This window comes from Condylostylus longicornis, unplaced genomic scaffold, assembly GCF_029603195.1.
Source record: "Condylostylus longicornis isolate FDR11 unplaced genomic scaffold, ASM2960319v2 ptg000098l, whole genome shotgun sequence".
In the NCBI taxonomy this organism is placed as follows: domain Eukaryota; kingdom Metazoa; phylum Arthropoda; class Insecta; order Diptera; family Dolichopodidae; genus Condylostylus; species Condylostylus longicornis.
The window spans coordinates 866,050-1,134,744 of record NW_026578066.1 but is presented as its reverse complement, the minus strand read 5'-3'; the positions used below and the strand labels follow the sequence as shown (position 1 = coordinate 1,134,744).

General features: G+C 24.7%; 13 protein-coding genes and 2 non-coding genes across 23 annotated transcripts; 8 read left to right on the top strand and 7 right to left on the bottom strand.

Moving 5' to 3' along the window:
* Positions 1-881: 881 nt before the first annotated feature.
* Positions 882-1,514, bottom strand: LOC129613943 (cytochrome b5 domain-containing protein 1). Its single transcript, XM_055528292.1, has one exon. The coding sequence runs from the start codon at positions 1,512-1,514 to the stop codon at positions 882-884; it is 633 nt and encodes a 210-aa protein (XP_055384267.1).
* A 39,679-nt stretch (positions 1,515-41,193) lies between these two features.
* LOC129614015 (bumetanide-sensitive sodium-(potassium)-chloride cotransporter) lies at positions 41,194-140,101 on the bottom strand. Of its 2 annotated transcripts, XM_055528384.1 has the most exons (22): positions 139,834-140,101; positions 95,880-96,445; positions 85,478-85,663; positions 79,323-79,437; positions 71,138-71,393; positions 70,815-71,068; positions 68,864-68,978; positions 68,663-68,790; positions 68,437-68,593; positions 68,205-68,356; positions 67,913-68,022; positions 67,628-67,763; positions 67,213-67,348; positions 67,035-67,141; positions 66,734-66,973; positions 66,562-66,672; positions 66,241-66,457; positions 60,081-60,134; positions 50,178-50,281; positions 49,758-49,987; positions 43,448-43,665; positions 41,194-42,061 (listed from the first exon to the last, which is right to left on the bottom strand). In XM_055528384.1, exons 2-22 carry the CDS (start codon positions 96,098-96,100, stop codon positions 41,817-41,819), a joined length of 3,492 nt encoding a protein of 1,163 aa, XP_055384359.1. In that variant the 5' UTR covers positions 96,101-96,445; positions 139,834-140,101; the 3' UTR covers positions 41,194-41,816. The 2 variants fall into 2 exon arrangements, with proteins under 2 accessions (XP_055384359.1, XP_055384360.1); XM_055528385.1 differs by lacking the exon at positions 60,081-60,134 and having other exon boundaries at positions 41,195-42,061; positions 139,834-140,100.
* A 4,936-nt stretch (positions 140,102-145,037) lies between these two features.
* Positions 145,038-149,543, bottom strand: LOC129614014 (RNA polymerase II-associated protein 1). The gene is made up of 13 exons (XM_055528383.1): positions 149,374-149,543; positions 148,310-149,306; positions 147,786-148,250; positions 147,563-147,729; positions 147,342-147,502; positions 147,201-147,283; positions 146,923-147,139; positions 146,718-146,866; positions 146,108-146,654; positions 145,892-146,030; positions 145,587-145,820; positions 145,323-145,510; positions 145,038-145,246 (listed from the first exon to the last, which is right to left on the bottom strand). Exons 1-13 carry the CDS (start codon positions 149,495-149,497, stop codon positions 145,076-145,078), a joined length of 3,642 nt encoding a protein of 1,213 aa, XP_055384358.1. The 5' UTR covers positions 149,498-149,543; the 3' UTR covers positions 145,038-145,075.
* Positions 149,544-150,744: 1,201 nt separating this feature from the next.
* LOC129613969 (uncharacterized) lies at positions 150,745-158,082 on the top strand. Of its 2 annotated transcripts, XM_055528323.1 has the most exons (9): positions 150,745-151,022; positions 151,360-151,511; positions 154,997-155,152; positions 155,220-155,327; positions 155,403-155,634; positions 155,697-155,969; positions 156,032-156,106; positions 156,174-156,410; positions 156,473-158,082. In XM_055528323.1, the coding sequence occupies exons 2-9, from the start codon at positions 151,378-151,380 to the stop codon at positions 156,620-156,622; spliced, it is 1,365 nt and encodes a 454-aa protein (XP_055384298.1). In that variant the 5' UTR covers positions 150,745-151,022; positions 151,360-151,377; the 3' UTR covers positions 156,623-158,082. The 2 variants fall into 2 exon arrangements, with proteins under 2 accessions (XP_055384298.1, XP_055384297.1); XM_055528322.1 differs by having other exon boundaries at positions 150,745-151,511.
* Positions 158,083-171,151: 13,069 nt separating this feature from the next.
* On the top strand, positions 171,152-174,783 carry LOC129613986 (cytochrome c oxidase assembly protein COX18, mitochondrial). 3 transcript variants are annotated; one of them, XM_055528347.1, is made up of 7 exons: positions 171,166-171,417; positions 171,541-171,736; positions 171,938-172,339; positions 172,396-172,533; positions 173,526-173,801; positions 174,131-174,241; positions 174,518-174,783. In XM_055528347.1, exons 3-7 carry the CDS (start codon positions 171,965-171,967, stop codon positions 174,698-174,700), a joined length of 1,083 nt encoding a protein of 360 aa, XP_055384322.1. In that variant the 5' UTR covers positions 171,166-171,417; positions 171,541-171,736; positions 171,938-171,964; the 3' UTR covers positions 174,701-174,783. The 3 variants fall into 3 exon arrangements, with proteins under 3 accessions (XP_055384324.1, XP_055384323.1, XP_055384322.1); XM_055528349.1 differs by lacking the exon at positions 171,541-171,736 and having other exon boundaries at positions 171,152-171,278; XM_055528348.1 differs by lacking the exon at positions 171,541-171,736 and having other exon boundaries at positions 171,160-171,252.
* Positions 172,606-172,678, bottom strand: Trnaf-gaa (transfer RNA phenylalanine (anticodon GAA)). The gene has a single exon. It is a non-coding gene; the product is annotated as a tRNA-Phe (tRNA).
* On the bottom strand, positions 173,370-173,442 carry Trnaf-gaa (transfer RNA phenylalanine (anticodon GAA)). The gene has a single exon. It is a non-coding gene; the product is annotated as a tRNA-Phe (tRNA).
* Positions 174,784-180,542: 5,759 nt separating the features above from the next.
* Positions 180,543-191,071, top strand: LOC129613938 (probable serine/threonine-protein kinase DDB_G0282963). Of its 2 annotated transcripts, XM_055528285.1 has the most exons (11): positions 180,543-180,857; positions 185,627-186,452; positions 186,516-186,767; positions 188,133-188,665; positions 188,738-188,861; positions 188,925-189,334; positions 189,396-189,551; positions 189,611-190,118; positions 190,179-190,475; positions 190,546-190,722; positions 190,795-191,067. In XM_055528285.1, the coding sequence occupies exons 1-11, from the start codon at positions 180,795-180,797 to the stop codon at positions 190,938-190,940; spliced, it is 3,492 nt and encodes a 1,163-aa protein (XP_055384260.1). In that variant the 5' UTR covers positions 180,543-180,794; the 3' UTR covers positions 190,941-191,067. The 2 variants fall into 2 exon arrangements, with proteins under 2 accessions (XP_055384260.1, XP_055384259.1); XM_055528284.1 differs by having other exon boundaries at positions 186,516-188,665; positions 190,795-191,071.
* An 8,233-nt stretch (positions 191,072-199,304) lies between these two features.
* On the top strand, positions 199,305-213,950 carry LOC129613981 (uncharacterized). The gene is made up of 4 exons (XM_055528342.1): positions 199,305-199,406; positions 201,344-201,399; positions 212,816-213,511; positions 213,706-213,950. The coding sequence occupies exons 2-4, from the start codon at positions 201,356-201,358 to the stop codon at positions 213,719-213,721; spliced, it is 756 nt and encodes a 251-aa protein (XP_055384317.1). The 5' UTR covers positions 199,305-199,406; positions 201,344-201,355; the 3' UTR covers positions 213,722-213,950.
* Positions 213,951-232,446: 18,496 nt separating this feature from the next.
* On the top strand, positions 232,447-250,826 carry LOC129613980 (arginine kinase 1). Of its 2 annotated transcripts, none has more exons than XM_055528341.1 (2): positions 232,447-232,602; positions 249,412-250,826. In XM_055528341.1, the coding sequence occupies exon 2, from the start codon at positions 249,428-249,430 to the stop codon at positions 250,496-250,498; it is 1,071 nt and encodes a 356-aa protein (XP_055384316.1). In that variant the 5' UTR covers positions 232,447-232,602; positions 249,412-249,427; the 3' UTR covers positions 250,499-250,826. The 2 variants fall into 2 exon arrangements, with proteins under 2 accessions (XP_055384316.1, XP_055384315.1); XM_055528340.1 differs by lacking the exon at positions 232,447-232,602 and adding an exon at positions 247,361-247,516.
* Positions 250,827-252,318: 1,492 nt separating this feature from the next.
* LOC129613978 (NADH dehydrogenase [ubiquinone] 1 alpha subcomplex subunit 5) lies at positions 252,319-253,231 on the top strand. Its single transcript, XM_055528336.1, has 3 exons — positions 252,319-252,481; positions 252,591-252,752; positions 252,962-253,231. The coding sequence occupies exons 1-3, from the start codon at positions 252,461-252,463 to the stop codon at positions 253,151-253,153; spliced, it is 375 nt and encodes a 124-aa protein (XP_055384311.1). The 5' UTR covers positions 252,319-252,460; the 3' UTR covers positions 253,154-253,231.
* LOC129613977 (H/ACA ribonucleoprotein complex subunit 2-like protein) lies at positions 253,190-253,944 on the bottom strand. The gene is made up of 2 exons (XM_055528335.1): positions 253,602-253,944; positions 253,190-253,541 (listed from the first exon to the last, which is right to left on the bottom strand). Exons 1-2 carry the CDS (start codon positions 253,832-253,834, stop codon positions 253,310-253,312), a joined length of 465 nt encoding a protein of 154 aa, XP_055384310.1. The 5' UTR covers positions 253,835-253,944; the 3' UTR covers positions 253,190-253,309.
* Positions 253,945-254,601: 657 nt separating this feature from the next.
* Positions 254,602-256,495, top strand: LOC129613990 (zinc finger protein ZFP2-like). Of its 3 annotated transcripts, none has more exons than XM_055528354.1 (5): positions 254,602-255,057; positions 255,121-255,195; positions 255,239-255,393; positions 255,448-255,814; positions 255,877-256,495. In XM_055528354.1, exons 1-5 carry the CDS (start codon positions 254,790-254,792, stop codon positions 255,930-255,932), a joined length of 921 nt encoding a protein of 306 aa, XP_055384329.1. In that variant the 5' UTR covers positions 254,602-254,789; the 3' UTR covers positions 255,933-256,495. The 3 variants fall into 3 exon arrangements, with proteins under 3 accessions (XP_055384329.1, XP_055384331.1, XP_055384330.1); XM_055528356.1 differs by having other exon boundaries at positions 255,121-255,180; positions 255,877-256,494; XM_055528355.1 differs by having other exon boundaries at positions 255,251-255,393; positions 255,877-256,492.
* Positions 256,496-256,942: 447 nt separating this feature from the next.
* On the bottom strand, positions 256,943-259,043 carry LOC129613968 (regulator of gene activity). Its single transcript, XM_055528321.1, has 2 exons — positions 257,805-259,043; positions 256,943-257,688 (listed from the first exon to the last, which is right to left on the bottom strand). The coding sequence occupies exons 1-2, from the start codon at positions 258,505-258,507 to the stop codon at positions 256,985-256,987; spliced, it is 1,407 nt and encodes a 468-aa protein (XP_055384296.1). The 5' UTR covers positions 258,508-259,043; the 3' UTR covers positions 256,943-256,984.
* Positions 259,044-260,176: 1,133 nt separating this feature from the next.
* Positions 260,177-261,035, top strand: LOC129614001 (uncharacterized protein C16orf52 homolog A). The gene is made up of 3 exons (XM_055528367.1): positions 260,177-260,341; positions 260,400-260,543; positions 260,605-261,035. Exons 1-3 carry the CDS (start codon positions 260,282-260,284, stop codon positions 260,902-260,904), a joined length of 504 nt encoding a protein of 167 aa, XP_055384342.1. The 5' UTR covers positions 260,177-260,281; the 3' UTR covers positions 260,905-261,035.
* Positions 261,036-268,695: the final 7,660 nt, after the last annotated feature.

Here is a 268,695-nt window from a genome sequence, read left to right as displayed (position 1 = left end):
AAATTATTAACTGTTTTATATAGAAAAATTAATGTGTGAGTGTAATGTTTTGCTTTTTATAAGGCAATGAAATAGTCAATTATTTTAAAAACTATTGAGGTTTTTTTATCACATATTGAAATATGAGTTGGATGAAATCTATAATAAAAATTACGGAACTAATATGAATATTAAAAAAATCCTGCAGATGAAAGTCATATGTGTGTTTCCAATTATTTTCTATGGTTATATGAACAAATTGTTTCGATATTGCGAACTAGACTTGTACTCTACTCATAATAACTTCAAACCAAGTTCAGGATTTTATAGAAGAATGTCACACGTAATAGAAAACTGGCCCGATTATTAAATGGCATTTTGATTGGACATCAATAGCATAATTCATTTAGAAGGTTTGGTTTTTATATATTTAGCAAAATAATTTGGCTTACATGCAAACATGTTGATAACGTGTAAACTGTATACGATAATCGCCTAGAATTTTGATATATAAATGTTAAACTAAATCTTACCCAATTTAAATAGTGCAGCATAGATTTTAGGTTCAATTACCATTGTTATATACAAAAATTTTGTCTTAATTTTTACATGTCCTTATGCAGGAATCTGATACATATATTGAATTCGGTAATGATCAAGTCATTTCAAGTTTAACAAATAAAATATTTTAAATCCTAAGATGAATGACAAATAATTTTACCCATTATTGAACACTTTAGGGGAGGCCGGTCCTCTAAGACCTTCTAATATAGACACGATTTCCCACAAAAAAAATAAAAATTTGCAATAAAAAAAAATCAAATTCAAATAAAAATTAAGATTTTATGTCTAACATCAATCATTGATTTATTTACCAAGACGAAAAAAAAACCAGTATTATTTCATCCTTCTGTTAAATCATCTGAATAAAATAACCAAATTGATGGTGGTTTTATATCATGTTTTTCTGGTAATATTCCATTTTCCGTCAAAGTAAAATTTAAATTTAAACGCCCCGAAATTGAACAATTTTTAGAATTTTTTCTCCAAATATAACTACCACAATGACTGTTATATTTTTTATATTTTTTCATGATATCATAAATTTTATCTTCTTCACACACTACAATACAATGAATTTTCCCAGTTAAAGTATTTATAATTCGTATTGATCTTTCCATTATTGTTATTTTGCCAATATGATATTTTGAATCTATACTCCAAATTTTATGGGACTTTCCTGTTATACTTTCAGTAATCGGTGGGAAAAGTACTCTTGGTTGGCCAGTATTTATTGAAATTTCTGTTTTTGGTAAAAGATTTTTATGAAAATATTTACTCAAATCTTTTCCACCAAAAGCCAATAAATAATTCATTGTTATGTTCCAGGTATTGTTTCTTAATTTAGAAATGATAAATGATGTTAAATCTAAAACATTTCCATGTATAATAATCCAAAAATCATGTGGCTTATTATGAATGACAACTTCATCGCGTATAAAAAATTTGCACTTTGGAATGTCAAAGTAGGGCATAATTATAGACTGAGCATTAACATATCAAAACTATCGATTTTAAACGACAAAGTCAGATGGAAAATATACACACTATTAAATTAATTTGAAACTGAAATTTGATTTGAAAATATCGGAAGACAAGTTGTAATTAAAAAATTTTGACAATTAAAAATTTTAAAATAATTTTGACAATTCAAAATTAAAAAAAAATTTCAATAATTTTTACATTCAAAGTGAGAAAGGAATTTAAGGAATATCTACTTTTTTCACCGACAACATGCTGAATCGGCTTGTGCATTTTTGTCCGCCCGTCTATTCAAATTTTCACAAATGTGTTATAAAAGCAAATGTCCGTATCATTTTTAAATTCATACCGACCAAGGCAGTTTTTCGCATTATAGCCATTAATTTTAAGGGGAATGACCAAAAGTCATTCGGTAATATCTTAAAATCTATTCATAATTTTGATTTAATGCTGATGATGAATGTTGAAATTGGGCATAAATTAATTAAGCAATTACACTACCATTCTGGGAAATATAAGCTGCCAATATGCCATAATATAATTTCTAAAATAACTTCATTGATTTTGGAAATATTCAAACAACATTGCTCAATATTGGACGAGAACTATTTCAGTAAGAAGATCGCTATGGAAAAAATGATTGGTTGCATTAAGCAACTCTACCCACTTAGCTTCTTTCCAACTTAGATTTTCTGCCATTTACAAATTTTTCACATAACGTGCGATTATTAAAATGAGCTCTCAAAGCACCATCTTCAATATATTATCTTGTACAGACCCCGACAGAATACTTTTAATTTACTTATCTGTGATGTAAAATGAAAAAGTTCAAATAATTGAAGTTTTCCATTACATTTTCCAATGAAAAATTTACCAATGTATACACAATTTTTTATTTTTTTAATTTTTTCAGGAACATAATTTAATTCAGAGAAACACAACAGAAAAAAAACAAAGTAATTTCTTTTTGTGTTTGGTAGCCCCATCTTTTAGCCATAGAAAAAATGTTAAAATAAAGAGTAAAAAAATAGAAAAAAAAAGAATATTGAAAAAGTTTCATGATTTATTGAAAAGTTATTCAATAAGAAAAAATTTAATTTCGCGTCCTCCTTATAGTCTTTTTCAACAATACAGAAAGAAATCAATACGCAGTACAATGGTTTAATCACTTTCCTCTTTTGCTACCATATTGATTTAATTACCCAGTTTAGAAGTGCCATGAAGATATTTGTGGTCTGAATGAAAGCTTGAATATAAAAATTTCGAAAAATTCGAAACATCAAAGTTGCTTGGGAATATAAGAGAACTTTTTTGGTGACTGCGGATCAGAAAGTTTATTGGGATTACGCAAATCATAAAGCTCTACGCTCATTGTTATTATTAAAATATTTTTCATATTCTTTTCGAAAATTCCAAAATTTTATAATTAATAATGGCTTCCATGATTTTTTTCATTATCAAGAAATTTCGACCTTTCACATTTTAAAAAAAATTTAATAATACAGAATTTTACCCGATATGTGTGTACATATTTTAATAATACCGCACATCAAAAAATTTCTAGAAACTTTGAAAGAATTTTCAAATTAAAATGAATGTTTCTTTAATTATTCTGAAATAAATTAGAAAAAAATTAAAAAATTAACCCTTCATGCGTTACAATCAAATAAAATGACCCTCCATAACATTACCAGAAAATCAAGTATTGAACCTTATATTTATAATAATTCAATCTTATGTGTATAATGATAAAGCCCACACTGCATTTATTCCCTGTAGATTCTTTATCGGAAAGAAAATAAAATGTAGAAAAAATTGGCATAATTTACCTTTATTAGCTATAAAAATCTAAAATTTTGTAGACTTAACTTTGTGTATGACACAAGTGCAAAATTCTATTTAAAGTACTTTTGTTAAAGGAAGAATAAGTAAGGTGTTGCCTAAAAATATGCAAAAAAAAAAATTAAAAAAAAATCTAAAACTTCTTCAAAGTAATTATTATGCCAGAAATTTTAAGAATCTTCTAAACTTAATTTTATAAACTTAAAAATGTTATAAAGAACACGTCACGTGAATGAAGTTTATAGTGTAATTTATTATAGTGTAAGTGACAATTTCATAGTGTGTTTGTAAGAAACATTAACGTACCAAAAAAAAATTTGATGTGATCAGCACGTAAATGACCGCAATATGTATTGTTTAATTTGGCGAAAGTATTACAGACCGATAGACAGATAAACTGACATCTCTTCAGAAGTAATTTATTTACGCTTCCTCACCATTAAGAATTGCGTTTCCACCGATAACTCGATATCCGAAATTTGCTGCCATCACAGAATCTCTCTTATTGTAAGCAATGCGGTCGGTAATAAATTATATACTACTACCCTTGTAAATAAACATTTGAAATTACATTATATGCCGTGTATTCTTAATCTTACAGCATATAGTTATTTAACAAGTGACATTTTATATTTTTTGTGAATAAGAATAATTTATTTAAAACTTGCACAAAAATAGTTTGAGTAAAATATTACGTACTTTTTAAAATTGAAGTCATCTTCATTTAAAGATGACAACATTCTTTTGACAAATAATTTCAAAAAAATGAAAATTTAAACGCAGTGTTGTAACACAATATTTTTCTCGTTCAATATCGGAGAATGGTAAAGAGGGACGTGAAAAGAAAAATAAAAAGTTTTTACTCAAAATGTCAGATACGTGCCAAAGAGTAACAACGTTTAACGGTGTGAACTGTGCCGATAAAAAATTTAATGTATTCATTATAACTTGCATATATATATATATATATATATATATATATATATACATATATATATATAGGATAAATGAAATATCAAGACTAATGTTTATTTTTTTTTTGAATAATTTTGAATACATAGAATGTAAAAAAACCAAAAAAAAAGAAGACAGAGATCGAAAAGGACCAAAAATTATTTACATATATGTACAAAAAATGTTAGCAAAGCATAGGTATAACAATATGAAACTGTAATATAATAAAATTTTACATTACATAACAAAACATATAATGTGTAGGTCGTTAAACAATGTGCTGGACTTGATGGGTATAAAAATGGTACATAATTTTTCGTTGAAGAAAGTCGGAAGTGAGAACTTTATTTATTTACACATTTATCATGTCTTCTTTTTTTAACATTATTTTGTCAGTTTCTCTTGTGTTTAATATGCCATTGCCAACGAAAATGAATTGTTTTCGTTTAGTATCCCATACAAAATTTATCACTGCATTTATTATGATTATGAAGAGGGGGGGGGGGGGGCTATTGGTACTTCTGTACGTTTAAATATTGGGTTTAAAATTTTAAAATAAAATTTATAGTAATAAGTCGGAAGACTATCTTAATTTTTGCTTATAAACAATTAAACAAAGCACTGAAACTGAGCCAGTGTTGTCACATTACATTGCTGTCGGATAGAAGAGGATAAAATACTTTGTTTTCAATAGAGCTAACTGCTAATTTACGCCAATTAATAATTGACCGTTGCGGAGTATGAGTCAAGTAATCGGAGATGAAACTTCGAAAATTTCTATAATATTTTTCACTTTCATTTGCCAATTATGCTAAATTTAGCACAAAATTTCTTAATAAATCAATTAATTATCAATTGCTACAAAACTTAAAACTTTTATGAATGCATTTTTTTATTTTCCTCCTTTTTAATCTTTTTCCATCTATTGAAAATTTTTAATGAAGTAGAGTTTATACGGCACGAAATCAAAGATAAAAATTCATGAAATTGATTGAAAAACAACTTTAAGGAAAAAATTTATTGCAATTTCCGTGTTAACTTTAGATTCCTTTAAAGAGAAAATTTTCAATTTAAAAAGGATAATTTTATAAAGGAAAGAAAAAAAACAGGAAATCGTTTAGGGAAAAAGAAATTGAAACACATTTCGAAGTTAGAAAGCGACTACTTAAATGTGTTAAAAATTTTAAACCTTAAAGCGAAATTAAAGTTTTCATTCACTTTTAAGACTAATTAGAGATGAAAAATGGATTAATTTTAATTGCATTGCCATGTTGGAATAATTTTTAAATATAAATGATTCACAAGTGATTTTATTTTATCCATTATAGATTGTAGATTTGTGCAACGGGGGCGACCACGTATAAGGATCTATTGTGCACTCGGGTGGGGGCGCACAATAGATCCTCCATACTCCCCACAGAATCTGCAAGCATCCTCATTTTCCAGGCTCAGCCGACCGAGGTGTCCCCTAAGCCTGCAGTGACCCGTCAAAATGCCGGTGATACCAGGTGACTCTCACCTGGTTCTTGCCCATCCCAATAATTTTCTTAAATCGCTTCTGGTCATAATCTCCCAGGAGCTCTTTGGCTTGCCGCAGCCCCGGAAGACTTCTCCAGCGCTCCGACCGCCTTCTTTCTGATTCTTTCCTTAATTCCCAACGAATAGTATATGGTTCGATCCCGCAGAAGGGTTCCGGCCCAAGAAGAGGTGTGTTTGTCCCCTTCCTCGTAAGCGCATCTGCGGCCTCATTTCCTTCCACGTCCACATGGCCCGGCACCCAACACAGTGTGACCCGGTTACATCTGCCTAACTCATTGAGCTTCTCAAGACAGCCTCATACTGCCGCGGAGCATAATGAAAACAAGTTCAGCGTTCCGATCGCAGCCCGGCTATCCGACATAATCATTATCTCCTGTTCCCGATATCCTCTTTCCAAGCTGAACCGCACGCACATTTCAATGACGTGCAACTCAGCCCGAAATACACTCGGAAAAGTTCCCATAGGTTCGGAGAATTTAGTCCTTTTCCCAAGTACCCCCACACTCGTCCCAATACTGGTCTTTGGCCCATCTACGTACTATCTAATAAAATGTGTTCCCACTGGGCGATCTGAAAAGTCACACTCCCAGTCCCTTCTGTTACTCAGCAACGAGGCAAAATTTTTCTCGAAGCTGTACCTCCTTACCATATTGTTCCTTATTCATCGATAGGAGTGGAACCTCTCCGACAAGACGACCCCGATCTCTCACACCGATTATTCCGGCTCCATTTTTCCCCAACCTGAAAATGGCAGCCTTTGCTGCCATCTCCACAACAAGGTGCAAGAGGGTTAGTCACAAAATCACCTCTATTGCCGCCGTTGGACAAGTTCTCATAGCCCCTGTAATGCAGACGCATGCGAGTCTCTGCAATCGTTCCAGGTTCCTTCTAGCCGTACCAAGAGCCACCCTTCTTGCCCATGCCACTGCTCCATAAGTTAGGAGGGGCACGACCATCATCGTATACATCCACCACATGACAGACGGGGAGCAGCCCCACGACCTGCCCGAGATGGCCCTGCAAACCATATTTTATCCATTAAAAATAGTGCAAAATTAAATGTGTAAAAAAATTTGTAACAATTAATATATTTAACTCTTCATAGATAGGTGGTGGAGCAAAATGAATTTGAAAAAAATTAATACTCTGTCCTTTATGTTGTATTTGCTACGATTATAATTTTTATTTAAATTCTAATATATCTGCCATTGCTTAAAATGTCAAAAAATTTAAAAAAATTGCAGAATTTCGGAAATTTTGGTATGAAGTACGATTATAACTTTCGTTTTTGACCAACTAGAACTTAATTGGAAGAGCTTACTGAAGCTTCATAAAACTAACACGGAGTATTTGCAAAAATTTGGAGTGTGTTTGTATCTTTGTTTAAGTGATTTATCTAGGGTATTTAACCTGTTCTGCTTTTCTTTTCAGAAGGATATACAAATCTTTCCATTGATTTTCGTTTAACTACAGTATAAAGTACACTATACACATACCACAAGCATAGAGTAGGAACAATAGTTACGCAATAAAATTTAAAAAATACCCTTACGATCCCGCTAAGGTCAATCAAACAAATTTTACCATATCCATAAAAGTTTTTCTATTTACTTTTTTAGAAATATTTTTATTTTCAAAATTCTTTTCCTATTTTTCAAGTATTTCAAGAATTTCTTTACCTTTAAAACCCTAATAAATGGAACAGAAATCGATTAACACACACTTTTGTTAATTCGTTAAATTTTACAAATGTTTTGTAAGTAAAAAAGGTTTATAAAATCCAAATTTAAAAATTTAAATTTATTACAGTCAGCCACAAAGTTTATCAAAGGATTTTAAACACATTTTTTAAGTTGACACCTTTACTTTAAATATTTTAAATAAAAGCATTGCTTTTTTTTGAAAAATTTTATCGGACACGATAAGTACATCCTTTGAACATTCTTAATGTGTGAAATGTTCCTGGTGAACAATTTTAAAAGCACATTATTTAAAACATTGTTATTTGCATAATTGAGCAATATTGCGTCGTTCTGCGATTATTAAAGTTTCATTTTTCGTCTCTGAAATTGAAATAGTAAAAAATATGATCCGAACGTGAAAGCAATTATTATGAAAATTTCATACATACCCACGTACATACACACATTTGTTTCAATTCGATGTTGCGAGGATTTGTTTTCAATCAACTTCAATTTACCCGAATATAAGGGAAAAATTACTCAAATCTGCTATTATTTTATTTTTGTAGAAATTTTTAAAAACCGCATTTGCAAACATAAGGAAAGCATTCTGTTTGTGTTGCTAGAAAATTGTTCTCTTTAATTACAAACATTTTTTGTTTCTCTTTTTTTTGTAGGGAAAAACAGATGAAATTTAAACTGTCAAAAATTTAACACTAAATATTAAAAACCAGTCGGTATACCTACGTTGAGTTCCTAATTAAATTGTAATTTTCGGTGTGAATATTTTTAATGCTTATGAGCATTAAAAAAAGCCGAAAGTGTGTTTCAAATATTGCACACGTTTTGACCCCTGGGGATATCTATTCCTGTATAACTTATGAGTATTTGCGTATTAATTTAATTTCGAATAACATTTTATTTATAATTCAAACCCTAGCTATTTCCTAATGTAAAGTGACCCAAAAACTATTTCGGATATATTTTTTGTTCTTATTTAAAACCTAAAATTATTAAAAAACAAAAAACCGCTTCGTACAATGTCGACACGCAAAAAATTTTTTACTTATTTTTCTTTTTAAGTAAATCGCACTTATGTCTTCAAGTATTTTGATAAAAAAAACATTTTAGTATAATTAGGGAAGAATAGTGACAGTGACATGAACTGTAAATGTCATTAACTGTAAATGTCAATTTTAATATACGAAGTGCAAGTTAAAACGAGCGCAATACTATAAAAATGTTATGTCGTTCGTAAACTGCCACCCTTAATCTGAATTTTTTAAACAGAGAGATTTTTAAAACGAAAGATTTATAAAACCAAATGTGTATTATGAACCTAAATTCTCTGACTGCTAAGTCAACAATTGGACCAAACGATCGAAATACATTCTCCAGGAAGATTCCAATGTTGTGCTTGTCGAGGCAGGATATAGTTAGGAATTACAGTTTTGAAAAAATCTTCACCTCAACACTAGACGACAAAAGTAGTTGGAGAGAGAGTCGGTTACCACCACCCAGTGGGAAGCAATAATAGTAAAAAATAAATTTTAAGAAAAATTTTGAATACGTTATTTTTGCACAAAATCTTAAGTAATTTTATAGGAAATTTTCGTTTAAAAATAATTGAAAATATTTTTTTCGAGTTAGATCACTTTAAAATTAACTGAACCCAAATTTTATTTCTATTTTCGTCAACAGTGACCGCTAATGTCTATTTAGCAACAAATACTATGTGCCGGCAATTCGAAATGCTAAAAACGGATCTTGGCTTTCAAAGTAAGGCTAGAAGCAATCAAAACAAGTCATAAAAATTTGTATGTCTCAAGAAGTTGCAAAAATCTTATTGTAGTAAAAAAAAAAACAATTTTTTTTTTTTACTTTTGTTCTGCTTCATAAGTAAATCCGCCTTTAAGGACAAAATTCATAAATTAAATTAGCTTTTTTTTTATGTAAATTTATTTTGGAAAAAAAGAAATTCTTATCTGAATCTTTAAAATCATTAGGATGTTGTAGGAAGTAATTATTCTTCATTAAGTTGAAAATATAAATATGTACTTAGAAAATGAAAATGCAAAAACAAAAAGAAACAGAGAATAGGAAAAGAAAATAATGTTTTCTTAAGTAAAAAAAATATTTTTTTAATAGCGTACTTTCCCCAAAAAAAGGATACTCTGATAAAATCAGATCCTTTTCCCATCTATATATTAATTTAATCAGCGGCTGATAAATATATAATTATTTTGAAAATAGCTATTAAATAACGCTGTACAGAAAAGATTTATGAGAAGTCCTAGAAATTTTCTTATCTTAATTTTAAATTAATTACAATGTTTGTGATATTTTTCAAAATGAAATTGTAATATTAGCGTGGAATTTGTCTTAGAAAATTCTATTTTTTAATGAAAATTATAAAAATATTTAGCAAATTTTAAAAAATTACGGAGTGGTATTAAGGATCGCTTTTCAAGGTTATACACCAATTAAAATCTACCGACATGTACCACAAAATTTTGTCAATCGAGGTGAGAGCGTTAAGCAATGATTTCCTCTCCATTTTCATTGTACTGCTATTATTTTTTTGCTATTAAATTTTTCTAAAGTAAAATTTTAAAATTAAATTCTTAATAATTTTCAATTGAAATTTTCTGCCGGTTCAGTCTATGCTACTTCATATGTAGTTTAATGCAATATCAACTGTTTTTCCAAAGAAAATCTCATTATTCAAATTGAGCATTAAGTTTTTTATTAGATTGTGAAACCATATATAATCAAATATTATAAAATTTTGAAAGCTAAGGGTATAGAACTTTCAAATTAGAATGCACTAGAAAATTTAAATAACATAAAATTTCAGAAATTCAGAGATAATTCAGGACTTCACTTTTGTGCACTGATCTTTCTTCCCTTTATAATAATTTCTCTATATAATAAAATTTATATTTCAAATTCTTAAATATTTTATTAAATTTCCATTAAAAAGAATAACATTATGCTAGGGAAAAAAAAGTGTAGATTTCCTTGAAGTGCGAACTCTAATATTAAATTAATTTTATTTTATGCTTGGAATCATGAACATAAAGGGTACAAATGCTTCTGAGTAAAGAGTAGTTTTCTTATACACATACATACATTTATATAATTTATAAAAAAAAACATATTATTTTCAATTATAGCTCATATTACTTTCAATTATTATATAAAATCAGATTTAAAGTAGATAGATTCAAAGAAAAATCTAGAGAATAAAAAATTACATGGAAACTATATAGAATATCATGGATTTTATTTCAGGATCTCAAAAATTAAAGTGAAAATATATTAACGATGAAAAATATTATTGAAGATTTTGTAGTGAACTGAAAACTATCGTATATATAAAATTAATAGTATGTGAAAAGAAATATTCCTAATAGTTGTAAAAAAATAAATTACTCAATTTCAATTGAAACATCCGTTTTACTATTATATGTAGTTAATTTGTGCAATGGTGAGTGCTTAAATACAATATTAAATATTTACTCCAACATAACATAATGTAAATTTTAAGGAGGATTTTATAAAACTCAATCGAAAATATTATTTTCTGGGATATCATTTGAGAAAAGCGAAGTAAAACAAAAAACTTACCCACAGCATTTTCCACATTCTAAACTTGCAGATTAAATCATACATTAAATTTGAGAACATGCCCGTCTGGATCGTAATTTATTAGAGAAATCATCGTAGTATGCAAATACGTCTGTCTGAGATCCAATTCATTTGGAAAATCATTAAATTATCGGAACACGTCTATTGAGTAAAAATCGAATAATATTTTTATACGCAGGCGAAGAGGGGGGCAAATACACTTCTTCTTGAGTCAAAACCCTTCTGCGAAATCGGACCACATACTTCCTATTATTCGTTGGGAATTAAGGAAGGAATCAGAGAGAAGGTGATCAAACCGCTGGAGAAGTCTTCCGGACCTGCGGCAGACCAAGGATTTCCTGACGAATTATGACCAGAACCCATTTGAGAAAATTATGGGTATGGACAAGAACTAGGTGAGAATTCTCACCGGGGTGTTGTCGGGTCACAGCAGAATTGAAAGCACTTCAGTCGGCTAGGCTTGGAAAGTTAGGATACTTGCAGACTCTGTGGAGAGAATGGGGAGACCTCGTTGTCCTTTCTAGGGTGAATATGATGCTGTTGTTCATAGAAGGAAGGAGGTGCAGAGCGACTTTAATATCTTACTCTTACTTTAAATTTTTACAAATTTTATATTTTTTGCAAAATTTTTTATTATGTTCACTTAAATTTCTTGAGAAAACTTTTTGAAATAATTGACCGCATTAGTTTATATTATGCTATTAAAATTTCAATGCACCATCATCATTCTACACAGTTCCAAACTCATAATTTCAAGTACATTTTTTATAGAAATACTAAAAAAGTTTATTTTTGCATTCATGCATAATTTATTTATGGGATTACCTTGTCAAAACTTTTATAACATAAATTTTTTTTTTTAAATTTATCTACTTTAGATTTATTCTTAATAAATTAATTAATCAAAAAGTTAGCAAAATAAAGTTTTTGCAAATAAGTTTTTAAGAAAAATAATTATGAAAACTAAAAGACAGACACTTTAATCTTTAGTTTCAATTATGCTGTGTAATTATTTCCAACATAACAACATTTTTTTAGTAAGAATAACAAGTTATTCCAAAGTTTACTAACGTGAAAACCTTGAATTATTTAAAAATTATGAAAATTTCATGAAGAAAAATTAGAAAATTGTAAAAATATTTTGATTTTGTTCAATGATAATTTTACAAAATAATAATTTTCTAATAAAATTCTGAAGAAAAATTTTTAAAATAAGAAAAATGAATTTTTTTTAAAAGAATATTGAAGAAAAGCTGGTAAGCTTTTCCTTGTATCAATGAGGACAGAAAGAATTTTGTAAAAATAATTCTAGGAAATTTTTCTTGGTTTGCTCAACTTACTATACCTCTGCTCAAAGTATGAGCTTTGTTGAGCACAGATAATAAGTTGAGCTCAAAGTAAGAGCTTTTGATGAGCATAGATAGTAAGTTAAGCTCAAAGTATAAGATTTTGTTGAGTAGAGGTAGTAAGTTGAACAGACCAAAAATGAGTAAAAATAAAAACAAAAACTTTTTTTTGGACTATGAGCACCATTTCTCAAAAATGTTTGAAATAGGGAGCCTCACACGAAATCAACGGTCACACATATTTTCAAACAAACCATGTAAACTTTTGTAAAAATCATTGTGCCGAATGAGTACGTTCGTGAACCGAAATTGCAAAGATCATTTTTTTAAGTTTTTTTAAGAATTTTCTTGGGACAAAGAACTCCGTAGTACTGCACAAAATTTGTAAAGCATTTCAATACCCTTTCGTGGGTTTTCCATAATGAATGTAATCAGCGACCTTGAACTATGGCCAGAAACACCTAGGGGGAGTTACTATTCGGGAACCGAAATATTCGAACTTGTAAGTTTTTTCAAGTCCTACTCATTATAAATCTTTTCTTCCAAGTGTCTGAACTCCAAAGTTATTAACTTTTCATTAATAATTAAGTTCAAAAGTAATAAACAATTTTTTCATTGAATTATTGAGTTCTTATTTTTGACATATGTATACGATTATTTAGTTCATCATTGATTATACATTAGAACAATTTCTAAATTAAATAATTTTATTAATTGATTGAAGAAGGTGTTGATTGTAAAAGATATTTATTCCATGAAAATTATTATCAATCACGTTTCTAAATCACTGAATAAAAACAAGTAATACCACCTAGAATTCAGTTTTTAATTGAATTATTAATTTATATTATAGTCTACCTAGATATTGATTTGAAATAATCAACATTTTATTATTCATTTTGCAATAAATTCCCAGAATTTATGAAATTAATAATAATCATAATTAACAATGAATGCATTCAATAACAATTTACATTGAAGGTGCCACGAAAACCAACGTAATTAAAAATATGAAAATGTATAAAAGTTTTGCCCAGGTTTAATAAAACTTTTTTACTTAATTCTGCTTTAAGTCATAGGTACACATGCTCGTACCGTTCTAGGTAAGTTGAACAAAAAACAAATTCACACTTATGCATAACGAGTGCAAAAAAAAATAATTAATCAATATTTCACCTATTAACCTCTTCAATTATTAAAAAAAGTTATTATAAAAAAAAATTGCAAATTTCTTTGAATTTCAGTAAAAATTTTTTCAATGCATGAAACTTTATTAAAAATGAATTAAGTTCATTTTAGTTCAAAATGCCACCGTATTATAAATTTTAATTGAGAAACGCTATTTAAAAAAAAAATTGAATGAAATTGCACTTTATTAAATGACATGATATTTGTCAAAAAATACCACACGAAATTTATGTCAAAATGACACGTATTAAAATTTTTACGATATATGTACACACATAACAAATTAAGAAAATATCTTTTCGAAATCTATCTAGGGCGTGAATTCGAGTAACTTGAAATATCCGGCATAGTTGCGGCCTGGGAATGAGTACGTAGTTTCCCAGCATTTTTCTTCTTCTGTCAGTGAATGTCTCACAATCTCCTAGAATGTGCACAGGGGCTTCCTCATCCTCCCCACAAAATTTGTAAATGACCTAATTTTCTAGGCCCAGTCTTCCAAGGTCATTCCTAAATCTACAATAGCCGTTAAGATACCAGGTGATTTTCACCTGGTTCGTGCCCAATCCTATTATCTTCCGAAAGCGTCTCTCATCGTAGTCTACCAGAAGCTGTCTGGCTAGATATTAAAGCCGCCTTTCCATTTTATTTCGTAATTCTCCATAAACAGTATATGATCAGATTCCGTATATGGGCTTCGAGCCACGAAAACGTGTTGCTCATGTTGCAACAAGTTTTTTTATTAACTGATTGTCATCCAACTTCAAACTACATATATGGCGTGCTGGCATTTGGTAGTTTCGTATGCCAAGAATATAATTGCCTCTCATTCAAAATAAATTGCCAAAGCTTTTGTATGTACATATATAAAAGAATTATTTTTCAGTGAATTCATTCTGAAAAGTAAAAGTAAATTAATTTTATTTGCCGAAAGAGAGAATTAAAATACAAAACAAAAATTTCATTCTCTTGAAGATTCTCTTTTTTTCTATGGTGATTTATTTTGTATAACACTTAATGCTTGGCTTAAACAACAATTTAACAATAATAATATTGAAAAATTAAATCCATATGGAAAATTTTTAATAGAAACAATAAAGTTTAAATGTGTTAAAGCTATTGGACTTAGAAAAGCAATTTTAATAAGTACACGAGTAATATAGTTGATACAAACAAGTAAACAAAAGTAAAAATTTCCGCAATTTATTTGACAAAGTTCAACAATTAAAGTTTTTTTTTATAAACTAGATTTTTAGTATAGTGTAAGGTTTTAGAAATAAAGCAACAAAACAAAAAAATGAAAAAAATTTTAAGTTCAATGTTTTTTAATAGTTTAATTCGAGCATTTAATATTGTTGAACATACGCAAATTTATAATAATGAACTTAGTGGCAATTTTTACAAAAACAAACAAGTGAAAAGCTTTAAACATAAACAATCGAATTACATATATACATACATACATAGGATCTATTGGAAAAACTTCTCTATGCGACAATATATTTGTATTCGATCGCATTCATACAATTTTCGCTGGTCATTTATAGCGTTGTAAATCAGGGTTTCCATACGGAACACAAAAGAATCTTGGGTAAGAGCTTCACTTATAGAATTTTAAAATTAAAATGCTACACTAACAACAACAGATTAAACACTTAACAGACAAGCATTATCCAAACAAAGAAAAGTATAACAAAACATAAAATTAATTTTCAATATTTTTTTTGGCTTAAGGCCGGTTTTTACTCAGCAATTTTATAACTTAAACAAAGCATATATCAAAAGTTAAGTTCAACATTTAGTTTTAAACTTCCAATATTTTGTATAAAAGATAAATGTTTGCTTTAATTTTTTCAAAAGTTAAGATTTTATAAAAGTTTTATATATTAATTGTTTTCAATTCTTTAATGTATGCAGAAAAAAACTTTAACATGAAGTTTTATTTAACTTTCCTGCCCCTACATAGTCTCTTTTTTGTTTATATAGAAAAAAATCGCTAGAGATAAAAAATATGCAATAGCTGACTATGGGGCTGACTATGACTTTAAGTTGCCATATTACTGTATTTATTTATGCAAAATTTCAGTACTGTGTTTTCAATATTCTCTAAGATATGGCCAAACTACCTTGTTGTAGTTGTATGGCTGCTACCAGAAAAAGCCAAGTAGTTTCAACAATTTTATCAAACACATAGGTCCTACGAATATATTCGCTTGATATTGAAATTTCAATATCACGGCTTTTATGTTTTCCGAGATATAGCCAAATAACTTTTGAAGTTGTTAAGCAGCTACTCGAACCAGTATCACGATCATAACCAATATAAATGGGTTACTATAATTTATCATTTGCGAAAATTTAGTTTCAATTAGTTTTTGAGTTATCGTTGGAATGGACGAACGGACGGATAGATAGACAAAGCTAAATCGACTCAGAATTCGACACTGATCAAAAACGGTATAGCAAATTTAGTATACTCTTCAAACATACGTTCGTACTAATACGAGTATGGTGTCCAAGGAAAATAAGTAAAAAATAAAAAAATTATTAAAAATTTAATTTAAGAGTCGAATATTTTTTTTTAATTGTTGCTAAGCTCGTTTATATTGGGTTCATGAACAACAATTCGATTCGGTTAAATTTAAACTTAGTTGTTCATTAAATTAACAATTTATTTAGCTTTCGCAGCCTTTTTATTAATGAACATGCAAAAAATATGGAAAATATGAATAATTGTCGGTAGAGTCTCAAGTTCCTTTTTGGTTTTGTAAAATTATTTCATTGGTTCATAGTGTTTCCAGTTATGTGAGGATTTTTAACTAGTTTTTTTAATTTTCCACATAATTCAGCATTATATTATGTTCAAACTAAAAGAGACAGCAGTCAAATTTATGGAATTTGTAAAAATTTAATTCGAACATATTTAGCAGACGAATAGCTTAGGCCAGGCACTAAATTAATTTTGTATGAGCGAGTCAAAGTAATCTTAATTATGTACCAAAATTTTGTGCTCTGTTATCAACTTAACTGTTGTCGCGCATGTATCATAGACTTTTAGTTGTCGCATTGCATTTGTTACAATTGTCGTAATGCATACCGTTTGGAAAATTGTTCTCTTACTCTACAAAATTGTTCAATTTTGTCTTACATGAATATTCATATTTGTATTTTTTGTGCGAAATCCCTATATTTACTTAAAAATATTAATTTCCATTCTTAAATAAAATAAATCACCACTAAATTTATTTTCCAACTTAAAATTTCCATATTTTATACTTTATATCTTTAAATATCATAAAAATGATTTAATTTAATAGATTTCTAGTGCCATATTATATAAGTGTGTATGTATACAATATACATATTTATTCAGTTATTTGTGCATTTAAGGATGAAGTGCTCTTAAAACGAAAAAAGAAAATGGAAAATCTTCAATTTAAACAGGATGCTTTTTTAAAAGAAAATATTTACAGATTTCCTCCGCATTATTGATATTATACTACTACTTTCAATAATAGTGTTTACATTTTAAAAAGTACACATTTTAAATGCTATTCTGTAAGGAATGTAAATATTGATAAAAAAAATAAAATGCAGCTATAAAAAAAATATAAATTCTCTGTTTAGTATGGAAGACGAAGAACTTAAAGCCATTTTGTTAATACTTATATTTATCCAGGAATTATAGAGAAAAAAATATCTTAAAAAAATATCTTCAGACACTAGTGAAAATGTTTTTGTATTTTATGAATGCAATGAAGTATGAGAATAAAATTATCTTAATCTTTAATTTAATAAGACAGATTTTGATGTTAATTTTAAAAATTTGAATAATATACTAAAAATTTGTCATGGTATTATAAAATTTACGATTTTCATATTAATATAACATGAAGTTGTCGAAAATACACTTATAAATTCATTGAATAAACACATTGAATTATGCAATGATATTTGCACAGATGGCCGATCTTGCCGACATTATACATGACAATTCACTGATCTTAATAAATATATTAACGGTTTTCATTAAATATCTTGTAGCGCAAAAAAAATTATTATGACGCAGAGAGTTTAAAGAGAGTAGATAGCGTAGAATAAAATATAAAAATTGAGAGCTACTGTTAGATATTAGAATAAGGGAATTTAAATCGTTCTCTTTTTATTCTTGCACCAATAATAATTAATGTTAAGATTTCTAAACTTTCTTCTTCTCAAATTCTGAATTTAAATTAGCGACTTACATCTAATACTTTCAAAGCGGATACTCTACCAGCTCCACCATACAAGGATTTGACATTTTCAGCAAATTGTTCTCCACGTTGCTTTGTACAGTTAATTATCAATTGCTATTTATAGTATAATCGTTTTAAGTTCAAGATCGAACCTGAAAAAAATTAAATATTTTCATGAAAAACTAACATCATTATTATTCAATGTTAAATCATGCCAATACAGACATGTTAATTGATTGTTTACCAGCATTTCTATGGTATACAGAGTCATCTATACTACAAATCATTACATAAACTCTATGTTATTTTAATTAACGAATTTTTATTTTTCATTATGAGTTCTAAAAACTAAAATCGATGCTAAAATTACCAACATTTTGGTAGATAGACGCACCCACCATACATAAAATGACTTTTCCAAATATATAGAAGATGTAATCTCTTCTCCTCAACTATAATCCTTGTAAATAAATTGAACAAAATTTAAAGCATTCACATTGTGGCCTTGTACAAATCTTTTTAAAACACTGTATAACAATATCTAAATATTAAGCAATAATAATAAATGCAGTGAAAAATATACGAGTGTTATGTAATTTATTTATTTTTAATTCTATTTAATCCGATTAGAATTTCTTCATCCGATTTTTTTTTTTTTTGAAACTATTTTATTAAGAAATTAAAATTTAATAAAATTGTGTTCTTTTTTTTTCATTATTTTTATAGCTATAAAGTGGCATTCCATTTTCACAATTTTAATTTTTAACGAAATTCGAATAAAATTAAAATTTAATTGAAAAATTTTTGTTTAAAAATATTTTTACAATATTTACTGTCGATCTATACTTGAAAATTAAAATGGTAGTATTTTATTTATTTAATTTTAGTCTTTAATCAATCTAGAATCTGCAAATGATTTAAAATTAATTAAAAGAAAATTAAAATTAAATTTATTACAAATTTTTTTATAATCAAATATTTTTTCTTTATGTTTGTATTGGTTTTAATTGAAAACTGTTCAACTATGACAAATAAAATGTCGAGGAAAGAAAAAAAAATTCAATAAAATTTTAGTTAATTGTAGTCAAGTTGACTGTTATCAATAAAATTTTATTAATAATTTTTAAAATATAAGAAAAAATTTTTTATTTAATATTTTAATTATAGCGAATTTTATTTATTTTTATTATTGTATGTAAAGTACTTTGACCTCAGCTCGCTTGTAATTCGAAAATAAAATATTGCATGTTAATTTCTCATTTTATTTTTTTTTATATTAAAAAATTTCATATATCCTACAGGTAATGTACAAGTATGTGTTAATATTACAATTTATACACAATGTTGCCAGAATTTGCGCTTTTTAAATTTTCTGTGGCACTCACACATTTTTGATCTAACGAAATATTTTTTTTTGGTATTCTCTGTAAATGGCTCATTTACTACTTTTTAAATACAGTAGATTTTAGACTATTAGTTGAGAGTTGTTTTACTGATTATTTAAGACATGGTCAGAGTTGTTGGGCTCTATTATAATTAATTAAAATAATGCTGATTAAAAAATATAAAGAGACTACACTAAATCAAAAAACATTTCGTAAATATTAACTCATGCCTTTAAAAGCTTTTGATTTTTACCACAATACGATTTTGGAGCTTTTACAGGAATGGTTTGGCGGTAATTTTTATAATGTGCGATTGGCTTACACTTTAATAGCAATGACAATAATAACGCACAAATATAAATTGAATAAATCAAAATCGAAATATGAATTTTCAGTATTTCAAACATTTCTCGTAAATAATAATAAAAAAAATATGTTTTTATACCAATAAACTTAAGATTAATCAAGCAAATCGAAGATGAAATAAGAATTGTCACAGTATGCTGATTGTCACAGACTACTGACAACACTTTTTATAATTAGATACGTTCTCAATTTCGTAATTTGAACGATTTTTATTTTTCATATTTTATATAAAATTCTCATCAATTATATTTTCTAATAAAAATCTTATTTGTCACTTTGTATACGATAAACTGAACAAATTTTCGATAATTTCTATTAAATTTTATTTTATAATTTTTAATATATTCTTTATTACTTTAATACTTTTACGCTATTGATTTCAAAAATTCTATTCTTACTATTATTGAAAATATTCTTTTTGAATAACGTTTCATTTACTTATGATCGTACTCATGAATAATTTTTGAATTCTTTGATCGTATAGCTTATATCATTAGTTTTTTAACCTTTGTCTCATTTATAGCAATTTTATGTTTTTACAAGATTATAATGCTAATAAGAAGATGCCGGAAAATAAAATTTCAAGTTTTACACATTATATATACAATTTACATACAAGTATATGTATAGGTATACGAGTACGTATAAAAGATTTTTACCGAATTTTTTAGTTTTATTACTTTAATTATTTCTGTGATAATTAGGCAGAACTGCTTAAACCGAATTCAGAAACTTATGGAGTTGATTGGGTACTACAAATTCTAGTTCGGTATTCAACTCGAGTCTACAATTTTTCTTTTTTTTCGAAATGATTTGAAATTTTTAAATTTCGCTTAATCGAAGTGGTTTAGTCTGGCTTAGACAGAATTATTCATGATTACCAATTAATTCAGAAAGCATGTTATTTGCAATCAAATTTATTTATGTTTTTTGTTCGGCTTTCAAAACAATTACACTCAAATTAAAATTTCTCTAAAAAAATGTTAAATGGCACTGCCAGTTCTAATTTACAAATAATAATTATTATATACGAGAGCATATTTAGTTTCTTAATTATAGAAAATCGAACTTATTTTTACGAACTAATAACTAAATAAAAAACAATTTCAAATATTCAAAAAAAATTCCAAAAATTATATAATAAATTTATTTATACTTACTTTTTTAAAGCAAAAAAATTTTAGCCAGCCATAAGAATATTAATCCATTATATTAACAAGTTCAATTTTTATTCCAAGTAAAAGTATTCCCAAGCGAGAACATATATGCAATTTGAAATTTTTTTTCTCCTAGGAAACAAAAATCACAGGACTTTTAATATCTTAATTTTTTCCTTATATTAGTTCAATTAATTAAATTTATTTGAAGATTGACTTTAATAATTTATTGTTATATTTAATTTTTAATTCATTAATTATTTTAAAATAATTCTTCTAATATTATAGGTTTCTGTTATACATATTACATTTAGCAATAATTTAATTAAAATTCACTTTATTACTTTTTCAATAATTTTAAGTATTAATTAGTATACTTTATATATTCACCTCATAGAATTGAATAATTCATAGAGAAAAAAAAACACAAAAAAATATTATTTCTTTTTCACATTTAAAAAATTTTAAAAATATTTTTATATTTTTTCTTATTTGAAATTTTTAATGAAACCTTGAAAATACAAAAAGAAAAGAAAACATTCTTATTGTTTTTTTTTTTTAAACAAATTCTCGTTCCAGTAGTTTAAATTTACTTTTTATTAAGTATTTTATTAATATTTAAATTCGTTGGAAGCGTAGAACAGAAAAAAAACACACCACAATATTATTCTTTAAATATTGGCACAAATTTATTTTTAAATAAACTAAAAAAAAAAAATTAAATTTTTTTCTGTTAGCACAGGTGCAGGTTTTTTTCGTTTAATTTTAATATTTTCTTAAACTTTTTTATCAACAATAAAAAACTTGAAATTAAAATATAGTAAAAAATATTAATTATAATAAGAATTTAAAGTTCAAATTTATTCACCTAATTACTCTAAATAAATTCAATAATATTTTTTTATTTATTTTAAAAATATTTAAAAAAATAACCAACGAAAATTAAAAAATTCCAAATTTTTTGTATATTTTTGAATTTTTATTTAATTGAAGCACTTTAATTGTTATTCTAACAAAATATTTTTTTCAAAATTCCTTCTGACGTTAATAGTAATATTCACCACAAAGCAATAAACAATATTCACCAATAATACAAAAAATATTTTAGTTTTAATATTTTAATTTTTCAATATTTTAAATATTTTTCATTTTCATCAATAAAAATTTCTTAATAAATTGTGCATGAAACAATATTTTTAAAATTAAAAAAATTTAATGTTGAAATTGAACAGTTTTTCCCCTTTTTTATATTATTTAATTTAAATAATCACAACGGTACACTGTATAAAATATACACGAACGAATTTTAACGGTACTCTCTATATTGTGAGAAAATTATAACAAAAAAAAAAAATTCAAAGTTTTAATATTTTTTTTTTAATTTTGATAACCGTAAACCGTTTATTTTACAAAGAATTTCAGAAACGGAATGATATCAAGAAAATCTTCAAATTCAACACTTGGTTATTTACTATCAATTCCAATTCATTGTTAACAGAATAAAAAAAAAAGAAAACAAACAAAGAACAACAAACAGAAGAAAGAACAGAGCAAAAACACAAAAATATAAAAAATTCTTTTCATGTTTTCTTTGTTTTTTATTTTTAAGCTTTTCTTTTTCTTCTATACACATTCACAATATTCTTACTTAACACAAATACATATAAAGCCATCTAGATGAATATTTGTATATTTTATATTTTTGAATTTTATCAGCACAATTCGTACACACATACATACATACATACATACACATAATTTAAGTATAACAATATTGTTATCTATTATCTATGATTTATATTGTCATACATACATATACATATATAGACGTATTTAATTATTTTATTACAAGAAGGAACAAAATGAATGACAATGAAAATTTTGTTATCAAAAAATGGATAAATGTAAATCAAAAGAAAATTATTAAAAAGGAGAGAAAAATAAAAATAAAATTAAATATAACGGTAAAATGAAATGTAAAAAGAGTGTTTTTAGTATAAATGAAAAATCAAAACAAAATAGAAAATTAAGGAAAAACATTTTTTTAGTACATATGGAATTTTGACGCAATCGCAATAGAAAAAATTTTTGAAATTCATCATTTTTGTACTAAAAATTCATTTTGATAGAAAATCAAGTACCAGTATATAGGACATAATGTGCATGCATATACTAGAAAATTTATTTGAAAGCAATTAGTTACCCTATTCTATAATTATTACTACGCGTTTACTTTCATACACATGCGATACTATGTAAATAAATATTGGAGTTATTGGTTAAATTATAATTGCTTGAAGAAATTACTAATCAGTAATATGGAATAAAATGATACAAAAAATGTTGACACTTCTTATCTGACATTTCGAAAATAATCTGACGCTTAAAAGATGAAATTTACAAACAGATCATGAGAGAACTGTCAAAAGACTTTGCAAACAAATTTTCATATACAATAATTAATTGACATTAGTTTTTGGACATTATGACATGTTCTCTAAAATGTAACTGTAAATAAAAATTTTGCTCATTTGAACATATAACATGGGAAAGTAAGGACAGAGACAAAAAAAAATTCTTAAAGGAAATGGGTTTTTGCAAAGGTTTGTTAATGCCTGATTAAACTTCAACTTTGTATTGTTAAAAGTGTGCACATTTTTAAACAGGCTACCGATAGACGGACAACGAACTGAATAAAATGAATGAAATCTACTAAAAAGGAATTATGAATATGTATGTATGTATGTATATATTTTCAATTTTATAACAACAACATATTAATTGTCCTTTACTGTTTTGGTTTTTTTTATGTTTACAAATTTTATAGTTTCGTATTGAATTGTATGTCATACAACAAACAAAACGAATTGTATGAAAACTCATAATATTAATTGTATGACATACAATTACAAAACAAATGCAAATCATACATACATATATTCATACATGCAAATACAATAAAATTTGTAATGAATTTTAGTACAAAATTTTTGTTTAAAGAAAAACTTTGCAGACAAATTTCCGTCTACAATTTGAAATTATTCTTCTGTTATACTTCATTTAAAACAGTTTTCCCATTCAAGTTTTTCATTATGAAATAAAAAAATAAAATTCTGTGGCATTTTACCAATTTTTACTCTTCTGTTCCTTAAATAAATAAAAATATAACAGTCCCGATTTTTATATGCATATTGTTCAATATTGTAAATTAAAGTTGGAAAATTTCGTTTAAAGCATAAATTTTTTAAAGTTATACGAACATCTATGAATATTTGATAGCAATGTTTAACATCATAATAAAACAGATTTTATATAAGGAAGTAAAGCAGGTGGAAAAAAATTCATTGATAAAAAAAATATGCTTTCACAATAATTTTATGAATGTAATGAGTGTTTACACTCACACCTTCAGTTGAACATAAATACATGAGTGTATACTTGTGTGTACTTATATATTATATGTATGTATATACATATGAATAACCGTAAATTGAAATTGGTACCGGAATAATTTTTTGTATCTACAGGTAAAAAAAAATAGGTCTTACCCGTATACAATATTTTTTATTTTTATGCTTACCACACGTTGTGCTTACGATTAAAAAGTTGAATTGCAATTTCATGTAAAAAAATATAATTTATGACGTGTTTGAAACTTTGTATAATTTTGTAATTGTGTAAGAAAAGTTTATTATTTTTCCATGTATAATTTTATGGAAATTGGTAAACGTTGTGCTTTGAAGTGTGTAAGAGAAAGTTGCAAGCGATTTAAGAACGCAATTTAATTTTTTCCACAATTATTTGTTGTTTACAATGTTCGGTTCATTCCTGATGTTTTGAATCTAAAATAAGACGACAAAGTAACACAAGTTCCAACAAAAATACAAGTATACTTACTTATTTGAACAAAATTACAATATCGTCCAATTTTCAATTTAATTTATTCCTTTATTTATTCTGATTTCGTTCTTATTTTCATAATCTAATAATATCTAAATTGTAATTCGCTATTTTTATTGATGATTCTTTGAATAGAACTTAAAAATTCTTGAATTTTGGCAAACATTTTAAATAAATATATTATTAATCAAAAAATTTCACTTCTTCGTAAGTCACAATGCTAATTTTTACATTATATTTTCAAATTGTCATAATATTTTCAAATGCAAATAAATAGAAAGTCAAGATTAGCAATGAATCAGAATAAATAATACCCAATTACAGGCAACAAGATATTCTGTTACAACAAATTTAATACACAATATACAAAAATATCTCAAAAAGGTACTAGGGGGTCAATAAAATTTTAATAATACAGCAGTATTACATAAATTTGACATTCAGGCATACATAACGAATATTTTTTGACATTTTATATAAGAAGATTTTTTATATTATTTTATTAATTTATATTTTTTATTTGGTAGAGAAACAATAAATGTCACTCTCTACTCTTTCTATTATAATAAAACGTGATAAGCATACAAAATACCAAATATGTGTATAACAAAAAAAATTATAAAATTATTTTCACTTTATTACTGCATCAAAATGTGTTTTAATATCGTTGATGAAACCCTGACCAGGAAAGGTTCATTTTAAAAATGACATTATTTTTTCTCTTTTTTGCCAATTTAATACGAAATAGTTCTAAAAAAAAACTGGAAGAACTATGAAAGTTGAATTTCAATTCACATGTGGTGAAAGTGCAAAAAAACAATGCACAACTAAAATAAAAATAATTTTCCACACAACCAATTTAATTATAGATTTTTTTTTTTCAATATACTTAATAATTTTATGTTTTCAAAGCTCATTTAATAACAATGTTAAAAATTTTCTTTTAAAAAGAATAAAAAGCAGCTATATAAAGAAGCTCACCAGTTTATTAAATCGTTACATAAATCATGTTTATCACTTAATTTTTATTGAATTGTCATAACTTTACTGTAATTTTCTCCACAAAATCATTTTAAATTTTAAATAACTTTATACAATTTTCAATTAGACTCTTTGTATACATTTCAACAGTTTAAAAGGTTTGTATACGAGATATTTGTGGTGTAGAGTGTATAAATTTAGAGACGGAATGAAAAATATCATGTAGTTGAAAATGTTTTAGCTTAAGCACAATTTGTTCAATTGGATATACATCGATTGATGCATAATTTATTTCACAAACTAAGATGGGTTTTGACAACAAAACCTTAAATAGCTATATTATTGAGAATTTAGAAGAAATTAAATCAAATATGTTGTTAGAATTTTTCTGTTAAAGTTCCGAATAATCTTCGATTTTTCCGTATACATAAACAGTACCTTAGAGCAATTGCTTATTTATTTCTAATCAAGTTTTATACAGTATGTGGTGTCCAACATTATTTTTACTTTTAATATAACGTCTATAAACCAATGATAAAAGTATCAAACTTTAGAACAAACTTATAAAATTATTATAAACTTCGCATATACAATGAAAAATTCATTCAATTTCGTTGAAAAAAAATTTCTAAAGTCATGTCTATTTATTTCAAAATTGATTTCCAATCAAAATAAAATTATACGAGTACTTGTATTAAAAGAATTCAAACTATTCCACTAACAAAATAATTGATTGACTCTAACACCACCAGTAAAATATAATAAATTGACAGATTTTTGTTTATAATGTCAACATTCAATTTCCAAATTCCTGAAATAATATAATAATATAAAGTATATAATAGTTCTATATTACATAAAACAATTTCTGTGAATGGCAAAAGCACAAATCTCATTCAATTTAAACTAAACCTCAACTTAGTTTCATGTGTGATACAACATACGTACGTACGAAGATTTTGATATCATATTTAAAAATACATTGAATATTGAATCTAAAAGGATGATATTGTGAAGCAAACATATGAAAAAAATAATAGAAACTAAGGAGGATTTTACCCACCCAAACATTTTAATTGTTCTTAATTTTTAGAAAAAATTTTGAACACACCTCTTAAATATTTTCAACGTTTCCACATATATAAGTACATATATTAAATTTAGGGTATAATAAATAAATGAAAGAAGAATAAAATTAAGACAAAATTATCGAGGAAAATGCAAACCGTACAAGAAATTAGAATAAAATGTTTCTTATTTAAGTTAAAATATGTGACATTCGGTAATTTTCACGTTTTTAGCACTTTTGATATTTGCAGCAATACAGTTATTTTGCTTAAAATGAGAGCGAACTCTGTGTCACAAGGGAGAGTTGATTTCTCTCATGCTACTGTGAAATTGGCACTGTCAAAATTACTCACTATTTTGTTAGACTTATCTATTATCAGCAAACCTTCGTTTAAATTGAAATGATCTCATCCAAAAAGTTACAAAACATGCGACGTTTAACGTACATTCCAAACTTCTCAAAATTTCTCTAAAAATAACATCCGTTATATACTAATATTACATAAAAATTAATCTTTAAACGTGTTTTTATTTACTGCAAAATTTTCTATATTATTATCACTTTCTTTAAAGCTTTGAAATTTAAGATTCTTTTTAAAAATTTCATTCTACGTTAAAACTTCAACAAAAAAGTTTTCATATAGTCCTTAAAAAGAATAAAATCTATAATAATATTTAACTTTGGACACTTTAATTATCACCGCACCACACCAAGTGTGATGCAAAGGATAATAACGTTAATTACTAAAAAGCGGCAAACATTTTAATTTCCCTTTATTTTTTATCAAAAAACGCAAAAAAAGAAGTCTGATGTGGTCAGCACATAAATGTATATTGCTTAGATTAGTAGAAGTATTCCAGAAGATTATTGTTTTAGTTAACATGGCTCGAAAAATCTAAAATTGTCTTTTAGTAGAACTTCGTTTTGTACCATTCGAATAAACTGAAAGGTTTGCCAGTTAATGTCGGTAACAACAAGAATTCAAATAATAAATTCCATGAAATTTCATCTATTAGTTCCGTAAATATGGTAAAAAATGTAAAATCAAAAATCCAAATTTTTATCCAACATAAAATGTATGAAAAATAAATAGAGGAGATAAATAGAAACTTCTTTAGATGAGGAGATAAATAGAAAGAATGAAATTCAAAATCTTGAATGCAAAATGTCAACTGACACCTATCAGCCGTCAACTGTCAATTGTCATCTGTCACCTATCATCTGCTAACTGTCATCTGTCAGTTGCCAACTGTCGCCTGCCACATGTCACATGTCACCTGTTACCTGTCATCCGTCACCTTTCACATGTCGGATGTCACCTGCCACCTGTTCCCTGTCAGTAAAACAGTAAAAATCGATAATGTTAACTGTCAAATGTCAAATGGCTCTTAACAGAGTTATGTACCATTCGAATTAACTGAAAAGTTCGCGATTTGATTTCAGTACCCACTGAAAACTTGACATCCGAAATTTGGTACCATTGCATAACCTCCCCTATGTTATGCAATACGGTCAGTAAAAAAATGATAAAAAGAGAAAAATTTAAAATCTTTTCACACTCGCGTTTTAGGTATTGCCTTACTTACTGGGCTGCCATTTATTTGAACAAATTTTGTCAACACAACTTTTCAAACAAATAAAAGTATCAAATTGAAAGAGTTTGAAGAATAAAAGATTGAAGGCAGTGGCACTTTTTACAGTCTCACTTCTGTTTTCATAAAAAAAAAATTCTTTTTTTTTTTTTTGAATTAACTTTTCAATGTCATCAAAAGGACTTGGAAAACTTTCATGAAAATCAAAAAAAAAAAAAAACAAGAAGAAAAAAAACAGAGAAAAAATTTGTTTTCTAATTTTTGTTTTTCACTTTCATATTATCGGAACTAATGATTTCATCAAAGGTCAGTCCTTTGGTATTTTGGTTTTTCACACAATTCGGATGCTTGGCGTCGGTTGTATAAGTTTGCCCAAACAAAAAAGAGAAAAAACGTCATTAAAAACAAAAAAAAAATATTTTGTCATTTTTCCGCAGCTTGTTTTCAACTTTTCTGATCAAAGTTAAATCAAAACTTTTTCTTTCACATTTTTACCTTTTTTTTTCTCTTTCATTCAAGCATTTTTTTCGTATGTTTTGTCTTCACAAAAAAATTCCTCAATGACCTTTTTTAAATTTTCACAAAAATTTTAAATACTGAAGAGAATAAGTAGTTCGCCGGTCATTTGAAAAATACTTTGGAAATGAAAAATGTATTCAATTTTAAATGAGTAAAAGTTGAACTCCCAAATGTGTAACTTAATTCACTTCAATTAAAAATAAAAAGCCAACGTCAACATTAACTATGGAAAAGTTTCAATTAGCGAAGTCGTAAAAAATTAAAAATTTCATAAAATTTCATATAATTATGAAGAGAGCATTTGCGAAATGACGAGAGAATTTTAAATTTTTCAATTATTTTTAACTAAAATTTTATTAATGGCTATTTTTTATTCTCAAATGCCTAAACTCTTAAACCACATTAAGAATATGCAAAAACTTATTGACATTTTGATTTCCTTGACATTAAAACTAATCTATGACATTAAGGAATCTTTGATCAAAGCATATTTTAGTCAATTTCATGACATCTACTTTCTTGAATTTTTTTATAATATTTCTTTTTCAGTTTTTAATACCACTTTAAAATGTAAATGACGTTGTTGTCCTAAATGTTTTTGAAATTTGGGAAAATCTAAACTCAAATTTTATTGCATTGATTTGCTTAAGAATCTCAAGAAATAATGAACGTTCACATCAAAACTTAGAAATTACGTATAACATTCTTTGATCCGCTTCAAAGAATCATTTAATTTATGACTTAAAATTTATAAATAAATTGATTGTAGTTCCTAGATATGAAAAAATTGCATAGTTTTCGGCTATAAAACACATCGAACAAAAGAAACCGTTCATTCAACCTTTTACGTATTTTTGAATTATTATTTGCCACTGTGGTCAAAAATATGCATATTATGCGGTGTAAGAAACCCAATTTTAAGGATACGTGGGCATACAAAAAAAAACAAATATAAAAAATATCAAATATTAATGTCTAGACTTTATCCTTTTTTTTTAATTTCTATAGTTTCATTTTATATTACTTACATGCTTGCGTATCACTTTTATAGCAGAAATGTAAAAAAATAAATTCACAATGCATTTTGTTTGTGTTGCATTTAAAAAAAAAAACATGTAATATGAAAAATAATTGAATTTTAAATTTTATGAAGCTGACCACCCAGTTCCTTTAGATTCTATTCAATCCAAAAGTTTATTACTCGTAGATTTATATTATGCATATGAATGTACATATAAAAAAATATTATTGAGATAGAAAGACTCCATATTAAATATGAAATTTTGAAATTTGAAGCTATACATAATTAGTAATAAAGAGTTCTTCAACTGTATTGTTCTAATTTATTGCCAAAATAAAACATTGAACGAATTGAAAAAGAGGGAAATTTGAAGGCCAGTAGAATTACGACTTTACACCTTCCACCTCACAAATTCTGCCTGAATTGGTGTCCTACCTTACAAATTCAACCGACAGTAATCGCTTTCAAAGCGCAACTTGTGATTTACTTGTATTGCCTTGCATTTCATACCATTTTGAACAAATTCCATATCGGTTAAATTCATACCGTATTCACCTACAAAAAAAATTGCTTAGCATCAACCCATAGTACCCATTATTGGCAGTAACGATTTTACTTTTCTCATATTCAAAGAAATAATGACTTCACTTTCCACTGGATGAGGAGAACCACTTCAGGGCATGTAAAGATCGCTCTTGAACAATTTATGGATTTTATTTCTCGACTATAATAACCACATTTTTGCTTATTTGTTCCCCACAGAAAGTTGATTATATTGCTCAGGTATGACCCCACTAATTTGTTATAAATAATATATATATACCTTCCGATATTGAAAAACCCGTTATAAGAGAAAAATAATTGCAATTTCATTAATAATTGAGAAAATTCATATTGCACGTACGAAGAAATTAATTAGATTGCTAAAAAACTGCATAATTGCTTGTATAAGAAACCCTTAATTTGTTCATAAAACACTTTTTGCATACGAAGAACAAGAGTAATTTAAGAATTTTATAAAATCTTATATACTATTAAAAAGATTTTGTCATATAATTATCATTGCACTCCCATACTTCCATTTCTTAACCGAATGGTTTTTAATATTAAAAGTTGAATTTTCTTCAATTATTAACTTTTTTTTTCTTAACTGCTCGTATAATCATCATAATTTTCATTTTACAACTCAAATATCATTTTATTAAGTTCAACATTATTTTTAACTAAAACTTTTCAAGTTGATATTTTTAAACTTAAAATAAATTTTTATAGCTATACCATTTTGCATAATATTTATTCTTCTGTTTCTGATAAGTATAAGGATACCTACATAAGAAGGATACCTACATAAGGATACAAAAAAAAAGGTAAATAAAATTAAAATTATTTTTTTCTTTTCACGATTTTTGTTTTTCCTTTTTCAAATATAATACGTATATAATTTTTATGTGTGTATGCAAAATATAATTTTCAATCTTTTTATTCCATTTGTTAATATTAGAACAAAAAAAACAGATGAGAGCAAAATAAGAGAAAAGGACATTATTATAACAATATCAAGAGAAAAAGAAGGAAAATTAAAACGTGAAATAAATCAAAACTTTTAAGTCAATGTTATGTAGATTCCATGGCGAATGAAAGAAGGACAAAAGCAAATAGGTAAGAGTATGTGTACATGTATATGTAACTATATTAACCCCCAAAAAAAAAGAAAATTAGAAAAAATTTCATAAAGTCCAAGTTAATTTTGTAGAAAAACCCAAATTACAAAAGATTCTAGCAATTTTGAGCCGCTCTCTTAAAATTTGAGTATGTCTTACATTCATGACCACTTTACTAACCATTGCATACGATATAATAACATAATCACCACAAATTTTCATTATCAGATGCCTGTTAATTATTCACCTTCCTCAGTTTTTTTAGCACTTTTCCAAAAATTTTTTGAAAAAAAGTGCTTATTAGTTTCACTCTGTCCGTCCGTCCGTCCGTCCGTCCGTCCGTCCGTCCGTCCGTCCGTCCGTCCGTCTGTCCGTGTGTCTGTTTACAAAACTTCTACATTCTTAAAGATAGAAAGCTGAAATTTAATACGTACATAGATCTTTACTAGAAACTTATTTTTGTAGAACAAAATTTTTACCTATCTCCCCCCTCTAGAAGTTATACCCCCCCAAAGCACTTAAAATGGCCTATTTTAACTATTTGTTGCAATGAAACCATAAGCATTTTTGAAATTTTGCAAACGTAGAAAGGCAGTGGCTTGCTTCCCCTACCGCGGTATACTATAGTTAAACTTTAGAAAAACAAAATGGCCGTTTAAATTTACCGTTATCTACAGTCCTTTTTTTCCAAATTTTTGATGTCGTTTTTCTTCTAGCCCCAGGGTGTAGAAGCTTGAAATTATAGGGGCTTTTAGACATTAACAAATAGTTCATTTTCTTAGAAGAAAATTTTTTTCCATCTCCACCCCCTTTCAAGTTATCGCCTCTTGAAATTTGTAAAATTTGCATTTTTGACACCTTATATTTCTAAAACCGCAAGCTTTTTCAAATTTCTGTAAACGCAAAAAGTTAACGGTAAATTCCATGACATTAAAAAATATAATTATTTTTCTTAACTCACACAATTAACCCTTAAAATCGAGCATTATGTTAACCCCTGTTTATATTAATTTTTGCTTCATTTCAAAGACTGCATAAATGGTTCATCCTAAATATATGCAATCCTAGAAATAGTTTCGTTTATAAATGAAAATAATTTTAATAGTGTGATGGATATACATAGACTGTTTTTAAAAGCAGTATTTTCACTTGTTGAAGGGAAAAGTGCTACAATACAAACCATTGGTTTGACCCAACTTTATTAAATTAAACAACAAAACAGAGATGTCGTGAGTTGAATGTAAAACATAAAAATTTTGGTGCACAACAAAATATCTGTCAGTTAAACTGTCAATCATTTGCACTTCAACGTGAAAGGTATATTTGACCTTTTCAAAGGTGGAGAGGCTATTAGTTATTAATGATGGTGGAGAGACTATTACTTGGATAAAGAGAGTGAACATTCACAATCTATAATAATACCATGAGCGTATGACAGAATGCCACTTTGTAATGACATTTCATTTAAATTAGTACTTTCACTATCGAACCCACTAGTTTTTGATTAAAATTCATAAAATTCATTAAATATTTGTAATTTGAAAATTAAGCGTCCAAAAACACAAAATTTTATTTTAGGCACCCTTAAAAACGAATTTTCTCTAAGATCTTGTCAATATAACGAAATGAAAATATTTATTCAAACATTTCTCTTCCCTTTGAAAATTAAAATACCCGTATAAAAATCATAAAAAAACTAAGTATTCAAATAAGATGTCTTTGTTTTTTTTTCAGGATGTACAGAAATATTTATTTTTTACCTTTTATATTAGACAACATTTTGTATCTCTGCATAAAAGTCAACTTTATTACTCTTTTTTCAGCTGTGTCTATAGAATAATTTTCTAAAATCTAACAGAAAATCCTGACGAAATCTAATTTATTTTATGAAAGTCTTACATAATACACAAGTTTTCAAGGTATTCTCTTAAAGTAAAATTCAAAATTTTTTTCACGATTTTTAAAAATCCTTGAATTTAATGAAAATAAAATTTTAACCATCATAAAGGTCATTGTTTAAGGCATAACACGTAAAACAACTTAAATATTAAGATGGGGGAACACGATGGAAAAGAAAATGTTTGTTTAAAGAAAAGAAAAGAAAATAAACTTTTCAGACTTTATCCTTACCTAATTATTTCATTACCAATTTTTTCTATATTACGAAAAATGAATTTATTATTTAGAGTTTGTTAATAAATTAATCATATGCCTGCCCAATTTCATTTTACTAAATCAAAATAGAAATCTCATTTATGTAATACAATACTCGTGTACTAAAATTATATAGGGTGATTTTTTGGTTTTAATAGTTTTATGAATAAATTGTGTCTTTTGTTAACGTCATCTCAACTCAAATTAATATGCAATTTCGACATTGAAAGAATGATGACAGAAAAATTCTTCCAAGGTATTAACATTTAACAAATTTTAGCAAAAATCTCGCCCTCGGAATTATGAGGTTTTAGGTTTTTATAATGTTTGCCGTGAAATTACTTGTTTACATTATGCTTGCGGCATCAATTGCAGTTTTGGAAAGCAATATTGAGCCTATAATCGGTTCGATATTCCTGCCGAATGTGCTCAACGACTGTTCATAACTGAACTCTACTAATTAACCACATAAAATGTTATTCAAATAAAAATTTCACGCGATCTGTTGTTGTTATTCTGTAAATAGAAAAACCAAAATTTTTAAATAGTAACCCATTATTATACCAAATATCAAATATTTAAATAAAGAAAGGTAAGACAAAAATTGAATAGAATCTTTTAAATAATTGGATGCGACAGCGAATGATGAAAATGAATTATTTTTTGACCTTTTTTGTTTCCTCATTGTTGGAAAAGTTTTCGTTTAGAAAATTTGATTTTATATATCTACATACATACAAAATTAACTGTATTAAAAGTTTGATTATTACGTAAATTTTATAAGGATTTTTAAGGAAGCAAATGAAATTTTTCCGGTTAAGGTCACGCACGTACAAATAATATTTTAGGAAAGATAATAAAAATTTGTGCATTTAAAATTCATTTGTTTATTTTTGCCATATAGAAGAATCAAATGAAAATTTTTTCTCTTTAATAAATTAAGAGCAAATACCCAAGTATGTAAAATGGTTAATGAATCCCGAATCAATAAAATAAAAATAAAATTAAGGCTTTTTTTTGCTTAATTAATTCATTTTGTAAATAGAAACTTCAATCAAACTTTTATTGACGTGATAAAACTTTTTTTTTGGATTAATTGCTATATAACGGTTAAAGTAAGAGAACATTTTTTAACTCCTTTTTGCCAAGGTTGAGAAAATTTGAGATTATAATAGAAGGTGAATTAAAATACTCACCTTCTGTTTTTAACCCAAACGCTGCACATGGGACAATTGAATACTGAACAGCCTCTTCAAAATTTCCCTCTTAAAATTTCGAAATATAAGAGAAAAATATGAATGACATTTGAAAACTTTTCCGATAAATACTCGTAACACTAAAATTGCAAAAAGAAAATTACAAGTAATCCTAGAGTTTAATAGAGACAGCACATTTCCAAGAGCAAACACTTTAACAAACAATGTTCTTAGGTACGTATTGAAATTGTTCTCTTAATATTCCATTAATAGATTATATTTTTTGCATACTTTCAGGATGAGAACAAAATTAAAAGAAGCTGGAAAAAAGTTATTCATCAAATCACGGTCACTTAAAATTATTAATTAATTTGCTTTAATAAAACTTCTCAAGGTTTTAATTTGAGAGAAATGAGTTGCCGAAAATTTTCTTAACCTTGAACAGCAATAACTCGGGAATGCGAAATGTAGAAAATTTTATTTTAACGAAATCAGATGCCAAAATTTCATACCCTTATTGAATTTGAAAAACACGTTTAACTTCAAAGGTAATTTTTTCCTTACAAAGCAAGTTTATGCTGTTTTACACTATAAAACATAAATGGTCAAAACTTTTGAATGGGGGCTGTAGTGAAAAATTATTTTGTTTTGTTAAATTTTGTGTAAAATTTTTGCTTTCTATAATGTTAAAGAAGAAAGTGCTAAAAATTATAGAAGTGAATATTTTTCTTCAATCAAGAATTTTTTTATTTGATTTTTTGATGTAAGCGAATTAAAACTTTAGGGGTCTTTGTACCATAAAAAAGAAAATATTCATCAATTTAAAAAAAAAAATCCATTTGATTAAGATGCTAAACTGCCTTTCTATGCCTTCACATATCTACATATATGAGTATTAAAAAACTCGGCAAAATAAAAAAAATCCAAAAAAAAAAAGTTTTGTCCCTAAAAAAAACAAACTTTGCAAAAAGTTACTAAAAAATTTTTCCATATCATTTACCTAGAAAAAAAAATATTTTGTCCTTGGAAAACAATAATTCTTTTGAGAAATTGTTCACATTACTTACAACTTATTTTGTGCCAGTGGTGTTTTTGGAGTACTATATTTTAGTACCACCTCGATAAAGTAATCCACAAGTGAACCACAACATACCGATTGCATAGTATATTCTCCAAATAAGTAAAATTGTAAAAACCTTGCTGGATCCCATTTCAATATTTGATCAAATCACCATGCCGATGACTAAGCTTTTCAATTGAAACTAAAATATTAAGACATACTGGGCGACGGGTGGACACATTGTATACAGAAACATAGAAGTACTGACACCTCTTTAAAAATAGTTGAATTTTTTTAGTAAAATAGTTGAATAGACGTTTTTTAACATGGAGGATTCCATTTCCGTTGAAAACTTAAAAGTTAAAATTTGATGCGATCGCAATACAACATTATGTACTAAATTTGTGTTGTCCACAATCGAAACAATGTGCAAACACTTATGCTCTAGAAAAGAGATGACGTGATTTAGAATAAAAAAACTTTTGTCCTGAAAAATGTAATGAAGTGTTTCAGTAATGTAAGTTGCTTATTTGTTTAGTATAAAACCTACTGACCGTGGGAAATTAAAATTTAATCTAATCGCCTGAATGCCTGATTACGGTCAAAATGTACACCTAACGTCAATTTGATTTATTTAAATACACCACTGACATAAAATATAAAATTTCGTTTGACAGCAAATCCGTAGAATTCGAAAAAAATCTAAAAAATCATATTGAATTGTTTTTTTTATTATTTTCAATGAAAAATTATTAAAGTTCATATTTTTAATTGCAGGTTCATTTAAAAAAAAAAGAAGTCATTGACTTATATTTATTTCAAAAGTTGAATTTCTCTTAAACTGTGAGTAAAAGCAAAAATAAAAATTTGAAAAGGACATTGTTATTGTCTACTCACAAAAAAAAAAAAATCTTAAATTTGTGTGTAGGTTTAAAGAAATTGCAGTAAAATATTTTTTGCTCTCATCAATAAAATTTCATTTCTCATATTTTTTGTGTACACTAAAAAATAATTGAACAAATTAAAATTATTTTTCTCTCTTACGAATCATCCTGTTAAAATTTACAAATTTGAGAATAAAAGCAACAACAAATTTTAATAATTCCATTTAAGTTGTTGAAATAAAAGAAAAGATTGTTAAAATTTTTAAATATTTTTTTTGTGTTTACAAAATAATACAAGAAATCAGGTAATAAAAAACATGTGTGTTTGTATTTACAGTTTAAATCTGAGATGTCATTTTGATAGCATCAAAATCAAAAACAAAAATCCTAAGTTCAATGATACTTAAGAGTTCTGTCATTAAAATATATAAAATAAATTTTATTAGTGTTCTCATTCCATGACAAAAAAAAAATATGAATTGCATATAAAAGTGCCCATATAATCTTGATATGTAAGGATGCACGTACTCATAATATAAAGTAATAATAAAATTCAAATTAAAAAATTTCACGTTAAAATGCCAGGCTTAATTCAAGAAGAAGAAGAAGAAAAGCAAGGAAAAAGGAACAAGATAACAATGCACAATAAAATTTTAACAGGATCATAAAATATAAGGATTTTCCTTCTCATAATAGAAGGTAATAAACTTCTTAACAATTTAAAATTTAATTCAAATACTTTTTTTTTTTTACTTGTTGTTAAAATAAATCTTTTTTAGCTCGGGAATATGGTTGGAATGAGGATTTTTAAAAAATAACAATATAAATATAAAGCTCTAAAAGGAATCAGAATGCTATACACTTACATACATGCCCATAAAATGTATTATTAAAATTAAAAAGGATGACCATACCATTAATTTTACACTTATATTGTTCCTGATGATAACATACAAGTATTCCAATTCATCATCTTTAATATGTTTTCAAAATTTTTATTTTCTAAAAGAAAAACAAACCCGGAAATTTAAGTCTGGAAAAGTGTGAGGTACTTAAAATTACAAAGATTTTATTTTTAGAATTTAATTGTAGCAAATTATAAAAATAGTCCTGGACATCAATTCTACTTATATAGAAGTTTTATATACGAGTAGCTTGCCGGGTGGAAGAAAAAGATAATCGAAAAATGGATAGTTTGGAATGGATATAGCTCAAGGAAAGGTATGAAGTTTTCAGAGAACAAAAGTGAAAAAGAAATATACACAAGTGGTTATAAAGAAAACTGGAAAAATTTGTGACTCGCATGAATTCCCGAGCTGGTGAAATATGATTGACAGAAGACTTTTGTTGTTCTACCAACAAAATTGGAATGTTTTTTTGCAGCAAACTATAAAACGTGCTGCCATTACAATTCTTTGTTTGAGCTTCAAAAGTCAATTCAACATATTACAATAAAAATGAATTAAAAACCGAAAGAAATAATCTTCAGTATTGTGGTAGTTGCGTTATTTTCAGTATAAGCAGCATAAAATGAAGAGAAAGATGGACGGCCAGTAAGATAAGAACACAGAAGGAAACTTATATAGGCGGCGAGAATGTTAAACTAAGTATAAAAAATTTAATTTTCTTAAAATCAGTTCGAACTGCCGAAAAATTCAACTAAATCATAATATACGAATTTCTAAATTCCTATTGCCTTACAAACGTAATTTAACATTTGACACCCTCTTTCCAATATAATTTCTCAAAAACCAAAAAAAAAAAAACAGGAATATTTTTTATCAATTCTAGTTCACTTGACCGATCATAAAAGGGTTTACGTTTACAAATAAAACACAAGCTTGAGATATAATGTTCTTCTTTTTGAATTTGCACATGCATGTACACACTCATATCACAAGCACCACATCCATTTTACAAACATCATTAATGTGTACATAATACCTACTACCTAAATCATTTAAAACTTTTTACAATTAAGGTTTCAATACCATAACTGGTATACAATAAAATTTTTTATAAAGTACATTAATGCTTAAATAGGCTCAAGTTTTTATAAAAGAAAAAAATAAAATTTCCTAAAAATACGAACTTAAATTTTCCACTTCCGGCATAAAATAAAAAGCAAATTCAATATAAAGTTACAAAGTCACAATACCTAAAATTCTGGAAACTTCACATACTTTTATTTTCTTTTTAAAAAAAAAAGGAAACAATTACCAATATTTTTTTTAAAACTACTTTAAGAACACCTAGAGCTTTCTTATCCTTTATAAAAAAAAAAACAAGACCACAACTTCAATACTTTGAAGTGCTCTCACATCTCATAATAAAATCTCTTTAACATCATCGATTTCAATTTAACACTTGACCCATTTTTCTCTTCTTATTTAATTTGTGTATAAGATTTGTAAACAAAAATACAAAAATTACAAAAAAATTCTCCTTAAAATTCTCTTCATTGGAAAATTCTATTGATTTACAATAATAAAAAAAAACATTGTACACGTGTATGCTTAACAAAGTTTTAAGATGAGAGCTCATACATAGAAGCCAGACAAAAGAAGAATTAACTACTGTATTGAAAAATCAATTTCAAGTTTTTTTTGTTTTGTAATTCTAAAATAATCTTCTTAAAAAAGTGATTCTGGAAGAAGTGATTTTAAATTAGTGTGTGTATTGAATGCTTGTTTATTTTTATTGAAAAACCTGAACAGAGATTTTAATGAGATTTTTATAAAATTTTGTTAACAAAAATTAATTTTTTTTGCTTTAATTATAATTTCTTATAATACCCTTGTATAATTTTGCAGGACATCTTATCGAATTTATTTTCAATTTTATTTTTTTCAATAAATGAATATTGTGAATAATGCTTGTTCAATTTTTTGTCTGTGAATAATTTTAATTGATCCCGTAAATTTTTTCTTTTCTAAAATTTTTTACTAATTCCTCTGCAAATATTTATGAAAATTTTAATCTCAATATTGCAATTAACCATTTTCATATACCAATTATAAAAAATCAATATCCATTTAGGTAAAATCATTTAGGTAAAATGCATTTTTATATTCTATTTTTTCGCTAACATTTGAAATTTTAACTAAATTTTTCGCTAACATTTGAAAAGTCATTGATTTTTTATTTATAAACGAAGCTACCCCATTAACGATTATCCAAAACAAAAAATTCGATTTTCACTTATACTAGTCTTAAAATTACTGGATAATCGATCGCTGCTGATCAAGTTATCATTAAGGAAGACTGTCTTTCAAAATTTCAGAATTGTACAACAAAATTTCATAGAGTAAAACAAAGGCTGTTTCCAGGTATATCAAATGCACACAACTGACATTTGTTATGAATTCCAATACGACATGATTTATACGTAATAAATTGGAATTCATAAATAAACTTAGTATTATTCTTGTTGCTTTTTGTGAATTTCCTTAAAGCCTAATGCATAATTGATTTTTATATGCCAAGTGACAAAATGAATGGCGTAGAAAATATTTTAATTTTGAAGTTTTATATTTTCCGGTTTATTGAATTAATTTTTGAAATGTCAATCGTGAAAATTCCTAAATTGGAGATGATTGTCATTTGCAAAATCAATCCAATGAACGGACATTTGACATACTGCAAAACTGCCAAAAATGCTTACAAATACAAAAATTCCAAAAAGTATTACAAAGTTTTCTTCATTTTCTGTAAAATTCTAAATAATTCTGTCTGATATATGTACGTACGTACATTATGTCGATATTATATTAAATTATTAAAATTATTAAAATCTTAAATTAAGGTTACATTGAAACGCTAAAATTTTGTTTTAATTTTTTTAATATTATTTTTATTTTTTTGTACAATTTTTCGTTTAATCTTAAAAATGAATTTTATAAATTCTTTATTGAAATTTATTGTGAATTTGTTGCTGCATTTTTATTTTTTATTTTAATTTTGTTAATAAAAAGCTTTGACGTAACATAAAAATATTTGTGTTTGCTGTTCTTTTTTTTATTTATTGTTGTTTGTTTCAAATTAAATAACATAAGTAATACATAAAATAAACTTAATCACTTTTACAAATACAAATATGTATGTAAAATAATATTTAAAAATTTTGTTAAAATTATAATTATGAATTTAATCTTAATACACTAAAAAAAAAAAAAAATTTTTTTTTATTATTAGTAAAATTAAAAATAATCAAGAGTGTAAATGTTTTGTTTGAATAACTTTTACATATTATGTTTTGTGTGTGTTGTTACAATATTAATTTTAATCAATATAAAGTTTTTTAGATTGAAAAAAATTTTATTAAAATAAATTTAAAAAATAAAAACCAATTTAAATTAAAAAAAATTTTAATTGTTATTTTTGTCTTTAAGAAAATAAAAAGAAAAATAATTTAAATTTAAAATAAAATAGTGATTGTCTTGTGTAAAAATATATTTTTTGTTTAATAAATAAAAATATTTAAAAGAAAATAAAAAATAGCAAAGAATTCTTAAATTCTATAGTTAAAAGTTTTTCAAAATCTGTGAAGACTTCCATGAAAATACTGAAATTTTAACATGATTGTACTCGAAAATGACAACTGAATGACAGTTGTTTTTGTATAATTTGAGCTCATATTAAAATAAAATTAATTTTTAAAAAACTTTTTAAAAAATTGATTTTGAAATTTAATTTTAACATATTTAAAATTACAATGTTAGTTTTTAATTTTTAATTATTTTGAAAAATAAAAATAATATATTCTTTTTCATTTTATAATTATAATTTAGTGTCATCATTAAAATACAACTGAGTTGTCTGTAAAATTTTCTAAAATATATATATTTTGTTTTTTCTCCTTGTTTTCTAAAAATTTTCTTTAATGATTTCTTTTTTCTTTTTTTTTTTTGTCCTTTTTATGAATAGAATGTCAATACACTTGTTTGATTACCACGTACAAATAGAAATGGTGGTAATCCTTGACTTAAACTTTCTAACCATGCCATATAAAGTGGTGCTGTTACCATATTTTTACGTGGCATCGGTAATGTCATAACGACTAAATCAGATTTTGTTGAATTCTCCAATAAATATTCTCTTAAACGTAAGTACCGGTTTGTTTTATCTTGTAATGCAATCAAATCACTATCGGTAATTGCAGCTAAAAAAAAAATACAAAATGAAAAACAAATTAAATAAATTTAATAGAAATTTAATTTTTTTTAATAATAATTTTAAATAAATTAAATTAAATAATTTAAGACATCCCATCTCATTTATATGACATTCAACGCAGAATATGTCTTACAATTCTCTCTTAGTAATTCTCATACGCTCTCTAACAAAAACAGATTTTCGATTTACAGTTTATAAATAAATGATACCATATTGTGAATTGTGATATGTGACTATTGTGATTGAAGCGAGAAATTTAAATTTTGAGAACTAATTTATTACGCATTTACATATTTTTTTTTTACCCATTTCAACATTTGAATTAAAATAATGGAAATGAATTAAGTACAATTAGATTTTAGTTCACGGACTCGATTACAACTTAAAAAAATTTTTGACTAAAGGATTCACACACGAATTAATGAAATTGTTTACAATACGTGTGAGATGCGTGCGTAATATCATCTTTTGCGGTAAACTCTTCAACATTTTTTTATTCTCCTCAAAACTATTGACAATAACTATTAAATGTGTGTATAAAAAGAATTTATAAAAAAGAGCAAAAACTATCTTGGAAAGCAAAAAATTTTTATTAGTCTACATCGAGATGTACACGAGTACTTATGTAGGAAGAGATTTTTAAAAAGAATTTTTTTTCTTGATTCTTTTGTATTTCTAAAGAAGAGTAGATCTGAAAAAGTTTTAATAGTTTCTTAAGTGTTCTATTCTCTGTATTGAATTGTTTCCTCATTATCTATCTATCTTTTACCACCAATTTCCACCCACCCATTATCAATTTGTATTTCAAATTTAATAGCTTTTCGTTTGTCATACAAATAAAGAAATTCACACAAGCGTAATTTTCTCTATAGTTTTGAATAACGTAAATTGGAAAAAAATATTTTTATTTCGATTTAAAGAGCCTTATAATAAAGAATAAAAGTATTTTCGAGTAAAATATCCTAATAAAAAGTTGAATCAAATGTTTGATTTGTTAACAATAGGATAAGCTATAGAAATGTAGCAGAGGTATCTCATTTAGCCTTATTCGGAAATTCTGTAGTGCTTCATTTTATTTTTCCAGCGTTATTGTTGAATGAAAATTAAATGCCATCTAGAGTATATTTGAAAAATAAATCGTAATAAATTAATTTGAAAATATTGTAAACTTCAAAATTCTCTTCAGATAAGAATTGTCACAGAACCTAATGTCAAGTTACCTATACCGAATTCAAAACCAAAATAAATTTATTATTTCTAACCGAAATATACCTTACTCTACAATAATCGTATATCCATCCTTTTTCTTTTCTTTTTTATTTATTGTTATTAGATTGTTATTCTCTTTTTATTTTTTCGATTAAATACTTACTTAATTCACCTTCCTCTGATGTAGGAGCACTATCATCGGCAACAATAAAATCCTTGATAAGTTCATTAAAGAATTGTGTTGTTGATTCTTGTGGTTTTTTTGTAATATCCGGTAACAAAGTTAAATCTGAATAATCGATACGAAATTTAGAAAGTAAACTGGCCATTGAACGTTGTTCAAATTCTAATTCAGATTTTTTATTAGCGAATGCATATACCCTTAAAGATAAAATGAAAAAAAAAAAGAAAAAAAAATAAAATAACAAAAAATTAATATGATAAATTTTTTAATAAAATTTTGATAATTTGAATGTTAAAAAAGGAAAATATTTGGGTTTTTTTTTTGGTGAAATGATCCCAAAGTCCTTGACAAATTATTATAAAGTTGTTTGAAGGATATTTGAATTCAAGACGGTGAGTTCGTGTATGTATATGTATGTGTGTAATTATATTATTATCATCTTTGAATAAAATTAATTTTTAAGAAATTCAAAACATTGCAGTCGTTTCTTTTTTGAATGTGAAATATGAGATTGGGGTCTCTGCTCACGAATATAATTAATATCAGTTTAAAAAATTCCTGGGTGCCGGTAGCTTTATTAAATAGTTTTGGGCCTTCTTAAATAACTTATTATAGGTGTAAATTGTGTTCTCTTGTGTGGTCCAGCGGTGATCTGCACGTTGTAGTTCAGCTTGTTCCACAAAACCAAAATCTAGTACCTAGATTTGGTTTTGTGGAATCTATCTGTATTCTCAGTAAATGAACCAATGGTATACTCAAATCCACAAATTGAATGTGATTTACTTATGAAACAACAAACGATGAAATCAAGAAAACAAGACTGTGACACTCAACACACCCAATAAACAATCTTATTGTATTACAGAAGTTCGGAGATTACCGGCCGAATTATAGAATTAACGATGGGATTATCGACCCCTTACCAAAAAAATTTCAATTTTTCAAATAAATTAAATTTTATTAAAGGAATTACAGCAAGGTAATTTCGTTGTTGAATGAATTAACAAGAAATCTTTCAAACCTTAAGCAACTTTTTGTTTTAATTTTAAAATAAAGCATTTAGTTTTTTGTAAATTCCACTTGATTCTGTTTAACATGAAAAATTTAATGCAGGTACTAAACATTCTGGAACGTGATATTAGGTATTTAGACATGAAACATTCAATAATGTGAGCTGATTCCCATTCTGTAAAAGATAACCCAAGTTAAGAATTGTGATTTCTTAACAATAATAGAAATTTTCTAGAATTTCATTAAAAATTGAATAATGCTTCCTTTATCTCTTTATATTATTTGACAGAATTCCTCAAAGTTTCCTTAAATTTTAAAGAACAATCTCATACCTAGAAAGAAGGAATATAATCTTAAGACAGTGATATAACCTCTTCAACACTCAAATTAAATTTATGTCTTTTATCTATCCAAAATAAATTTTAACAAAAATCTATTTTTAAAATGTTACTTTAAATTTTATTTTCTTCAGTAGAACATACAAAAGAAATTTCCTTTTTGAGAAGACTGAGAAGTAAATTAAATCCTTTTTGTCTTGGGAATAGAATAACAAATTTTTTATTTATGCTACGAAGCAATTCTAAAAATAAAATCATTTTAAAAATTTATTTATGGGTCCGCCTTTTTTATTAAATTTTCAATGATACTAGATCTGATGCTCTTAAAATTTTTCACTTTTACTTAAAAATTCTAAATCTTAATTATTTTTAAATGTTAAGAAGTTCAGTAGCTAATTTTAGTAGGAGTTGGAGTCTAATTCCCAATGCAATATGGTGTACTGTGATTTCTATGTTTTTCTTGTTAACATCAGTAATATTGTTATCCTTTGATAATTATGCCTTAACTTAAATGTAAGAGTTTTTTCTGCGATAGCGGGAATTACGATTATTTATGTTCAAGTTTTAATGGAATTTTTTGATAAGAGTTAATTTTAAATAACATAGTAAATATAAATACAAAAAAAAAATTGGTTTCTGTTAAGTAAAATAAGTAAGAAATGGCCGATGAATAATTAATAACCGACACAAATAATTCATTGTGAAAATGGTTGACGTAAGCTACAACTATTAAAAAACGGTAAAGCAGTGATATATAAGCGAAGGGGCTTTTCGAAAATTACTAGTGACACGCTATAAGATAATCATAAGGATAACTCTGAATCATGTGACACCATGGGTCACATCGGGGTTCCTGACGAGACACTCCAGGCTTAGAAAACACCTAAGCAAGCTGGGTCTAGAGATCGGTGGGTCTTGCAGATACTGTGAGGAAGGGGAGGAAACTCCAGTGCACCTTCTCAGTGAGTGCGGGGCGTTGGTTCATAAGAGATGGGCCACCTTGGACCTTGGCTGGTGGGCATGCCGTTGTGGGATATCCCTCCGGAAAACCTGCTCGGATTCATCAGAAGTGTGAGTCTGGAGGGGATGCTGTAGGCAGAACACTGGGCACTCGAAGTGGGTGCACAATAGATCTTTTTGGGTCGCGGTGGATTATTACCCAATTCTGCTATCTACAATCTACAAGCCTCCGAAAAGATTTTAATTATCGCTGCAATTTAAAATTACAAAAATTCCATTAATTAAAATTAAAAATAAATGAAAACGATAAAAAAAATATAGTTCACCTAGTCAACTCTATGATACCCGTACGAATAAATGACTTTAAATGCCGAAGATAATTTTACATACAGATTCATTCAACCTCTTGCTTTTTAAATTTCTAATTCTATTTTATACATAATTAATCCATACGTTCGTACGGGTATAAAGACCATAAAGAAGACTTCATACAAACTTTTATTCCAAATCAAAGTGAAATTTTCACGAATCTGTTCAAAAATTATTTTAAAAAATTAAAATTCTCAAATAATTTAATCACACAATCACAGAAAACCTTAATATTTCTATTTAATAGCTTCATTTTATCAGATTCACTTTGTTAATCCAAACCAAAAATTTTTCAATGAAATTCAAAACTATGCTAGACAAGTACCTACCTAGTATGTGTGCACCTATAAAATTTTATAAAAATTCTATGTAACATGTAGGTGTACATTTACATTTCTTTTTTGTTAAGTCTAGACTTCAGTCAACATTCTATTTGATCTAAATAGTTAAAATTTATGAATTTTCAATTTTTCAATCAAATTGCAGCAATTTTCCGAATATTTGTTTCAGTAAAACAAGAAAGAAAAAATTTTATTAAGTGGCAAATCTCAGCTAATATCATAAATTTTTCTTATTTACATTCGATATTGTTTTTAGAACTATCATCAATTCAATTCAAAAATCAAGAAATGTATAAGGATCATAAATTGTATATTATACAAAAATGTTAATAATTCACACATAAAAGAGCCCATTTAGGAAGAATATCGACAGAATATATTAAATCGAGTATTTGCAATGAGAATACAAAATCCATCAAAAAATCATTATGACTCTCAATATAATATATGTATTAATAATTTAAAGCTGAGGGTCATCACTTTCTATATAGAGAACACATGTTATATTTAATAATTTAGAGATAAGTGAATGTCTTATGCATTTTAGATGAATAAAAAAATACGCATACAAATCAAATTATTGAATTGGTTGCTTTTCATAATGATTTATTAAATTTTACCAATTTATTATCATTGATTAAACATGTTGATATTTATTTAGCTGCCCACTCAATAGATTGTACGGTTCAATGCCTTGTATAATATTCTTCAAAATTTAGTATTGTGGTTTTACAAATAAGTTAAAAGTTTAAATTTATTGATTTTTAAATTTATTGAAAAGGTTCAATTATCAAACTATTCAAGAAAGTCCTACTATTTTAACTGAAGAGTCATCGCACTGGTAAACATTTCTTAGAAATATTGGCAACAATTATAAAAAACAAAGTAAAAAATACAAGACACAATTCGTGAAGAAGAGTCTTTCTTTGGTCAGGCAAATTATATTTCGAACCATAGCCGAACAATTAATAGAGTACAGAAAGCCACCATACAAATTCTTCATCGATTTCAGAGAAGCTTACGTTACAATGCAGCGCCGATGCAATAAATATTCGTAACGGCCAACCTTTCCAAATATATTGAAACCATTACTAAACAATTTACTTTTTGTCTTCTATAGGTAGAATTTAGAGCCCTCATATCACACTTGTATATAATATTCTCGTAATAGTGAAGGCTTCATTGAGATTCCTTAGACAAATAGTTCGACTCAATTATCACCATAAGAAATTAATTTACTATTCCTTCCAAAATATTCTATATAATGCATTTCGTTTTGAAACGCTCTCGAAAATATTCCCATTGATTCGAAGAAATTGGTTCTTGGCCCAAATACTCACGCCCAAGTCCCATGCAGGCCTTTAGTCAAAAAGTATACCACCTGATGGCGTGAGATCCTTTTTATTAACTCGAAAATTCTCGCTCCCAACTGCTTCTATTACCAAGGAGCGAAATTTCCCCGAGAAGGCGATCCCGATTCTGATCCCTTTACCTCATTGTCCGAATCCAACTCAATTACTTCCCTACCTCAGAATGGCAACCTTCGCAGAGGTTGGGAAGTAGAAAGGGGTTAGTCCCAAAATCACCTCCATTGCCACGGTTGAATACGTTTTTAGAGCTCTGCAATTATTCGAGGTTCTTTCTAATCACTCCAAGAGCCATTCCTCTCGCCCATGCCACCACTCCATATTTGAGGAGCGGCATCACTACCATGGTATATATCCACCCCATGATGGACGGGGAGAAGCTCCAAGTCCCGTCCGATTTTACCCTGCAAAAAATAAGTGCCTAGGTGGCCTGTTTTGCTTCTTTTATCTTTCTTCGGCAAAAAGACTTTTCACTTTGCACGAATGCGGTCTATACGCTTTCCAACTTGAGACATCTTCAGGGTCAACTGCCAGTCAATCAAACATAACAAATATCCGTTATTTGGAGTAAACATAATAAAAAAGTTTAGTAGATTCTTTTGTTTAATTTAAGCCTTAAAATATGAAATTTAATTAAAATAATCATTTCGTATTTTTCCTTTTAATTTGATAACTTTTCTAATTTTAATTGTATAATATTTAAGTTAATTCTATATTCATATACCTCATTGTATAAGATCATTCATATTTTAATTATTCAATATTCTCATATTTTATTATTGTATACGAAAAATAAATTGTAAATAACTTTTCTTTTTGTTTAAGTTTGAAAATTTTTTGAATTAAATTTAAAAAGTTTTTATTATACAACTTGTATTATTAAATAATCGCAAATTTTATTAGAGACCGGAAGTTTTATAATAATAAAAAAAGAAGTAGGTAGTTTACTATAACTTTTAGAAAAGTTCAAAGAATCATAAATTTTCTTAGAAAATGTTAAAAACAACGTATGTACAGTTATAATACTAAGGAAGAAAGTTTTAAATTTCGTAATAATATTGATTTATGTAGTTTTACGTACAGCTTGGTGTTAAAAAAAAATAAAACAAAACAAAACCAAACAACTAAAAATTTATTAACCGGAAATGATTTTAGGTTAATAAAAATCCCTTCAGAACATCCTTAAAATCTTATATACTGAAATTTAAGAAATATTGTAAGAATAATATTTTCGATATATTTGTAGAGCTCAGACGATTCATATGAGTAAGTAGGTCATAATATATTTAGAATGATGCTATCTTTATTTAATCTCATATTTGATGTTTCTCTCTTATAAGCTACAAACTCATAACTTTGATATCGTAAATCATGTGTGTTAGACATTTCAAGATGATAAATTGATATTGACAGTATAAATATTGAATGGTGACTGTAGAACTTGATAAAATTCAATACATGAAATATGACTTGCAACGAAACAACTAAAAAAACCAATTTCGTTTTACGTTATTTTAAAAATATGAAGCCGTGTATCGGAATAACTGTTCGCCATTACTTTTCTCAACTATTCTCTTGTACTGCCTGCTGTAAATAGGAGTGCTACTTCTAAATAAATATCTATTTATAATAAGAGTCCAAAAGCAGTATTGTGTTTGTTTCTTCGTACAAAATTCATAGGTATCACCACTGTGTTTATGGTGGAATTCGACAATAGTGATTTGAGTCACTAATTCCATATAAACTGAATTCTCTTATTTCTACACTATCCAGCAAGAAATATGCAAAAATAGTGGTCATAATTCAAACTAGTCATCTACATATGTAGGACGAACATTTAATTATTGCTTGGAATACAATTCATAAACAATACACACATATAAATTAAAAAAACCATACATACCTTAATTTACATGATGACCATGTTTTTCTCGTATTTATAATGTGTGGTAATAAAAGTGTTAAACCACCGTCATCATATAACCACCAGACATCAATAACAGCATTTGTACGTTTTCTTGTGAAAATTATCAATTCATTTAAAATTTCTTTTGGAAGTTCAGAGCCTCCAGGTCCTTTATAAAGTTTTGAAGCATCATCACGATTTTTTTTACCTTTTCTAATTGCATTCGCCTAAATATACAAAAAAAAAAATTATAAACACAATTTAAATATATTGAACGTATGACATCATGATCGGAAAATCAAACTGAAAGCTAGTTAACGCTTATGAACTTCATTAAAAATTTCATACTTTTACAATAAACGGAGGCTAAGGTAGAAGCAGTTCAATATAAATTATTAAAATTATTTTAAAACTTACCGAAAATTGATTAGATTTTGGATCTAGTGGATCGGGTAAACCAGATACTTCATTTGATTTTAATTGTGAACTTGATGTAAATGATAAATCACTTGTACTGCTTGCTATTGAATTAAAATGAAAATTAAAAAGGTAATTAAAATTTAATTTTAATTATTATGAAAATTTTAATACGAAACCTTACTGAAATTGAGAAAACAACAGCATTTTTTGTTTTTATAAATAAAACAACAAAAAACAGCTTTAAATATTAAAAACCTTTAACTATCCAAATCATAATCTATAGAATTTAAATTTAATACCAGTAAACTTAATCAATTACTTTGAAAATTTTATAAAAATGCTTAAATTACTTAAATTTAATTCAATTTTATTTAAAGGGGTTACTGTTTGCACAGTAAAACTTAGCTGTATTTGAACCATTTGTTTAGTTTCAATTAAATATTCTGAAAGGAAGGAAGATCAAAGGGACTATGGCCATTTAAGCCTTTAATATTTTGGGAATGCTCTGATTGTATTTCTCACCTAAATAACGACTAACAACTCAGATGGACAAGATTATAATTTTGAAAATACAACACCAGACCTTTGCAGAGCTTTTCTTGGTGTTCCGAGTTGACGTAAGAAATTTCATACAAATGTAAAATAGGCTCAAATTTAAAATTGAGACACAAATTCTATTCTCAATGTACTCAATTGTCTAAATATACAAAATCTCAAAACTTTCGGTCACTTACTTTGACTAATCAATCAGCCTTTGAATTTTTGGTTTAAAATACGATGACCTCATTATTAAACGCGATTCGGTCGGCAAATATGAAAAATATTTGTTACCTGTAACTGCAATAAAAATTCCAAATTCAAGAAAAGCCTATTATTAAATAATATTTGGCCTTCCTCTACAAACAAAAACCAAATCAATCTCCATAACTACCATTTTGAAAATAAAAAAAAAAATTTTATTCAGAAACCAAAAAGTTATTCTTGAGAACTTCTTTTGTTTTCTTTTTCTACAACATTAACCTTGATATAAAAAAAACCTTACAGTTTGGAATTCGGTGAATTATTCATGATTTCTGGTAGATCTTCTTAATAAAAATTGTAATTCATTAGGAAAAAAACTTAATTTTTTTTCATTTTAATTGAAAACAAAAGAAATTTCCTCACAACTTCTAAAAAAACTTCTGAAAAAACTCAATGCTAATCAGATATTAAGGATCGATACAAAGGATTCAAATAAATAATTTAATATTTTCCAATTTTTTATGTTGTAATTTTGAATAATTTCTACATTGTGAGTTTTTCTATATCCTTCAGATATTTTAAAAAATATTTTTATATAGCAATAAAAGGGAAAAAATTTTATTCAAATAAAATTTATTATAATATTTTTATTTTTTTCCAAAATAGAGAAGAAACTATAGTTGGTTAATCTATTGAAAACAAAATTTTAAATTCTGAATTCCATGGTGCTATCGGAAAAACCGTTCAAATTAAAATAATCAAACATGCTTACAATCGTAAGAATTCAATCTAAGAATGAAATTGAGTTCGGTGAATGAAGAAAAAACCTTTTATGAGCCAAAGTCGCTCATTGATAAAATGAGCATTCCTTTAATGAGCCACACTTGCTATTAGCTGCAAACTCAAATTAACAAATTTTATGCCAAGAGGCTTCGTTTGCGGTGCGCAATTTACCGTAAAGGCAATATACCATTTAAAATTTGAAAAATCTTTACGATTAAAACAATTTTTGTACTGGCGGTTGCTCAATAGTTACAATGTCCTGTATTGTGATCAATTTTTATTCAACTTCAGCATGAACCGTTCCTTTATATGTTCCAAAATAAAATCATTTCTAGATTTCTTAATTTTCCTTAATTTTATCCTATTTTTTCATTTCACGTTTTATTTTGTAACAATATAGAGTAAATTTATTACACAACATACACATACATATAACGTATGTATGGAATAAAAATAAGGATCAAGGTTATATTTAAATCCTTTCCTTCACATTCGGAATCAAAACGAAAAATGGAAAGAAAAACAGCATAAAGATAAAATTGTGTTAGTTATTTAATCAGTTTTTACTTCTTACAAAAATTATATTATGCGTTATTAACCTCGATAGAGTTATGATATGAATTTGTAATGTAAATCAAAATTAAAAATGAAGTCTCACATTCATCTACGTTAAATACTATCTAAATACTAAATGAACTACTAAATGAACTTTTGACTTAAAAAATATACAAAATTGTGTCTACTATTTAAAAGTTACAAAAAGGTAACGCAACGCAATCATTATTTAACTGACCTTATCTCACCACAATTAGTGGCAAGCAATGAAATATTACATCATATTATCGCCTATAGTTCAGCTGCTTCATTCTGTTTGGTTCAACTTGCTTACAACAGAAAAGGTATCGCGATCATACCAAATTTCACTTGTTAAATTTCCTACCCTCCTACGATGTCACTCATGTCGATCATATTTATACATGGGTTTATTATAACGATAACCCGGCCGCCTACCTAGATGCGTACCGAACCTTCAACAATGTTAACGCGCGGGTTATTCCGGAATCTCTGTTCGAGTTTGGTGTTAGTGTCAAGATACCGGCAGCTCACTGGATACTATCGATTCTGCAGTTCTTTTTTTTCACTTCAATAGATAGACACCCAACGTAAAGGTTCGCTCCTGGCTGTGGATGTTTGTCTTGAACGAGAGCCTAAAACGGATTAATGCAGCTACATATGCGGGTATTTTAAGACAAAGAAGTTTTCACCAAGGTTAGTAGAATTTAAAAGCCTGTATGTATTGATATTTCGACTGAGCGTTAAATTCGACTCTCACTGATACCTTACAATACGCTTCTTGATTTGCTTTTGTAGAATTCATGTTACTAATCTAAACAGTCCGCAACGACTCAGGGAAAGTGGGTGTTGAAACGCGACAACCATATATAGTAATGTTCTTAGGTCGCTCTCATGAAAACAGCCAAAGTGGCTTTGGACTATTGGAATTCCCCAAGCAGCATGTGTTAGGTTGTAGATAGTGAACTGTTTTTACTATATCTGCGAAAGCCCACCTCTAGGAAGAGCCAAACATTTCAAGCATAGCCAAATCGTTGTCAATATTTACAGAAGAAGCACAAAAATTTTTAAGCTCATTCAAGCCTAAAAACTCTTCTTGGAAAACCTAATATTTATTTTCTTTTTTCTTCCTCTTTTTGTATCGTTATCAAAAAATAATTTCTTGTGTTTTCTTTTTATTGCTACATAAATCTATAAAAAAATTTTCAATTTTGTTTCCTTCACCATAATAAAATTAGACAAGGAAAATTGATTTAGAATAGGTTTCCTATATACGTTCCCTCTTTGATCTGATATATGTGCACGTATTAAAAGAAAATTTCCGAAAACAATGAAGTTACACACGTGTTGTGTGTGTGTATGACATTATCATTGAAAAATTTAAACCTTTTTTTGTTGAAAATTTCCAAAGAAAATGAAAAAAAAAATTACGAAATAAATAAAAATTGTACGGGAAGATTAAAATTTAAAATTTTCTATGATTCTAACATCAAAAATTTTTTATCTCTATCCTAATTTATTTTTTATTTACCCTATTTTTTCTAAAGAGTGTGGGAAGATATTTATGTTTTTATACGATTATTTTCTTCATTACTGATTTATGTAATCTACTGCGATTATCCTAAATAATTTTAATTTAAAAAAATTTGATTTTCAATCTTAATTGCCTTGAAAACAGAATTTCATAGAAAATCTAATACTATAATAAGCCGACGTACGTGTAATTCGACACAAAATAATATGCAGCCCAAAAATATGCAATTATTCTTACAAATTTCTACATAATTGAATTTTTTAATTTTGCGTATTGCTTTTTAAAATTACACAAAAAAACATCGTTCAAAATTGCAAGAAAACCTGAAGTATTTACAATAGTTGCACCAGCATGAGCTGTTATTGATTATTTGAGCTACTATAATACAATAAAATATAATTAATGTGTCAGATAAGAATAATTTTTATGCGCTTAAAGAGTCTTACGTGACACCGGGGAAGGTAGTTTCGTAATATGACATACAACACTGTAAAATAATAATGAAAATATGTAGAAACCAGAGTATTGAACTATTGTAGCACCAGAGAGCGCCTCAAGAAATTTGGTCTGAAAGGAGTGATAGTTACAAGTTATTCATGAAGGAAAGCGGGACCTCAGTACACACCTGGAAGCGTATGGAGCATTGATTTAAAACAAAGGGAAATCCTTGGGGATTAAGCGCTCACTGCGGTGGTGTTGGATTCCCTCAACAGATAATTGAGAATTTTTTTCTTAATAACAATTAATTGAATCATTACACCAAATTTATTATCATATGAATAAAATTTTAAATTTTATTTTAAAAGAAAAAAATCTATTAAAGGAAATTTTAAACGTATATTAGAAATTTAATGAAGACACCGAAAACAAAGTCCACTGAGAATTAAAGACGATTCATTTTTATTCCGTATCATCAGAAAAGCTTATTTAAGGATACTATAGAATTACATGAATCAAATATTCTCAAATCCTTGTTAACATTCATTTAACATTATCACATATACATATATATTTACAAATCTATACTCTGTTACATTCTTTCTTGTATCCTACCCAGATATGGAAATGAGTTTGTAATGTAAACATTATTTTTCTTTTTTTTATGTGGAACAAATAAATTTTCTTTATATATCAATATTATCTACGTTTATTTAGGCCTTGATTTTATAACATTTCTGTGGTAAAATATGATTTTGATTTCCCTTTGGCCATTTAAATGCTTCACACTTGAGTTTCCATATTCTTATATATTGGCTTTAATATTGTGCTGCCTTTAATTTCTTCTACAACACATTTTATATTCTTTTGTTTATTCAATTTTATACAATATTTTTTCTATTTTTATATTATAAAAAATTTTTATGACCCAATAACCAAAAGTCAGTCGCCTATAAAATGCCAATTGAAAACGTAAATTGCTATCAAAGTCGAAAATAATTGTGTTTTTTTGTTTTCGCTTCTTCATCTTCCTTATATTTTTGTTTTTTAATAATAGAAGATCAATGACAATTTTGAAGACAAATATGACACAGAGAAATAGATGGAGAGAGAGAGAGACAGAGGCATAGGTGAAGTAGAAGGAGAAGGCATATGTAATAACGTGGAAGTGAAATAGAATATTGTGGTATTTTTAAGGCGTTTTTAAGGATATTAATTTAAAAAATTTCCTTTTCAATTTTTCAATATTATTGGTACTCGTGTGTTTCTTTTTTTTTTTTAAATTCTCATTTTTATAATACAGAAGAAATTTAAATTTCTTTGGAGGAAGAATATTTCTTCTATTTTTTTTTTTAATAAAAACAAGCTGTTAAAAAATCTACAACATTCTTATTTACATTACAATGATTTTATAAGATTTTTATGTCTAATGTGAGAAACGTGCCATTTATATTTTATGTTCATTAGAGATATTTTAAGAGAATGTTATTCTTGTCAGTTGTATTTTAGTCTTATAATTACAATAAATTAATTTGAAATGGCTTTATATTTGTAATACAATTAAATTTTAGCAGAATATATAGATAATGCGTAGAAACTAACGTAAAAGTTCATATGTAATCGCACAAAATTTAAAAATATTCAAAGGAAATGAAATATTTTTTTTTTTTGAGAAATTTCGGTTGGAATAATATCGGATTGGAGAAGCTCTCAGGGGCGCCTACGGGTACACTTCTGAGCTTTATCAAGGGGATAAAGTTCAGAAGAGAATTGTCAATGGATTTAGCGGTGAGAGGTGTATTATGGAGGTATGAAAGTGTGTTTATTCCATTGGCTTAATGCTGGGTGGCATGGTTAAGAGTGGCATCTTACCTCTTTAAATAACTACTCAACTAAAACAAAAATCCAGTTCAATATCTTATTTTCATACAAAAACTTTCTACAGAGGCATATTGAATATGTGTGTAAAAATATTCAATTATTCCTTCGTGCAAATTTATCAAATGTTATATGCGACATAGGTCATTACGAACAGACTATTATAAAGTTCATCCCATTAATCCTTTTTTTTTTGTTTTTGAACTCGATGCACATGTCTGCTGTCTTAGTTAAAAATAGTAACTAAATTGTTAAAAAAATTGTTATATTACGAGTGGTAGACTAATGAAAAATAATTCTGTAAATTACAAATATGAAATAAAATTACTGTAATAAAAAATTTTTTACACAAAAAAAAAATTGTCCCATAAAATATTGAAGTGATTGCAAAAATTTATAGAATTTCTGTAACAGAAAAAATGGCATGCTTTCTAAACTTTATCTGCTCGTATATAGTTGGGATATGGTAAAAAAGGGCAAAGTTTTTCGTATAACAACAAAAAATTATTCTTTCCTAACTTAAAACAAAAAGTATCTGAAAACTGAATAGAGAAAAAAAAATAAAATCTAAGAGAAATTTCAACTATGGAAAACTAAAATTCAAACCAAAATTAAAGGTTACAATAACGTACCCGTATTTGTGAATATTTTGGAAGCATTTTTGAAAAAGATAAACTTTTCCACACAAACTTTCGGATCAAAAAAGGATACAAATTTTATGGAAATTGAACTTTTATTTGCAATACAAAAATAGTTGCCGAAAAATTTTTAGCTTTTTTTTTTACACCCATAAATTTAATAAATTTTAAAGTTGTTCAAAGTCAAATAATTTTCAATTTTATTGCAATATAATTGAAAAATGTGTAAAAAACTTATAAACTTGCACACACTTTCGAAGTTCTGGAATTTCGAAAAAAAAAATCATTGCAAAACCTTCATAGTTAGGTCATACAACTTCCATAACTTAAACAAAGTAAAATATATTGCGTAATTTCAGAATTTTAACCCGAAAAATATGCTATTTTTACTAATATTGTTCAAAAAATTGTTTTATTTTCATCTCCCCATATGGATATTCAAAATGTATTTTTGCAATCTGTCTGATTTGCACAGCAAACACATTTTACGTTGAAAATAGAACAAGAGTAGTTTTCTACGGCGAAATGTCAAAATTTATATGGAAGGCACATAATATAAATGGGCCTAACCCAGAATGAAGCAAAATTACCACCGTTAATTTATTGCCATAACGAAAATCGTCAGCCGTTACCGTTCACCGCTTTTTGGTTTTGTTTTTATAATTAAAGACCAACTTTATGTCATCGGATATTTAATCAGCTATTAAGAGCATATCTGCATAAAATTCATTTGGTAGAAGGAAGGGATGCTGAGATCAGGCAATTTTATCTTGACTTCTCATTTATTATTGGCATGCAAAATAGAAGGGTGTGCAGCGAAATAGAATTTCACATAATCCTTATTTTTGTAACCCATTTTTTAATACTCACTCATTTCATAGTATGAAAAATTCATAATACCAATTTTTTTACTGCTTTGAGTTAAAAATTATTTCTCTTTTATGTGTTATCGAAAAATTCAATAATTTTTTAGATTTCTCAATGACAGTAGCACGCATACACTCATAAATAGATAATTTATTTTTTAAATATAATTTTCAATGTCAAGTTCAGATATATGATTGAGAAAAATTTTATGATTTGATAAAAACAAATTTTTTTTATTAACTTAATAATTTTGTTCTTAGAGTAGGAATATGGCAAATTTCAACAAAATTTCAAGTGTAAACAGTGCATATTACTTAATATTTTTAGAATTCCTAAAAATATTTTTAAAGTAAGACATTTTATTTAATTTTTAGTGATATACGTGAAAATACGAATCAGGACCTCATTATTACGAAGGTGTGGCAGCTGCTCCGTTCAGAAATTAATAATCGCTTATAGAGTTTTGGCATTTTAAGAACGACGATTCTTTCGCGCATTTTTAATAAGAAGGTAACCACTAATTGCATTAATTTGCGACTTAACTCGAACATTCAATTTTGACATACGAGTAAGCTACAAAATAACTATTTAACTACTTCGCTGTTAAATAATTTTTTTGACATTGTTCAGAGACTTTAATACCAAAGCATCAATTCCAATATTACAGAATACTTTATGTGTACGTCTACGCGACATTGCATATACGCGACGTCATATATACTTCTAATATTATCAAAAAGTATTAAAGTAAATTATTTTCAATGTCAAATTATAAAAATAATCCTATTTATTTCAAAAGAACAAAACTAATTAAAAATTTCATATTAAAATTCTCCTCCACCCTCTTCCTAAAATTACTTAATTTCTTAATTCTTTTTTTTCTTTGAACATTTCCTTTATTATAGAATTCAAGGTTATTTTCATGATGACGTAATCAGAAGGAAAAATTAGTTTTGTAAGTTTGATAAAAAGTTTTTTAAATTTAAATTCTCCCTGTTCTCCCATTCATTGCAGTATTGTTTCCCCATTTCAGTCCTTTCAAACTATTGTTTTTCATCTTTGTGAGACATTTTTCAATGTCAAAGAAATTCTTTTATCTGGATATACGATATTTGTGCGTGTTCATTTTGATTTCAAATAAATCTCGAAATAAGGATAATTTTATATTTAGTCAAAATTAATTTTTTTTTGCTTAACTTCTTGATAAAAGACTACCCACAGTCAGATTTACCCAAAAACAAAAAATAAAAATTTTATTACTCTTAATAAATTTTTTTATAGCTATAATGATTAACTGGGACTTAACGATATTTAGGAAACTTTTGAAGTAGTTTAAAGTTTTTTTTTAATAGGTAATAAAATCATAATAAGTTGAAGTGGGAAAGTGAAAAACTTTTCAAAATGGCTGACTGTGGTATAAAACAAACACAAAAACTTTTAGTGTATGTGATAATTACCTTCTCTTGCATGATAATTTATTCGTTATTTCTAAACGTATATAAAACGGATTATTCATGCCATAATTATGCCATTTTTAACACAATTTCCAAAGGATTTTAAAAAATATATTCAAATATTATTCACTGAGTACTTACAGTCCGGCCGTCTGTCTCTTAATTTGTTTATATAAATTCGTAAAGGAAAACTTTTAAAAAATTTTCTTTTTCCTATATTAAAATTTTTCATTCCTGCATTTCGAATCAGTTAAATAAAATTTGTTATGAGTTGAACACATCAAGGAATACTTAAAATTTTCTTAAAATTAATGGTTTTTCCTACTCCCTAACTTCTGAATTATCAGCACAAAAATTTCTAAAAAATTTAATTTTATTTAATTTTTAATGAAATAGAAAGTCAACAGAAAATATTGACTATTTTTGACCATCTTTCCAATTCAACTGTTACCCTATTTCAAGATTTTTTAAGATTATTTTAATTTTTCTAGCAATTCCCCTAAATGTATGCAATAAAATTCGGTTACAAAAAATAATATTATAATTGAACTATTCATTTTTCAACGCTACAGCTTTACCAGTGTCAGTTTTTACTTAAATTATTGAACTGAAATACACTGTTATGCAGGTTATGGTGTGATTGCCAATAAAAGTCATATAGCAATTTAGATAACGGAGCCAATTAATCGCCTCCTTTGGTTTGAATTTAAACTACAACGAACGAAATCTTTACAACACAGAAGAACAACTGAAAAATTCATCAACTTCATATCTTTGTACATATATACATGGTAACACTATTTAATTATCAATTAAGTATTTAGTTATTATAAATTATTTACTTGATATTAGATAATACGAGTATATATATATATATATGTATATATACATATATAAATTTTTTTCTATAATACAAAACTAAAATTAAAATTAAAAAAAAACAAAATGCTTTGTTATTATTTTTTTTTTTCATTCATGCTTTAAACATGCTTACCTTTAATTTTTAGTGGACTGTCATTGTGCTCGATATGATTATGATTGTTGCCAACTTATCAAGTAAAAAATTATTAATTTTATTTTTTTGTGTTTTTTTATAGCGGCCATCAAATATTCACAGGATTGAATAGGTGCAAAGTTTTTATTTTTTTTTTTTGTTATTTTTTTTACATCATTGAATTGTGTTTGAGCATTCATTCACAGGAAGGAATTTTTTTGATAGATATATGTAGTAAATTTTGTATATATTTATAGCAAGATGTATGTTTGTATGTACATGTATATATTAAGCATAACATGCAATGTAAAAATATTTTCATATGCATTAAAAAAAAACAAAGAAAAAAAAGAGAAAAATAAAATTTTATTAAATTAATTTTATTAAAAAAAAGTTTTATAAATTATATTAAATAAATTAAAAATAATAAAACATATATAAAATCTATATATACAATTATAATTATTTACAAATAAAAAAAAAAGTTTGATTTTTGTACACAAAATTTGAGAAAATTTTTTTATTTTTCGATTTACATCAAAAATTATATAATATCATTCTCTCAACTTTCTTTCAAAAGGAGGACAGACAAATTATTCAGAATTTCAGAGATTCGTTACTCAAATCTTATAAGATTAAATCTTTTCTTAAAAATTTCTATTATCTCTCCTGTGCTTTAAAAATTTAGTACTAGATTATCATTCAATTTTTCTCATTTTCATATGAGAAGCTTCTCTACAACTAATTCAACCTATTACTGCGAGAGTTTAGTAAGAGTGAGAGCACTAAGATTATTGCGTCTCTTAAATTTGAATACAAGATTTTTAATATAATTTATACGTGAATTTTTCTCAATTTAAGTAAAATTATTTTGCATCATTTTCAAATAAATTTTTTCAAAGAAAACTCCCTTAAAACACATAAAATATAAAAAATTATTCGGAAGCCTAGGTATCATTTGCCCGATGTCTAAGCATATCAAAGAATAAAAGTTTTAACATTTCTCGAAAATTACCTATTTGTTAAAAATTCAATGACTCGTTCGAGTAAATCGAATTTGCTCGTTTCCTCACTTACGCATTTGTAATGCGGGCATACGTGAAATAGTAATATCAAGTTTCAAGTCTTTATAACTCTTTCTATTGATGAATATAGCGAAATCGACTTAAAATAAAATTTTTAGCAGGATTTATATACACTCCCTTTCCCCAATATATTGTAGGGAAAAAATTAAATTTATTTAGCAAATAAAGTCTTATAATTTCTTTTCTCCAAAAAAGATTTTTTTTTACATAATAAAAATGAGATCCCCATAAAATTTATTTAATGAACATCCTGACTCTGATATATTAAGATTAAAATTAATTTTGGGTATAGACAATGGGAATTCCATTCCTATATTTATTTTTTTTTAAATCATCGCATTGTTTTAATATAACCGAAAAAAACCCATTAATTTTTATATCAGCATAGCAGTCAATGGAACAACATAAAGAAATCGATTTACTCCCAATACATTGTAAAATATTAGAACAAAAATTACCATTTAATTTGAATATTTTTTTTTTTTTTTGGTTTCAAAGGAATTTTTTACTATGAATGTATAGATTTAGAGCTCATCTGAGTACATCAACAGTATTTTTTGTTCTTCCTCTTTTTTGCTATAATATTTCTTCATTTAAACTTGGCCGATTATTTTATAAACTGATTATAGACCCACAATAAATTACAATGGAATTGTTTTTAAGTTTTTTTTTTCTGTGAAATAGAAACGTGGAAAAGATAAAGCAGGCAATACAAAATAACATAGAATTTTTATAGCAAAAGAATGGTTTTCACCAACTAACATTATTTTTCAACAAATAGAAAAATTGTTGTATATATAAATCCACTCTTTTTTAGCAATTATAAGTCTACAATTCTCAACAAACAAAGACATTTTACATTCCTTTGAAACTCTTAACTATATTGTAAATAATTGCTGACCTTCATTGATTGCAAAATTGCATTGTACACGCAATCAGTTTTATTTTTTTTAAATCATTCTGGTCAAGTTAATTAAAATACATTACCAATACAAAAGAAAGCATCCAGGATTGTAATTGAAATCTTTTTTTCGCTAAGATGGACATGCATTCATTCCCAAATGTAATTGCTATCTATTAAATTTGAATAAAAAAAAGTCATCACTAAAATTACTAAATTCATTCTACACTAATTAGAAAAGTCTATGAATATAGGCTTTCAGACATATTAACAAAATTAAAAGATTACACAAAAAATTAAATATTTCGCTGTATTTAAGCGAATACCGCACACGCTACAAAATTTTCAATGAAATTTTAACGAGTTAAAATAATTGTATACCATAATATGATTTGAACGGAGACATAATTAAAATCAAATATCAATAATTATTCTTTTGCATTATTGAAACCTAAATATTATCAATTAATAATCTGATTATTTGCCCATCATTCCGCGGAAAATTTAATAGCATTGCCAATTAAATTTTTTTTAATCAAACCCCTGAACTTTTACGAGGCAAAATTATAATTAAAAAACTATACTTAAATACTTTAATATCTTTTTTAAAATTCTGCTCATTCTATCGGCATGGGCAAAAAAAAAAAGAAAATGCTTTGATTCAAAAATAAATTAGAAAAATAAACCTTTCATTAATATTATTTTCTTCAACAATTTTTTTCTAAGGAATTGAAAATAATTTTTAACATAAATATTTACATTTTCAATAAACACATAGGTACGGTTTTTTATTCCCATTCCTAATTCTCAACCCTTATTCTCAACCCCTGAGAACGAAAATTTCTAAATCGATAAATTTCTGCTACTGTATATTCAGTTATTCTAACTGTGTTCTGTACCAAAACTTGAATTGGTATTGGAGATAGAAGATTCTATTCCAGATGAAAAATATTCAAAGGAAAAATTAATGATGTTTCAACACTTCTAAAGGAAAATATAAAAAGAAAAAAAAAATTCAGATTTGCCTACATAGTAAAAATAAACAAATTTTCCAATAATTCTAAATAATTTTTCTTTGTATTTTTTCTTTAAAAAAATAAATGAAGAAAATTTCACTGCTTGTTCTTCTACCTTTTTTAATTCAACAGGTTGTTATATACCGAGTTAATTTTTGACTGACGTGCACGTACACTCACAAGTACATATAATGTATAAATATACACACTCACATACACATTAAAGATTCGTCAGATAAAGTAACAATAAATAATTTTTAAATTAAAATTCTAAGAAAAATTATAATTTAAATTATGGTTTTAAAATGAACCACAAAAAAAAAAATATAATGAAATTTATTTTTAAAAAAAAAATTGCAACCACGTTAGTTGCCACGTTTAAAAGCTCGTGCCATCGACTGTAAACAAAAAATGAGAATTTTCTTTTTCTTTAAACAATAACGTGGTTGGCAATTTTACTTTATAATTATGCAAATAATCTTCTTTTCGTGGTGTTATTTTCATTTTTAATTGATTAAAACCAATTTTCAATAAGATGATTCTTAAAAAATATTTTATTTTTTATAAATTTAATTGAACACACGCAAATGCTGCAAAGTTTAATCAAAACAGTATTAATTTTTATTCAATAGCAGAACGAAATTATTAAGGATGTGTCAACAAAAAAATGAATTAAATTTAGTGAAGAAACAGGTTTTTACTTTAACTGAAGTTGTTCCGTCCTCTTAATTGCACGAGCTCATCTGTAAATGAACCAATTGAATACAACACTACATAAGCTGACTAAATTTCCTTGCAATTACTGCTATTGTTTCCTTAGAACAATATAGGTGAGTACTTTTTCTTTATTACTATATTCAATCTAGTACAGCGGTTTACTCACTTCAAAAAAATAATAATTCATTGAAATATATTTGTCCTCAAATACAAGCAAGAAATTCTGAATAGGTTTCCAAAAATTATTTTTTAAAAGACAATCTAAGTGAAATTGTCAATTATTCTCATTTGAAAATTAAATTTGAGACCAAGAAAACCATCACTTTTTTGAAAGAAATTTGATTGCATCTGCTAAAAATATGTAAATTTCGTGATTTTCAAACAACAAAAATAGAAAAATATTATGAGAAATAAAAAAAAAATAAATTTGTCATGTAATCGTAATGTTTAAAAATTTCTAAAATTCGAAATAGTTTCCCCCAAAACTTAGAAATCATCCGATTTTTTATTACATTTCATTTATATAAAATAAATCCGATTTTTTCGTGAGATATGGGATTTTCTAAGCATTTAATTTTCATTTTGAAATTTGTATTCAGATTATTTTCAAATAACATTTTTGATGAAAATGTTTAACACTTCCATTATTCCGAGTAACTCTCTGAAATGAACAATAAGCCATACTGCACCACACTGCAACATGTTTTATCTTTAACTAAATCTATGTATTGAAATTTATTTCTTATAATAAAAACCCTTCTTTCATTAATATTTAATAAAATATTTTCTTTTTATGTTAATTTTGTCAATTAAATCCAAAAAAATACTCAATATTTTTGCTCTTGCAAAAGATGACAAAAAAGCAATTTTTTTCTTAATAAATTTAATAATATAAAAGCAATAATTTTCCATTTTCAAGTAGTTTAAATGCATTAAAAACCAATGTCAAGTATTATTTTGTTTTGGAAAAATAATATAAAGAATAAATTCGTAGGAATGTACATTTGAGAAGAGCAGATCAATATTGAATAGAGAAATCCTTGAAATTTATAAATGAAGACATAAAATAAAAATTCAACAGACTCCGTATTTTTTTCATTTAAAAATAAATTTTTTTGTTGAATTTACGAAAATTTTTAAAAATCTCACTAAATTTTTTTTTGATTCAGTCTAAAATTTTAAAAAATTTAAAAATATTTTAGGTAATAAAAAATTTAAAGAAATAATTTCATTGCTCATCATTCAAATTAAATCAGCATTCTGTAAACCAGAATTAATTTCTTCACTCTTCTTTGTAAAATTTTATATAGGTAAATGTCAATGTCAATAAAATTTTTTTAGCCAAAATAATTAAAGGTAGTTAACACGTGTGGTCAAAAACCGTACAAATGAACTAATCAGACGAAAACAGAAGCCATTGAAATCTTAAAGGAACAATAAAGAGTGTTGAAATAAAAAAAAAATTAAATACAAATGGACGGGACAAAAAAATTTTCTTTCAATATCCATAAGTTGTACGGTAACAAAAAGTCCAATCAAATGTTTAATTTTTGGTATAAGTTATTCGCGTTGGATTTGATCTAAAAATTCATTAGAAAAATAATTTTTTTTTATTTCAAAAGAACAACAAAATAAAAATAAATTTTTTTTTTTCGAATTTTATTGTTATTGAACAAAATATGCCAAATGTTGTCCTTTTTCTCTACTCTCCACATTTTTTAGATTGACAATAAAAAATATAAAAATATTTATTTATTATTTGCACCTGTTCCGACTTACAGGAAAATATTTTGTTTATTTTTATGTTTCTTTTCGATAAAAAAATTATTAATAAAAATTATTTATGAAAAAGAAAAAATTTTTCCAAAATTTTTTAATATTGTCATTTATTACTTATTTTATGATATTTATGCAATTTGTACATTAAATGAATAATTTAATTGAAATTTTTTCTTAATAATCTAGGAAAAATTTCTTTTATGCATATAAATTAAGAATCTATTGTGAATTGAAAAAAAAAGAATGTGTAATACGAGTGTCAGTCATATGATAAAAGTGATGTTTTTCAAATATCGATACATCGAAATTTTGAAAAATGTGAAATCGATTCATTAAATTTTTAAATATTCGGCTAAAATAAAAAAATTGTGACTTCCTTGAGGATTCAATTGCCTTAATTAAAAAAATATAATTACAGACAATTATCGCTTTGACAATTAAAATTGCTGTTAGAAGTTACGCCATCTATTATCTTAGCATTTTTTATATTAAATTCTAATATAAAACATGTCTATGACATGTCATGTCAAACGATAATTTAACAAACTTTTAAAGTGCTTTGGAAATTCCAATTTGGACAATAAATACAATAACAACAACACAATAATATTAATCCATATAACAATATTAAAAATAATAAAATAAAAAAATTAAAATCTTACCTTGAGAAACATTTCGACTCAACGAATCCATACTGCCATGCATATTTTGTGCATTCTTTTCAACAGAAATCAAATCAGCTGAGCTTTCATTCGGTTGTAGTGTTCTTGGAATATCTTGTAAATTTTTTGGTGCATTACTTTCTTCTCCTAATACTTGTGAATAATCTAAACCTTTTTCAACACGTAAAATTGCTACCGACAAATACATATCTAAAGCCTAAAAATGAATTAAATGCAAACAAAAAGAATTAAAAATTAATTTTGAAAATCACAAAAATAGATTATACACTTAAACAGTTCAATTAAATCATTCATACTAACCTTATGCATAACATTAAAATACTGACTCAATTCCTTTTTATCACATGTTTGCCAATCATTTTTAAAGCCCATTAAAAGAATATTCGGTTTTAATTTTCCAATACCAGATGCCTTGAATTAAAATCAAAATATTCAATTACACGATAAATTTTAAATATGTTTCTTAACTTACTTGCATTAAAGCTCTTGCACCAGTTTCAAAATCTTCACCATCAACAAGTGAATAAAAACCTTTGACACGATGTTTACGGAACCAACCGGTTGAACGATTATTTAAATAATTTCTAAAACGTTGTGAACTGGTTCCTTTTAAAACATGACCACAAACTAATAATGAAATATTTTTTGTTAATAAATATGCAAAATCCACTAGAATGGGTCTTGTATTCGGAAGTCCAGATAAAACTAAAATCTAAAATACAAAAAAAAAAATTAATTGAAAAAATATTTTTAATTTTCAGTAAGCAACTTACTTGTGGCCTATAATTTTTAACATGATCTTCAACATTATTCAAATTTTGTACAGATAATAAAGCATTTTTATAAGTTTGTGCTTGCGTTGTAGAACCCCAATTTACCTCTAAAAATTAGAAAAATTTTAATTATTGAAAGTTAAAAGAAAATTTTATATGAAATGACAAGAAAATTTACCAGGTTTTCGGTATGAAACAATTAAGTACAATGCAAGTACACAAGCGAATGTGATTAAAGCTGTACTCCATGATATTAAAAACATAACAGCAACACATAAAATGGCTCCAATTAAACTTAACCACATATTATAATACTGTAGGTAGACAAAAAAAAAAAATGTATTACAAATTTTATAAAAAATATTTACAAAAAATTACAAAATATTTACAAAGGATCTTTATTATTTTTTAACTCTTTTTCCACAATTCTAATGAAAAAAAAAATCATCAAAAGAATTGAGTTTAACATAATTAAATAGAATTTTTTCTTTTAATCCTACACACTTCATATTTTTATAACAAATTAATAATATATCTAGAAAACTCAAATAATATTTCTGAAAATTGAGGTTTTCCTATTATAAAAATTTTACCTTGAAAGTAGGACGCCAACCTACTGGTTTTGCTAAACTTGCATGGAATGTACTGAAATTAATTAACATGTAGGCAGCCAAAAAGAAATTCGATATCAAAGGTGCAATCGCATTCAACTCTCCAATTAAGATGAAACTACAAATTGAAATAAAAAAAAAATGTCCTATTAAAAATTCATTCATTCAAAAGTTTTGAGAAAATTTATTAAAAATTTTATTTAAACAAAGAACTTGTGGTTCCAATAAAACAATATCAAAAAAAAAGAAAATAAAAAATTTATTTACGCTATTGCAATAAAGAATGTTAGAATATATCCTCGAACTGGTTCATTATTTTTACCATATCCTTTTGCGAACCAAATTATTTTTGGATAAAGTTCATCCTTGCATAAAGCCTAAAAGACAAAAAAATATTTCAGTAAGGCGTTGCATAATTTTTCTTTCTTTTCAGTTTATTAAAAATTAATTTTTTAAATTAAATTTATAAGATTTCTCAAGCATGTGCTCACAAATATTCCCCATAATTTGTCCACATGAAAAATTTATAACCCTTATACTTCGACTATAATATTCTTACCTGAAAAACTTTTGGTGCTGATACCAAACTTGCTAAGGCAGATGATAAAGTAGCAGCAAAACATCCAGCATATATGATTGGCCCAAATCCAGAAACTAATTCTATAACTTGAAATGAATTTTGTGTACCATATTCACAAGTCATATTGTAACCTAATAAAAACATACAACATATTTAATAAATTTTGACACAAAATAAAATAGGTCATATTGCATTATAGTAAAATACTTACAATCTAAGAATGCCCATGAATCATTCATAATATCTGTTAGATTTCCGGTAGCATCACGTGCAACTGTACCACCAACCATAAATACCATAGCAATATATGTTGCAGATGTTACTAAAATAGCAAGTAATGTTCCTTTTGGTATTGATTTTTGTGGATCCTTTAAAAATTTTGAAATTTAATAAAATTAAAATTATAAAGAAATATTGAAAAATCTATATAATCATACTTTTAAATCACCAGAAATATTAGCTCCAGCTAAAATACCAGTTGCTGCTGGGAAAAATATTGCAAATACTGAGAAAAAATCATTTGATCCACGATAATCACTATATAAATTTTCAGCGAATAATGTCCCTATGTAAATTTAACAAAAACAAAATGGAAAAAGATTATTGGAAATAACAAAGGGGTTGAGTTTTCGGCTTACCATTATATCCCAGAAATCCTTTAGCAAATTCCAATTCACTTTTTGGACCAATTATAGAACCAATCACAAAATCTCCAATAGCAAATAAAAGAATGATGAGAAGTACTATTTGAGCCTTTAGGGGAAAAAAAATTATTTTTTAAATTCTGTTTTAATATAAAAATAATAATACTGCTATAAAAAGACATAAAATTTTTCATATTAACAATTTCAAGGCAAATTACCGACGGAATGACCTTTCTCTACCCCTCTTTCTATTATACTCTTAAAACAAATTAAGTATATAAAATTGTAATAAATCTTAATCGAGAGGAAAATAATTTCTCTTTTTATTTTGTTTCTTGTAAAATTTAGAATTTTTAACATGCCAAAGGAAATATTTTTTTTTCCTACTTTTATTGTACACATTTACATATGAATGTATGTGCCCAAAAAAATTCTGTTCATAGGTTTTTGTTTTCAAAACTGCGCCATCTATTAAGGCCACATTTCTGAGAATTAATTAGTAAATTTCATTTTAATTATAAATTGCGTTAATGTAAGAAATTTGATATTGAATTTTTATTACGAGTATACAGAAATTTCAGAAGAAAAATAACCTGCGGAATGGTAAAAAAACAACAAGAAAACTCGTTAGAATAATCAAAAGAGCATTTTCAATTTGAGATATTTTTAATTTATTCAAATACATACTTAGATAAATGAGCAATACCAAAAATCTTACATATCAAGATAATGACGTCTTTTTGATTACTCATTCAAAATATTTCGAATCACATATGTCAAAAAGCATTTGTTTTCTCTAAACGCAATTGTTTGTTTACAATAGAATATAAAATGACATATTTTAAACGTCAAAACTGTTATTGTGTGACAGGTTTAAAGTTAAATGTACCATTTTTAATTTAAGTAAAATTAAAATAAATTAATAAGGTGGAGAAAGCGGGAGGCTCCTAATTCCACTAACTCGAGAACATGGCGTAAAACGAAACAGAATGGAGAAATTCAAAAATAGAGCGGAGTGCAAGAGTAGTGCTATGCATACTACTCCTATCGTATCTACAAAATGGCATGCAATAGAAGAATAAATATTAAGTGCAAGAGTTACGGAAAAAAATTCCAAGAGAATAAAACAAGAATTAGTGAAATTTCATTATGAAACTGAATGACACGGTCTGACCATAAGTAATACAGAAGTATGTGATTAGACTTAGTATATCTCCGTAAAGAATCTCACCAATTTATACTACCTTTTTGTTTAAACAATTTATTTGTATAACATTCATGAAAAAACAAGAAGAAAATAAGAATTTATCATGTAACATCCCTTTTTACTAGGCAATATGTTTTTTACAATTTATGTGTGTGCCATTGAAGAAAGTAATATATCACACACATCATTTGTACGTACAATACAAATTGTGTATACATAAATATTATTTATTCATAATTTGAGATATGTATTCCAAGAAGTGCTTGGTTTCCTTCACATTTTCATACGAGAGCATATAAAAATTATTAATTATGAAAATGTTGAGAAAGGATAAGAAAAATTAATTTTTTATTCTCTTCTAAAATAAAGTATCTCAAAAAATGTGTAGAGAGTGAGAATCTAATATTTTTAACTTAATTAAAAAATATAAAAGATTGTTGGAAGAAAATATAATTTATGTATTTTATAAACAAATATTTTGCCTACTTTTAGGTTCAAATTCTAAGAAGTTGTTATGTTGTGTTCAATGTCACAATATAAACAGCTCATTTTTCATAATGTTCAACATTTTAGAGGGTCAAATATCTACACCTTAAGGAGAGTAATAGGTTTCATTTCTGGAAATTAGGTTTCATTCGATTTAATTTTATCTTTAAAAATAAACAAATTATTAAGCAATATAATGCTTTTCATATACTAAATTATATTTTCATATCATCATTATAAAAATTAATTTACCTTTGCTTCCCATTCCATTCCAACTACCACAATTACCAGAAGTATAAATATTGTTATACTTCCAATTATTCGTACATCATTAATATCATTACCAGTTATTGTAGCACCAAATGATTTTATTAAATCTATCATTGATTCACAGAATCCAACCACGTACATAGCACAAGCTACTGCATTTGCTAATGAAAATATCAAACCAATTGAGCCACCAAATTCAGGACCCAATGAGCGTGATATCATATAATATGTTCCACCTATAAATAAAAGAAAAATGAACAAATAATTCATTTTTAAATTCTTATTAAAAAATTTAAATTACATACCGCCTTTTATAACACCATTCGTACTAATTGCTGACATTGATAATGCTGTTATTGAAGTAACAACTGTTGTTGTTACAATTAATAATGTTCCTTGTAGCATACCAGCTTGTCCAACAACCCAACTTAATCGTAAAAATAACATAACACCCCATATATTTAAAAGGCATCTTATTAATACGCCTTTAATCCAACCAAATTTTAAGATACCTTGCATTGCTGCCTCAGCATCTTCATTACGACTTAAACTGTGTGTCATCTATGTATATAAGAGAAAACAGTATACAATCAAATCGAAAAGAAAAAATAAAATTCTTTTAAAGTAGAAAATAATATACACAATACACACCTTCACGTTAAAATTTTTACGGGTAAAAAAATATAAGGAAGACCTTATTTAAGAGCAAAATAAAAAACAAAAAAAGAAAAGGAAACAACTTTATCGACAAGGAAAATCTCAGTCGAAATTCAAATTTTTTTTCTGATTTCCACTCTCACTTCAATTTCTTCCTTTCTCTTTTTTTTTCATTTCTTTTCCTTCCTTCCTTTAATGTTCTTAGGAAAGTTTAAAATTAGGTTTTCTTAAATAAACTTACCACTTCATTGAATCCGATGAATAAAATGAGGGCAACATAATTTTTATAATAAGAAAAAAAGAAAAATATTAACTTTAATGAAATTCAAAAGATGGCAGCGAAATGCGACACAAAACAAATTTTTTAGAACTTTTAACGCGAGTTCAATTGAGAAACAAAGGAAAATTTAATGTTTTCTTTCTGTTTCTATATACAAGAGTATTGTGGACTTTTGGAAACTTTAATTCAATGTCATCAAAAGGTCTCTTTATTTTTTGTAAGAAATTTAAAAGTAATTTTAACATAATTTTAAGTTTTTCTTTTCACAAATCGATTAAATAATTTAAGAATTTTATAAAAAGTTTTCCCTACTGACAACAATGACTTTTTTGGAATTTAAGAAAAAGGTAAAGTTCTTTAAGATTAACACTAATTAAATTCTGAAAAAGGAAATGAGATGCTACGAAACCGATTTTTTTACCGGATGGAAGTAATCAAATTAGACAAAATTTTTGATAATTCATTGAGAATAAATCATTAATTGAGTCAATGAGAGCAAATTTTAGCTTCATTTAATCAGAGCGACACTGAACTTAATTATAATGGGACATAAAAAATAATTTATAATATTTGCAATCTGTATTAGAATATTTTCCGAACATTTTCAAGTCACGTCAATTTCAAATTAAAATTGACAACCGACACGTTGTGCAGAGAACGCTGAGAACAAAATGGGTCCTTTTCATGTCAACTGCGGATTTTTTTACCGGGTACCCCATAATAATTCTTTAAACACATATGACAAATCCCTTTACGCTAAGCATCCCTTACTCTTTGAAGGTACACCGTAGAAAGACAATATCTACTGAGAAGTTCAATTGAGTGAGGACAGTTTTCGTTCTACTAACTTTTTTAAACTACAATGTGAATGAGTTTTTTCCATTTGTCGCGTAAAATTAATTAGATATTTAAAATTTCGATTATATTTCGATTATAATTTCGATTTACTTGTTAATTTCTCTAATTAACAGTTAATAATGCATAAATGATTTCATATATAACTAAAGTGCAGTGCCATATAACAGTCACACAATAAATTTGAATTAATTTTATGTTCTTGTTTAAACAATTTTAGCTTAACCTCAACATTTCGCCGCAATTAATTTAGGATCATTATTATTTATGTTCAATATTGTTAATAGTGAATGCATCCTCCAGAACGAATGCACATTTTAAACTTCATACACATACACGTATACATATTTCATTCCACATATACATATGCATACTAACTATGCATACTGAGCAAATGACAATTAATAAATATTAAATTTTTATAAAAAAATAAATTTGCAATAAATTTTAAAATGTTCTTTTACACATTTTTATGGCATCATTACTTTTTTTTTTTTACAATTACATAAATATTGTGGATACAAACACATCAATAAACAATTTAATTATTGATTTATGGAAGGGAAAAAAATAAATTGTTTAATGAATAAATTGATTTTGATTCAAAGATAAAATTTTGTCATAGCCCTTTCCCCCCACATACACTCTTAATATTTTTAAAGAAAATTATTTATTCGTGATTGATGAAAGAATTTCTGAACTCAATTAAAAACTAGAAAAAATAGAGTTGACCGTGTCAACTCTGTGATACTCTTACGAATTTATTATCCTATGTGCGAGTAAATATACCATAGCTGACTATGGAACAGACTATGACTTTAAGTTGCCGTATTACCGTGTTAATTTATGCAAAATTTCAATATTTTCGAAGATATGGCCAAACAACTTTTGAAGTTGTATGGCAGCTACCCGAACCTGTACCCCGATCATATCCAATTTAAATAGGGTTCTGGCAACTACTATAATAAATCATTATAAAAATTTGGTGAAAATAGCTCAATTAGTTTTTGAGTTATCATTGGGACGCACGTCAAAAAAGCTGATCAAAAGCTTATACTTAAGTTTAAATGTATCTCAGACCATTATTTCTTAGCGTTCCAAACGGTAAGGCAAATTTAGTACACCCTTCGAACATACGTTCGTACGGGTATAACAACAACAAATTGCATAAAATGTTTGATTTATAACATTTCCAAGATGATCATACATATGTAAAAAAGGAAAAAGAAATGACGCCAATGTAATAATTGAATTTCGAATAAAGGAAAACTTTATAATAAATTGAAATTTTTATCAATTTTTCACTTTATAAATCACGTACAAAAAATTTATCGTTTTTAAAATACAAACAAAGTTGTTTTTTCTTTATCTTTTATCGGGAGTGTAAAATCGTTTCGATTTCGAAAAAGGGGAAATACTTAATAAAGTTAAAAAATTATTGAAGTAAGAAAAGTTAACAACACGAAAAAATTTTAAATTTTATTAAAATTATTAGAGTGAGTAAAAAGTTTTATATTGCATGCTCTTACTCGGTGATGTTCTCATTTTGACAACATCACCGAAATCGATTTACGTTCTCATTCATCCACTCGTTGCCTATATTTTAGTGTATATTTTTGTTTACAAGCTAAGTGATGAATAAGAAAAATGGAAATATTCAGATGCTTATATCATTTAGGAGAAATGCAAAATAAGAAATTACTTAATTTCGAAAATTTTTAATGATGATTGAGCAAAGATGATTAATGGAGTGCGATTTCAGTCCACGATTTGTTATTTTTATAAAAAATCAAAAACACGGCCATCAAACTTACAGAAAACAGTGATCAAAACTATACAAGATGTCATTCAGTTACATACTGCGATATCTAGCGGAGAAAAGATTATGCAGAATGTGGTTGAATAATTCTAAGTGCTAATAAACGATTCAATTTTGTATTGTTGACTCTAAAGTCTCATAATACACTACAAGTGTTATTATTCGTCATTCTAATTTAATTACAAATTTAAAATCTTGTTCTATTTTGGTATATGTATGCATTTTCTCATATACTCTACAGTTTTATATTCATAATATTTTCTTTTCTATTAAATTTTTATATTTTCCTACACTTGGTGTATTATAAAAGTCATTTGAGCATCAATTTGACAGTCTTGTTGTAATTAAAACTGTAAAGAAATAAAAAAAAGTTAACCTTTTGACTCCTAAATTAAATTGAAAAAATATTTTTAAAATTTAGTTTTATTAGTTTTCCTTTCTTATAAAGATCGTTAGTGTCGTTTTGTTTTAATTTTTATTTTGATTATTTGGTGTAAATTATATTGTATGGTATAATAGATTTCTGAATCCATTAAAGAAGTAATTTCAAAAAACAAAAATGGGCATAAAATGTAATGTGCTGTGTATGTTCAGTTCATCAACATTAATTCAACTCTCTGAACATCTGAGGTGCGGCATAAAAATTGAAAAACTAAGAAAGAAATACACTTATGTTAATTCAATTTGACGCAGTAAATATAATTTGTAAAATCCACTCAACAACAGATGGAGCACACACTCTATTATAGATAGAAAGAAGTTATCTATTCTTGTGTGGAGAGGTGTAATTGTGAACCCTAAAATGAACGCTCACATTAAGTCATAAATAATTTTCACATTTTACAAATAGTAACCTTAAAGTTATTCAAACCAACACTACATGTTTTCTTTTTAAATTTTTTAATTAAATTAAAAATGAAAAACTCTTCCGAAAAGTCAATAATAAGAATGATTTTTTATAATATTTCAAAAGGTCAATTATATTAAATGGGGCTTCTGTATGTTATTGGAACACAAAAATTTATGAATCATACCAACTAATTTTTTACAATTCAATTAAAAACACTATTGAATTTGACATAATGTACATAGGGTTTCAATTATTACAACCAGCTAAAACAATTCAAAACCAGTATGAAATTATGTATGTATGTATGTAGAATATATTTTGTATAATGTTGATTTAATCATGAAATTCCATTGCTTATTAAAGTTTGTAAATTAAATTTTTTCTCTTTATAAGCTCATTTTTATCAATTAATTTAATTAAAATGAAAAAAAAATTCAAATTATGGTTTTTCTTTAAAGATTTTAAATTGATGTAAATGAAAAATATTGATGTATGCATTTTAGAAATTAGATTAGTTTGTATTAATATATTCATACATATTTACACATGTATGCCGAACATGTATGAGTTCGTAGTTTAACTCCATATTCCTTTAAGCAAAAATTGGAAAATTAAATTTTAATAAAATTTATATGCTTTAACTTTCAATGCACGCACACATACACACATAAATCATTAATAATTTCATCAATAATTCAACAATTGACACGAACTAATAATTAAGAATGTAAATAAAAGCATAAGTGAATAAACGGTTAACTGAATAATAAGTTAATAATTAATTTATACTGTTCGACCGCATTTCATACAATAAGGGAGGTTATGTAATGACACCAAATTTCGCATGTCGAGTTTGCGGTGGAAATGCACTTCTCCATGGTAGGAAAGCCTATCTATCTATATGCCTATTTGTTGGTGCGTCGATCTGTCTGTCAATTTGTCTGTAAAGATCTGAATCTCAATTTTAGCTGAATTGATTTTAGCGTTCTTAAAATTTCAAAGAAATGTTTAAAGTTTATTTTCATAATCTTGTGTAAAAATTTTGGTAAACAAGAAGATGTCTTGCTATCGGTTATATGCTGGACTCATATGAATTTTTTGAATGTGTAATTGAAAATTATGTTAAAATTAATAATAGTGTAAAATTAACAAAACATTTTTTAGATAAAATATAAACAATTTTAAGGGTGTTAGGAATAATTGCCTCAAGTAGAATTGAATTTTTCCAATTTTCAGCGAATTTATTAGAAAATTTTTTTGAATTTTATAATTTATTCATAAAATTATATTGTTCTTATCTTCCTAGAAAAATGGAGTTAATATTGAAAATGGAGTAGAATCACTGACTTTAAAAAATTCAACTCGCATTATTCCATATTTATTAACCGATTATTTCCTTAAAATGAATAAAATTTGAGCTAAAATATTTATATTGTAAAAGTTTTTGGGATTAACACCTTGTGTTATGCATTTATTTTGTATTTCTGCCTATAAATTTCGAATTTTCCAATAAAATTATCTAATTTTCTAAAAATAACTTTTAAAAAAATCTATAATATGTACACACTATATAAACAGTGAACAATAATATTATTGTTATTATTTTTCAAAACAACGACACATTTTTTTAGCCTATAAAATTCCAAATTTATTTAATTATAAATTTGACCTATAGAGTAATAAAACGCTATTGAATTAAATGCATCTTATATAATTGCGATATTCATTAATCGCCATTGATTTTATATTGAAATCAATATTTAAGGCAAGTGTAGCGCGTTCGTTAAATACGTGAAAATAATTTTAAAATTAAAAAAAAAATTTTTTTTTTGAGAATAAAAAAATATATAATATTATGTAAATAAGCGTTGTATATTTGTAATCTACTTGTATATTTGTATATGTATGTATTTGTAAAGCATCAATGCATGATGTAAAACGCCGTGTAATTTTTTATTATTAGTCAATCTGTGTGTGCTTTTTTTCGCATGAATTACGCACCGATTATAAAATATAGAATTGTGCACATATCTATATACATTTATATTACCTATACAAATTTATTGGAATTTCGCGCACAAAAAAAATTCATATTTTTTTATATTTTTTTTTTTATTATGCCTTGCACGTGATAGCTCCACTGTTGTTTTCTTAAAAAATGAAAAGGAAAATGAAATATTTTTGGTAGATCTATATACATACATTAAGGTAGCTGAATTGTTTTAGCTCTACGCAAAATATGGACAATAAATTTATTAAAAATATTAAAGTGAATTTTCGGAGAAGATGTCCTTTTCTTTTGTTTTATATTGATAAAATATTCTTGGTAAACAAAAATATTATAATTTAAAGGTTAAAGTAATAAGCAAATTTCTTTAAAGGATGTGAGAAAAATCTGTACACAATTTCATAAAAATAAATTTCTGAATTTTTCAAGTATTTCGAAAATTTAATATAAAAGTTAAATTCAATTTTATGTTACGTTCAGATGACTAAATTAGAATTCCATTTGAAATGAATACTTTTATTAATTTTTTTTTCAATATTTTCAAAAAAATTGCCCGTACTGTCTATGAGTAAAAGGTAATTTTATTATAATTTAAGTGTAACTTATGTTTTCTTATTGATTTGGTACACAAATTATGGTGCAAGTTACACCTACACTATTAAATTTATTAATTTTCACATATTTTTAGAGTTGGTAAAATTTATAGGGAATATTTCTAAACAAGTAACATTAACGTTTAAATTATTAAACTAGAAAATTTTTGGATCTGCTTCATTTATATCTGCATTTTGTTTGATAATAGTGTTGTATATTCTTAATTTTTTATTTCTGGATAAATGTGAAGGTATCCAGATAGCTCATAATCTGTCAAATACCGCTAAACTTTTATGTCTTCTTTCCCCCCTCCAGTTCTCAATATTATAGTGGAAAGGGTTTACCGAGTTTATTTGCAATGATTTGTTTTTTGTCTTGTTTATTTTCAAACCGATTTCTGCCACTCTTGCGTGCAGTTCATTTATCTTTGCTTGCATGTCCGAATGCGTGAAGGTTGGCAGAGCGATGTTATCTGTGTATTTCAAATCCTACAAACGGCTTAGAGTTAGTCACCTAAACGGAGAAAGTTGGAGCCCTCTTATATCAAATTGTTTTGTGCGTACCAATGCTCATTACCGTGTTATAGACAGTCATCGGAGGCTGTGCTTCAGTTTCTTGAATCATTTTAGTTTCACTATGTAGGTGACTTGCCTAATGTAGCTATCTACATACATTGATATGTTGGTCGTCCTGTAAAGGAACGAGTTCGAATTTTTTTTGACAAGATCTTGTTGCGAATGTTCAGCCCTTTTAGCCTTATTCTTACAGTCAGGTTGGATGTTCAATTGAACACGTACCCTTCTAACTAAGTAACTGTACCCTACTCTGAAAGTATCTACCACTAAATATTTTTTTTTAATTTTTAATTTACTATTTTTTGTTTTGTTTTTTCAATGAAAAATTAATGGCACGTGACACATGTATGCATTTTAAATGGAATTCTCAACAGATTTTTTAATAAACTTGAAATATTGTCATTTCTGCCAATTCCCATCCAATATTAATTTCAAAAAAAAAAATCATAAAATTGATGTGAAAAAATTTTATTATCACACGCACCTTTACAAATTTCACCTTGTTCCAATTTAAAATGTTGAATGAAGTACCTCGTTGATGGTTTATTAAATTAAATAATTTAATATTAAAATTCATATCAAATAATTAAATCACAAAACCAAGTGTTTAACACTAACCTTAAAATAAAAGTGACATTTGGCACGTAAACTTACATCTTGCCAAAAATATTAATATTTCAGTTAAATGCATTCAAACGAGTATCGAATTTAATAATAATTGATGTCATCCAGTAAATATTATTGAAAATATTGAAAAGTAAGTCAAAAGAGGATAAAGAACAATAAACGTACGAGACACATTCATACATAAATACTTAAAAATTGCATACTTTTATGATTAAATTTTCTTACTTTATTTGTTAAAGTTGCATTATGTAATTCATCTAAAGTTGGACGGTATGCAGCTTGAATTGACATTATATTACGATAATTATCAAGTCTGGGTAGAGCTTCTCTTGTGAAATGCCTGTTACAAAATAGAAATTATAAAATTAAATATTTATTGTATTATTTAATTTTTTTTTTAAATATTTGTATTGTGTTGACAATCAAAACCACTAGAAATTTTATGAACTACAATTATAATATTTTGAAGGAACATCATTTTTGAACATGAATATTAAATCTAAATGAAAATCTATATAGACTTCAAAATGGTAACATATTTTTACTCTTATAAACATGTGCAAATGAAAAGATTGAAGATTTTTTAATTAAATTTATAAAAAATATTGTATTTGCCAAATTTATATTTTAAAAAATAGAAGAAACTTCAAAACATATTTCATTTTGTTACAGTCAACATAACATTCGTGAATAACGTTTTAACAGAATGACGTTTGAATATTTACGTATGATAATTAGATCATATTTATGCCTTATTTACGGTAAAGTACGTTAATTACCTAAGTGTAAAATAACAAAATAAATTTATTGTAAACGTAAAAAATTAAGAAATTTGTGCTTTAGCTCTATATATTGAATAAAGGAATAACTAATAATTTTATATTCATTAAATTAGCAGAGTATGTTAAGTAAAAACTTTTTTTGACAGAGCATATACGCGTGAACTGAAATTTAGAAGTATTGCTGGATAGAACTGGTATTTAAAATTATTACGTCATCGGAGAGAAATTTATTCGGTGTGAAAAAAGAGATTTACTCCGGTTTACATTAATTCACATAAAGTGTATCCCTAATAACTATCATTATTTATTCGGCAGACCTTGTAATTTTTCAGATCATGGTTTAGGCAATGGGGCCCAAAACCGCACTGTCACCTCCTAGTGGTGGGCCCCGGTAATGGCGGAGGATAAAGGGGTGATTGAAACGATCAAAGTTACGTTCGTGTCGTGGTCATGTCTCGCGGCGAGCCTCTTACTTTGTGAGTTTCAGCCCTATATCTATACGTCAGCTGACGACAGGCGTCCCAAGTCAAGGTAAAACAGCATATGCCGATGACTGCGTGGCTAAGGGGGAGCTTAGTCGTTAGTATGTAGACTCTGGATACCAGGCGCCCTCCAGTTTAAACGAGCCTTCCCATGGTATGCCGGGCTCTGCCATGGGCGACTTTACTTTCCCGCGCTATTCGTGGGAACAAAAATGGAGAACATAAACAATATCAACAAAAACAGCAACAACAAGAACAACAGCTGTGACAAACACAACAACTGCAACAACAACAACAATAACAACAGTGACAATTACAACAACAACAATACTAAGGACAACATTAATACAAACCCAGTTAGTGCTCAAGGGTCTTCGGAACCAGACCTTCTTTTGACTGACGCAGAGGAGGAACTCCTTCTCACGCCAGTAGAGGAAAAGGCGGCGCCTCCAATGGAGACGGATAATCAGGATCCTCTTGGACCTATTATAAAACAGACTGAGGAGGACCTGAAAAGGTTGGACATCAGGGGAAGAAAACAATATTTCTCTGGTGCATCCAAGCGGCGTATCGCGGCTTATATCAGGGATGGCATGACCCCAGAGGAAGCTCGCAGATATGAGAAGGAAAGGATAGAAAAGCTGAGGGCCTGCGGATCGGGTGTTGTGGCCGACCATCCCAGAAGAGGGAAAGGTCGGAAAGCAACACCCCTGATGCAAGCCCTCAAAAAAGAGGTCGATGAAGGGCAATGTTGAGGAAAAGGTCCCTGGGAACATTCCTCAACAAAACCCGAAAATGACTTCTTATCGGGATGCAGTAGCACAGGTCAAGGTGGCCATCACTCATAGACTGCATCCACAGAAAAGGCTATCCGAAGTTCAGATGGGGAAAATCAAAGTAGCCATCATGGATGAAATGGATAAAGTTGTGGACTCTCATCCACAATTCACTGCAGCGTTGCAAAGGGATGGATGGATATCCGTAACATGCAACAATCAAAACACCAGGGAGTGGATAACCAGTGTCTGCAGGAAGATAAAGCCTTGGGACTGTTGCAACGTCGTGGTACTGGATGGCGACGACATACCCAAACAGCATGTCTGCGTCACCTACGTACCAAAGGACGAGACAACCGTCAGTCTCTCCAAGGACAAATTTCTAAGTAGGATAGGGAAGCAAAATCCCAGCCACAAGATAAGTTCCTGGAGGGTGCTGAGGATGGATAAGGAAAAGGACGGGGGCTGCTCCTTCACCTTTTCCGTGGATGATTCCGGATTGGAAGATCTACGGAAAGCGGAGTTCCGACTTTTCCTGAATTTCTTCCGTGTTACCGTTCGGGTTAAAGGAAGAAAATCCTCTCAAGATGCTGGCGGCAGGGCAGGACAAAATAAAAAACCAATGCCCACCGCGACAACGACAAGCACTTCAGTCCAACCAAAAGAGCCAAACCTCATTGGAAAGTCTGAAGTCGCTCCGAATATGGCGGCAAGGGAAACGGAAGGACCATCGACCAGCACACCAAATACAAGCGTCCCGGGTGAACCAAAAGGGCTCAAGCCCATTTGGCAACCCGGAACTGCTTCGGTATTTGCTGTTGGAGGGACTTTGCTGTTGCCACCTGGGACGGCAAAAGAGGCTGTGGCAGGGCGGCAATGGGAAGCAAGGCTCATGTAAAGCCTTTGTCTAAAGAGCCAAAGCCCATAGACAAGAGCCGGAGGAAATGATATGACTGTGAGGTTAATCCAAATTAATCTACAGCATGCTAGGGCATCTACTGATGTTCTAGCTCATAGATTTATGAAGGATCACCTCGACATTGCCCTTATCCAAGAGCCTTACATAGTGAAGGATCAGGTTAAGGGCCTAACAGGTGAGCTATTGTATGATAATACAGGCCTAGGGCTTGCATTTTGCTTAGTAAACGGCTAACGTATTTTCCCATTCCAGACTACTGTTCTAAGGATCAGGTAGCTGCGTTGGTGAAGGTGAAGTCCTCCGGGGGCTGAACAGAGTTCATTGTGTGCTCATCCTACCTCCCGGGGGACTGTGCCCACCCGGACGAGCAACTGAAGGATCTAGTGGACTTTTGTGGAAGGAGGAACTTCCAACTTATAATAGGAAGTGATGCCAATGCCCACCACACCGTCTGGGGAAGCAGCAATATAAACAAAAGAGGTGAGTGCCTACTTGAATTTATATATAGCAATAAATTAATGGTTATGAATGAGGGCAATAGGCCGACATTCATAAATGCAATTAGGGAAGAGGTCCTTGACATCACCCTTTGCACTGAATTTATCGGCAGTAGGGTTGGTGGATGGCATGTCTCAAATGAGACATCCATGTCCGATCATAGGCAGATTAGGCTTGATATCATGGTTTCCGAGAGCCTGGCAGAAGAAATATATCGGGTACCCGAATCCACAGATTGGAGTCAATTCGAAACGCTCCTCATGGATGGGATTGGATCCGTTCCTGCTTCTGTCAGAACGGTGATGGATATCGAACTGGCCAGCGAGGCCCTGACGGCGGCTATTACTAATGCCTACCACGGGAACTGCCGCGCTAAGCCGAGGCGGAGCAATCGGAAGTGCCCGTGGTGGAATGAGGAGCTTTCAAGGCTTAGACTACAGACCAGAAAGCTATTCAATAAGGCTAAGGCGTCGGGTTCGTGGGAAGAGTATAAAGACTCACTCACAAAATACAATAAAGAAATAAGGAAAGCGAAGAGAATCTCGTAGAGGGCGTTCTCCAAGGGCATTGATGAACTCTCTAGCAGTGCGCGTCTTCACAGGGTGCTTTCCAAAAAGTATGCTAGCGGGTTGGACCTAATGGAACGGCCTGATGGCTTCATGACTGAGAACGGAAAGCAGACGTTGGAGCTTATGGCGTGAACGCACTTTCCTGACTCAGAGATTCTTGGGAATCACTCAAATGCGGTCATTAAACCGAGGGCATCCTGGCCCAGGAGGGATGACTGGCAACGATCCCGTCTAGTCTCCACGATGGGCAGGATTAGATAGGCTGTTTTCTCTTTCAGGCCCTTCAAATCTCCAGGTGACGACGGGATATATGCTGCATTTTTGCAGAGGGGTTTCCGGGATATATGCTGCATTTTTGCAGAGGGGTTTCCGACATATCGCTAGAGCACTGCTGGAAATTTTTCGTGCCAGCTATGCGTGGGGTTACATCCCTCAGGCATGGAGGGTGGCTAAAGTGATGTATATTCCGAAGATGGGTAAGCGACCAAGCAACCACCCAAGGTCTTTCCGTCAAATTAGCCTTACTTCTTTTCTATTGAAAGCAATGGAAAAAGTGATTGATAGATTTATACGGGACGATGCACTCGGAAGCAATCCCTTGCATGAATCTCAGTACGCCTATCAGTCGGGTAGGTCTACTGTACTCGCTCTGCAGAGTCTGGTGGGGGTCCTTGAAAACTCACTGGAGGTACCTCCTTGATATAGAGGGAGCTTTTGACAACACCCCATATCATGTCATCTGTGAGTCGTTGCACAAACGAGGGATTGATGCGACGACTAGCAGATGGGTTAATCGGATGCTGCAGGATAGGATTATTAAGTCCACCATAGCTGACGATATACTCTTCATCTCCGCTGCAAAAGGATGTCCGCAGGGCGGGGTTCTTTCGCCCCTCCTGTGGTCCATTGTAGTGGATGATCTAATCGCTGCTCTCAGGGGCTCCGGGGCGTGTGTCCGGGGCGTGGGCGTGTCACCTATGCGTCGATTGTATGGTGCCGTAAGGCTCAGCAGGCGGGTGTGCGGGCCAAGATGGAAAAGCTACAGAGGCTGGCCCGCCTGGGAGTGACCGGGGCAATGCGGACGGCTCCCACCGCTGCATTGGAGGTGATGATCGGATTGCCGCCACTACACCTCCATATATTGAAGGAAGCTCGGTTAAAATTGGCCGACTTCTCTCTGGCGAGGACGGGGCAGGGCTAAAATTGGCCCACAGAACTCACAGCGACTTCATTGAGAGCGATCCGACTCTAAGAATAACCATACTTACCGACTTCTCTCTGGCGAGGACGGGGCAGGGCTAAAATTGGCCGACTTCTCTCTGGCGAGGACGGGGCAGGGCTAAAATTGGCCCACAGAATTCACAGAGACTTCATTGAGAGCGATCCGATCCTAAGAATAACCATGTCGGATACCTGTCTGCCGCGGTACAACTTCGACCATAGGTACAGGGTTCTGTTTCCGGTACTTAGGTCGGGTTCGAGCGTGTGGTATGCGGACGGATCCAAAACGGAGTCGGGTGTGGGTTCGGGCGTATACGGTGTCCGCCCGGACACGCGTGTATATGCAACCCTTGACCTGTATTGCACAGTGTTCCAGGCCGAAATACAAGCAGTAGAGATCTGTCTGAGTATAAATTTAGAAAGGGGGTATAGAAACCGCACCATCTATGTGTTTCTCAGACAGCAGGGCTGCACTGCTGGCGCTTCGTTCAGCTCAGGTTACATCCAAGCTGGTCTGGAGCTGCCTTGCTGCACTTATGGTATTGGCATCGGAGAACAGAGTGATGCTCATTTGGGTGCCGGGCCATAGTGGCCTTGCGGGCAACGAAGTTGCCGATGGCCACTTTGTGCAGCCGCTGCCTTTCTGCGGTCTGCCTTCTTCCGCCGTGGGGGCCAGGCTTGCCTGCCTGCTCGCGGCGGAATGCGGCCGTCACTGGCGGGACACGAAAGGGTGCCGTCATGCGAAAGTATTTCTTTCGGCGTGCTCCAGCGGATTCACCACAGAGTTGCTGGGGATGAGCAGGAGCCGGGTTCGCACTATTGCGAATTTCTTCACGGGGCACTGCCCAGGTTCCCTGGGAATCTACGAATCTAGGCAATGGCTGAGCTGTAATCATTGAACATACTTATTTCTAATAGGACGAAGTTATGGTACGGTAAATTAATAACCATAATGTTCCAAAACATAGACATAATAATACAAATATTTAGAACCCAGAACCCCATCAGTGTTTCGGCACTTATGCAAATTTTGTACTATTTTCGAAAACATTTTATTGCAATTTGAGCTTCTTTTCTCAATTTCCAAACAAAGCAAGTAAAAACACATGTTTAGTTAATAAAAATAGACTTACCTAAAGCTTTTACCATATTTTGTATCATATTCATTCTCCAATAATTCTCTATCTTCATTTGAATCATTTGTATCATCAGATTCATCATCATTTCTAGGTGCAACTTGAAAACGTGTTGTCTGGGAATCTTTAAATCTTGATGGTTTATCTTTATCACGAAAACTGCTTTTAATTTTTTGTAATTTACTAAAAAGAAAATTAAATTATTATTAATAAATAATAATAAATTACTATAATTTAATTATAGTAAAAAATATTTGTAATTCACAATAGTAAGGTCACATTTACGCTTATTAATAACTACATACTCGTATTATGTACAATAATACTATATGTAGCACCATAGAAATATGGTATGTGACACCATAGGAAATTCAAATCAAACCGATTTATTTTTAAATAAGGTTTTAAGTGATTAAAATAGAAACGTTCTAAGTAAGAATAGGCTTTAATCTAAAATTACCGGGGCACATTCAAATTAAATACAAACTAAACCTTTTGAACTGAACGCTTTTGGAGATCTTTTTGTATACAACAATTTCAAAAAAAAAAAAAATCCAATAATTCTCCATCTTCAAGAAAACATGTGGCATTCTTAAAATTTTTATCCTTAAACAATACTTATGTACATATATAATATATAAAAATGTTAACTGCTTAAAATTTATAAAAACTGAAAATAGAAAAATAACAAAAGAAATTCATTGCAGATGATCCTTAAAGAATGAAAGATTAAAAAAAAGAGAAAATATTCAAGTTTTATTAAAAAATTTTAGGAATGAACTACTCATACAAAATTTAGGAATGTAAAAGGCAAAAAAATAAAACGGTAAAATTTCGCATAGGATAAATCTCATAGAATAACTAAATTTAGATAAACAAAACAAAAATTAAAGTAAGGAAAACAATGAAAAAATTATTATTACGAGTATCCTTGTTTTATTTCTGTATCTTCTTCATGTCTTTTATTAAGGAAACACATGTCAGCAACATTAAACAAGAAAAAAATCTTTCAAATGCCTCAGTTTGTAGTAAAAATATTTTTATTAAAGTTAAATATCAAAAAAAAAAAAAAAAAAGGAAAAGCAACATTAAAGATAAGAAGGAAAACAAAAGAGGAATAATTACTAAAAATATCCTGTGTAACCTAAAAGAAAATCTCAGCACACATATAGGCAAATGAAATGAAGTGAACAAATTGTAACAAAACACTCATGCGTATAAACACGTGTACGAGTACCTTGTACAATTACAATAATATTTTGTTAGATTTTATAAAACAAAAAAAAAATGAAGCCAATTAAAAAACAAATTTACAAAAAAACCAAAACAGAAGCTATTAAATTTAAATACAATGCGTAGGAATAGAATTTTTACAAATTGATTTTCTCTTCCACAATTACACCTGAAATAATGAAATCATTTGGATCAATTATATTGGTGGCTTTTTTCTTAGTTATTTGAGAATAATTTCGAGAGTAGGGTATGTATTAGGCAAGTCTCAAAACAAAAAATACTTGATTTAAACATTATGCATTTCCGGCTAGGGTTTTCTTTTCAAATGGAAGATGGTTCAATTTTTCAAAATTTGGTCAAATTCAGCACGAAATTTTAATAAAAAATCAATTCATCCAAGTTGGTATGAATTCATGTCGGATATCTTCAAATTCTTAGAATTAATTAGGATAGCGAAGTGTGGACCCGATCAACTCTAAATACTTTTCACTTTGTTTTCAATTTGCTGTCGTCTCCTCACCTCTTTTAACTTTTGATTTAAGTAACTAAAGCAACATGCTATTTGTTTTTTTTTTCACATTGCAATTTTTCTTCATTTCTTTAGTCTTTAAGATCTTCAAGTCAAACAAAAACTTTTTAATATACTAGAAATTTTTGTTTCTGCAAGTCCTTTAACTTGGAATAGAAAAAGAAAAAAAATTAAATTTTTCCTAGAATATTTTTTCTTTTTACAATCTTTTTGCGTATCGTATTTTCTTTTTTAATAAAAATCTTAGCAATTTCTAATGAACCGAAATGAAAGCGATTTTAGAGTTTTTAAGCCTTAAGTTGAATTGCTTTCATTACGATTTTACATACTGTTTTTATATAAAAAAAAAAATCTAACTTTATAGGATCTAGAAGAGAAAAAAAACATAATTTCAAATGAGTACACATTTCCTTTTTTTTTGCATATTTTGACATATTTATGTGCGTCTGTAAACTTAAAAGGAAATTTTGATGAAATGTTCGGCTTGTATTCCTTTTAATTTTTTTGATTTATTTCATCTTTCATTGATTTTTTTCTACGTAGTATCAAGCAATATATTTGATTTGTTTATCGCAATGAAATTCTTAACTAATTTTTAAACTTAGTCCATAAAATCATCCAAACGGAAAACATTCTTTGCTAAAATATTTAAGATTTCAGCTTATCATGTTTCCGTACAAGAAGATTTAATTGTAGGAAGACGACTTTTGAATGAAATTTAATAATTAAGTTTTGAACACATGCTATCAGAGCTATGGTAATAAATATTACATTTTACCAGTTATATAGTCGCCATTATTAGTGCAGAAAGATGTCACTTTTACATCACACCTTATATGTTACATTGAACGCGTTCGGTAAAAAAATAAGAACAATTCTTGGATATTAACAACCGGATTGCCGAATTATTAAATAAGGTACAGTTTCAGTTTAGTTCCAATCAGAGTTTTGAATGAAATTAGAGATCTGAGCAGTTCCTTTCTTTTCGAGCATTCGGCAGCATAATATTTTGCAAACGACACTTATGAAAGTCACCACTGATATGTATCCATCTCCATGAATTTGACTAGATTTCTATGGAAACAAGCAAACATAAATCGATCTGTTTTTAACAAAATTTGACTGAATCACTGTCAACGTTTTGTAATTTAAGGTTTTTCCAAAAAATTCCCGAATTTTTAACCACTGCACAACACCGTATAACGCCTCAGATAACTATTAATGCTAATTTTACTTCAAATCGACATTGTACTTGATACAACCTGCTTTTCCCCCTCTCATAATCACAACTATAACACTCTAATGGAAACTACTCTTCCATTAACGTTCTTATCAATTTCATTTTGTAAACATTAATATTTTCTTAATTTATTTCGAATCTCTTAATATTTTTTCGATTGATTTAAATTTTCAACTTAGAGAACATTATGCGATCAAACGTCCATTTATCTTTGATTTTAATAATAGAATAATGGAAAAATTTCGACTTAATTTATTTTTTAACTTAATCAAGTTATTGCGATTTGAAAAAATCATTTTCAAAATCGTTATTTCTCTATCTCTGAACATTCTACTTTAACCCACCTCCCCCCTCGCACCTCTCCTACACATAATATTTCTGACTTAAAAAAATCATCTAAAAAATTTCAATATCAATCGAGGATTCTTTTGATTCTATTCTTAAATTCATTGTCTTACTTATAGCATTGTATATTCAAGTAGCTATGTATGTAAGTAACATTTACGCCAATATTTTATATTCAAAACTTTTTTAATATTAAAAGGGTGTGGATTGCGATTTAGAGCACCCTGAATATTAAAGCTCTTTGAAAGTTACCTTAATCTAAAATGCTTTTGATGAAAAAGAATTGCTATAATACTTTCTCGTTTACCCAAAAAAAAAACAAACAAATCCTGAAATTGATAATAATCATTTCTAGAATATTTTAAAATACTTTGAACTCAAGAGTAGTACCTCCAGCAATTTCTCAGCGCAGAAATTCAAATATCTTGTAAATAAAACAAGAAATCTAATATGAACAGCACATGAGATTAACCAACTTCCCCGAAAAAGTTTTTTTTATTACATTCTCACTGAAACAAGTGGATTTTCTCTCAAAAATATGTCCAAATTTAAAAAGATATCAAATATACTTTTACTGATAAGCGATGTACTCAGTAAGAAGCAGTGTCAAAAAAGCGGTTTTGTTAAATGATTTGATCAAGTAGCCAAACACATTGCACATACAGATCACATCAGAAGAGGCCGAAAAACAATTAAAATGCTGTTATGGTATAAATTCATTACCGATCGCATTGCATATATAAGGGATGTTTTGTCATGCCATTAAATTTCGGATGTCGAGTTTTCGGTAGGAACGCATTTTTGCAAGGTAAGAAAGCGTAAATAAGCTATTTTTAGAGGAATGTCGGTATGTCTGTCTCGTGTGTGCACACTTGTATCTCAAGTTCGACTGAACCGATTTTAATGGAATTTTTTATGTGAGATTATTTTGGCTAGGTCATGAATTGATCAACTTTTGGGGTGTAATAGGACTTGGGAACTGGGTTTTTTGCTTGCCAGTTTTACATTTTAGCACTGATTTATCAACTGATCAATCACTGTGTCACAGTGTCACATTTTAGCACTGTATAATCAACTGATTTTCTTGAATTTAAATATTTATATTCAGGATGTTAAGACAATGACTCTATAAATTTTACATTTTTCACCATATCTTCGGAACTAATTGATGGAATTTCTTAAAATTTACCGCAACTAACTAGCGCACTTTTTAAGAAGTTCAGATGGCACAAAGTGAAACTCTACTAAGAGCTAAATTTGCATATTCCCAGATGTGTCAAGTAAAAGCTTACTAACTTCCTTAAAATTAAAACGCATTTTCATAATCTTCTACAACACTTTCGCTGTACTGGACAGTACACTCAATCGGTTATGTGTTGACTACATAAAATTTCTTTTATATTGTGTCTAGACTCTAAATGACAAATTTATTATTAAAATAATAATCTTTAATTAGTAAAAAACATTCCTCGTTAAGAAAAATCATCAACAACTTTCGAAAATTATAAAGAAAATTATTCAAGCTCAATTCGACACTTAAAAGTTTTACAAAATTAATTTTATCTTATTGTTCTAATTATAAGCATTGCAATGCCGAATATTGATTTAATGTTATCTATTTCATTTTATTTTATTTTCATAAAATCTGCGTTAATGTCCTTTAAATATTTCTGTAGCAAAAATTCATCCAGCGTGGAAAAATTAATAATAGTAAGGATAAAAATTTAATTTTTATTATTGCAGAAACAAAAAGTTCAAAGACCTCTTAAAAACAAAATATATAAGAAGAGATGATTTTCATGAAGATTCGATCTTTAAAATTTGGATGTCAAAAGAATTAATTAGTAATAAAAGGTTCTTGAATAAAAACCAAAACCAAAAATCAAAAAAACAAATTTAAAAAGAAACTTCAAGAAGAAAAAAGTTTTTGTTTTTTCCAATAGATAGCTATGAAAGAAGATTATAATAAATTTTAAGTTAAAATGCTAAGAGGGTAAAAATAAAATATAAAATTATAGGGTTGAGCTTCTTTTCCACAAAAAAAAAAATATAAATAAATTCTATAAAGAAAACTAAAACTTTCAATACATAAATAAGAATATTAAGGGATGAAAGAGATGAAATATTGGTAAAAAAACTACCCTAATAATCACATTCTGACCTTGCACAACCTTAATATCGTTCCAAAATAAAATTGAATAAAATCCTTATGAAAAATTTTACTTAAATTCAATAAAGATTTATTTGAAAATTTACTTGTATTGAATTCAAAAACTTGAAAAATTTTAAATTTTTTACAAAATTTTAATGAAATTTTTATTTTTTATCTAGCACGAAATCATGTACTTCTCAATTTGTAAGTGAAAAATGCTACAAAAACTTGAAAAAAGAACAATCATATTATTACGAAATTTTACATACAAGGATAAAGATGTTCTTCTTGGCAAGGTCATACAACTTAGCCTTGATTTTTATTGACATAAACGTACCTACCTGCATATATTATTGAGTTGATTAATCGTTAATATTAGACGGAAAATAATAATTTTTTACAAGGTGACATTCAGTATGTATATAATATGCCACTCTCTAATAATCTTAATCTAAAACACCTTTCTTAAAAATTGTAACTTTATAGTACTTAACATCGTCTACTATTTTTCTGTATTGATATAAATGTCATGTCAACAACTCCAAGACCCGAAAAATCACAGATGAAACGATTCGTACTATCATTTTAAAGCTATTCAATTCATAAACTTAAATTTGATTCATAAACTAAAACATTATAACTGTTATACTTATGTATGTGTTATTCGTTTATTAGTTGGCTGATTTTGTATATAAGCTTTCACTTTCAAAAATAGTATAGCATATAAAATCATTTGCATATTATGTAATTGTACGGTATAAACTAAACACTAAATAGAATTAGAGATATATTCAGCATCCAACACAGAACTTATAGCATTCACAACACTTTGTTCGCAAACAAATTGTAACGAAATCTAATAAACATCAGTATAACACTCCTAGTTACATCTATGAATACACTCTAAGAAAATGTCTTTAAACGAATTCAATTACATTAAATTTAAATATTTAAAAATGACTCAAGGTCGTTTGTACATTGGTGAATTTTAAAGATAAAAGGTTTTTTTGACAGAATTTAAAAAACCTTTTATCTTATTAAATTGTTTTTTTCTAATCCATTATCAACAATCATTGACATTACCAATAATTTTTTTAGAATTATTAAAAATGAATCTCCTATTTATCGTACCTAACAATTATATTTATGAATTTTAATTAAAATTATTTTAATACCAATTATATTAAGGGTACGGTAATAAACTCTGAAATATAAAAATTATTAATGATAAAAATAAAAAGATTATATCGTGTTTCTGTTGCAGTTTCATTCGGGCTTAGAAATTTTGAAATATAACATGAAAAAATAATGAAAATTTATTATGAACAAAAAAAAACTTCATTTTAAAAATTAAAAATAAATTTTGCAGAAATTTCCATTTATTTTTTAGCATATTTCAAACAAAATATGCAAACAGAAATCTGTTTATTATTTTTACTGTGTTGTGTGTTCGTTTGTCCGAGGGTCGTTTAACGATACAAATTTCTAAACTTCCATACCTTTTAACAAAGAAATTTAAAAAACTTCTAGGCGTAAACTGTAGGTCACATACTTGGGAGGCCAGATCAGTCCATAGCCAAGCAAGCACTAGAATGGAATCCCCAAGATAGTTGTAATATCGGCAGACCTAAGAATAAATGTCGAAGAACAATAAAAAATGAAAAAACCGCCACAAACAAGATTTGGTCGCAAATAACATCGACCGCCCAAAATAGAGAGAGATGAAGAGGTTTAATCGAAGCCCCATACTCCTCAGCAGGAGTTTGAAAGAAAAAACAAAAAATTGTTAATTAGTTATTCATTTAGTTAAAGGAAATTTTTTTTCTATTTTACCCTCTCATCGCGAGTTTTTAGAAACGCTTCAATATGCTTTATCGAATTGATAACACAAAAACAGGAAACTTTAAAATTTGACTAAATTTTTCCTAACTAGAATTAATAATGGTTAAAAGTAACGGTAAAGTAAAAATGTCTGTCAATTTGTTACGGTTTCTATCCTGAAGGTATGCAATAATTTTTGTGCATTAATTTGATAATAATGTACTATGAGAACAATGTCGAACTATATAAGCATATCAATGTCAATAGCTATATATTTATATGAAATATAGTATTTTTAAAGAAAAAAAGAGGTTTCTCTTGTTCAAGGAAAATGTGATACTTCACTTCAATTCACAATAAATCAATAAGGTATACAATAAATCATAAGGAGAATCGTATATACAAATTATGTTCAATTTTATTACTGTACTGGAAAAACGTATAATTTGTAAACAAATTTTACGTGAACGGCGAAAATTAATATAAAAATTCTCTTTCACATTAATTAACTTTTGTTTCATTTACTTTTTTAAATATACACAAACATACATACATATACACAAATTTATATATGTATAAACATTTATTTTGTAAATAAATATTTGAAAAATTTCTTCATTTGTTCTCATCAATTTCGTTTACACCAATTAAATATTCTAGTGAATTTGATTTAGTATAGAAAAATACCTTAAAATATTTCGTAAATTTTATTGAAGGTCAATTCTCTATTTTTTGGTACATATACATATTTAGATGTGGGATGGTAATTCAATATTTTTTTGTAAATATCTATGGTAAAATTAGAATTCTTAAAATTTATCAAAATTTTTTTACCTTTTTTCTTTGAATCATAAAAATTTCTGATATCTCTTTTTAAAATCATTTCCAATAATTATTAATTATAAAAGAAAAAATCAAGATCAATGTTATGAACACACTTTTGAATTCATACAAGTTGTAAATTATTGTAAAGAGAAAAAAAAAATAATGAGTTCAAAAATAATGAGAGAAGAGCTTCAATTATTTATTATATATACACATAATTTAATATTACTCTTCGAAAAAAAAACTTCCTTTAAAACTTTAAAATTTGACTAAAATTCTTCTTACTAGAATTAATAATATGGTTAAACAAAAAGTATTCGTGAAAAAAGCTTTAAAACTTAATATCTTCATTATTATATTTGACAATTTTTTTTTTAAATTTGACATTTTTCTTGAAATGAGATATTTTATTAATATTGCACGCGTATAAATCATTCAAATCAAAACGTCAATTTCTATTAAAATTCTTGGTATCAATTTTTTCATAAAATTCATTCAGGTGTCTACAATACTCGTATTCAATATTCAACATATACAAAGTAAAACTGAAGCAAACTATTCAGAAACCAATACAAGACAATTCGAAAAATATTTTTGATGTCAGGGAGTGTGGCATACAATTTTGACACCTCAAAAAGAGACAAATAGAAAGTTTTTTATAAAATAGTGCGTGTGATGTATGACAAACGTTAATTAATTTTCTTTGAAACAGAAGACGAGAATCTTTAATAATAGCATATTAAAATATAAATAATAAATATAGTCAACAATATTCTTACAAATTGAAAATGTTATACGATATTCAATCAAATATATTTAATTTTATATTTAAAAATTTTCAAATATTGTAGGTTTATAAATTAAAATTCTAGGAAATAATTTATTAAAATTACTCAAATAGAAAATTTATTTTGTAAAATACTAAGTTGTAAAGAAAAGTTCATTTTAAATTGTTTTTTAATTGTTTATGAGTTCAATATTCTCTTCACACACGAATCCATCAATAATTATATCTAGTTCACAATGGTACAAGTATCTGTTTAGAAGTACATTCTAATTACAAACGGCAACACTTTTTTTTAATACAAAAGGTATTTCTATTGAAAACAATATCAAATCATCAAATGGGTTTAATGACCTACCTAGAATTTTTGAAAACACTCTCACTTTTAGATCTCTAATACGACTTTTGAAGTCTTAACATGATTATATTTAGATATTTTTTTAAAGTAGTCAGATAGACAAAATCTTGTTCCTTGAAACATGAATGTTAACAATTTAAAATCACATTAATTTTATTGTAAATGTGTTAAGAATAGATAATAAAATATTTTTCTTTCTCAGTTTATACGCAGCTTCTGATGATCTCTCTCTTCTTAAACAACTTGTACATAAATACACATAAACATCATGTATGTTTATCTGCATTATATAAGTACGAGTGCGAATTTGAAGTTGTACATACCTAAATATGTATGTATATATATATATATAAAATGAAATGAATATAAAAAGAATAATTCACTTAATATGAATGTTTATATAAATATACAATTTTTTAAGTGTTAAGATAAACATATTCATAAACAAACACTTTAAAATATAATAAGAGAAACAAAAAAAAAAAAATCGTCTTGATTCCAAAACATTACGACCCACATTTAGAAGAGCACAAGATGCGGAAAAATAATATTTGAGAATGATTTGTTGTGTATACCTCAAAGGCAAAGAATTTCTAAATTTAGAAATTTCGATTTATTTAATTTAGAGTTCATACAGCATGTTAATCATGAAAATAACGTCATAGAATTAAAAAAACAGCATCATAATGGGACTATGGCAGCATGTGCGAATTAAAAATATTGAATTTTTAAAATTTTTTTTTTTTATTTAATAATTTATTGTGTACTTCTTATTTAATATCATTTGATTTTTCAAATTTACCACATGTGATTGTATTCGAACAACTCTGTAATTAAAATTTATGAATTTGTTATACAAAATTTTTTGAAAAATTAAAAACATTCACTCAATACCAAACATGAATTTAAAAATTCTCAAATTCATTTTGACTCTTCAAATATTCCTTTATTGTCGCTAAATCAGTAAGATTTTATTGCTTTACCAAAAAACACTTTATTTCAGGTTAAAAATTATGAGCGCATAAAATTTAATAATACGCGTGCATATCCGAAACATTTTATGTCTAATATACGAGTAAATAAAAGAAAAAGAAAAAAAACAAAAAACTTACGTTGTTGGTGCTGCCTTTTTAACCATTTGTGAAGTGTCTTCATTAAATGCATCATCCTCTATTGGTTCACCATCATTATTTGGTAATCTACGATATGTTTCTTGTGGTGTTGTATCTGAATTATTTTTATCTTTTCCATCGTTTTTATGATTTACTGGATTAACTTGAAAACGATTTGGGCGATCAACTGATCCCATTTCAAATGATGGAATATCTGACATTTTTATATTTTCTTGTCTTCTCCTTTATTTTTTTATAAAAATATATTTTTGACTTTTTTTTTGACAAAAAGTACCTTTTTATTCGAATGTATAATAATCGTATTTTATTTTAATATTCTATATGAATGTAATATGTTTTGTGCATATAAATGTGTCGTAAATGGCGGTAAAATGATTGTCTTATATAACTAGTAAATATTTAAACCAAAAAAAAAAATTTTTGTCTTACAGCCTAGCTCTATTCTATGTAGTATGTATACAATTACTTAGTGAATATTTGATTTGTTATTGTCATTTATGTGTCGATGAGAAAATTTCTATTATTATTCAACATTGATGAATTATCTGGAAATAAAGGAAACAAAACATTAATAAATAAATATTTAATAATGAAAATAATAAAAATTGAAATTGAAAATATTATTTTGAACATAATAGGAAGTTAAGGTAAATAGAAAATTTTTTTTTTTTTTCAAAAATAAAATTTAAATGATTGAAATTATGTTAAAAAATTTATTAAAAAATGCCTGCCATGTTAAAAATTACAAAATTTTTTATTTTAATTTGAAATTTCATTGTAGTGGGGTAGAAATTTCATTGTAGGGATATAAAGACTGAATGGTTAGTTGGTTTACCTTCCAGTTAGTTAGTTAGTTGTTGTAATCGAATGAGTCGCACTCTATATAGCACTATTGCGCCGTTTGGCTACAAATCAAGTAGTTATTCTCTACTTGACTGCCTAGTTATTAACCTACGGAAAGCGAAGAAAAGAGCTCTTCTATAATATCAACCACGAGGCATCGTAAAACATGACTCTCTGATAGAAACATGCAACCCTTGTTCGAAATCCGACAAATCCCTGTGAACCCATCTCTAATAGCTTATTGCAGTGCTAAAATTCCTCCTCTTCAAAAAGTCGTTTCACCATACCAACGATGTAAATAAACTGTGTTTCACGCCGGCAAACATACACTGATCGCCCCTGTACCAGCAAAATTAATCAGTATATATTCTTTTACTTTAAGTGTAGTCCGTCTTCGACTATATGGTGTTGAAATTAACAACTTTGAAAAACAAAATTATATAAATTAAAAGTTCCACTCACTTTAATTTTAAATATTAATAAAAAGTTTAATAGTTCTAATCACACAAATTAGCACAAAATCACTTCAATTCAGTATTAATTGAATATTACTCTACGTGCAAAAAAAATTTTTTTTTTTGGGTGTGTACACTTACAATTTCATATTAACGATAATAACGTTTAAAGGTAACTACCTACATTTTTATGCTCTTATAGATAAAAATCGTTATCAAAAATCATAATATCATCGAACATCAAAAATCAATTTTAAAAAATGATAAAGTCCCCACAATTATAATAAAGCACGACAGCAAGTGATACAAGACAATAAGTGATAAAAATCATGATAAGATATATATGACAGGTCCTAGTGAAATTTAATATAAAAAATTGCCCCATTTGACATTCAAATTATGCTAAATATATAGTTAATTTCGGCTATTAGTATTTTAAAATGATATTTAATTGGAGCTAATTGCATGTGGTCAAACGGTGATTAAACAGTGAATTGTTGATATAATTAACTGTTTTTAGCAATTCCATTTTTTTATAATTTTTTTATAATTTTAATATTTCGGAAAATTTATCCAATCAGACATTTACTGTATTTGTGTTTTTACAGAATTCAACAATACAACTAAATTGAGTGTTAAAATTGGGCGTTCTTGTAATTTTACAGGCAAATATCATTATGCTTCTTACGTGCGCAGTCAATAACTGTTATTGAAAACAACTTTTTACCCACATTCAATAATATCTAGTAACTAAACCAATAACCCATACAAAATTAACGAAACGGCAGCACAGTTACTCAAATACGCAAATTACTTCCTCCCTAACATTCAGTACCAATGTCTATATCAATGTTTGATCATTAAGCGAGCACCGGACCGTGTACATATTAACTTCCTTCTGTTAATATTTAAAATCTATCTATGCTACGCTATCATTTTAACTTACTAACTCCTCCCTCTTGCTCACACCCTACAACTCTTGCCACAAATGAGCTATCTTCCCCTCTGAAAATCATTTCAGTAACTTTTAACGATTTATAGGAAACCTCGAAAACAACAAAACCCGAGATAAACTCCTTCCTAAATTCATAAATTTCAAATATACTGAAATATTTACTTTACACTCAATTAACGCAATAGATCTTTTACTTTTTCATTGTACCGCAACTAAATTTAGTTCTGCACTGCGTAATGACTAATCGTATTCAGAAATTTCAATGAAAACATAATTTACAATTGAGTATAGGCAATATTTGATTACCATACATTCACATATTTTTTGGTTCAATGTATCATAATATTATTCTAACAAGCAATTAAATATAAGTCAATATAATTTTCATTTTGAAAAGCTTAATTAGATTCGTAAATATTGATATTTTTAGAAAAATCTATTAATAAATTTCATAAAATAAAAAAAAAAAAACAAAAACGCTACATATCTGATGATCAAATGAATAACATCAAATGATTCTAATTTTCTAATTTTAGTTTGAATACTCTAATTTTTGTAATTCATAATAAATTATTCATAAAAAATGTTCGAATAGTTAAAATGTTATTTGATTTACATACATATTGACATTAATGTTCAATGTGTCAATAATGCTTCCTGATATTATTTTTGTTCTAAAATAAATTTCTTCCTCATTAACACTTTTTGTATTTTAAGTGACATAAAGCTAGTATTTCAGGTAATGATATTTTCCCAAGACTGTTATGTAAATGTTAAGCAAATTTTGATATAACAGTGGAAGCTGCAAATAAGTTCTATTGTTGCATTAAATTTCAATTAAAGTGGCTTGTCGTTGTAATGGCTTGTGTTTAAACCATATAGCTAGATCAATACAAAAATAAAGTTATAAATTTATATGCCATTTTTGTTAAAAACATAACTACATGCAATTAAGAAGTAGAAATGAATGATTACTTGGAGTCGACTTTACTTATATCACATGATTTTATTTTCTTCCCTTTGTTTGCCGCAAACGTTCATTTATGTTTGTTCTTGATAAGATCACTTTTCAAATTTAAAGTGTGTATGCACAAAAGTCAATCGTCAAAAATTAGGAAAGAAGTGCAGTACAATCCCAAATATTTTTTCAAATCAAATAAAAATATTAAACATATTTATTTAAAGAAATTCTACATTAACTTTAATTACATATTTATTTTCCACTTAAAAAATTAATATTATAAAATAAATACTAACTGTCATGTATATGAACTCCTAGTCAGTACGAAAATTTGATAAAAAAAACTTTAATTTGTCATGAATTTAGAATTTTCTAGTCTAATAAATTTGTAGTTACTCATTGAGTTCTCACTTGTCCTCAATTTAAAATTTTAATATTCTTTCAATGAAATCGAAAAAGATCATCTCTAATTAATTCTTATCTTTAATTTTACATCAATAAAATAAAATACTGATTTGAAATTAGAAAATCTTCCCATTTAGTTAAATAATAAATTTTTTGTGTAAATTATTAAAAAATGATAATTAATTAATGTTAACAAGAAAAGCTATAGAAATTTTCCATTACAACTTTTGACAAAACTATTCAGCAACAAATTTAATTGCATTGTACCAGTGTAAATACATAAGTTTATGAATTACACAAAACAAAAAAATGTACTCAACATTTTCTTTTAAATAATAATGAATATTGAAAGAAAAATTTCTAACAGGTGTATTGATTCATTGATGTTTAAAAATTTATAAATTTTTATTAAAACGAATAAGCTCATTGGTAGCGATACAACTCGCCACCATAACCCCAAGAAACCACTATAGATTACATTATGCCGTGACATATTTAAAGCGATTGTTGCGTCTGATTTGTTGAATTGAAACGTTATCGTCTTGTTTTCGCACCGAAGAAAAGAAATTTTCTGTTCTTATCCAACAGCCCGAAAAGTTAGCATGTCAAAAGTATACCCGTCAGGAGCTTCCTTCTTTTCCTTTTACCGGCCGTGATGTCATTTAACGCAAGAATCCAAAGGAGAAAGAATGACCCTTTGGGGTGTGCTGGGCACTCTAAGATTATATTCTTTATAGTGCAGAATTGTTTATGGCCGTTACAACTTTGTACGTCAACTGACTTATTCTTTGTGTATGCATGCCGTGCTTTGGGACAGTAGTTTAAGTTAGCTGTCTTCATGATGTATGAATGCAATGTCCTCTCTATAGTTTTAAATTATTTTTGAAATTGTGTTCAAGCAGAATGATAAATTTATGGCATCCTATACATTGTTCATAAAAATATAATTATAAATTGAGTATGTGTGAGTTTATATATAGAATACACACCCATAATAAACTTAAAAATAATAATAAACTGGCAGATTCATTGCCATTGTCATTTTCTCGTAGCCCCACACGTCATAAAGGCCAATGTCATCATGTATAAGAGTATGAGATAATAATTATCTGACGTTGAAATCATAATTTTTAAACGTTTATGCAACATACAAACACACAACTAGAGTATAGCGTTGCAATAGCCACATGGAATGCATTATAGAATGGCTTATGCAGACCTTTCATAATTATTGTTGCCATTATATGCACATGTAATTATATACAGATATACATAATTGTGTTTATGTATGTACATATGTATATATTTATACATTATTTATATAGCATGATTAATGCTTTTTCTTATATACACAACATTCAAACAATTCAACTAAACCAGAAATACAATTCAACCCTACTCAAAGCTATCTGTGATCTGAGATAATAACAATTATTTACATTTAGTAGTGATGAGTAAAATAATAATATTTTCTAATTTTTAATTAAATTATGACTTTTATTAGTATTTAAAAGTAAAAAAATATCATAAAAATTGAACGTGAACGTGAACTTTATAAATTTTTTTTTTTATTATTTATTATCTCGCACAGATTTTTAAATTTTATCACGGCCAAAAATTTTAAAATATGACAATAATAAATTATTTTTATTATTTTGATACATGCAAGTTGTTTATCATTTATCATTAGATTTTAAATGAAAGTGCTTTCAAAAGTGTGTATATGAAATAGCTAGGCTATAAAATATGATTGAAAGAAAGTTACGATTAGATATGCAATGGAAAATAAAGGGCAATTTCTATTTCTAGTCCTATTTTAATTGTTTTTATTGAGGCTTTTTCAAACCTCAAATCAAATTTCATAAACGAGGGCTTCCACGTTAGATCCATACCATCGGTCATTTAACAAGAAAGGACCGATTATAATGATCTTCTTCTAATAAATGGCAAAATAGCCGGGTTAACAGAGAAGCCTTTCACAGGCACACATCCCTGAACAAAACCCATAATTCTCTGCATTTTATTGTTGATTCTCATTTAACGCCCTTTGCCGAAATGTGCTAAATTAATTGGTCAAAATGTCATTCATTTTACGAAATAAATAATAATTATTATTCGCCCCATCAACAACGATTGTGAACCGAGCACTTACTACACACTGGACATTTGTTGCCTTTGAAATTAACTCGATGTAAATACGCCATCACATTCTTTTTATTCCTTGATCTAAGGAGCGTATGGCCGGAAAAGACCAAAACTACATATAAGCTTACTAAGGAGCGCATAATCATACTAAGGAGCGTATGGCCGGAAAAGATCAAAACTACATAACAGAGAAAGGCAGGAGTTTACCTGGTTCGCAATTACAAAAATCTCGAAAACAATTTTAATCAACAAACCTTCTCTTTTCTGTTCAATCAGATCAGAAGTATAGCAATCTATTAAGAAAATTATTTTTTTAAATTGTCGTAAATTAATAATCCCAATTCCTACAAATTATAAAGCATATACTCCACATGCTTATTATCATTAATCTTTATCATTTAATCTAAATTATGTAGTAAGCCTAGGGTATTAGCATACACTAAAAATTTTAATTGATGTAATTAAAAAGAAAATGTTCCCTTGAAATGAATAAGACATTCAAATAATTAGTAATAAGTAATAGCTTATACATACATTGCGAGTAGTTAGACTTTATGACAGTATACGTCACGATTTTTAATAATCTTTATAAAATTAGTCATAAATATTATAAAATTTTTATTGAACGTCTGTGTGATATTTAAGATATTTAAGATCTTAAATACTTTTATAATAATAGCAGCATTTAAGAAAATTTAAATGACTCATACATAAAAATGAGAAAAATTCTCATTAAGTCGTTAAAATAGATTATAAACAAAATAAATCAGGATCTTGAACCAATTACATAAAAATTAATCATTAATTTAATCTAAACTCTATCTTAAATTATTATGAACTTATTTTAAATTATTGTTAAACTATAAACTAAAATTAAACACGGTATGTCTAAGTGTGATTTTAAATTTCAAGTGTGCCATAAAAATGACAAGCGTTAAAATTCTTTTATATTTCTTAATAAAGATATATAAAATTTTTAAAATATTGATTGTCGAAATAATTATGATAAAAAATTGACTCAGAGAATACATATTCAAATTTTTTTAAACATTAAACTCTCACATAGCTATTAAAATGAAGAATAAGAAAATGAGAAATTAGAGAATGATCATCATAAAAAATTAAAAGTCATAATAAATTAATAATTACTAAAATAATTCAATTTCTTATTCTTAATACAAAATTCTTTACAGATTATTTAAAAAAAACAAAGAAATATAAAATAAATTTTTTATGACAAAATTTAAACTGAAAAATTAATTAAAACTTTGTCACATTTATTCATAAAAAATAATACGATATTAAAATAATAAAAGAACAAATACGATATTGTTTTTTGATTTCATAATTAAGTAATTTCAAATTATTTACAAAATAATATTAAAAATAACATTTCTTTTTAATTAGCATTTAAAAAAAAATAATTAAATAACAATAAAAATGAAAACTATTTACTTTTAAAAAATAAAATTAGATTTTTTCGACTTACAAATATAGCAAATCAGAGTATGAAAATTGAATATTACGACTTGAGAATTTGCTTATGGCACTATGTGTTTCCACCTTAACAAATGCTATCAGGGGGAGATATTTTCTCTCTCCGTAGGGAGCCGAGACCCTTAGGCACTTAAAAAGTCTACCTATAAAATCATAATACATACGCCCATAACCTCATATCTACACGACCAATTGTTGCCAATTCCCGCATATTCTGGTTCTAAGCGAGATATAAATATTTTGGGGTGAAAAAATCCTGAGCATTTGTTCCAATGATCTACTCTGGCCTTTTTTTCAATCATTCAGGTCGCGCAGGAGTAACATAGATATATAGGACAAAATCGGTATTGGGCTTCTCAAGAGCTATAATAGAGTTAATGAAAAACAGTTTTTCCCCTCATTCCAATATATTTTATTCCCATCCCTAACATATGTACATATGTAAAAAAAAAATCATATGTAAAATTTTTGTGTCCCTTGCCTTTTCTCAGATATGCTTATAAAGAGATTTGGACAATTATCATTGAATAACTTAAATAGCCGCTAGTAGCCAATTTTCTAATTTTTTATTGAGTTAATTAAAATAGAATTATTTTATGAGATAGAAAACCTTGAGCGAAAAAATGTAATTAATTCTTTAGAAAATTCCATAAAAATTCTGTTCTGTTAACACTTTGTTAAAAAATATATGCCGTTTGTTCTAAAAAAAAAAATTAAGCGAATTTGTCATAATTATTATGAAACACCTTGTATATAGTACAAAATATTTATTTACCTGTATTATTTATGCACACCTTGAATTTTATAATGATGCAAAAACAAAAAAATAAAATTCATCTTGATTTACATAAAATCTGGAATTAAGGACACTATGTAATGAAATATAATTTACATAACAAATATTTATAAAGAGTTTCAAAAAGCTTATTTATTTGTCAACTTTATTTATTTTCGATTTATTTTTAGAATGTAAGTATTTTTATTTTAATTTTGATTAGTATTTACGGTCTATTTTTATTTAATTTCATTAAAAAATAATATTAATTAGACGTTAATCAAACAATAAAAAAATTTTCTTTGTTTTTTCTAAAAATAAATGCAATTATTTTAGAAAATTAACTAAAAATATAAAATTGAAATATAAGCAATTGTTTATTCAGATTTTACGTAATTAATAAAGCAAAATATGTAATTGTTTAAAAAAAATTAAAAATAGTATATTTTTATTGCATTTAGTATACGAGTATAGACCAGGTATTTTTAAATATTTTATTTATAGAATCTTAATGAGAATGAAAATTTATAAAGTCCTAATTAATGAAGTTGTTAATTAAAATATTGGAAACCGTATATGTCATTGAATATCAATATTTAAATTTTTAGAATTTAATTTTCTTAATTAAACAATATTTGACGAAATTTATTAAAAAACGCACATTATATTCTTAATTTATTAAAGATTTGACTTTAATTTTCTATATAAAAATTCAAAGCCATCTACCGGAATAAATATGTATGCATAATTATTGCACTCAATTTCTTATTACAAATTCGTCAAAATGTGCATACAGCCGTGTTATTCACCTTATGGTATATGCAGCCGAGCTTACAGTATGAGGTGAATGAGGTGAAATTCATTCAAAATCGACAAAGATTTCTTAAAAACACAGATTTTAATATTTAGATTTTCTATTTTAAATTAAAAAATCTCTTTTTTTGTTCAACAATTTACAATTTTCAATTCCTGAATATCCTAATAATTAAATCTAAATAAATTAATTACATTTATTCTGCAAACACATTTTAATAATTAAAATTCATTATTAAAACAAAATATTCGAATTAAAATAGTAAATCTTACAATCTAGTGACGTAACCTTTAAAATTGCATTTATACATACATTTATACATCAACTACCTTCCTTTTTTTTATGTTTTATTAAAATCTAAATGCAGAAATAATTTTTACACGTTCCAATTTACTCTACATTTCAAAAAGTTCGTATACTCTTAGAATATTAAATCTACACCGAAACGGGGGAAAAAAATTACAAATTCAAATGAAAATTAATAAAAAAAATAAAAAAAAAAATAGTAGTCAATGTGTCTAGCATAGAAATAAATCTATGCAATTTATTTTAGTAAATTAAATTCTAAGTATACAAAAATAAGCAAAAGCTAAATTTCATTTCAAATTATACTATAAAAAAAAAGTAGAAAGAGTCTGTAAGTAGAAGTGTTTTTTTTTTGCTTTTGAATCATTCCATATATCTTATCTGACATAATCGTAGCAATTTAAGCTAAATATCGATGTCAACTTAACTCTATATATACACATAGGTAGAAATGTATAAATAAATTATTTATATGTGTTTGTTTATGTTCATTTTACAAGGTCAAGAATCAAAATATAGACAATAGTTTGACATAAATTATTTTTTCTATATAAATTCATATGTTCGCGCACATTAAATTCTATGAGTAGCTTTATAAGAAAATTAAAATTCCAAAATTAAAATATAAAAATGAAAATAATAATGCTTACAAATTTTAAATTTAAGTTCTGAATTCTTTATTCGAATTCGAACTTTTTACATTTCAATAAAGCATGATTGCATTAATATTGCATAATTCTGTGACAAATTGAACATGCATTGTGTGTGGTTCGTAACACTCTAAAGTAACACTCTAAAGTAACACTCTAATTATAAAACAAAATGTGTGTACGCACAACACTCCCAAATTCAACTTTTAATAATGAAACATTATGAATATAGTTGCTCAAAGTTTTTCCGGCAGATGGCTTTATATTATAACGTATGGAAAATAAAAGTAAAATCTTCAATATTTACATTTTATGGAAGAAACCAAATACTTTCAACTAGTCCGGAGTATAGCGCTAATTGTACGTTACATACACTGTTTAATATAAGTAGTCATTTGCAATAAGTATCTTTAACATCTCTTTAATTGTTAGCAATTATTTATTTATTACTATTTAACTTAAAAACAAAATTATGAATGAAAATTTTTAAATTTTATAATTTATTTTCAATAAATTGACTCTATAGTGTGTGGAATATAATTATAATGCCCGAAACATTCATGTACCTAATATTTGAACTATATATATGTACATAAATTGCAAATTATAAATTCTAATATGACTATCCTAGACCCAGTTGGATACTTTTGTTTTTATTATAGTTGTCTTCTAATTTTATTTAATTTAATAAAAATGATTTTAAACTAGTTTATACAGATATACAAGTACATAATATACGTTTTGTATGTACCTATACATAAAATTTAATGTCTTCTAAATATACATACAATATCTAATTGTAAATACATTGTTATGGAAACATGCTCATACTATTTAGCTTACATATTATAATAGCTATAGCATTTGTAGACCGATTTTAAGATTACATTCATAAATTTTAGAAAAATTTATGAATTATTCTAAAATGTTATAGTAAATGCATAAACAAAATTTTAATACAGCTTGAATATTAACAAAGAATGAAAGTAATAATATGAAGCGTGCTACAGCGTGCATGTGAGTAGCCCGCAAGTAATACATAATTTATATAGTTATACTAATTATAATTACAAAGACGCAATCATATTTATTTTTGTAGTTATTCTAGTTGGATGTACACTTTTTACAGAAAATCAGAAAATGTCTTCATAAATCCCAAATATTGCTTATATTTCCATAATTTAAATAACTTAAAATAAATAAAATTACCTAATTTCAATTAAGAATTAAATATAGTATGTAACTTGCAATATTAATAGACCTGCTGCAATAATACCCTTATTATTTTGAAAATTATGAAAATTTTTAAATTTTCTTAAATGTTAAAAAAAATATCTAAAGTAATTTTAATAAATAATAAAAAATTCGGCCGAGAATCAATTTGACAATCAACGGCATAAGAATGTTTCACTAATAAATGAACAAAACTCTGATGAAAAAAAAGAGGAAAAGAGGTTAATTAATTTACTATAAGGGTAAGATTGTTTGAAAACCGAGAGGATGAAGAAAATATTTTTACTAATCAGAGCTCGTTCCCATATATCTTATTCGTTTACTTCTTTTCGCATATACTTATAGATTCTAATGAAAATTTTATTTAAAAATAAACATATAATCTTGATTAGACCAATAATTTTGAGCACATTGTACTACTTTATTGCAGTAGTACATATTTTCGAATAATCTGATCTACATTGTCAGTTCTTAGTCATATTAGATATGCTGTTACGACAATTCTGCTTTTTTCAAACACGCTTATGTGACAGTTTAAGACTTCATATTTTTCTAACGAACACATTTTTAAAAACATCGATACTCAGAATTAATCGTATACGTTTTCATTCACAATAAGTAAAATTACAAAATCAAATTTTTAAGAAACACAAACTTTCAGACTGACATTCGAAATATTTTTCTCATATCAGAAATTTCGGTTATGCAATAAAGAAAAGAATTTTAGACAAAAATCCTAAGCTTGTTTCATTTGATGAAAATATTAATGTATGTAAATTGAAAAATGCAAAAAAAATCTAGATTTATTTTTACACATTGCAATAATAATAAAAAAAATTCTAATAATAAAAGATTAAAACAAACAAAAAAAAACCTTTTATAATAAATTTAAATTATTTTTAAAATCTAGATTCACCACTTTTATTTTATATCCGGAATTTATAACCTCTCAAATGTAAAATTTTCTTTTTTTTGTATTTTATGCTTGACAATATCACCTTTTATTCTATAAAGAAATTTATTTGTATGTTTGTCCAGATGTAGCGCATTATATTATTTAACTAATTGGTCATTTCATTCACAACTCAAAGAATCATATAGAGCACTTTTTCTTTTTATATTTTTATTATTTTAACTAATATTTTCAAAAAAACAAAAAGTACAAACAGAATGAAAATAGTAAAAATTTAAGCATACCAACATTATGTGGGTATGTGTGTGTGTGTATATAAATTCAAAAAACAAAAGAACTTTCAGTCTGTTGTTGCGTCATAAAAGATATAGAGCTTCCGTCAAAAATCGGATGAAATGATATGCTTAGTAAAATTATGTGATGATGATGATGTTGATGGTGATGCTAAATGTTTACAAGTATACAATAACAAAAATAGAACAAAAGAAATTATTTCAAAAAAAAAAAAAAAGGTGATATGATTATAAATTAGTTGGCATAGTAGTAGTGGTAGTTGTATGAAAAAATTTACTTTGTCGCTTGGACATTTTTTATTTTCAAAGAAACTTCACCTAATTGACGGTTACGGTTAATTAACCAAGCGAGATACATTTACAATTTCAATTATGTTTGTTCAAAATTATTTATATTGCATGTAAACTTTAAAGCATTTATAAAACAAGCCAGCTATACGGTAGGCATAATATTTAAACATTGAACTATGGGATACCGTGAATTCGATCGTTTTGAGCTTCTTCTTGTAAATTTTCCATAGTAAGTTAATTCTCATGGAGTGGGCTACTAGCCCAACGTCAAACATTGACTTTATAACCCTCAAGGTGGGAGATCTGATTATACGCTCAGATGCTGTTAAAAATATTTGAAAGAAAACTGGTCAGAAAAATATTTGGTCCAAAATTAAATGAAAACAAGGAATATAAAATAAGATCAAATCGAGAGCTAGAAGAACTAATTGATGGCAAAAATATCGTCAAATATATTAAGAAACACAGACTAAGATGCGGAATCCTAAGATGCAAGGTCATACAACACAAGAGCAAGAGGCAGGTCCAGATCTATATGGTTCGGTGGTATAGAAAATGATTGCAGAAGAATTGGCGTCCATGATTGGAAGGAAACCGCCCAGAACCGTCAAGTCTGGCGGAAGATTGTGAACGAGGTCAACGCGGAGCTATAGAACCAAAAAATGATGATGATGATGAACTATGGGATAATATATAAAATGATACAACCACTACTACCTTATATTAAGTAACTGTTTAGAAATCTAAAGTTTGTTGAAGACCTTATTGTTACAACTTCGCGGAACAACTGGCACCTAAGCTGTAATAATTGTTAAGAAGTTTTGTATGTTTTTATTTTTTTTTTATTTCGTTGCAATGTTTTCAATATCTTATTTTGGTATGCAATTTCAACATTCGTAAGGACTGACGCCCGAGCTGCAACCCTCAATCTGCTAGTCAAATATTTCATATCAATGGAAAATAAAATTAATTTGGTTCAAAATTTTCGCATGAAATTTAATTAGCTGGCGCCGAACAGCATTTTTAAATTGTTAATTTTTAAAAACTATATTAATCCGTTCGATGAACAATAAATTTTACGTTTTGAATCTGTCAGTTGGTTGCTGATATCATATGGTTTATCACTATTGGTAAAAGAGTGGAAATTAAATTTAAAAACTACCAAATTCGATTTAGGACAGTTATGACTTATAACATCATTATTCTATAGTCTATTAAATTATTACATATTATGTACATGATATCAAACCGAGCTCACTTCATGTATAACATCTGAAAGTAGTACATTGTAAATATATTAATATTCATAGTACGTTCATACTGACTATAATTTTATAAATTGCTAGTAGAACAATATAAATTTTATAACTATTATATGAAAATCCTAATAATTCTCGTTGCTCTCGCATGTTATTACTACAAAATAATTGAATTCGAAAATAGTTGAAATTTAATCGAAAATGATTTTAGTGTGTGTAAGCTTTTAAACTCATAAAATTTGAATTAATCAATTTAAATAATAAGAATTAAAACAAAGTTTATTGACACTTATTTATTTTAAATGAACATTTTGTACCACAAAATTTGAGGCGGTGCTTTTCAATTGAATTTTAAATGTATATAAGCCAAAGTCAAATTTAGGCGAAAATCATTTCTCTGATTTAGAACTTGCACTTGTTATGATTAGACTTGATATAACAAAATTTTTGATTGTATGCTTTTTTAAGTTTTTAAGTTTAAAGAAAAAACCAAGCTTTCCTCTATTTACATCGAAATAATGGAAAACTTCCAAAAATATTACAAATTAATTGTTCATGTATGCATGGACCGTTTTTTTCTTTTCAATTTATTTATAAATGTAAGACCTCACGCAATAAATTTCATCATGAACCCCGCTGTACACATACATATCTTTTATAATATACGAATTCAGAAATATAAATTTTAAATTAAAAATGAACAGAAAATTTATAGTATCCGTGAATATTTTACAATTACATTTAAATTTATGTATGTATATAAATAAAGCTATTGTAATATAACATTAATTTTTTTTTTAAATTAATTGCACTTATAGTATATGAATTGAAATTAAAAGCAATAAATTATCACCCAAAAGAACGATTTTCAGTCGAAAGATCAACAATACAACTATTTGCTTTCGTGTATTACAACTTGATTAATGAAAATAGTTAAGTGAATTTTTTATTGAATTATAAAATTTTGAATGAATTAATTAAAATCCATTGATTATAATTCTCTATAATTTTATAAAACATACAATCAAAAACAAAATTACCAAAATTAATTATATTTTAAACAATATACGCAATTTGAAAATTGAAAATTTTGTAAAAGTCATTCCATTAATAAATAATTAGTTGCTGTGTTAATAATAATAATAATGTGAAATTTTTTAAAAGTAAATTAAGGGGCCTTCAACTATTCTTATAAGAAATATTATAAATCTGTACAAATATTACCTCTTCCTACAAATTAACACTCAATTAATTTTATTAAAGGTAAGGTAAGAGTCATCATAGACTAAGAACATATTAAATAAATTGTTGTTGTTATTATTCTCATTGGTTTCATTGATCTAAAATTTGATCACATATTGTTTGACTTAATCATTTATAAATTCATTATATATATTGTTACGATATTATTTTTATTGCTCGATTAACCTATATTATAATTGATTGAGTCAATTACGATTTTTATTTCCAGAGATTTACATTGTATTTATTTGTAATTACTTGATCACCGGTGAAAATATTTCAAATACACAATTTTATGTGCCCATATAAAAAAAATTGTTTAAATAAAGTCATTGTTTAAGCTAAAAAAAATAATAAATCCGAATAATTTATAGTCGAGCATACTATATAAGTCAAGCATTATTGACAGTGCCTATAAGTATGCCATTTAGTTAAAATGAATTTCAATCATTAGAAATTCATGTAAACTAAATTATTCAAATCAATTTTTGAAAAGAAATAAAAAAATTTAAAATATGTAAGTAACAATTAAGAAAAAGAGACTAAATTTCTAGCAATGTTATTCAAAACCATTTTGTATGACGAATATATAGGAATATAAAGAACTAGGGAAACCAAACACAAACTCTTACACTAATATATTATTCGCACGTGTAAAATACATTTTAATTTATTTTGTGCAACCGTAACAACTTATAAAAAATTTAAAAATTATAACAATTTGGTAATTTACAATAAAAGTTCACTCACGCAAAACAATTGAAAATTTTATTGAACACACATTTCAATATAAAATGCACTATAAATATCCAAACACCAATATTAATCAAAATCAGTACGTAATACAATTTTAAATTTCTTTCTATTGAATAATAGTCATTGTCCATTGGAATAATATTAAGCATTAATAAGTAGAGGAAAATTCACCCACACCTAAAAATTTAATATTACAAAAGTTTAACGTCACCAGAATAAATTAATGTTTTTCTCGCTTATCCAACAATTTTTATACCTATTTATCTATACATTATCTATTTTAATAGAGGTGCAAAACGTTCATTGAATTTTACAGTTATTTCATATAAAATTCGTATAATGCATTTTTAAATACATACATGTATATACGTACAGTTAATTTTAAGTTACTTAATAATTTGATTTTATTCAATTGAAATTCTTTCATCTGACATAAATAATTCAAAGTCAAAGACAATTAATAGCAAATAATTTTGCATATATGTATGTATGTATGTGTAATGTATATTAGAAAGTTATATTAAATTATCAAAGTTTTATAATCGTGAATATAAATCTAACATCAAATTTACACTTAAATATTATAACATTTTGTGTTTTGAATTTAATTTGATTTTATTCAACATGAATGGTGGAAAATGATAAAATAACAAGTCTGTGGTAAAATAACATATTAGAAATTTATAAATTATGTGTGAATGTAAAATTTATATATTCACACAATATTAAAAAAATCAAAATTTTAAATTTAATAAATCAAAAGAAGACAGGCAACTGTAAACGTTAAATGGTCTACCAAAAGTCCTACAAAAAATCAAGAAACTTAAAAAATTCTACATAATAATACTAAGTACATAAAGGTAATTAAAATTTAAAACACATTATTGATGTCGATAGTCTGAAAGGTCCTGATGTTGTTAGACTCTAACATTCAAATAGTTCATCCTAAGCCGAAGATGACCACATTGTGTCCTTGTTCATCAAGTATATACTATTTTATTTGTACAAATTTTTCATATTCTTCCATTTCACTTTTAGTATTTATCTACTTCATTACTGGTTTCCACCTCATTCTAGTCGGCACAGTTCCTGTTGTGCATAGGCCGTAATCTTCGTCCGAGGATGATAAAAGTGTCATTGCTATTAGTCGAATATTTATTAGTACCTTTAGTTTAACATTAAATCTTCGTTCGAGGATAATACGGGTGTCGTTGCTATCAGTCGAACATTTATTAATATTTATTTCTACCAGACTACCGATTTTAGGTAAAGAACTATAAAATAATTGCAGATTTTTTTCAACATACCTCAATCAAATACTTATAAATAGTTGCTCACATTAATTTATTAAATTCATAATCATATAATCTTATTTAAGGATAATTTACCTACACATTATTTATACAAATATTTTCAATAAAAATTTATTATTTGATAATAATTATAAAATTATAATTGACATAAGTCATTATATAAAATTTATTATACAAATATAAAGTGATTAAAAATGGAAAATTATTAATTTCATAAATTTCATAACCATGAATAAATGAATTTCAAGTTAAAAATCAAAAACATTCCAATTATTTATAGCACATTTTAACTATTATGAAACAGAATTAAATAACACAAGCCATACTACATAATTGTGTACATGCTATAACTCTCAATATCATATAATAATCATAAATTTATGGTATAAATTAAATTTAAATACAATCATTATATTAAAATATTTTACTCTTTTGCCTAGATTGTGGGTGGAAATACAAGTATACTTTGAAATGGAAAATTTATTTAACCACTTTTATAAATTAATTGGATCTTAAGTATTAAATAAAGAATTTTATTGATGTTCATAAAATAATTTTCACATGAAATTTAATAAAATTTGAATTTCCTTTAAAATAACAAAAATTTAATTTATTATTATATGGAAAAATTAAGTCATCTGGAAATAATATTTTGAAAGGTTTTGTCGATTTGAAACTTAAAATTAATGGAAAATTTGAATATAAAAACTAATAATTACTTATAAAACTTAGCCTGCCCCAACCTAATACTTTATACCCTAATGAAAAATTGTATTTATATAAATTCAATTTCTTATATGTATGTCACTAAGACAACATAAACGTTCAATTTTCCAATCATCAATTTTATAGTATATATGTATATGTTATGTCCTTTTCCGAAATTGCCATGTTATATTTTAAGTTTTCAAAGTTCATGTCACCTGGGTTATATTCAATGAAACTATTTTGGTCTAAGAAGACGAAATGTTCGGGCCTGCAAGGTTTTTTTGATATATCTCTCTTTGCGGTGAAATATATGTGATATCATTTTGATGAGTACTTTGTGCTTTATCATAATGATTTCGAATTAATTTTAAAAGAAAATTGTCGATTCTAATTATGTTTGCTTTCTTGTACAGCGTTTGTTGGAATAACAGTTCTTGTAATCGAGTTTTTTGTATATTCTGGCCCATAGACTTTTATGCATTTGCCTTTCGTAGCTTTCCTATTAAACTTGCTTTTATATTCTACCATATTGGTGCACCATATGCAAGCGTAGACCTTGTTATGATTGACAACAAAATACTTTTACCACGTTACTAATATTTTAATTGTAAAATATTTTTTTTGTCATCATAAAGGAAATATTATATTCAATCTGCTTGAAATAGTTTAAGTTGCGATGCAAAAATACTCCAAGATATTAAACAGATTTTTTGTTTGCTAGAAATGTATTTGCAGGAGTTTCCATTTTCTTCCACTTTCGGAACCAAATTTGTCAACCGTATTACAAAATAGAAAGGTCTCACATTTATTGCAGTTCAGTTTCAATTCTCATACTTTGCAAATATCCATAATTGATATTAAACATTTTTTTAACTTTGTACAGTATTGATACGAGTTCATACAAAACCATATACGGTATAAACAATTACGTCACATATGCTATAACATTTGCTATTATTGCATACTTTTAGGGTGAGAACAGAAATACATTATAAAAAGTAATTAAGACAGTGATCAAATTTGGAAGCTAACAAACAATATTATACTTGTTGATCGATCAGAAGGCGTTTGTTGTTAGTTTTAGAAGTTTCGTAAGTAGAAGCTCGACCAACAGGTAAAAATGAATCTTAGTAGCACTTCTTATCAGTTTTAAACTTGATAATTACAACTTGATAATACGTATATATACATACGTATAAATATTATAACTCAAAATTTTGCTTTTGATTTTGTATTGAAATTTCGATTTCCAATTCAGAAAGTCATTTACTCAACACTTCTTATAAGTTGTAAACGCAACAGTCGTACCATTTGCAATAACTTAAGAAATAAAAAACCGAAAAAAAATTTAAGGTTTTTTTTAATTTAAGTAAAATTGCAAAAAAAAATGTTTAACATTTAAAAACATTAATAACCACAAACTCACGCATTTACACACACACACATTATGTAATTATGTGGTGGATAAATATTTAAACATTTTACCTTCGCTTTAATATAGCATCGCAACACAATTACCACAAAACAAATAAATAAACATGTGCAAATAGAAGATTTAAAAGGAAACAGAGAACATAACAGAGGACAAATAAAGAATTGAAACAAAAAAAAAAATAATAATAAAAAGAGCAAAAAAGAAACTGAGAATATTATGAAAATGCTGGTTACTCCACACTATACAGGGCAAAATGAGACATCTGAACTTTGCAAAGTGGTTTGCGGCCTCTGTCAGTTGTTTTTTTTTTCTTATACTTATTCCTGTTTTTTTTTCTGTTTATTTTTTTTGCAATATTTTCTTTTTTGATTTTTAAAATGTTTACCTGTTGAACTTTCTCAGAATTTTTTGCGAAAAAATAAGAATAATAAAATAAAAAAATTAAAAAAAAAAATAAGTGGTAAATTATCATAAAAATAGTGGGACAAGAAACTTGGTGCCAATGCCAGCACAAACAAAATAAAAACAAAATTTCAAAAAATAAAAATGAAACGTGAGACTGCTGTTTTTATGATTAAAATGGGTGATTTAATAACGATTCATAGTTAAAATAAAAAAAAAAAATACAAAATTATTGATAATTTTTTTCTCATTACGTAACAATACACTTAACAATTTTTTTAATTATGTACAAAAAAGGTCCATTATTTCTACAATAATGAATTTCGGTGCGTAATTCTTGGTCATAATGAATTTAAATTTCAATCATGCTTTACTTACTTACTTACTTTTCACATAAAACGAGAAAAAATAGAGTTGACCTTGTCAACTCTGTGATACCTGTACGAATTTGTTATCCTATGTGCGAATAAATATGCTGTAACTGTATTAGACAGACTATGACTTTAAGTTGCCGTAATACCATATTAATTTCAGTACAGTGTTTTTCAAAATACTGTGTTTGCATAACTACTACTGAACTTGTATGGCAGCTACCAGAAAGAGCCAAGCAATTTTAACGAATTTTATCAAACACATCGGCTCTACTAATATATTTATTTGTGTGAAATTTCAATACCATAGCTTTTATAGTTTCTGAGATATAGCCAAATAACGTTTGAAGTTGTATGGCAGCTACCCGAACCGGTGCCCCGATCATGTCCAATTTAAATAGGGTTCTGGCACTTACTACAATTAATCATTTGTGAAAATTTGGTGAACTTAGCTCAATTAGTTTTTGAGTTATCGCTAGGACGGACGGGCGGGCGGACGGACAGACAAAGCTAAATCAACTCAGAATTCGACGCTGATCAAAAACATACACTTGAGTCTATATCTAAGACCGTTATTTCTGCGTTACAAACGGTAAAGCAAATTTAGTATACCCTTCGAACATACGTTCGTATGGGTATAAAAATAAGTTTATACATGCATACAAACATACATATGTGAAACATAAAATAACAATAGATACAAACGAACATAATTATGTACATACATTAAATTAGACAATTAATTCTCCAAAATGTCCGAACATACATAAGTATGTATGTACATAGATTATGTCGTTAAGTGTCAGTAATGCTTATACATAAAATGCAAATATTTGCTATACATACACTATACTATATTCAATGAATATGTGTACATACATGTGCGTGTGTTAACATACATATTTGGAAGAACATTCTAGCATCATAATTTTGGACATCTCATAATAATATAGTACTCAAAATTACATACACACATATGAATATCGAGTTCATAATGAATTCTTAGAAAAATTTAATTATTTGAGGGAAAATATTAATTATTTCATGCATGTAATCTAGTAATAAGTAAATTTACATTGAATTTATTCTGCATAAGAATATTTTTTTATACTTAGGTACGTAAAATATATTGTATACTAAAAAAATACATTCTAATCAGAAAGCACAGTGTAAGCTGAGTTCTGCAACATAATTAGAACTAAGTATTTCATATAAATATCACCTGCATATAGGGTGGGAAATTTGCGTTCCCCCATATGTATATTTCTTTTTTTTTTTTGGATAAAATACTGTAGAAATTGGGAATATCTCCTATTTTGAACTTGAAACAGGGACATTATAGGGAAGTGGCAATCCTACAACAAGTTAATGTCAGTCTGTTCCAACAAAACGATTACTTAAACAAAGTTTGAACTAAATTCACCAAACTTCAACAAAAATTCCCTGTAGAACTCTGAATAAATTAAATAGAATCTAATAGGTAATCCAAGTATTCACATATACCATATATTAAATTAAACTTGTTTACATATACATATGTTTCTTTTAAATATAACCATTACTTCTATTCTCACAAAGTCAAAGAGTTTTACAATTTGGAAAATTAAAAATTTCAATCAAAAACCGCCGTCTTCGCTTAATTTATATATTCTGATTTTCATAAGCTTGGATCAAATTATTTTAAAAGAAAGTTTTTAGCTCCATTGAAGTCTCGACTTAGTCGATGTTGAAGAAAACCATAATGGATTTGACTGTTCTCATGCAAAATTTTTGTGTTGGTATCAAAGTGTTTAAAACGGAAATGTTTCTTCATTTTATGTAGGTACGTACTTATGTATATCTACAAGAAATGATGAGCAATAAAAAAATTTATATCAAAAAGAACCCAATTATGTATTTTTAAGAAAATACCTAAAAACTACTTAATTATTATATTAACTAATAAAAACAATATAAAAAATAATTTAAGAGGAAACTTTTATGGCAAAAAATAAGCCCGTATTCATAAGCACACCGCAATCATTTGAAGTCAATTAAACTAAATTAGCAAAAAATTTAGTACCTTTCAAAAATATGAAAGAAAGGAAGAAGTGACCTACATAATTTTTTTCTAGAATTACCGATAATAATATAATAACATTGGAAATAAAAGAAATTGTTGCCAGATACACAGAATTATTAAATTCATTCCGAAAATATTTTAATATTAAAATATCACTTTTCATAAGACAAATTATTTTATTACTAATTAAGGGGTTCTTTTCCTGCTTTTGTTATTCTGATTTGTGTAATATTCTTCAAAATAATCAATGAAAATGTCATGAAAAGTCAAAGCTCAAAGAGACAATAAGCTATGCCTACATATATATGTACGAAGTTAATGTAGGTAATTAATTAAACCTTCATGTCTTTTAATAATAATTATTAAACAAATGAAATTTCATAAAATTGTACATGGGAAAAAATTTTTCGTTTCTAGTTTTCTTCTTTGTAATCTACATAACATTACACATTAACATATATGCACGTATACGTAAGTATATTGATTTAAAATATTCTTTTCTTTAATTATTACGAATAAAATTAGCTTTAATTAAATTCGAAAAAATTGTAAATTATTTCGCCTTTAATTAAAATGACATTTTCTTTTAATAAAATTCTAAATGAAACACAAAAAATAATTGGATTTTTTTTTCTTACAAAATTAAATTAAAAAATGTTTACAGTTGTTCGGTGTAGTTTTAAGATAAGTTCATATAGATGTGATGTAGGTGTGTAAATGTTCCCAGAACAGCATTTACAAAAAAATTTGTAAGTTCCAGTTCTAATTGTTAGCAATTATCAATTTTTAAATTTTATTGCATTTTATAAGAATAATTTTTAAAAATGAGTATTTCCAATGAATAACTGTCATTTGTGAATGTGATTGACATAATTGCCGTGATTGTCAGATTGATGACATTTTCAATATTAACCTATTAATCTTCTTTAAATTCTTTGCAATTTTACTTAAAAATTTTTTACTAAATAAACAAAAAGTAAATATGGCAATGATGTTAATGCAACAGTATAATAAAAATGCTATATAAAAAAAACAATTATTACTTTTGCATATTAAAAATTTTATCTTTTAACAATAACAATAAAAAACCGGTTTTTAATAATATCAAGTTTCACCAATTTTAAAATTACCATTAAATATTTAAAGATATTAAATACTTGCAGAAACAGCTCTAAAATGCATGCTTTGTTGAAGAAATTTAAAATAGAGAGAATAATATTCAATAACTTAGTTTGCCATAAACATTGGAGGGTTTCCATGTAGGATTTTTTTTTTTCAAAAAAAAAAATAATTTTCTTATTTCCAACTGGATCAATTTTGATGTTGATTTTAATAAGTAAAAATGTAAGTAAAAAAAAATTTTGGTAAAATTTTAATGTTTATTATTTTAGAAGCTGCGGCAGGTATCGTACAAAACTACAAATGAGAAGCTATTATTTATCTTTAAAATTGCAATATTATAAGTACACTCTCTTTGAAGATTAGTAATACTCCTAGAATAGAATAGAAATGAAGATATATAATAGTATAGTAATAGACCTAGAATAGAATCTTGTACTTATGTCAAAACTTTCAATTTATATGCTAAATGTATATAGGGCTCTCTATATAAATGTATTAAAAAACCCCTATCGAAGTAAATGTGTAAATATAATTGAACAACTCAAGACTGTCTAACAATTTGAATGTTATACGTTAGAGATATTAAACACTGGGAATGTTAAAAATCAGAAAGAAGCAATTATATTATTGCGCACAGGACACTATGGATTCTGGAACGGATTCCTTCATTTTTTCACGAATCTCAAAATACAATTTTTTATGAATTGTATATGTACTAATATGTACGAATAATGTACACCATAAGTACACATTCTTGACTCAATTTAGTATATGCATGTCATCTATGTATACTTGTAACATTAATTAATAAATTTAAGTCATGACATATTTATCATCTCCAACATTATAAAATTGTATTGTTATGTAAAGCATATTATACAACTTCTCTTTAGTTATTGTTGTAATGACATACCTATGTATATGTGTATGCAAGGTTTTTTCTACAAAATCATTTCAAAAGATTCCAATTAGAGGAAGAAAAAAATATTCAATTATAAAAAAGTTGAATTAATTGACCTTTTATTGATTCCATACATTTGCATATATATATAATATATACATATATGTACCATTTTATTATCCAACAAAATTTGCATTATAAACGAATACTTAAATTTCAAAAGTATATGAATAAAATTATAAATCTATACGGATATTTGTACATAATGCAAGTTTATACATGTATGTATGGTAAAATGATTTCCTTCCGTTCCGAAGAAAAAATATATGATGTTTCTTTGTGATTTCTTAACCATTCCACTTAATATACAAAATATTTTTAAGAGAACGTAAATTCAAAATTAAACTATTATTATAAATGCAAATTATATAGGTATACGTATAGTTATATTTATTATATACATATATATTTACATATATATACATTTTTATACTGAAATTACAATATACTAGTATAAGAGTAAATTACCTGAATTTTCTTTTGAAAAAAAACGTTTAATTCATAATTCTTTTTTATCATATAACAATTATAATTTCAATTGCTTAAAAGTCACAAATTTAGTTCAACAAAAGATAAAAAATCATTTTGTTTGCAAACGTACATAACTACTTCCTTCTGAAAACTAAGAAAAGAAAAAAAAATCGTAAATGAGCTAAGAATTGGATGATTTTTTTTTTCCATTTTTCTTTTTTTTTTTTATTATAAATGTACTTACAAATTCTTAAGTTGAAAATATAGAAAAATTAAAAAGTATAAACGTAAATAACATTTGAGCAACAAATATTATGGAAAGACACTATTGCAAAGTTCGCAATTTAAAGAAAAAAAAACTTTGTTTGCTTGATCCATGAATTCATACTACCGGTTTGAGACATAACTACATTCCAACCCTGCCTAACTACTTTAGCGACACAAATTTCTAAATAACATATTGGAGAGTCTTTCTGTAAAATAAGGTCAGAACCGACCACAATATCCAACCATATGACTCTTACACACCGAAAAGTTGATACAAAAGACCTGCTCAACAACCAGGCGGCAGAAAGGACCCCTATATATATCTATAAATGTCGTAGAGGATTGTAATATCAATGCACAATAATCTGAAATAATCTTTAAAATCTATCTTTAGACTTATGGCAGGGCAAGGAGGAACACTTTTATTTTATCACTCAAATTTTTTTTGCTCGGTGTTCGTTTATCAGACGACTGTTTCTGTGCGCTAACCCTAACTAGTTGAGCGGTTGTTTATTTAAAAAAATTTTGTTCAAATTTAAAGTTTACATCACTCTGCATAAAAAGAAAAGCAAATTCCATGCGAAAACCGAACTCATGGAAGCAAATAACAATGTTTATTTTTATGTATCTTGGGTCCCATTCCCTATTCGTCCAAAATATTGAACTTTTACTTACAAAAATATTAATTACTGAAATTATAGAAAAATCCCAATAATCTTTTTTTTTTTAAAAATATGTAAAAATCTTGATACTTCAAATTTAAATAAGTTACTCAATTATTGAAAATTTTTTTCTTTTTTTGTTTTTTTTTTTGTTATCAACCACCTAATTACAGTTTGCAATGTCACATACTTTAATCTAAACTAGAATAAAAAAAGAAAAGCAAAAATATTTTTATTTCTTTATTTTTTTTTCTTAGTTTTTATTATTAAAATAAATGAAATTGCATGGTCAGAGAAGCAGTTTTAAAGAAATTGTCCCAACAAGTAGAATCAATTAGGCTCCCATTAGTTTCATTCATGTGATGGCGTACGTCATTTTATAATTTTCATATTTTTTTTATTTTTTGTTGTTGTTTACTAACTACATATATGTATGTATGTATGTATATAAAATAAATATATTTTAAAAGATTTAAAATATTATTGCTGAAAAGTAAAACTTTTAGTCTTATGAATTTGGACTTGAATTTCTTATATTTATATAAAATTATAAAAAGAAAATAAATAGCTGAAATATGAGAAATTTTCAATATAATTTTATTATATTTTTTTTATTTTAAATAAATCTGACACAATAATAATAATTTGTTGAGATGCAGAAAATTTTAATTACATTCGATCAGCAAAATCTAACTTTTCAATATCTAATTACTTGCCGATTATCAATTGAATATTTTTATTAAGTCAATGTTCTATAAAGAAAACAAACGAATGTACATACCATCAGTGTAATTAGATACTGAATGAATCATTCGAAAAGTACACCGGTACACGTCTTAATTTTAATCGGAAATATCAAAATAAGCATATTTCATGCCCATATTGTATATTATTATGTATGCATGTTAATACAAAGTTAATAAAATTTTTTATATTCACAATTAATACTTCAATAAAATATTTTATTATTCTTACATATAATTTAACTAAGGCTGTTAGGCTGCACACATATGGAAAACCACACACACATTACCCACATATACCCACACACACTATGAAAAAAATCTTACTCAAGTATAGCGTGAGCTAATCCAAACTTATACTGGTAAATATTATACTATTTTTAACTCTCTAACACTGGAAACATAATATAACATAAAAATTAACACCATATGATTGGTAAGCTGACACAAATCGTAGTAAATTTGAAATCATAACCTTTGCAATGAATATTGTGAATTATTTTTACTATTAATTACTTTGGTGAATTAGTAAATTGTACAGCCATTTAATTTTAAAATACTTATATCTTGCTCAAATTATCCATCGCATTCCAATATACAAATCTACATATACATATCCTTAATTAAACGGTTTAAATATACATCCTATTGCATGTATAGGCTACGAATTAACTTGCGCTTCCAATTTATATTACACTTTTCACAGTACATAAGTTATAAATATAAGTATGTACACTTGTATGTATATGACATTAAAAATATACAACTATGTACATATGTATGTGTCTTTTAATGTCATTTTAACGCAATTTTTTTTTTAAAGTAATTTAATTTACTTTTAGTTCTTGGAAATATTCTTAAAAGGAAATGTTAAGTTTTTTATTTTTGCATTTTAATGTGTTTGCAATGAAATTTGAAATATTTTCTACGTAAATGTATGTACATATAAAGCGAGTATTCAATATAAAATGTTCTGCGATTGAGTCACATAAAAATGGATCAAAAATCAAAATCACATTGTGCACATTAGATATACATATAATATACATAAATACATAGATGTTTTAAAAGGTTACCGCAGTTTTTTAATATGACATTAATATTGAGAAACTTTAAGCAAATATATACAAGTTATTTATAAATTATTTGTAAACAGTTATTATTGAATAACAACGACTATATCTAAATTAAGACAATAATGTAGAACGTTCGAAGTAGGGATGGGCAGACCGTATTTTGTTTTATCGACATTTTTTCTGAATATCGCAAAAGTTTTTATAAGTATCTATATTGGAATTGTGACATTTAATTTAGTTTCAAAGTTATCTAGCACTACAAATGGAAGTATATGTACATACATAAATTTACATAAATGTCAAAATGGCATTACTTTACATACTTAAATGATGAATAACTTTAAAAATTTTATAAAGCAGTAATCAAAATGTCGAGTTACTGATATAAAAATCGATATTTCAGATATACTTATGAACATTTTTAATTGCTGGTTTTATTTCGATATTTGATTTCAATATGTATCACACAATGGAAGAGTGCCGCTGCCTCATTCATATTTATAAGAGTTGCATGAAGTATCAATTGAGAAAGATTTTTTAAGACGAAATTTGAAAAAAAAAAACTAGCGAAGCAAAAAATAACAATGTGTTGTAGGTTTTGATCTAAGATAGATAAGTGCCCGACATACACATACTGGGCATATACATACAAAAATTTACTATTAAGAACAATGATCATTTTATTGAAACGCTCTTCGAAGTACAAAAACAATTATTTAAGATGATCAGCCCTAATAAATAAATGTACGTTACATATATGTCTATTATGAACTACATGATATATATATATATATATATATATATATATATATATATATATATATATATATATATGTATTATATATATATATGTACTTATATATATAATTATATACATATTTATATATATATATCCTTTAATATATATATATATGTATATATATATATATATATATATATATATATATGTATTATATATATATAAATATATATATATATATACATGTATATATATATACTTTAATATATATCCTTTTATGATATAAACAAAATAATTATACTATGACTATAAATTAACCTAAAATAATTTATAATTAACGTAACCGCAATACCTTTACCACAATCACGCTGATTCCGATCCAAATAGCATATGTAATTTATATCATGTCAATACTAAATTACTTCAAAATCAAATTAAGAGTGTAAACATTTATTATAGATGCACCGATTTATATGCCATTTATCTTAAGAAATTCAGTAAAATTTCAAAACAACATGAAATCGTTTATATTTTTATGATTAAAATATTCATTTGAGTTTGGTTTTTTGATTTCTTCAATCGGCATCAGAGTTTTCAAAAATATTTACCTTAAAGATAGTATGTACACTTGTATGTCTATTTGTAATATTATACCGATACTAAATTATACATACAATTTTGTATACTAAAATAATATTAATTCAAAACAGAATTAACAATTAGAGCTAACCAAACAGAAATTCATTCAAGGTTGTCTTGCAAAAAGAATAATATATAGTTGATAGTTAACTGTGCTTATACATGTTCTTAAGACCAGACATTATTTCCATAGTTGGTAATAATACAAATGCTATCAGGTATTTGAAACATTTACAAGACGATGAATCGCAATAAAAAGTAAAAACATTGCGCAGATCATAGTATTGCAGGTTTTGTTAGTTAGCAAAAATCAAAAAACCACACTAAAACTACTATTGAAATGTAGGCTCAGAAAAATGTGAAACTGTTTCTGAAATGTAAAAAAACATAATTTTCACAGGCACATACTTAACAGAATTATTTAATTTTATTTTTTTAAGAAGAAGAGTTAAGACAACTGGGTTAATTTCAATTAGAATCATTACACGGACCATATGTTCCACATGCCTTAATGCTATATACAAGATGTCGGTACTTATCATTGGTTATGTGTAAAAGTTATGCAAAAAAATAATGTATAAAAGCATAAAATAAACACTTGTGTGTACTTCATATTAAAAATTGTTATTACTAGTCACTTTTATAGTGAAAATAAAATGTCTACCGCAAACAGCATATTAAATATAATTGAAAAATTTTTCATAAAAAATAAAAAATTCATTTTTAATCATAATTCATTTTATTTATGCATTAATGAAGTCTCAAACTGATGATTTATTACTAAAAAAAATATTAAGATTTTAATCACTTAAGATCAAGTATTTTAAAATTATGTTTACTTAATTATTCAACTATAAAAAGTCTATAAAAAACAATTTTGAAAAAGTACTAAATTCGAATTAAATTTTAATGAAAATTTATTTAAGAAACTGTAAACACTAAAGTATAAGACTATACAGTTTTATTGTTGTTCGATTTGTGATACAAAGTCTTGTATATTGGCTCGAAATGAACAAAAAAAGGAACGCTTTAGTTTTTTACGCGCTTCTTCTCAAGTTTATGAATTTTAAAATTTCTCTTCTTAAAACGCTCACTCATTCTATTCGAGAATGAATGCACTACTAATTTTAGCCGTCATAAATGCTTTCTTGGACAAAATTCCCTTAAATTCTTACATCAAGACAGCTATCTTTGAAAAAATTTTTTTTTAACTTTCAAATTTAATTACGAGAATTTTTTGTATTGTCTCACAAACTCAACACGTGTGCATTAAGAATTTCTATACGAAAAAATACAAAAGGTTAATATTTTTAGTTAGATTAATTTTAGAAACTAAAATGTAGACAATGTAGTTTATTGCACTGTACAAACTTGTAAGATTATAAAACATAATAAAAATATCTATAAAAAAAGTAAGCTCAATTAGACCTTCAATCTGAAAATATTTTTGTGATTTTTATTATACAATAACAATATCTTGCAAAAAAATATATAAGAATCTTGTATTTTATAAAAAATCAAAGGTAACAATGGCAACTATACGTTAATGCAAAGGAATATGTGAAAATAATGACAACTATCTTATACAATTATCTACTCGTATAAATTTAAAAAACAAATGTTATACGTCTTAGACTCTTCTTTCTAAAATAATCACAGACTTTTTAAATTTATATTCGAATATAAAAAACCTTTAAAGAAAATGAATGATCTTATTGCAGAAATTTAATAGTGGTTATGTGTCCAGCTCACATATTTTTCATTTTAATACCATCATTTGAGTCCCTTTCAATAAATTTCTTTTGATAGTTTTTTTTTTTGTTTTTTGCAAAGTGAAGATTTTAAATTTTATTTTATTCTTGAAATTTATTACTTTTTACTAATAATTCTCTCTTCTTTAACACAGGTTATCATATACACACATATACTAATATATATATATTTGTTATTATAATAAATGATTGGAAAGAGAAACCACAGGCAATCTTCAACTATATTATGAATTTTAAGTTTACAAATCTCAGTCATAGTGTGTGTAAAATGCATTTAAAGGTAAATATTTAAGAATTTTAAATAACAAACGCATCAATTTTAAAATGATGATTTTCCGTGAATCCTTTTTTAATAAACTTATACATAATGGGGCTTGGCTCATATTAATTATTTATACACTGATCTAAAAACTGGAAAGACACTAAAAAAAAAATTCTTATAAACCTGATTTTATTAAATATTCATAAAAAAACATATAAAATTTATAATGGCAGTCTGTTAATTAGAATTTTTTTTTTCATTGAATTTTTAATAATAAGAAGAACCGAAACCGAGGAGTTCTTCTCGAACTAAATTCGTTTTAGAATTAATTAAAATGATACACATACAGCATTTTATAGTTGTATTATGTACGTAAGTTTTATTTATATTTCATTATAATTTATTATTAAAATTTTAATTTAGGTACTTTAAAAAATTTATGCACAAAAGTCATCACTTTTATTCTTAATACACAATATGAATGTGTTATATTTAAAAAAATTTTTAATTAAAAGAAGTGTTCTCTCATCTTTTATTTAGTAATTTTAACTTGATAACTCAATAACACCGAACTTTGATCTTGAAATTAATATATTAGGCAGAACTAATAAAAATTGACAATAATTTTTTAATATAATGCACTTGAGGGTTAAATTTTTTGTAACAAATTTTAAAATAAATTTGAATCGGTTGTAAAGTAATACAATTTCCAAGCGGCAACATTTTTTCCCAAAACAATTCTGAACATAATGCCTCTGTATATCAAAGCAATAATTTCTTAAAATTTTGTTGCCGAAAATTGAAATTTTGCTTATATTTTGACAATTTTTTTGACCTTCCGTATGTAAATATTTGACAATTAATTCTCTTTAAGATGTCAAAAAATTTTACGGCATAAAGTATAAATTTGCAAAAACAAATTCATTTCGTAATAAAATATACCACAACACAAGTAGTATAAAGCCAAAAATTTAACTTCTATTTCCTATTCTTCTGACTTTACTCTGATTCTTTTGTATTCCTATACATTCCACAAACAAAAGAATGGATAAAAATTATGTCACAAATTTCAAATTCATTAAAATCTTTGTTACGTATAGTGTGTGTAATATTTGCGAATATATTATAAATATTAAATTATGTTAATATATTTTTGTATATTTATGTAGAAATTAAAAGTAACATAAACAATATGTCCATAGAACATAAACAAATCAGGTAAAATAAAAGTACGAATTTATTTAACTAACAATGATTTTGCAAAATCTTAATTTTTCCGAAAAATTAATTTCAAGAATTTTAAAGTAAATATTGTGAACTCGTAAGTGTGTTGGTGAATGTCTCGTAGCATTTTATATATGTACATATTCTTAAAAACTGTTCAAATATTAAAAAGTATTATATTCGTACATACATGATGTGTTATTGACGTATAAACCAAATTAATTAAAATATTTGAATAATAATTTTAAAAACAAGAGAAGAAATCAACAATGAGTGTTTGAAATCATTAAATGTGTGTAGATATGTATATATATAATCATAAACATATTATACATATTTGATTTGGCAAAAAATGTCAATAAAAATATTTATATTATTAAAAAAAATTTGATTTGTTAAGAATTCTTTATTAATTCATTTGAATTTTTAGTAAAGCAAAAAAATATATTCATATATTTAAATAAATTCAAACGAATCAAATCTTAAGCGCCATTATAAATTTTTTAGCAAATTTCCGAAAAATTTGAGGAGTACTGTTATTCTGTCAACAAGTTATTCTGCCTATTCAGTTTTATCCATCATTTTGTCTGTTTACAAAACTTCAACAACCTACAAAACAGAAAGTTAACATTGTATGACAAACCAGTCGATAATAATAAAAAAAAGTTATCTCATTGAGACCTATTTACATTTTTCAAATTATCAGTCAACTGTTTCTGCAACATACAAGCTTCATTGCAAGTTCCTGTCATTTTATTCACAGTGGCCGTAATTTTATTCAAAAATAAGCAATTTGTTCGATATTTATAACTTTTTATAAAATTATTGCACAATTCAAAATTCCTCCTTAGCATATGCAATATGATATTTTAATAAGAAAATTATTCTCCAAAATTATTCTCCCTTTTATGAATTAACTTTCACGTCGAAAAATCTGGCGAAGAGCTGTTAGTCGAATAACTTTTTAATTTATAGTTCATAAGACTATTTATTACATAACATTATTTAAGAACTGCTTGGTCGGGCAAAATTTAGATTAATGCCTTGTCAATTTTTAAGTTTATTAAAATTTTATTCATTAATTAAAAATAAATTAATAAATAAAAAAAAATTTAATAGTTTATTCAGAAGTTTCTGATTTCATACCTATCGTAATTTAAATTTTTTTAATAATAAAATTCAGATAAAACAGATATGAATATTCAGATATGAATATTATCATATATATATAGTACATATGTTCGTGTATAAATGTACATACAATCCACATTAACATAAGTTATAAACAAGAACTATTTGCCTACATAATTGAATTATTGTAAAATCGGTAAAAATCAAAAAGTATAATCTCGTGATCCACAAATAAGGTATACATAAAAAAAAATTATTAAAAAAATTTACAGCAAATTGATTACAAACTACCAAATTTTTTATTACAGGTACAATCAAATTATAACATAAATTTGATAATATATGCTTAACAGTATAGTAGTTATATATAAAGCAGTTATGATATTGGAGATTAAATATTGTTGCGAATTACGTAATCCAAAGTGTTTCCATATTGTGGAAGTTACTGAAATAACGATTCCATCGACAAAATTGAATAGCGATTTTAAAATACCAAATTACGATAACAATTTATCGTAATTTACAATAAATCTAACCAGTGCTGCAGTTATTTTACGGCAGGCTTAATAAAATATTCAAATATATTGCTATATCCCAACGAACACTAACATACTCGTTATAATGCTAATTTTGGTAGGGCTGAAATACTGTTCAAATCCCTTAGAAAAAAAAATTTTATTCGCTTTCAAAATTTCTTATCTGATATGCAAATTTTTTTCACTAGACATGTAGGAACCACTAATATGCGAAAATAGTCAGTGAGATACCCTTTATTAGACATAAGTATCCTGAATAATCAGGCTCACGATCATTGGCAAAGATTATTTAGCAAAGCATAAATATTTGCGGCCAACTTGTAATGATCCTAAATTACTAAAAATAGACTTGAAATAAACTTTTTTTTTATATATAAAAAATTTATAAATATTTTGTTTGTTTTTTAGTGAATTTGGCCTAAATAAATAATCACGTATACAAAAATATGAAAACATAGATGTACTTGCTAAAGTCATTATAGTTAAACAATAGAATGAGATCTTTTTCCAAGGTCATAAACAAATCCACATCCAATTACTGTGAAATCTGGTCAAAACAATTCTTGGGAAATTTTTTTAAATAACCCTTTTTGTTGTGTGTGTATGTGTTTTTTTTAATGTTTATTTTTAATGAATTTTCTTTTGAATTTTATAAAATTTTTTAATCTTAAACCTTAATATTTATAGTCCTTTTATTATTTATGCAATATCCTTATATTTTATTTAAATTTTAAATTTATAAAAAAATATAAAATATTCTTTTACCTTTTTTATAATAATAAATAGAAAAAACAGACCTTAAAAATTTTTAATAGAAATAAAATGAATTTATCAAATTTAATTTTTATTATAAATAAATAAACACCTGTTGAAATACATAATTATTTTTTTAACGCCTTAATTTTTAATATTTCCGAAAATTTTATGGTACTTATTCAATTCAGTACTTCAAAAGGTTAGTCCGTTGTTATTTTTACGAATTACTTATACATTTAAAAAATTTCTGAGATCTATTTTCATTTTACTAGTTAAAATCTACAAATCTACATACAAAATCTGATTTACCTAGTTAGTTAGTTAGAGAATAGAGTAGGCACCCTAAACGCTTCCACACAGCATTAAAACAGTAAAATACCCATCGGCATTCCTCTACAACACACTTCCCCCCGCTAATTCCATCGAAGTCCCTTGAAAAAGTTTAGCAGATCACACACAGACGCCTTCAAGAATTCTTCTAATCCGTCGAACCGATATCCTCCCAAAAAGCGACTCTTGAAGCGAAGAAAGTGATTTACTAACAGGTGAATTTAACATACATATTTAAAAATTTCAAGATTATTCCAATTAATACTGAATTAATTTCACAATATTTGCTACATTAAATAGTCGAGCTTATTTAAAAATTTAATTCAAAATCATCAAACCTCTCTCTACTTAGAAAACAAAACAAAAATCACTCCTTACACTGTTAAAAATTTAAAATCCAAAAAAGAAAAAGGAAAACTTTTATAATTCTTCAAAATCCTAAAAATTAAGGTAAGATAAGTTTCATAAAGTAATAATTCTTCTTAATTGTGTGTCAAAAAAAAAAAAACATTTCAAAATAAAAATTAACCCCCTCATTAATAAGGTAACTTTTAAACCCAAAGAAAATTTTTTTGAAATTTCCCTTTAATTTCATTTTACATTGGAAATTCACTGACAGGAAGATAAACCTTAATAATTGCTATAGGAAAAAAGTTTAAAAACAATAAAGTAACTGAGTTTTTCAAAAGTACAATTTATAATTTTATTTAAGGATTTTTTTTCTGTTAATTTCATCAACACCAAAATCTGTTAAGTAAATTGAAAAAAGAGGACTCATAAGTATAGGAGTAAGTACATAAGTATGCGTACTTAAATTGATTACGATTTCTTTAGAAATATGTCAGTATATGTATATAAGTAAAAATGTATGTAATAAGAAAATTATTTTAATCCTTTTTATAAGGAAATCTATAAATCTACTTAAGAACAAGTTTATTTTACATTTCTCTACGACTTTACCCTAAGTAATTTTGAATTCTATTGAAATTTAAAAATTTTTTTTTATTTTTTCATATTCCTTAACATGAACTCATGAATTATTGAACTTAGTTAATAGAGTAAGGCATTATTTTTTTTTTTTTTTGCAAAAAAAAAAAAAAACACAAAATTCCAAAAATAGCAATTAAAAACTTATTTGGAAAAATTTCTTAAGAACTTCTTCTTTCATTAATTTTCTTTTTCACCTTTTTAAATTCAACACAAAAAACGGGGAACAATTTTAATTTTTTAAATTAACAATTTCAATAATTTAAAATAAATTCCAATGATAGAAATCTAAACCTCATAGAATAGCTATAAGTTTTTGAACTGAAAATTCTAAATGGAAATTGACATTTTGTAATTTAAAATTTTATACAAATTAGCAAACTATCCAATGACTCATACAAATTGTTTTTAATTCGTTGACATAAATTAGTGAGTTCAGCCTAATTGGTAATAATAATAACAGCTCATATATCTTATATGTTTCAGCAGATACGAGTTATGTATTAGTTCAAATTCTGTAATATTTTGGAGCTTCTTACAGCCAAAATATATAATAATAACATATTTTAATGTAAATTAGTTCACATCAATTTTGAAGGTAAAATAAAAGAACATTTTATTTTATTTGCGTTGCACGATGGTAAGACTGCCATTTCGAGTATGATAAATAGGTACGGTGAAATAGATTGTGTCGCATTCTTATGCGAAATTACCTATTAATTATGAAAATAAAAATTTTTTTCAAAAATAAATTCAAAATTAATTGAAAAACTTTCCTCAAAAAGAAAAAATTTAAAATGAGGGAAAATACCCATATAGTGTTTAACAAAAAATAAAATCAATAATTTTTAACATTAAAAATTCACAATCGAATAAGTATGTATAAAGAAATTATTTACTTAAAAGTGATAATGAACTGCTTAGACTAAATGAAAATAACCATCAAAGGAAAACTTATTATATATTATAATATATTATTAATATACTATCTTCTTGTATACCACTTAGCGCTATAGCGTTAAGTGTTATACTTAGTATTCGATCTTCATGTACCATTTCGCATGAACAATAATATTGTGAATTAATTGTTGTAAACATATATACTTAATCAAATACCATTATTTATAGATTAAAAGATTTTATATTTCAGAATAAGAAATAATTCAAGGAAATTTTCCCAAAAAGGAAATTATCAAAAAGCTAAATTATTAAGTACTTAAATAATAATACTCTTTTGTTAATTGTATTTGTATAAAAAGAGTCATTTAGGTATACTTTTGATTATCTCAAAAAAGGAAATTTTTCACAATAGATTTCCTGCCAATTTTTACTTAAATGAAATAGAATTGCATGTTTGAGTCAATTCGTGTATAAGTAATATTCTAGTTTCCTGATTGATTATCAAAAATATTATAATACACACTCATAAAAAATTGCAAAACAGCTGATCTCAATTTTTTTTTTCATAAAGTTTAAGTTTGAGTACCTATATACTTATTTATGTGTAAACCTAAAATTTTACAATAATTTATTAAGAGTTAACCTTTTCGAAAAAAAAATAAGTAAAATTCTAATAAGAATAAATAGGTAAGAAGTTCTTATTGTAAAAATCATTTTGTACAAAAAAAAATGAATCGGTCATCACGTTGCTCTAAGTTCCTGGCTTTTTTTACATTTAAATTAAATACAAAAAAAAATTTATGTATGTGCATATTTGTATAAGGTAATTTAAAGCCAATTCTAGTATATCAATTGTCACCATTGGTGTTAATTTTCTCATTCTTATTATTTTCATAGTACAGTATGAGCAAATGTATTTACAAATTTCTTTCTCTATTTATAAATTTTTTGTTTTAAAGAGAATTATATACATACTTACGTAGATATAATGTAAAAAAAAACCTATACATAATTTGGATACGTGTACATATCTAAATATACCTAGGTCTATATACGGTAGTCTATTTACGATTGTATTTAACTAGGCATACACATCCACTAAAATGTACGCTCATATACTTATTTTACCTTATATTAAAAGTCATACAAAATTTTAATATATATAGTACATAGTTTCCATAACTACATATTTATACCTAGAATAAATCAGCAACAGTTTTTTCTTTACAAAAACAAAAAACAAAAGAGAATTATAAGAAAACCGAATTGGATTGGAATATTTTGTTCTATATGCTTTCATTTATGATTTTATAACAGTTATACATATTAGTTATACGCAGCGTTCCCACTTGGATACAATTGTATCCATTTGGATACATTTTTGCTTTAAAATTTAGCTTGGATACAAAGATACTCAAATCTGCTAAAATGTCGAAATTGGCTACATTTTAAAATTTTGCTGAAATATGGATACATTTCTTTCTCGAACACTAAATAAATATTAGAAAACTTTTAAAGTGCTGTAACTTTTAAGTGCTTTATCTTCCAAAAAACTTAATTTGCTGACTAAATAAAATTTGCCCGTTTTCATGCTGAATCGTTTTTACCGCATAGTTCAACAGCTACAGAACATATATTTTCTGACCTTAAATTTTAAAATGTAGTAGAAATTGCGTGTGATTTCTAAAAGAATTTACTATAAATAACGAAACTCACATTGTTGAATAAAGCAAATTAATATTATTTACGAGTTTATTGGTATAAAATAAGACGATTTAGTATAATAATTCTACTTTAGGAGGCTGGATACATTTTGGATACATTTTTTTCTCGAAATTGGATACATTTTGTTTTTATTGAGTGGGAACACTGGTTATACGTATATGTATGGATGTATGTATGTTTATGTATTATAATCTTATGATTACACAGTACTGCCGTTTTATTACTGCATTTATAATGATTAATAATTTTATTCTAACAAACTAATCAAACATGTATTTTTGTTTTAGTACTTGTTATTAACAGCTACACTTGCATTACCTGAAATTCCGAAAATTATCAAATTAATAAAATTGCAAACCATAAAGTGTTTCATAATTTATATTCTAGTATTTATGTAACACAAAATATCTTTAATTCAGGATGTCACGACGACAATAATTTAGGATAACATGTAGGAAACTACTAGACATAATTACTACAAACAAAATAAAACGACAACTCATATGAAATTAGGTTTTGTTCATTTCATATTCATAATTCACCTATAAAGGTACATTAAGATGACATATAAATATACATAAACGTGTTTTTAATTTATATTTGTATATTGGTATAATTACATATATATCTACATGAAATATGGGTACATATGGATATATGTATATGCCTATACATACACACATATCTTCCTCTTTAGTCCAGTATTCAGTTTTGGATCGCGTTCGTGTATCAAATAAATTTAGTTTGTTTTTTTTTTTTACTTTTGTTTTTAAATTTCTTGTCTTTCGATTAGAATCAAGTTCTGTTTTTTTTATTGTTTATTTTATAAACGTATAAATGTATATATATATATTGTAAATATGTATATACATATATATGTATGTACATACAATAATAAGTACCTAATTTTCATTTTTTTTTATTTTCTTATTCTTTTTATTTCTTGAATCTTTATCACACTTCATTGCCATCAATTTTAAAAAATTTAATGTGATAGCATTTCTTATACTTTTATAATGTACACGTATATATATATATATATATATATATATATATATATATATGTTTAAGTATGTAAACATGTATGTATATTGTACATATATACATACATATTTATAAAATGCTTACGATGGAGAATATGTTCGTACATAAGTATACAATTAAAATTAAGGCATTTAAAATATATGGTCTTTGGTGCATACCTAATGCATTAATGCATACATACATGCATAATATATTATATATATTTATCTATTTAAGTGGATAAGATCAGGCTCGTGCTTTTCACATTCAATATACATATTTTAGTTCGACAGAGGAGTATATTCATTTCATATACATACATACATAAATATGTATACGTTCCTTAATTTTCTTTCCAAACTTAAAATATAAATTTTCAAATCGCTTATTATTTTAGTCGGAGCGCTCTGGAATTTGATATTCATACACATTTTATATGTATGGCCGGCCAAAACCCCAAAAATTAATCATTTCGTTGAAATAAATTTAGCGTAAATTGACAGACATTCAGCTTAAAATATGTAGCTTATTATATTAATGTGCAGAATTCTGCAAAAATTGAACGAGAGAAATTCAATGGGGTCACAAATATCTCAATATTCAAAAACCTATGCAGGTAGAACAAAAGAACAAACATTTTCAATTTGCATAAATGTGACAAATGTTTTAAAAGCAATCATTGATATTATTCTAGCAAACATTTAATAAATGTCTACATTATTAAGTACCTTTATGGCTTTTAATACAGCATTATTTTTTTTTTTAAATAAACAAAAAAATTCTTATAATTTTCTAGTTTTCCATTCTATATTAAAAAATATACACCTATTTGTATAATAGCCATGATGCATGAATAACTATTTTCGTGCTTTTTTTATTGAATTTTTTCTTTTTTATTTTTCTTTATTGCAAACTTATTCTTTAGTTTGTTCTTCTTACTTTCATTATATTTGAATAACTAATCGAAAAAAATAAGAAAAATTTTCTAGTATATTTCCTGTACATTATGCCATCATATTTTTTTTTCTTCTTGCTTTGCTCTTTTCTTTATTTTCGGAAATAACTATTATTACAAATCACTATTATTATTTTTCTTAGTTGATATAAATTATACCTACATAGTCACATATACTTATGTACATACTTATGAATATACTTAGGTGCAATATAAATTAATTTCTAAGTAAAAAAATATTTTGCACAAAAAAAAGTGCGCTTTTTTTCTAAATATGTGCGATAATGAATTTTTAATTTTTCTCATGGGTACATAAGAAGTGAGTAATTTTTCTAGCTTAACTATTTAATTTAGGTATAGGTACCCGAATGTAATGCATAAAATAATTAAATACATAGATCCGTGTACGTATAAAACAATACTGTTATTATGTACACAAAAACTGTCAGTCAGTGACAGAATGATATTTATTGGGAGATTGAAGACATACAACCGTATGAAAAATAAATAAGTAATATCAAAAGAAAAGAAGAAAAAAATATAAAAAAAAAACTGAATTACATATTAAATAATTAACAGAGATAACAGCCATTTAAAACGTTCAAATAAATTTTTTTGTATATTTCAATTGGAAAGCGTCAACACTATATACACATAAATATATGTATGTGTATATTATAATAAAAAACTATAGAAATCGTAGCAGATTAAATAAAATGATAATTATTGCTTTATTTTGGTTCATCTTTACTATTTCTGATAATTTATATATTTTTATAAATTTTTTTTTAGTACATAGTAGCTTAAAATTTTTACTCAATAGTATTTTCGATATCACAACTCAATAAAATGTAATATAATGCAAACATACCCAATTTTATGTAATTTAATGAACCGAAAACAGTTTTAGCGTTCTGTTTAAGAGTACTCATACTCTCTAAACGTCTAAAACACTGTAAGTAGTAAAACACTCTCTAATACATCAATTAGAACAAAAGCATAGTAGTTGAGAAATTTGGGGAGAAAATTAATTACGCACATTATTTCCGGTAGATAATTCCGATATGATGCTATGAAACTGGGGCATAATATCATGTACTAGCCCTGTGCTCCTCCTAGGAGTGAAGAAGGAAAAAAAATGGATTCTGTAGATGGATTCGAATTTTTATAATATAAAAAATAGATGCCAATTATTTAATTTTGGAATTGACTTTTTAATTTATATCCATATATTAATTTTTATTCCTAAACAGAAATTCCAGACAAAACAGAATTCATTTGATTTTACTACTGCCAAAAAATTTTAAGTACATTGGAATATTATATTCTTGTAAAAGGATCTGAATGCGAAAAAAGGAACAAAGAAATAAAAATTTAAATTGATCATATCATTTTATATAGTGCCTTATATAAATAATTAGTACAAGTAGGCATTTAAGGCGGTATTTTCTTTAAACGAAATATTTTACTACCTGGATACTTTAAATAATTTAGAATATTTTAAGTAGGTACATGGGTATGTACTTAAAACTGAAGAGGTTAATTTTTAATTTCCGTAAATTTTATATTAAGATAACAATTAAAAAAATTATTAAAGATAATGCCAGTTAATTTTTTGATTAAAGCACACGAATTAACGGCAATATACTCAAGCATGTATATATATATAAAACATATACTTATCGATGATTTTTCCATTCTTTCTAATTACATTTACAGTAAATAGAGCATTAAAAAATTTATTTGACCAGTTTTAAGGTTTAAAACAGGTATAAATTTAGTTTGTAAATAATAACAAAAAAAAAAAAATAATAATCAAATTCTAGATTAAGTCAGGTAGATTATATTAAGTCAGGTATAATATTCCTAATTTTAATAGATTTCAATTTTTATTGTTTGTTGTCTTAATTAGAAGAAAATCAGCTTTGATAAAGTGCGTATGTAGCGCACGAAATATATTAGTGAAAATAAAAGTATTTTATTAAGAATAAAAGGAAGTTTTCTTTTCACACCAATAAAAAAAAAAAAAAAACATTAAAACAATATAGCCTCACTGGGAATATTTAAGAATAATTTAATTATTATTCTATTTGCATTGAAAATGAAGATCGAACAATTTTAAAATAAGATACAATATGTTACAAAATAATATAAATTAAAACCCTACTAGGAAACTGTAAGCACATGTAAAAATATAAAGGAATCAAAATTATAGAATTGTAGATCACAAAAATAATCTTTAATATAAAATAAATTTAACCTTGAACTCGGCTATTTCATTAACTTTTTATTCAGCAAAACTTTGTATATACCATAAAATATAACTTTAGGCAGTTACACTTAGTGTCTGTATACAAATTACAAAATTACAAATTATTTGTTGATAGTGCAATATTAGATTTTTTAATTCTAATTTCAATTACTAAGCGATTTAAATGCATTGACTAAATAAGCATATTGCATAGTACGATTTTTGTGATAAGAACTTTTTTCTCCTGAATTAAGAGAGGCGCATAAAATTTTACAATTTTCTTCTTTTTCCAATGAAACTCAAATGTAATATAGTATTAGTTTTGTATTTTAAGATAAAATTTCCATATAAGTATATACCTTGTTATATAAACATACGTATGTATATGTATATATACATAAGTAATATGCAAATAAGTAAGTAATATAATCGAAACTTTAGAATAAAACCTGATCAGTACTAATTCATTTTTTTTTAGAATTTAATTTTTTAATTAAATATTTTAATTTAAACAAATCTATATACAATAATATTAATAATTTTAAATCAAATTGCTTACATCATAAACTCGTTTCTTACTCCTCATATCTCTCTGAAATGTTTTTATAAATATTAAACAGATATCATAATTTTTTACTTCTGTATTATAAGGGACATTTTAAAATTTTATAGGTATTTAACCAAATTTTAAACAAGTAATTCAAAATTCGATCCAACTTCTTTAGAAAATGTCTACTTAATGTCATGTAATTTTCTATCAACATAAAAACTTCTTGTTACCATCTACATGTTCTCATAAATTTATCCAATACGAGTAATATTGGTCGGTCGGCATTAAATCGGTTAAATGTAAAAAGAATCGAAAATCACTAACATAAGATATGCAAAAAATTAAAATTTCTTCATAAATATAGAAATATAACAATATCAAACTCCCGGTTAGACGGATTATTTTAGAATATAAAATTAACATTTTATACATATTTTTAAATTGAAAAATTTTTTTTTAAATAAGTATGATGTTATAGATGGAGTACATATGTACTTGAGTTTTATAAATTATACTTTATTGTAGAATATATCAAAATTTTTCGTTTAAAATACTTAATTGAAATTGAACAAAACTATATGATATATTTAAGTAATATGTGCTACCGGCAAACAAATTTAAAAATTTTCACAAGTTAAAAGTTACACATAATTTTCGATACATCGATATGTATCGATCGTCACCTCCACTAAAATTACTAATCATTTAATTAAAAACAAAATATTTAACATAATTAAAATTAAATAAAAAATTATTTTCTTACTTACTCTTTTTAAAATTCCTTAAAATTATATGGTGTATTTTTTCGTCTAAGATTCCAAAAATTATTTTTTTTTTAAATAATACTTAAATAAAATATTTATAAGGCACTCATTATTTATTTTAATAACTTGAACCTAGAATAATGATTTTATTAAAACAATTTTTTTTCCAGATTCTGATTCATTTAATGTTATGTAATGTTATATGTTATGTAAAAATTACTTCACTAATTTTTTTTTTTATTATTTTTTAAAAAACCGAAAAAGATAAGGTGAAAGAAATTTATCAATATATTAAAATAATAGTTTTTTTTCTCTCTCTCTCTATATTTATTGTTTTCAAACTTCTACTTTAAAAATAGCAAAAATAGAAAACTATTAAAACTCTAAAATAAATAAACATAGAAAATAGACCGCTTACAAATACACAATATTTATATATATAAATTTTATATAAGTGTACATGTTGTAACTATAAATAAAGTTTTATGAGAAAAAAAACGAAAAAAATATAAAAAAAAAAACTCAATCTCTTATCAATAATTTGTGGTGATGAAAATAAAAAATTATAATTTAAATTACCTACTTATATTAAATAGTATGTACATATATATATATATATGTATAATGGATTATTATCAAATAGTATAAATAAATTAAAATACTTAAAAATCGGCGCGAAAAATTTTAGAACGCATACTAAATATACATAAATTTAAACGCGTATGCTTACATACATATACATATGTATATTTACTTGTACACTTGAAATAGAATTAATAATTACATTTTGTAAATTAAACATTTAAAGAATATTGCCCTATATGATTAAGAATAATATTATTCCATTCCATTGCTTTGAAAATGAAGATCGAATAATTTTAAAATAATGTACAACATGTTATAAAATAATTAATTAACACATCACTAGAAAACTAACTGTATATACTTATTATTATGTAGGTATCATGAGAAAAAATATTAAGGAATCAAAATTATAGAATTGAAGATCAATTGTAGAAAATAAATATTAATTTTACATTAATGTTAGCGTGAATTTTAACATGGATCAAAGTGTTATATTAATTAATATAAGTATTCAGTATTTTTTAATATACTTTTGATTACATTTACGCGCAGCAAAATAAAACTAAACCAAAAATTTCAATTTCGGAGCCTAAAAATATTTAAAGTTAATATTTTTAATTGGAAGGTGAGGAAGGTAGGTATACACTATATACATGTACCTACTTATAGTTTAAAATTAAACAAATTTTACATAGGATAAATAAATTTTGCTTTCATATTTTCCGTATAGAAATTACAAGAAATTATCACAGCAGCACAACAATATAAACCGTATATTGACATTAAATTCAAATTCTACATTTTTATTGACCATATATTAAATTTATGCTACATATATATATATTAAAATATTAATTAAAATAATAAATATATTTTATAAATTTAATATGGAAAATAATTAAAATAATTTATATACATATATATGTATGTAGGCACATATAAACAATAACTGGAAAAAAAATTCTTATCAATAAAAAATTTTTTTTTCTAAAATTTCATTTTTTATTTGTAATGTTTTAAGAATTGCAAATAAAAATTCTCAAATAAATAATGATTAATTAAAAATTCTTAATTAATATTTTATTTAATTAAAAAAGTAAGTGAAATTTTTCATGTTTTCATTTTTTCTTGTGCTTAAATTAAGAATTTTAATAAACATTGAGTAAATCATAAGGTACAGTAGGTAAATATGTAGGTAGATAGGTAAAAGAACTGTATATGAATGCACATATGTAAGTAAGTATGTATAGGTATTATATTAAACGTAAGTAAATATGTACATTTTAAATAACATTACTTTTATAATATAATAAATTCAATATTTTATTAAAATAAATATTTGCAAAAAAAAAATTATCACTTAATTATAGAATATTTTTTTTCCTGCTTTTTTAATTTATTGATTAATTTCAATTTATGTAATTAGAAATTTAAAAATTTTAAAATTATTTTACATACACTTATTGAATATTTTGTTTAACCAAATTTAATATTTAATTAAATATTAATTTGCACAATATAAAAAGTTATTTAAAATAAAACCCCAAATTGATTGAATAAAATAAAATTTATGAAATTCTTATAAGAACATTATTTTGAGGTTTTGAATTTTTTTATACAAAAAAAAATCGCGGATCACCGCTTGTGATAATAAAAAAAAAAAAAAAATTTTTTGTTTTCTTATATTTTTTTTATTTTTAAATTTTTTTTTAATATTTTCTCGTGTCGAACTTAAAAAAAAAAATTATTATTTTATTTATTTTCTTTTTCTTAATACAACCGAATGCAATAAAGTTAAACAGCTTACTGATGACTAGAATCTAAAGTCGAAAAATTGAAAAGTTAAAAAAATTGAAAGAGCGCTTTTATATTTTTTTTTTTTTATTTCTGAATATGACAATTTTTTATTATTATTATTTTTTTTTTTTGTAAATTATTGTATGTACATAATGTATAAATTTTTGTTTTACAGTCTCAATTCACAATGGGCTTTAATACTTAAATAAATTCCAAGTTTTGTTTTATGACATTTTCATTTTTACTGTTTCTTTTTATTTTTCTCCCGTATTTTTTTTTTTGGTTTAGAATGCCATGCCAATATGCATTAAATAAATTCTATACTGATCTTTAAACACCTATACGAATAATAAAATTGATATAGGAAAAGTATGAAAAAATTGTATTTTTTTAAGTGTGTTTGTAAAAAATAAATGTATTATGCGTGCATGTGTGTGTGTATATTATATAATATTGTACTCAAGAATGGTCTTCTCTATTCCATTTCAATTTATAAAGAATTGAAAAAGAATGCTCCTGTTTCCTCTCTTTTCAATATAAACGATAAATTTGCACATATACATATGTACTTGAATATCAATGTTTGTTAAAATGTTTTAGACCAAAAAAAAAAAATGATCATGTTTTAATGTATAGGGTAATAGAGTTTGTCATATTCCTGTAGAAGATCGTATAATTATGTGAACATATCTGACAAAATTTATTCATATGTACATATTTCTTTTAAATGAAAAGAATTATTATTATTTCATTATAAGGGCGCAGGCAGACACGCAATTTTAAGTATTGCAACTGGTTGATTGCTTATTTGAATTCCGTAAGTTTATATTCAGGTGCGCGCACATACAACTGTATGATCACATGCAATTAATTAATCAAACAGTTTGTAATTGTGCACTTGTTATTTAATACAATCGATTGGAAATCGATTTTAAGAAATAACTTAGTTTCTTAAATGTGCACGCAATGATTTTACAATTAAACATTAGTTGGAAAATTAAAAGTTGTATGTCTGCCTCAGCCCTTAGAGTTGAATTCTTGTAAATCGCAAACTACATAATTACAAATTAAATTGCATAAGTACATTAATATTGACTATGGAATTGTACCTTGCTGTACTTGTAGTATTGTTGTAGCTACATCCATTCATATGTACATATAAAATGTATATATACGTGAGCTAATAAAAATACGATATTTTTGCGTTATAAAAATTAAAGCGGTAATTAAATTCAGTTTACAAAAATGACAATATTTTAATTAAAACAATATATTTAGCAATCAAGCCAAATCTAAGTCAACTTAACCAATTCTCATTCTATTTTTTCTGGTATTTTTTAATTTTTTTTTTACTATAAATACAAATAACAAAAATTATGCAGAAAAAGTGTTGTAGGTATTCACTAAAATACAATGGAACAGTACAGTAAATAAGTTCGCATAGGGTAAATTTCATTCTAACATTATGTAAATACATGTATTTAACGTACTTTACAATATTTTAATATTTTTGGATTTTAACAATTTCAATTTGGGCATAATAAAGAAATTCTGATATTTTTTACCAATTCCTTTACTTGTAAAGTTATCTTAACACAAGATACTAAAATCATTATAAAGTGACGATTAAAATAACTGGACAAAATTACCTTAATAAGTGTATTTTTACATTTTCTGAGCTATAAAAAGGAACAAGAAAAAAAATTTTGTTTTTTTAAAAACATAAAAAAAAAACTTAAACATGTGCTTTTTAATTTTTTTTAATTGTATTTTTACGCTCTTTTTTAGCTTTTGTGCTCACTATGAAGAGAATACTATATCATACCGTGTCTTATGTATTTTAATTTTAAAATGATTATTATTAAAACCCGTATTTGTATCGTATTCTTCAGATACTCATTCTCATTTTGGAATCTCATTTCCAATGAGAATATTTACTGGTATAAAATTCATATATTTGTGAATAAAACATAAAGAAGGAAAAACGAATCTATAAAATGGAATGATCACCACATAGGGCAATATAGACGAATTGTCTGTTATATTCCTATAAAACACTATCAACAAATTTTTACTCCAACAGTACAATTAAATAGTTGCCATGTTAAACGACACTATGCCGAAAAAAATATTGAATTGAAATATTTCATTAATCATATATATAATACATATATACCTACATACTAAGGGATTATTATATTAAATTATTTTACTTTAATAAGAGTAAACTACGGTTTTGGAATAATTTCAAGAATTTAAATTTAAAATCAATAGTACATTGTTTGGTTATTCTCACATGTATAAAATTAATATTGAAATTATTTTTAACATTTTATTTTCTTAAAAATGAAGAAGGCTCAACTTTTTATTTATTAACACCTTTTTTAATATATGTTAAAATACATATTAATTGAAATCTAATTGAACTGTTAATTCGAATGTAAATTATGCAAATTAAAAAAATAGGTGTGAAGACATAACAAAAATCACCTAATATTCCACTTATATTTTTAGAAATTAAGTTATTAATATAACGTTAATTAAAAATACAATTTACATTATTTACTTAAGATGCTAATAAATTTGCTACGGAAAAAAATGTTTAAAGTAGACAAATAAATGTTTTTTTAAACAATTTTTTAAATATTTTACACTATCAATTTAAAGTGCACTAAAATTTTTCATTGTAACTAAATTCAGAATCATGAGTGATTATACTAAAAAGGTAATATTAATATTTAAAATTTCTTCTTGTATCAAAAACTTTTCTTTTTATAAAAGAAAAATAATTTTATTTCTTTTATTCTTTCAAAAAAAAATTTTAAAAAAATATCAATATAAAATATAACAATGAAATTCAAAACTATGTAATTAAACCTTTCTTATTCTTGTAATGAAGAAAATGGTGTGTTGCTATTTTATGTGGAATTGTATTTTCACGCAATAAGTCTGAATTCAAGGCTCTTGAATAACATTTAATCAAAGAAATATCAGATTCCTCCGGTTCTAAATAAGCTTGTAACGATCCCAAAAGCTACAAATTCAAAAGAAAATATCAAATTATTGATTTGATTATATCGTTCTTAATTTTTACTGAACGATGAACATACTTGATCTTCTTTACAATTCAAAAATCTTAGAACAGATGCATGTTCAGACCAAACCATTTTTCTCCATTTATTATCATACTTTTGTGCCAACGGAATCATTACTAATGAACTAAATAAATCATCACCATAGCTTGCCGCTTGAAAATGATCTAAGAATAGCACATATAAATTTTCAAATTTGCTTTTACCTAAAAAAAAAAATTTCAATATTAAAAATTTTATAATTTTATTTAGAACATTTTTTTTCCTCTATAACTTACTCACCTTCAAATGTTCCACCAAAATTGAAATTTGTATGCAAATTCATTTTGAAAAAATCATTTATATAATCTTTCAATTGTGATTTCATATCGGGTTCCAAAAATATAGAATCCTTACCCATAAACGCTATCATAAGATACATTAATTTTTCTGTCGGAGAAATAATTTTCACTCCATTTTTCTCCAGTACATTCGTAAATGTTAAAGTAATTCTCACTATCTCACTTTCAGGAAATTCTAAATAAATTTGAGTCATCACAATTTTTTAATAATATTCAAAATCAATAAATATTGAAATTATTATTTACCTGATTCTTTTTCCACGACTTCCGTAAGAGGATTTTGTAAATATTTGTTCAATAAACTTTTAAGTAGCATATATGGCCAGTCGCATGGTAAAATTGGCTCAGGAAAACATGGTAAACATAACGATATATCAGTTGGCGACTGTGATAATATTGAAAAATTAAACATAATGAGTAATAAAATATTTTCTTTGAATATAAAAACATTGTTTTCCTTACAATTATGATACTGTGCGGATAAATAAAAGTTTCTAAATAAACTTGTTTCCAATTTTCTAAGGATCTATTTTCAAAATTTAAATATTTGCTATTAAAAATGAATAAATTGAATAGTGTTTCAATTTCAGTTATATGTTCCACAGACATACAACTAATTAAATTAAATGATGCTTGTAGTAATTCCGTTTTATCAAGAAATTCGTGAAATCCTTCAAAGCATATCAATTTGTAGATTAATGTAATTTCACTCTTTGTAATGAAATTCGTTGCTAATTTTTTATTAACTTTAGATGAAATCTTTTTCAAATAATTTACAAAAATTTGAATAATATCAACTTGTAGTAAATTTAGCATAATAACATTATTTCTCTTTTTAAACAATGTTTCAGTTAAATTAAATAAATTGCTTAAAAAATATATTGGATAACATTGCGATATAATTAACTGTGGACCACTAGAGTGTATTAAAACTGTCCCAAAATTAGGAAGCGGTGGATGTACATTTCGACGATCAATCGAATTATATTTCAAAACAATTGACGAATGCCTGAAAATATTAACAAATATACTTTTGCTTATTGAAAATTTCTATTTTAAGTTAAATTATTACTCTAAAGTTCCTTGGAATTCAATAAAAGTTTTTGAACAAATGAAAGGTTTTAAATATTTTTCAATAAATTCATCAAAGCCTTTGTCATTATATTTCAAATACCAATTTACACAACTAATGCATGATGATAGAAGATTTGATTGGGAAAACTGAAAGAAAATTGTTAAAGAAAATTAAACACAAATATAAAAACTAAAATTAATACGTCTTTAATGCCACTTTGCTTAGCGGTGTAAAACCATTTTGAACAACACATAACGATAATATCTGTTAAGCTATCCTTTGCTTCATATGATGGCCTACTCATAACAGCAGCTAGTAATGCCGACGCATGCTGTCTAATTAGAAACGGTCCTTCAGCCTCATACTGTGCATGCTGATAATGCCACTCTAACATGTAACGAAAAGCTGGCAATAACGATCTTAAATTATTTTTTTTTAATTTTAATACATAGTACATAAAGTAATAATAAGAAATTTTACTTGTAAAAATCTTTATCAGGCTTAATATTCATTATAACACGAATAATTCTTAAACTTTCTGTCTGCACTTTTATAATTGGACCCTTTAAAATATAAAACGAACTCAAAAGTCAATGTTTTAATGCAAAATTATTAAAGTACCTTTATATCGTCTCTAGTATATAAATAACTTTTGATTTTATTGATCAAATCTAATGATTCCAGATTTATACATAAAGAAATATGTTGGGAAATTATAATTCGGATCAGTTTAAGAACTAAATGTTGAGGATAATTATAAAATTTTGGTTCACTTTGCACATCTAAAAAACATTAATAAAAATTTTAACAACAAACAAAGTAAATAAAAGCTTAATTTTTACCAAGTTGTTGAAGTATTGGCATAAAGTTTTCTATTAGTAATTGTACCAGTTCCTTATGGGAAACAATTTTTTTCGCAACATCTTGATTTGTTCTTGCCAGCCTTATTAATATTTTAAAGCAGGAAATAGTAGTGCTGTTCTCTGGTCTTATAGTTTTCAAAATGTAACTGAAACCAAGAAAAATAGTTACTGATTGAATAAAAAAAAACTAATAAAATTTTACTATATTCTTTGAATAATGTTTGTACGTAAAAGGCAATCAATCATATCATTTTCCGCTAATTCAAAATCCGTCATGGAAGCTTTACTTTCATTTTGCTCTTCATTTAATTTTGCACAAAATGGAGTTTTGGATAACGTCATATTTTTCAAATCAGTTTCAACGCCCTCGCTATCATCTGTGCCAGTTTTTTTATTATTTTCAATAATTGGTTGTAAGAATCCCTCTGATGTTTCAAAAATAAAATCTAAAACAGTTTCGTCTGTTTCATTATAGAATAATGTACTAAGCCCCTTATATACAATTTCTAACAATGAAACTGTATTTTCATCCGCTCCATACCGAAGCAAAAAAAAAATTTTTGTCAATGGCAATTCTAGTACGTTATCATAAAACCCTTGATTATAGAAATTCAATATTCCGTAAATAGATCCAAATGCTGAACATTTTTGTTGAATGATATTGGACCTAAAAAAAACTGTATTTATGGATTTATGTAATAAATTTTTTTATAAAGGAAAGCCTACCTTGCTAGTCTAAACAGTTCTTGCAAAGTATAGCCAGGCCTAAAAGACTCATTACCGTGCATATACAAATCGCGGTCATCTTTATTATTATCTTTTTCTAAATAAGGTAAAAGAACACCTTTCCAATCAAATCTAGCTTCAAAAGGATCAGCTGGTTTTATATTATTTATCATATCAGGAATATTTTTCATCCATTCAAATTTTTCTTTCTCAATTATATTAAAATTAACCCAATTTTCAGATTCGCTGGCTTTAAGTATGTCCATAACAGTGGGTATTTCTTCTACAAAGTTTGAAATATTATCGATTTCGATTTCAGAAATGTTATTGGTTTTAGTATTCGTTTGCTTATCGAAAGAAGAGTCACCAGAAACAGTATCAAAAGATTGTTTGCTATTTTTTATTACAGCTTTTACAGCTTCTACACATGCATTGGCATCTGGATTTAATTTTCGCTTTTGTGATTTAATAAATTCCAAAACATTTGAATCAATGCACTTTAGGAGATTCTCTCTTTCCTCACGTATTTCTTCTTCGGACATTTTACTTAAAATATTTACATTCTCTTCATGTACCGACATTCCCGTTTCTTGATCTTTTACAATGTTGCTCTTATCGCCGAATATATTACCTTGAACTTTCGTATCTTTACAGGCCTGTGCCAAAAAAGATTTTTCTGGGTTATTTTTCTTTTCCATTGAAAGTAAAAACAAACTTTTTCCGGGCACTATCGGCATATCATAAGACTCTAACTTTTCAATTTCAGGAAAAGCACTATCTGTTTGATAGCAGTCTTCGAAATCCATCGGTTGAACTGATGGTTTTTCAATTATATTGCCTATGATCCAGTTATTTTTCTTTGATAATGAAGGATCATTTTTTTCAACCACTTCACCAAGTGAAATGTTCTTCGGAACCGGTTCATAATTATAGGCCTTATTATCATCGGTATGTTCACTTTTCTTCCTCTTTTGAGAAAATATTGACTGCTTTTTTTCTGAATTTAAATAAAAATTTAGTCTATATACAGCTGATGATTTAAAATAACTTTTAAAAATACTAACCTTTGCCCATTTTCACAACTTGTGCAGCCGGTTTAAAAGCTGTGCCTTTCGATTTTAAAGAAAGAAATTTGTTTTGCATTTCCAAAACATCATCTTCAGTGTCAGTTCTCTTAGGTCTCTCCATAATTATTTAGATTTATTTAACAAATTTCTCTCTAAAAATAATATTAACAAATTCTCAAAAATCACACAATTTGAAAAATTGTGTTTTGTTTATATTTTATTCTAACATCAAAATATTATACTTACATTATATACGACTGACAGAAACACACATGACAGATATTTTTGTTATGTCAACAATGTAACGCAAAATTGACAGCTTCGAGAATGACATTCGTAATGAAAATGAAAAATTTAATTTCGAAATTGTAGTGTTATACATAAATCAAAGCAGGGATGAAATTTTTATACAAAATTGAATATATACAAAGCTGCGAATCTGCGGTGTTGATAATTATTCGAAAAGATAACAAGAAAAACAATTTAAGAATAAATCAGTTTCGCTTATTTATTCAAATAAAAATAGATTTTTGTTTTTTCAAATAAAAATTTGTTTAATTCAACACGGAAAACTAAAACAAAAGTATGACTGCAAACTAATTACGAAAAGAATATTTTGAATTAACATAAATTTTGTTGATTTCAAGTACATGAACTTTTTATAATTATGTATTTACGGTTATTATTTAGTCCTGTCAATTCGTTCTACATTCTGTGTTAATAGCCACTTCGGGAACTTTTGTTAAAGCATTTTTTGCTATAATCACTTCCAAATACGAAAAATAACCAAATTTTTGAAATTTTAATTTATTTATCGAGAGTAATTTTGGGGTGAAAATAACACAATAAAAATTATGTCGCAATATATAAATTAATTATTTTAAGTATACATTGTTCATAATGCAAACTAAGTTAAAGAATTAAAATCCAGAACTTATTTAAACAACATTATTGAATTTTGAAAAAGATTCTAATCCGAAAAAATATTATTTTCATTTTAAGAGAAAGTTAAACTTAATTTGGGTTTCAGCATAGACAAAAAATTTTTGAGTAATTGAGTAACTTAAAGTAATTAAAATTCATCCTAAATTTTGAAGAATAATCATTAACTATAATTTTGTGCGCCAAATGTGTATTATAGATAGAACTCAAACAAAATATGGTAAATTCTCAAAAACTCTCACCACATTCATTTATAATTTTTCTACTTGAGTTTCAATGGGTTAATTCTGAACCAAAAAATTTCATTCGTTGTCAAATTTTTTTTTTCAAAAACGCAGCCAATGTCATTTATTTGACAATTTTCACCTTTCAATTAAATATACATATTACATATGCATACATAAACTAAATTCAGGTCCGTTTTTTTTTTGTGATAAAAATTTTAAGTAATCAAATTTCAATTTCGTACTTTAAGAAATCAAAATTAAACGTGTATTATAAATTTTTGGTGATTAATATTAATTCTACTTTCGCTACGATTGTACATAATATAAAATTAGCCTAAAGAGAATAATAGTGAAGTAATGATAAAAAGGTATTTTGGAATGAGAAATTTTTTCAATTAGTCAAACAAAGAAAAAATAATCAGGGAAGTGTTTTAAGGGGAAATAAACCAGCTGAGTAGTGCAATATCAAAACATTCGGTAAGTAGGCATATAAAGACAACAAAAAACAAAACGAAAAGTCAACATTAGAACAACAAAATTCGCACAAAAAACTGATTTTGTTTTTTCTTCGAAAAGTCAAGCCAATAACTTGTCATTGAAAATCAGTCAACTTCAACACAGTCAAAACGATTTTTTTTTCACTTGCATTTTTTTTTTACATTCTTGAATTTAAATAGCCAAAAACTAAAAGAATTAATTAATTTAAAATATCCAGAAAAAGTCACAAATAAAATTTTTTAAAAAAAAATTTAAAATTTTTAAAGATAGGCTAAGGAAAAAATAAAATAAATAAAACGAAAACTTTTGTGCGTAGATTATTGTGCAAGAAACGATGAATGAAATTTACCAATGGGGTAAAATACCAACTTTGGCTTTAGAGAATATTTTTTCTTATTTGGATAGGAAAAGCGTCCTAACAGCTTCATCAACATGTTTACATTGGAGAAGTGTAGTTTTTCAAAAGAAGTAAGTATAAACATTCTTATATCTACATAAATACATTAAATTAGTTTTGTGGAATTCAATTTGCGACATATTTTCTTTTGCCTCATAAAATTATATATATTTTATGTAGTTAAATTAGTTAAAATTTATTTACAAACATACAATATATACAATATTTTGCTTTATAATCAAAACGAAATATGGAAAATAAAATTATGTTAAATGTAAAAATTTGCTGCAGTGGAATATTCAGAAATTTAATTTTACAAATTCTGTATAATACGAAAAAATAAATAATATTATGAAAGAAGTATGTATGTACATATCTACGTACATATATATAATTTTGTATATACATATCTAACCTACTTTGAAATATGTACGTACATATGTACTTTTGTAGCTACACAATGCATACTCGTACAATGTAATAAGTACAGTGCCATACGGAAATTTTATTACAATTTTTAAAATTTAAAATTTCAATAAAAAAGTAAAAGATTTGTACAAATAAATTAGTTAAAATTTATATTAATAATAAAAATTAATAATAAATTAAAAAAAAATAAAAAATATAATTTAATAAATACAAAAATTAATGCTATACACCATTCCCGACCCGGCTCAATCATTACAAACAGTTACAATAAAAATTTTTTTTTCAAAATTTACTAATAAGTGATTAAAAGATAGCTCTTTAGTTAGTCCTCGATGCTAATATTGAAAATTGAAATAAATTGCGTAAAAAATAAACAAGTTAACTTCATTAACGTCATACTTTGTTAACATTAATACAGCTTGTCAATAATTTAAATATTAATTATTAATTAAAAAAAAACAAACACATTCCTAAGACAAGGCTTTTTATGTTATTAATAAGATAACTTAGTTGAAACTTTATTCTGTCTAGTAAAAGGACCTTAGATTTTCTTACAAATTTCAATTGCATCTCTTAAATTGCTTTTTAGGTTGGTATGTATCTGTCAACCTAATCTAATCTTATTTTGTTTGAAAAGTAGCAAACAATTGTATTTCTTCATTTTGAAAAAAATAAAAACGTAGAAATATTAAAATAATCAGATTGAAGATATCGCAATTAAATAGATAGGTACTCAGTTTTATGAAAAGAGTATAATTATTAATTAATATATGTAAATGATTTTCAAAAATTTTGTATTGAACTATAATACTGAATATTGAAAAAATACTTTATAAATTCCATACTTAAAATAGGTATTTTTTTTTTATTGTCAAGTGATTGCTTATGTAATTATAGGGCGTAAATGTTTATAGAGTATATGAATTTCTTTCATTTTTCAATTCTAAATTTTTCTATTAAAAATATATTTTATAATCATATCACTTTTGTCACAGACTGTTAAATTGTATATAGAGATACATACAGATATGTATTAAGAGATAATAATATGATTTTCAAATAATAGATTTTCAATATTATTGATTGGAAAAGGTAAAGAGGGGATTTGTCAGTTTAAAAGTTTGAAAACCTGAATTAGTGTTGTAATAACTTTTTAATTTTCAATATTTTTATATCATGAGTAAAAAGATATACCTACCGCATATAAGGTATTGAAAATTTCAAATTATTTTTATTTATATTTTTTATTATTTATGTTGCATTTATATTTTTAAAATACTTTACATTAAAAAAAAATTCAAATAACTGTTATCAAACTATTGTTGGTTTGTTATGATAGCGTAGCGTTGTGTTTAAATAAAATTCCAGCATATTGAGCTTTATTTTTAAGGTTTTCAACAGTTTATAATGTAATTTTTCTGTTCCCAGTAACAGAAAATATAATTATTTTTAAATATAGAGTGTATAAAACTATAATAAACAGAATTTTATTTGTACAAGCCTCTTATACAAGGTCTTGTTTTATTGACCATATTTTTGAAACAAGTAGGCAGAAGACAATACGAAATATGTATAAGGGCATCGCGAAAATTTTTTTAATATCCATTACTTCAAAAGTCAAATATATATTCGAAAGTCAAATATATTTTGTTCATTTTATAATGTACAAAATTCCTTTAAAACTGTTATATTATGCTCATTATTATATAATGAATATAAATAAATCCAGTGAATAAATTGCATTAATGAATTCAATGTTTTATTATGTATTATGGACAATATTGACCAATTCGACCTGAATACGTGATATTTAAAAAATTTAAAATTAAGTATTCACAATTTTTGGTATCAAGCCGAAAATAAAAAATAAATAGAGCCAAAATAAATGATATACATACACAATAAAATTCATACAAGTATGTATGCACTTAATAAATAAATATTATAAATTTTTTATTAATTTTAAAATTTGCAGATGTGTTTAGATGCACTTGCTGCTGAATTTTAAAGAAAAATAATTATATAAAATTAGTTTTTGCAAATTTTTCATATGACAACAAAAAAAAAAAATTTTTTTTCGAATTATATACCCATTCAATGTAATTTTTTAGTTTTTTTAAGCAAAGTAAACAAAAAAAAATAATTAAATCAACATTGAAGAATACTGTGAAAATTTGTAAACTTGAGTACCTTTAAATATGTACTTGGAAATAAATAAATTAATTTCTACCTCGTCAACATATTACAATATCTTGTAATGCCATTTACATATTGTTATACATATATTATGTCGGTAGATACCTATATAAAATAGAAAAAAAATTATTTCATTTAAATTTATTTAAAACAATTTATTGACCTCATTTATTAAGTTTAATTTTATAGCATTGCACAAATCACAATAATAATTTTCGCTTTTGATTAACCAGAAAATTTAGTTGAAAACTAAAAGTCTCATAAAAAAATTGATTTGAAAAATTGCTGATATTTGTCATTAAGTATAAGTATATACACTCATCCCTCACTAAATCAAACCGTAAATCGAATCTTTTTACTTACATTACGTTACAACCACATAGGTATTGTACCTAAACATATATTTCTATTTTACATAGGTACATAAATTTCTTGTTAATTTGCAAAAAATATAGTAGGATTTTGTTATTTGATTTTATTAAATTGTAATTTTTTAGATTACTTTTTTTTTTGCATTTTAAAAATTTTGCGTAAATCGATTTTTTTTCCCATAAAAAGAGACTTTGGTTTAATTTTTGATTTCCGTATAACGAGCTTCCGTTAAGCGAGGGATGAGTGTCTACATTTATAATTCAATAAAGAAAATCTTTGAACAATTACCGATAAAAAGCAATAAACATTTATCATAATGGTAAAAGTATTTGGTAAAAGGTAATGGTAAAAACATAATAGTAAAAGTAATTAGACAAGAATATTTACCAAGCATATCTTCTATTTTTTTAACATTATTTTACTAAATTTTTATATGTATAACCCTCAATTGTATTTATTCTGGTAGTAAATTGAATTCTTACATATATTTCTTATTAATTCAATTTATAAAACTATTTTTCATATATAAATAATTTTTAAAATTATTCTTATGTTGCAGATTTTTTACAAATTTCAAATTCAGATTACAAATTGATGATGATAAGCAATGTCAATTTTTTCTACATTGTTTAGTAAATTTAGTCAGTGAGCTTACAATCGTTTTTGATTTTTTAAATGTTTATCACATAGATAAAATCAGACGAGTTCTTTACAGGTATTAAAATATTAAAATATGAAGATAAGTTACATTTTTCACTTAAAATATAAATTTAAATTTTCAGAATTGTGAAATGTGATCAATTGCGAGGAATTCGTTTTGAAACAAATTCTGTGGGATTGCCAGTGCCAGGTGAAAAATACCAAGATGAAGATCTAGTCGATGTTGAGAAGTAATTTCGAAATTATCATATACCTATTAAACTAATAATAATAAATATGTATATTTGCTTTTTTTTTTGTTTTAGAATTTTTGTAGAACCATTAAAAATGTTATTATCTCGTCGCCGTTCATCTATTAAAATATTTGATTTAGGTGCAATAGAATGCTTAACATATTATGCAGCTGACTTTTTAAAATTATTAGCAAAACCGCAAGATCTTGAAGAAATTACATTCGCATCAATTAAATTTAATCCTAGTTCATCTTCTATGCTAGCTCTGGAGCATATGTTCTTTGAAAAATGTACATCTTTGCAGGTATACATTACTATATTTTAAATAATTTTAAATTATATTTTTAAATTCACTTTCTTTTTTAGATTTTATCTCTTGATTATGATTCTGTCACTGATGAATTGTTAAAAACTATTCAAATACTTCCATTAAAGAAGTTATTAATTTGTATACATGAAGTGGATAGAGCACATCCAGGTATTTCAGAAACAGCTTGGGCCGAATTTGCCAGTAAATTCAATAAAATTGACTTGATCTTAACACTAATTTATGCTTATGAAGCCGTTGAATTATTACAACTAAGTATTTTAAAACGAAGTATGCCAGTAACTCATTTGAGAGTTTTGTTTTGCAATTTTGTAAGTACATTTATTGGGTTAATAATAATTTAATAACAAATAATTAATGAAATTTATTTCAGATGAATGTTGATGCTCTTGATGTTATGTCGATGTATTATCAAACAACATTAAAAAGTGTACAATGGGTGGATTCTGTAAGTACAATTAAGTATATGTTATAAATGTATAAAACCTTTTTTTTTTTTCATTTTTGTCTATTAGGCTTATCAAGAAACCGATCGTAATGTAATGGACTTGTATATGAGATCAGGACAAGACCCGTTCGTTATGATGTCATGGCGCTGTAAAAATTTGGAAGAGATTGTTATACACGGATATGTTTTAGATCCGCACAATTTAGTTGGAATATCAAGACTTTGCGGCAAAAAATTAAAAAAGCTAGAAGTATCTATGTTGGATTCAGCACCAAATGCTAATATGATGGATTCATTTATTGAAGTAAATATATTCATTTACATTTTTTTTTCTCATAAATGTACAATATTCATTTTAAAATTTAGGAAATTAGTTCTCAGTTGGGTCAAAAATGGCGACCTTTAAATTCATCAAATATACATCCTGCACTTGGTTTTATTCACCCTACACATACAGCTGACGATATACAAAACGAGTATATTTTAGATATTATAAGAAGAGATTTATCAAATTAAGAAAATAACAAATCAAAATATTAAAAAGAAAGCGCTTGAACTTTTCAAAATTTATATTTTATAGCAACAAATAAAATCTTAATATTTTTTTTTCTTTATTTTCGAGTAATGAACGATCTAATCAGATATTTGTGGTCAGGGAATTAAAAATGTGATTATAAAATTTATTTATTTTACTTTATTTTTGTACAATTATTTACCATCTACAAATTATTTTAGAAATAAAAAATAATCATGTATAACAAAAATTAGTCAATAGGTTTTAAAAAAAAATAGTAAAAACAAAGCTACTTGTAAATTATTATGCGTTTAAAATATGGAACATTTTTTTTTATTATTTGCTTAGTAATATGTTACAAATTCATAACAATAATTGAAATTTTGTAATGTAATACTGTACATTATTTTTTAACTTGGGAGCCAATTGTTATTTAGCTGAAAAATTAATTAATTAACTATTTGATTTTTTTTACATTGGTTCATAATTTAATATTACATTACAAAAATTTCTTTGGCGCTTAAAAAAACAAAGACGAAAACCAAATAAATATAATATGATGGTTGGAAAAATCTAAAAACTTCAAAAAATTATAATATAAGAATCTAAATTTTTTAATTTGCCTATAAAAATTAAAGTAAAATTTACAAATTTGATTGCGATTTAAACATACATACATAGAAACCATTTGCGTTCGTTAACATTATAAAAATTATTTAATATTTTTGTTTATGATTATGTATATCCTATATTTATTTTATGTTACTCTTAAAATAACTCATAAGGAGCAAATAACCAAACAATTTGCAATATTACTATTAAATAATTTTTTGTTTCGTTTTTTTAAGATTAGTAATATTCAAACGAGTTCAAGAAAATGTTAAATTATTAATATACATAAATGAAATGTATAAATAATAAAAAGAAAAACTATACAAAAAAAAAACATATTATTATAAAATTATTAAAAATCTAATTAATATAACAAGAATAACAAAGAAATAAATAAACGTATAATTAACAGCACTGTGATCAACAATGAATTATTAAAATTAAAAACACTTTAATAATATTGAATAAGAATACAAGAATATATTAAAATAAATTGCGTTTAAAAACATTACAGAATAAATAAGAATACAAATATCTACTATTAAACTTAACAAAAACAAAACAAAATAATAATAAAATCTAGCGTAGGAAGAATTAATATAAAGAATTATAAGTAAAGGAACTGAATTTTGAAACTAGATAATTCCAATTTTAAATAAAAAAGAAAGCATACAAAACAAACTATAAAAATACATAAAAAATTCCATCATGTATATTATTATATAATATATAAGACCGATAATCTAACGAAAAAATTTTAAGGTATATACTTTTAATAACGATATTATTGTTTTTTTTTTCTTCTTCTTTTTAAAAAACTACTTCCATCAAAATGTGATTTTTAAATCAATCTAGAATAATTTTATAAAAAAAAAAATTACGAAGTTTCTTAAAAAATATGAATTTTAAGTAATTTAACTTTTACTATTTCAATATTTTAATAATAATATATATTTAAAAAATACTCTGTATTTAGTTTTAATTCATGTATCTTATTATACAATTCAAACAAAACGAATTTGAAAAATATTTAATTTTTATTCTATAGTTTCAAAAATATTTTATAGAATTATATATTTCAATTTATTTAATTAAATTATAATTTTCCTGCCTTCCTGGGCATTATCAAACTTTTTATTCATAATTTATTTGCAAAGCATTATGTAATTTTTTTTTATATTATTAATAGTGTACATACAAAATATCAAATCCTAATAGTTATCATAGGATGAAATAATATCATTTTTTTTGGAAAAATAATGTTTATACAAGAATTTTATGTTTCCACTATATTTACCATTTTGATAATAATATATTTTCAAAATATTCAAAATTCGTACATTATTAAAAAGTTAAAAATTTTTAAATCATAAAATATACCTAAATTTGCCTCATTTTTTTATTTTCTATCAAAAATTTTACTTTTACCTTCTTCAAACCAAATTTCATTTTAATTTTGATTATATTTTATCTAATTTTAACTAATTAAATTTTTATATACCTATTAGAAAATGAAATTATAATATCTTAACTTTTTGCTTATTTATTTTCAAAACTAACATTAATGAAATGACTATTTTAGCAAAAATTTAAGAGCGAACCAAAAATTATAAAATCAATAAGAGAAAAAGATCAACATAAGAAAATATTATATAACGTTTAAAATCAATATATAAGTATATTTTTTATATTCTTGTAAAAACTTCTAAAAAATATTCAACAAACAAAAATTTAATAACCAAAGCTTGAATTAAGCTTCAAAAACAAACAAGCATTCGCAAACAAGAGACTATGAAGTAATTAAAAAGTATTGTTAGAAAAAAAAAACAATTTATAACAAAAAACAATAAGATGAATTGTGATTTTAATTAAATAAAATTAAAAAAAAAAAATTAAACCTGATAAATTGAAATGCAAATTTATGTTTTACGTTTAAATAATGGTGTTTTATGTAGAAAAACATACAAAAAATGAATATAAAAAACATTATTAAAATAAAATAATGTACATGAATTAGAAACTTTTATGTTTAAATTTAAATACAAAAAATGAAAAAAAAAAAAAGTTATGTAATGAAAAAGTTACTATTGAAATTTTTTTTTTTTTTTTTTGTAAATTATTTTATAGAAAAAATATTAATTAAAAATGAAAATTAGACTAAAATTTCTAATTATTTTAATCGCACCTTATTAGAAAATTAAACAAACAAATCAAATTATTTCCGTAATTTTTATACTAATTCTTATTGAAATAAAAAAAATATTTATATGAAAAATAAAAAACAATTAGATAAAAAATAATAAAAAAAAAATGAAAACAAAATTTAAAATGCTACTTTTAAAAATAAAAATGAAATGCAAATCGACAAAAAATTCATATTTATTTTAAAAGTTATTGAAAGTATTTCGTTGAAAATAATGATTTTATTTTTTTTTTTTTTGTAACTTAACTTTTCTTATTTAACAAGAATTTACAAGTTAAATTATTTTCACTTTTTAATATGTATAATCAAATATTAAATCAAATTTTTGCTTCACAATTGCATTACAATCTATTTACAAAATCTAAATTAAAAATTGTTCACTAATTAATAACTCATATTTATTTAGAATCAATTAACTTATACGGAAATATAAAAAGAATTATTTAAAGATATTAAAACACTGCTAAAATACTTGTTAAACATTATTTCTTATTAAAGTTTAACATTATTCTTATTTCCATAAATTTTATGAATATTTCATTGGTATTCTGTTTGACAAATCATTTGTGAAAAATTGTTCAAAAGCATTGAGGGTCTCAGTATAGAATATCAAATTGTAAAATTTATTTATACTTAAAATTAGAAATATTTGAATAATAAATATTCCATCACGAGAAGTGATACGTCTAACAAAATATTTAGGTGAACAATTTGATATAAAATATAAAAATTTGATTTAATATTGATTTTATATATAATTATATTTATATAAAAATTAATTATAAAAATTGCAATTTTATTAATACATATATTATATTATATTTTTTAATTATGTAGATCTTTTTTTTTTTGATTTAATATAAAACTATTTTTAAGTTATTGCAACATATCGTCTAATTATGTTTTATATCATTTTTACTTTTCAAATTACACTTCAAAATGAGAAATCAAATTTTGAAATATAATATATACAAAATGTAAAAAAAAAAAACAAAAAAAAAAAACAAAGTCATTTTATAGTACAACATTAAATTTGGCTCAGTTAAAATAATTATTATTAAATTTAAAAAAAAAAAACAATTAAAATAATTAAAACCAAATTGAGCTTATATAATATAATATAAAGAAAATTTCGGTCAGATAAAATCAGATAGAATTTAAATAAATTTTGATAGGGCATAAAATTGACAAATAAATAACAAAGAAAACAAAATAATATATCAATTATATTAATATAATTTTACGTAAATCGATAATTCCATTTTAAATGTTAATAGATAAAATTAAATGTGCAATGCGGATTGCTAGCTTAATATACATTAATAATTAATTGCTAGATAAAAACAAGAAAAGAATATAAGACAAAAGAAAACCTCTTAATTTTTTTTTTTTTTGTTTTTTTAATTTAAGATCTGTGTATAGGTTATAAAATATAAATATAAAAAATTGATAAATAAATGAATAAATAAAGATAGTCAATCAAAGCATTAAATAAATTAATAATAACATATTTAACAAAAAAAAAAAAATGCTGTAATGTACAAAAAGAGACTGAAACCAGAAATGATATCTAAGCGAATAATTAAAATTCATTTTTGTTTTTTTTTTTTTTTAAATATTTTCGAATTGATGAGAAATTGTAAAGAATGAAATTTTTATTATTTATTTTTTCATTAAAAATTAACTATGTATTTATAGTAGATCATAATAGTTTAAGAAGAAAATACTTCTAAAATGTTTTCAATATAATTTTATTTTACTTTTATTTAAAATATATAAAAAAAACATATTCATACAAATGTGTCTTAAATTAGTTAACAATTTCTTCTTTCAAAAAACAAAAAAAAAAAAAAACAACCAATATAAAAATTCATTATTTTATAATGAACCTATTAATTTCATATAATCTTTTTTATTATTCTGAAATTTTCATTTTTATTCAAATAATTTATTGGAATATGTACACATTATATTCTTATTTTAATCCTATCATATACACATGTATTATAAAAATTACTTAAATATTACAAAAATTACTTAAACCTATATAGTCAAAATATACATTTAGATATTGAAAAAAGAAAAAAACAGCCAAAATAAAAAAAACATCAAATTTTTTATTTTTTACATTTTCACAAAAAAAAAAAAAAACAATATTATTTCGTGATTATTTTTAAATTGGAAGCTCAAAAAAAAAACAGTAGATATAAGCTCAAAGTAATATAATAAAAAATTTTTTACATTTTAAATTTTAATAAAGCTTCAATAATGCACAAGTCATACTTTCAAAAAAACCAAAAAATGTATTTTATTCTGATCTAGAATATTATCTAGAATATTATCTAGAATAATCTAGAATATTATATATACATTTAAATTTCCATTTAGCTGATTTTATAATAATATTCTAAATATATTTTATTTATCCTTTAATTTGAAATTGTCATTAAACAAATCAATTATATCATGTTTACATTTTCGTAATATTTAAATTTTAAGCAAATTCTATACACAAATCCTATTTTTTTAATATAAACTAAATCTAAAGCTTCCTCATTTTTTTTTTATTTAATTTATTTCTTGTACATTATAAAACAAAAACCATAAATGTATAGTACAAGAGTACCTTACGGATTTAAAATTCAAAATCTTTCAATATTAAATGTAAAAATTATAATATCTTTTATTATATAAAAAAAAAATAAAAATTTAGAAAGGAAAACAATTTTTTTTAGCAATCCACAAAATAACAAAGAAACAAATTGTGATCTTATCAAAAATCAAACAAAATGAAAGAAAAACGTTGCAATTTAGAATTAATTAAGAACAAAAAAATGAAAAAATGTTAGACAAGAACAATAAAAGAACATTTTTTTTTTTTAAATAAAAATTTAAAAAATTAAACAACTATTATGAGTATGTTCATAAATGTATCGTAAATATGCATAATAATTAAATAGAATAACTAAAAAACAAAAAAATAAATAAATAAAATACTTAAAAAGATGACAATGTGTCAAAAAAACACCATTGAATTTTTGTAAAATCTAGTTCAAAAGTAATAAACAAATAAAAAACAAATCGAATTACACTAAAAAATAAAAATTTAAATAAATTTATTACGACAAATAAATAAAAATTAAATGTTAAAATATAATTAAAACAAACACAAAACTTACTAACTAACTTAACGAAAATCCCAAAAAAAAAAAAAAGATAAAACACAAAAAATTAAATTAGTTTATATTTATATACAAACAAAAACAACAAAATGTGATATAAATTATTAAAAAAAAATTAAAACAAACATTAAGTAAAAATGTTAAACAAAAAGGTGATATTTAACATACAAAAGAAACAAACAAAACAAGCAAATATGATGAATAAATAATAAATATTTATAAATTAAGAACGAAGAATTTAAAACACAAAACAAAAAAAATAAATTAAACATTAACTATTATAAAAAGAGCAAAATAATTTAAATGAAAAACAATAAATATATAATAAAAATCACACACATATACCTACAAATTATATTATATTGCTAAATATTACATTTATTATTATTATATTTAACTATTTTTGTTATTTTATCTTGACTTAAGAAACAAACAAACAAAAAAAAAACATATAAAAAAAAAACAAAAAAAGAAATATTAAATGATAATTAAATTTCTACTCTAACAAATTATTTTTTAAAGTAGAAAGAAAAAAACTCATTTCACACTTTTAATTTACAATAATTATTAATTGTTTATTATTTAATTAATTCACACTGTTAATACAATTTTTATAACTTAATATTTTATTAAGATTTTAGATTTTATTAAATGAAGATGTATGCATTTTATTAAATGAAGATGTCTCCTGAGCGCCTCACAACCTTTAGGACGATTATAGCACAAAATTTTCCAATTTAATTTGAGCTGTTATTTATTATAATTAAATGAAGCAAAATAGTTATCTGGATTCCATTTTCCATATATATATATGGATTTTATGACGAAGATATGAAATTTCTCAAAAATCAGATGGTCTGAACAATGATTAAAGCTAAAACAGTGACCCAAAATCGGAATATGAATTTACATGAAAATTTTGTGCAATTTTTTAAGATGTTAATGCCATTCAATCATTAAATATCCGGACAAATTTAAATTAGATATATATAACTACCATCATTATCAGTGAAATAGTATTCGTTCTTGAAATCATAAATACTTTAAAATGTAATTTGTTAGAGAAGTTACTTATAAGATTACGAAAATCAATCATTGCCATAAAAAAGAAAAATATTTAATTTTTTTTTTTTTTTTCAAATCAATAATAATTTTTTTGCTTTAGAATTTTTCTTTTGCGTGAAATATGCATGATAATTGAAAAATCTTATGATAGATTTAATTTCTATTTAAAAAATATTTCAATAAATTTTGATAACTTAATTTTTATTTTCATAGAATAATTAATCGACTTAAATTTCGAATACAATTTGAATTATTTAATTGTTATCCATTTGGAATTTTTAAAATTTTTATAAAAAAAAATTTAATGTTAAAAGCAAAATTTGTTTTATTCTATTTTATTTTTTTTAATTTAAATATTACATATCAATTAATTTGATTAAAATGGTCAAGCATTTTGATCAATTTGATGAAATATTTTGCGAAAATTCATAACAATAATTATTTTGTAATTATAAAATTATTCTAATCAAAAAATAAAATTTTTTTAAATTATCAGCATGTTTCACGAAAATAAATATAACAAAAAAAATAAAAAGGAAAACAAGATGAAAAAATTGAATAACCAATAAAAAGAAAAACAATAATATTGATCTCAAAGCTTGTGTTTTGTAGAGCAAAAAAAAAATCAATTTAAGAAATATAATAACAAAAATCGAATAAATACTTTTTTTTTTTAAAATCATATTCTTAAATTAATTGTATTATACGAAAATCAAATTATATCAATTAAAAATTAACAAGTACGAAAACTTCCATCCTGAAATGTTATGAAAATTTAAAAAAAAAAAAACATAATTTTTTATCAACATTTTTATACCAACTTCTTTTTTATTTTATTTTATATTTTTTATTTTTATTTTTAGATATACGAACGTATCTATGACTATATAATTATTAAATTAATATGTAAATGTAAATAATAAGAATATATAATGAAAAGAATTTATTTTAATAAATTTACAATATTTAAATTAATTTTTTTTTTTCGTTTTTTTCAATATTCACACACATATTTTAAATAATTAAAATTAAAGTTTGGAAAACAAAAATTTTCTTTTGCATTTTACTTAAAATATTCAAAGAACAAAATTAAATTTAAAATAATTTTTTCCATATCATATTTTAAAATAATCATATTAAATGTATATTATGTATATTTTTTAAGAAAATAGAAAATTCTGTTTTTATTTTTATAGTCTTATTATATATTATGACGAATTCGACAAGAAATTTGATAAATATGAATATTTGGTATTATGAATCTTGAATTCACCAGATTTCTTTGGAAAATCGACAAAAAAATCTGGCGAATGAAATTTTGTTATTTGACAAATATGCATATTTGTTAAAAGTATAAAGAATTTTATTGTGATAGTTTACTTTAAAATACTTTTATTGTTGTACAATGTTTTAATTTTATAAAAACATTGGTGAATGAATTAATTAACTATACATTGTAGCAAATGTTAGCCAACTCGATAAAATGCTAGCTCAAACGAATTCGACAATTCGGCGAATACGTCATACATAATAAGCCTATTAATTTTTTTTTCTTATTTTTTTTTTATGTTTAATTTTTGTATAAAAATCACGTTTCATAATTATGTTAATTAGACAAAAAAGAAAACATTGTCTTCTTGTTATTATAAAATATAAAACAAAAAAAAAAAAAAACAAACATTTTTGTATATTGAAGAAAACGAATGGACTGAGAAATAAATATTTTTTATTTCTGTTTTAAAAAACATACAAAACAAAAGAAAACAAAAAACAAATGTGATTAAATCAAATTAATATTTAAGAGAAATGAAAATTAAATATGAAATATTTAAAAAAAAAATAACGAAATATGAAAGAACATAAGCTTTGAAATATTTGAGAGAAAGGCGTAAAATAATTACTTGTTAAAAGAAACAAAAAATATAAAAGAAATAGGTTTAACCGTGTTTAGGTTTATTATAGCTAATTAATGAAAAATGAATATTAATAAACATTCAAATTATGTAAATAACATCATCTTACTTATATAAAAAAAAAAAGAAAAAACAAGTAAATAAGTAAGTTGCTTAAAATTAGTTCTAAAATAATAAATTTAATTTGAAAAAAAAAAACAATGGCATTTCCATAATTTTTAATCAAAATTAAGAAATGTATAAAAAAAATTAATAAAATTTTATTTTAAATTAATTAAATAAAAATATTTAAGTTAAAATGCTTACTGCAAACTGAAAATAATATAAAATCAATAATTTTCATATTAAAGCCTCAATCGTATGGTTGATCAAATTTTAATTTTAAAATTTATTTTATTATTTCAATTTTTTCTTTTAAGCGACTCATATCTATATAGTCCCTTAGTTGTTCAAATATATTAATGGAACTCACAAATTTTCAATAAAATTAAAATATTTAAAAATTTTTGCTTATAAACTTCATGTATTATTTTTGCTTTTGTGTAATTTTGGGGCTATTATTACTTTTTTCAAAATTAAGAATAAAATAAATAAGATTATACACTATATACATATATTATAGAATCGATTAAAATTAAAACTATGGAAATTGCCAGAAATTAATTATTTTATAAATTTAATAAATGTAAATAATACAATAATTTTGTTTAATCGGGTTGAAATTCTTTTTTTTTTATTTCAAAACTTATATTTAATACATTTTTATATTCAATTGGTATTATGATAAGTTTTAAGCAAAAAAATTTCGAATATAAAAAATAATTAATTTTCTAAAAACATTCCAATTTGGTAATTAAATAAAATTTTATCAAATTATTTTTCTTTACATATAAAATTTAACAAAACAAAAAAACAAATTTTTCTTAAATCTTGCTTGACATCAATTTTAATTTAAATTTATTATTAATAATATCAAATCTTCTATCGCTTATTATAAACTTATCGAACCTTTTTATTGAATTAGGCTTACAAAAACTTGTCAATTTCATAAAAGCTTTTTTTAATATTCTCGAGGCGATAGGGGGTTACATATATGTACATATGTAGGTAAAGAACAAAATTATTTACAAATAAAATAAAATCATTTTAGGTAAATAATTTTTTTTATTGTAAACTTCAAATAAGAATACAAAAGAAAAAGGAAAAAGGATTTTTTAAAATAATACCAAATTTTTTTTAGTTTTAAAAAAAAAAAGAACTTTTGTTTTTTTTTTTTTTTTGTGTATATATAATTAAATGTATGTAGGTAAAATTATATTTTTGAAGAATTACGAGCAAAAAAAAATTAAAAAAAAAACAAAAACCAACTCCTTATGATTTTAAATAAAAAGAAAAACAAAGAATTTAATTTAAATAATAATTTAAAAAAAAAACACGTATTTGTGAATGTGTGAGGGTGAAAATTAAAACAAAACAAAAAAAAAACTTAATTTAGAGATCTTTGAATTGATATTTATAAAAAAACAAAAACACAAAAAACATATAAAATGGATAAAATCTAAACCAACTGTGATATTGTAGTACGACACCCTACGGAGTGGATCACCTATTACAAAAAAAAAAATTAAAAATAAATAAAAACAAAAAAATATTTTTAACTAAATATAAAAATATAAATTAATTTAAATAAAAACAAATAAAGTTAATTATAAAAAAAAAAACTACAAAAGAAACTCAAAAACGTAACGATAACGTAAAAAAATTGCATAAAATAAAAAATATTTGTCATATTATTAAAAAAAAAAAAAACAAATAACAAAAATCAAAATAGAACACAACTAAATTGACTAAAAACAACAAAAAAAAATATATATATATATATATATAAAACCAAAAAATATATTATTATATTTAAATAAAATAAAATTATATTTGAAATAATTAATGAAAATAACAAAAATAAAGCAACAAATTCATAGTCTTTTTAAAAAACAAAAACACAAAAAAAATTATAAGTTTCAAAAAATCGAACCATTTGAAATATGAAACGAAAACAAAAATTCGAATTAACGTACATAAAAATAATAATTAATAATAAAATTGGGAATAAAAATGAAAAAATATGAACGCAATAACATTAATTATAAATAATATTGAATTTATAATAAAATAAATAAATATTATATAAAATTAACTATTATATAATTATAGTATATTAGTCCTGTTAATTTTTATCATATATGTATTTTTTTTTTTTTTAATTTTTAAATTTTTAAGATTCTTAAAATAGCTATATAAAAAAAAATTTTTTTTTTTTTAATTTTCAATATTTTATATTTTACAAAATTGTACTTGAATTTAAATAAAAAAAAAAAAACAAACTGTATTTGAGTAGATTATTTAAATAAATCTGTTCATCAAAAACAAAAATAAAAAATCTATTTTAACATTTTATAAAACACAGTAAATGATTTGCGTTTTTTAATAAATTTAATTTTTAAATTAATTAAATTATTTTTTAATAAGTATTTTAATAAAAACTATAATGTAATATTAAATAAATATTTTCAACAGCTTTTCTCAAAATACAATAACCGCAAAAAATTAATTATACTAAAACAAGAAATAAAAATAAATTTAAAAAATTACAGTAATAAATTAAAAATAAAAAAAAAAAAAACCATTTTATTTTATAAACAAATTAATTATATATAAATATTCAAGTAAATATAAAAAATAATTAAAAATATTCAAATTAAAAAATTTAATAAGCAAGCAAATCATTGAAAGTTTAAAAAAATGTTTTTCTTTTGTTTTATATATAAATATATAAATTTTCGTTGCAAAAAATTTAATTATGTAATATAAAAATCATTTTAAAAATATTTAAATGAAATTTATTTGAAAAGAAAAATTTAAAACTAAAAATAAATAAAAATTTTCTTTTAATCATTTAATTTTAATATTATATTTTATCCATTTTTTTTTTTGTTTTATGAAAATTTGCAAAAAAAAAGACATGTTATAGCGATTGAGCGCAATAATTTTAACGATTTAACTGAAAATTACTAAATAATTACATTTTTCACATTATCAATCAATATTTATAAATTTTTATTATATATTTTTTTTTAATTTAATACGCTTAACTAATGCAAGACGTATTAAATTTAATTAGGAGTTTTTATTTTTCGGTAAAAAATACCACAAATAAAATCCTCCTTATGACATATTCAGAATGTAGGAATTATTATAATGTTATTAGAAACATAAATTAGAAGAATAGTAAATTTTTTGAAAAATTAATTAAAAAATTGAATAAATGGAGATCATTTAAATCGGATTTCTTTTTTTTTTTTTCTACCAAGAATTCCTAAAACAGTCCAATCATTTTCATGATCATAATAAAAAAACAAAAACATTTTTTTAATAATAATAATTTTTAATAATTAATAAATAATTGATAAATATATCTATATCCGTCCATTAATCTAGTAGATCCCTAAAGTTCCAAAAAAAAAAAATTTAATTTTCAGAAAAATTAGAATTTTTTTTTTTTCTAATTAATCTTCTATTTAAATTTTATTGTTTATTGAATTCCAGCAAATTTATATTGTTCAGCAATTTAAAATGTATTGTTGAATAAATTCAGATTAACGTTAGATCTGCATTTTGATAAATGCCCCTAATATTATGTTTGCATACAAAGTAAGACAATTTTTAAAATAATCATTGTACAATTTATTTAAAAATTATGTTTTATTTAATTTTTGTGTTCATTCGCTATAATATATTATGGGTCAACCATTAAAATGAAAAAGAAATGTATAAAAAAAACATTAAATGATATAAAAATCTTGTATTGAAAAGTACTGTGCAAATTATTTTTTTATCAAAACTGACTGAAAAAATAATAAGATACTGCATTAATTAAATCAAGGGAACAGCGGCTAGAAGTTTTTATATAAGACTTTAATTATAAAAAAAAATTAATATCTTTAATTTTTCTGATAATTTTTTAGAATATTATGTTTTAATTATTACAATATGATTTTCGAAAATTACTTATAATACAATTTGTCCACACTGAAAAATATAAAAATTAAAAATTAAATTGTAAATGAAAAATGAATGAAATTTCTTTTTGAAATAAAAAATTGAAAAATTTTAAAATTGATTATAGTTGAATGAAAAATATTTAAAAATTAAAAATTAATTTTAATTTTAATTTTTTTCTTATTTTTACTTTTCATTCATAAATTGATTTATAATAAAAAAAAAAATACATAATAACTTTACGCAACGAAAGGTATACTTTTTACGTCCAATATAACAGATTTTTTTAAGTAAAAATATTATAATGAATAAATTATAAGTTAAAATAAATAATATTTGAATGTATCCCATTTTTTTCTTTTTTTTTGTTAAATTTGTGTAATAAAATAAAACTAAGAAACAAATAAAAAAAAAAAACAAAAAAATGTAAAACAATTATATATGTATATATATATAATATATATGTATATTATTAAAAATAAAACATTCTTATTACTAAACAAACAGAAAAAAAACATGTTACTTTGAATCATATAAATACATATAGATACATACATATATACATATATTGCAAATTTGTGAAAAAAAAATTAAATAAAGAAATATAAAAATGGCAATAAAAAGGGCCACAAAAGTTATTTTGTTTTATTTACTATTGGTATTTTCTAATTTATACTCATCTTCTTTAAAATTCTAACTTTTAAATTTAGTTCCAATCGATAATATGAAAGAATCTCTCTCTTTTTTATTTAAGTTTATAAGAACAAGTGGTGTAAAAATAAGGGGGTTTTCATTTATTCAATTCTAGAATAATTCTAACTTGTAGTACGTTCGAAAATTCACGCTACACACACTAAAAATATAGATCGTTCGTAAATTACTGGCTGCAATAAAGAAATGTTAGAAATGTAGCGCAGACCTCTAGTATAAATTTTGTCGCTGCCTTATGAAATTTTTTTCTTTTTTAATTTAAAATTCAAAAAAAATTTTAAATTTCAAAATGGCATATAGAAATATACATAATTTCATAAACAATGTCATTTATGTTATGTTCGAACGACAGATTATTTAGAAGCTTAAGAATTTGTAGACTGCGTAAATAAAAAAAAAGCTTAGCTAAAAATTTTGCAAAAATTTTTCGTATAATTATAAAAATTAATTTCAAAAAAGCAAACCTGTCGTTGACCTACATATATTCAGTTTAAATACATATATAATTTGACACAACCACAACTCTCTTTTGTGTTACCTTAAACAAGTTCAAAAACAAATTGATTCAAAAAGACAAACTTTTGCAAGTTATCTTTACATTTGCAATGTTTTATAAAAGAAATTTAGTTTATCTTTTTTTTTTCAATCTTATACGAAAAATGGCCATTTTTAAATTTGATACTAAATTTTATTTTAAAACACAAACGCTCGCTGTGAAAAATTCCCTTTTTTACTTGTAGGGTAAGATTGTCAAAAATTTTGACATCAAATATCTATAATAAGTAATGAAAAGAACTGTCATTTCAAAAATATTTACTTGTTTTTCTCAAGAATAATACATAAATTAGAAAAAAAAATAAATCTGAAGATCTTAAAAATACAATCAATTTGTGAGTTTGAATAAGTACTCCCGCAAGTCAGTTAAAAAAAATATATGTATATGATGAAACTGATAGTTTCGTTATTACTTTGTTTTTTAATACAAATTGTTAAATGTGATGATGGTGGAATGGATTTTGGAGATGCATTGGCATTGATTTTAGGACTTACCTTAGGTTTGTTTTGTTAGATAATACATTTACAAATATGTCTAATATTTTAAACAAATATTCAAAAATTTATATTGAGGACATAATATACATAACTTAAATTATAATTGTAACATTATGCCTTTTTAGGCGCAATTGGTATACTGGCTTGTTTAGGGAAATACGCAAGAAGAGTTGCTGCTAATCAATATATGTAGGGATTAATCGTTGGGACATACAAACTATTTATATTATTATAATGTAAAATATTAAAAATATATACGGAAAGTTTTTTTTTCAACAGTAACTCATTTCAAAACAATATTTTATACAGCACAATATATAGGTTATTAAAATATGATTAAAAGAATACTAAAAATGTGATTAAAAATAAACCTAAGAAATTATAAACAGTCTTTTTCATTATTTGTAAAATAAAAAACTAAGTCCTAAAATCAATAAGCAATCAATAACAATTCAGATAATTTATATTTTCTGATTGAAAACCTAGTATATATTACAAGTACACATGTATTTTTTGTTTTAGATAGTAGAGCTATACAATTTTTCATCAATGGGTTGGCTAATTCTCACTACCAAATCAAATATGAAGTTGTTGACAATTTCTAGAAATAAACAAATTATAAATGTTTTAAGAAATTTTTCACAGTTTTCTTATAACAATAATTTATCAATAGATAAAAATAGACAAAAATATGCGACACAAAATAAATATTCTAGTATAAATATTATACAAAAAAGAAATTTTGCGTTGAGTGAAAGTATTGCCGAATTTTATCAGACAATGTCAAATAGTACACCAGTGGCCTATATTCAACAGGGGCTTGTTGAAATCCATGATTTTACCGGTTTACCGTGGTGGGCTTCTATAATGCTATCTACATTTTTATTCCGTACTCTAGTAACTTTACCACTAGCTATTTACACAGTAAGTAAAAATTGTTTGAATTCATTTATACATTTTAACATTTGCAAACAATTTAGAATCAAATAACTGCACGAATAGAAAATATAACTTTGGAAATGCCCGCTATTGTAAAGGAATTAAAAAAAGAAACTGTTATTGCAATGAAACAGTACAACTGGGATGAAAAGAAGGCACGTTTGATTTATAATAGATCTGTAAGTATTTTAAAATCAGTAAAAAGTGAATTCAGGTAAAAATTTAAAATTAAATGAAAAAAAAATTCGGAATGCCGAAACCCGGGATTGAACCGGGGACCTTTAGATCTTCAGTCTAACGCTCTCCCAACTGAGCTATTTCGGCACATATAATAATTCAGCTTAAATTGACTTTTGTCAGGACTACCTTAATGTTTGAGTTTCTAGTTATACATTTGTACATATTTAATTAAAATACTTAAATACTCATAATAATTTAAGATTGCTTTCAGAATCATGAAGTTATGCTCAATGAAATTTATAGATTCAACAATGCCTGTTGAATAAAAATAGAATAACTTAAAATTTTTAAACGAACTAATTATTATAGTTAATATAATTGTATCACTTCTTAAATTTAATAACACAACGTTTCAGAGAAATAAAATCGGCAGATAAAAAAGCATGATCCTCTAATTTATATTCTTCTACTGATATAACAATATACATTTTGAATAATATCCCGCTTGGATTATAATAGACTGGTTATTAGACGTGGAATTTGAAATCACTTAATAAATAAGATTATTGTTATTTTGTATAAATTCAATAATATTAAGCAATATTTTCTTAAGCGAGTCTTTGACTAAAAACCTAAGACTTCTTAAAAAATTCATATATGTACATATGTATAAAATACTCCCATTATTCAACTTCTGATGGATATTACGTACTAGCATTTCAAAAATTTCATCATTTATGAAAAATACATAATCATTCATTTGAACATTTATAAAAACTAAAACAATTAATGTTTGTGAAAAATATGTTCAAAAAAACTAAAAAAAAATTGCGTATGCCGAAACCCGGGATTGAACCGGGGACCTTTAGATCTTCAGTCTAACGCTCTCCCAACTGAGCTATTTCGGCTTCTATTAATATTCTTTTATTATATTATTTATTTCTATATTCAAAAATATATCCTTTTTATTATAATTATATTATATTTTTAGTTAAAAAAACAATGGAATAAATTAATTGTTCGGGATAATTGCCATCCATTAAAAACTTTAATAATACTTTGGGGTCAAATACCTTTATGGATATGTCAATCAATTGCAATACGTAATCTTATATATTTATTACCAAATCCAAATTCATTAGAAGCACAAATTATTGCAACTCAATTAACTGTTGGTGGTTTTCTTTGGATACCGAATTTAACGGAAATTGATTCTTCTTTAATATTACCTATAACATTAGGAATATTGAATTTATCAATTATTGAGGTAATTTTATTACAATACAAAAAAAAAATTTTATATCCTTAAACATGCATACATTTACACACATATGTATGTTTATACATTATGTATAATATTATATTCAATTGAATTTTAAATTGATTTTTATGGTTTCTTTTCATAAACATCAAAGTAATATTCATATACTACAAATACATGAGTACTCGAATACATACTTTTCCCAAACATATAAAATATAAAAATATTTATAAAATATAATTTCATTGTAATATACATAACTATACAATATAATATATTGACAAAATATATAATTTAAAAGGATAAACCACAATTATTTTAAATTTTTTCATTAGCTACAAACGATGACTAAAAAAAAGGAAACCACAAGACTACAAAGGTATGCAGCAAATTTCTTCCGGATTTTAAGTGTAGGAATGATACCAATTGCAGCTAGTGTACCTTCGGTATGTAACCTTTCGGCTAATAGACTTAATATGCGTAACCAGTTTTCTAAAAACCTTTAATAAAATTTGAAAAACGAAAAAAAAAAAATATGTTTTGTAGTGATAAGCATAAAAAATTTTATAACTTCCTTTATTTTACAAATACTTTCACATTTTATTGTAGAAATTTTATTAAAATTACCCATAATATTTTTACCTAGAAAAATTTGTATTTATATAATACTTTTTAAAACATTAAATCATAGATTAAATATTTAAATTCTTTATGTTTTTTAGGCACTTTGCTTATATTGGGTTTCCTCTAGTGCTTATGGTGTTTTACAAAATTTAATTTTGCTGTCTCCTGATATACGAAGAAAAGTTGGAATTCCAAAAGTACAAAGTGAAATTGAAAATCCTTATCAGCATTTATTGGCTACAATGAAAAAAAGATATGGTTTCATATTTTTCAAATCTTAGTTGTTTTCAGTTACAAATCTTAGTTAGCTTTACAAACATAAAAATTTTATAATTTATTAAAGTAAAATAAATGTAAATGACAAAATTTTAGGAAATTGTTTAAACTAAATGGTTTAATTCTTTTACATCCTATAACCTTCATGCTGTGTTGTATATATTAAAAAATCAGGGTCTTCTTTCACAAAATGTAGCATTTGTTTTTCTCGAATATTGGCAATTATTAAAACTTCCCAGTTACCTACCGTTGAACTGATGATCTGTTTTAATAAAAGCATCACAATTATTTTCTCAATTAGATTTCTATTTCAGATTTGAGTTCATGTTACCATTTCTGAAGTCAAATTTTCTATTGTAAATGATTTGTTAAGTAAATCTTAAATTATTAATGAAATTCATAATTTTCTTTACAGCATTTGTTTATTTCTTAAGCTGAAAAGTGTAAACAAAACCAGATAAAAAATCTTAACAATTTTGTTAAATGGAAATTATATATATTATTTAAATTATCATGTAAATGAAAATTATATATATACATGTAAATGTGTATACATTTAAATTATTAAAAACTTCCGGTAAATTAAAGTTATTTCTTCTTTTTATTGTATATACAACGTCATTCTTGTGAGTAATAGTTTTGTAATCAGTAGGTAAATAGGTTTTACTGTTTTTTATCTTATCTTAATATGAAAAAAGGGAACACTAATTAATTTATAGTATTCTAAACGAAAAGAAATTTTACAAAATAGAAGCAAACAAAGGCATTATCTAAAATCTTATTTAAATAATCTTTTAAAATTTTGTCTTACTTTAACATACACAGTGTGTAACTTTTTATGATAATAAAATTACTTAATTATTTTTATTACTACCATAAAAGATTATTAGTATATCAGCATTATTATTTAAGACATTATCCAACCGAAAATCACTAATTTATTAAGAGAAACCTTTTATATAGGCTCTTTATTAACTATTACCACTAGATTAAATAATTTAATTATTTCTGTTTCACAAAATAATCTATAAAAGATTTGTGATTTATTATAATTTTTATGTTGTACTTTCAATTTGAACTACATATTTTTAATATTAATGTTCATTGAAGCAAGACCTCAATTATATGAAATTCTAATAAGTGATTGTTATTGTTTAGTAGATACTGAAAAATAATATTATCTACTTTTGTTCTTGTTTAATAATTTACCACATTCCATGAATCAAAATTAGGTGTATATTGTCCATACTGATATACGAATCATTATTCTATTTGATTTAAGCATTCATTATTAAAATAAAATATATGAATATGTAGGCATATAATAATAACAAATCTTGATTGTGTTGAATGAATTTAATTAAAATAATATAGAAAATGCATATAATGTCTATATAACAGTATATGTATATGCACATATCATAAACTCCTATAATGTGGGAGTATGTGGCACATATGCATTTTACTTTTTTTTTGAAAATTAGCACAAATACTGATATATGTATGGGCATTAGAAATTTTGGTACAAATTATTTCAGTTGCAGTTTAACTGTTATAAAAACTGTTATACATGTTGGTACAATTTCAAAAAATTTCAAAATATGTAGTTTTAATTAAATTGGTTTATTAAAGCAGCACTACAAGATCCAGGACAAAATAAGAAAAAAACAGCTGTTTACAAAAGAATTTGTTTCTTCTTGTTTTCTCTCTTAAAGATTGCTGAACATGGCACATGAAAATGTAAGATCAATATTTTGTTTTTTAAAATATCGTATTGGAATTTTTATATTCCAATTTCAATATTTATTTTACTTGTTAAATTATTAAGCGATGATTATGTTATCAATTCTATATTGTTTTGGAAAATTCACGAATAAATTAAGAATTTTCGAAATACACTCTGTATTAAGGATAACATAAATTATAATATGCTAGCAATAGCTACATCATATGTGTGTATTTATTCATTAATAATTATCATTGATTCTCTGTTTTTTTTCTTCTTCTTTAATTCTAATCTCTACTGAAGAGTGGATAATATTTCTGAAAATTTATTTCGTACATATGTATGCAAATATGTACACATGTACTCATAGTATTAGAAAAAAGAAAAAAAAAATTTCTAGAGTCTAGGATTATCACAAAAAAAAAAAAAAAAAATGCGAAGGTACAAAAACATTTTTTGCTTGTTTCTTTTTTTTTGTGTGTGTTTTTAAAAATTTTTATCCTTGATTTTTTTATTCATTTCAATTATATAGACACATCATATTGCACACATAATACACGTCTGCATTTAAATTTCATTATATTTGTTTTTTGTTTTCTTTTTACAATTTCTATAATACCTTTATTTTACAAGTTCAGAAACCAGAAAAACCAAAAATTTTAAACAAAATCTATTTAAACTATTTATCTACATATTTATATATGTATGTAGTTTTTTCTTCTTTTCAAAATATTGTAAAGATGAACAAATTTTTATGTGTACAAAATTTTCATTTTCAATTTAAAAGTCTATTCAATAGGCTCTAGCTACCTATATGTAAAACAGTAAATTTTATTTTAGTCTTCGTTGAACCGTTAAGCGCGATTGAAATAAAAATGTTAGAATAATTATTATAAAAGTTCTACTAGTATATTCTACGTACACAATCGTATAATAGAATAATAATAATGAAAAAACAAATAAAATAATAAAAAATATTTAATCAAGAAAATAAGAATAATTTTAAAATTAAATTAATGATAATAATTTAAGTGATTTTCCGTAATTACAATTTAAATAGTCCGAAATTATAAAATAATTTGAATGAAATTATTATAAAAATAAATTAATTATTTTTGTATTTTCGAATATGTTCGAAATACAAAAATATATATGAATAATTAAAATTATAACATAAAATTAAATTGATAACAAAAGTAATTTACAAAATTTTAAATATTTACAAATTTCCAATAATTTATTTACGAAATTCAATTAAATTTTCATATTTAATTTTAATTAAATAAAAATTTAAAATATAATTAATTTATTTGAAATTTTAAAAACCCCGAATGTATGCGAATTGTTTTTTCAATTTTAAATTCAAAAATTAATTGTTATACACACTGTAATTATACTAAACTAAATATTTATACTAAAATATTAAAGAGGGGGATTAATCAATGATTAAGATTTTTAATATTTTTATATAAAAATTACTTTATACAAGATGTCCGGAACTCAATCGTATTTTCGTAGTAGGGTGATATAGAATGACTCTACAGATGAATAGGAACTGTTCTCTTTAAATAAATACTTTATTTTAGTTAATTTTTTAATATTTTGACCTCTTGGTTTCGCCTGATAGAATCATTTTTTTTGTAATTTTTGCAACATTATATTATATCATATTGAAGTCTGAAATACAAAGGTCCTGTTCCTGGAAAAAGACGTTAAGTTACTAAGTTGTTGTTATGAGTAAATGACGATTAAAGGAAAATTCATTTATTAATGCACCACGGACACAACGTTAAAAGCGGAATTTCATCAGCTGAATAAATATACGTACACAAAATTAGTATACAAAATTGTAAATTCAATAATTGAAAAATTTGGACCATTTTCAGAAATTCCAATTTTTAGACGTCATACAACTCGAAAATGAGTGCTCAAAAGGCAAAACGTTATATTAGTTGTTTCTTGTATTCAGGTCTGGAGAAAATTTATCATCATACTGCGGGAGTACTATTGAGCCTCGAACACCTTGTATATTACAATTTAATTGTTAAATCAATTCTAAATTATCTTTTTTTTTTTATTAATTTTAAATTTCATGTCATATATTATGGTGTATTTCCCCTTACTTTATTTCTACGAACACCATACTGACATAATTCAGTTGTTTTTTTTTTTTTTTTCATTTATTTTCATTAATTTTTCACTTTAATTTATTGGTTCAAAATTGAAATATTATATATATTATTATTATGTACTACATAAATGTAAAAAAAAAAAAAAAATAAAATAATAAAAATTATAAAATGAAGTAAAATAGAAAAAGGTCTAAAGATCAATAAGAATATAACAATAATTTTTATGAATGATTCGTTTTACTTACAGTAAAATATTGATATATTTGTTCACTATAAGAACAATAAAAATTTTTTACATAAAATAAGAAAAACGGAAAATTAAATTATTTACGGTCCCCGTTTGTCTTCCTGTTTATTCGCTTCAACCTAATATCGTATTCAAGTTATTTTTTCAAATTGGGAATTTTTAGGGTTTTTGCAAAATTGTTTTTTTTATTTTTCAATATTAAGAAGGGAATCTGTGAAAATTTTTATATAAAGGATAACTGTGATAATTTCAACGTGAATACTCGTATTGTCTTTTGAATTCGAATTTACCTTCGTTTCAATTGACGCATCTTAATTTTTAAAATGATTCATATTTTATCGGACAACAAGTACAGCGCCGTATAGCGTATATGCTCTTTAAGGATTAATTTGGAACAAAATTTTTTCAGTGAACAATATTACACTCTTATTTACGAATATGATACACGCTGTACACAAAAAAATTGCTCATTTGGTGCAAGAGTGACATAACTCAAAAAATTCGATTTCTGATTGTTATTTATACAGAAATAAACACTCTTTCACACTCAAAACTCACTCACTCTTCACACTCAAAACATTTCTTTTTTGTTGCAAAAATTTCTTTTCTAAAATATCAAAATTATCGCAAACAACAAATTATAATATAAATAAAATAATGCTATACAATCCATTTTTTTACTCAAATAAGCAATTTTTGAGTTACGTTACAATTGCAGTAAACAAGTGATATATAAAAATATGAGTACCTATTTAAAATTTTTTAATTCCAAAATTTTGTGAAATGAATAAATATCCAAAATATTTCATATAAAAGAAATTGCAAAGGATCTCATATTAAGATTAATTGAAAAAATGTCATATAGGTATTACAAAAATATCATAATTCGTGAGGTTTATGTTACAACTATATAGATAACTCGCAATTATTGGTTTAGGAATATTGAATTTTAAAAATACAAAATTTAGCAATAATTTATAATGAAAATATCTAGTTTTGATATTATCATTTTCAGTTATTTAGGAACACTTTTAAGCTTAGATATTGGTGGCAGATGAAAGAGCATTCAATTTTATGACGCCTAGGTTAATTATCTAAAAATATAAAATTTTTGAGTTAACTAGTTGTAGTATTAGCCTCACGTTAGTTTTTCCCCTATATACGTGCGCTTCAAGTCCGAATTCAAACTCTGAAATAATATCAAAAATAAGCTTAAATTATAAAGGAAAAGAAAATTTTAAATTCGAATACTATAAGATGCGGATCAGTTTTAATTTCGAAAAGAAAAAATGATCATTCACATTATATATTACACTTCAATCACTCACACCCATATATACATACATGGATTTATAATAAACACATACATATATTTAATTAATATATATTTTCCATTCTATATACATACACACACATGTTCAATATAAATTTGAATTCATTCTGGCTATCATGGGCCGCGTATAATTTTTCTTATGTATGTACATACATATCTACATTTATTCTGGATGTTAGCAAAAATTGATATGATCATAATTTATATAAGAAAAACAAAAAAAAAAAACAAAAATAATAATAATAAAATTTTTATTTTGATTCATTCTTCTTAAGAATTTTCCTTGAAAAACAATAACAAAATCATATTAAAAAAAATATTGTAATAAATAAAAAATTATAATTTTTCTTTATATTTTCTTTTAAACATTTCTATTCATTACGAGAATTGTTCTTAAAGGAATAACATCGAATTATAAAGTGTTTGTTTCAGAAAAAAATTAAAAACATTGTTGCAAACTATGATTGTGAATTAAATATTACTAAAAATAATAAAAAAATTAAATTAAAATTTAATAGTGAAAATATTTAAAAAAAAATAAATAAAAAAAATCAAGTTTTAAATTTAAAAATTTACAGGAAAAAGCAAGAGTGTTTCCATACAGAAAAAATTAATATAAAATTATTAAAAATTTAATGTGAGAAAAAAAAAAGGAAAAAATATGGAAAAAATTAAAATAATCTTAGCAATTTTTTGCATATTTCTAATTCATTATAGTTCATCGGTATGTTTTGTAATTATTTAAAAAAAAATTATATAGATTTATTACAAAATTAATATAGATGCTATTAAATATAGTATAAGGACTAGTTGGTATTGCTTTGGTATTAAATTCGCAAATAATTTTAATTCCAAAGTAAAACTATTTTAAATTATTAAAGGATTTAATAAGACTACTATACCACTTGTATATTTCTGATTTAATTATAAAATTCCAGTTAGTGTTCTAAATATTTTTCACATAATATAAATTAATAATACAAATTAATTTTTCATTTTATCATTAATTATTTGAAATTATTAAACAAAAATTTTTGCGCGATTTACTTTCAAATTGCTAAATAGTGTTAGGCATTTAGGCAATTCAATTGAAATTAAAAAAAAATTACATATACTGTAATTAAATTTACTTATTTATACAGTAGAATTCGGTTAATATCAAATCGAAAAATGCATAGAATTTAGTGTAGATGCTATTTTGACGTTGCATCTATTAGCAAAATTTTAAAATTATTCATTTGGATTTTAGTAAATTTGATTTTGATAAATGTGATTTTAATTAACAACGTACTTTAAAATGAAATTGAACAGCTCTAAAAACGAAAATCGATACCTTTGCACTCGTATGTCACACTGGAGGTGACAATACTAATTTACTACTCTACAATTCGTATTTCAAACTGCAGGTGACAATACTAATTTACTACTCTACAATTCGTATGTTACATTGGAGTTGGCAATATTAATGTATATCTACAGACAATAGCACTAAATAACTGTAAAATTCATTTATGTTATTCGAAATCTTATACAAATTGACCACGTAACAACTTTGAAAATAAATCGAGTACAAAGGATTAAGCAAATTGTGAAATTAAATGAGTTGCCGTTATTCGATTGCAAATACATCTAGCATTATATAAGAATTTTTGGTACAGTGATGCTTATTTAAAAATAGGCGGGTTGTGAGACTATCGGATATGATTTTACACGGATTCTTATTTAAAAAAAAATATTTAATAATATTACACTTTTTTAATATTAATATTGAACAGTTTCTTAACATCATAATATTAATTTTTATTTTCGCTTTAATAGATGACCTTACAAGATTATTTTGTGTTTTCATTTATAAGACAAAAAAAATTTATACTGATAATAATTTTAATTTATTGTTGTTTTGGATTCTTCGAAATTTTAATTAAAAAAAAAAATATTATTATTTTTTTTTATTTACTAGGAATTCTTCTCTTTTATTATTAATTAATATTTGCGTTCTATATTATGATAGTACTCGTATATGCAGTTGAAATTACCCTTAAGAAAATTATAATTACAATTTTGGAATATAACAATGTGTTAGTTTTGTAAATGAATTGTAAATGTGTATGTAACGTATAAATGGGGTTTTTGTGAATTAAATTCATTCTAGTTTTATAACTTGTGTGATATGGTTTAGATAAGTTTTTAAAACTAGGATGAATTTAATCTAGTTTAAATTGTTATATACATATATGATTATTCTATACAACAAACCTGGATATATCTATTTATTGTGTAAGCATTTGTATATACACTCACACATTGCAACGGTCTTATCTTCTTGTGCAAATTTTTGATAAGAAATTTCTTATTCCCTGTGATATTTGCATCCATATGCGCTCTATTTTAAGTAACTAGTTTAAATGTCAATGTCATCAATATGTAAAATACATGTATGCACATGCATATGCGCATAAGTTTGTCTAGCTTCTATGCAATTTTTCTTGATTATTTCCATTCTTCCTTATTTGATAATAAGATTTTTTTAATATTAAAATAAACCAGGAGTTTTAAGTGCATTCAATTAAATTGGTTGTACATATTAACAATTAATAAATAATTTGTTCGCATAATTCAAAAAAATTTCAATTTTTTAAAACAAAATATTTAAAAAATAAATTACAAATAATATTACATGTGTGCATATGTATTTGAAATTCACAAATTATACGCATTTATAATGGAAAAATATATAAAGTGTAAACAAACATCTCTTTCTCCAGTTTTGTAAAACTATGTTATACATATTCTTCAACTGCAAAACTGTTATACGTTACTAAAGAAGCAACGTAGTATTCAGTTGAAGAATAAGTATAACAGTTTATAATTTATTATTAATAATAGTAATAAAATTTCACTGCCGCAATATTGGTACTGATGCATCTACCAGGAATTTTTACATATCTGTAGACCTACTTACATATTTAACTTTATAACAAAATTATTATTGTTAATATTCAATTTAAATACAAAATCGGCATCACTTCGGCAATCCGTTACATTTTATTAAAAAAAATTCTGACATCTTTTTTAATTGAGGCAATAAACCAATTCAAAATTTATTCTTCCAATTTAAATTTATGTGCATTTATCTTGTAATCGATCATAATTAATCCTTAATTGTTACAAATAAATATATATTTTTTTTGAGAATGAAAGATATTTGCCGCTTCTTTATGTGTTATTGTGTTCATACAAAAGTTGCATGCATATTATATTGAAATCAGGGACGAGGCGATAAACTAAAATTTAAAAGGGGTTTTTAGGGGAAAAAAATTTTTAAGTTATTTTTATGTAACTTTTATTATAGAATTTAAATTATAATAATTGAGTTATCAGTTTAGTTTGATAAAAGGGCTCAGTCAGACACGCGATTTTTAGTTTTGCAATTGCTGCTTGATTGTAGAATCGTTGCGAGCACATCTGACTAACAAAACTATTGCGTCAATTCAAATTGAATGCTTTAAATAAAAATTGCAATTAGTTTGTAAAAAATTACAAACTGTTTGATTGCTTTATTGTATGCGACAATACAATTGCATTTGGACATGTGACGATACAGTTGAAACACAAATAAAAAACAAAACATTTGACAAAAAATTGTATGTCTATCAGAGCCCTAAACGTATATAATGCTAAATATATTTGTATAATTAGCATTATAACTGTAATTAATACAGTATGGCAATAATTTACAATATCTGCTTAATATTTTTGATTTTAAAAGAGAATTGTATAATAGAGGCACGGTACTACATGTATTTCAAAATTAGCTACGCGCATATATTTGCTGCGGTAATGAAGCAAAACTGACTAAGTCAACTTGTCACGAAATCGATTTTTTTTTAACTGAGTACTAGCATGCTCTGCCGCTTTGAGATTATCTTAAATTAAGCGATTATACTAAATTCTGTTGACTAGTTAGTAATTAGAGTTTAGTTTTATATAATTCAGTTTTTCCAAAAAATTCTTGCAATTTTTAGATTTCTTGCGACTGATTAATAATTCCGATTAACTTAGTTTTGCTTTATAGCCATAGACTTTGCATTTACACATGCATATACCATATTATATACCCATATTAACTCATAACGGTACCAAAGTGCAAAACAAAAAAAAATGTCCTAAAATTTTTTTTTTGTATTTTTCTTTTGTAATAAAATAAATAAACAATTAAAAAAATTTCTAAGGAAAATGAACTTCTCTTGAAATTGAATGGAAAATTGAACAGCGACAATTAAAAGAACTAACATAAGACTTTTTATTTATTTGTCACATTTTTTTCGGAAAAATTAAAAACAAAAAGAGAAGAACAAAGAAAAAAAAGGAAAATTTTAATTTGAAAATGTCGATGACACCGGTTTTCTTGTTCTTTGTCGCGGAAAATTTCTTATAACTGACGGTACGTAATTTCTTTATACATTTGGTTCTTCTTTTTGTTATTATTTTCCATTGAAAATTTTTATTTAGGTGATTTGCGTGCCATTCATGAATCATTTTTGATTCAACATAAAAATTTTCATGTGATCTAATTCTTAATAATTTTCCTTTTTTTTTATTTTATTTATGCGTGTTCTCTTCCCTTTCTTTTCCTCTTTGATATTTTTATTTCATTTTAATTTCACTTCCCTGTAGTAGAAAGTACTATACATTCAATTTACTTACACATTTACACATAAGAGCGCGTAGAGATCAATTAAGTTGACATTGGTATAATAAAATTATTTTATAAATTGATGGCAATAATTTTGAATGAAAACAAAATTTTTTTCTTTTATTACTTTCGGTTTTTTGAATTGTTTGCTGACAATTTGTCTCACAATATCCAATTGCAATTGATTTTTTAGCCGGCAAAAAATTCCATGTTACTGTAAATAAATTATGATTCAATGAAAAATAATAAAACTTAAGACCGGAAAGATTCAGTAACGCAAATAGATTTTAATTATTAAGTATTGGAATTTCTGTGTTTCTAGAATTGAAAATTTAAGTTTGAATTCTCAAATACTATGTTTAGTAAAGGAAATTGAGGCCTCTACCTAAGTGCAGGATTATATTATTGATTATTTTCAATAATGCCTGCCTTCATTTGAGAGAATGAAAATAATCGTAATTTTAACTACTCCGAAATAGCTTTGAGAAATTTGTATGTAAATTAAAGGCCGTTTAGTATGAAAATCCTGTTATATAGAAATAAGAATAAATCGATTAAGGTGAAAATTTGACGGTAGTTTTCAACATAAAACCATCTTCTGGGATATATGCGTGATTATTATTGTCATCTACTACTTTATGTAGAATGGTGTAGTTTATACGTTGCGAAGATTATACCCACCTAAGTGGAACGCTAAAAGTAGTTATAATTTAGCATCATATATTTCAAAATTTACAAATATACATATTTAAAATATTTATTTATTTTTTTAATTTTAAATTTTTTTTCACTTCAAGATTTATATATCAAATGACGGAATCAAAACAAAACCTTCCTATAGTAATTATAATTCACAACAGTCACTATCACCTAATTATGAAAGCAACAAAAGGCAAAGTTTTAATAATTATAATCATCAACCATACAATTCAAATCGCTATGTCAACAAGCCTGATTCGTTGCCAGTAACATCATCTAGTCACAATCATAATCAATATCCACCACCACAAAACGATATTCATAGTGGAAATCGTAGAGAAATTATTCTAGATACAAACGTTCGTTTTGTTGAAGACAATATAGAAGCATATGGTAATGCATGTCCCCCAGGAATAACTGGTCTTTTTCCATATAAATATGATTGTCGTCGATTTTTAAATTGCTGGCAAGGTAGAGGATATGTTCAGCCATGTGGTGCTGGAACATTGTTCAATCCAATTAGTTTAGAGTGTGATCATCCACATAAAGTAAATTGTCAAATAGGAGATCAAATTAGAACAACATATACTCCATCACATCAACATGAAAATTCTAGACAAGGAAGATTATTAGGTGCTGTTAACACAAATGTACCTGTTAATTCAATCAGTGATGATTCAGTTGGTTGTAGTCCAGGTCATACAGGATTATTAGCACATCCATTTGTATGCAATAAATTTTTAAATTGTGACCACGGACGTACTCATATACAAATATGTGGACCCGGCACTGTATTTAATCCATTGAAAAATGTTTGTGATTTTCCCGAAAAAGTCGATTGTAATGGAAAAGTTGTTGTTAAAATTGACGTTGAAATCGATGAAACTCAAATTAATCCGAACCATAGCGGTTCAAAAATTAGAAGTAATGTTTTATATGATTTTTTTTTCTTCATTTTCTAAATTTATATAATTTTTATGATTGCAGATTATCCTACATCTAACTATCATGCTTCAACTGGTCGCCATTATACTTCTTCGAACACTGATCAAGATTTTCAAGGATCTTCACATCATAATTCTCATAGCGCAACTAGACAGCAAAATATTCCAGTTTGGCCAAATGAACAAATATCTCGACCACAAGATCGCAACTATCCAACTAACAGACAAGAAATAAGTGGATCAAATCAACACACTATACCTGTATGGACAGCTGAAGACACTACAACAACAAGAAGTAATTATGGATTAGTTGATAATACACAAAGTCGCACATATTATCCGCAATATCCTTCAGTTTATTCTGGAGAAATTAATAAAACTCACAATACACAGTATCCAGCAAACACACAATCCACACAAACATCTATTCCTTTTTGGCCCTCACACATACCTATTGACACCACTAAACGTCCCATAACAGTTATTCCAACCACAACTAGACGAACAACAAGTTCGCCGACCCAAATTTCTACATATCACCAGCCCACTTTGAATCCACAGTCCTCATCTTCCCAAAGAAAACCATTTAATCCAAATATCAATTTAAATATTAATAATACTATAGCTTCGTCTGACGAAACGGGCAATATTACAAATATTTACTTTGCCGAACCTGTAGATTACGATTCTGATGAATATTTTGGTGGTATAGCAGGAAGCGATATATATTCACAAAACAAGCCGGTTTATAATCCTTACCATGAAGAATCACAATCTTCAAATAAACACTACATTCCTAGTTCAAGAATAAATTTAACTTCTACTAGTCGACAAGATTTTTCTTCTTCAGGCTCAAGCATTAATCAAATTCACATTCCTAATAGGGACTATGATGTACCAGTTCTGAGCAGAGATGTTCCTCAATCTCATTCGCATATTATTCCGCCTCCAAATCATTTAATGCCCCCTCATATGCCCACTAAAACGCCTTCCACAACAACAAGTACATCAAGAGTATTTCCAGCAACTCAAGAAACTGGAACTACAAATATAAGAACTTATACGAGTAACCGAGACCAAATCCAATTGAATAAACCAGTTGAAGCTGATGTACAAAGACCTCTATATAGCCCATCTTATTCTGGTGTAGCACATTCAAGGGAGGGTTACCAAAAAAATTTTAATATACACTCTGAAAACTCCAAAAGAACACAATCGTCACCTCCAATAGAATTCAGCAGAGATAATTTTAACAATAGGGAATCTGATATTAACCCGGCTGCATCCCATTCATATCCTATATATGTACGTCCATCTTCTGAAAGTCCAATCCAAAAACCAATAACACATCCATCAACTAATTTTCAACCAACATATCATTTACCTAACGCTTATAACAAAAAATATTCGCCAAGCAATTCACCAGCAAGCTCTGTAATAAATACTAAAGAAATTAGCCAAAGCACAGATACTAACACTGATGATATTGAAAATTTGCCATTGAGTGAAGCTTTAAAGCTGCTTTTGCGGCCTTATGTTGCTAAAAGTAATTCAAGCTTACCTGATAATGCAATTAAAAATATGGAATCACAGCTCGTTGACCTTGAACAAAAGCAACAAAAAGAAAATATTAAAAAAGAAGTTGAAATTATTGTTACAGAGGAACAAAAGCATTTGACACAACAACAGTTAAATCAGACCGAAACTTCAAATTATGATGCAGCTAGTAATCAAAATAATGGAAATATTCAAAGGCAAAATCGAGGATATAATGGTTATCATAATCACAATTTCAATCATCATCATTCAAAGGAATTCCATCAGAGAAATCCACATATCCCCTACCCAAATCAACATGGACATTCTAGAGAATTTCATGAAAGACATCCTAACATTCCAAATCCATTTCGAGATGAAGATGATGACACACCGATTTGGAATAGACACGAACCCACAACACCAAGGAGCACACCACTTTATCCAGTCACAACTACAAGAAAAACTGTAGATGAAGATGATATTCGTGAAACAGTTACGACAAGAACATATAGAGAAGACTATGAAAAATCTCTAAATAAAGATTTTAATATAGAAACGAATTCCCCATCAATTGGAGCAGGTGGTATTAAGGGAAAGCCTAATAACAATTGTGAATTTAATTGTGGAAATGGAAGATGTGTCAAACATTTCCAGGTAAATTATAACAAAAAATTGGAAGTTAGTGAGAAGTAAAAACAAATAAATATTTCAATTCAAATTACTTAGGTTTGCGACGGTGTAAATAATTGCGGTAATCGAAAAGATGAAAGTGGATGCTCACAGTTAGGATATAAAGTTCGTTTAAATAGTAAAGATGGAGCTGAAAACGAAGGCAGAGTGGAAGTTAGAAGTATAGATTTATTATTGAAATTTATTTCAAAAAATTTTTATTTAATGTTTCTCCATGTTATAGTAAATGGTAAATGGGGTTACATTTGTGATGACAAATTTGACATAAAGGATGCGAATGTTGTTTGTCGTGAACTTGGTTTTCCATTCGGCGCAAGTGAAGTTCGAGCAAACTCATACTACTTACCAACAGTTGACATGATGAGTTCGTATAACAATGTTTCATTTGTTATGGATGAAGTTGATTGTAAGGGTAATGAAACTTCATTGCAAGAATGTGATTTCAAGGGATGGGGTGTACACGATTGCAATGCTGATGAAGTTGTTGGAGTAGTTTGTAAGCAGGCTGTTATGAAATGTCCAAATGAACTCTGGTTGTGTAGCAAATCAAAGCAATGTATTCCTTCATCGTTTTTGTGTGATAATGTAGTAGATTGTGATGATGGATCTGATGAAAGCGATGCTGTTTGTAATGTAAGTAAACATTTAAGAAAAGTTAAAAATATCCAAATAAAGAAAAAAATATTCAATTTAGTCTAAAATCGAATATCGCCTTTCAAATGGAAAAAACAGACTTGAAGGGAGAGTGGAAATAAAATATCGAAATGAATGGGGTACAATTTGTGACGATGATTTTGGTGTCAAAGAAGCTCAAGTTATTTGCAATGCTTTAGGATTTTATGGTCCAGCTGTAAGGCTATTCAACTTTTTCATTTATTTAAAAATTCTTTTTCAAACATTTATTTTTAGGAGGTAATCAAAAATACATATGGTCCAGGATACGGCCCAATATGGTTGGATCAAGTAGTGTGTAGGGGTAATGAAACCTGCTTAGATCAATGTAATCACTGGACTTGGGGTCAACATAACTGCAATCACACAGAAGATGTTAGCATCCGTTGTTCAATAGGCTCATCGAAACCAACTCACGTTCGATCAGAAATATCGACAAAAACTAAATCAGCTTTAAAAGGAAAATCTGAATTTGATGAAGATGAAGAAAATGAATTAGATTATTTTATGCACAGCCCTAGATCAAGCAAATACTTAAGTTTTGAAAAGCCGAAATGTGGACGTCCAAACAGAAATATTATCGATGAAGAATTCGATGAAAGAATGATGCAAAGAATAATTCATGGAGGTGAAGTTAGACGTGGGCAACACCCATGGCAAGCAACAATTAGAATTAAAGGAATCAACGGAATAAGTAATCATTTATGCGGAGCTGTTTTAATATCTAGAAGGCATCTGTTGACAGGTTTATATAATAAATTAAAATAAGATATCAATTGAAATTATTTTTATGAATTTATTTTAGCTGCTCATTGTATAAGTGACTACGAAAAAGGAGCATTCTTTATTCGTTTAGCCGATCATAGAACTTATGAAGATGATCCTGAAGAAAGAGATGTTTTTATTCACGATTGGTATATTCATGAAAAATATAGAAGTGGAAATCACATGAATAATGACATTGCCTTAATTGTTATAAAAAATCCAGTCGAAAGTACTGACTATATTCAACCGATATGTTTACCAAATGGTAAAATTGAATATGAAAATGGAAAAATGTGTACAATATCTGGATGGGGATCAGAAAGAACTGGAACTTCTGGTAATTTTTTTTTAATTTTAAATTAAAATTTACCTTTTAAACATTAAAAAAAAAAATTCTAAATTTTTAGCTCCATCTAAAGTTTTACGAGCTGCTAAAATACCAATTTTAAATGATACAATATGCAAACAGCCTGATGTTTATGGAAATCATATAACTGAAGGAATGTTCTGCGCTGGATATTTAGATGGTAAAGTTGATGCATGTGATGGTGATTCTGGTGGACCAATGGTTTGTACAGAAGGAGGTTGGTATCTCTTTTTTATTTAATTGATGAAAACTATTTATAAAATATTAACATAAACATTTTTGTTTTTAGATTCTGAAGTTCTTTATGGTATAACATCATGGGGACTACGATGTGGTTCAGAAAATAAACCTGGTGTATATGTTAAAATTTCAGAATATTTAGATTGGATTAAAAACAAAATAAATATATCAATGCAATCACTTAGTCACAGATAAAATATAAATGTAGAAATTTACTTTACCAAAAAAATATAAATAATTTAAGAAAATCCTTACCAAAGCCATAATTAGTAGATAAGTTCAATTAAATAGATTAGATTAGAATAAAAGGAAAAAAATAAAATAAAATTTATTTATAAAGAGAATTATTTTGTCTATAATTTTAATTAGAAATAATTGCATATGTTTAGGATGAACGTATTAATTTTTAAACAAAATTTAAGAAGTTGAACTAAAGGTATACTGCATTACAATACAAAAGAGATAAACCATCATACATATATGTATGTACATCCAATCCACATATAGTATATAAAATGTTACAGTTATTTACATATACATACATCTATTACATAGCGCATAAATTAAATATGTATACAAATGTGCTTTTCACGTGTACAGAAAAAAAAATACATACACCGCTTTTATGGGATGAAAATGGATTTAATTCTTTACCTTAAACTAAATATTGAAGGAATTTAAGGCAATACAATTTTTAAACTGGGTTTATTTATGCTTGTATTTCTTTCAAAAGAAAATTCGTAACAACGTAGTGAAAGCTTCAAAATTTTCAAAATTTTGCAATTTTATTTTTCTCTTAACAAATATTGAGCAATTCTCGTCTTGATATAATTTCAAATTTTCTTAAATTTCTTATTGATAAAAAAATAAAAATCTTTACGGATCTGGAAAGTCTTATATATGTAAACACCACATACCTAGATAATTTTATCGAAATGACCTTGACCTCACCTGAAAAAACAACTTGAAAGTCCTTAAACATTGGAAATAACTCAACATTTCTTTTTAGCTCATATAAAGAAAAACTGAAAATAGCACTCAAATTATGTACTCAATTGAAAAAAAAAAAAATCCTTCTTTTAATTTTAACATTATGAGTGTGAGTTAAATGCATTTATGAAATTCTTACTCATTCTCATTTCTCTTCATTCCACTAAAATTGAATATGCGCAAGAAAAAAAACAAATTAATTTTAAATATTGTAGAATAATTTCCAAATAGAATGTAAGTACAATTTATTAATTTTTAATTTTTACTACTATGAATGCATGATTTTATATGCATATATATGTATACTCATATATACTTATTCATTTATGTATATGGATGTGTATGCTCAAGAAATTAATTCTAATGTCAAATATACTTGCAAGTACAATTCAACAAACAAAATTATGTTATATGAGACAATTATTAATTATGACAATTATTAAATTTTTCGGACTTATTATGTATGTATGTATGTTAATATCCAAAATCTCACTGCAAATTTTAATTAACAAAATTTGAATAATTAGACTTTTTATATTATTCAACTAGTCCCCGAACAACAACAGCAGGTAGAAAGAATTTTGATTAGGTCACATTAAAACTTATACACAGTTAATAGGAGCTCTCGGCCATTTAATAAAATTAAATAAATCTGGAATTTTACATTTTTTTTAAAATTCAAATTTACAAATTCAAATTTTTTAATTGATAATCAAGCTACATATTATGTCATTTCGAAATTTTAGAATATAGGTATATTGTTATTAATGTATGAGTCTACATATATAATGTTTATAGATCATCATGGAAAATCTCTTTTTCTGGCCTTTCAATATTATATTTACTTGATCCTGGCTCTATAATCCACGGGAACAGAATTATACTAAAAATTCTAAACATTTAAAAAAAGCAACCGATATGCCGCGAACAACGTAAGATTATATAAAAGGTTTAATTAAAATTTTTCTAAATTTTGACAAACACATTTGTTGGTTAAAATAAAATAAGCACTAAAACATATTTGTTATTTTATTGTGGTTTTTCTAAATAAATGCCATGAGTTTACGTTTATCTATTAAAATATATTTTTTTCATTTAAAGCTTCTTTTAAAATATTCAATAAATTATGTAATGACAGCTGTATACATGAAAAAACTGCGTTCCAAAATCAATTATGTTTCAAACGAAATTGAAAATGTTGATTTTATTTCAATTAATTATAACCAGCTGCAAACTATGGATTTACATTGAATTCTCTCAAAAATAATCAGAAGAAGTAATTGTTATTTATATTGTTATACGAAACACAAACATTACAGAAATTTTTTTAAGAATCTATTATAACATTTTCAAAATAATTTTCCACTGCATAAACGCATTAAACAACTCGAAAAACGAGAAATTTTATTTGTTAGTCATTGTTAATGTGATTAACTTTATACATCAAATTAATTAAAATTTATATATTCAGATGTATTTAGATATACATACATGCATATGTACATATATAAAGTGTGCTATTTTCGTATTGCACATACAAATGTTACACATACTAAGTCTAACACCAAATTCATTAAATTATTTCAAGTTTAAAAATAATTACAAAAAAAGCAATATACAGCAGCAAAATGATTATAATTTGCCCAAAAAAAAATTAAAAGTCTAAATTAGGTTCAAGCAAATTATATTGAGTGAGTGATAAGAATAAGCTTTTAAAAAATTTGCAATGCAAGGCAAAAAAATAAAAACAGAGAAAAAAAAAAATTCTATGAACTCAGCACATAATAGTCATCACTTCTCTATATTATAGTGAAAAAATTTTACTCGATACAGTTTGTAATACTGCCAGACTAAAAAACTATATGTTGTCATCGATAATTAAAATAATTATGTGCTTTTAAAATTTCAGTCCTATAAAATATTTTGCAAATATAAAAGAGTTAGACACTGTTTACCTTTACGACAAAATCTAAGATTAAATCGTAAATAAATTTTAGTGACTGTGTTAATGTGAGAGCGCTTAGACCTTCCTTCAAAATGTAATAATTTTAATACAAAAATAAAACATTACAAAAGCCGATCGCTGCTCCAAACTACCAATAAAAAATTAATTACCGGAATTTTACTTTTAAAAAAATCTGACAGAAAATTTAATGATAATATAGAGCGATTTCTATTTCTTTTCCATCAGTCAAAGTCTGTTACCAAACAGTTATTTTAATTTGCCTAATTTATTTTACAAGAAAAAATGTAATAATCACAGACTGGATACTTGTTAAAAATAATAAAACATTTATATATCTAATTCAATAATTTATGTTATACATATAACAACTTCAAAAATATAATAATTAAATAAAATTAATTTCATAAGAATTTTTGCAATAATTAAAATTTATTTGATAATAATGATGACGAAAAAAACTCATATTTAAATCTAATAATCTTAGTTTCTAATTAATTATATCTGGCAGCACTATTCAATATTCAAGAACTAATATTTATATTTTAGAAAAATTCTCTCCATATATTCTCACAGTATTTTTTTAAAATCAGATTGAAAGAGAGGTGCTTTTTTAAAAAAAAAAAAAATTTTATTTACGTTTTTTTCCCTTTATATTGTTGTCTTTTGGATAAAAGCTGTTGTATAATAATTACGAGAATATTGAACGGTTCTTATAAAATAAGTTTTTCTTTAAAAACAAACAAAAAAAAGGAATATATTATACATACAATATAATATTAAATAGGTACTTACTTACATATTTTTATATTTACATACATTTGTATATTTTGTTTGGAACATTTGACAGTATCCCTTTAGTACAATAAATAGTATACATATAAGTAGTATAAAAGCTGGAGTAAAAGAAAGAAAAAAATTGGTAATACTAAAATTCATACATACACATGTTCGTATATACTCCATTTATATAACATTTAGTATATATATAACACAAAATGTATTTGCATTAAAATATTTCACTCAAAAAAAAATTGTGGAAGAAAAAAAGAAATTTTTATAAAAGTGGAGCTAAGATTGGAAAACGCAATAAAATTTTTTTTATTCTATATATAAAACTGTCATACACTGTATTGTTGAAGAAATTGCAAGAAAAAATTTACTACCTAAAAAAAAATCTCTAAAAATTTATTAAGAAAAAAAAAAGAATAGTGTTTTCTAATTTCTATTTTGTTAAAATTTTTAAAATTATATAAAAAAATTATAATTAAAAAATAAAAAAATAAAGAAAAGGTACAATTTATTTAAAATATAAAAAGCTTTAAACTAAGAATATTAAAGGCTCACTAATTGTTAAATCATAAATTATTTTTATTTGTTGCAAATTGGAATTTTTGTTAAAATATTTAAGTTAATCTCTAGTCATTAAAAACAAAAAAGAAAACTTTTATACTAAAAAAAATTCTTATTATTACCTGTTTTTGAGTTAAAATTTAAAAAAATTTTTAACATTTAAATTAAATAGACTGTTTGTTAACCTTATATACTTATATTTATAATATTAATATTAAATATTGTTGGTAACCCTAATCAATATTTTATTTCTGGAACAAAAATTATTTGTCATTATACATTATATACATTTTGTATATCAGTTTATATAGCTACATACTATATACATCGTATGAAACTAAAATAGTATAACAAAAACAATTTACCAATTTAATAATAGTAGAAGAAAATTAATTGTGTTCAAATTCTAACTAAATTGGATATTAAATACATACATATATTATATAAATTAGGTAAATATTAAAAATAAATTGAATTTTTCATGTGAAATTGTACATATTATGTATATATGTATTTTGTTATAATTTTTTAAGTAAAATTTGTGAAAGTTATTATCATTATACTTACATATGTATGTATATACAATATAAAGTAAAAAGCTTTTATTTTCAATATTTATTTTTGTCTTTTCAATATAAAAATCCTTAATATTATTATTATATTATTAAAAAATTTTATTAATAAAATAATATTATTAAATAATTTCTAAAATTAACAAAATAAATGTACATACGTACCTATATAATAAATTCTTAACAAAATAATAATAAAAATTATATTGGTAAGTGACGTAATGAAATTATTTAAGTATACGCATATGTGTATGTATGTATATTAATTATAAAAGTGAATTGTCAGTGTAAAAACAAAAAAACAAAAATTTTTTTTTTATTTTTTTTTTCATTATCATTAAAAAAGTGTATTATAATAATGGTTTATTTACTATTCAATAGATAGAGGTGATGTTGAATTTAATTTTTATCTCTGAGACTAAAATATTTTAAATGTAAATACGTAAATAATGTGAATATATTTTATAGTAGGTACCTAATACCTATAACATTACTGATATACATGTATAATATTATTTATTTTTTTTATATATGTACATTATTATAACACTTTAGTCATCTTCTTGTTTTTTCATTATTTTATTTATTTATTATATTATTATTGTCTAATTTCTATTTATTTTTCTATACTCGCTCACTCTCTCTAATATACTTACATATATGCTGTGACTGTGTGTTGAATGAGTAATAAAATGTTGAATTTGTGAAATAAGTTTACTTATAACGAAAAGAGAAAAATTAGTGTTAAATATTTATAAAAAAAAAAAAAATTTAAAAATATAAAAATTAATACATACATAAAATATTTCTTATGTGTAATTTTATTAATCTTTCATACATCAATAAAAACTTTAAAAATTTTACAAATCAAAAAGATTCATTAAAAAAAAAAAAAACACAAATAGCCGGTATAAAAGTTAACAAATTTGCCGGTTTTTATTACTTTTCATTTGCTACATACATACATATGTATGTATGTATGTATTTTCTGACAGAAAATCAATTTTTGTCCAAATCAAATTTTTAAAACGTGATAAAATAATTATAATTTTTATTATAATTTAATATTTTTATTGGTATTAATTAACATGCGTTTATAATTTTATAGTTATCGTATACCACTTATGTATATAGTAAGTGAATTTCATGTATTTTTATTGTTATTTTCAATACTCAAGTACATGTGTATGCATATGGGAAAATTTACTCAATAATCTCATTTATCAAATATTTTGACATTTTAGTCAATAATACCTCGTTTCGCAAATGCTTTATAATACATAAATAATAACATTAAGTATATACTTAAAAAAATTTAAAGTTAATAATGTCTAATAGCCACAATTAATATTTGAAAAATGTAGTGCGAATGTTGCAATATATCAGCATACAAACTTCTTTTATTTCGCTTATGTATTACACACTAGTTTCTCCATTCATCTCATTTGTAAAGTAGAGACTCAAAAACTTTCTAGTTGTAACGGGATAACAATAATTAGTACTCCTTCCATATATAAGTTCATATGTACGTACTTGATTAAATTATAATTAAGTAATTTAGTTGTGTTTCTTAAGTAAATTTCTTTTGCCGAATTATTTGAACTTTTAAAAATAGATTCATTAACAAAATAATACACGAGTAACATTATTCATTGTTGATATTGTAAAAAATACCAATGCATATCTCACTTTTCAAAATGTATTGCAAATGAATTTTAAGCTACAAATGTACAAGTATCATCCTATTGTAATTTTGAAGAACAACTATAACATGTATGTGTGCATGTGAATATTCAAGAATATTACTTGTTTCTAAAACCATGTTTCTATACATACCTTTCACAAATATTTATTTTTCAAATATATATGTATATAAGTATGTTATATTGCAAACAAATTAAAGAAAAGACAAAAAATTAAAAATAAATTTTTAAATTTAAAAAATTTTCATTTCAAATAAGAATATGTTTAAAGTCCAAAGTTAAATAAACTTTTTAAAATTGTTATTTTTAATTTCACATTTCGCATTTCGAAAATATATGAAGTAGGTTTATTATTATAAATAATAATATGAATATAAAATATAGTTATAGATGTAAAATTCAAAACTAGAAAATAGTCAATAAGAAAAAAATATTAAAAAATTGTTGTCAAAAGTCTAACCCTCGCTTTACCGCAGTATAAACCTTTTATTAGAAATAATAAAAATGTGCCTAAAATTCTTTACAATATTACACAGCAAGTATACCTACATATATTTTAATTAGACATTAAATAAATTAAATTTTGAAGTTTTAATTATTGTATAAGTTGGAAACCCTGAATTAATTAGTGAACAAATTATTTTATTAATATTATTAGTACAATTCGGTGTTACATACAAGTACTACATCAGAAATTATTGAATTCAAGCGAAAACTTTTGGAATCAAAAAATAAATTTTAACAGGATTAAATGAATGGGTTAAAAGCTTATGTACATACTCTTATTGCCACAGTAAACTGGTAGTTAAATGTTTTTATTATAACAAAAATTCAACTTGTATTTAAAAAAAAAAAAATTACTCGTACAATTCTTTCATTATTTTATATTAAATGTATTAGTAATTTTTGAATGAACAATGTTACGGCAATCGTCTGTAACTTTTAGATAATAAAGCAAATGTACATATGTATGTATGTATATATGTATGTATGCAAGAAGTGAATTTTACTTATTTTGCAGATAAAACATAGTGATTGACATAACGGTGATTAAAATCTTGTAATTTTTGGATTTTTGCAACAGTAAAAATTGAAGTAATCTTGTAACTCAAGAATGGATAATACGTTACTGTTAAAAGCTGAAAATTGCAGAAAATTATTAAAGTTGACATTTAATTTTTGAAAGAATTAGACACTTAAAAATTTTATTTACTTAATGTTAATTGACTTAAAAAATTCTAATGTCTCATATAGGGGACTAATAATATGTATTTGATATTTCTCGAACTTTCATTGGTAAAATGGAATGGAAAATTTTCCTTCTTTAATTCTGGAAATTACCTTTTACCGTAACATAATATAAATTTACATACATATATTATGTACATGAATAAATGTGCATACACAACTTATATACAGTAAAACACGATTGTTTTGGACACTTTTTAGTAGTACAGTACATAAAATTGTTCGAATATGTGAATCTATTTTTATGTGTAATTAACAAATTTATGACTGAATGATGTAATATTACTGTGCGCTTGTAAAATTTGGTTCCGAACCATTAGCGAGGTTACACTTGTATTTTTAAAAGAAATGAAATTACTGTGTTCAAATGAAGTTATTACGTAAAATTTTTCAGTTTTCATTTAATTTGAAATAAAATTCTATATTTTACACAAAATTCTGAAAATAAATTGAAATTCTTTCAATTGAATAACATACTTCCAATTAACCATATTCTACTGTATACCTACATGAGAAAAATCGTAATTTCTATATATGCATTCTATTTGTTATACATACTGTGTATATTTTATTCTTCGAAAAAAATTTTGCAACAATTTCCTGAAAATAGATTTGACTAAAATAATATTTTTACTTCATTTCGAATTTTTTTTCTTATTTTGTTTTATTTTATTTTTTTATTTTATTATATCTCTCTTTTGGATTTTCGGACTAAAGATGAAATAACGTAAATTGTAATTATATAGTACATAATATGCTCATATACCGGCAGCCGGCAATCACAATTTTGTAAACTTTTAAATATTTTTTTTCTTCTGGATAAATTAATTAAGTAATATAAATAATCAAATTCATAAATTAGTAAAAAAAATTTTTTTTTTAAAAAATAAATTTTATAATAAATACAAAAGTATTTTAAATTGTAAATTTCTGAGGAAATAATTAATAAAATGTGAGCATTTTGTGTTTTAAAAAAAAATGTGTATATTTAGTGCATAAGTACTTAAGTACATTTGTATTAGCTTTTAAAATGGTTAATTCTCGTAAAGTATATACAGTGCATATACGTATAAACATAAATATGTGTGTTTAAAATGAATTAGTTAAAAATTCATACAATTTTCAGTGTTACATAACTACTTTAATTGTTGAGTATTGCAAGAAATATTGTGGAAAATTTACAAAAATAAATATGACTTTTTTTTTTTTTGTTGTGAAAATCAAAATTTTTGAAGATTTTAGTGAAATTTCATTTGCTTCAAATATGAAAATTAAAAAAAACGAAAAGGGAAATGTGTTTTTTGTAATGTCAAATTTATTATATTTTCTTAAACACTTTCTATTTGGAATATACATAATTTTTTTTTTTCATTTTGTTTCATCATCCATCACACTCGTAAAAAAGTTTTTCAATTGAATATAAAAATTTTTGGCTTTTGACCAAATATTACGTTGTTTCTTACATTACGAGAAAATGAGAATCTCTTTTACTACTTCCTATATATTTTATTATATACTAAACTATATACATATATGTATATATACATATCATGTTCATTATTTACAATTCGAATTAATTAGTAACTAGTTACGAAAGGATGTTATTATGTTACAAAATATTCATAAATCTTGATTGTGTGAAAAAGCATAAAATTATTTATTTACTTTCTTATTTTCATCGATTTGTAATTAATTGACATTTCATATCAATAATTTATAATATATATGTACATAAGTATTATAATTATCAATTTATGGTGAACCACAATGAATTCGAGAAAATTTATAAAAAAACTTCTTTCATTAATTAAAATGCATTCTGTGCAAATACATGAAAATTATTAAAATTTGTAAACGTTTGAAATTTTCCTATACACCCACATAATTTTGACCTATATGAATTATTAACCAAGAAAATTTTTTAACCCCGCATTTTCATAATATACACATAGTTACAATAAGAATGGCCGCTGTATAACATGAATTGTCAAATTTATTTCATTATGAAGTTTAGATTCTGTTTAACATGATTAAATAACAATAATTAATTGCGAGTATGTCAATTTTATGTCAATTAATAAAATTACAAAAAACAATTAAATAATTTTTATGCCAAATAATAAAACAAAGGGATGAATTATATTTTAATAAAATTTGCATGAATTTATATTTAAATCGTCTGCCTAGTCATTACATTTATTGGGTTTCACTTCCAAGCGGGCAATATTCTATTTTAAATAATGGCCGTATTAACATTTCAAAAAATGTAAATGGATGTGTAAAGATGAATGCATAGTATGTCGAAAGATGGATGTGATGATTAGAATAGTTAATTATAAATTAATTGCTCAATGTCATATGCACAATTTAATAATTTAAATCCGGCAAAAAATTTATACTTATACATAATTCAATGCACAAATTATAAATTTTTATCATCACTGCACAGTTCTTAGCATTAATAGACTACTTATAAATCACATTTTAATTTATAATTCATAAGTTTTTAATTATTTTCTCAGACAGTAAAAATATTGTATAGTCACGCTTCGTCAAATTAATCATGAATTAATTAAAAAGGTTTTAGTATTAAATTTTAGCAGTAACAGTATAGATTTTGGCTGTCTTACTAGAAAATATTTTTGTGTTTGTTTATATGTGCAAGTATTTAGGTATATTGATTTATTACGAAATCAATAATTATACCTCAAATATCTTTATTATTAAAATTTAATTTACATTATTCAAATATTTTTCTTTTATTTTCAGAATACTTAAAAAATGTTCGGCTTATGGTATCTATCTTTAGCAATTGACGAATTGCGGTAAGTTAATTTTAATTATCTAAAAAATAAAAAATAAATAAATTTTTTTTTGAAAAAACATAAAAAATTATACATAAAATATAAATTTAAGAAAAATTTTAGCGCTATATCACAGATCTTTACCTTTCATATCTCATTTACTTAAAATATACAACAATTATAATGCTTTGTGAACTTAATATTAATTCACAATATTAAAATTATTCAACAGCTGCTTTTTTTACTTGCTTAAATTAATTCACAGTAGTATTTGAGAAAAAAAAATATTAACTTTGCTTTTTCGCCCATCTTAGAAAAAGCTTTCAAGTTTATCAAATCAACAAACACAGACATTTACTTAAATTTAATTATAATTAGAATTGCATAAGTTAAGGCGAAAAAGAAATTATTTTTTGAGTAAAAAGAAATGTAGTTTTGAGTGAAAATTTATTTTCATTTACAATATTAGGTACTAAAATAATTTTTCTTTTGTAAATAAATAATAAAGAAGTAAAAAAAAATAATTCTCAACTTGGTGAACATATACAATATTAAACATACTATATGGGTACCTATGTACATAATATATATAAGTATGTATGTACTTTGAAATGAAAAAACCATAAATAAATAGGTAAAAAAATCAGTGATATTTTTTTTATCTTTAAAAAATTAGTTATTTTTTTTTTATGTTTTCTTGCATTACATAAAGGATAATTTTTGTATCTCATCTTCTTCATCAATATTGATTTTAAAGTTTTAGGGTAAACACTGTAAACTATTTATGTATAACTTGATTACATAACTATTAAGTATATTATAGAGAAAATTTAAGTTATGAAATTTCATTTTAGTTAGAACAAATAGTTATTAAAGCAAAAAATTCAACAGGCTCTTCGTTCAAATAGGCTCACCGTATATACAATAAATATAGAGGGTGTACAATGAATTTCAGTCCTGTTATTAAACAATTTACCTTATATATTGGAATAATAAACATATGTATATAAATGCCTCTATACATGAATTTATGGAAATCAACAATTTGCGTTATTTTGATTTAAATCATTGTTTTTCGACATACTATGCAATATGATTAGTTTAAAATGTTGAAAAACTAATGAAAGACAAATATTCCTAAAGATTCATATAATTTATATATAGGACAATATATTTTATATTTATTTAGCAAGAAATTTACAAAAAGAAAAATTTTTTTTTAAATATTTTATAAAACGTTTGACACACGCTTATAAATTAAATTGATATAGAATAGCGTGAGTGTTTTAAAATTGTGAATTCCCCCTTTGTTATTGTTATTTACATGTTTCTTATTATTTAATTATGTCCCGGTTATTCGAAGAAATGTTATTCATTCTTAATAATTTTAAAAAAGATTTTCTATTGTTCAAACAAATTAATTTTTTAATGAATGTGAAGACCATTTAACAATTTTCACTCCAAAGAGTTTTTCAACTTAAAAATTCCATTCAATATGAAAACATAGTAACTTTAAAAAAGATACTGGAAAAATTTATAAACAGAGAAAGTATTCTTAAAATATAAACGCCATGAAATGCTTACATCCCATTTTTTGTTTTTAATAAATTTGAAAACAAAGTATGAACCTTAATTATTTCAATTATTTTCAATTTTTCATCGCTTCAAATCCCTTAAAATTTCTTATACCTAATAATAAGACACTTCGCGTAGTCTGTTTGTTTGAAATTCTAATTCTTAAATTAAAATTTTACTTCAAAATTTTTGTTTTTTTTTCTAGGATCCAAACGCGTGCATAATACACCAATTTCTATATTATTATTCTATAAAACATGTCATACTTATTTAAATTTTAAATGCATCACTGATGAACCAAATGAAAAAATCATAATATTAATAAGAGCATAAATTAAAATTTAATTCTTTTAAAGATGAATTTAAAAAAAAAAAAATTTGGATTATCAAAATATTAAAATATTCAAGAATCACATTTCAAAACAAAATACATATGTATTTGTATATTATATATATATATAAATATGTATGTAAGTTCAAAAACCAAAAATAAGTAATCCAACAAAATGTTTAGAAAGAAAAAAAAAATTTTTTATATCTTAAATATTTTTTTCAATAAATTTATATTATGCATGCTCGCAGTTTACTATACAGTATAACATTATAATATAAAAATATTTAAGATAATTTATGTATATTATGTATATATATTATATATTTAAATATTATATACTAAACAATGTAAAGAAACAAGTATAAAATAAAAGCAAAATTATTATATCTATTTTTATATTTTAAAATAAAAAATGATTTCCTCCTGGCAGTTTGCCTTAAAATTCACACACGAAAATAACCAAAAAAACAACAATAGTATAACATGACACGATCTGCTTCAATTATATAGTATCTCTGAAAATTTTCATGAAAAAATTTCTTCAAAAAGAAAAACATAAAAATGTTGAAAATAAAATAATTTTCATTTATAAAATAAAAGCCGCCCGGTAATATTTGTGTTGTTTTTTTGCTTTACTTTCGAAAAATTTTTCTTATATATATATTTTTTTTTTGTTTCAAATAATTTTCACAAAAATAGAAGTAAAAATTTTAAAATTTTCATTTAAATTCAAGAAAAAAAAATTTCTATTTTCTTAAACATTTTTTGTTTTTTGGTTTCATCTTGGGCATTCCTTATTATATTTTTTTCAGAGATTTTCTAAGAAATATTTTACCCCAAACCTCCAAAGAAAAGAAAAATTTCAAAATTTGTCACAGAAAAGAAAAAAAAATACCACTGCAGGAGAAAAAAACAATTTATTGTATAAGAAAGTAAAAAAATTTCTATTTAATTTTTGTTCTATTTTCCTTTAATTATTTTTTCCTTGTATGTGGTAAAAAGCTAAAAAAAAAAAATTATTTTAAATTTTAAGACTTTTTTTTTTGTATCAAATCTCAAGAAATCTTAAGCTAAAATAATTATTAAATTGAAATTATTTTAAAATATGTTTGAATTAGTTCTCTTTAGTCTAGAATATTAATTCTAATGTTTTTTTTTAGTCCTAATTTAAAAGATGCCTGTCATCCAAAATGCGTCCATTTTATAAAATAAAAAATTTATACAATGTAGCAAGATATAAGTAGTTTTAACGACGCAGTAAGAAAGTATAAAGGGTGTAGTAAAAAAACCGAGATTACAATGTTCTCGTTATTTGAGTTTTCTTATGGTGTTAATACTGCATTTTGGAATTTACGCAAGAATTATGCATAATAATCTGATTTTAATGAAAAAATATGTAATAAAATAAAATTTTGTACATATTGTATAATGTCCAATGAATTTCTCTTAAACAAAATTTCAAACTTAATTGAAAATTTTCAGGAATTCCTACAAAACTAACTTGCATTTTAAAATATGACTTTTTGTATTAAATAGTGTTTATAATCTTGTATATTACAGGAGCAAATATCACTTTATATTTCAGCTATTTTAAGTAATTTTAAAAACTGTTAATTAAACGATGCTCCCGAAGAACAAGAATTTCAAAACCATCTTCCAATTTATTAATAACCAATTGTGTATAGTAAGATAATTAATAATCTTTCAATTGTATAATTTGTTTCGTAATCTCTGACGTTTTAGTGTATTCATTTTATTACTGAAATTCTTTATTAAATTCTACTCAACTCAAATTCACAACTCAAACCGATTACAACTGAAAGCTTATATGTATATCATTGTGAATAGCAATATAAAATATTATGTAATCACTTACATACATACTTATATAAAATTTGATTTTCTTTACAAATTCTAGTATATATTTAAGATAAAAATCAAAATTTTACAACTATTTTTTACATCACCGGATGCAACATAAATTTACATACATATTTCCTTTTCATTTTTCAAAAATTATTAATAATTTCGTAATTGACAAATCTTGTCAAAATATTCAAAATATTTTAAAATTTTTTCTTGAATATTGTTCAATAAATTTTAAATAATAATAAAGAATTCAATATTTTCTTTTAAAAATCGTAAATAAATGTCAAATATTTCATTTGAATGGCTACATTATTATTGTACAATTATTATTGTTCTTTAAAATTGAAATTAATTGTAAAAATTAACAATTATTATATTTTGAGTCAATAAAAACATTTACATATTCACAATTAACAATATTTATTATCAATAATTAAAAATATATTATTATACGCAATATGCACGTACGTATGTATGTACTATGTACTTTATATCAAGAAATGTGTGCAATTTTAATAATAGAACGCGTTCTTTACGATTCTAAATAGTTTTGAATTTTTAATTGACCATGAATAATTTAAATTTTTTGGAGTGAATTTCATTTTATATTTCATTTTATTTTTAATTTTTAATTGAAAAAAATGTTCTTACAAAAGAATAAAAGTGAAAATTTTTAGCGAATTATACTATCGTTAAATACGATATTAAACAAGGGATTCCAAGACAAAAAAAAAAGTACTTAAAAACTTTTGAAAAAAAATTTTTTAATTATTTTTTAATCATTTAGAATTGCCCTAAATCAAGGTTCTTAATTCACAGCCATTTTTTAAATTTAAATTTCGATACGCCTTACAGCTACGTCCAAATTTCAAATATTTCCCAAAACTTCATCATACTCGAATGTATATAGCCATTCTTCATTTCAATATTCAGTCCATTTCTCTTGATGATTGTACCTACGGCAATATTAAAAGTATTAATTCAATTTTGTAATTATATTATTATTATATTTGTATGTACAATCATACTTACATATATTTTCTGTTCTACACCTTCATATTCACAATTTTATATTTAAAATCAGATATTCAATACTATTTTAAATGTGCAATATAATTATTTCAAATTTCCCAGGCATAGCTAGTCTCATTAAATTTCAGATTTTATTACTTGCTTTTTAAATTATAAACACAGACAATTTGTATACAAAATATATTTAGTTATACGTATATACTTATATTTATTATAAAATTGCTCAATTATTATACGCTTATGCAAGTAATTGACAAAAACATTCATGTGCACATATATACATTGTGTTCTAAAAATAAAATAATTACATTATTAGAAAATTTATATTTTAGAAATCTTTTTAAAGTTTATTGTTTAAAATTCAAAAACATAGCAAATAAATTTTATAATTGTGGAAATATTTATCTTTTATATTTTGGCACTCTAATAAATTGGATGCAATAAATCAATCAAATTTTAAGGAAAAATTTAAATTCAAAAGAATGCTAAAAACTTAGTCACTTCAAACTGGGCTCGAGCTAGTACGATCCGCTTTGTAGGAAGACGTTTTATAAACAAAGTTATTAACAAAGTTACTGGATGTGAAGAAACTATTCACAAGAATGTTGTGTTATATTATTTGTTAGAGCGTCCGATTTCTAAGGCGGGAAATTACTTAATCAAAGACCAGTTTAAAAAGAACATGATTTTTTTTCAATTTTCTGCCTTTAATCTCGTTCTTTTGCCTTTGAATTTTCTCTGTTCTGCGATTATTTGAATTTTTATATTGCATAAATCAAGGGGTAAATTTAATTTATAGAAATTTTAACAATTTTAAACTGAATAATGAAATTTCATTCAAAAAATATTTGAATTTTAAAATAAGCTTAACTATATAAAAAATACTGACTTTAATTTATTTTTATGTCTCAAGATTTGATGGAATGTGAAAAATTTAATGGAAAAAAAAATTTCATTTTATTATTTTAAATTAAAAATTTTGAATGAGCTTGCTCAAAAATTTGCAAATTATTCGAATAATTAACACTACAACTTAAAATGCTTAAGAATGTGTACAATAATTTTTTTTTTGTTCGCTCACTTATTTCAAACTCTTAAGACAATAATTATTTTAAACAATAAATTATTTTTTTTAAATATTCTACATTGTATAACAGTTATGTATATCTATTGTCATATAAATATAAATGCATATATAATTTTATATACATGTGCTCTTAATTAAGATTTATTTCTTTCACTTATAAATCTGCACAGAATTTCCTATTCTTCAATTGTACATTAAAACAAATTAGTCCACTTGTACATATACGTTATATATTTAAACATTTGTATGACAATATAAGTGAAAACAGAAACACTTTTATTTTATAAGAGAAAATAAAAAAAATAGAATTCTTTATTTTTCTTTTTATTAAATATTTTCTTTTAAGATCCGATCAGGATCGTATATAAGTCTAGTTTGAAATTATTCACAAATGGCTCATTGAGATTTATTTATTTCTCTCTCCTGACCGCATAAAAGTATAAACACAAAATGTAATTCACAACATAGACGTACTGTCATTAATTCAATAATATTTTGGAATTATTTTAAATATTCTAAAAAATTTAACGAAATACCAAATTCCCAAGTTATTCCAAGTGGTAATAGTCAAAAATTAAAATTTATCTTTATAATAGTTCTTGCAAACTTGAAAAAATCGAATTGAACTCCAAGTGATTTATACTTGGAATATATTTATATATGTATATTTAAAAATACTTCTCCTTGTTTGTTTCCATATCCGATTGAATTGCTTTGAATATAACTTTAAGATTCTTAACACGTTTATCGATGCACCTTCTTGTACCTTTGTGGTTCCAGTTTAGGCTCATGTGCACCGTTTAGGCTCAATATTAGATTCTATTTTAATATATCCAACTCTATTCAGTTTTCTCTTTCTTATCGGCTTACCGAATGTTCTTCTTCTTTTAGGACCCTTACATAACATTTCCATCAGAACAAGCTCTTTGACATATGGCCAAATTATACATGGGCGCATCATTTAACTAAAATTACATATTAAAATATTTTTGTTTTATAAATTATTTTTTTATTACTTTTATAAAAATTTTTGATTAATCAAATTTTAAAATTGAAAAATCAATATCGATTTCTATATACATATTTACAATGTTAATTTTTGAAAATGTCATTAACTTTTGACATTATTTACATTATTTTGCAATTATATGTATAGTTTTCCAAAATATATCGGAGTATATTGTCTATTGGTATGTTTAGGTCCTATATATTGTTGTATGTATTTAATTGTGTGTTTACATTTTTAAAATAATAAAAAAACTTTTTTTTAAAATAGCCTTAATGGTGACCCTGGTCATAACTCAAGGTTTTTATTTAAATTTTATATTTTTTTCTTGTTTTTTTATTTTATTTTTATTTTTTTCTCATAAAACGTCGCACGTCAATAATTTTATACATAGAGTTTACATACATTTGTATATCATTGGTATATTCTATTTATTTGTATAAAATATAGGCTGCAATTTATATTTTGTTGATACTGGAAAATTCTATACCTAAATGTACATACATAAGTACTTATTTATAGCTTATATATTATATTGTATGGAGCTATACAAAGTGGAATAAAATTGTATATGAGTACTCATTTCTATAATAACAAATATGATAAATTGATAATATTAGTCTAATATTACGGTATATACCGAGTATGTTTGTAAAGAAATTTTCTGATCCTATATATTATAAGAATGTATATACTTATATTGTTTAAACGTTATATTAAAATATTAACGTACTTGCTTATGTGTAGTTTGAAATCATTATTTTACATACACACAACCATCTTAGAATTGTAGAGAGATATACATATAAGTATATGATAATAACACTCTTGTACATACTTATATGTATACCAGTATTCGGTATATTAACGTAAAAATTTTAATATCATCACGTTTAGGATAAATTTAAGAAAACAAACGTTAACAGCTCATATTATTGCGCAATAGTATTTATTTTTCCTCAATTTTATTATTATTTTTATTTAAAAAAAAAAAATTTATTGTTATTTCTAGAGAAAACTTTTTTTTTGTGTTTTCATTTTTGAAGAAGGTTGCTGAATTTATTTTTTGTTTTTTTTTTGCATTTTTGTTGTCAACAAAATATTATAAAAATTAAAGATAATAATAAAAAAAAGAATAAAAATAAAAAATTAAAAAAATTATTTTAGGAAAATTTGAAAAAAAAAAAAATTAAATTTATTTTTCGATTTTTCAAAAATTTTTATTTGACCTCTAACGAAGTCAAAGTCAAAACTAAAATAAAAAAAAAACAAAAAATTTGAGAAGTAAAAAACAAAGTTTTTTTTTACTTACTCTTAAAACGTCATATACAAACATATGTTTCAATACACACACACGCACAAAAATAAAATATTAGTGAAATTGATTATAATTGAATAGTAAATAATATTGGGTATTGTACGCCATATTGACTAACTACCCTAGTGATTTTATAAAAATTATTACAGTTTTACATTATAGTATTGCAGTTGGCAGCTTGGTTCATTCATGCAATGCAATATTTCAAATATTTGCAGTATACGGGTGTATATACGGGTGTAAACAGCAACAACACACTCAGAGACTAAATAGATAAATATTGAATTTAATTCTTGCATATGTTCAAGAAAATTGTACTGAAATTTTGTATCGGAAATTTACTAAATTTCAAATAAATTTCCATTATATCAAAAAGTATAAAAAATTCTTTAAAAGTAATATTTAGATAAAACAAGATAGAAAACTTTTTATTTACCCAAAAAGTTTATGAAACTAAATGGATTTATGTTTTTTTTTATTTTCATTTTAAATTTTAATATGCTCTGCAACATATTTTTCATGATTTTTAATCTTGTTACATAGTAAAAATTCTTTCTTATATATAAATTATAGTTAACCATCACTAAATACACATACAACTTCATATAATATATCAAACAATTCCATATTTATAAGGAATTTGTTATTGTAATTTAGATACCTGCAGTTGGAAGTTGCCTTAAAGCCAAAAATTTATTGCCAAATATTTAACATAAGCAAAAAGCGCTTGTTCGACATAAATGTACGTATTAATATAGAATAATATTCAATTATTTTCTTGTTACAAGTTATATTCAGTACAATATTTCAATAGACAAACTAGCTCTAACCTATTATTTAAATGATGACCTGCACTTTGAAAGAATATACGAGTATTATCAATTATCGCTTGCTAATTTCTTATACAATATGTCAATTTCGCCTCAATTTTCACAATGATTCTTTAAAGTATTGACTTTTTTAACTTGAATTACAAAAAGTACGAGTAGTACTTTTACATAGAGTACTCATTATTTACAAGAGTACTTAGAAAGGGCTAAACAACACTAAAAGATTCATCCGCATTGGGTGAATATACTTTAATAAATGATAATTCCAATTAACGAAAAAAAAACGTGATAAAAAGGCCTGTTATGAGAAAAATTTATTAAAACTTAAAATGTAAGCTCTCTTGCGGACTACTTGTCATCAAATCAAAGTTGACATTACTCGGATCCAAGCTAATATAAGCAAAATATTAATACATACATATATAATCATATAAATATTTTCATATTTTAAAATTCGAGTTAGTTTTGTACGAGATGCTGGTCCATATTATAATAAAAAATAGATCAAATAATATCGCAAACGAGACCTTGTATAATTTTTAAAATGTACTGTGCAACACGTGCAAAATTTCTGATAAAATTAGTTTAATTTTCAAATTATTTTATATACCCTTACTTTTATAAAATTGTGCTCATTAAATCAAATGTTTTTTACTCGAAAATTTTCATCCAAAAATTTAAAATTAATTTAATATAGTGAATTTTTTTGACAGCAAAAGATTATAATTCAGTTAATTATCAAAATAAAATAACAACGACAACAAAAAATACATTAATAAAATCAAAATCAATCATGTGAGTTTAAAAACCACTGATATGAAACGTTAAGAATATTGGTATAAAATTTCTTTTGTTTTTTTGTTTTTGTAAATTTTTTCTACAATTTTCTCACATGAGTGCCCCCAACAATTTTTATGCTTTATTCTACTCTTTCTTTTTTGTTTAGATATCAAATTGTGTCCATCACATTAATAAATTTTTTGATTTTCTATTTGCAAGATTCTATGTACACTTAGGTTATATACATATGATATATGTATATAGTGTCAATTATCTGCATAAATATTAAAATTACAATAAAATCAGTTGTGGTGTTTAAAATATTTAAATTTAATAAAAAAAAGTAATTGAAATTTAACCTTTACAATTAAAGAGAAATTTTATTTAAAAGAAATATGAAAATTAATATTTAAACATGAGCCTGATTTGAGTATGCAGATTAATCTTGGTGAAATTTGTCAGAAAAATATTCACCACGGTGTTCCTATATATTATGTATTATAAGTCTTACTCCTAGAAGGAGCACAAGCCTAGTGTATGCTATAATAAATAGTTATGCTCCAGTTATAGTTATAGATATTTTAACTAGGTAGGTGACTAGCCCGTCGAAGATATTATGAGTATATATATCATAATTAAAATCTAAAAAGAAAAATTTTCAAATAATTTTAAACATTTCACACCTGTTTAACAAATTTTTTTATAATTCGATTCTTTTTCTGCAGATATATTTTAAAATTCTAATAGAAAAATTTCCATTCTTTTCTAAAATAGATTACTGATGTGTGAAATGGGAAAATTATAGATGTGAAATATATAATGTTATATTTTGACTTTAATGTATAACAATATAAAAAGTATTTGTATAGAATAAGCAATTCTGAATTCTGTTTTTACTTAAATATTCTTGAATTAAATTCTATAAACAATTTGAGATATCTAGTAACTATATAAAAAACGAGACTATCAATGATTTAAACTGAAAACTTTTGGTCATGAATGATTAAATTTCAAAATAAATATTTTAACTTAAATTCAAAATAAACAAACAACAATTTGGCTATGCTCCAATAACATGTTAAACGAGATCTACATTCATTAAAGTTATACACGTTTTTTTAAGAAAAAATTTAATTATTTTAAATGTTGCAGTTTTTTTTTTTTCTTATTTATAATAATTTTAGACATAAAAACATTGTATTTCTAATGACAATGAGAAATATTAGAGTATAGTAATACAATTATTATGTTTGACAGTAAATGGCTAATGCATTTCTATAACAATTTTAATCAGTGTGATAGGAAAGATCTGTTCGAAACCTTTATAATAGTTTCCCTGCTAGACTCGATCTTTTATGTCTTGAGATTTTTAAATTTTATTTTAACCATTTAATTTATTTTAAAATTATTTTATTTTCTATATAATTTAATTCCTTTTATAACTAATATCAATTTATTAAATTTATACTTTAAAATTTATATTATATTTAATTTAATTTTATTTATTTTTGTTAATTTAAATTATTTTTAATTTTATTTTTTTCTTTACTTTCATTTTAATATTTTATTTCTGTTGCGGTGTTAAAAACAAAAAAAAAACACACAGAAAATATTTGGGATTGTCATCAATTTTTGATTATTTCAAGGGTACTAAGACTGCTAGTAATAAGGCTATAGAAGATAAGAAACCGTCAACAGATAATAAAAATCAAGTGCCTCAAACAAAACCCGTTCTGAAACCAGCACCTGAACCACCAAAACCTGTTGTAGAACCACCAAAACCGGTTCTAAAACCAGCACCAGAACCTCCAAAACCAGTAGTAGAACCACCAAGACCAGCCCCAGCACCTCCAAAACCTATTGTAGAACCTCCGAGACCAGCACCCGAACCTCCAAAACCAATTGTAGAACCTCCAAGACCAGCACCGGAACCTCCCAAACCCTCACCTGTACCAATTACTCCGCCACCACAAAAATCATCATCACCACCAAAACCATCAACACCAAAACAAATAACTCCACCACCAGCACCGATTCAAACAAATGTTACTCCTAAAAAAGAACCATCCCCACCACAACCAAAATCATCACCATCACCATCACCATCATCGACCCCAACCAAAAATGATAATTTAAATAATTTCGATCGCAATAATATGTTTGGACCATCGAAAAAACTCGAAAATGGTGATACCGATTTAAAATCGAATATTAAAGATGCGACAACTTCATTTTTACAAGAAGAAGGTAGACAAGGACCACCAAAATCACAACAACAATCAATGCAACCATCAAATATTAAGTGAGTTTTATTATTGTTTTTTTATTTTTAAAAATTCATTTATTTTGATTTTATTTAATTTGTATATGAGCATTTTGTTTAGTTAATTTGATTTTTTTCTTTTTTATTATTTTTATTCTCTATTTAATGCTAAATTTAATTTTCTTTTTAATTCCTTATTTAATTTGTTTATTTATTATTTGAAATTTTTTCAGTTTCAAGCAGCTATAAAATATAAAAATCTACTATATGGAATTTTATGAATACTTTGTACTTTTGTTTTAAAAATACAGAGTGTTTAATGTGTTTCTAAATCCCTATATTATAGAAAAAAAGTCATCAGAAAAAAATAGATAGTAATTTGCTTTAAAAATTAATACACATACGTACATATAAAGATTAATTGTTTTTTTTTTTTTAAATTCCTGGCATGCCAGTAATTTATTTAATGTACTTATATATCATGGTAAATATTATGATATTATCATGATGTATTATATACGATTGTTATGTTATTTTTTTAAACAAAATATTAATTCTTAATATTTAAAAAATTAATATTAAAAAATTAATAAAATAAATATTGTAAAGTCATTATTAATAAAACAAAAAAATTTTTTGAAAATACAAAAAAAAAATCATAAATTTTATAATTATTATAAACTATTTCATGATCACCTCATCAATAACAAAAAACAAAATTTATATCATAAAATTCATTTAAAATTTAAATTTTATTTCGTTTTCTTGTAAAAAACTTAAAAAAAGAATGAAAATAAAACTAAGTTTACAAAAAAAAAAAAAAATAAAAGTTACTTTATTTTTCAGAATTATTTTGGCACTATATACTAATTATTTTTGAGAAAATCATTTATTAATCATAATTAATTTACATAATTTCATTATACAAAAAAATAAACTGAACATTTAGTGTAAAATTTAATATAAAATTAAATGCAATTACCAAATATTTTTATTACATAATATGAAAAATTCTCAAATAATCATCCGAGGACACATAATTAATAAATCACGGCTAAACGTTAATTATTCAAATTATCTGTATGTATGCTTCATTATAAAAAAAAAAATTAACTTTATTATTATAGAAATCAACATTTTGAGTTTATTCAGAGTTCAATTTTCATTTGATAAAGTAAATATAATTATTAACAAATCAATAATAATTATAATATTATTGAACATTTGAAGAAAATTTTAATTTATTCTTTACGAAAATGACAATATTTTTTAAAAATTCTTGTTTATTTATTCGGATATGCCTCTGAAATATTCTTGAAATATTTTTATATTATAGATTTATATTAGTTTAAACAATTTACATACATATGTATATACTTTGTAATAATAATAATTAAAAAAAATTTATTACTATAAAAATAGGCTGCCTTCATTAATGCATAAATACGTTATTCCTACAAAAGTATAACATATGTATTCGTCAACGTAATATTGTAATGATACAGTTCGCGCAGCTAAAAATTTTTCTATGCAAAATATTAGTTATTTTTATTATTTTGCTGCAATATATACTTTAAGATTGTTTTTAGTACAAAAATTTCTTCTGAATCCCACATCTAGTACTGAATCGAGACAAATTTTAAATTTTAACTACTTTAATATTTTATTACTTATATATCTATATTTTCATTTATATTATTTCTACAAAAATGAAGTCAATTGTTTTCAATAATGTAATTTTATTTACCCTATCGTAGATTGACAGCAGTTTTTTCTGCATTAATATTCATATAATTGTAATTATTTCCCTATATTTAACCTCAATTTATAAATAATGGTTGTTTTGCATGAATTCGACGTCATACACAACATGATGTGTTTCACCATGTGAAATATACTCAAAATTTTTAATAAAATATTATTTCAATTATTGTACAATCTATATGATATAGCTTAAATTTAAAATTACAGAATTCTGAAAAAAAAAAAATATTTTAAATATTGAGAGAAAAATTGTTGAGAAAAAAATTAATTTATTCTTGAAATATTATATAATATTATATATACACACATGTTATACTTAATTATTCTATTCAAAAATGCGTTTCTGACATTCTTATAACGATTGAGTAAATAATATTTTTAGTAAATTTATAAGCCATTAAAAAATTTCATTTATCTCGATATTTAAAAGGTATTACAAATTAAATTTTTCTTTTATATTATTTTAATTCTATTGTTATTAATGTTGTTTACAAATTTTCAAATTAATTAGTGTTATAATTAAAAATCAAAGCATTTCAATTATTTATAAATATATCTAATTATATTGTCTATTTTAAATTTGATTAAAACATTGTAGAAAATTCTGAAATTTTTAAATACTTTTATATAAAAAATATAAATACATACATACATCAAATGTATTTATTTACGTTTTATTTTTTTTGGCATAAGGTTTTATTATAAATAATTGCACATCCGAATTATGCATACATTCATATACCGATGCAAAAATATAATCTATCAAAATGTTGTTCAATTGCTGATAAATTATGTACCTTTGTACATGTACGATAGCCAAATTTCATAGTGTTCAAACATGAACTTTTTTTTTTGTAAAAACTACATACAATTATACATATTATGTAGTATTATCATATAATGTATATACATAATAGAGATTTCATAAACCCAATATTGTAAAACAATAACTGCAAAACACAATACTGCAAAAACATAATATGATAAATATATTTTTAACTATTCTATCAAATTAAAACAGTTCATATAATTTGACTGCACTACTCATATATACATACTGCATTTAAGAAAAGGCCTAAGATTACTGTGTTAAATAGTCAAGTATCTGTCATTTTATTGAAAAGTAATGCCAACAATAATTAACAAAACAGTATTACACAATTTCAGTTTACGTAGATTAAAGAATTAGGTAAAATTGTTTTGGTTTTTAATTATAAACAAAAGTAAATATGTAGAGATAAAATGTGTGAAAAACAAAATCAATATTGCAATTATTTAAACTATTGCCCCATACTTTTAATAAAACTATTTCCTTTAATATAGTTTATCAATTATTATTTCGATTGCGTGTTTCGGTTTACAATTAACAACACGAGAAATGAGTATATAATGCGAAGATACAATTTCTCTTTATATATAAAATTAAATTTCAAATAAAATAAAATTGATTAAAGACTTTGCAGATGTGTTTTTAATCTAAATAAGGTGCCTATTATTTCTTATAGTTTTGAACGTGAAATCAATTTTATATTGCATGACTCTATTTTATATTATTGATTGATTTTCATTCACTTTCCTTTAACTTAATTATCCTTTTAGATAGTTTGTTGTATATTATCACGCTGTAAGGATATTTTACTCGAATATTTATTTTGCCTTCAAAATAATTTCATTCACAATATAAAATATCAAAATTGGTTAATACACGCAAATTACAAATAATTTATTATTTCTTTTTGAGCTTTTTTTTCTTATATTTTTACATTGTAATAAAGGTTTACTTTAATTTAAGAATAAAGAAAAAAGGTATACCAAAATTAAAGGAGAAAAGAGTTTATTAAAGACAGTTACTTAAAAAATGTCAACAAAACAGAAAATTAAATTTGTTTTAATTTTTTTTATGCAAATCCTTGAAAATTATCTGTCTAAATATTGACAAATGAATTTTTATTTTCTTCATAATAAATTACTCTTTAAACATTTGTCAATAAAATATTTTCAATGTCAAAATTTTTTTTATAATTCAAAACGTTCTTAGAATTGTTTGAAGAAAATTTATAATTTTTTATTTTAAATTCTAGAATTTTTTATATTATTTAAAGAATTTTAACAAACAATAATATTAAAAATTAGATAAAAGAAGGTTTTTTATTGACTATTGAAGCTGCGAAACTCTGTTCCACCAAAATAATCAAATTGTTTAGCTTTGTATTTCTCAAATACATTTTCTGGCTCTGTACATATATAGTTAGAATCAAGTTCAAGGAGTCATGTCAATTAATCAAACTTTCAATAACAGGTGAGTATTTATTTATAAAATCATATTCCGGGGAGAGCAAGATTTTGTTTCTAGCTCTTTTTCCTCTCAAAATGTCAAATATTCAATTGTTGAAAGGAAATTTGTGTTTCTTTATCGTTCGGACATTTAAAATTTTGCAACATTCTTTTCTGCATTTCCTTTTTAATAATTACTTTATATTAAATAATTACTTTATACTTACATAAATAAACATTTAAAAAATAAGTATTCCTTTCTGTATATAAGCAGTCTGCAAGAGAACCAAATAGCTATATAATAAGTTTAAACGTATTTTCTAGCTGAACTAAAAGAGATAAATCGATTTCAAGTGTTTTTCGTGATTTCGTTCTTCCAAAGGTCTCAATACAATTACTTACTTATATTACTAATCTTTCAGTTGGGCCGCTTATTTATTGTACTCTCCGTTAAGTTCTATATCAAATTCCACTCGCTCTATACTATAAGAGTTCATCTAAAATTAGCTGAAATTTTTTAAACGGCATTCATAGTCTGGAAAATAAGAAAAGGAAGAAAATATTAGACAATAGACCTACATAAATTTCGTAAAAGAAATTATATTTTCATTCATATAAGGGAACTAAATTTTAATTACATAATATATAGAAATTATTTATTAGACATAACTGTATTTTCTCTAAACAAATATAATAATCAAATAATGAATGAAATTTTACATAAAACATTTTAAAAATAAATTTCCTTATATATACATATATACATATATACATGCACGTCTATAATTGCAAATCGCAAAAATTAAAAATTGACAAAAAAAAAACAAAAGCATGTCTCCTATAATTAAATATTTTGGACAGGAAACGGATTTCTCTTCTGTATTTCGAAGTAAATTATTTAATTTTTTTTTTTCATTTTAAATTTTTTTTTTTGCTTTTTTTATTTGCTTATTTTATTGCCATAATTTTTCATTATGTCTCTTAATTTATACAAGTGGAAACAACTTAAAATTGTGGTACAACAGTAATAATATAAAATTAGTATAAATAATAAATTTATTACGTTGCGTCGTCATCAAATTAAGTAATCAAAAATAAATCATTATTTTCATCATTCATAACATTTTTATAATTCACAATACACAAATATACTGCAATAATGCTTTCATTCTACTACAATAAAATAAAAGAAGTGCCGAAACTCTTTTTATTAATATTTAAAAAAAAAACAAGAAATCTTCAACATTTTTCCATTATTTTATCTTAAAATGCAATTTAAATTTATTAAAATAAAAATGAGAATAAACTCTTCTTTTATTCATTTCAAAAAAAAAAAAAAACAAAATTTCTAAATGCAGTAAGTGCGTTAAATATAAAAATAATTTCTAAATTGAATTTCATAAAATTGTATGTCAACACATACATTCTTTCTTATGTATGCAAATTATGATATGTACATAATCATGCGTACATGTGTATGCAAAGCGAACATAAGCAACTTACATAAAAAATACTCATACTCACTCCATGATTTTCATGTTTTTTTTAAATCATTTCATTAAAATAGAGATTTTTTTGTAGATCTATTCAAATTACGACCAAACAGATATATGTATATACAAAAAAAAAAACTAAGATATTAAATTTTTTTATAATATTCATTGTGGTATATAGTCGTTTCTTTTTTTTTTAAATTAATTTTATATTCTTATATGCATTTTAAACGCTGGTCGGCAATCAAGAGCTTATAATTTAACTGTCATAACTCATATGAGTACATTAAAAGTATAATTATATGTACATATACATATGTTCTCTTCAACTGAAAATATAATACTTATATTTCAATTGTTCCATTTCCCTATTCAATTATTATACGAAAAAAAATGGCTCCTACGTAAAATTCTTAGACAACAATTGTTAAAAAAAAAAAAAGCAAAAAACTATGCATGTACCATATAAGTATGAAAAAGGTGAGTTTATTTCTTCAAATCTTATGTTTATTAAAATAACGTACGAAACTTTTTTTTTGAAAATCACTATACTATGTACACAATTTCGATTGTACACAATTCGAACAATGTACACAAAAAAATATCAATAATTTTATATAATTAAGTTCGAAATCCTTTCATCAATTATTATTTTCGTGAGTAAAAGTTTTCGGATTGAGCAAATAAATTTTGAATCTTAAACTTAACAAAAATATTCTATAAGAAACAAATTTGGTTTTAAAAACGATTACGAGCAAATATCGAATATTGAGGAAGTGTATAGATTGTAGAAATTAGATTTGCACCGCGAGGGTCCTAGTTGTCCTGATCCAGTTGTCCTGAACCAACAGGTTGAGTTAACCAAGACAGTTCCACACCATTCGGGAGGAATTTTGGCAAGACTCCAGGGGCCTTATGGCAGCCTAACTTTCGGACATTATTGCTATATCACCGGAAAGATACTGGGACCGCATCCGTGCGTCGGTATACCACCTGATGGTGTGGCTTCATATCGGGTAGCTTCGCCCCTCCAACTCCATTTCTCACCCAGCCTTGAAGTGAAGTTTTCTCAAAGCGGTACTTCCTAATCATATTATCCTTCAGATGCAGCGCCGACTACTAAAAAAAAATGTAACAAAATGGATTTTTGAAATGCAAAAATTTTAGAGTTCAGAATTATTGGTTAATGTCCAGAATTTAAACGATAACTTCATATACATTTTTTGATAACAAAAAGAAATCATGCGTTCTCCAACATTTCGCCTGAGTTTTTCTACATTTTAAATTTTATGAAACTGGTAAAACAAAAAATTTTTTTTCTGATTTTTTTTATTCTTTAAATAGGTATGGAAAATTTTCACAATTATTATTTTTTTTTTGTCACATAAAACTCTTTAACTTTCACTATATAAATACATAAGATATGTTAAGATAACTTTTTTGATTTCGAAATAGAATACTTAAGTATATATGTAGGTTGCATCTTATAAAAATAGAAATCTGATGTGCATAGCACACAGTATGTTTTTGATAGTACTTAGGAGCGCCAAAAAACAGGAGCAAGAGGATTTTCTTGTAAACTACCTTTGAAGTTTTAATAAAAAGAGTGAAAATAAAAATTTGGACCCTGTAGAAAATTGTCATTTGTAAGGATGTATTAACCGTTAGTTCTTCGAAATATCGACATATGAAATTTGATGCGACCATAGTACCTCCCCTCCCATATTGCATGCGGCGCGATCGTTAAAAACAATAAAAATGACAGTATGGCGGCACCTCCTATTTTATTACATACATCTTCAGTATAGAATGCATTATACAATATAAAACGATCATGCACATCATCGTTTCACTTATTTATTTTTTTTCTTATTTTTGATTATTTTTATTTTTGGACATAATTGCTTAAATGAATAAAAATAAAAATGAAACAAAACATTATATTATAAGCATGTCAAACCTACATGATTTAAATGTTAAAATTAACTACTTTATTTTATATACATAAATGCTTGTCTGGTTCATTGAACTCATTATGGCAAAACTCGTACGAACATAATATGTAAAAGAATTGTCATAATGGTCTGACTTTTTTTTTAAATGACAATGGCAAGAGCAGCCACCTATTAGAGAGAATATAAAGAAATATTGTACATATAAATACTATATAAAATAAGTATGTATACATACAAACGTAAATGCAGTACATACCTACGAATGTACAAAATTACAAAACTGAAAAAAAAAATTATTTATAGCAAATTTTTGTAAATCTTTTCCTTTTCTATAAATTTTATACACACATGCTATAAAAAAAATCTTTGATTTAAAAATGCATTGACGCGTATACACACGAAAATGAAAATATACTTTTAAACTATAATAATTTTATTCTGATAGAGTACAATTTACACATCATTAATAAAATGTTTTGAGCACAAAATATGCACGTTCACAAATGTATGCATATAATATACATTATGTGGATGACGGTACGACACATTGTCATATTATGCGATATCGCTTTCGGTTTTATTTTTATTTTTTTTTTCTACGTGGAAGGGAACTAAAAAATCAAGCACATTAATTAAATTGCATATCATCCGTTTTAAATTTAGAAAAAAATATTTTTTTTTGTTTCAGATTCTTTTTTGTAGAATGATTTAAAAAAAATGTGTGAAGCGAAAGAACTGGATGCTATTTTTAATATTAAAATTTAATTGGTAGATACAGATTATAAGATTCCCAGATTTCATGGTTTATGTTTAAAAATTTGGAACTTTAAACTTTTTAAAATAAGTGGAATATATAGCATCCCTAATTCCAATCTTCATCGGCATTTACGGCAACCACACGATTATTTACTTTTAAAAAACTCTAAAAGTTTACCATGTACTTATTGTTTTTGGATTAATTCAGTTTCTTCTTTCTTCACAACACTAGCTCTATAAACAATGTTTTGCGCTCAAATGTCATTAATTCGCATTTTTTTGGCGTTATTCCTACGGCACTCTCAAGTGACAAAAATTTCAAGGTCAGGTGTCAATCTCACCCCCCCCCCCCCCCCCCCACTACTTTTACTCTACTAATACTTAAATTTTTCTATTATATTATCAAGCCAACCAAGATTGAGCTCTAACCTAAACTTTGTACCTATGTTAAGTCGTTTCTGCAATATTCGTTATTGAGAACATCTGGTCGCGCTCCTTATCCGCTCCGTCAATGCAACATTGTTTTCTAAAATAATGTAACTTTTCGCAAATAAATAGAGAAATATCTTGAAAAACGTGACCTCCGAATTCCGATATTCGCTATCAGCTTGATTAATTGCGCTTTCTAAAGCATACATGATATTCTGTTATCTTTAAATATGTTCCTATATTTTATTTACTTTCGTTATTTTGAGAAATTTCTATTTTAAGCAAACTGTACATTGTGTCGCAAATGTCAAGCTTCAACGAAAGCCGCTATATCCTCTTTTTACTTCATTTTCTGCCTCGTATATTTTTGAAGGATGATGCAAAGAATTTTTAGTAAATACAAAAAGATGTGAAACATATGGTACATCTATAGTGCAAAAAAAAATGTTCAACTTACTGATTGCAATTTGATGTCACACTTTTACCAATTTAAACTCAACAGAGAGTAAAAACTGTAAGATTCACTGCATTATAAATACAAAAATAATTCTAGACCCTTCTGAAAATTCCACCGAATATATTGAAAAATTTGTAAGTACATTACAAACTTAACATTAATTTAAAAAAAAAATTAATGAAATATTTTGTCACGTTTTCTTATTTTTAAACCAGCACATATACACCCTTGTCATACTTGGTGAATCTATTAAAGCGTAAACATATCTATAAAACTATTGTATATTTAGCGGCTGCAACAATATCACATTGTAATATAAATTAATTTTATTTTGTTTCTAATTTTATAAAGATAAACTATGGCTATAAAAAAAAAACCAAATCGTTTTAAATTATAATATGTTAAAGTCTGTTGCCCGTTTTTTAGGAAACTTAAAAATAAACGTCAACACATGTAATAGGTGCAAAATAAATAAACGTAAATAAACTATTTTGTAAGCAATTTTATGTTTCAAATAAATAAATGAATATTTTGTAATCAAAAATTTTGCATCGCACCTATTATAATACTTTGAACAGGGAGCATACACTTAAAAGTTTAAGACAACAACGTCTTTTTAAAACTCAAATCAAATCATCTCCAAATATACTCAATTTGAACAAGCCAGAGTACGAATATATTTGGTACTCTTTAAAAGATCAAGTTACAGCGGGAACAGATACAAAAGCTAATCGTTCCATAAACCTAATCAATGTTTTTTAGGAAAATACAATTGGTATTTACTGCGTTTATATGTAGCTTGAAGCTGACTTCAAGCGAATTTCGAAAATTTTAAGTCAAGTCGATCCGGTAAAGCTTGATGACGTTATTAAATAAAGTAATTGATTCGAACTAGATGAAGTAATTAGTTTGTAAGGCACCCGCAGCAATAATCAAGAATTCATGACAAGGTAATTATCCTCGGAAAGCGAACAATTTGTTCTTTATTATGAATTTGAAGATAGATGCAAAGAAGCCCATAATTTGACATTCTTTATTGTACTTAATTAAGAATAGCTGCGACGACATGAAATATATCGATATATTTTAAAAAAATTTCAAATTTTTGTAGTACAAGTACTTTAGATTTTCGAGCTCTATTGGCTTTTTAAAATTCTCTTTATATATTTTAATATATAAAAATTATACTATTCTAAGTATTCAATCGCGCAAACATTTTTATTTCCAGTCTTTTGTTAAAAAAAAAAACAACCTAGATTCTAGAAGAATTGTTCTTTATTTAATTTTATTTTGGGGTTTGATATATACATATATATATTGATAACTAGTTATATACATATACATATGTATGTATATCTATGTGACAGGGAGACTATTTTGAGATTTTAAAAAACAAAATCTAAATATACTAAAATTTTTAATTTAAACATACAAAGAATGCACATATGTGCATATTTATGTATATAAATTGTAACAATTTCAATATATTTGACTCAAACGCATTGCCACACACAAAGTTCAATGAACTGCAAATTGGTACATAGCACATAATGTATGTATGTATATCCATACTTTTACGAACAAAATAGTTGGAACGAAATAGTAGAATTTTATACTTATCTATATATACATAGATATTTCAAATTAAAATATCACACTTTTGAGAAAAAAAAAACAAATCGTTTAACACTAGAACAATGAAAATTCTAACAATAGACTGATTTTTGGGGTGTTACTATATTTACTAAATAGTTTTTCAAGAATTATGAACGTGGAAACGTGTACACTCTTTTAAAAAAAAAATAATGCTCCCTAAAAATATGCTATTCTTATAAGTTAAGTTAAAAACTGTGTCTTATACTTCGATTGTATCGAAATTCGTAGCTTCGAATGTTAAGTAAATTTAGCAAACTGTTTACGTAACAAATAACATTTTTCCATATACATATATCGCAAGTCAATATTTCGTTAAAAATGGAAAATTAGCTAATATGAAAGAGTATTGCAACTGCTATACCTCATCACGCACTTGTTTACCAAATTTCTTTAACAAGTGAAATAATATAAATAATTGCATATATACATATTTGTATACTTAACGCTACAGAAAATAATTTTTGCAAAACTTTCTAAAATTATGATCGATAAGAATTCCATGTGGAAATCACGACTATTTTACCAACCTAATCATATACATGCATAGTATACAACTTGCTATCTATAATTTCATTCCTGATAAGTTGTTAACAACAATTATTATTAGTGAGTACAATTTATATAGGTAACGTGTTAAATAGAAACTTTCTTGGAAATTTTTTAACAATATTTAATATGCTTGTATTTATACTATCAATTGTACAATTCGAATTCATTTTATCTATTTTAATCTTATTTAATGTGTTTTAAACTCATTTCGTGCATTTTGAATTAGCAACTTTATTAAAAAAAAAAAATAAAACAAATAAAAAAGCATAAATTTTTATTCTAAATTTATTTTATTAATTTTTATACTTGTTAATTTTAATAATTTACTTACATTAGCTCGTTAATAGTACGATTTTAGAAATTTTTTTAGAAAATGTGCTATTGATGAGTTAATGAAATCTATAATTAACTAACATATTGCAGAATTCGAATAATGCATATGCATAATATGTAAACAAATTTGTGTTTAAATGTGAGCATTCAATTTAAAAGCGTTATTATTTCTGTTGTCTATGGTTTGTCTAAGGTATATTTGTCTATGGTTTTTAAAATTCTTTCAAAATTACATAAAGAACAAACTTAAATTATTATTTATTTCAAAACAGAATTGTATTTAATTAATTTATCAATATTATTGGATAATATCGAAAATTTTTAAATTTAAAAATTTTTTTTTTTGTTCAGAAAAAAATTTACGTAAACAATAAATTTTAAAAATTCTAAAAACAAAATACAATTTTAAAACATCTTATGTTTCACGATCTGAATAACTAAAAATATAGTTTTTTTCTCTAATTACGAAATTTAACTTTTAAATTATCATTTCAAAAATTTAAAATTTTAAATACACATATGATGTATGCACTTATAGCTTTGTATATTTTTCTCCATTTTTTTATTTATTTTTTTCAATAATAATATTTGACGAAAAAATAAATAAAATATATTAATTAAATATAGAGAATTTCTGTTTCTTAATGATATCACGACTCTAAAATAATCATATGGTATGTTTTTTCTTTTAGCTATTTTAGCTTTCAACTATCTAGTTCTCTATGTATTATAATTCATCATAAGTATTTTTGCAACAAATTAAAAATTTTACAAAAATAGAAAAATTATCTTTTAAAAAATTTTTTTTTATTTTTTTTTTTGTTTTCTGAACGTCAAAAAAAAATACAAAAAAAATTATTTGATTTCATCAAAATAGTTACGCAATAGTGTGTTGTTTTAGTAAACAGCAAACATAGACCTATACTAACTTCTACATAAGACTGAAAAGAAAAAAAATTTTTTTTAAACAATTAAAAAATTTTTGTGCTTCGTTTATATCTATAATATTATGTCAATTAATTATTATTAAGAACTACAAGTAATTTTTATTAATAAAGTTTATGTATGTGAAGAATATTCTTTACCTACATACACACATGAGATTCATAATGTATAAATATTTTTAATAATTTTACTTTTTTTTTTTGCAAATGCTCTTTTTATTCAAAATTGAACGAAAATAAAATTTGACAGAGAAGTATGATGCGTTTATGTAATACGTATACAATAAAATGGTACGTACTACTTATTGTGTTACATAAATTACTAAAATTATTGTATTGCTTCACATGCAAATAAAAGGCGCACGTGACAACACAAATAACATTTCCATATATTAAATACGATTTACAAAATTCACAATATTTATTATTTAAGTAGGTACTAAAATATTTTTTTTTTTCTATTTAAATAAAGTTAAATGAAATATATGTATTCACATTCATACATACATATAGGCAAAATACATTTTCATTCAACGTTACAATATAAAGAAAAGCTTTCAAAAATCACAAGTACAGTCAGTTAAATCACGATTTTTATGAATCACATCAAAGTATATAAATATACATAATATGTATGTATGTATCTACAAAGGGATATACATACATACATATTTAAAATTTATTTGATATACAAAGTTCCAATGTATGTACATAAATACTTGTATAAATATGTCAAAAAATAAAATTTTCCAAAACTGAAATTCGACATTAAGTACAAAATAAATTCAAGTTCAAGGTTGATTTAATTGCAATTTATATAAATGGTTACGTGTCAATGTATGAAAACTTTTTTTCTTGTACAATCATGTTCGAATAACTGAATGAAAATAGGTATATGTATGTATGTATGTATGTGCATATATAAATAAATATACTATGAAAAAACGAATAAATAGAATCAGCTAGACTTGAAAAAAATTTTAAAAAAAATTACTGACTCACATTTTAACTAACTCTATATTTTTCTATTACGAATACATACATATGTATATATGTAAGTCTATGTTTACAGATGTATGTCATATATGCATATATGTACATAAGAATTGATTATATTTAATTTAATTTAATATTCAAAACTACAATTTTCCTTAAAAATTACAATAGGAAAAAAATTTTGATCAATAATATTTAATATATTCCAAAATAAAATTTTTAAACTTAAAAAATTGTGACAAATAATATGGAGATATCAATTATTTATACAAAAATTTTGATTTAAACTAGAATTAAATTAGAAAATGTCATGCCGAAACACTACAGCATGACGTAACTTAATATATTGCACCATTAGAGTTTAAGTTTCATCATCTTAATTTGAATTCAGAAAATATGGTTTTATTCTGAGCATTGTCAAACTGTTAATATTATTTCTGTATCAATCAAGCAAACATGTATTCAAATGAAAATTAAAAATATTTCCTCAAAATTTTCACAAAAACAAACCAAATCAACAATGTATTCACAATGAAAACAACAATATTCACAATGTAATTTATATTTTAATTATACAACATTTATATTGTATGTAATTGTGATTAGTGTACATAATTACCCTAAAATTGCAAAAAAAAATGTTATATTATGTATTTAAGTGAATATTAAGTTTTTGGCACATGAAAATTTTTAAATGAAAAGGTTGATTATACAATTAATATTAGAAAAATTTTAAGTCTTTATTATCAAATTTACAATGTTTTTTGGTTTGATATACTCGTAAAATCGTTTAGGAAATTTATAAACTTAAATAGCTATGTATGTAGCAACGAAAAAAATTTTGAAAATTATAAAAAAAAATCATCAATATTTTTAGATTTTGTTATTTGTCAAATTTTATGTAATTAACGCTTGATTATAAGTAGTTCATACTTAAAACGGTATTCCTTTATAATCCGTTATACGTTTGGGAACTCATAAAATTTGTTGTCACTAACAGTATTTCCCTTGTATACATACATACATATGTATGTATATTGGAAGGAAACTTTAGCATTAATAAAAATTCTACGATATAAAACACCAAATGTTTGATATTTTTTGGTGTTACAAATAGAGCCTGTAATACCAATCTGTAATACTCTCATAATTTATGTAGGTATGTATGTATATGTTTATGAAAATCTAATGTAACTTATATACTACTTTTATAAAAATATTTACAAGCGGGTGGAATATTGTTTTTGCAATAAATTTAATTTAACAAAAAAAAATTAAAAGTATAACAAAATAATCGTAAATTATTTTTATTATCTGTTAGGCTACTTATAGTTGTTACATCGTTAATTGAGAATAATAAATTACTTATGTACATATTGAGATATTTGATTTATACTCGTTTTTATAGGTTTCTGTTAATAAAATATTTTATATACATACATATGTATGTATCCGCAAACAAAATTAATGCAATTTTTCATTATATCGTAAAATGCTGAATAAACGCTCATATAAAAACAATAAGATGAAAATTTATTTGAAATTTGATTATCAACTATTTATTTGTATTAATTTGTAAAAATTTGTATTAATTTCAAAACTTACGGAAATTTCAGATACATACACATTTAAGTACATGCATACATCAATACTTATTATAAATTCTCAATAATATTACATAGTATATAAAATTGTTAACTTACCGTAACAGCAATATCAGATTGAAAAATTTAATCCGCAAAACATACATACATACATACATATGCAAGTGTACTTAGATTTACATTCGTATGATAAATTTCCTACTTAATATGCATTTAAAGTTTTGAAATTATTAATTAAAATAATAAAATTTTTGACAATTTATGAAATTTGCAACTAATTTACACAAAAAAAATCACAGGCCAAACCATAAACGTAAAATTTCCAATTAAATACAATACTAATAATACTGATTTAGCATTCCTACATCATTATGTTTATATATGTATGTACAAACGAATATATGTATGTACGTATGTACATGTCAACATGTATTTCACAAATTAACACAATAAATTAACTTTATTCAATCAATTAATTTTTTTTATAATAATAATAAACTTGTGTTAATAATAATAATTTATGAAAAATAATAAAAAAAATTTTGATGAGTAATTCATATTTGAACCCAAAAATATTTTTTTTTATTCAGTTTATTTGCATTCAATAACTTACCGGTTTTTTTAACTACTATGATACCATAGACACTATATTTGTATTACCAACACATCATAAACCTAAAAGCAATTTTTATGTGTGTGTTTGTAGACTTATAATCCAAAATTGAAGTAAAAAAACAACACAGCAAATTAACCTTTAATTCTTTTATTTTATATTCGATTAATTAAACACATACTTTAATAAATTATTAAAACTAATACATACCAGAATCAAATAAGCATTATTGTAATTGTATAATTACTCATCATATAAGAAACATTTTTCAGTGATTAAATAATTTAAGCCGAGTAGAAATGACAATGAATGATTATATGATACATAGCACACATGTACCTACATAATATATATTCAATTTTGAATTGATTGCAAAATTCAATTTAATCCCATTTAAAGCTTTCGTACTACGAACATATTATGTAGGTATACGAATATATGTACTTACAAATCCATTTGTACACATATATGTATATGTATATTAGTATTGCATTTTCCCGTTAAGATTAATTTTCAAGTACTTAAATATTTAAAAGTTATAAAATCTAGGATAATAAACTTTTACTTGATAATGGTTATTTTATTTTATTTATGGTACTATATTATGGTACTTTCACTTTATCAAATTTAATTGACATTAAATATATTTCAAATTATATTTAATGTACATACATAATAACATTTACTTATGTATGTATAGAAGCGTTCAAAGCGAATTTATCAAAATTGCACTTGAAATAGCAACAGAACATTATCGGTTTATTAAGTTTTTCATGACTTTTATCACGTATGTATGTACAAAGTATGTACATACGTACTTTAAATCCTGAACCTAATTAGAAAGAATTAGATAATTAAATACATATCTACATATTTGTTTATAAATGTCATATTCCCTTATACTTTTTCATTTAGTTATTTACATATCCATACATATGTGCTTTATGTTTCGGAACTGCCAAAATACTGTTCAATTTACTGATTTTTAATATAAACAGGAAGAATTTAATGTAAAAATTGCCAATCTACACACATATGTACATATGTATGTATGTACATATCATAATTGTATGATTGTATTTATGCTAATGCAAAGCAAAAAATATATTTGTACATAACATGGCATGTACATAAGTATGTACACATGCAAAAGGCACTTACTTGATTGCTTTAAAATTTTCATTTTAAATTATTTCATAAAAATTAAGAACAACTTAAACATTTTCCCATGTAGAAAAGCTAAGAACAATTTATTTATGTTATACTTTTGTTATACAATTTGTAACGTAAATTGTAACAAACTTAGAATTAAGTTCGAGCCTCTCAATATTTCTAAAAAAGTTTTTTTTTTGTTTAAATTAAAATAATAGCAATCGCAAAGGAAAGTTAAACTTATCATTATAATTTTGTATCACATTTTCTTGTCTATTATACTAAAGAAGTTAAGCATGGAGATGGCAATCTGTATAAATGAAAAAAAAACGCTTTTTCGATCGGCAATTCAATTATATACAGATTATTTTTATTATTTACTTCTTTAAATATACATAATATTTATATTAGACATACGATATATACAAAAAAAATAATACAAAAACCTCAATATGTATAACACATGTTATAAGTAAATGGTAAAACAAAGATATGAACAATTATTTTTTTTACTTAAATATTATTTGAAAATGTAGATTTCTGATACTTTGAAAGTTTTGTACCCACTAAGTCATTACTATTACCTTTTTTTTAGTTCCCAAAAAGAAAGAAAATTCTTTAAACCCAAATATAATTCCGAAATATCACGCAACAAAATTAAAATGTTTTAAAAAGAAGTAATCGATTAGCCTAGTTTTTCCTTTGGTAGTCTTTTTATGAGTATTTCATTCTTAAATTTATAAAAAGAAAACATAGAAAACTTATAGCTTTGCATATAATTTCTTTTTTAAATCAAATCACAAGAAACAAGTTAAATAAAGTTTTCAAAACTATATTTTCTAAACTATATGCAGATTTAAAACGTGAAATTAATTATTGCATTTCATATTAAATTTCATATTTGTTAAATATAGATATTTTGTCATCTGTCATTCTATGTTGAAATGGTAAGCAAACTCAGTAATTCATTTGATCTAACATTGAGATCTAAATTAGTGAAACGTTTGTTTACGTTTACGAGAAGAAAACCGTTGTTTAAACAAAAATGCTTGTAATCGTCAGCGAATTGAAACTTCTATTAGCTTTATTACGCTAATAGAAAATTGGAAAAGTTAAATTATTGTATACCTTAATTTTATAAAATGTATCAAGCTACTACAAATCATTATAATATGCAGTTCCATTTCTTTTCTAAAAATAAAATTCATTAATATTTTGTTGAATTAAACTTGTTTTTACACAAACCACAATTAAACACAACCACTCATCATAATTTAAAAGTATGTTTTTGTTCTTGTTGTATAGGACCGTATAAAAATGTTCCAGGCAATTGTAGTGAAAATAGGAGTTCAAAATAAAAACTGCAATTCATAGTATTAACAAAAACAGCTTACTCTGAGTATCGAATGAATCACTAAGTGATACTTGTATTTATCATAAAAGTTGCAAAAACACGACCTTTCACTGATAATCACTATAAATACCGAAAATCACTATAATACCGAACTTTTTTGATAATTATCACTATAACTTAGTGGTTTGATACTCAGAAAAAACCCCAAATATGTTTTTACACTTCATATTATATTTAATGTAATGTAATTATAAAATGTTAACCTTATTCTTTAGCTCTAATTCATGTTACCATGTAAAAGCTTAAGTATAACAACTAATTGAACACACACAAATTTTGGTATTATTTTACTTAATCTTAGTTTTTCTAAAAAAAAATAAACGTATTCACAATTTTAAGCAAAACTAATTCATTACAGTTTGCCCGGGACTTAATAAAAACACATATGTATGTATGTAAAACGATTGAAAAAAATTTATATAAAAAAAAATACATACATACATACAAAATAGTTTTATAAGCGGGAGAATCATGCGGGAGGAATTTTAATACATTTTGTATTATGTATTATAAAAATGTTTGAGTGGAAATAATTTATATACCAATAATGTTATTTTGAATGTGAGTGAAAATTTCTGATGTTTGAAATGTTTGTGTGACTGTATGGCTGTACTTTTCTATGTATATTTTTGTTATGTTGTGTAATTTTTATTCTCGGCTAAACAGAGGTATCGCCATAAGAAAAGAAAAACATTCAAATTATTGTTTCGTTAGAAGTTGAATTCTCCGGTTGATCAAAAGGTGAGCGGCAAAATTTAAAATAAAAAAAAAAAAGAATTAAAAGTTTTAAAATAAAATATTTAATAATATTTTTATTATAATTAATTATAAAAGAAAAATTATATTCAAAATGGATTAATAATAGTTTCAAATTTCAATATTACATATTTTGAGAAAAAATTTTGAATTTTTTGCGGTCAAGTGTTTGAGAGCGAAATTTTTGAGTGATTTTTATAGCGATTTTGATTATGTAACTTGCATGAAAACAATTTATAAAAATGAAAATTAAAATTTTTTTCTTGAAAAGTGGTGACGATTATTTTAAATTATTTTTTCTAAATTAGAAATAAAAAATTATTTAAATACAAAAATATAAAAATAAGAAATAATTATTTTTTAGAAAATAAAATTTGTGCATTTTTTTTAATAGTATTGGATGAAAAGAAAAAATAAAAAGCAAGCCGAAAAGAGCCGGCAAGCAAGTGTTATCAGAATATAAAAGAAAACTGTAAATTATAACAAAATTATTTGATTTTGTCCATTTATGTATTATGTTTAAAAATAATAAAGGATATTCAGTGTTAACTGTAAATTTTTTTATGTTCAATCCTCACCAAAAAGAAAAAAATTTTAATTTTCCCCACATTAATTTTTACATAGTAACCTACATAGTTACATGTTAAATTTTAAATATTTTATGATAAAAATTTTATTGAAAAAAATAGAAAATTTTTGCAAATTAAATTTTTTACTTGATAAATTCATTCCTAATATAAATATGTAGCTAAAATTATTTTAAATAAAATAAGTGTAAACCGTCGAATTCTACAGCAAATCGTGATTTAAAGCTTAAACGAACGGGGTAGTAATATACGTACGTATGTACGTAAATACCCGAATGCCTTTCCATTCTTAAACGTTGGCTGAAAAATTTCGATTTTATTTGCATGTACAAATTAAAGATTTACAGCAGTACCGTAGCAAAATCAAATTTTATCAAATTTACTTTAATTAATTTTTTTTTTGCTTCGGAACTGATCACATTCTTTTTCATTTTACTATCCATTATACTGTGGTATAAAGTGTTATACTTACGTGAAGAATATCCCTGAAGAAGATCACCAGCTTAAGTAAAAAAATAAAATCAAATAAAAAAAAAAGATAAAAATAGAAACTTTCCCCAAAAATTTTTTCTCATTCTTAATAGTCGCTATATATAATATGCTTGAATGTTTGTATCTAGATATTTATATACAACGTATATTTACGAATATGTACAATGTATATATGTATGAAAGGTAGATACATAATTATGTATATATAAAAATATTTTACTAAACTATTTACGCGTCCTAGGTTTTCATTTAATATTGTTGGCTCTGGGTCTTAATATAGTTTGGTTATACATTAAATATCTATGCGTATATAATTTATATAATACATATATATGTGCACGTATTTTCAGTTCTAAATACAATATGTATGTATTTACGTATTTGCGTACTAAAAGTGTATGCATACATAAAATTCTACTTTTTTTTTTATTGTTTGTACATGCACGCATTAAAAATTTAATTGAAATGGATTTATAATTAGATTGAAAATTATTTGAAAAATGAAAGTAATTTAGTATTTAATTATTTTAAATAATACTTAGATAAAATAAAATTTTTTTTTTTTAATGTTTATGGTGCCGGTGGTTTACTGTAATTTTTAAAAGCAAATAATTTTTTTAATATTTTTAATACCTACATATAATTTTTCGATTCTGTGAATTATTTTATATGTAGTAAAAATTGTTATTTAGTATTTTAAATTTTTACATACTCTTTAAAAATTAAAAAAATAGTGGACTCAATTAATAAGAACACTCTATAGTTAATTTTTCCATACACCATGTAAAATTATATTAATCAAATATAATTTAAAATACAGATTCTTTTCTGCTCGAAAAATCACTATTTTAATTGCAATGAAAGTATTCAACCTGACACAGTCCAATTACTGATTGCCGAAAAGTCGAAATAGCCTTAGTTTTATTTAAATAAATTATAATTTTTCGATTAATTTTTTGTTAAACAAATATTTCAATCGCTTAATTAAAAAATATTTAAAAAAAATTCCAAATGAATATTTAGATGTACAAGCATATTCGTGCAGTGACCGACATTAGCCGATTATTTTAATTTAGGAATCTTAAAGCCCAATGATATTTTCATTGTGAAAAAGAAAACTTTTACGAATTTTATAGGATTAATCGTTTTTTTTTTTTGTCTCTCTCTTTAATTATATTTCATTTTTATTGTTCTTTCTTAAAAATAACAATTTCTTACCCTATGGCCTATATACATATACATACATACAGCTCCACATGTATTTATTTATTTGTAATTTATCAAATCTGTTTCCACAAGTATATGTAGGCATTTATTTGTTTATTTAAATAATGTAAATAAAAAAAAAATTTGCTAACTTTGTCAATTTTTGTGCTGTCTTTCTGTTTTTTTTTTTTACTTTGCTTGTTTTTATTCTGGTAATTCTCAAACGAATATTGTACCTAGAATTGTTTAGCTAGCAACTAAATCTACAAACAACAAGTACATTCATACAAAAATACATTTTAAAATTTAGCTTCATAATATATGTAGTATGTACTCATATAAACCAAATTCAATGAAAATATTAGGTGGTATGACTGAGACCATACATTAAAATAATATGAAAGCGTTTTAATTAAATGTTTCCGTTCGTTCAAAATATTTCATACATTTGTATAGTAAGTACTTTTGTTTCTATCTTTTTTTTTAAACTCGATGTCGTCGTAAATTTTCTCATCAATTTTAACTACATAAAAATTATCTAATGGGTATTCTTCTTCTATTAGAAATTATATAAATACTTATGCATTGTTTTTTTTTTTTTATTTTAATTGAAAAAGGGGGGTGGATGCGAATAATGAACTGCAAATAAAAAATGATTAATGGAATACATAGTAAAATGTACTTGCTTATACTTATGCATACCTATATATAATGTCATTAGATAATAATATAAAAATTAATCATAGAAATTAAAATCTTTCTATAGAACATTTATTTCAAATTTAAGTACAGTATGTGCTTAAATTTCACTTAATTTTCAAATTTTATAGCTCTTTGCCGTTGTGTTTTTCTAATGAAAAGAAACCAACAATTGAAATTCATTGTTTTATTAGGAATTTTTTCGATATTGGATACTAAAATTTTGTGTATGGATGAGAGTTTACATATGCATAAAATATACTTATACATAGTTCTTTATATTGTGTTTACTCTTAATATGTCATCTTTAACACCTTTTCTTTATGTATACGTACATACATATACAAATTTAAAAAAGAATTTAAAAAAATGTAAATAATATTTCAATAGTCTCAAATTACCTTTACTTAAGCTGTAATTCAAGTGTATACACATATTGTAGCACCTACACTATTTATTTTGAACTACAACCATTTAATTTAAGAAAATTCCATATTTAATAGTACGACATGGAAAAAAGAAATATCGAATCGAATTTCTTGTGTCAATAAAAATTATAAACTTTAATAAAATGACATTAATAATTTTACGGATGTACAAGCACTTTTACGGCTTCGATATTAAATACGTACTTAAATAGTATGGCAATTTTTTTTAGTTAATAAAAGTTATCATAATGTACTTGAAACTTTATTTTTGTAAATGACGGATAAATAACGAATGTATAAGTACTTATAAGCGTAATCTATTATAAGACATTAAGTACTTATGCTGAAAAACGAAAAATGAACTTCTTATCAAAACAGAAGACAATTTTAAGGAAATACTTTGTGATTAAATTAAAATTTATTTTGATATTATTAAGTATTATAATAATAAATTACATAATTAATAGGTATAGGTATGTATAATAAAAAAAAAATGCATTTTATTTTATATAAGGCGGTATTTGCGATTGTGTAATGTTATCGGTAGTAACATAGGTACGGGGTTCGAGTATTTTCTGTTAAATTGCATTGTTCAATTTCTTATTAAATTAATATTTTTAATTATTTTTTAATTAATTTTTTATATTAATGTACCTATTTTTATCAAAAAAGTACAATTGTTCCTTGTCATAAACAGTTGACAAGACAATTTTATCAATTGACAGTATAAACAATATGAATTTAATGTTTGCATTCTTTTGACAATTTCTTCCGAATTTTTGAATAAATTCTGTACATACATATAATGCAATATATTCAAAGAGCAATTAAATATAAATTTATTTGTTTATTATGAAAATTGAAATTTTAATAACATTTTTAATTAAAAATATTTCCAATAACATTAAACGATAAGAAATGAAACACAATTTCTTCTTTAGTTAAAAATTAAAATTGTGCACGTAAACAAATTACAATTTTTTGTTTTTCTCCATTAAAAACAGATTAAAATCTTTTGAATAAATTAGTTTTTTTTTTAATAAACTATATTTTTTTTTTTATTACATTTAAAATTCTATTTCAAATACTTGGAGAATATTTATAATAAAATATTAAAGTAAATATAAAGTACACAATTACTTCGTATCATATTTACCTGTCTGTACTTATATAATGGAAAACTGTTATGCTTACTTACTCATATTTGTATGTATATAAGGGAAATAAATTTGCATACATTATTATTGTTGTATCTATTTTTATTTACAAAATTTATACTTGGAATTTAAATCTGAATATTCATTTATTATTTTTATTGCTGTTGTGTACCTAACTACTATAAGGTATAAAATTTGCATCACATGCAAAATTCCCAAATGCTTTTTTTTATTATTATTATCTTTTTTTTTTGTTTCTTCTTCTTACTCCTTAATTTTAGGTTTCCTTTTTTCCATAATTTGTTTTCTTCTCTCTTATCCATAATATTTACATAATAAAAATGACCTTGTAAAGTAAATAATTTAGTAGGATCCTTAAAAAAAAGGAAAGAAAAGAAAATTATTATTTGTTTTTTTTTTTCTGGTTTTTTTTTTCATGTTTTCCTTTGTCATTCAAAAATCCTTAGTTATGTAATCAGATTGATATCCATGCTTAAATAAGCATAAGAAAAATAAGTAGTAAAAATATAAGTTTTACTGTTTAAAATATAAATTTGTATGTATGTATATGAATGTAAATAAAAACACAACAAAAAATGAAAAAAATATTCAAGGACAATTTTTTAAAAAAATATGGAATGAGAATGAAAAAGAAAAGAAGAAAAAAAAATTGCGTTACGTAATTTTTTTTTTGTTTTTTTTTTTTTCTTTCCTTAAAAAATGAAGTATGAGTGTAATTTTTTCTTTGCTGTTTTGTTTTTTTATTATTATTGTTTTTCTTCGTTTTGCGGTTGTAAATTATTTAAAAAACTTAATGATTTTTAATGTCCTATAGCTTATTTATGTAAACGTACATACCTGCATACATATACATATTTAATATAATTATTCATTTTTCACTTAAATAATATTTATACCGGTAATGGGTTAAACATGATTTATATAAAGAATATTTTAGAATATTTCATGAGAATTTCTATAAAAAAATTGTAATAGGTCCTAATAAATAACCTTTTCCATAATATCGTAATTACTTTTTTTTTAATACCTCTACATATGACATACGCATGCATGTGTATGTAACATGTAGAGGTTTGAAAGAAATTAGGTATGTAAGAAAATGGACAACTGTTATCCTATTGATAATTAATTAAAATTTTTACATATTATAGGAAAATTTATGACATCGTTATTCATACATACACATGTATGAATACTTAGATATGTAATTAAAATATGAAAAATTCTTGAACTTTTATTTAAAAAAAAAATTTTGTTATTATAGGTTAAGAAATTTATAAATAAAACATGTTTTTAGTCATTATCCGGTATATATGCATAAATATATGTGTATATACTAATTTTATATTGAATTATTAAGGAAATAATAGCTCCATATATATAGGTATCCCTCGGTTATAAGGTCGTCTTTGGGACTGAATATTAATACGAATTTAAGCAAAATGATTAATATGAAATTGACGTTTAGCGAAGTTTTTATAACTTAAAATGAGGAAATGGTATTAAAAATTTTAGCGACTTACATATTATAGGTGTATCGGATTTTTTCCTATGAGTTCTATTTTTCATGCGAGAAATTACTCTACATGTACAAATATATTGTGTACTTCATTGTAATTTCAAAACTTCTTAAAATTTAATTTAAATTTCTAATGTATTGTGAAGCGGAAACTCTCAGTCTCTGAAATATAAGGGTTAACTGGTAATCAGACAAAAATATACAACTTAGAACGAAGACAAGAATTTACTCCTCACATTTACTTAACTATTTATTAAACATAATTTCATTTTGTTAAATAAATTTCACAATGCCCCCAATTATTTGATAAGAAATTTTTAAAAATTATGATTACGGTAATAATTGAATCAAATTTCATTTTGTTTTTATAAACTTCCATTTAATATAATATCCATTTGCAAATTAGAAAACGTTTTGATGAACACATTGGGGTAACTGTTTAAATATTATTTTCAACTCTAAAGCAGTATTTAATAGTTATGCGGGTATATTTTAAAATATACATATATGCATGCAATATGAATGTCCATACAAGCCCATTAAAGTATACATAGCATGTTTATTGTTTATTAATAAGAAATTGTTATTTTTGTTTTCATTTTCAATATTTCTATTTTTAACAAAAGTGGGTAGTTAAAAAAAAACTCAGTTAGATAAAAAATTCATATATATATATATATATATATTTTTTTTTTAAATTTTTGTTGAAGAATTTGGTCAACCCTTATTTTTCTATTATTAAACCAATTTAAATTTCCTTTAGAATTAAAAATAAGCTGTTTTTTTAATTGGTAAATCTTATGAATTGTTAAAATACTGGTTATGAGGTTTACAGACTGCTTATTGTACGGTATTATTAAAATTTATTATATTATGAAATTATAGTGGCAAAATTTTAACATTACAAAAAAAATAAAAATTGTTAAAATATGAGACAAATAGACGAAAAGTATGAAAATAGCATCTAATTGATGTGAAATCATTCTCATAGTACTGTTTAAACATAAGAATAATATATACGTTTATAAGGGCTCTAGAACTATTTAAGATGATCCAAAAATTCTCGAATTTTTTTTTGTGAAATTTCGTGTAGCGACATATTGCATGGTCTTTAGAGTACTTAGCAATATAACACTGGTCTTTAGAGTGAAATATAGAGTGTGGTTTGTTCTACATGCGGTTTGTTTAATTTACTATAGGTAATGCTTTTTTTGCAATGTTGGAACACTAGCAAATTATATGGTAAAAAAAAAAATATAACACATGATATTTTTAGGAGGTTAATAATTTTATATTAAAAATTTTCATTATTTATTTAGTAAACTTAAATAAAATTAAAAATTGTTGCATTATTTTTATTCCATCAGTAACATAAGAAAAAAAAAGAAAATAAATTAAAAGAGTACATACTTATCTATTTATTTATTACTTATTACTTTTTAAAAAATCTATTATATACTCGAACCGTACTTATAGAAGGTGTTTCGCATAAGGTTGCAAATAATTTCAGAGATGATTCTTTGATTAATTTCCAGTAAAAAATCACATGGCGGTTGGGGATGCGTTCTCATTTTAAATATAACTTTTTCTTAAAAAATAAAGACTAAAATATAATTAATTATTAGAATAGATAATTTAAAAAAAAGGGGTTTAATTGTTACAATATATGTTGTACAACTCCGAAACTATTTGCATTTATGTATATAAAAATCTGGGACTAATTTTTTTCAAAATTTTATCTGCACTCCCAACCCATACTTTGAATTTTTTTTTTTTGAAAATTGATCAAAAAATCATCCCTAATTTTATTTACAACCTTATTTGAAACACCTTGTATAGTTAAGAATTTCAATCAAATATACTTTTATATCATAAAACAATAAAACATCAACAAGAGATATGAAACTGATTAAAAAATCTTTAGATAATTTAAAAATACAAAAAAAAAAAAAACAAGAAAATAATAAAAGAAATTTTGTTTTTATTTTCAAAGGAAAGTAATAGAGAAAAATATACTTTTAATGCATAAGTATAAAATAATTAATAAAATGGAAAAATTAGAACGTTCAGTATAAAATTTCACTTAAACCGGTAACGTGTTAGGTTTTACTTACCTATGAATTAAGTGTAAAATTACGAAGTTCGAAATCGTTTGAATTTTTTTTTCTTCTTAATTTTAAGTTGTTTTTTAACTCACAATTCGTCGTCTATCATTATAATTCAGTAAAATTGTTTAACAAACTAAAATAATATTCTAGAAATTTTTAAACACTAATTTCAATACTTAATTTAATTTCAACAAAATATTAATAAAAAAATTATCTATTGCTATGTTATAAATTTTAAGGTTATTATTGCAATTATATAAAAAAAAAAGCACAGAAAACAAAAAAAAAGAGGAACAAAAAACATTTTTAAAATTATCAAGGTTATGAAAAAATGACTAGAGCTACGTATAAAAGCTCGCTCCAAGCTCAAATAGAAATACGATTTTGTACACATCTACATATAAAAATGTATATATGTATATGTATATGTTTTTTTATCAATTTCTTATTAAATAAAATGCAACTAAAATAAGATATAAAAAAAAAATATAATGAACACTTTTTTTTTGCTTAGTAATAATTTTCAAATTTCTATAATATTTTTGTACAAATAAAAGAAAAGAATAAATGTATAAGAAATACTCGTATTATAAAATTCAATTAAAATGATAAGAGAAATTAATGCATTAAATATATTTTAGATAATTAATTGTTCCTAATCAATTTATTACTATATTCTTGATAATTTTATTTATTATATAAATCCCGCATTATTATTGTAAAATAAAAAGATTTAAATATTAAAATCTTTATGTCATAAAAAAAAGTTTAGATATTCTTTAAAATATTATGACAGTAATAAAGTTATATGACAGTATGACAGTTTTAATAAAATAAGTTAAGATCGAACAAAGTAGCTTTAAAATTCCACTTGAAAGAGGTGAAAACAAATTTCATGTTACATATTTTCATTAAAATACAGTATATCATAAATATTGCATACTTTTAAGAGCACACTAAGTTAATTAAAAGAAGCAATGAAAAATCTAAATCATGGAAAAATGAATCGAATGTAATTGGTGAATTCAATAACATTTAAAATTATTATTAACGAATAAATGATTTTATTCACCGGGTTCAAAATATTGCTACTTTTACGATATGCAAATTTGCCTTATCATAACCTCAAAATAATTTATTTTCATTCGCTAAACTTTAAGCACAGAAAATCATTCGTTTAAAATTCGAAAGCGAATTCGTCAATCATAGTACCAAAAATTTGTGTTTGCTAAAAAAATTTCATTCGCTTCACCGATCATGCATAACAAGACCTTTAAACTTATAATTGAACAAAAATACTCATAAAGGAACAAAAACTAAATATGAAAAGGTTATTTTTAACCACTTGTTTGCATAAATTTCTAGGCGGTGAAGAACTACATATATAGAAAAAAAAATCCAAGTACAAAACAAAAAACATATCCCATTTTCCTATATTGTTTTAAGTATACTACATCAGCATGTCTACTTATGTTTTATATATGATTAAACTTACGTATCGTATAGAAAAATATCGTAGAAAATATTGAATATGCAATATACATACATAGTCACTATAATATTAAATTTTTTTATTTTATTAAAATTTATAAGACTAAGCTAACATAGCCTGTTTATACATATTTAGATTTTATTTTTCTTTCCTTCCCTTTTTTTTTTTTGTATTTCACATGGTTGTTTTGTGCTTATATTAAAGCGCAACAATCAGTCAGCCCTTTACAATAATTATTAAGAAGAAGGTCACCCTTATGTTAAAAACAATGCCTTATTTGTTTTAATTTTTTTATTTGTTTTAATTTCTTCTTTTTCTCTTATATTACATATTTTCACATTATACTTAAGGTATACATGTGTTAGTGAAGTAAAAATTATGTAATTATAAAAATATTTTATGAAATTTTATAAATGAGAAGGAAGGCAACAAATTGCATTACCAATACTATGTGAATTTATTCCATTTTACATAATACATATTTTTATAAAACTTACAATATAAGAAAGGAACTAAACGGATAGTAAACAGGACCGATCAACAATTTTTTATTAGTCAATATTGTATGTAAATAATGTGCATGAATTTTATATGAATTTGAGATTTATTTACATAAGGTGACCGGATAAATTTTATAATTTTACTATTTTTTGTTTTAAAATAGCATACAGAAGAAAATTGTGCTATTATTATTATTTTTTTTTTTATCTATTTGTATATGTTTACATATATAATATTAATTGTATATTGCATTTTTGGCCAGGACATGCATTAAATTTATCATTCATGCAATAAAAACTTTGAACAGTTAAAAAATATTAATTGCATATATATAGGGTTTTTTTTTAAAATCAAAATAGCAATTATAAATATTTTTTTTGCAGACATCTTGAAAACTACATTACTACAAAATTTATGTATATATTATTAGGTACTCGTATACTGCATTATGTAATACTACAAATTATAAAAAAAAGTTAAAAAAATTTTTGGTTAGAAGTTTGCTACATTTATGAATGCTGTGGCACAAATAATTGTAATCTCCGTATCCTGAATTTTGTTTGTATATGTAATATTTGTTTATGTATATATATATATAATTTATGTTGGTATGAGTGCATAGTACAAATTCTTTTGAAATTTTTAAAAATGTCTAGAATGGTACAAATTATTTACATACATTTTATTATACCTATTGCAAATACAAATATAATTATAATATAATTAATATAATTATAACATAAAAATTAATATTAAATTATTTTTAAAAAAATCGTATTTTAATAAATTTTATAAAAAAAAACATTCAAAAATTGTTATACGTATACATATAAATAATACTGTTATAATTATATACTCGTAATATGTATAATAAAAATTTATTTATTGAACTTTAATATTACAAATGACAAATGTACCGTAAATTTGTTTCTCACTTATTATTTCTTTTTTTTTTTTACTATAATGTCCACTTACACATATACAAATAAATTTCATGCGAATAATTGTGTGTAAGAATGTATACAAGCTACACACATTTAAAAATATATGTTTTTTTCTCTTGTAAGTGAACAATATTTATTACAATTTCAATTATAAAATATCCTTGTTCTATATAAAATATAATTTTAATATTTTTTTGAAAAATAAAATTAAAGATTAAAAATATATAATATGTTTTTCAAATACTACTTTTTTTATAATTTTAATTACAATATCTATTAAATGAAAATAAAAAAAAAATATTTGTATGTACTTCGCTTTTTTATATTAAATGTACAACACATACGCATACATATACATACAATGTAAAAAGGACACGCAAACATTTATATCTCTAGGGAAATTGTTGAAAATAATTTAATTATTGTAATCATATATATAACAATTAGGGTTTTATTATTTTATACGCCGTTATTTATATTTTAACATTTTGTAAAAAAAATAATTCAAAACTCGCTGCTTTCCCTAAAAATTTATATTTTAAAAGAAATCACATATATTTATAAGTCTTAAACATAAGTGTCCACAGAAAAAATTCAAGTTATCAGGAATTTTATTTTGTAAACTGCTACCTCTTCTTTCTCTTTATACTTTTAAAATCTAAAATCTATAACAAAAGTACGATAAATTTTAAAATTAAAAAAATTTAATTATCATCTAAATTATTATATGTATATATAGCAAGCAAAGCATTCATAATACAGCACACTCTAGTTTTTGAGAAAACTCTATATGTATTCTATAAGAGTAAACATTGATAATCGGTTTATTACATAGTTAACATTAATAATCGTTTTTACCAAGTAGACATTCATAATACAAATTATTAACTTTTCTCTACTATTTGATAAACTACATAATTACATAACATATTATGTAGACATAAATAATCGGGGCCTTAATTCTACTTTTCTTTGCCATAGCATTTTTTTTTTAATTTTTAACAATTACCCCATACATACATTTGTAGACATAAAATAAAATTTATATATTATTAAAAAAAAATATTATATACACACATGAACATATTCATATGAAATCATATTGAAAAAAAAATTTCTATGACATAAGAGACTTAAAAACTTACCACTGTTTGCCTCTTTTAATATACACTTAATATCATTCCTTACTCAAAATATTTAATATAATAATTATAAAAACTTTTATACAATAAACGAAATATTATATACACAAACCTTCTTATCTAAATAATAAAATGTATATGTACATATGTATAATAATATTTCAAATATGTATAAGTATGTACTTAGTATGTACATATAAATATTCTATCTAGTATCTCTCGTATATGCGGTATGTAATTTCCTCGCATTATTTTTTATAACGTGTGCTCTTTATTATGTTCTATTTATTTCGTGTTATTATTATTTTTTTTTTCTTTTTATTAAATTAAATTCATATAAATATATATATATATATATATATATATATATATATTTATAATATCCTTTTTTTTTGCTTTTCATAATAAAATGTACTTGTATACAACAATACAAAAATATTATCTTTAAATATGTATTTTCATATATTACATACAATTTATTTGTATAAAATTGTAATACTACAAAAATGCCGGAGAGATACATTGATAGATAGATAGATAGATATAATTTCCAGGATATGTTGAGCAGTTTTTTGAAAATTTTCAGTTCCTTTTTTAATTTTCCTGATTGTAGTGTGTTCGTTCGTTTGTTCGTTGGCAGCGCGCTCGTATTAGGGTCTGGGCGCGACCTTTTCATTAAATATTAATACAAAAAAAAAAATAAAAAAATAAAAAGGAAAAAAAATTTTTTTTAATAAAAAAAAAAAAAAATAATTTAGTTGGTGTTTTTTTTCCATTATTCATTTTAGAATTATCAATTGGAATTTTTCCATTATAATATAAAAAGGAAACCCTATATACAAAAAAAAAATAAAGGATAAAAAAAAATTGATATTAAAAAAAATTACCAGCAGCAAGCACCAAATTAAAAAAAAAACACCTTGATTTTTTTATTTGTTCCTTTCTCTTTTTTTTTCTTTCTTCTTTCTAATATCCTATTGGAAATTTTAACAGAAAAATATTAATAACATAGCAATAGAATTTTTATATTTAAAATTTAGTATAATTTTTAATAAATAAGAATTTGGAATTTGGTAACACGATTTTTTGAAAAAAAAATCTCTAAAAACAAATAAAAAAAAAATATACCAGTGTGTCTATCTAGTCGTCTACTACATACTTACATATATAAAATATTTTGAATAAAATAAATAAAAACTTTAATAAATTTTTTAAATAACGCCAACATTTTTCCATTTCAAATCTGAAATACAAAATTCAGAAAAAAAAATTTTTAAATCTTATTTTAAATTTTTTGGAAAAATTTATAAAAACACCACCTAATTGAATTTTTTAACGAAAACGCACAAAAAACAAATTTTAATTCTCTTGTAATTTTTAATAAAAAAAAAAAAAACTACATGGAATAATCTTATAATAGTCACAGTGATTAACAAACAAAAAAAAAAAATACCAAAAAAAAAAAATTAATTAAAAAATTTTATAAATCTTAGAGAATAAGTTTTTGTAATTAATTTTCAGTGAAATTAACCAAAAAAAAAAAAAAAAAGCCAAAAAAAATCACATTTTTTTACTATATAGGATTATAGTAGGATTCTAATTCAACATTAGATGGTCCACACATACACAATTCTTATTCTTAAATAAAAAAAAAATCAAACGATAATCGAACAACGCATTTATTCAAAAAAAAAAAAAACCAAAAAAAAAATATATTTTATATTAATTTATATTAAAAAAAATCAAAAAAAAATTTAATATTTTTATGTAAATCATAAAAAAAATTAAACTTTTAACCATTTAAAATACAAAAAACCAAAAACACAAAACAAAAAAAAAAACGCTAAAATAATTATTAAGGATAATTTTAAAATTTTTATATTTTTCTTATAAGAGCAAAATCACTGCTTTCTTTGTGTGTAAATATACAAAAAAAAATTTTTTATTAACATAATATATACATATATACACTCTCAAATATTATTCATAAAAAAATCTAAAATATTATAAAAATATACATACATACATAATTAATTTGTAATAATTTAAATTTTTTTGTTTTTTCATTATATAAAATCCTTTTTGCAACAATTTGTGATCAAATAAAAATATTTTAATAAATATTAAAAAAAAAAAAATAAAAAAAAATTAAACAAACCGCAAAACCACAAACCAAAAAATAATTCCAAAAAAAAAAAAATAAAATTCAATTTTATTTTTTAATTTAAATTTCATTTTTTTTAATTTATAAAATTTTTTTGTCTTAATCAATTTCATCATTAGAAAATTAAAAAACATAACCTAAAACAAAAAAAACATAAAATAATAGGAATAATTTTTTTATTATAATTTTCTATTCTATTCAATTTTCATAAATTTTTTTTTTTACACATTAAAAAAAAAAAAAAATACGAAACAAAAAAAAAAATGGGCGGGTGCGCATCAAAAGAAAAAAAAGACCAAGTCGCTAATGACGCCACTACAGAAGATGCGGCAGCAGCAGCAACCAACGGTGATGATACAAATGCTGCTGCTGCTGTAAATGATAAAACTACTGAAAATACAAATAAAGAAGATGGTGACGCCACTGCCGCTTCTGAAGGGTGTGTATATATATATATATACATAAAAATAACACATATAATAAATATTGTGTATATGTATGTAAAATATATAATTTTAATTATCCTAAATACATACTCAAGGAGAATATTTGTAGCGTAAAAAAAAAAAATTTTTTTTTTAATAGTAATAATGTTATCTTTCTACAAAACCGGATAATTATTGTATGTAAAAATGAAAAATAAGGACATTATATGTATATGAACTAATATGTATACTTATGTATGTATATAAATATGTACATAATGAAATTTTTCCAAAATCTATTAGGAGTTTTTAATGCAATAATGTACATATAAATATTAAAATTTTTAAAGTCTTTAATCGAAATCCTTTTTATGCATATTATTAACACTATTTTCTCATTTGGATAACATTTACATATTCCAAACATATATTATGTATATGATCTATGTTATCCTATGATGTTTTTGTATAATCTGTTTTTTTTTTTTTTTTTAAATCTAATTGGAATTTAATTTTCAATAATTTGCATTTCATAAAATTTAATAGCTGATGAGTACTTCGTGCTTGCGGAATTGCTGCTACCGCAAATTGTAATACCGGCTATAGAACGATTCGTAGTATATATTATAAGCAACTATATACATATTATTATCTTAAATCTCTTACAATTTTCGTTAGGGTCTATTGAAAGGTTCTGCAATATCATTTTGTTGAATTCCTAAAAAGTATACAAAAAAAAAATTAATTTTAATTTTTTTTTTATAGGATCTTATTGGTTAGATTTTAGAAGATTAAAATATTTAATCTGATTCATATTAGACTCTTATAGTTTACTTAAAATGTTTATTTCATCATAGTAGTTACAGCTGGCTGTCCATTACTGCTAAAATTATAACTTTATTAAAAGTATTTATAATGTAATATACGAACCTTATAAAATGTAAAATTATGACAGTTTTATGTAAGACAAAGGAGAACCGCTTAATATAATTTTTATTATATAATTTTGACAAAATTATAAATTTCAACACTAATTTCATAAACATATACTCGTATTAAAAAATATATTTATGAAATTATTCAAAAAAAAAAAAACCATTGAGAACCAAAATAAATGAGTTGTTCTGTTCCCTTAATTTTCCTTTATTCTTTATTCCTTTTTTGTTATAGTATGTATTGCCAGGTATCATCTATATGTATGTCAACATCCAATGATTTATAAACACGCGATTTTAATTTTTAATATGTATTACATTATAAGAAACAAAATTTCGTTTTATAATAATTGCAAAATCATAATGTTTCGATATACAAAAAGTGTTATTTTTAATTACATTTTCCTGAAAAAAAATTTTTTTTAAACATACCTAACTGCACAATAATTTACAATTTCTTATTTTATATTCTGATAAATCCTGATGTCAAAATTTGCAAATTTATTTTTGTATATAATTATAATATAAGTATAACACAATAAATATTAAATATATACATACACTATATTCCAGTATTTAAGCAAAACAAAACATGTTTTCTAAACATGCAAAAAAACTTTTGTCATGTAGAAAATTCGCCATTTCAACTGTTCAGCAAGTTATTAAAAGAAAGTATGTACAAAAAAAAAAATAAAAAAAATTTTCAATTCAAAAGTATAAAATATTTGCAAAAATTTTATAATTTAAAAAAAAAAACAAATGAAATATTAAAACCTAAATATTTCGTATAACAAATTGTTAGAATAAGTAAAAATATAAGTTTAATACACTCTCACTCAAATAAATTTTAAAATGACAAATTTTACTGTTAATTAAAATATTAATAAAATTATTCAATGACATCATCGTTTTATTGTTTTTTTAATCAAAAGCAAATTTACTAAAATAAATTATTTTTTATTTTTTATTTTTAGAAAAAATACCGACACCATGGTTGATGCTGCTGTACTTGAAAAATTGGAAGCTGGATTTGCTAAATTAGCTGCATCCGATTCCAAATCATTATTGAAAAAGCATTTAACTAAGGAAGTCTTCGATAAATTGAAGAATTTAAAAACACCAACTTTTGGTTCAACTCTTTTGGATTGTATTCAATCTGGTGTTGAAAATCTTGACTCCGGTTTTGGTATTTATGCTCCAGATGCTGAAGCTTATTCAACATTCTCTGAAATCTTTGATCCAATGATTGAAGATTACCATACCGGTTTCAAAAAAACCGATAAACATCCACCAAAAGAATTTGGTGATGTTAATGCATTTGGTAATCTTGATCCCACCGGTGAATTTGTTGTATCAACTCGTGTACGTTGCGGTCGTTCAATGGAAGGTTATCCATTCAATCCATGTTTAACTGAAGCTCAATATAAAGAAATGGAAGCAAAAGTATCAAGCACTTTAGCTGGTTTAGAAGGTGAATTAAAGGGTAAATTTTATCCATTGACTGGTATGGAAAAATCTGTTCAACAACAATTGATCGATGATCACTTCTTATTCAAAGAAGGTGATCGTTTCTTACAAGCTGCTAATGCATGCCGTTTCTGGCCAAGCGGTCGTGGTATTTACCATAATGATGCCAAAACATTCTTGATCTGGTGTAATGAAGAAGATCATTTACGTATTATCTCAATGCAAATGGGTGGTGATTTAGGTCAAGTATATCGTCGTTTAGTTACAGCTGTTAATGATATTGAAAAACGTATTCCATTCAGTCATCACGATCGTCTTGGTTTCTTGACTTTCTGTCCAACCAATTTAGGTACAACCATTCGTGCCTCAGTACATATTAAAGTACCAAAATTGGCTGCCAACAAAGCTAAATTGGAAGAAGTTGCCGGTAAATACAATTTACAAGTCCGTGGTACACGCGGTGAACACACAGAAGCTGAAGGCGGTATTTATGATATTTCAAATAAACGTCGTATGGGCCTTACTGAATTCCAAGCTGTAAAGGAAATGTACGATGGCATTTCTGAAATCATTAAGCTAGAAAAGAGCTTGTAAATTTTTTTTTATTAATTTTCACAAAAATGTTTATGTTAAGATCTGATTCATCAAAAGTGAAAAGTGTTTTCCGTTTTTTTTTTTTTTAGTTCTTGATTTTTTAATAAATCAAAAAAAAATTCTTGCATTGAAGGCATCTTTATTATTATAAGATTTACATGTATTTAATTTATTTTAATAATTTTATTCAAATTAAAAATACTGTATTTGTTCTGCAAACATTGAAAGAAAAAAATAACCACACAAGTTGAAAAATAAAGCAGAAGATATTTCTGAACATCATACAAAAATAATTGTTACAAATAAACTGAAAACGAAATAAAATTAATGTTTTTTGTTTTTTTTTTCGTAGTTTTATGCCCTTAACAGTAGTGTAAGCTTCTCAAATAAAAAGCTCCTAAAACACAGAATTCATATATGTGGGTTTTTATATCTAGAAGTGACAATGGGACAAATTTCCAAGTCAATATTAAAGTAACACAATACATACCGTGAACTCAAAATTGCAGTAACAGAATTTCGATAAATCCAAATTGCAGAATTTGCAAAGGTAGCATGCTCGTAAATGCCAGTTCCGCTTAAAGATTTAAAGGAATTTTTAAGGTTTTTTTATAATTACTGCAAAAACAATATAAATTAGAATTGTATAATAAAAATGTTACATATTGAATATTTGAAATTATATAATAAATATGTTGGACATTTAATTTTCCAGTTTTGAAATCAGGAATATTATGTACATATGTATGTACATATATCAGTTAACCTTATAACTTTGCAGTTATATTTTTTTATACACAATAACAAATCTTCAAAATATATTATATGAATTTATATGATTGGAACCAAGGATTACACTATTATTCTTTTATCATAATTCTATTGCTGCATTACAAATATTAAGCACGAAATTTTAATTTTAAAATTAATTTTATATGTACATGCACGTTCAAGTATACATCCGATATCGGAATTGCAATAATATCGTATTACAGTACAATTGGCATTTATAAGCTGAATTTTGCATTAATATAGAATTTTTGCTTAAAAAAATGTAATTCGAGCGCACAAGAAAAGAATTTCTATGGAAATTCTTCAGCAGAAATACGCTTCAAAATACGCAGACTTCAAAATTGCAATAATACGGTATCAAACACAATTCAGCTTTTGAATTTTAACAGCTGTATTGTATATTGCATTTCTGAAATCACGGTCTTAAATCATGAAGTTGTATGTATGCAGATATATAATGTATCTATGATATATACAATTATGTACAATTACATAAGTAAATAATTTTTATAAGGATATGTGCAATTTCCAACATATATTATGTACATTGTACAGTATAAAAATTTTCAATTGAGTATAAAAACAGTTATACAGTATAAAAATTTTCAATTCAATTAAATTGAGTCCAATTTAGTCTAAATTGAATTCGAACTTTGATGCACCACAGCCTGGGTTAATAAATTGTAATTAAAAGTTGAGTCCAAAAGGAAGTTTACTTTATTTGGTACAGTGGAATCATAAATTCAAATACCCACATACATATTATATACATACTTAGATATATAGGGTGTTTCGCATAGAGTAGCAAATAATTGTAGGGGATGATTTTTTTATCAATTTCCAGCAAAAAATTTTATGACGACTGCACAATATATGTAAGTAATGTATGTAATATAGAAACTCATTTATTTTTGTGACATATGCAATAAAATTACATTGACATTTGCCGGTGTAGTGCTGGAGTTAGAATATTTGTCAAAACAGAGCATATATATTTTTTTGATTTATCGAATGTTTGTTGACATATCAAAATCTTGTCTTATAAATATAAAATCCAGCTGACAATTGTGAACAATTGCAAAAACTACATTCATTTTGTTTTCGTACTTTTGTTGAATCTTTCTTATTATAAAAGAAATTTGCTTTTAAAGAAAATAAAGTTGTAGTAAAATGGCTGGTATTCTGAAAAAGGTGATTAACAAAATTTTAATAATTATATCAGTAATAAATGTTATGTTACATAACCCGTAATAACAATTTTGCTATAAAGGATTGTCTTTGACAAAAATTTTTATTTTAGTCCACCGGCCTAACCGGACTCGCGGTTGCTGTGAATCCTCACCACACCTTAACTGGCTTGTATGGAAAAATCTTAAGAGTACTTGCTAAGATGCCTCCAGATGCGGGATACAGAAAAAATACGGAAAAAATAGTTCAAGAAAGGGCAAATATCGTTAAAACTGTAAGTGGGGAGAAAAATGTTTTTTATATTCCAAATACAAGTTCTGAGAATATCTACCGAAGTATATGTCTTGATTTTATATAAACAAAAAAGTAGGAATACAAAATTTTTTTTTTATAATTTATATGTAATAATAGATATACATACAAAATTGATTTATATATATACGTGTATTTAAGTTCATTATTCTAAACGGAACAATTTTTTAGACACCTAACGTTGCTGATGTTGAAAAGAAAATAAACTGTGGACAAGTAGAAGAACTAATAATTCAAGCCGAAAATGAATTGGTTCTAGCAAGGAAAATGCTTGGATGGAAACCATGGGAACCCCTTATGAAACCAATTCCAGAAAAGCAGTGGGATTGGCCACCAGCCCAAATTAAAGAACCCAGAATATAAAGAAATGTTAATATAAGATAAATAAAATATAAATTGAATACAAATAGAAGCTTTGGGTTTTTTTGTAGTAGAAATTAATTTCTTCGTTTTATTTCTAATAAAAACTTAAAAATAGGTATGATTTTGTAAATTTTATAAAATGAATGATTACGCGGCTTACGCCGGAATAGGTAATAAATTTATATCATTTTTAACTTCATCAAAAAGGTCTTTGTATTCTTCATGTTCCCGAATCAATAATGCGACTGTTCCTCTTTTAACACCCATTGCTACACCTAAATCCGCTCTGCTGGGCGTATATGTGTAAGGAATTCCTTTTTCTTCACATACAGCAGGTAAATGACACATTATATCTATAGGGGTGACATCCCCTGCAAACAATACAATACTAGAAAAGAAAAAATACAATTAGTAATGTTAAGCCATCTACATATTCTTTTTTTCTTACCCTACTTCTCCTTTTCTTAAACGAGTTTGTACATCTTTCAAACCATTTCTCACATATGTTCGGTGCTTCATTGCCTTTTTTACTAATTTATAGCATCTTTTGGTCAGCTTCCTCGAAGCCATTGGCTTTGCTATCGCACTTACATATTTCAATTTTTCATCATAAGTATCTTCTTCTTTTATTGTAACATTTGCAGTACTTTCATCCAAAGGTTCTTCTTTAATTTTACCCATATTGAGTTTTCTTTTACAATTTTAAATTATTTTATAAACCAAAAACTGCTAGAAAATTAAAAAAACAAAGTATAATTTACCACGTGTGATTGTGTGAATGTAAAACTTATCAAAAAGCACAATAGCACATTTCTTTTGACAGTTGTGACATTTGGTATTTCAACAATCTTAAAAGATTGGACGTGTGTAGTTGCAGGAAAATTTAGCTCGTTTCTTATATACAAAAATACATACTTTAAATTACTTTTTAATTTTTTATAATATTTAAGCTACAGTTTAAAGCTACATGAAGAATTGCTTTCAAAATGCCAATTTCCTAATGGCACACAATTTTCAAATAAAATGAATTGTTATCTCGTTTCACAATTTACAATGAATTTTTACTAAAATCAGTATACAGGATGAAACAATCATTAATTAATATAGCAATCATTAATTAATATACCGAATACAAGGTACGGACGCATAGGATAATCTATTTTCTTTGGCTATAATTATTATTAATACATATGAAAAGGTTATTTTAGTAACGGTAGAAAGATATTTTTTTAAATATAATGCCAATTCCCATTTAATTTAATAAGTCCAATGACAAAAAATTAATCTCTAATTTTAAACTACTAAATATAAATGCCAACGCAAATTTTAGACAGACAATGTGTGATATACGTCGTTGAAAACTAAACAAGATCTGGCAGTTCCTTGTTTTTACGATATTTCAAAAAATTTTGACGTATGTACTTGTTTTTTGGGAATTGTTGCAAACATCAGAGAACGCTAAAATAAAATAAGAGAATAAGCGAAGAAAAGAAATCAACAATTTGGATATGTTTGTAATTAGACATATTGTAAACTAAAATTTCTATTTGGGTTTCCTTTACATCAAGAACGCAGCTATTTAATAATTTAGTCTTTCATAACGTTTGAGAAAAAATCCACTAAACTGGCAGTGACAATGGCATCCTATTGTGTGGCCCCTGGCTGCAGAAATTATGAAAATATGAATGAGTCGTCCGGCAACGAGTTATCATTTTTTCCTTTACCGTCGAATGAACATTTTCGTCAGTATTGGTTAGCTTTTATAGGCAGCACTACTCAGAATACAAGAAGTTGGAAATCATGGAGATTATGCTCTGAACATTTTATAGAATATGATTTTTACACAATTGAAGTTTCTGGTGTTGATGGTAAACGACGTTTAAAAAAATTCCTCAAAGAAGAAGGTAACATTTTTACATTTAATATTGCATTTAAAACATTTTTTGTTTATATAAAACCATTCTTAGCTGTACCCACGATTCATTGTAATTCTGCACACACAATACTTCAGACTTTCTTGGATGACGGTAATGGATATACAGGTAGGTTCTTATGAATTCAGTAATTTAAAACCATTTTTCTTAGGTGTTGTTTTAGGCATTGGCCAGCCCCAAACTTCAAACAGGGGTCGCCCCTCTAAATCAAAAGTTGAGGTAAAGATTCCATCAGCTATAGGTAATAGCAAACCTAAAACGAACTTACCTGCTTATACTTGTGATATTTGTGGCTCTACGTTTAAGGTATATATTTGCCTAGCATTTTAAGAAAATTATTAAATCTAAAAAAATTCTTAGATTAAATCATCACTAACTGTTCACAAAAGATACCACACAGGAGATAGACCTTACAACTGCAATTACTGCCCTTCTAAGTTTAGAACAAGAAGTTTGTTAACATTGCATGAAAGAACTCATACTGGAGAAAAACCATACAATTGCAAATTTTGTGGAAAAGGTTATGGTGCAAAATCTAATTTATATGTTCATGAAAGAATTCATACTGGCGTAAAACCATATAAATGTCCATACTGTGACAAATTATTCAATCAAAGGTCTTCAATGGTTATTCACTCAAGACGTCACAACATTAAAGAAGAACAAGAAAATTTTCAACAAGTTACAGTTGTACCGCAAGTTTTTTCTTGCACGAAATGCAATAAAGGTAAGTTTCATAATGCATGTGCTGAATTCATGATTAACTTTTTTTTCAATTATCTATTTCAGAATTTAGCAGTGCTGCTAATTTGGCTTCACATACTAGTATACACAATGAAACCTAATAGATTAACTTATTTATTTATCTTTATAATATAACATTACTAATCCCTAAGATACGTTCTCTTAAATTCGTAAATAAGATACAAATACAGTTCAGGCATATTATTTGATTTGAGTCAAATAATAGTTACTTATTGAAATTTTAGTTAAATATTGTTTATAAACTAGTTTATAATTGAAGTTCTACATATTTTTTACAGTTCGAATTTTCTTGAAAATTTGTGCTTAATTTTTAATACAACTTAAAGTTGTAAATACATAATTTATGTAATTTTTTTATTGAACATTTCTGTATAAAAAGTAAAAACCATATTGATATACATATACTAAGTTTGTGTTATATTAAGCTTAAATAATCGATAACTAGAACTAGGTAGAAATAATTTACCCGTCAAGTTGTTTGACCTCTTGAATAATTAATTAAAATTTAGGAAAAAAAATTTACTAAAATTTAATTGTATAAACATAATCATCCTTTTCGGCGCGAACATTTATGTTGTTGTCAAATAAAACGAATATCATATTTCTGCTTTCAACTTTTACTAAAATTTTTGTTTGAATAAATAAAATCCTAAAAATTTAAATTTTTGTGAGTTTTTGATTCTTTTTCGGAAAAAATGTGTTTCTGATTAATTATAGGCTCAGATTAAATGTTGATAAAAACGATACTGCTTGTAATTTTGCAGATGAAAGGTTGCCGATCTTCGTCTAAGTAGTTTTTAAATTATATTGGAACGACATACATATATAAGATATATAAGACAAGTAAGATTTTCAAGGCACAAGGTTTACAGATTAGTAGTAAAAACGTTTTTTCTAAAAATTTAAAAAAAAAATATTTTCGCATAACTTTAAACATCCTTGTAAGATTTTTGAAATAATATGGATAGCAAATCGACGTCACACGTTTTAAATAACAAAATATTTCATATTATTCCCAAATATGATCCTTGATTTTATATTACAAAAAACGTTTGTTGAAAATCACCTAATGAAACAAAATAAGTTATGCTTCTAAATTTATCGTTAAATATATTTATTCATTAATAATATTTTATACAGACTGTCCATTCAATGCACTTAAAGTCGGACATTTATCCAGTTTATCGCCATCAACTTGGAAATCTTTTACGACTCTTCTCCATGTTTGGGCATCAAAATAATAAAACGTTTTATTTTCTTTTGTGCCGTTCTTGTCAATTTGCGGTATACCAGGAATTCTAGTTATCCAAACTTTTTCCTCAACATGATACCTCCAATCTCGATTAAATAATTCAGCTGCTGCTGCTAATTGCATAACATCACCAACATTTGTGTAAAACAAGAAAAATAATAGGTCATCTTTATACTTTTTCAGTGCTAGACTTGATAATTTATCTCGTATCGACGCATTTATTAAATATTCGGGCGGCACATTATATTCAATATCTTGAGCTCGACATGGATGATCTGCAAAAGGTCCAGCAAATGTAGGATGCAGATTTTCCTGAGAATTTAAATTTAATCCTAAGCCTGTTAAATCTTGTCCCATAGCTAATGTAACTAAATTTGGATCAGATTCGGCTGCTCGTATAAACGTCAGTAAACCAACCATGCCATATTGATTATTGACCATACTAGCAGGTATGTTTGTTACCTTTCCATCGGGTGATGTTTGCACGCCCCGTTTAATTGCATTTTCACTACTCGAACTTATGTCATTTTGGTGTTCAATACTTCCTCCTAAACCAGTACCTCCTATTCCTCCACTTCCACCACCTTAAAGAAAATTATATTAGAACATCTCGTAAATTTTAACAATAAATAATGTTTGCATTTTTTCAAATAAAATTAAAAAATGCATATTGATGAAAAAAAATTGTAATAAAACTCACCCACTAATGATGGATTTTTCTCCGCATTGTCCATTACATTATCGCTTATTCCACTTCCAGTGTTATTTGTACCATCAGTTATTTGCGTTCCAGGTAGCGCAGGGAAATCTTCATTTGACATTTGAAACTCAGAATGTTCCATTGTCGGCTGTTTAACCATCCCCACATATGGCTTACTACCGGGAGGTTGCAGAGGATTTGATTGTGGCAGTGATTGATCATTTTGACCTCTAGCATTTGTTAACGAGGGAAATTCTGAAAGATCAAGCAACGCTGGCGTTGAGCTATCACCAGTATTACCAACAAATACAGAATGAAAATTATTGAGAGCGTTACCACCACTACCTGAACCATAACCCCGTGATGTTTGCATAAATGAATTCATATTAGACATAGGACCACCACCACTTAATCCTGTCATCGTTCTTTGATTGAAAGGTCTTTGGCTGCCAAATATATTTGATCTTCCACCCGCCGCCGTTAACGAAGGTCCGCCACCACTCACCGAAAGTTGCATATTTCGATTAGGAGATAATTGTGGCGGCTGTGGCTGTCCATAATTCCCACCACCAATTGGAAACATATCCGAGGTTGGTGTTACATGCCCTGACAATGAATTTCCTCCAAACGTTCCTGAATTTCTCCCCGCTAATGTGGCATTAGCCATACTTCTGGGGGGTTGTTGAAAATTAAAATTTGCCATATTTTCTTCTTAACTGTTATAAAAATTTCATTCATACGACTTTTAAAAAATGCTTGCGCATTTGGCATTCCAAACGGAGACCAGCCTTTGTTTATAGCAGTTCTTTTAAATACAAATTTAATATGCTTTACTATTCAAATCAGCATACAAAACAATCTTAAAAACTTTAATATAATTTTATGTAAGAAAAATATTAAAAACTAACAATTTTTTTCACTATTTACAGAATAAAGCAATATACTTTCAAGTTTTCACTTGACAAGTCTCACTTTATAGTTTTCTCTTAAGTCAGTTTTTAATATATATTTACGATTTTCACTTTATGTTTATTAGTTTTTATTGAGATAAAAATTAAGAGCAGTATTTTTAATTTAATAATTCAATGTTTTTAAGCAATTTTAGAGAATATTTTACGAATTTGTAATAAAATATTTTTTGTTGTGCCAAATATATTTAACACAAAACGCAGCAAATTAAATTGGACTTCATTTTGTGGGGCCTAAATTTTCCTTTGGTACTGAAAACCAGCGCTCCATATTTCTGTCAAAATTATGACAGTTGTAAACGTCAAATTTGCAAATAAACAAATTTTTTGAGATCACAAGTACTCAATTAACAGTTTCTTTGTGAAATTATCTGGTTAATGTGGTGGCCACTACTGAAATTAATTTTTTTTGTCTTTAATGTTCTGGACATAATTTTCATTTAATTTATTACACAAAGCCATACCATATAAATATGTAAATATATATTGTATTTGAAACTAATAATAAATTGGGAAATGACAGTTTTAAGTAACTTCTTTTTTAACGTTGTTATTTAAAAAACTTGGTAGTGTTAGCATTATTTTACCAAAACCATATGTCACCGAATTTGGAATAAAATAAAAACTTTATTTTATTCCAATATAATAAAAAAATTGTTCTTTCTCCTTTTCTGGAAATTATGACCTTAAAAAGAAGTTAAATTCCAAGAAAACAAATATGATTCTTGCTTTTTTCAACATACTAAGCTGAAAAAAGCGATAATCAAATTCTTAATTCCAAACACACGAAGCGGTAAATTTAAATGGATATAGTAAAAGGTTAAATTTAAATAGATATCCGGTAGTTAAAATTACGTCATTGGCGGTACATGCCGCACCCGAAATAATCTAAGCAGCAATACCTATTTTTGGTTATAAATTTATAATTGACATTTGGAAAAAAACGTCAAAAGCCACGAAAATTGGTTCGCGGTTGAACAATGGACGCGGGAATTGGAATTTAAAATTCGAATTTATTGAAGTGTCGCGTGGCACTTTATGTAGTAAATATTCAAATACGTAAAACTACTTTTTAATTTTGACAACAGCATACCGAATCCACTAGCTGTGTGCTATAATGATAGTGCTAAATTCTTGACGTTCAATTAGGTATAGCGCTAAATTAATTAATTTTGGTTTTTAAGAATATTGTAATTTGTAATAGTAAAAGACGAGAAAAAGAAAGAATAATAAGGAATAGTAATTTGGGGATTTGTTTGTATGATGATTTATAAATACAGTTTATTGGGCGTAACAATCAATGTCAAATAAGGCTCTAATTTAAGAAAAGAAAATTTGAAAACTGAAATTGAAACAAAAAATTTATTATGAAATGTCAATGTCATGTTGTTTTAATTGAAATGAAAATAAACTTTTGATAAGAATGTTTTGTTTAGGTTGTTTTGAGAAAAAATATTTTTAAGATTTTGACTTATTAATGAAATAATTTTGTTATTCACTTAAAACATTATGGATAAATTAACAACAATTAGTGCAACTTTATTTTTAGCTGCAGATGTATTTGCCATAGTGGGTTAAAAATAAATTTTCGGTATCGGAATATTAAATATAAAAATTTTATTTTTAGACATCATTAGCTATGCCCGACTGGATTGTTTCTGAAGAGAGCGGTGAAATTCGTCTTGGTTTGATGTGGACATGTATGACTTTATATAACAGACCACAAATATGTTTTACTCCCGAATTAACAACAGAATGGCTTTTAGCTTTGGTAAAATAATATATTGTGTACTAATTATTTTGAAATACTAAATATTTTATATTTTTTAAAGATATGCATATTTATTGGTTGCATTTGTATAACAACAACGATAATATTATTAGCATCAAGTAGTTGGGATAGAAATGTTATTCCATATGCTCGTTGGGTAGGATTCACGGCCATGGTACTGTTTTGCTTAGCAGCTGTTATATTCCCATTGGGATTTCATACAGATGAAATTGGTGGGCAGATTTATCAATTACCTAACACATATAAAATTGGGATTTCTTATATTATATTTGTACTAGCTTTATGGATTACAGTAGTTTCGGAACTATTCGCTGGAAAAGTCTGCCTTCCACATTTTTAATAAAAAAAAATATATTTTTTAAAATATTAACTGTTTTATTTTATATTTTTCCATAAAAATTATGGAAATATCTACATATATGTATTTATTATAAGTTTAAGTATTATTATGATTAGATTATATTTAATTGTGAAAAACATAATTTGTTTTATTGAACAAAAAATAGTATTCTATTTAAAATATTCTTTTTGTTACTTAAAATTTTGCTGCTCTTGTCTATGCGCTGAAAACATTATCCTGCACAATTTTATGTGAATTGAAAATAATTACTGCGCAAAAGAGATTCAGCACTTTCTTATACACAAGGGTTTATTCTGCGTCTTCTTTTTTTGGCTTATTGAATTCGTATAACTCAGAATTCTCATTGTTTCTATATTTGATGTAATTTTTTCAATTAGATCTTCGCATTTTTTTCATAAATAATTCATTGAAGTTACTACCTTAAAAAATAAACTGAATTTATGGTGACTAAAATTTGTATAAATTTTGGCTAAACCCAAGGAAGTAATGCGAAATATTTTTTTTCTCTCGAAAAATAATCTTATACGAATATGTATAAGTTACCCAATTATGAATAAATATGTACGTCATTCTTACTGGCTCAATTTTGGCAAGTAAATTTAGAGTCAAGCCAGTAGGGAAACTCAATACTTCATAATAGTTTTTCCTATTTTTTTTTATTGTCTACAGTTATTGCTCGAAATAATGTATTATCCAACAAAAACAGTTATTGCCATTATAAAACTGTAAATTTTAATTTAAAAATAAAAATTTTAAAAATATTTAAATTAAAACAAAATCTTTGTTTAGGTACACAAATTTCTTTTATTCTTTTTTTTTTTTAATATTAACTGTAAAAAAACTTTTTAAGGTTTCTTTCTACGCAAATTTTATTCCGGATTTTAATTCTTCTGAAGTAATTTTTATTCTATTTCCTCAATTTTAATTTTTCAGCTTTTATTTTTGATTTACAATATAGGAATTACTAAAATTTTCTTTTTTAGTACTTTAAGCTTCATTTTGTTTTTTTTTTTGTTTGTTTTTAATTGGAAGGTGATTTTAAAATCATTAATTTTCTTTTTATTTTAATTTATTTTTGTTGCTTATTCAAATTTTGCATAGATTAATTTTGGTAAATTTTTTATATTTTTCATTTTTTGTATTTATTCTGTTTTCCATTAAAATGTTCATTTGTGTATGGGAGGAAACCGTCTACGGGTCAAAAACCTCCGTTCCAAAAATGTACTAAAAATTCTTTTATAAGAAAATATATGTATATGTCAAGATTTTAAAAAATTTTTTCAATTTCATTTAATGGTTTGAAAATTTTATTGTGTTTTTTTTTTTAAAATAATTTTGATAAAATTCTAAATTTTTTTGCTTTTTTTTTATTGGAAATTATCACCAAATTTTTGAACTTCAAAAGATTAATATTTATATATGTTATTTATTATATTTATATGGATTATATTATATAAATGTGAAGATTATTCAAATAATTTAAATTGACTTAAACAAAGAATTAATTCGATTTTAATATTATATGAACTCAAATAAAAATTTTTCTCTGAATTGTAATTTTAATAGTTTTTCTTTTACGTTCAGAGATCAATTTAATTTTCTATTTACTTTAATTTATATTAATATAATTTTCAAACCATATGCTGTCCTCTTCATCATCTTTTTTTAAATTTTTTTTTAAACATTTTTGAAATCTTTTTTTAATTTTAATTTTTCAGTTTTTTTGAAACAATAAAATTTACGACAGGGTGATTAAATTATAAAAATAAAACAAAATTACAGCGTACTAAAAATTTAAAGAAAAAATTTGAATATTTTTCTTAAAATAAAAATGGAGTAAATAGAGTGGCGAACAGATCAATTATATTTCAAACTTTATTTGATAATATTAGGGATAGTGCAGATTTTCATATACTTCGATTTTCATAGTGCGAGATATAAATACTACAAAAACATAACCGGATGAATATGCAATATATTTTTGATTTCTATAAAATCAAAACATTTTACATGATTTAATTGCGGTATTCATACTAATTTCATAAATAAATATGTGTTGCAAAAAATTAGACATGTTTACATACAAAAAAACATTTGCTTATGCAAACATCGGGGAGGTTTTGCTATATATCGCAATATATTGCGTTTATGAAAGGACCTTTGTATATCATATAAATTATAAATATTGTGTTAAAGAAACTATATTGCATATAATTTATTGAGCCGAAAAAAAAATTTGTATTTGAATCGCTTTAATCATATTTTTTGGTGAAATTTAAATCAAATTATAGGGAATGCGATTATGAAACTCTAAATTTTTTCCGTAACTTTACTCATAACATTTATGATGGAATTTCATAACCGCAAGTAATTTTTAGAAGTTTTAAAATGTATTCAAAGAAAAAATGCTAAAAAAAAAGTATTTTACTTTCTATCGAGATTAATGGTTCTGTAAATTAGAATTTTTAGTTCCATTTAATTACTAAATGTTACTTCTATTTATAAGCTATTAATGTTACACATTTTTTTCTATTTCTGTGCAATATATAAATTTTTATCATGGGTTAAAAATGTATTTCTTTATATTTTATATTTTTTTAAATAAATTTTAATTATAATGCGCCGCGCATTAAAATGAATTAATTAAATTGAGTTTGTAATCTTAAATTTTAAATATTTTATTGATTTAATTGATAAAAACAAAAAAAACTTTGACATAGCGCTTATGTAAGCCACAAAATTCTAACATTAAGAATGTTTTTTCTTGAAAAAAGTAAAATAAAGAGGAATTTATGTAGTTAATTGGATAAAATGAATTTTTTCAAAATTTAATTAATCTTTCTTTTTTTTTTGAGAATCACATATATTTAAAATATGTATCCATAAATAAAAGATGAGATTCATTATGTTTAGTTGAGAATCAAAAACAAAATTTCGTTCTTTCCTTATAAACATAAAAAAGCCATGGTTCGATACCTAAAATAGTAGGATAAAGAAGCACAAAGTTAAAATGGATTTTAAAAATTTCAGGCTAAAACAAGTCTAATAAAATTTTGGTAAACTGTTTTTAACCAGCTAAATTTTTCAATATTTCTGAAATAATAGCTATATGCATTTCTGCTTGATTTTAGTCTTAAGCTTGATAAGACACTATTAGTTTTTGAGTTGTGATTACTGAATTGGGCATAAATACGTTAACTGCGAATTTTGAAGTAAGAATCAGTTTCAAAAGTGAATCACTTGTAAGTTTTATAAAAGAAATTTTAAAAGAATTTTCATTCGTTATGCATAAAACAAAAGACATTAATATAATTTTGAAATGGATTTCCTATTTTCATTTACATGAAATCATGTTTGTGCTTCTTTTAAATAATAATATTTTTTTTAGAACTTGTATTTGCCTATGTAATGTAAATCATAAATGCAAATCTGCAAAATTGTAACTATTGCAAATGCAAACAATTTTTAATGTTTTTCTAAATATAGGATAAGATTGAAGTTTGTAATTTTGCAAAAATTGGCCAAAATTCTCTGCAGACATAAAATTTTACTTTACCAATTTTGTTAAATGAAATTTGTTTTGTATATAATTGAATAAGATTGACAAAAGAAAATATAAGAAAATATAAGTATTAAAGGTAAATTATAAATAAGTTGAATATGAATCATATTAGAAAAAATAAAAAAAATTTGTTACACAAATTTACAATATTTAAAACAATTTCTTAGCGTTTTTAGAAATCACACCTACATTGTGTAGTGCAGTTGCAATATAGCAATTGAACTGATCTGCCCACATCATACTTACTTTTGCAGATTGCAAAACATGAATTTAACCTTATGATTGAACTGAGCTGTATACCATACTAATTTCGCTATATTGCCAAAAATTTAGCAACATTTGTTTATGAATATAAATATAGTGCAATTTTTGCTATACATATATCGCGGTATACTGCATTTATGAAAAAGGCCTAATAGTTTTAGTTTTATGATTCTCAATTGCCTAACAACAAAATTTTTGTTGAGAATAAGCAAAATTTTGTTTTAAAATTAACCCAAAAAAAAAAACAATATTTTTAAAAAACAAAGAAAAAAATATAGATTAAAACCCAAATTTGTATTATGTATGTATATGTGAAAAGAATACATAAAAAAAAAGAGGAGTAAAAAAAAATGGAAATTAAAAAATAAAACTTAAATGCAGTTGTAATAAAATCTTTATAATCAAATATGTTTAATATTTTTTTTTTTTGTATTTTTACAATTTTCCAGGAGTAATTATTTTTTTTTTTTTTGTAATTATTTTATTATATTTTTCTTTTTTAAAATTTTATAATATATTCTTTTTAAGGCGTGTTGCCAGATTTCTCTTTTTTTTTTTTTGTTTTTTTTTTTTTCTTTTTTGTAATTTTTGTTTAGTAATTTTTTATTGTATATGAATAATGCTAATATTTTGTAAATGAAAAAAAAGGTAAAATAATTGTATATGGATATATATGAATATATATATATATATATATATATATATATATATATATATATATATATTTATATATATATCATGCATATATACTTTAATATATATATGCGTATATATATATATATATATATACTCAAACATATACATGTACATATATATATATATGTATATATATTTATATACATACATATATATATATATATATATTAAAACTAACAATTTTTAGTAATTATAATTATTATGATTAATAAAACACAGATTTTTTTCTCAATATTTTTTACTTATATAGAAAACTTAAATATATTTTTTTTTGTTTTATTAATAATAGCAAAATTTTAGCATTTTTTTTTATTTTCTTTATATTAATTTATTTTTCTGTTTTTTTTTTTTTGTTTCAAAATTTCTTGTAATTTTTCATTAATATTTAATTTTTTTTTTTTGTATTTTTATTAAATGTTTTTCTTATACTTGTTTTTTTTTTTCTATTTTTTTTTTGTTTTGTTTTCTTGAAATGAAGAGTTTATGAGTAACACTAAAAAAATCAAAGTTGTGTTAAATTTAATAATTTTTTTTTATTTAATTATATAATTAATGTATTTGTATTGTTTTCTTTTTTTTTTACTTAATTATGAATATATGTATATAAAAGGTTACAATTTTTTTATAATTTTTTTTTTATTTTTAATTTGTTTTTTTTTTTTCGTTTTTTTATTTTTTTTTTTCATTTTGTTTATTTGTATTTTTGTAATGTTTATTTTAAAATAAGATTTTTGTATTTTGAATTCATCCTTTATTAGAAATAAGAATTTCATATATTTTTTTTTTTATATATTTATGTATTTAAATTTATTTTTTTGTTAAATTTTTTTTTATTGTTTTAAATTTACTTGAATTTAAGTGTTTAAAATAAAAAAAAAAAAATTTATTAATATTTATTAAATATAATTTATAAGAACAAAAATAAATTATTTATAATAATGTAAAATTAATTAAAAAAAAAAATGAAAAAATTATAAAGTAAAATAATTTTACTTTTTTATTTTAAATTTATATTAATATAAATATAATATAAATATATTAATAATAATTAATATAAATATAAATACAAATACAATGGTGTTACTAAATTTAAGTTATCAAATTGTATGTATGACGTTTCGAATCGAATACACAAACACTGCATTTGATTTGTTCAAAAAATTTTTTTCATAAACGATGTAAATAAAAAAAATTGAAAAACTGAATTATGAAATTCAGATGATGGGTAAGAAGTTTCAAGCATTTTTTTTTTTTGTTTTTTGGAGCTTTCGAATGAAAACCAATTTTTAAAATTGTTTTCTAAAGACCTCAATTTGATGGGAGATTATTAAAAAATTTTGTAATTTTTAAAAATAAAATTAATTATGAATTTTGAAATTCTATACTTAAAAAAACTAAAGACTTGATATAATTTATAGTTTAATTATAAAAATGTATGTTTTTCACTTCTACGATAACATCAATGTTAGTCGAATCGACTTACAGTTTAGAAAATTGCCATTTTATTTATCATTATAATTTAGCAGTAAACGAAACTTAATTTTTGAATAGGGTATGAATAAAAAATACACTTAAATCAAAATTACATGCGAAAATGAATTCAATGAATTGTAATGAAATTTGTACATATTATTAGCGGATTTAAAAGCAGTTAAGCTTAATTTTTTTTGATTACATCTGATTTTGACTACAGTGATTAAAAATTTATTGTGTTATGAGTGTAAGTGTATTCGTGAAAAAATTTTTTTTTTTTTTTTTCAAATTATAATTTTTTCATTTAATTATTCCATAAATATAATATGTATCTTTAATATTTCAAAAATAAAACATGCATAATATAATTAAATACACTTAATTTTATATAATTATACTTGTATGGTTGGTATAAGTGAAATATATATATATATATATATATATATATATATTATTTATTATATATTATATATATATTATATGTATATATATATATATATATATATATATATATATATATATATATATATATATATATATATATATATATATATTATTTATTATATATTATATATATATTATATGTATATATATATTATATATATTATATATATTATATATATATTAAATAATTTATAATTTTACCATATTTTTTTTCTTTTTTTTTTGTTTTCTTTTTTAGTAAATATAATTGTTAGATCTATTCGAAATAATTATTTTTAAATTTTGTTTTCTGTTTTTTTTTTTTTTAATTTTTATTTTGCTAATTTCTGCATTATATTATATGTATATTACATATATAATTTATACATATAAATATTTTTATAATTTTTTATTTTTTTTATTTTTAAGTTACATTTTTCTTTTTTTTTTTTCTTTTTTATTTTTAGTTCTTATTTTTATTTTAAAATGTAATTTCAGTAATTTTTTTTTGTGTTTTCTTTCTTTTTTTTTGTTTAAATAATATTAAAAACATAAATTAATTATTTTTTAAAGATAATTTTAGCTTAAATAAATTTTAATAATAAAAACAAAAAGAAAATTCTATGCAGTTTTTTTTTTACAAATCTTAGTTAGATACCAACTATGCTATTCTATTTTTATACCGCGAATTGATGAAAGCGATTGAAACGATACAACCATATTTGGTTTTTTTTTTTTTTGATAAATTTGCAAATAGAAATTGTTACGCATTTTTATAGACATGTTTTCTTATCTTTTCTAATTTAATAAAGTATTTAATTTCTGAATTTGATGAAAAACCTCTAGTTTCAGTTAAAATAACCTAACACCTTAATACAAAAAAAAAAAAGATAAAAGCATGGGGCCTTTGTGATATTGCAGTTCTTAAAATTTTATTATGTAATTAGAACTCTAAAAATTTCAAAGTTTTATATTTAATTTGTATAACATATAAAACTTTGCAGTTCAAAATTTTAAACCTGAACTGAAATATCAGGAAACCGCTAATTGTTTGATAAAATTCTTAATTGTTTGACAAATTATATTAAATTTGTAAACCGCATATTATAAAAGAAAATTTTTTTTTAAATTAATTAACAAAATTAAAATCAAATAAGAAAAATTTAAAAAGTCATGTAAATATTATTTTTATATAAAAATACACATACACACACCCGTCATGTTATAAATTAGAAAAATGATTTTCGTATATTTTCTTTGATGCATTTCTCTACTTTTGATATTTTATTGAAATGTTTGAAAACGCGATAAGCGTATGATGATTGCATTGCAGCAGTTCTGTTTTAGCGATT

What these genes read in the sequence shown, in the direction of transcription:
- LOC129613978 (XM_055528336.1), top strand. Translation starts at nt 252,461, where the DNA reads ATGGCTGGTATTCTGAAAAAG. An exon ending in TGGCTGGTATTCTGAAAAAG is followed by an intron (nt 252,482 to 252,590) that starts GTGATTAACAAA and finishes TTTTTATTTTAG; the next exon opens with TCCACCGGCCTAACCGGACT. An exon ending in GGGCAAATATCGTTAAAACT is followed by an intron (nt 252,753 to 252,961) that starts GTAAGTGGGGAG and finishes ACAATTTTTTAG; the next exon opens with ACACCTAACGTTGCTGATGT.
- LOC129614014 (XM_055528383.1), bottom strand. Translation starts at nt 149,497, where the DNA reads ATGGAGAGACCTAAGAGAACTGACACTGAAGATGATGTTTTGGAAATG. An exon ending in AGTTGTGAAAATGGGCAAAG is followed by an intron (nt 149,307 to 149,373) that starts GTTAGTATTTTT and finishes ATTTAAATTCAG; the next exon opens with AAAAAAAGCAGTCAATATTT. An exon ending in TGAATTGTAAAGAAGATCAA is followed by an intron (nt 145,247 to 145,322) that starts GTATGTTCATCG and finishes TTGAATTTGTAG; the next exon opens with CTTTTGGGATCGTTACAAGC.
- LOC129613980 (XM_055528341.1), top strand. Translation starts at nt 249,428, where the DNA reads ATGGTTGATGCTGCTGTACTTGAAAAATTGGAAGCTGGATTTGCTAAA.
- LOC129613938 (XM_055528284.1), top strand. Translation starts at nt 180,795, where the DNA reads ATGGAAAAAATTAAAATAATCTTAGCAATTTTTTGCATATTTCTAATT. An exon ending in TAATTCATTATAGTTCATCG is followed by an intron (nt 180,858 to 185,626) that starts GTATGTTTTGTA and finishes TTTCACTTCAAG; the next exon opens with ATTTATATATCAAATGACGG. An exon ending in GATGTGTCAAACATTTCCAG is followed by an intron (nt 188,666 to 188,737) that starts GTAAATTATAAC and finishes CAAATTACTTAG; the next exon opens with GTTTGCGACGGTGTAAATAA.
- LOC129613981 (XM_055528342.1), top strand. Translation starts at nt 201,356, where the DNA reads ATGTTCGGCTTATGGTATCTATCTTTAGCAATTGACGAATTGCG. An exon ending in TTAGCAATTGACGAATTGCG is followed by an intron (nt 201,400 to 212,815) that starts GTAAGTTAATTT and finishes AAAAACACACAG; the next exon opens with AAAATATTTGGGATTGTCAT.
- LOC129613969 (XM_055528323.1), top strand. Translation starts at nt 151,378, where the DNA reads ATGAATGAAATTTACCAATGGGGTAAAATACCAACTTTGGCTTTAGAG. An exon ending in GTGTACAATGGGTGGATTCT is followed by an intron (nt 156,107 to 156,173) that starts GTAAGTACAATT and finishes TTTGTCTATTAG; the next exon opens with GCTTATCAAGAAACCGATCG. An exon ending in TGATGGATTCATTTATTGAA is followed by an intron (nt 156,411 to 156,472) that starts GTAAATATATTC and finishes TTTAAAATTTAG; the next exon opens with GAAATTAGTTCTCAGTTGGG.
- LOC129613968 (XM_055528321.1), bottom strand. Translation starts at nt 258,507, where the DNA reads ATGGCAAATTTTAATTTTCAACAACCCCCCAGAAGTATGGCTAATGCC. An exon ending in GAAAAATCCATCATTAGTGG is followed by an intron (nt 257,689 to 257,804) that starts GTGAGTTTTATT and finishes ATTTTCTTTAAG; the next exon opens with GTGGTGGAAGTGGAGGAATA.
- LOC129613977 (XM_055528335.1), bottom strand. Translation starts at nt 253,834, where the DNA reads ATGGGTAAAATTAAAGAAGAACCTTTGGATGAAAGTACTGCAAATGTT. An exon ending in TTAAGAAAAGGAGAAGTAGG is followed by an intron (nt 253,542 to 253,601) that starts GTAAGAAAAAAA and finishes TTTCTTTTCTAG; the next exon opens with TATTGTATTGTTTGCAGGGG.
- LOC129613943 (XM_055528292.1), bottom strand. Translation starts at nt 1,514, where the DNA reads ATGCCCTACTTTGACATTCCAAAGTGCAAATTTTTTATACGCGATGAA.
- LOC129614001 (XM_055528367.1), top strand. Translation starts at nt 260,282, where the DNA reads ATGGATAAATTAACAACAATTAGTGCAACTTTATTTTTAGCTGCAGAT. An exon ending in CTGCAGATGTATTTGCCATA is followed by an intron (nt 260,342 to 260,399) that starts GTGGGTTAAAAA and finishes TTTTATTTTTAG; the next exon opens with ACATCATTAGCTATGCCCGA. An exon ending in CAGAATGGCTTTTAGCTTTG is followed by an intron (nt 260,544 to 260,604) that starts GTAAAATAATAT and finishes TATTTTTTAAAG; the next exon opens with ATATGCATATTTATTGGTTG.
- LOC129613986 (XM_055528349.1), top strand. Translation starts at nt 171,965, where the DNA reads ATGGGTTGGCTAATTCTCACTACCAAATCAAATATGAAGTTGTTGACA. An exon ending in GTTTGATTTATAATAGATCT is followed by an intron (nt 172,534 to 173,525) that starts GTAAGTATTTTA and finishes TTATATTTTTAG; the next exon opens with TTAAAAAAACAATGGAATAA. An exon ending in TGAATTTATCAATTATTGAG is followed by an intron (nt 173,802 to 174,130) that starts GTAATTTTATTA and finishes TTTTTTCATTAG; the next exon opens with CTACAAACGATGACTAAAAA.
- LOC129614015 (XM_055528384.1), bottom strand. Translation starts at nt 96,100, where the DNA reads ATGTCAGATATTCCATCATTTGAAATGGGATCAGTTGATCGCCCAAAT. An exon ending in CAGCACCAAAAGTTTTTCAG is followed by an intron (nt 68,023 to 68,204) that starts GTAAGAATATTA and finishes TTTGTCTTTTAG; the next exon opens with GCTTTATGCAAGGATGAACT. An exon ending in TTAAAAATTATAGGCCACAA is followed by an intron (nt 66,974 to 67,034) that starts GTAAGTTGCTTA and finishes TTTGTATTTTAG; the next exon opens with ATTTTAGTTTTATCTGGACT.
- LOC129613990 (XM_055528354.1), top strand. Translation starts at nt 254,790, where the DNA reads ATGGCATCCTATTGTGTGGCCCCTGGCTGCAGAAATTATGAAAATATG. An exon ending in AAAATTCCTCAAAGAAGAAG is followed by an intron (nt 255,058 to 255,120) that starts GTAACATTTTTA and finishes AACCATTCTTAG; the next exon opens with CTGTACCCACGATTCATTGT. An exon ending in TGACGGTAATGGATATACAG is followed by an intron (nt 255,196 to 255,238) that starts GTAGGTTCTTAT and finishes CATTTTTCTTAG; the next exon opens with GTGTTGTTTTAGGCATTGGC.